The sequence below is a fragment of the Colossoma macropomum genome, unplaced genomic scaffold (genome assembly GCF_904425465.1).
Source record: "Colossoma macropomum unplaced genomic scaffold, Colossoma_macropomum, whole genome shotgun sequence".
NCBI classification, from domain to species: domain Eukaryota; kingdom Metazoa; phylum Chordata; class Actinopteri; order Characiformes; family Serrasalmidae; genus Colossoma; species Colossoma macropomum.
Window position 1 is genome coordinate 16541535 of NW_023494789.1, and position 207077 is coordinate 16748611.

Below are 207077 nucleotides of genomic sequence, written 5' to 3' on the forward strand. Positions count from 1 at the left end.
CGCTGCCCACAGGACGCTGTTGGCTGGATATTTTTGTATGGTGGACTATTCTCAGTCCAGCAGTGACACTGAGGTGTTTAAAAACTCCAGCAGCACTGCTGTATCTGATCCACTCGTACCAGCACAACACACACTGACACACCACCACCACATCAGTGTTACTGCAGTGCTGAGAATTATCCACCACCCAAATAGTACCTGCTCTGTGAGGGTCCATGGGGGTCCAGACCACTGAAGAACAGGGTAAAAGGGGGCTAACAAAGTATGCAGAGAAGCAGATGGACTACAGTCTGAACTACAAAGCGCACCTATATAGTAAGTGGAGCTGATAAAATGGACAATGAGCATAGAAACAAGGAGGTGGCCATAATGTTATGCCTGATTGGTGTATATATATATATATAGTATATGCTTAATATAATTGGCTGCAACTGTTTTCCCAAAGACTCCTTAAAAAAGGTGCCCAATACACAATACTCAGTACATTTCTCGGCAGTAATGTGGTAGCAAATTGTAAACCAACTATTTCAGATTTAGCCTGAATGACCAAATCTGTTTAGGATTTATTTTGTAATATTGTTTTTACATCCGGCTTCATCTTTGTGTCTTGGTTACATGGAATAATCTAAGAGCCCTGTAAACTGCTCTGGGACCCAAACAGAACAGGTCTGTGCTAGATAATCGCTTGCTACTGTAAATTCTATTCTGGCTGCATTAGTAGAGCCTGAGGAAAGCCTCCCCTTTTTTAGAACTTTGTACAATCTCAGGTGAGATTATCTAGATGACCTTATACTATTCTAGAAGAACTCCTAATTTAAGAGGACCGCATGCTGAATGCACTTATTTTTGAATGCAGTAGCTTTATTTATATGCATGAAATTGTCATGCCTCTTTTACTCTATTCTACCCTTCATTTCTATGACATATATATATATATATAATAATCATAACAGTTTTGCATTTCAAAACATACTGATCTTTGCATATGGCATTTATCCTAAACACAAACTATGTAATAGTAATCAGTTTTGCAATGCAATGAGTACTCTAGACAAAATATTCTTTATTCTATACTTATTCATACTAGTCTCACATAAGACCAAATTTACTGAAGCCTGTAGTGCACGCAAAGCTTACTTAGCTCAAGGAAACTGACTGTACGGACAGCGATCTGTCATGAATCAGTCCTTCACTAGTCCTTTACTAGTTTCATGATGCTGACACTACATCACAGGCTTCATTAAGTCTGGTGCAATATATTTAAACATAGCAAAATATATTAAAATATCCAGCAAACATATATGAAAGTGATCTTTTAAAATAAAAAAATGCAAAGTTTTGTGTGCTTGTCTCTTTTTAATTCATTCTTACCTTATGTTGTTCACACACACACACACACACATATATATATATATACACACACATACTGAATACTTGTGTTTTGTGACGAGACTCATTCTAGAAATTGTCATTGGTGGATAGGTAAATAGTGTCCATAAAAGGACAAACATGGTGAGCAACAATACTCTGTGGCATTTAAATGATGTTCAACTGGTATTGGGGGGCCCAAAGTGAGACAAGAAACCCCCCCACCACCACCATTACACTGCCACCACCAGCTTGAACTGTTGACACAAGACAGGTTGCGTCCATGGATTCTTGCTGTTTACACCAAATTCTGACCATACCATATGCATGTGGAAGCAGAAATTAAGATTAGGGACCCATTTTTCCAATTTTGAACTGTCTAGTTGGAGTAAGACTTAGCCCACTGTAGCCTTTAGATTCCTGTTCTTGGCTGACAGGAGTGAAACCCAGTGTGGTTTTCTGCTCTTGTAGCCCATCCACCTCAAGCTTTGATGTGCTGTGCATTTAGAGATGCACCATTCTGTAAAGAGAGGATGTTACTGTTAATGTGGTCTTCCTGTCTGCTCGAACAACTCTGTGCATTCACCACTGACCTCTCTCGCTAACAAGGTGTTTCCACCTACAGAATTGCTGCTTAGTGGATGTTTATTAATTTTTTAACTGTGAACTTTATAGACTGTTGTGTGTGAAAATCTCAGACCTGAAATACACAAACCAGCCCATCATGCCACACTCAAAGTCATAAAGATCATATTTTTGGCCCAATCTAATGTTTGATATACACATTAACTGAAGACTTTGACCTATGTCTACATGATTTTATGCACTGTGCTGCTGCCACATGATTTTAAAAAAAGTGATCTTAAAAAATGGCTGGTTACTGTATTTATCAGAAGCTTAATCACACACATCAAAACACAAGATTCCACAGTGGATTCCAAATACGGCATAAAAAGGTAATTTTAAAAATATGAACAAAATGACCAAAATAAATCAATCAACAATCATGTGGTTTATTGAATAATCCAAACATGAGTAATGAGTTCGATTGCAAAGATTGGTATTGTGAACGCACCCACATTTGCCCTTCATAAAGTTCTGTTGAAAGTCATATTTGGATAGGAAGATCCATTACAAAAGACCTTACACAAGTTGTGGAAATTTGTATAGTAACTATAGAGTTGGCACACTTCTTTTTGCAAAAAGAGGAAAAAAAAAAATAAATAAAAACTTGAACCACTTGACATTCAGTTCCATGAAAAAAAAAATGAAGAAACAGATGAACCACAAAAGATCAACTATACAATTCAAAACATCAACTGGCTAACTTCTGAACTTTAGTGCACAAGCTGATAATATCAAGGCATGTTTTAGAAGGAGGCGATCAGAGTGTCAGCCTACAGAGACCTCCTAAGAGAAAAGGGAAGACGGGAAGAGCGTAGAGACGTACAGCATGAGTATGCCTTGTTCTTTAGCTTTCCAGCTACCCTTTCAAATAAGAGTGAGAGAGAGAGAGAAAGTGAGAGGAGAGAAAGAGCAAGAGAGTGAGAGAGGCAAACTGCACTGTATCAAAAAAGGAACCTTTGCTTGTGTGCTGAGTTGTGTATTTTGGGCAAACGTCCCATAGATGAAGTATTTATGGCCAGTATAGTGGGTGATTTCCTTGGGTCAAGAGAGAAAGCAAATATGCATTCCTCATATGCATCTTACTTTATACTTTTGAGAGGAACAGAGGGGAAAAAGAAGAAAAAGAGTCAAAAATCATAAAGCTTGAGCACGATTTGGTATTACTGAGCACCATAGAGAGTACATTCAATGTGCATGGCACTGTAATATCTGAAAAAGACTGATATCTGAGTTTTATGTAAGACACTGCATATGATATTAGAAATTCGGATCACCTTGTCACTACATATTGCTTAGTTATTGGATACAAATAGTTTGTCACTATATTTGTTATAAGCGAGAATAAACTGAGATGAAAAAAAACCTTCAGCTTTGATGAATTAGACCTGTCCAGTCAGAGAAACTGGAAGAGGTCATGAGAGTAAAGCACTTTACTATTGCACAAAAAAAATTCATTGGTACATTTTCCCATCATATAACACTGACCTAGATGTCAACCTGCATGACTTATTGTATTCCCACTGTGCTGAAGTTTTCCAGGATATAAAATAAATCAGCTTGTATCGATCAAAACATCAAAAGATATGTAAGGATACTGTTCCAGTGCATTGGTTCATTCCTATAAAGAAACACATACTCCTTCTTCCTTCCGGCAAGTCAGTCTTCCTCTGATTTAGCCATTTGTGAGTAGTTGTGCATGACATTATGGTACCTTAATTCCACTTTGCCTGCTTTCCTTTCCTTGTGCAGTACACAGTAAGGTGTTCCAGTGCTCATCCAAAAAATGTAATTCAAAGTAACTGCATTCAGAGCAGTGCGCGGGGCTGGCAGTAGCGATACTTCCACATCCAGGCACACATGTATATTTTCCAAAATAAAGGAAAAAACAATACGAAGTATGTACCTCTCGAAAAATACTGGCACAGTAACTCAAGGCATTGAAAGAGAAAAGAAATCTTTGTGTATATATTAGGACATTAATCTGCATATTTCAAAATTGCACACATCCCTCTGTACCTCTAGTACAGAATATATGCCACTCTCAACAAAGCAACAACAAAGAAATAACCAATCACGCAAGCTGAACAAACACATTCATTCCCCCTTTCTGACCATGCCTGTAGTGTAGTGAGCTTTGAGCTGGTCTGGGTGGGGTGTGAGGGTTCCTCTCTACGTCTCTTCCGTGTGAATGGCTCTTGGGAGTCCAGCAGTGTCAGTGGTGTCCTCCTCCTCCTGTGTGCCCGGCAGGCTGTGCAGCTCTACGGTTAGGAAGGTGCAGGTCTAGCAGCTGGACAGGCGTCGGTAAAAGTAAATGTAGCCTAAGTCTTTTGGGGGCCTTTCTGACAAACATACTTTGTGATCATTGTAAATCACCCATCTAGGGAAGAAAAAAGATGGTTTTATTAATTACATACGCACACAATGTTCTTTATTTGGGTTCAAACTAAAATAGTTTTTCACCTGATTAAATGTGGTTAATTAGTTTTTGACTTAAGCTAAGAGGCTAATGTCGCTAACAAGGACCACAAGCAAATACCTCAACAGCCAGCATCATGTAAACTGCTTGCCTGAATCACTATGTACCTGCCTCAAAATGTGTAAGTAATCTCAAATAAACAGGCTTGATTACATGGTTTCTGACAATGTATGGCAGATCAGATATGTTTCTAGCCAAAATTAGAATTAACTTTTCAATGCTTTAAAAAGTTGATGTATCATATGGAAATGGAAATTGCAATATTTTATGAATGTCTTTATTAGAAAAATTGTTTATCAATACCTGAAATACTGTCAAAACGTACACTGGAAATGTTTTTAACTGGACTGATAAGATGTCCAAAACAGGCTACAGCTCAAACAGCTCTACACGACAGAGAAACGGCTCAGATGGAAAAAAAATACTTTAAAAAAATTAAATAAATAAAACATTTTTATCAATAAACCAAAACTTGTTTTTTTATAACCACTTTTTGTAGGAAACATCATCATGTGAAGCATTTTTTTGGCTAAAAATCAATTTGATGGAAGCAAGCGTTTTTTTAATGCCTTTTTATATCGCTTGTAAAGAAAGTTGATGAAAACATGGCTATTGTTATCTTGATATTATCTATACAAATGGACAAAAGTATTAAAAACAGTAGCAGCGATCCTAAAGCTTGAATTTAGTTTGTATTTTTGACCATTTTTACAGATAACAATTTGAGGTATGATGACCTTATCAAACATTTGAGGTACGATGAAAACTGTGTACATTAGATTTTTCTCTGAGCTTTTCCTTTAAAGCAAAGAAACTTACCTTCCTTCCTTTTTGATATGACATACATAATGACCAGACATTGTGGATGTTCCCATGTGACTTATGAAAGCAAAGAGTTCATATCCTGCAATTAAATACACAAAATTTAATTAATATCCAGTGCTGAATCATAAGCAAATAGAAGCACATGCAGACAGCAGCAGTAATGACTGCAGCAGTAATGACTCTGGTCAGCTAAGTGTTAGCAGGGTTCGAATTGTGGCAGAGATCTTAGGGGGGCATCCCCTGGTGGAGAGTCTAACTATGAGGTGAGGTCACTGAAGAATACTGTTTTTTACAAGATTTTGTGAGGTTTACCTCTATAGTTTTACTATCGCTGAGTATTACTAGCTAAGAGTCACAACATTTTTTTATTCAGTCTTTTTTATTTTATGACTAACTGGTTATCAGTGTAAACACACACATTCAAAGCTCTTAAGAAACTGACAAGAACACACCATCAAGTAGGTCTAACAGCCAGTTAACTAATTCATCATCATCATCATCATCATCATCATGTTTAACCGCTTAATCCAGCTAAGGTCGTGGTAGCAGTAGGGAAAGCAGAAAATCCCAGACAACCCTGTGTCCTGCAACTTCCTCCAGCTCATTCTGGAGGAACCCAAGCCGCTCCCAAGACAATATAATCCCTCAAGTAGGTCCTAGGATGACCCCAGGGTCTTGTCCCAGTAGGTCGTGCCTGGTAAACCCCGACTTGGAGGCGTCCACCACCTCAACTGGCATCTCTCAAGCAGTTAACTAATTAAAATATATTATTTAGGCGGTGAAATAATATTTAGTCGACAGGTTTGATTGGCCCTATAACAGGTAAAACTGAATTACACCACTGAGTGGAGCAAAATAGAGTTATGAATGCACGTTTCTGAGAAAAGCCTAACTTAATGTTGCTACTACTGTTGCCTAGCGATCTCACAAGCTAGATAGTCTGCTGGGGCTGTTCAGCACTTTAGTGAAAAATGGAACAGCTTTAAAAAATCAAGGTTGATAATAAATAAGAAATTTATGTTTGCATGTAATTAGAGGGTAAAGTGAAATAACACAGGACCCCACCAGGTTTTGTCTCTTATGTGGGTCCTTCAACTCGTTTGAGATTGAACGACCTGGGACTTCCCACCAGCCTTCCAATTTGAACCCTGTAAGTTGGTCTGTGTGTGTGTAATAGAAGAACCATCTAAAAACATTTGATCAGAGGGCACTTACGTCCAGGGCCATCTCGGACACGGGGACTTGACAGCTCCTGGTCCGGGGACAGAGTGGAGTCACTGTGTGCGTTGGCATTTGAGAAGCTGGTGTCGTTGGGCTCCGTATCAGCCATGTCTGACATGGCCTCACTCTCCTCCTCACTCTCTGGGTGGGTGAAGATCCAGTCCAGTGCCCGCTCCAAGTTATTATTCTGTTAAAATAACCAAACCAAGTCTCAAACTGAGCATTACTCATCAAAGATGCATCTAAACTATAACATCTAACCTCGCTGAGCTAATCAAGGACCTCTGAAGGCCGTAATTAGATGGATCATGTGAGGTCGATTAGGGTTGGATTTAAAATCTGCAGGAAGGTAGCCCTCCAGGAGCAGGATGACCACTGCTTTACTCAGTGTTCGTTCAATTCAATGTTACTCAAAATCATTTTATTAAAGCGAATTCGAATAGTTATGTCAAGTATGGTATTTTAGTACAGCACATCTTTTGTAGTGCTTCCTTTGACAACAAAATGACCAGGCAAAAACTCAAGCTCCTTTTGAACACGTCACAAGCATCAGTTCCTTTATTCAGCTGCCACAGTCACTGCATGGTCTTGTTAAAGCTCAGGCCTTAATCTGAAATAGGAGTATGATTCACAGCAGACACCAGCCCTGAAAGCAGAAGTGGTCTGACGCCCACTCATTTTTCTGTGCCAGTGTAGGCTGTGTATTATGAGCACTTCCTCTTGTTACTATGCTATTATTGGTCTGTGCGCGAGACCCTGCTGTTTCACACCTCCCCCTGTCTCTGACCCACAACAGCTCTGTATGTAAAACACCAGATAATCATTTAGTTGGAAGTGTAAAGACAAAAGAAGGATGTTTTTGCCTTGTCTTCTGAAGTGACAAGTCCAAAAAAAAGGTGCCACACAGACTTGCAAGACACTCTATAAATAAACTGACTACAGAAAGTGGGATGAAGTTCACTCCAAAATCCCAGAGTTCATCCTCTAAACAACGTCTGCTTGGTATACTGTTTGATTGCTGCTTTTCAGCAACATTAATTGATTAATTAATTAAAATTGCATTTTAACTAAATAAAAATTATATACTACTGTATGCACAAACTACATTATTGGCAATGAGTCATAAACACTGGTTTATTCCTTTAACATGATTATCACCATTCATGAAAGACCAATCAAAAAATGTATGCGAATGGAAAAATGATCATAAACACTTTTCCACTTAATACACTTACTCTGATACATGAGGTGATCAGCATGTTCAAACTTTAAGAAGATACACAACTGTTCACACACACACACACATTATCTAAGCCGTTTATCCTTCTGGGTCGCAGTGGGGGGTGGGTGCCTATCCCAGCTTCATTGGGTCACTGGGCTGTTTGGAATCAATGTTTTCAAAAATAGAAAAACAATCTGTTTTCAGACAAATGTATGAACTGATTTCAGAATGATAGTCCTGTGAAATTTCATAGCTTTTAAATAATTAACCCCTTAAAGGGACAGGACCCACTGGCAGGTCCAAAGTTTTATTACATACGTCTATAACCTACAAATAACTCATTTAACTAAATAACTCAGTTTGCATTGCAGCACATGTAGTTACTGAATAAGGGGTTAATAGGAAGCTCAGAAGCGGTAAAAAATTAAGATGTGTCCAGAATGATGAAGAAAGTTGTAGAAAATTCTAAAATGGGAATCATTTTTTGCTAACATCAAGAATTAAGTTACAATAAAATTAACATTCATGCCTCATTTGAAAAGCGGTGATCAAATCTTGAGGCAGACAATGTCTCAAGGAAAGACTATAAATGGATAATTATATTACAGAATACAGCATATAATAACTCAAAATCCTTGAATATTGAGTAAAACATCAAAAAATACCTTTGGTGTCTAGTTTAAAAGATTTCAATTTACATTGTATAGGGTATTATTGTGTTTCAAATAACATACATTATTAATCGAGTGATTCCAAACTTCTGAACTGTAGTGTACTTAGTTTGGTTCTAAGAAACTGGACACATGAACCACAAAATATCATTGTAAATATAATACGCAATACATCAACAGTACAAGAGCTTTAGCCAAGCAATTTAGCTCCAGGGAGCCTAATGGGGTCTCACATGCTTGTCCGTTGAGTATCTAGCCAAAGCATCGATGACATGTCTGAACTTGCTTTCAGTCAGTGTAATATGAGAATATGAGAGCCTAATTCAAATCTATTTAAAGAAACATTCTGGTAGCAGAATCAAAGCTAGGTTATGCATATGGGCAAATATATATGTTTATATCAAGAATACACTAAACAATTGACTTTAAACCTCAGCCACAATGCTTCATGTGCTAAACATTAATTGAATTATAATCTAAATTCTAATCTAATCATAATTCATAACAATTCCTCAGAAAATGTTTTTTTCAACCCTTGACTGGGACTGGTATGGCAAAAATGCAGCTATTTAATCTATTCTTCTATGATTTTTCAAAGCTGATGTCGCATTTAGTTTGATATGCAACAGATTTTAAAGAGTTAAAGAGCAAAAATCTATAGAATGTTTCAACAGATGTTAAGTAAAATAGGCTTAGACTTAAAATTGGCAAGCATAGGTGCAACATCTGTTGGCTTTATACATAAACCATAATGCATAATGCCAACAGATGTGTGTTGCCTGTCAACAAAAAAGTTTGGTAAACAGTAGGCAGGAGCAATGCTGGCTCTAGGCAGAGCACTCACTGTGGCTTTGAGGGCCTGGATGGTGTGGTGTCTGGGGAAGCCCATGGAGGTGAGGATGGCAATGCTCTCCTCAGGCGGCTGGTTGTCCAGAGGGCTGGCAGTGGGGAGGCTGGGACTGGGCAGGTCAGGCTCCATGTACGAAGGAATCGCGAGAGGCTCGGCAAAGTCTGCAGAGAATGCAAAGATTCTAAGCAAAGGCCATCTGTCAATATGTGCGGCTCGTCTGCATATTTACACCTGCATAGCAAACATATGCATAGAGTGGGCGGCTGCTGGGAAGCATGCACAGAATTTAACACAGTCTGGGGTCGACTGCTCGTTTTTTCTTTGTTTCTCATCTACAGGCAATATGGTTCGTGAGATTCATTCATGCATTTTCACAACAGGAACTACTTTGAATGGAGATGAGGACGTGTAGAGGAACATGGGCTTTCCAATAACTGAACAGGGGAAACTGTAATTAGGTTGTCACTCCTTTGTGTCTTCAAGGTATTCGCAATCAAGTGCAACAAAAATACACATTGCACATTTCAAGATAAGTCCTGGGAGGCCAGATCACTTCAGAGCTTAGGGTCCTATAAGGTCCTACATGAATGTACTAAGCGCCCCCTTAACTATGGTCAAATCAATGTAACACATGGCAGTGCCAACTTTACAAAACATCAGTTCCATAACTTTGGAGAGCAGCTTGTTGATAAAGCCATCCTCTCTCTCTCTCAATCTCTCTCTCTCTTTGTAGTCTATCCTAGCTGCTTTTAGCCACTCTACTATTCTTCAGCAAATGCTAAGTGTTTGGATGACTGGCCAAATCCCTACTTGTGCTGGCCACCACAGTTGACGTAGCTGTAACTTTACTATCAAAGCCCAATTTTTCACACAGATTCAAATCTGAGTTCTACCAGAAAATAAAAGTTTTATTTTAACAAACAATCCGCTGCTGTGGGGTTGTTTACACTGCTGTGGCTACACCATTTTCATTCACTGTGCCGTCTGAAATGCCCACTCAGTCTTTAGGATTTATTTTTTCAAATTTGACTTTGGTTAATGATCATGTAGTTGCAAATCTTTTGGATCACTGAGATCTGATTGAGCTGAAAGCTACTTCAACACTGTAATTTACCTGTTTCCTGATTTCAACATCAAGATCATCTAGCAAAGTAAAAAAAGCCAGACTATTATTTGTGTCACAAAATACTATACTAAGAAAACAAATGTATAGGAATATACTTCACACTTTAAGTCACATGTTATTGTTACTCTGACATAAGTAAATAATATGGCCTTAGAGATCTTAGAAGAATTCTGTTCTGAATTACATTTCGTTTACTGCCTACTAAACTAAATACAAATGTATTCTTAAATAGCATGCTAATATCAGTGTATCCAACAATCCAAGTAGCAGCTTCTTTTCAGTTCAAGTTCAAGAAGGTCTTAATGATTAATAATAATCAGATGAATGAGGCAAATTAATGCAGGAACAGTAAATGCTACAGCACTGTGGCTCTCTAGGAGTCTGACATCCCTGTAACCAGATCACACACAGAGAAGAGGTCTACAACCTGAGATAAAAACAGCACAGACTATATGAGTACGCTCATGTGACAGCAGCTGAGTGGTCCAGAGTTAAAAACATACTGAAACCCAGCCCTGACTGCCCGAAAGGTGTTTGAGCTCTAATGGGGTCGTGCCCTCCGGGGACTCAGCTTGTGTGTTTGTCTGGGCCGCTGCTGGCTCTCAGGTGGCTGCTTATCTGGGGCAGGAGAGCGAAGAGCGCAGGTGGACAGCGCCCAGCGCACAGGTGACACAGATGGGTGAGGACTGCACCACAAGAAGAGCTTTCTTTAACAAGGCTGGTGGTGATAAATAACACCGCCACTGCTTCTTCTAGGGTTGAACAAGGGACTTATATACAGTAGCACGCAGAAGTCAAAGACTGTCCTTTATTTATTTAATTTCCAGTCAAAACAGCCTTTAAATACAATTTTTAATTAGATATTTCTAAGAAGCTTAGATATAAGATAATCCACTTGCATAAGGAAAATAAGTGAAAAAACAGGAGATTCCAAAACCAGCTTTCATTTTAAAGCTTTCATGTTTTAAAAGAAAGGAGAAAAATCAAGCTTTACTCTTGATTCAGATCTGAAAATACCCACAGGTGTTTCCGAGAAGAATGGAAACGGAAATAAACACAATTTCTGGACATACTAAATACTCAAAACACTGAAACGTTTAATTGTTGAGGCTTCTGTGTAAATGTTTTCCACTATATTTACTGAAAAAAAACAACTCCATTTTGACTGAAGGGCGGTTTCTGAGTTTTGTATAGTACTGTATACTATCGAAGGAATATTCCAGGGTTTCTCAGCCTAGACTCTATTTGCCATGTAGATGTCGTGTACAGTTAACTAACATGGAAGATAATTTCAACATGCTTTCTTGTACTTAGAAAATGTATTGACTTAAAACACACTTATAATAGAAGCCACTGGGCAGTTGCTGAATTCTGTCCGTACACATTTGCGCAGAACGTGTATTTTTGTGGAGCACTTTTATGAATTCTAAAGTCATAGTCAAAAAGATCTTTACAAATTGAGCTGTAAATCTGTATAATTCTACTTTTCTGGTGGGAAGAGTTTGTGGTAATACTAGTGGTATGGCCAGAGTTTTCACAGGCTCTGCCTAATCATGCACAGATAACAGAAAACCTTAGAGGAAGCAAAACCAGGACTGTTTTTTTACTGTGTTGCTCCAGTATTTGAAAGTTGGATAAGACTTCATATAAACAGCTTCGGTAAAACAACTCTAATGTCCTGCAATGCTAGAGTCTAATGTTTGTTGTTTCAAATTTGCATTTTACATCCACATCAATGAGTTTTCAGCTCTTTTCTAAGTACAGGAAAACATACGGAAATCATTGCCAATGATAATTGACCATACAGAAGCCGGACAGAGGTTAGTACCAGTGTGAAGTACCAGTACCTTCTAATAGCAAAAGTTGCAACATAACATTATTTGCATATTTACCCATTTCAAATATAATGGTAAATCGTAATGGTAAATGGTAAAAAGTAACTGGCTATTTAGCAGAATGACACAGAAATGTGGTGTAGCTGAAGCAGCAGCATTCAAATGAATTTAAATAAATTCGCTGATTGCTGATTGCTTGTTCGGAGCAAAAATCAGCCTATTCCAATCTTGGTCATTTCTGATTATACACCCCTAATACAAAAGTATATCTCCTACGTAGACAAGCTTCAGCCATTTTGAAATTTAACATCCCAGAGGAAAGAAACATTCTAAATGAGATCTCTTCTTGATCTCAGGTACTTCTCCTAGACGTTGTTAAGTCCAGTTTGAAATCAGAGTGAGACTTAAGCCATTTTCTCCTGTTTCTGAAATTTGGGTCCTGAGAAATAAACCTCAGATTTTCTCACTTTGATTAAAATGTTGTCACACATGTGGCTTATCTCTTTAGTGTCTGACTCGTCTCAGTCCAGTCTCAGCTGAATAAGATTTCCATAAGAATAGTGTAAGATCTCATCGTCATCTGTCAGTGCAAAAGGGGAACTCATGTTTTTCACCAGAACGTCTTATAGTGAAACTCTGATGTTAATCTCCTCTTTTCTCCTATGGGGGCTTTAGGAGAAACAATTCAGAAATCAGTGGTCCTTCATTAATATAATATTGAGATCTGCTATATTTCTCTGAGACAATCTTAAGAAAGATTTTTTTTCCTCTGGGATATTAAATCATGTTTGCAGTTGAGCCTTACACTCAAAACATATACACAGGCACATTCAACACAATCACAATTAATATGTGGTCACCTAGAACATTGGTTAACAAATAAAGTAAAAATAAAGCCACTGAAGATTCACAGCCACTGGAATTTAAATGCTTCTGGAGCAGAATCTGTGCACTGTATCACACAAGCACAAAGGAGGGAGAGAGAAATCTGTCTATCTGTCCTTCTGTCAAACCTGCAGTTTTGGCAGCCTGGATAAATTAGAATGTATCTTGCAAAACCACAAGTTGATCAAGCTGTTTGTCGTGGAGAAAAATAGCCGACAGCTTTCCTGATTAATGACTCCAGAGCTTACATATACAGTGTACCCAAGCAATACCCTTATGAGGAGATGCTGATGTCGGACAGCACACTCGAGCCTTACCTGGCTCCTCCATGTGAGCGATGATCCAATTAAAGGCCATTTCAGCTCCCATGTTCCCAGTGTAGTACACTGCCTTCCGGCAGGCCTCCAGGGGAAAGCCCATCTCTGCCAGCTGCATCACGGAGGACTCGTCTATTTCTGGAGCTGAGGAACATGTCAAAGAAAGAATACTGTACAGTCTGCATGGTAAGTTCACATTAATAAAAGCAGCCATGCCTGTTCTCTCATTGGGCCTTGTTAAAAGAATGGTGAAGAAAAAACTGCCATGGGGATCTCATGCAGGATTGCTTACCCATGATGTGCATTTGCAACTGAAAACTAACAACATCCAAGTTTTTAAAAGGTACTGTCTCCTTTTGCCATGTGTCCCTAATTATTACAAAAGTTGTACAAAATATTGACACTTACATTCCAAAGAATTATTCATCGAGTTGTCTGGAAAAAACAGAGCGATACTTGCAATTAGCTCAACTTAAGAAATGCACAAATGAACAGATCATCGCTGTTGTAAGAAAAAAAACATTTTTAACTGTAAAGGCCATTAATGTAACAAGATATTACTGAAAGTAAACATTAAGAGTAGCTCGCAAATGGTGTGGAAAAAAATGAAAAAATGAGTGAGGGTTTTTTTTTTTTATATGACATCAATGACATAATCAGAAACACAGCCTTAAATAGTCTTTGTAGAATGAACCTGCTGCCACAACAGTATTCAAACAATATAAAGCACTTCAAAAGGGAATTCCAGCAATTTTACTACATTTCTGCATAATGAAATGGTCAAGATGTAAACAAAGCTACTCAGAGTGGTTTCTCTAGAATGTTTTATTCTAGAGAAACTTACCAAATTGAAATCGTTCACAGTGGTGGTGATAGGAACCAGAAGTCTGAAGCATTTAATGCCTCAAGAAGTCCCCTCACAGAAAGTTATTTCATGAAATAGCTATGAATATGCAGTGTGATGCCTGAGACATTATGTATGATTGTTTTGAGATAAACTTTGGCCTGAAACACATTTTATATGGCGAAGAGATACATATGAAGTGGTTCATGACAAAAAGTGTACAAAAAGAAAATGGACTTTTGGAATAATGCAATTTACAGTTATCAACATCACATATGAAAACTCGAAGACATGTAGGTTTAGTAATTGTTTTGGATAATAAATAAAATGGTTGTATTTGTCTTGTAGACATCTTGAGTTCTGGTTCCTATCACCACCATTGTAAAGATATCTGAGTTTGTAAGCTTTTCAATGCACCAATTCACATCAAACCTGTCTGAATGGCTTTGCTTACATCTTAATGATTTAGCAATGCAGAAACTTTAAATAATTGGTGGAGAATGGTACAAGATCACCTGCTCACAGATTCACTAAAGTACAATAAATCCATGAAAAATAGATGTAGCGTTACCTCTTGTGTCCTCGGGAATGACAATAGGTGGTGTAAGGTCAGGGAGCTCTTCTTCACCTGCCTGTAATCCTGTGGCCCGGAGCCGATTCAAGTCCAAAAAATCAGGCACATCTACAGAAACATCTGTGAGGACAACACAGCAGAACAGAGATTAAATAAAGTACTCTGTACAGAATGAAAATCCTAATCTTGTTTCAAATGACACAAACAACAAATACACTAAACCAAGTGAACCAACTAAAGCACAGAGCCACAGTGACCTCTGCAGGACAGAGGAGTAATGCCTTATGTTCAAGCATGAGTGAATATGCCCTGCAAACTGATCTTTTCATCATGTTGTATTGCTCAAGTGCCTTTGCAGCATGTGATGGGTCTGAATTGCACAAGAGAACGTGTGATGGACACATGCAGATGCCAACCATTATGCAATAGAAAGGCTGATCTGCTTTGTGAGGTGCTCAAGCAACGGGAGGCTCAGGGTGGCCACAAACGTGAGGGCGATTAAGTGAAACTAGTGGCTACCGACAAAAAAACACTGCTGCAGACTTAGACAACATCCTGCATACTCATGCAAGTGAACATTCACATTCATCGAAATGAGACAAATTTACATACCTAACTTTTTTGGAACCCAATCCACTCCAAATGTGAACTTTTTGAGCTGTACAACCATGTAGTCAGGGAAGGAACCAAAACGAGAAGTTCTAAAAAGAAATTGACAATAATTTATCATTTAATATTATTTCAATAAGGCTTTAAATTTGAAAAAAAAAACTTTATTTGAAGGCTAATAACATACGAACTTCATAACATATTCACTGAATAACACATCTAAAAGCTATACTTAGTATTTATGAACAGCTTAGGTCAGTATTTGCAAGATGACATAAGCTGTTTTATTAAGTAAATGACACTATACTCACACTGGGCAATGATATAGTGTTCTTAAGTAGGGCACAGCGTTATAAATTCCAATACAATTGAGAATGATGCTTCATAATAGTGTTACAAATGGAATAAATGTTTGTCACATTAATCTATGGGCCCTTGTGTCTATAAAATGTCTATGAGGTGTTTTACTTCATAAAACACCTCAAGTCATCTTGTGAATACTGACATAAGCTGTTCATGAATATTTAAGTGTTGCTCTTTTAATATATTATTCAATGCTCATGTACGTGCCATTAAGTCCCTGAGCAGGTAGCCTTCGAATAAAGTATTGCCACTTTCAACCTAAATTAATTATCAACCATTTCTGTGAAAGTGCACTGATGGTTATATTATCCAAACTCATTTGAATAATAAATGCGTGACTTCACATCACATAAATGTAAGCTGTTATTAATCTAATTAGCTTTTCAAAAGGAGTATTTTTTTTATTAAGGCTTGAAGATTCTGCAAACATGGTTTTTACTGATGGTCTAGCTTGGCAATGCTTTTCAACTGTTTGAAGCCATCAATGCTGAGTGGAAAAATACTCACTATTCTATCTGTATAAGGCGGCAAATGTACACAAAAAACTTCAACATTTAAAGAAATCAAATGGAAAAGCTATCCCATATTAAGTTACTTTATCTACCTGTTTAATGATTTGTTGTTAAGGCCATTTTGGGCCCATTTTTTTACCCAGGAGTGTATTCAATGCAAGGCAAATGAAAGCAGTGGTAATCTATTTCTTTTCATTCCTTAAAAGAGACTGTGTGCCTGAGCATTACTGTTTCATTAGCCCACTGTTCTCTGAGCTTTGTTTAGTTAGTGATCCAACTTGGTAGAGCCCATCCCAGGCTTTGGACCAGAACATTGCTTACTTCACTCCAGCTGACTTGGCCTGCAGTGCAGAGCTCCAGAAGTCTGGAACATTCTCAGGCTCTGTGAAGGCCTGTAGGCACGCAGTGAAGGGGACACGAGCTCTCACTGGCTCTGGAGGGGCCCGCATGTTCTCCTCAGCATCCTTCCGCTTAGCCTCATACGCTATCAGCTCTTCTGCAAAAAACAACAGAGCAGGGTGTGTAACAAACCAGTTTCATGTAACGCTCTGAATTCAACTCATGAAGGCCTCATCAATTAGCTGATCAGTTGCATTAGGTATGCTTAATGAGGCAGAATGCTGCACTCTGCAGGGCTGTGTCCCGCTAATACTGGAGTCTGCTGTAAGTTGTGTAAATATTTTATGACAAACGGACCAACATAAGAGCACCTTTGCAAATGTATTGTGGAATGCATTACCTCTGTTGATGGCAGCCTCCATGGGCACAGGAAGCTGCATAAGGTAGTCTACTCTTTGGGTGTAGCGCACCTTCTGTGTCTGACAGCACTGTACACGCTCTTCTACGATAAACCGGAACACATCGCTGGGGTTCTCTGATCCAGCACTATTCCTCTGCAAATGGAAAACATTACAGTAAAGACAAGCTCTAGTGTCACATCGAGGAATGACGATAACAATCACTTGACTCAACAACATGCTCATTAGTAAGCTGTGCAACAACACAGATACAGTCATCAGTTTCATCATTAAAATTTTGTTAGAAAATATCATGAGAATTTCAAATCAATAAACCTAGCATCGGGAATTGATCAACATCAAGTTCTACCCTAAACTATCCTAACTATCCTATCCTAAAATCCTTTTGTCCTAAAACACATTTCAATCCATTTACTGTAATCCATTCATGGTGGGGGTACACTAATAGGCAAAATAGTCCCCAAAAGAAAACTTCTTTTTTTAGATTTATGACTACTTTACCATCATCAACATTATATGGAAAAACTCAGACGACATGTGTAGGTTAACTTGTTGCCTAGTAAACAACAGGGCTACATTTGTGTTGTAGACAACGCGACACCTGGTTCCTATCACCCCTGAAAGTTTCTCTAAAATGAACCGTTTCACATCAAACCACTCTGACTGACTTCGTTTATATCTCAACCACTGAATTATGCAAAAATTTTGAAAAAATTGATGGCATTCCCATTTAAAACGTGGACACTTTCAGTATTTAAGGGGTTAAATCAAGAGACAAACATACTTTTTTCTGTCACAACCCTTCAACAAAGTCTTTAACAACTAAAGTGTAACATAAACAACGGCTTTGTACTTATGTTCAACATGATGTCTGTTCAAACCCAGGCCTCAATCTGGAAGCATAAAATTGTAGATCTTTATTTCAAAGTTCAGCGAGGCCATCTTGCAAGAAGCAGCAGCAGTCTCTCTATTCTGAGGCCTTACAGAAATACACCAGCTATATTTCTCCTCTAACAGCACTGAAATACCAGCGCTGGATGGCCAGATAGCAGGCAGAAGGGCAGTATAAGGGCCCCTCACTGTTCAGCACTCTACAAATAAACCAGGCCACAGTCCTAAGCACCAACATTCTCAGAAGACACAATTTTGTCTTGACCTTGTCAGGTTGACCATCTTAGGATTGTGTACGTTCTATGCACACTGCTAGCAGATGGCAATACAATTAAGCATACTATGTAGAAATCGTTACGTTTCGCTCACTGATAATCAAATAATATTCAATGTTTTATGCTGCAAAAAAGACTATGACAGTTATATTATTTGTTTTTATGGTCACTGAAAAGTTTTAGGGCAGCGGGTTCAATTCTGCACATAGGTCAAGCAGAAGAGGTAAATAGGAAGCATTATCTAGCCTGTGTAACTGATAGGGGGGTTCTAAATTTAACTCGGTTGAGAAAGTCACTTCAGAGCACAAGTGTGTGTCTGGCAGGGCTGGGAGCAGGAATGCTGCTGAGAAGTGTCTTCTGAAACAAGAGCCAAGCGTCAGAAAGAGCGCTCACAAACTTCAGACAAGCCCTGGAAACTACTACAGAGTTTCAGCCCACAGAAACCATGACAACAGAATTTAGCCATTTTTCATGATGAAGATTTCCAATTCATTACTAATGACCCCCTCCATCTGCCTGTTTGAACAAGCATCATAGCATTCCAGCCCTAAAACTGATGTCTTTTGTTACTTTTATTCACAGCAGTCTAGAAAAGTCTCTTAAAGTCTAGCAGATGGCAGTTTAAAAAGTCTTCAAATCAGTGGTGCTCAGCTACAATAGGAGTGATTATAAAAAGAAGAACAATGCCATACCTGTACCACATTGATAACATGCAGGAAGAATTCTTGGGCATCCTGTTGTCTGTTTGAGGAGAATTCTGGGTGGCCCTTGCTGACCAGAGCCTTGAACATCTTGGGAGAAATTCCTCTGTGCTGCTGCTACAGAGGAAACAGCATGTTAGCCATAACAGTAAAGGCTGTTTAGTTGGCTACAAATAGAGCTCTTTTAGTTCACCTTCTGCTTTTCATTTGAGACAAAGCCAGTGAAAGTAAAACCTGATCAAAGGATTAGTTCTCTCCACCATACAAGCACATAGCCACACAAAAACACCCAAAACATTACAGAATCAGAGTAAATGAAGCAATTTAATTATGGAATATAAAATCTATCATCGCTTTGTAATACAGTACTTAAGGACCCATATCATGTAAAACTGACTTTTGCTAGGTTTTTTTTTATTTGCATTCACACATAAACACATTAATTCCTCAGACCACATGGTCAGTATAACAGCCTGTGTTTTAGTTAATTGTTTTTATGATGTCACAAAAAAACAACATATACATCTACTGATTCAGCCTACAGCAGTTTAGCCCTGTCCATTCACTTTTGAGTGTTTTAGGCTGAACTGATTTTTTAATTAAGCACAATATAGGCCTGCCTATCAGAGCAAAGGTCGTTTACATACAGTCGTATGCGAAAGTTAGGAAGCCCCTGGTCAAATTACATTATGTTTTGTTGACTTTCTAAGTGAAAACAAGTTAATATATTCATTCAGAAAACACACGTCTGCACATTTTGCAGAATCACTGTTCATTACTGTTCATCTGCTGAATTTAACATATTGGAAAAAATAAAATTACAGCCCATTTTACATTTTATGTTTTATTTTTTCCAATACGTTAAACTCAAATCAATAAAAATATTTGCTGATGTATGCAGAAAAATTTCGTTTAAGTGTGTTCTCTATACAGGATGTATTAACTTACTTTCACCTAGAAAAATCAACATTGTAATTTGACCAGGGTGTTCAAACTTCTGCATACAACTGTAAATCAATCTTAGAGGCACAGTAACAAAACTAGTCTAATTTAAAGGAATGAGGAGGAATTGGAAAATGGAAAGTGTATGATATGGGCCCTTTAACATTAATGTTCGTACTATAACAGGGCAAACTATGCAAGAGAGAAATGTAGCACCAAGAAGCACTCAAGCAGACAATCAGATAATCCAAACGCTGCATTGATGAGTTTGATTTATTTGTGTAGCTTTGAAAACATTTTACAGTTTTAAAGGTTTTAAAGTTCTCTCTGGTTATGCTTATTCATTTGTAAACAGAGTTCCTCTTCTGATCATTCACATGACATCGGGGAGTGTTAGAATTTTAATATGACATGAGAGTGCATGCCTGCATGCTCTATGTTTCCACAGCATTTGAATTCACTATATTATAAGTACTATCACTGGGTTCAGTGAGCGTGTTGGGATGATTAGGAGGAACTCTACAGAATCAGATATTCAAATAATAAGCTCTGTAGTTCTCATCCTAATTTTCAAGCTCATTCTGTCTAAAGCCCCATGCTCAAGTCAAATGTCAAGCACCTTGTCAAATACCTTGTATTCTTCTTTCATCACCTGTTCAATGAGTTCTGATTTGATTGGAGGTTTGGAATACTGGCCTGAAAGAAGTCCATGACCCAGTTTCGCCCTGGTGGATACAGACACAAACAAAGCATCCAATACACCGTGTCAAATGTCTGCAGTGTACAGAAGAATAACAGTGAGGTCAGAACTGGTCCTGATGTGTCCTGATGTTTGATAGCAATAGTAATGAGTTAAAGAGTTGAAATAATGAAATTTTCCTTTTACCTTTTTCACAAGAGCTGGCGCGATAGTATTTTTTCTTTCCGATAATGATACTGAAACTTTGAGTATCGGTTGATACTGATCGGACATTTGTTCTTTAAAAATTGGTAAGCTTTAAAATGAGCTTTGGTTTACTGAAGCAGTTCATTTACAATGAGCATCTAAAAGTAGACTCAAACTAGGCTTAAATCATTCGAACAACCTTACTATCCCACAGGAAGAAATACAGGTTAGTTTTGCTATAAGATTGGATCAGATTTGTTATTTTTCCCTCCAATATTCAATCTAGCATTTTCTGCTGATATCAGACACATACCAATACCTGGTAACGGACTGGGCCATCTCTAACTTACACTATTAAAAGGTACACTATGTAAGATTTGGGGATTTGGAGACTTCTCTGTTGGAAATGAACTTCACACAACATGCGGTAGAACATTTTGTAACACCAGTTGTGCTTTGTTTCCCTTCCCCAAGCAGATAAACCTTGTGAGCACTTTGAAAAAGTATTCAAAGTGAACTCAAAACATTGTAAACAACATGTCCTCCGCGGATATCTCAGCAGACACTACAAACCTGATGTGGACATGCAGGTTTCTCCTCTACAACACTCTAAGGATTCAACCCTTTGTCTCTAAACAGACCACTCATATACTTGTTCAGTCTATTGTCATCTCAAGGCTTGACTACTGCAACTCGCGCCTGGGCGGTCTTCTATGTGGGCCAACAGGTCCTTACAACTGATCCAGAATGCAGCAGCACAGTTTGTCTTCAACCTTCCTAAGTTCACTGATGTCACTCCACCGCTGCATTCCCTTCACTGGCTTCCTGTAGCTGCCTGCATCAGATTTAAAACCCTGAGACTTGTCTACAAAGCCAAAAGTGGACCAGCCCCTCCCTACGTTATGGCAATGGTCAAAACTTGAGAACCTCAAGCCCTTCAAGCCTCAAGTACAGCTCAGCTTGACCTGCCATCCTTCAAGATGCATGGAAGACAAGCATCAAGACTCTTCTCTGTCCCTCGCTATCTAACACTGACTTAAGACCCATTTCTTTCGTGATGCGTTTAAATGATCACTTATCTAATCTATGATGCCTGTTTTTTGGTTTTGCTGATGATGATGGCATAGAAACTCATGCAGGGCATTCAAGCTGATATTTTCTTCAGGCTATTAATCAACAGATGACATGGTTATTTTTTGTGAAAACAGCTGTTTCACAACTTCACATTACTTACATCTGCGTACTGAAGTCTTGGGTGGGATCAAGCGGAGAGTAGTCAAATATTCTCTGTAGATTCCCGACATACCTAGAGATGAATAATAATAATTAAAAAACAATAATTGCTGTTAAAACATGGTTATTGTGGTCTACGTTACTACATCAAAAGCAAAAGCCAGATTTAAGTACAATAACAAAAGCAGAACATGACAAAGAATGGTAAAATAAGAAGCAGGAGCACTTACGCTCTCTGGAACTCTGGGATGCTGAAGAGAACTTGCATAGTGGTGCTGAGGTAGCAGCTGTTGCCCAGGTTTTTGATGCCTGTATAGCCTGAACCATAAACCGCCTTCAGCTTCAGGTTGGACTCCTGAATCACCTCCCACTCACTGGCTCGTGACTGCATATGGTTATCTGTGTGGTGGCCATTCTCTGTCTGCGGGAGAACGGCATGGACATTAAGTCAAGAACAGCAGTGTACATCCTACAGGAGCGGGTATTTGTCTTAATGAAGAGACACCACAATGCATCCATTTCTGAATGAACTACCAAAACGCACCCTTTGCATTTTCAGCATATCTATTCCAAAGTGTGTCAAGTGTTCTGATATGTGAGGGTCGAGTACTGCCTCTTCTTCATCAAAGGAATAAATGTCTGAAAAAGAGAAAGACAGAGAGAGCTTTAAGGTATAACAAATGTTTCTTGTGGCTCACTGAAACAAGCAGAACTTCTGGATTCTAAACTTTCAATTGATACCACATGTATGTTTATGAGCAGAAGAAGACAAATTTTATTATCATTGAAATGTGATGAAAAGTTATTGTCTGCACATGCTTTTGTGTTAAATTCTTAAAGGGCCCAGAGAATTAAAAAAACGAATTTCTCTTTTTTTTTAAAAAAAATGAGTTTAAAAAACATACCATTTACTACCTTGTCCATAAAGTCCATACCTGGAAACTAAGCTGCAAAAACTGCCTGAATTGTTTCTGTGATGTGATGAGAACCAACTAATTTAGATATCTCCACCTATTCAGCCTATAGCAGCTTAGCCCCACCCCTTCACACTAAAGTTCTAAGGAGTGTTTTAGCTCTGAGTGATTTCTGAATGAGCCAGAGTACAGGACAGCCAATCAGAGGAGAGCTCATATATCTAAAAGACACAGTAACAAAAACAGCCTGTTTAATTCTAGGAGAAAAAGAAAGGTTGGAAAATTGCTATGTAAAAATTAATTATGACCATTTTTGGAACATAAAACCACCAGTTTTATGTTACAAAATTTTGCAAATGTGGACCTCAAGGAAAAAAATAGAACCACAAAAAAAGGAAAAAAATGAGCCATTTAAACTATAGCTATATATTTTTTGCCTTTACTTGATGCTAAAACAAATGGAAAAAATGGGAAGTGCGGACAGAAATGGCAAGGAAGTCAAGACAGAACATAAAAGGAAAAATATTTCATTTTGCAAATCACTCTTTAATTAAATATATAATTCATTCAAAATAAAAAGCAATAATTCTTAATGTTAATGTTTTAATAAACAAGAATGCATGTTCTCAACAAACCAAATCCATTGTCCCTTAACGACTATGCAGGCACTTGCAATTTCAGTTTGAGTTGCGATTCCAAATCTTGTTTTTTTCAAGCATGCCTGCAATGTTTGGCCTGAAGCGCTAACCTGCTCCATCTGGGGTGATGGTGTCTAGTTTGACTGCCAGAGGGAATTTGGTTTCTCTGTAGTGCTCGAGGGCATGCCCGTTCCCTCCACTTCCATCAAAGAACCATTTCCCACAGAGGACAGAGCCATCCGTCAGGTTCAGCCACAGGTTCTCTCTCATTTCGCACTTGGCACACTTCCAGCCACTAGGAACACAAGGAAGACAATCAGAAGGGAGAGAAGAGAGGTTTCACATCTCAAGAAAAGATGAACTTTTCTCTGAAGAGAATGTAATTAGTTTTGGAGTTTTTATCTACTGACCATGCACAAATTCTAACATTTGGGCAAAACATATCCCAGACATGACGAACGACTTCATGAAATTGTCAGAAGTACCAGTTGAGGGATTTCCACAAACCCACTATACACTGAAATATCAACATCAGCATCATCAGCTAGCGTATCAGCTTAAAGGGGCTTTCTGAGCCACCCGACCACCATCAGCAGAGTGCCAGCAAGGAAATCAGATTCTGGACTGCCATGTGACTAACCTGGGGGGAATTCGAACCCCGTTCTCTTGTTGTCTGAGACTTCTGGCATGTTTGGACACTTGAAGCTCCTCTTCCCAAGAATCTGACTCTTGCTTTTTGTATGCAGATCCAGCATTTAGTACAGCATCACAAGCAATGGTCACCTAAATGGGGAAGATATGCACATATGCATATGACCAACATAAACCCGACAGCTTATAGCAGTTTACATGTTTGACTCTGTTATACAGACACAAAAAATTGGCATCTAAACAGCCTCAAAGCCATGCCTAAATCGTGAGCAGCCAAGTTAAACCAAACACTAGCTGTGCAGAACTACAGAATACTGTTTCAGACATTACGCACACCATGCTGTTAACAAAATAACATCCAATTTCATGCATATACCCAGCCCTGGACTGCCCTTACACCTGAGATTAACATGAAAACGGTATGTCCATACAGCATTCAGAGAGCAAGACATGCACAGTGCAACACACATACTGGACAGTCTGGAATGTGTTCAAATCTGACCGACTGGCTCTGGAGGTGGACAGGCTCACACTGCATTTGGACGTCAGTGTGGCGCAAACACAATCTGACCAGCCTCAGTGCGTTCAGTGAGAAATGCAATCAGTGCTTTTCTACAAATGATCACAACTCAGCGACTAGACGCATAATGCCTCCTTGGACGGCTAAGCAGGAGGACTTGTTTGCATAATGTGAGGAAACAGGAAGTGTAAATGAACTGTAATACCAAGCATAACTGCAAATGGTGGAACACTCTTGTTATCAGTAGAGTATATTTGCAAGTTCCCATTTTAATGTTTAATTTATTTTAAAACTATGTATCCCAGATGTTGCCATGCACCAGGGTTACTGAAGATGTCACTTCATTTCAAATTCTGTCCCTGTAATTCTAGCCATCTACTATTTATAAAGACACCCAACAACAACCACAGAAAAGGGTGAAGACAAAAAAGAAAATCACTTTATGGAATCGCGGCTAATGAAATATCATGACAATTTGTCATTCAGTCACACAGTAATGTGCAAAAGTCAGAGACAACCCTTCATTTATTTAATTTCCAGTCATGGCCACAAGGTACAAGTTGTTCATTTTTCAACATCAGGAAAAAAGTGGGAAAATTATTTTATATTTAACAGAAAATTACACGGAAGCCTCAACGATTAAATATAATATCAATGTTTTCAGGACTGAGCATGTCTACCTTTTGTTTTTTTTACAGCTTCTGGGTTGACCAGTCCATTGTTCTGAGAACACCAGCATTGTCTATTTCCGTTCCCTCAGTGACAGCTTCTTGACACCTACACATCTTTTCAGACTCATAGAGTTGAGTTGTCTTCTCACAGTGGAAAGATGGACAAAAGCGCTTGTGGATTTTTTCAGGTGGAGCTCTCAAACAGTTTTGGTGGCCAACGAGATATTGCATGGTTGTTAGGAGATCAGTCTTCTATATATAAAAACTCAGAGAAAGCTGCTTTATGAGAAACTTGGTTCTTTAGCTTCATATATTAAACCTGAAGTACAAAACCTGGGCTCTGTTTTATCCCACATGTAAACACAGTTACTAAAGTAGCTTTTTATCATTTGAGAAATATTGTTAAAGTTTGGCCTTTTCTATCTCAGAGCGAAACAGAGAAACTTGTTCATGAATTTGCTACAAGCAGAGTTGATTACTGTAATGCTCTTCTTACTGGACTTCCTAAGAAAACTATACATCCCTTACAACTCATACAAAATGCAGCAGCGCGAAAAACAAAAAGAGAGATCACATCACTCCCGTTTTAAAAGAACTGCACTGGCTGCCTATATTGTTCGGTATAGATTTTAAAGTTCAGCTACTAGTTTTAAGGCTCTAAATGACCTTAAAGCACCTGCTTACATCACAGAGTGTCTGTCTGTTTATGTTCCAGCAAGTGATCTTAGGTCCGCAGATAGTGGCCTTCTGCAGATACCTTCTGTTAAATACAAAAAACATGAAGAGGCCTCTTTCAGTTATTATGCTTCTAAACTGCGGAACTCAATTCCATCTTTTATTAGACAGACAAGCACAGTGCACACTTTTAAGAAGCATCTAAAAACGTATCTCTTTAACTTAGCATTTCACCTGTCTGCAAAGCACTTTGAGCTGCCACCGGCGTGAAAAGTGCTATATAAATGAAGATTATTATTATTATTATTATTATTATTAGTAGTAGTAGTAGTAGTAGTATTAGTATTATTATTATTATTATTATTATTATTATTATTATTATATCTTTTCAGCATTTTTAAATCCAGTTTTTTAAACGCCTGCTTTTTTTACCTTTTCCTTTGACTTTCCCCTTCCTTGTACAAGTGGATTATCTTATATCTAAAAAATGTATAACTGACTTTTGCACAGTACTGTACGTGTACTAGAAACCCCAAATGTTCCACTAAGCTTTTTAAGACATCATCAACGTGGAGTGAGAACTATGGGTATGCATGAGAGAGTAGCTAAGTACATGAGAAAGTAAAGTTCATACAATGACAGATAGACGGTGCACTGTGTACTGATACTGTAATGTGTTTTGATCCAAAGCTCTATAGTTTCTATACTTTAACTGGAGTGTAAAGACATTCTCAAGCAGCTATACAGCATTCATGAAATCCAGCAGTCATGATGACAATTCAGACAGACTGATTATCAAATATCTTGAAGGCATTTAAGTTCCCCACTGTTCCTATGGGCAGCAGACTCATGTAGAAGAAGCTGTATATGAGCTAATACAAAACAGGCAGTCAAGAATCATCTGAAAATGTCAGTAAGCATACTTGCACTAGAGAGCTTTGGGTTAAACAACATTACAGCATTGTTTTAAATCAGAACCAAGTCAGACCTTTGGCATGCAGTGCACACACACAGGGCATGCTCACACACTCTCACTGACCAGTGCAGGCAACTCCTCAATATTTGGTAAAGGAATCTCAAAGTGGTCTGGGAATATGACAAGCTTGGCTTCATCTTCATATTCATAATCATCCCCGTTAAAATCACGGTTAAGTTCTAAATCTTAAAAAAAGGAGATATAAGAGATAATCAGACAGATATATGACAGTGTCATTGCCTTTAAATCTTTACAGTGGACAAATCATATCCATAGTCTTGTACAGGAACAACAGAAGAAGGCAGAGCTCTATGAATATCAATATACTACAAACTACACTACTATACAGGCTTAGAGTGCTGAGCTCCACTTTAACACCAAGACAGATGTATTTGAAAATGCTCAGAATAAATCACAACTGCATGGTGCCAGATTTAGATCACAGTGAAAATTACAAACACTCACACAAGCATATTTTATGACTACAAGCTCAAAGAGATGTAGAGACATACTGTGGCAATCAAAACCCCTACTCATAGAATGCTTTCCCTTAGTTTCACTATGTTCCATATTTTACAAAAACAGTGAACAGTGATATGAAACTATGAAATAAAACACATGGAATTATGCATATCAAAGCTATCTTCTGTTTTAGATACTTTAAAGCACTTTGCACACTCTTGGCATTCTCTCAAGCAGCTTCATGAGGAGCCAGCTGGAATGCTTTTCCAACAGGACTGAAGGAGATGTGTAATTGTGTGAACATTTCATACTGAATGGACCAACAGAAGTGGTCCAAGATTATCTGGAATAAAATCCTGTTACATTAACTTACATTTAAAGTTAGGAATGTTTTTACTTTCTCCTGTGAAGTCATACTTCAAAAGTATTTAGAAGTTTTTTTTCTGCACCACAGTTGAAATGCAAACAAGCTGAGACCTTGTTGGCTGCTGGGCAGAAGGGGAATAAATAAAAAAACTGGGGATAAAAAATAGCAAAGTTCACTTCACACCAAGACACTCTTACGTTACGATTACATTATGATTAAAAATTAAATCCATGGGAGAAATTCATGTAAAAAGACTAGTAAGTAAAAAAGCTACCCACATGTAACAGCCATTGCCTTCATGAGGAAGCTCTTAATGATATACCTGGAATAGGTCACGTCCCCTTTACAATCAAACATTTAACTTTGGCAATAACTTCACTACTTAGGGCCAAACCCATTGCTCCCCTTGCCCCACCACCCTTTTGCAAGTTCATGCATAGGGATAGGGTGTCTCAATTTGTGACCGGTAGGGTGAAGTGTTAGGGCTACATGGCCCTCCAAACGGAGGTTTTTCAGAGGCACACTCCAAACAGAGTGTTATGAGTAAAAAAGGAAAATCCGGCAAGATGGCTGCACAAAGAAACCCACAAATGTATTTTCTCTGTTAAAAAATTACCATAACCATTGTGTTATCTTAGTTTAATGTTGTTTCAATGTATTATGGTCCTTTTCTTCATAACAAGCGTAAAAAATCACTAGTAGTATGCTGATGTCTCAGCAGCTAGCTAAATTTCCTGTTCCACCTTAAACGCCTGAGGTGCCAGAATGTAACTGCTGCAACATTTAAGATGGAACGGGAAAATTCGAATAAGCAGGTAGCAAATAGCTGATTTCAGGTTCATGTCACCAAAGAATTAAGGGTGGGTGGCGTCGTATCCCCCCCTCTTTGAACGCATATAATGTCCTAAATTTAACTAAAGCCCAGCAGTGAGGTTGCTGGACTTTACCGCTCCTCTACTATCGCTGCAGACTGGCAGGGTCGCCTACAGAGTGCAGCTAGTAGTCTGCTAATGAAGTAATGTTCTTTTTTATTTGAGGGTTGTCCCATTTCGTAGGGGAAGATTTCAGCCACTACTCCTTGTAACTCCAAGGAACAAGGTGACCCTTGAAAACAAGGGGTAGGGGTAAAAGTGGGCCTTAGATTTGCCTTAGAAACAATTTTAGTCACTTAACCAAAGTCTGGGTTATGAAATTTCAAATCAGATGGTGTCCACAAGTTTGACTGGTACTGTACACTTCGGAGGTACACACAGGCTGGTGAAATGAAGGATGAATTACTAAATTGGGAAATGGCTGAGTGAACTGGAGGAAAGTGCAGCTGGTTTCTTTTTAGCGGTTTCTTGTCCTATGACGTGTGAGCTTGGGCAGTCTGATTAGATCACTGCACTGGTATAGAGATGCGGTACCAACATAACATTCCCTGCAGTAATACGCAAAGGGCCACGTAAGGAGACATAATTGGTGGTGTACATGGTTTTCTGAGCCTGAATAAGGAGGTTTACACACAGTGACAGCTCACTGAATATATACTACCAGCCAAAAGTGTGAAAACAATGTTTTCAGTGACATAAAACTAATTAGGTTGTAGATAAACAGATTATTCTAATATGCTCTAATGAAACTGTACAACAATTAATAAATGTGTCCAGAATGATGACCAGAGCTACAGATCATTTTAAATTGACATCAAGAATGAAGTTATACTAAAAAGAATATCAAGAATACTTCAAATTACAACAGACATAATAACATTATTATTTCCAAAATACTGAAATATTAAGTAAAGCACTTACTTAAGCAAAACCTTTTGGTGTGTAGTTTACAATATTGTAATGTGCATTATATAAGTTATCTTTGTAAAATAACAGTATTATTAATACACTACACGCCTAAAAAAGGGGGCTCTTCAAGGATTCCTTAATAAAAGCTGGTCATATCCAGAACTGTGACAACTCAAAAAACCTTTTTAATACATAAAAGGTCTCTAGAATGGTTATACAGTTCTTCACTATGATGGAAAACCTGTTTTATGTGGTTCTTCAAAGAATCATTGAAAAAGACAGTTCTATATAACAACAAAAAGCATTCCATAATTGTTACAAGTCACGGAAACTTTATTTGGGACTACACAGAACCTTTTTTCCCCCCCAAGAAGGTACCATTCAAAAGATCTGGAATCACATCAGTCATTTTTGTTACTTTATTTACAGTAAAAACTTGTAGAAAGTAGTTTTAAGTATTATAAACTAGACACAAAAATCTATTTTTAGATATTTCAGTATTTCAAGTATTTTGGGAACAACTGGAAATTATAATAAACAATAATAAACAATATAATTTAGTTACACTACATTAGATGTCTGTCTGCCCTGAGACTTGACAGCCAGTTTTAAAGCACAAAGCATTCTGTACTGTAACTTTGTTATAAATTGATTCTCGATGTTATACGGCTTTTAAGTCATGTTAGAATCATCTACAGCTCTGTTCTTCATTCTGAACACATCTCACAATTTCTTTTTTATAGATTCCTACTTCATTTCCTACAAATTGTTTGAAACCTGTGAAGCTGTGCAGGGTGACCGTATTAGAATATTTGTTTACATTTATCTGCAACCAGATGGGTTTTATTTTATTGAAAACAGTGACTCCACACTTTTGAACACTGATTTCAATCGTAGCCGAACTTTTGAACTTTAGTGTGGGAGTGAAGGAAGAAGACCTAGACTGAGTGAGGAGGACATGTGTCAATCGTTTGAAGCTCCATTAGAGTGAATAAAACCCACCTGGCCCCACAGCCTACATCATCCCTCCAACGGCAGAAGTGTGTCAGCCATGAGAGTTGATAGGGCACAGCAGCTGATGGGGGAGCAGTGACAGGCCCGTCGGCCCACTGTAAACCAACCCTCCCCAGTAGCGGATTAGGCCAGAGCGAGCATGTGGCACTTTAGATTTAGAACGGTTACTAACTGCAGATAAAGATAAATGCACTAAATTTAGCCCCAACAGGGGAGGACTGAGGTTAATGATCATGAGGAAATGTCACTTATTTTAAAAAAAAATCTTTAGATCCATCCCTGTGAATTAGACTTTTTTCAGAGTGTATTTTTTTCCATTCTCTTCTTCTGTAGTCTTACCTAAAAACACTTTTCCATTCCGTCTTCTCGGGACAGCACCTCCAGCAGCACCTGTGGCTTTCTGTGGCAGACAACAACATTATTTTTGACACCAAACAGAAGACAGTTGTTTTTGTAGAGGCTTCCTGGGCACAGAAAATCTTAATAAACCAAAATGTTAGAGAATCCAGTAGCACTAATAGTTAAATAACACAGGATACAAAGCTGGCTGTGGGTAATAGCGGGCGATTAGTGTAAGGAAAGTTCGATCGAGGCTTTATTTGTGGGGACCATCATTAAATTTGCTGTGGTCAGGATCACTAAAAGACAGGAAAAATGTTGACACTCTCGTCAATTAAGTGACCTCATGAGAAAACAGCAGACTCAGGAGCTGCAGGAATGTAGCCAGCTGTTTCTGAACAGATACTGACATGGAAAAAGCACTGCTAAATGATGGCTACTGATGGCTGACATGGGGTCAAGCAGAATCACAGGAAGTGATTTCTACTGAAATGACAGCTCGACTTTTTCAGCATTTATTACAAGAATAACATTTAAGTTAACAGACTTTTATTTTGGATTTTTGATTGAAAAGTAAGAAGACTCTAATCGTTTTTAGTAGCAACATATTGTAATAGAAATTATATAATACAAATATACTCTTAATTATGACCATATATAATTATGACCATATATTATCCATTCAAATAGCACATCACTGTTGTCGGAAGAAAACCTAGTATCTTCAAAATGATAACTTTACAGGAGAAGGAAAAAAACCTACTTTACTTTAGATGTAAGTCAATGGAACCAGTTTACACACAATGTAAAGGGCAACAGGCATTTTCAAATTATGGCAAAAACTGAAAAACGACAAAAATGGAGATACAAGGTTTTCTTCCGACAACAGCGATATACAGACTGTTACACCAACATAAAATGCAATAAACAATAAAATATTTTAATATTAACAGATTTTCATTTTGAATATAGCTATTTTGTTACATTTTTACAAAATTACTGATTTCTGCTATTGATTACTAAATGTGTGGAGCACTCTATATGTTGCTTTATATACAGACAAGGCTGTTAAATTACATATGTTACAATCACTGATAAGATACTTTATTAGGAAATAGTAAGATATTAAGAATAACAGCAGTGGAAGTTTATTCAGTTACTTTTAATATTATTATTATTGCTGCTGACACACGCACACTCCGTACAAAAGCACAAAGCCACATGACCTTCTAACCTGACCAATATGTCAGCTGGCCAAAACTGATTATCTGTAGTTTTAAAAACAATGTCAATAATGTGTTGATAATTACCAACTTTTTTGTTGCAGCATCACTAGAATTAAAATCCGTAATCACTTAACAACAAGCTGAAACCTCAAATGGCTGTGCCACTGGCAAACCCAACAAGCATCATTGCACCAGCAATACAAACTGAACAGATGAATTTGAACAGAAAGAACCATCAGGTTAGAATAAGAGAAAAACATGTAGTGCTCAAAGCTAACCTTTAACATGAGAATGACGTTATAACAAACAAAAAACCTTTTTATGACGAGAACTAATGAGGTAATTAACAGAAACCAAACCTGTAAAGAATTATGAGTAGCTCCACCCCCTGTGTTACAATATTTATATTATTTAGACTGTTTATTTGGGGAACAGTGTGACAGCTCACACTGAATTCAGAACTCAGAATCATACCTGTCAGTAAAACACTCTTTAACTAAAAGTATTATATTGTAAATTTAAAATGCAAAATATAATTATAAAACTATATCTGCCAATATTGTCTGTTATTAGAACGTTTGGGCAATGAAATCAGTTTTCATACTGGTTGGGGCCTACTCTTAACCACACCACAATAACATAAAGACTTTATCTGAGCATGAATTAGACACCAGTATCTACATCTGAATTTGAAATATTCACTGACAAGCTACAAATGAATGATAATACAGCCATATGCAAAGTTTGAACACCTAAGGCAAATTAGTACAAATCCTTTACAGGGAACAAACTTAAATATATTATTTTGCTGCAAATTTTCAGTGCACAGTTTCTATTTATTTAGTGTTTAACATTTTCAAGATACAATAAAAAAATGCACCATTACTTTTGCACAGGCCACATTTTATGATTTATTTTTTCCCAAAATGTTAAATTCAGCAAATAAACACTAACTGGGCAGAACAGAGCTCTCTGTAGAGGATGTGTTAACTTTTTTTCTCTTAGAAAATCAACAAAACGTGATTTGATTAGGGATGCCCAAGCTTATGCATAGGACTTTATATGTGAGAGGCTCACCACTCTAACATCAAGTCCCTCAAGTACTAAGAAGCAATGTTTATGACCTAAAAACAACACACTATATTATATAACAACACAACACACTATGTTTTTTTCCAGTATTAAATATTAATTAATGTTGGTATGAGCAGTTTTGTTTACACTGCCATCAAACTTCCATATCACTATTAACGTCTCCTGTAAACATTTACAAATGTTTCTAGATTTTCCTCAACACTGGATGTTTCTATGTTAAGATTTTGTTTTATTTTTATCCAAGATCTTCCTAAAAATCTTCATGTAAAGATTTTGTTCAACATTTCAGTTGGTTAAATAAACAGTGGTGCTAGCAGCTGCATCAGCCAATCTTTTTCATGTTAAAGCACAAAAAGTTTCATTAGGTTTGCTAGATGTTTGATACTACATAGACTACTTATATAAATATAGCACTACGTAGATATTTGCTAACCTTCATATGTATGCACAATTTATAGATTTGCACTCTTCTGATTAATTTCACATATTACTTAGTCCAACTGAAGTATATATTGTGAGAAAAGGAATCTACTTAAATTCTTCAATTTAAACCGTCTAGTTCCTATTTTGTTTCTTTATTTTGGAGTTTAATTTTATTCTGATTCTTTAGGTTCAGCACATGAACTGCTTTATTGTTGTTTACATCTCTCACTTCTGAGGCTTAGTGTTCTATTTTAGACCAAAATGTCCCTATAAAAGAAAAGAGTAGCACCTAACCCACTTCAGTTCTGATGCTGATAGATGCTGAATATAGTTCCACTGCAGTTCTATAAGGAGTTCAGTTTGTTTGTTGTTCCTGTTTTATATCCACCCAACACTACTGATTTTAATTAGTACCAGCAATTGAAGAAAAAACTAAATTGTAAGTACAGTAAGAATGCCTACATAATATAGATTGAATTATTACTACTCAGGTAGTTTTGTCGGCCCAAGTTTTTGCCCCTTACCACTTTCAGTTAGACAAGAAAACAGTGGAAACAGGGAGGTCTGGTACTATTCCTAACCCATCTTCATCCTCTAATGTTTCTATTCATGTTTAGACGTTTAAAACATTTAAAATGCCTAAACTGATTAACTTCTGCACATACACAGGTGCAGCGTACCATGATTGAGTTTTGTTACCATGGCCTGAAAAGGTCAGCATATCAAGCTCCTCAAGAAACAGGCTATTAAAGAACTAAACCAAAGAGGAAAGCAAGACCAGCCATCTGCCTTACCTCCTTAACATGACGCTTTAGGTGCATGTACACGCTCTGTCCAGTCTTGCGGTAATGTCTCTCCACGTGTTCTCTTCCGAAGCCTAGGAATGTGTTCATACACACATACAGCCCACCTTCAGACTCCTAAAGGAGACAGAAATCACACAAAAACAATTACAAAATAATAGTAAAAACATATTGCCAGCATTACTGATAACTAAAGAGAGTCAAGAGATCATAAAACACAAACCAGACATGATATTTCAAAGCTTGGAGCCAACAGATCTGTCTATGACAGAATTAAGTTTGGAAATCAGAGAATCAACAGTCATTAAGAAATATCAAAAAGTTACATATCGTTGCTGTTACGAAAAAAATGACTCTCCATTTTTCTACATTATTTGAACACAGATGCTGTCCTTTATATTGTATGAGAATATGAAAAACAGACCAATAGAAAAGCTCCAAAATTACTTGTAATAAAATATTTGAACATTAACTTGCATTAAAAGTTAAGAATGTTTTTGTCTTCTCCTTTAAAGTTCTATTTACTATTCTGGAGATACATTTTGTTTGTTTGTTTTGCTTAGGTTTTTTTTTTTCTTTTTTCGGACAAGAACGATATATTGTGCCTTATTTTTTTTAATAGATATACCAGTTGCCGTTTTTATACCAGTAAGCTAGCTGGTTAGAATATTAAGAAAGTGGATGCACTGATAGATTTCTTGGACCAAACTGACAAAAAGTCTAATAGTCTGGTTAACCTAAAAGACTGGCTATACACTAAACACCATCAGTGGGTTGGCTGTAGTAGGGCCTAGGTTTAAGAGCAAAGAAGAAGGATATACAAATATTAGAGATTTTGAAATCAAAAAACTTTGTTCATTGCTGGTTGTTCTAAAACCTATCGGCATTAAGAAATGGGGAGACTTTTATTTTATACACATTCCTCTAGGCCTACACTAACCCTCAGAGACAAAGCTTGAGTGTAGCCTAGTTTTGCAAAACAAGACCCAAAACAGTATAGGGATTCCAGCTCCACACTCTCGGAAAAACCTCTCAATAGGCTTTGGTGACACACGAGCTTTAACAGCCAGGGGTAAAAATAGTCTGACATGAGCTCCAAACAGCTGAGTCACCTTTAAAACTGTTGTAGCTGAGAGACGGACATACAGCACTGAAGCAACACGTCCCCAAAAAGTTGGGACGAAGCTACAATCAATCTTCTGACTGAGCACTGACTGAGATATTTGGGTTCAGAGCATCTTTGTAGTTGACTGGCAGAAACTCTCAGACCTGGAATCCTTTATAATCAGGTCACAGGCTGTCTGACAGTCATATTAGCTGTTTAATCTTTTTTATTAGCTAGCTAAAGGTTTTGTGACAGAGCGCAGCATCCTTGCCAGCCTCCACTTTGACAAATGCTCTAATTGAGACTGTGAGTGAGCTATTTAGGACATAAATTATCTTTGGTTTGATGAGCTGTTGTGAGTAGAAACAGTGAGGCAGATTCCACCTCAAAGCGGACGGATTTCAGGGCTGGTTTTATTGGCTTGTCTGATTAACGGTCGCATCGCCTCCAAACAAAGGGGGCAAGCTTTCTAAGGTGTAAGCCCTCAGGTTTGCTGAGGTATTTCAGCACGCTGTGACACAGGCGGGTGAGAACGGTGGCCGCGGGATTCCCAAAATCTCACGATAATAGGCTGCGCAGCTTCTCACGTGTCAGGATGAGAAATGGAAAAATAACTGAACATGCATCCACGCAGTAGAACGAAACACATCGAAACACGTATATTACTCACTGGAGAATCGTAGGAAAAAGCACACTCGCTCTTGTAAACCCTGTCTCCAGATCTCGGCACCCTTATAGTTGGCATGTACGGGACCAGTAGCTCTCCCAAGTCTGTAGCCATCTTTGCATTCCTGCTGCTCCACAGTGTCACTGAGTGTCAGTGAGAAGGAGAGATGAGGGTGTTATTTTTAAATCACACAGAGGAGACATTCCCCCTCAGGATCAGGGGGATATGACGACGAAAACATTGGGGGGTGGGAGGGGGGAATGGTCTTTTTGAGAAAGGAGCCAATATTTGTATCAGGGTTTCCTCAAGCTCCGATTGGTGGAATCCTAAATTTATGTAAATACGTTTAGGGCGAACGCGCTTTTCTACTGGCCACTGTAACGACGGAGGGCTGTGCGTGAGCGAGCGTATTGGACAACATGCTAACGTACACTACATGGCCAAAAGTGTGTGGACACCTATACATCGCACCCACATGAGCTTGTTGGACATCTCACATGGAGTATCCACCCCTTTGCAGCTATAACAGCCTCCACTTTTCAGGGAAGGCTTTCTACAATATTTTACAGTGTGGGGGGGGGGTTTGTGCCCATTCAGTGAGAAGAGCATTTGTGAGGTCTGACACTGAGGTTGTACGAAAAAGCCTGGCTCACAATTCATTCCAAAGCTGTTCAGTGGGGTTGAGGTCCAGGCTCTGTGCAGAACACTTGAGTTCCTCCACAACTCATCAAACCATATCTTAATGGAACTCATTTTTGTGCACAGGGGCACCGACATGCTTGGAACAGGACAGAGCTTTCCCCAAACTGTTGCCACAAAGTTAGAAGCATATAATTGTCTAAAATTTTTTGTATGCTGTAGCACTAATGTTATGCTTCACTGGAACTAAGGGGCCTACCCTGCTAGAAAAACCAGCATAGGCCAGCATTGCTGGTCACCAGTTGTCTTGTGGATGCTGGTACGCTGGTCAGCAGCAATGGAAGCTGATAAGCTGATCACCACTAAACCCAGCATGCGTTGTGTTCTGACGCTGATATGCTGGTCGACCAGCATAGACCAGAAATGAAATCGTCAGGGTAGCGCAAACCCTGGTAAACAGCCCCAGACCATTATTTACTGTTGACACTATGCATTCTGATAGGTAGCGATCTCCTGACATCTGGCAAACCCAGACTGGTCCATCAGATTGGCAGATAGTGAAGTGTCATTCATCACTCCAGAGAACACGTTTCCACTACTCCAGAATCCAATGGTGGCATGCTTTACACCACTCCCCCCGACACCTGGCATTATGCATTTTGATCTTAGGCTTGTGTGCAGCTGCTCAGCCATGGAAACCCATTTCATTAAGCTCCAGACGCACAGTTCATGTGCTGATGTTTCTTCCAGAGTAACACTGTAATGAGTGATTCAACAGAGGATCTACTGCTTTGTGACTGTGCTGTTGTTGCTCCTAGCCATTTCCATTTAATAATAATAGCACCTACAGTTGACCATGGCAGATCTAGCAGGACAGAAATTTTACACACTGATTTGTGGCAAAGGTGGCATCCTATGATAGTGCCATGTTTAAAGTCATTGAGCTCTTCAGTACAACCCATTCTACTGCCAGTGATTGCATGGCTATGTGCTTAATTATACCCATATGTTAGCAACGAGTGTGGCTGAAACACCTGAAGTCAATAATTCGAAGGGGTGTCCACATACTTTTGACTATATAGGGTGTGTATGTATGTTTACATACTTACATAGGCATGATGATCAATCTTTAAATAAGGCATGTTAAAAATGTACATTTAAATACGCATGGATATCTGTCTATTTTATAGTAATGTATGTTATATGAAATAGGTGTAGTAGTCTCTATTTTATATATAAGATGCTCAATATGTTTAGATATGTACATGTTCATTGTTATCTAGCTTTTGTTTTTAAGATTACAGTATGATTTGTGAAAGCAATGGTACACTGTGTGTTGTGTTCATGTAATTCATATATTCATAATTAATTTTACACTGAATGGGTAGTGCGGATCTACTGTTATTCGTGAACATTTCTACTATCATTTGTAAACATGTTCAAATCGACTTTCTGTCCCGCACCATTTTCACCCTTTTTGTTATACTGAATGACATTGGAAATCTCTTTTTTCTCATCAAGTACAGGCAAAAAACATAATTAATATCCTCAGATCTACCAGTTTTAACTCAACAAGCTCAACAATTTAAGCGCAATTCCCTAAACAGTAAAAGCGTGTCTCATGACACTGTACCACCTGTGCAAAACAACCTAAAACACTCAACACATTAGCCACATTACAACACACGCTGTCAATCACTTCAGCACTGCCACCACAAATGGAGAGCCCTCTTAGATCATTGTGTAAACACTGGTTCAGTAAATGCTAAATGACTGCATCAGAACTAGATTAGCTACATAGTGTTGCTGACAGTAACAAAAGACTGATCCATACACAAAAATGTGAAGGAAAACATATTGTTTTTTTTACAGTATTCATAAATGACACAAGGACAAAATAAAACAAAGTCAGGCCAGTCATGGAACTATATGGATATAGAGACCTATGTCACTTTTTTGCTGTATTTTCCCATGCAGCGTGTACATTCCAATGCTAATTGTGCACACAACACCTAATATCTTGCTTTTTTACATGTCAAAGCCCCCTTTTCAATTTTCAGTCATGATAAACTTACACCAATAGGTTCGAATAAAGACATGTAATTGAGCTGGAGATCTTACAGTGTTGCTGAGAAGAGGGAGGGTGCATAGGGTGGTGGGAACTCGAATTGATGTTCGACATGCAGAGATACAGTAAAGTGTAGAACTGTGATGTCTGTTGTACAGAGCTCTGTATAATCAACATCACAGAAGGCTGGTTTAGCTGAGGCTGTACCCTTCAATGTGTCTCATACATGCTTGGACAGCTTGTCCTTTGGCACGGCCGGGTATTTACACCTTTTGTTCAAACCCACTGCTTGTTGTAAACAGTATTTTGCATGCAAGCATTTAAGTAATGATCAATTGTGTCAATGTGAGTGTGAAATGTTCACAGCCAATTAAAGAGATAACAGTTTATACCTGACATTTCATAGTCAAATAAGAATAAATGTGACAAGTGTGTTTAATATTGTGGAATGCTGCCACTGACTCACGCTGCCATGGGAGTACGGGAGGCATGGCCATGCAAAGCGGCCACACACGGAGGCTCTCAGGAGGTGTTAGCTTAATGAGATGTGTCTATGCAAAGTATGTGCTACTCTGTGCTGGGTTGTGGGGTAATTGGTGAGTCAAGCGTCTAACCCTGGTTGGTGCTAAATGGTAGTTCTCCCTTGCGGTCAGTTCAATAGACTTCCTGCATCTTCTTCGCTAGCATCACAATATTTAGCAAAATGTGCTTTAGCATGTGCGAACACAATGAGAAATGAAATAGTGTCCTGGGTAACTGCATTGATGTTATGGAGTTTTGAGGCACTATTTTGAAGAGCAACTAAGCGATTGAGAGAAATTGCAATATGTATTATTTAAAAAAATATACAGTGGCTATAAAAAGTAATCAACTTGGATTATTTCACATTTTGTCATGAAGCGGAACCATGCTAATTTCCATGAAGTAGTAGAATAATGAGAGAAGCTCAAATGGACACCAAACACATTCTCTTCAGGGAACGAACTTAAATACAGTATTTTTTCCTGCAAATTTTAGTGCACTATTTCCATTTATTTGCTTCAAACGTTACAGGAATTATAAAATATGGTATTACTTTTGCAAAGGCCACACTTTGTTTTTTTTCTCCCCCAATATTTTCAATTCAGCAAATAAACAACTAATAATAATTGTGCATTAAAATATGCAGTTCTCTGTCATTTTTACTTAGTAAATCAACAAATCATAATTTGAAAGGGCACCCAAAGTTTTGCATATGACTATGTTAACTACATACTATATATAGTTATACAGAAGAGAGCTGTTTAGAGGTAATTTAGGTGTGTCAAAACACTGTGAATACATGTGCATTTACCCAGTTTATCAATAACTCATTATAAGAAGCTGAAATGTGAGGTCCAAGGAGCCTCAATATAGTTGTACAGGCACTGTTTAAATCAAGGAATGTATATAGCTATATCTATGTTTTATCACAGAAAGCATTCGACCTGCATTACAGAAACACACATAGTATAGATGCACTTGCTGGCATATTGTGGTTTTAGACCTGTTAAATATTTGCATGGCCTAATAGTAACACTGTAACATACATAACTGATTGATTTCATTTCTTGCACTCTTACACAGAGGCAATAGTTCAATCAATTTCTCTCTCTAAAATTCTTCCCTTTCCACTAAGAATAAACACAAACACCAACTGTTGTAAAGCCAACTTTCCTTACTGTTTAACTGTGCAATAAAAGATTTGTGTGTGTTATGTAATTTTACTGCAACACTTTTTATGCTTGCAATCTGTAATGTGATTCCATTGTCTCCATTGCCATAATTCCAGGAATGATAAGTGCTGCCTGGGTGTTTTGATTGTCAAGCTATAAATCATTTGCTAGAGTCCAATACTGATACTCATGCTTTCCTGATTCTGCATTCAGATAATAATGAGTGAGACAGTTTCAATAAAACCACCAAGATTATAGTAGTATTACACTTTATTGCTGCCACTGGCAAAAAACACAAATATTTGCACAAATATCAATACGCATTATACATTGTATAATGATAATATTTTTTCACAGGTCCCAGGTGATAGGTACCAGCGTTAATCATCAGGTGTTGCCTTGTGACCCTGGTCGATCAGACTCTTGTCAAGCGTCTCAACATGGAACCAAGGCCCATCTCCTTTTTCTCTCATGTGTTTCCGGACCTCGAGTTGTTTTTGTCTATTAAAGGAATGATATATGAAATGTTAATGTTATTATTTGACATTAGCAGGCTTTAAGCACTCAGTCCTGCATCTGATAGACTAGAATTACAAAAACATTTTTATTTATTCATTTTCCTATATTTATAGTGCTGTTATAAAAAGTGACTTATGAGAACACAACACCAGCTGCCGTTCAAAATTATAACAATATATACCGACCAGCCACTTCTTCAAGTACACCTCCTTGTGTCTGCTGTCTATTTCATCAGCTCCACTTACCATATAGGAGCACTCTGTAATTCTACAGTTGCAGAATATAGACCATCTGTTTCTCTGCATACTTATTTAGCCCCCTTTCACCCCGTTCTTCAATGGTCTGAACCCCCACAGGACCACCTCAGAGCATGTATTATTTGGGTGGTGGATCATTGTCAGCTCTTCAGTGACACTGATGTGGTGGTGGTGTGTTAGTGTGTGTTGTGCTGGTCTGAGTGGATCAGATACAGCAGTGCTGCTGGAGTTTTTAAACACCTCAGTGGTACTGCAGGACTGAGAATTATCCACCAATCAAAAATACCTGGACAACAGTGTCCTGTGGGCAGTGTCCTGTGACCACTGATGAAGGACTAAAGGAATGCGTTTTAAAACACCAGCGGCACTGCTGTGTCTGATCCACTCATACCAGTGCAACACACACTAACACACCACCACGTCAATGTCACTGCACTGCTGAGAGTGTGAATCCATACCACACAAGAGAGAAATCTACTAATCAAAAGCACAAACTTAGAAGTCTTATCACACATTTATGTGTTCAAACTTTTACTGGCTGTCTTATAATGTCATACCATAATCATTGTGTCTTATCTGAAGCTCAGTAATCCTATTTCTAGTCGGGATGCTGTGAAAAACGTGAATAAAAACAATGCAGAATTGTGCGCAAATCATTTTAACACTATATTTAACTGAAAACAGTACCAAGGTAACATATCAAATGCTGAAACTGAGAATTTTTATTGTTTTTTGAAAAATATAAACCCATTTTGAATTTGATGCCAGCCATATATTTCAAAAAAGTTTGGACGAGGGCAACAAAAGACTAGTGAAAATAATAAAAAAAAAAAACAAACACCTGTTGGAACATCTCACAACTACTTAGGTTAACTGGCAACAGGTCAGTAACACGATTGGGTATAAAAAGAGCATCCCAGAGAGTCTTTCATAAGTAAAGATGGGGAGGGGTTCACCACTCTGTGAAAGACTACTCAGGCAAATAGTGCAACAATTCAAAAACAATGTTTCTCAACAGAAAAGAGCAAAGAACTTGGGAATTTCATAATTTACAGAACATAATATCGTTAAAAAATTTAGATAATCTCTGTTTGCAAGGACAAGGCCAAAAACCAATATTGGCTGGCTGTGATCTTCAGGCTCTCAGATGGCACTGCATTAAAAACAGACAATTCTGTAGTGGAAATAACAGCATGGGCTCTGGAACACTTCCAAAAACCACAGTGACTTTGTCACTGCATCCTCAAATTCTAGCTAAACCTCTAGCATGAAATGAAGTAACCACGTAAACAGGATACAGAAACAACGCCACCTTCTCTGGGCCTGAGTTCATTTAGGATGGACTGAGACAAAGCAGAAAAGTGTCCTGTGGTCTGACAAATCAAATTTTGAAATTCTTTTTGTAAATCACGGACGCCACATCCTCCAGGCTAAAGAGAAGAGGGACCATCCGACTTGTTATCAGTGCACAGTTAAAAAAATGCCTGTGCACTGGGGGGTGCAATAGTGCACAAGGCATGGGTGATTGGCTCATTTGTAAAGGCACCATTAATGCTGAATGCAATATTTAGGTTTTGGAGCAACATATGCTGCCATCCAGATGACTGTCTTTTTCAGGGACGTCAGCAAAACAATGCTAAACCACATCCTGCATGTATTACAACAGCATGGCTCCATAGTAAAAGAGTCTGGGTGCTAAACTGTCCTGTCTGCAGTCCAAACCTGTCATGCACTGAAAACATTTGGCACATTATGAAATGAGAGGAAAAAAAAAATCAACTGTTAAGCAGCTGAAATCCTCTATCAACCAAGAATGGGAAAACATTTCATTTTCAGAACTACAGCAGTTGGTCTCCTCAGTTCCCGAACGCTTCTGAAGTGTTTGAAAGAAGGGGTGATGCAACACAGTGATAAACATGCAGCTTTTCCAACTTTGTTGATACGTACTGCATGCATCAAATTCAAGAAGAGCATATATTTTTCAAAAAATAATTAAATTTTTCAGTTTCAACATTTGATGTTGTCCTTGTACTGTTTTCAATTCAGTAGTGTTTATACTATTTGCACATGATTCTGCATTTTGTTTTTATTTACATTTTGTATCCCAACTTTTGTAAATGAGGTTGTGTTTTATATATGATCTGAATATGATTACTACACAATGTCTTATGTTGACATAATATAATCAATCATTACAAGTCATAAAACACAAAGGTATGAGAAGACTTTTGAGATTGTTTTGTTTTTAACATTTTGCAAAGCTTCCCATGTTTTTTGGAAACAGGGTTGTATGCATTAACTTTCTAAGTGAGAATAAGTTAATACATCCTCTAGAGGAAACAAACTTAAATATGGCACTTCTCTGCAAATGTTTGTGCACTATTTCTATTTATCTATTTTTTTTTTATTTATTTATACATAAATTGTGCCATAACTTTTTCCACAGGGCATATTTTATGTTTCATTTCCCCCCCCCAGTTACTGTGCATTAGAATGTGCAGAAATGTGTTCTCTGTAGAAGATGTGTTCACTTATTTTCACTTAGAAAATCAACAGAATGTGTTGTCTGACCAGGTGCGTCCAAACTTTTAAATACGACTGTAGGTCAAACTTGACAACTTAGTATACTTATACAGTTTCAGGACAATTTTAGATTATTTCAACATATACTTTAAAGCCACTAGGTGGTGCACAATTCATAATCAACTTTATATGCAGCTTCCAGTACAAATAAAACTAAGACCAACTATTAATGGTAGCCTGGCCCAGACAATCATGACAGAGAAAAGCCCATTTTGCTATTATCATAAACATAACACAATTAGGTGTTCGGCCATGTGCACAAATATAAAATACTACAGGTAACCTCTGATCAGTAACAGCTTACCTCATTTGAGCCTTCTCGGCCTCAATTTGAATAAGGGCCATCATTTTCTCATAGTCCTTCACTGGGCTGTCATAGATGTTACGAGCAATCCATCTAGTAATGGGATGCTGGGATAAAATCAATTGAGATGTCCATAAACATAAAGCAAGTGCATTCAGTTATAATCCCTTTACCTTTAATGTCTAAACATTTGGACTTGACAAGGGAGACTCCTTTATTTTTTACTTTTAGAAGCAAATTGTGTATGTTTGGATTTTGTTCACCATCATATTATGATATACAATATTTAGAAAAGTTTACCTTGTAGTACTCCCAATATTCAGGCTCATAGCCCTCTGGGATTTCAGCCAACTCAGCCTCACCTAAAAGACCAAATATTTTGTTTAATTGACATATTATATAGTATATAACAGGGGTGGGAATCTCTAGGCACCTCACGATTCGATTCGATTACGATTTAGATTGACATTTGTGAATCAATTCAGAATGGTCCATGTCCGCATCGTGATGCATCCAAGAATCGATTTTTCCCGCACCCCTAGTATATAATTACATTGTCTTTAAATTATATACTTAAATGAAAAAAGCACTGAAAATGTAATGCCAAAACCTTCAAATGGCCAATACATTACTGTTTAATTTATGCAAAAGCTTTGACAAAAGATGTCTGTAAAATAAAGCATGTGTAATTGACAGTGTGTGGAAAATACCTACCAATGAAAACATTCACAAATGTCACAAATGCAGCAACAGGGATCCCAGTGAGCAGTATGTAATATTTCTGGTGTAGAAAGAAGAGAGATACAGAGAAACTGGGTAAACAAATGTTGCCCAGTATTTACATGCTCTTTTCTGGCATGAACTAAAATCTTCCAACAGGTCCAAAATGTAAAACGTTTGGATGACATCTAAAAAATTATTTCTTAGACGTACCAGCAAATGGAGAAACCTTCTGTCGTAGAAGTCAGTAGGCTTGATGATAAACATTTTCTTTCCATGGCTTCCATAGCGAACAGCAACTGCAAGAAGAGCATGTTCAGATAAAACACAAACTCCCCTGCTTTCTGCATAAATAACAGGTGAGAATAAGACACAACGATAGGTAAAGTGTGAAAAAATCTTAAAAATAAAAGCACAGGAATGAGGCACAAAACTATTAAAAGCCACTAATAAAAAGGGACCACAAGACTGAATTAGTGGTTGATAACATCTGTGGTTGATAAGGTCTGCATTTTGAACTACTGTTAAAATGAAAGAATGCAAAAGAAGGGAAGGTCAGACTCAGAAGTGAAGTTAGCTCAGATGCCCCAAAACATTTTGACTGAACAGCACGGAGTTTGCAGGGCTAGTGTGCTGAATCTGATAGGAACCTTATACTTAGCTAGCTAACTAAGAAGTTAGCGAACTATCTAAAGAATGTATTGTTATACATATGTTAATATGGAATTAACAAATTGTTAAAAAAATCAGCACTACAGAGCCCAACGGATACATAGATGTGCTCCTGTTTTGTTGGTAAGGTGAAAAGTGGACAGAAAAAAGTAAGGTCATACGTTAAGGTAGGTAAGCTAGGTAAGTCAGCATAGTGGCACCAAAACACTGACTGACCAATATTTGATTTGAAAGGCTAGTTAGTGTGTTGAGCTCAACATGTTGCCAACTGTATATGTTATTAAATAGCAGATAAGTAGTACAGTTATACGTCTTAGTTAATAAAATATTTTACCTGCACGAGCCATCAGGAAAGCTAAATTACTCGCTACAAGCCAAACAGTTATTACCTAGGTTAGCTAGTTAGCTAGCTTAGCACGAACATTGTAAGGACAAGGTCACTGCAAACAATAAGCCCTCTACAGTGAAAACATGAACACGTCTCAGGGAAAATATGTGCTTTTACCTTGATCCGAGCGCACTACTGCCCTGGAAAGGAGATGTGCAGCTTGGTTTGCCCGATTTAAGGGATTTAATCGGGCTGTGAAAGCAGCAGCCGCCCGCAAAGCGCTCATGGCCACCATGGCTGTTCGTGACGTGTTCGGCCAGAGCGGCGCTGATTGGCTCTGCGAGCGGAGCTCAAGACATCACGGATATTTATTATATTTAACAGAGTTTGACGTTTTATTTATTATAGCCAGCACGACTGGAAATACTACTGTTCATTACTGAATTGCCAACCAAGGATGACGGGGTTTGTAATCTGCAAACAACAAGGTACTGTGCATATTATAGCATATGTGTTGCCATGTTGCGCTGGAATCATCCCAGTGAGTAGTGAGCTGAATGTCAAGCTGATGCGTACAATATACAGTCATGTGCAAAAGTTTGAGATCTCTTGTTCAAATTACATGAATGTTGATTTTTTTTATTTATAAAAATAAGTCAACTCATCCCCTACAGGAAATATAAATATTATGTTTTTCTGCAAACCTTAATGTACAATTTCTATTTATTTGCTTAGTTTAACTTACTGGGGAAAAATAAAATATAAAATGTGCCACAACTTTTGAACAGGCCAGATTTTATGTTTAAAATCCTGAAAAAAATGACTCATATATTTTTGATTGTCACAATTCTAAATAATTTTGGAAAGATTTACCCAAATATTTTTCAGATTAATCTGGATACAGTGTAGATATAAAACCTAAAGATGTGATTATTTGTTTTAATTGTAGTGTCTCGTCTGTAAATTTTACTCAGAAACTGATTATCCTTCTTGAGAAAAATTACCACTAACACATGACAAAATATGATAAATGTAAGTCATACCTCAGGGTCTTCTATATAACAGCACTAAGAATTTACAGAATCTGTGAGAAGCTCTGGTTTTGTCTAGGATTGAAACCACTGGTACGGATTAGGCTTGAAATATTTGGCAACCCTGTTCAACGTTGACATTGCTCTTCAAGATGGCCGCGGCCACTGCATGCCGTCTTTCTGCAATTTGCAGACAATTTCAGCGCGTTATTAAAATATCTTCACCCGTAAACGCTCAGCGCTCCTCACAGGCCTTGGTCAGCTATCACTCCTGCCTACAGAGGTAATAATACCTGTAGTCACTTTACTGGTCTCTGAGAGTCAAGTACCGTGAGCGGGAATGGGCTGTTATCAGTGAACATAAAGACTGAGGAAAAAAAGGAAAAGTTTAGAAACATCAGCTGTTTTAGCTGAATAGAATGAATACGCGTAGTTATTAAACCTGTCTTCTCCACATTCACAGGCAAAATGACGATCTTTTTCGGTTCAGCCGTCCCTCACAGTATCGGCTTCTCCATACATCCTCCAGCAGACGGAGCCTTGAAGAGTTCTTTGACTTGCCTGAAAACTGGGGAGAAACGACAGTTAAATCAGGTAACTGTACATGTTGTAAATGTTTTGTTGATTGATTAGCACCAGAAAACATCTTGAGTAAAGAAGAATGTAAGAACGCCAGTGTAAACAAAAACTATACATAAGGTACATAATGATTCATGTGTCCTCTCTGGTGTAACTTTTTCGTACGTCCAGCATCCATCAACACAGGAACTTAAAAGGGGAACATCACTAATGTTCTGAATTTCTATATAACTCAATCGTTGAGATGTAAACAAAGTCTCAGGTATGAGGCAGCATATTTGTAGCCATTTCTGTGAGGTAGCTTTAAGAGGTATTAAACTTTTCAGACATCTGGTTCCTGTCACCACCACTGTGAAAGCGCTATTCCTTTCTTTTGTTGTTAAAAAAAAATCAAAAGTAAGAAACGTATGCAGCAGCAAAACAGCATAGATGCTGAAAAAACAGGACAGAATGAAATTAAAGCCAAAAATGAGTTGCAAACAAAGTGTGAAGAGCAAAAATGGACCTGAGGAAAAAGTAGATTTTATTCCTCGCATGCATACTTGAGTACAAGTGAGTTATCATTTCCTCAGAAATGTACAAATGAGTCAATTTGTTTGAAGTAGATGTAACTGAGTTATGTAAACTAGTCATTACCCACTTCTGAGTCTGAGATCAGTAAGCTTAAGATCTGAAAAGTTTGAAGTGAAAAACTAGACTCATGTTTTCGAGCTGAGATTCTGAGTTGCACCCGGTTTTCCCAGTCAGAGCTTGTCTTGAATGCATCGTAAGCTCCATGTAAAATATATAAGAGCTTAATGGCTTGAAGAACCAGAATCCTCAGTTGAATAGTTGGCTAACTCTGTGACTTTCACAGGTGCTCCATGGACTGCCAAACAGCTCAGGACAAAAAGTAATGAAGATTTGCACAAGCTATGGTAATGGCGTTTTATTGTTTAGTTTGCATATGATTTCTAATAATGTACTGTTGTCTAAATAGAATATTGGGTTCTGTACCACAGAAATTCTGCACCACAGAAGAATAAACCTTTATGCAGCCAACATCGACAAAAAGTGAATAACACATGATGTAAATAAACATCAGTTCCTAGTAGTCTGCAACCAAATTCTTTACAAAAAATACAAAACACAACTCCATTTTAACATCTTCCTGGGAGTTTATTCCAGAATGAGACTTGTTCATCTATATTGAGTCAAGGAAACATGATCCAAGTGTCGATTATGCCTTCATGCCATTGGCAGGCAGTCATTTCGCATGGAACAACACTTCTGATAGTTATTCATGGTGTTGAGAGACAATGTAATATTAGCCAGGCGTGGTGCAGTCACATTGACCCTAGGATCAGGGTTTGACACCTTTAGTTGATGAGCTTATTTTAGAATGATCTTGGCAGCAAGTAAAATGTGATATGTGTAATAATGGCATTTAACTTTTATTTCATGTTATTAAAGAGCCCATATCCTACAGTTTTCTAATATTTTATGTATTTATATATTTGAATTTTTTTCTATTCAACCCAATTATGTCTGTGGTTTCCAACCTCTCTTTATCCCTTAGAATTAAACAGTCTGTTTGTTATTGTGCCTTTAAGACTGATATATGTAAATGCACTCTGATTTTTGTGCATTGCTTTATCATGCTCAATTATATCGCTGCTGTTGGAACGAAACCTCATATCTGCGTTTTTGTCGTTTTTCAGTTTTTGCCATAATTTGAAAATGCCTGTTGCTCTTTATATTGTGTGTAAATTTCATGATGAATGGATGATTACTGGTTCCATTGACTTACATTAAAAGTGAAGTATGTTTTTTCCTTCTACTGTAAAGTTACCATTTTGGAGATACAAGATTTTGCTCTGACAGCAGCGATATGCATGCTTACATTTAATTGTTTGATAAGAGACCTGTCATTTCCACGAAGCTGTCTAGCACAGATGCATGTGTTGATAAAGATGCATGTGATGGAAAAAAAAACAAAACAAAACAGACAACCACAATTGCCCGATGTTACAGAGAACAACTCGTTGGGCTTTGTCTATAATGGATACACTCATTCTTAAGCTGTTTCTTTTTTCACTAGGTATGTTCTTCTAAAGGAAAAAAACATGTTGCTTACGATAGAACAAGAAGCTAAACGACAGCGTGTTCAGATGCCCAGTCCAGAACGCATCAAGAAGGTAAACATATGCTTTAAGACTCTGACAAGTTTCTTTCTATGCTGTTTAGAAGTTTCAAGTGTGCAGTTGCAGTCATATAGAACCTCTCAGTTTAATGATCCATGATGGCACAAAGGATTGCACGTTTCCATTGATTCACAGTGTAACTGACAGCATTATGTCAATAGGTTGAAAGATCTATGCGGAGGCTTGACACCATTGTTAAAGAGAGGGAAGATGCTCTCCGCTTACTACAGACGGGACAGGAGAAAGGGAGACCGGGAGAATGGAGGAAAAATGTTTTTGGCAAAACATTCTGGTAAGCAGAATTTTTATCCCAGGGAAAAACTGATCTGTCTCCTGATATATTAAAGATATAAATTCAAAACATAAGAGGACTGTGAGAGTTTAATGTGGCATTTTATACTGACAAAAAATTACTCTCTTTCAGGTACCGCTTTAGAGAACATCCTATTCCTTGGTACATGAACAGGAGATACAAGAGAAAACGTTTCTATACACCTCCATTTGTTGCCCCTTACACAAGGTAATTTGCGATTTTGATACCATTCTTTGACTTGAACTAAGGGCATATATATATATTTATATATATATATATATAAATAAAAAGACTTAAATACTTTACTGATAAAATGTCATGCTTGTTTGTTGTCTTAATTTCAGACTGAGTCTTGAGAAACACTTGCGGAGTAAAGTGCGGAGAGAAGCAAGGGAGAAAAGAAAGCAACAGAAGCTGGCGGAGGTGTTTCCCAAAAACACTGCCCAAGCATGAGGTGACCAAGACAAAAAGCCAGTGTCTTCTGCAGCACAGCTGACATCCTTATATATCTTAAACCATTTCTTCACATGTTGGGGCTCATCTTATAGTCATATAACTGCAAATGTAAAGTTAGGTGTGCAGTTCAGCCACGAAGATAAAGGTATAACTGTTCAGGTTGTATGTTTGTACTCCTATTATAAACTTAATGACTGCTAAAATTAAAACTTGAAGAGTCTGTGTTTTAGTATTGTACATGCACGTCACCCAATTTTGAAGTGGCTGAATGTTCATTTATTGTTGTAGTGACCCCTCAATAACCCCTCTTAGATTATGTTTGTCCAAGTATGAACAGGACAGGCACAAAGTTGTAACAAAAATCTTTATTTTCAAAACGGCCGATCAATAATTAAAAGAATAACAAAATTTGCCACAGAACTCTGTCATAATAGCATGTATTGCTTAAGTGTTTTCTGGAACTGACTTAGACTTGAAGGATCACAACTGCACATGTACCAAAAGATACAGCATTATTATCTAAATGGTTAGAAATATTCTGAGGTGCCAAATGTGACATGAAAATACTGAGAGTAGAAAAGTGTGACCGAGGCAATTATTACAGAGTTATAAAATAGGAAAAAAGTATAATAAAGCAGGATTAATTTTTGGAGAAGGAAAATCCAAGTGTCTTTTCAGTTCCTGAGTCCACTAAGAAGGCTTTTACTATCAGAGGTTTGTTTTTTTTTTTGTTGTTGTTTTTTCCTTTTCAAAAATGTTGAAAGGCAGTCAGCCACTTGAGTGGGGTGGTCAAGGGCACTTCCGATCAACACACTGTTTCCCACCTTCGTCATACTCCTGTTTTGAAATCCACATTTGTTGGAACGTCCCCTAAAGAAGGTACAAGAACATGTTGTAAAGTCACAAGCTGCTTGCAACTAATATATTTTAGCAATAAAATAACTGCAGGTCATAACACAGCGTTAAACACAATAATTAAGACAAAAATGTGTGGAGCAATACTTACCAGTGATGCCAGGATAGAACCTCCAATCCAGGCACTGAACCTCCGCTCTACAGTTGTGTTGCTGGCTATTAACTTCAGACGCATGCTCTGGAAAATATGAAGAATTTCATTTTGTTGGTGCTACATTCTTTAGGATAATATGTCTTTACCTGCACTCCACAATGGCAATACTGAAAACAGCTTGTAATGGAAGATCTGAAGGCTGAGATATTGCTGCTCCAGGGTGAAAGAGACAGCAGAACAACAAGTGATTGCAATCCCTACATAGTTAACACAGTGCAGATGTAAACAGTCATATGCAAAAGTTTGGGCACCCCATGTTAAATTACGTTTTGTTGATTTCCTAAGTGAAAAGAAGTTAACACATCCTCTACAGAGAACACACTTCTGCAAATTTAATGCACAATTACTGCTTATTTGCTGAATTTAACATATTAAAAAACAAAATAAAATGGGTCCTGAACAAAATGTTTTAGACTTTCTCAAACAAACTCAGTGAATCACGCCTCAGAGCTTGGCAAATTCCAGGAGAACGCTACCTGCCAGGTAATGTTAATACTACAGCATGTAAAGTCATTTTAGACAATATGTTTCCAACTTTGTGGCAACGGTTTGGGGAAGGCCCTTTACTTTTCCAGCATGACTGTGCCCTGTGACTTGTGACCTGCAAAGAGCCCTGACCTTAACCTCATTGAACACCTTTAGGATGAACTGGAACATTGTTTGCATGCCAGACTTCCCAGAAAAGTGGAGGCAGTTAGTGCCGAAAGGGGGTGTGGAGACTCCATATTTTTAAATTGAATGTGCAACAAGCTCATATAGGTGTGATGGTCAGGTATCCATATATTTTTGGCCATACAGAGTATTAAACTCAGGAGATAATTAGAAATTGTGCCCTAAAATATGCAGAGCAAAACTTTTTTGTTAGAAAATCAACAAAATGTTAAAAATCTGTACTCATGAATGGCAGCCATGCAACAATTCAATGCAACAGCACTAACCGGTGGAGTCTTCTGAGAGAGTTCTCTGTTTAATCTGTCTGTAAATCCTTGGATGAGTGTGTTTCCTCCGGTAACGATCACACTGCCATACAGACCCTGAAAGAACAGCAGAATCAGGGTCAATATCAGTGACTAATCTTACAGCTGTGAAACTTTTACCAAAGCAAAGCATTTGGTATTTTAGACTTTTACAACATGAAACATACAACATAAATGTGGTTTTAAGGCATTTGTGATCGTACAAGTTCAAAATATAAAACGAGCACTAACTGGTCGGATGTCGATGTCACACATGCCAACACTAGTAGTCACGACATGGCCGACTCCCAGCATGGTGTTTCCTGACAGGCCCTATGAAAAGAAGAGAGAATGTACCTTAAATTTATGGGGAAAAAACCTAAAATTATAGAAAGGCTTAATGAGCAGTACTTACCTTTGCATTTGAAGGGTCAAAAAGCCCCTCAGGAATCTTCAGTCTTTCAGCTCCAAAGTCACAGTTGAATCCATTGGGGAGCTCATAATGAACAGTGGGCATCTGAGCTGCTACTCTGTAATAGGGGTTTAAAAAAATCAAATCATTTGATAGATTTCTCTTCCTCTAGAACTCACATTTTCTTGTGTGCGGTCTCCTGAAAATGTGTATGTGTTATCTTGGTGTAAAGTTTGTGCATTTGTGCAGTCTGCTTGGGTAGACTGAGGAGAGAACACATACTGTTCATCATAAGGTGAGTCTGACACCTGCAAGACTGAGGCCTGGAAATCTTGAATAACAGTCTGCAGAAGAGAACATAATTGATTACGGTCATCAGAGTTTGAACTGCAGTTATAGTCATAAAGCAGAACAGCTATTATTATCACTTTGAGTGTTCTGGTAAACATGATTACAGTGCTTACATTACACATGTAGTTATGCCATGAGCGAGTAACTTGAGGTAGTTTCTCTTTTTTCTTCCAGCTGGCTGGGGCACCTTCACGTACTGAATCCTTAAATGATAAAAGACCAACATTAGCAGCTGCAACAGGTACAAAAGAACCATTTTGAATAACGAATAACAAAAAACATAATTAAACAACTCAGTTAAACTGACATATGGATGCAGTTCAGAGTTTGATGTGCCATTAAGTACACAAAAACAGTATCTTAAGATTGAGTAGGTTGAGCATAATAACCTATTTTTAGATGTGCATCAAGTAACGTGTTTCAATTAAAAACAGCTCATTTTAAAGCATAATAGTTTTTAAAGGAAAATCAGAAAACACTATCGGATTGGAAAAGAAAAAGTGGTTTCATGCTGTTTCTAGTTTGATCTGTCTCTGTCACAGCATAAAAAGACAAATGATCCACCTCTCCATGCAGATGCATGTGAATGGGTTCTACAACATGATTAGACAAGGTGGTAAAGCAAACAAAAATGGCCAAACCTCTATATCAACTCTCCACCACCACAATGTTAAATATATACTGACAAAATTGACTAGTTATAAACAGGCCTCACCTTTGATGCTATCATATATGGAGGAACGATTTCAACACTTAATTCCTGAAACAGCTCTCGACATTGCATACTCATGAAATCACCTGCAAGAGGGGACTTAACAATGCCTGTAAAAGCACAAAACATAAGCACTCAGTATCAGTACAACTAGCTGTTTTTCTCAAGTTCATTGATTAAAATAAATGGGATTATTTAGGTAACACCGCAACAACATTCGGAAACAGTGCATAACTGACAAGGACATTCCTAAAGATGAGAGTCAAAGTATTTAAACTGGACATTTAATTGTTGAAAGGTTCATCTTAAACTTAATCACTAAATCACATATAAAATATATTATGTAATATAAAAGGATAACAAAACAATTAAAATGAATGAAGTCAATCTAAAGAGCTGCAAAGCAATTTATCACATGAACAACATGCAAATTCTCCTTCAGTCCGATGGCCACAGTTGCCGAGCCCAACAAAACATTAAAAATAACTATTCTGTGGTTTAATTCTTGCTGTGTGTTTACTGGGAAAAAATGCCCTATGTTAAAGTTACTTCACAGTGAGCCTGATGACCATGAATGCCGTGTTATTCAGCAGAGAGTAACGTATTTATGAATAGACTATGTCAAATATTACGTCAGTTCGCCTTGACGGGACTGTGCGAGTGAGAGCATGCCAAAAAGTTTTAGTTGTGGGCAGGATTTTCTGCAGGAACAGTATGAAATCTTTCAGGATCGGGCCCGAAAAAACATGGTCCCGCGCAGACCTCTACATTGCAATAGCATCCATATTTTCATTTGGAATACTATTCAGGAAGCAGCAGAATAAGCGTCAGAGTAAACTGAATTTTTTTACATTTTTTGTAAACTGTAAATTTCGCAGAAGCAAGGGTTGACATTGCCTGGTGCCCTTGACCACATTATTTCACATTTGACCAATGAAAAGGCAGAGGCTGTGGCCTGATTGGCCACTTGCCTTAAATTTTTAACATTCTTTTTCCTTTTTAACAAAACTGTGTGATTGGATATGGAACTAATCAGACGAATCAGATTTTGTTGAAATTCCTCAACTGTAACCACCATGACAGCTAATGTGGTGATGTGGTGACCACTTCTTTTGCAAAGCATCACCTGACTGTTTTTTGATACTTGCTTGTCTATTTTAAGTCCAATAGGTATATTTCCAATGGGTTTTCTTATTCTAGCCCCAAATTCTTAATGGTGGCCTGAGTGGCCATTCCCCCTTTTTAACCCCAGCACAGAAGATTCAGTTACAGTTCAAACTGCTACCTTTATCAACCTTCCTATTTATTTGATTTTCTTTTTCATGCAAAATAATATTAAGGTTACATGGATTCTTAGAGTTTATTTACACCTTTCATTAACATGTATTTTGTGTCTAAATTGTATCTAAACTACCTAGACATCAAATCTGGATGAACCACATGCTATTTTCACGTTTCACTCAAATGCATTGAGATGAGATCAGATTTTAATTTTCTGCATAAAAAGCATGTCAACACATGCGTCGCTTCTGTTTTACTTTTGTCCCAATACAACATGAGTCGACAAGCTCAGCTTAGATGCTTTCATCTGCTGAGAGTGCAAGAAGGCTGTTGGGTTGGGAAGAACTTCACACTCCCGTATCTTCCATCTTTCATTTCATTTGCTAGTCAGCACTCAGCAGAAACATTTCCACTCACGTAGTTGTACACAGAGAACGCATTCTGTTCACATTTGTGTTAAATGTGGTCAAGATTAGTCTCTGACCTCCTCTGATTGTGGTTTGAGTGATGCGATTGTAATCTGCTCACAGTCTGTCCTGGGGTGATTGCTCCTGGCTTTTCATGCAGTCAAGTGAAATCCAAACATGATCCGACTACCGCAAACGTGCTGATGCAAGGTGTAAACAGGCCCTAAAGCTTCCAAGTCTTTCGCAAGAGACTCTCAATAAGTAAGCAAACATTTCCTTCAAGCTTAAAACCTCATATGAAAGACATAAAAATGACATTTACCTTGCTGCAGGACATAACCATCATGCACTGGTATGGCAGTCGTGTGTGTGGCACCACTATCTAACACTAAACCAGTGGATCGTCCGTTGGCAAATCTGGAATAATCGCAGTTAAGGGTGCTACTAAAACTCAGATTTGGTCATATAAACAATCATATCAGCTGCATAATGTACTGAAGCCTGAAGGACAAGATCTCCTCAAAAAAAAGTAAACAAACTGCTGTGGAAGGATACGCAGACAAGACAGCCGTTTTACACAAGAAGAAAGCAGGAATGTTATAATGCTCAAACATAAGCTCTGTCAGCTTCTCCCTCTTGGCCCGTGTGTTCCACTGTGAGAAAAACACCAAGACACAGCCAGTAAAAAAAGAGCATGTTGGCAAATGGCATGTGTACTTTACATTCCAATCAGCCAAAACATTAAAACTTCCTCCTTGTTTCTACGCTCATTGTCAACTTTATCTGCTCCACTTACTATATAGGTGCACTTTATAGTTATACAATTACAGACTGTAGTCCATCTGTTCCTCTGCATACATTGTTAGCCCCCTTTTACACTGTTCTACACTGGTCAGGACCCCCACAGAGCAGGTATTTCTTGGGTGGTGTATCATTCTCAGCATGTGGTGGTGGTGTGTTCATGTTGTGCGGGTACAAGTGAATCAGATACAGCAGTGCTGCTGGAGTTTTTAAACACTCCTACCTTGTTGGTCCACTTTGTAGCTGTAAAGTCAGAGACTGTAGCTCATCCAGTGCTACACAGTTTGTGTTAGTCATCCTCTCGTCCTTCATCAGTGTTCACAGGACGCTGCCCACAGAACACTATTTTTGGTTGGTGGACTATTCTCAGTCCAGCAGTGACACTGATCTGCTGTGTCTGATTTGCTCATACCAGTGCAACACACGCTAACACACCACCACCACCAGGTCAGTGTCACTAGTGCAGAGAATGATCCACCACCCAAATAATACCTGCTCTGTGGTGGTCCTGACCGTTGAAAAACAATGTTAAAGGGGGCTAAAAAACTATGCAGAGAAACAATTGGACAACAGTCTGTAACCATAGAACGACAAAGTGCACCTATGTTGTGAGTGAAGCTGATAAAATTGACAAAGAGTGTAGAAACAAGGTAGTTTTAACGTGACTGCTGATTGGTGTATGCTCACAGTGTGTCAACAAGGTGCAGAATATGTAGTTGGAAATGTGGCTTTGGGTGCAACATACCGAGGCTTCGGACATTAGCACAGGATGCAAGCTTGGCTCTGATTTGAAATGCATTTTGTAGGTGTGGTCCAAGATGGCTTGAAAGCTGTCCCAGTCCTCAACTGAGAGAAAGAGCGGGAGAGATTTAGTAAGGGGAAGGAAAAAAAATGAAATAAAACACACACTTGGAACTCAATGCTTAGTCAAGAGACGCTTTTGTGTAACAAACATTTCTACATTCCTACTAACTATACAATAATTTTCTACATTCTACCATTTTTTAAACTTAATATGATGTAAACTAAGACTTGAGTGATTTGATGTGAGTGTTGATACGCTCCATTCTAGAGAAACTTATCAAGTTGTTCACAGCATTGATGAAAAGACATCTGAAACATTTAGTCTCTACAAGCTACCTCACAGACAGCCACCACATGAAATGGTTACAAATATGTTGTCTACACTGCAAATATAGCCATTTTATAACCAGACATCAGGACCCCAGTTCCTATGACCACCACCACTGTAAGGAAAATCTGAAGTTTCTACACAACATAACATTTCCTCATGAAACCACTCTGAACGACGATTTACATTTAAACTGAGCTATTTAGAACTTTTGAAAAATCAGTGGAATTCACTATTAAAGAAAAATCTAGGTCTAAATCTAAAAATCCCACTTACTCATGCCATTTTTGAGAGGTGACATGACCTCCATGTTTTCCCGTGGCACCCTGAGCTGGTTGGTGTCAATGTAGTATGTTGTCCCACTTTGCTTGCCCTTTTCCCCATCAGTTTCCATTGGAGTAGTGCCATCTTCCCTGTCCAGTGTCACTCCGATCACAGTGGGGAAATCAGCCTGCAAATCAGAGCATTTTAAAAAAGCACAAAATATTATGTATTTGGTTCCTATCAGCAATGTCTCAGCTTTAAAGAATGAACTCTCGCTTACCTTGGGGCAATCTTCTCCAGCATAGCCGGCTCTCACAGAGTAGGAGCCAATATCAAACACAAGGGCTCCTACTTCATCTGTTAAAGGAAATGTAAAGAAAAAGACAGAACTCTTATAAATGCGGATCAATATGGACTACAAAATGTGATAACATAAAACAAGAATGTTGTATTTTGAATGGCATCTGGTTTGGTTCCTGTGTTGATCCAGAGGAAGAGAAACAGGACACAACCCGTGTACACAGCAACATGATAGCGATGAATCATTTAAATCCCTACATGAAATACCTAACAATAATTACGAGAAAAACAATAACATCATTCCAGCAGTCCTGAACCCTGAAAACACTTTCGTTAATGGAATATGTCCTAAAGGATTTAGCTAAACACCAGAAAATCCGGGGCGTAACGTTAAACATGTTAGAAAGCCAAGTTAGAAGGGAACCCGTTAGCTGTCAGTAATAGGAGCCGATACTCCGCACAGATAGAGAGTGATAACCGGCCAGTTTAACTATATCTGCATTAATAAGGTCTAATGCTGAGTAATAAACAATAATGTTGTTTGTTTCACTCCTCTGTCAGTTCATCTCCGCTAATGTTTAGCACGTTAGCCAAACGTGGCGCTCTCATTCATTCCAGACCGCCAAACCAACTCACCCCCTCCGTACACTCCGCCGCTCATTATCACCGCCGGCAGACGAGTTTATATTTACTAATAATAAGACGGTGAATTTTACAAAAACAGCACCGCTGCTAAAACACAGGCCGCGCTTTCTTATTTAACACAGAAAACTCATCACAACAAAGGAAACGAATCAGTCGTCTATCTCTGTGCTGAACAAAGTCAGCGGGCTAGAGCCGAAAACTCAACAGCACCCCCTCCCGCTCTGGAGACAGGGGCTTCTATCCTGCACCGGAGACCGCAATCAGACTGGAAATAGCATGGCAAGCACACTGTTAACAAAAGAAATGGGAGTATTAAGAATAATTAAACAGCGTAATGAAAACGAGACTCAGCTTTGATACATGTGGTGGTGCTCTATTTGCCACGCCGTACGTAAGCAGAGTCTCTCTCTCTCTCTCTCTCTCTCTCTCTCTCTCTCTCTCTCTCTCTCTCTCTCTCTCTCTCTCTCTCTCTCTCTCTCTCTCTCTCAACTCACATATACATACACAACCCCAAGGCAGTTCCTAGCCCCACCGTCTCTAATCAGAGTCCATAGCAAAATGAACCAAGCGCAATAATCGCTGGAGAACCTAAAACTAACATGTCAAAACTTTTCTTCAACATGCTACAAAATTGATTGTTGAAGCGTCTACTGTCTACTAGGTGACAAGTAAAAACTATATATTTTTGTTTTATTTCTTTTTTAAACATGTAAAGCAGGCCAGCGTATGTCTAAAGAGAACCTGAATCGGGACATAAAGTCCTCCATAAGTATGTTATTTGAGCAATAGAACATGAGAGTGAGTGTGTTATCGCGAAATAACGTCACAACATCATGTTTGCGATTACTCATGACCTCGAGTGTTCTATTGCTTTTATACAACGGTTAAATAAATAAAGTAAGAAATTAATAAATTGGGCCGTGAACATGGCATTTAATATGTTTTGATGTTGGCGATTCGTCAAATGATATTTCCTTAACGTGCAGCTTGTTGCTACGTCAGAGTAACGAGCTCCGCTCACTCGCTCACAGCCGGCAGTTCGTTCTCCAGCTCCACACAGACCGACTGACCGTTTCGGAATTTAGTGTAGTCTCATCTTCAGAGTCTGACCAAATCGGCTGTCGGTCAAATGTAATTTTAAAAGTGTCCATTTTCTGTTTGTGCACAAAGTAAGAAGTAAAAACATTCAAATGGTTTGAGCGTCTCCTACAGCTGTCAAAGTCATTGCTTAGCAACAGCGTCATATCAAATGTTGAAACTGAGAAATTTTATTGTTTTTTGATAAATATATGCCCATAATAAGTTCCACACATCCTCTACAGAAAACACACTTCTGTATATTTGAATGCACATTTTCTATTTTATGTTTATTATAAACTCAGCAAATAAATTTTGCAACAAAAAATGCATGTCTAAGTGTGTCCTTTGTGGAGGGTGGATTGACTTATATACACTTAGAAAGTCAACAAAACATGTATTTTGACAGAAGGTGTTCAAACTCTCTGAGGTCCACTCAGAAGGTCTTATTCAGAAATTTTCTTTTTTTTACCTAAATAATAATGTAACTATAAAAAGTTTAGTGTTTCATTTTAAACATTTCAACCATTGTGCAGAAGCTGTATTTCATATGAGAAAAAGAAATAAAGAAAAGACGCCAGAATCTTTGAATTATTTGTGTTCAGCATGAAGGAACCAGCTGGGATAGGCTCCAGCACCCCGAAGGATAAGCGGTTTAGATGATGTGTGTGTGTGTGTGTAGTTTAGGTTGCGTGTTCTTCAGTATTTATTCACAGGATTATTCTGCTAAGGACTCTTATTGTGGAGGGCAGGGGCTGGGTCCACCCGGGGGGGGATATGTATGTGCATGTGAGCAGAAAGAGCTGAAAAAGAGGAGAGACATGAGCTGAGTCAGAGAGCGAACTGCACAGCATAGCTGTGGCCAACAGCTGGAGAATAAAGCACCATTACATCATTTATACGACTGCAGTCATTGACCAATGTGCGATACTGTAACAACGAGCTTTACAGGCCAGTGCCTGGGCAACATGGACAACATTCAGGGCCATTTATGTATGGTGATGCTGTGTCTGATGTGTGAGCATGCTAGTATGATAAAATGTGTGTTGCATCTTTTATACTGTTTGTTTGATGTATATAAGTGTGTTATGTATTTACATCAATATAACAGTGTCATAGTTTGTTTAAACAAGGGTAAAAATGTGTCCTATCACACTTGTGTCAAGGCCTTTTGAATGAATGAAATGAAATGAAACGAACCTTTTAGCCAACTGTGTCTGAACACATCGGAATTAGACCACCGCATTTAACCCATCCATGCAGTGAAACACCACATACACACTAGTGAACACACACACACTAGGGGGCAGTGAGCACACTTGCCCGGAGCAGTAGGCAGCCCTATCCACGGCACCCAGGGAGCAGATGGGGGTTAGGTGCCTTGCTCAAGTGCACTTCAGTCACGTACTGTCAGCTGATGGGGATCAAACCAGCGACCATCCGGTCACAAGGCTGGTTCCCTGACCTCCAGCCCACGACTGCCCCCTTTTCTGGACATTGGTGAGCCATAAACTCTTCCTATTACAATGACAATATTTTGTATGCAAGAACGAAAATGAATAAACAGTTAATTCATTTGAAGAACAATAAAATCATACACACCGACCAGCCACCTCTATGTGTCTGTATGTTTCTTTGGATAATTTGTTAGACCTTATTTGATCCCTGTTCTTTAATGTTCAGGACCCCCACAGGACCACCACAAAGCAGGTATTATTTGGGTGATGGATCATTCTCAGCACTGCAGTGACACTGATGTGGTGGTGGTGTGTTAGTGTGTGTTGCACTGGTACAGTGGATCAGACACATCAGTGCTGCTGGAGTTTGTAAATTATTGAGTAAAATTATTAATATGACAGCAATTATTTTTATTCCAGGCTTTTGAATGTTAGTGTATGCATATCATATTACATATTTATAAATACATTTTAATGAATAAAATAAAATGTATTTTAAATGGCCTTCTTTATCATAAAGTAGTGGGTGCCTCTGGTGGCTCAGGGTCTCCGAACAATTGCTTATACTACCTAAATCAAGAAACAGCCCCAATTGTGGTGTTACATGAGATGTTAATTTAATTTTTATCATCTCAAATCAACAAAATTAGCCAAATGGATTTACGATCTGATGGACAGACATCTCTTTTTAGTGTTGAGCAGGTGGTTGTAATACTCTCATCATTTTTTGAAAGCTATTTCCCAACAAGTGGAAAGAAAAACTAGCTAAGTGCTATGTAATTGAGCTTGGTGTCTTTGCAGAACAGCTGAATATATCTTTATTATGCTCAGTCACATATAACATCACCAGAGCTTAAAGTAGCAGTGACTGGGGGAGTAATAACTCAGGCCATGTCATGTCCATCAATTTGGCAAACATAGAGTGAGGTCACTTAATAGTTATGATTAGCAGTTTAACTCTGGTCATTTATGTCATCTTATTGTAACTGCTATGACATCTCTTCTGAATAAAAATAATGCATGGCCACAGCTTAGAAATGTGTGGAAATGAGATCCAAAGGTGTGGCCACAACTTACTAACATGTGGAAATGAGATCCTAATGTGTGGCCACAACATAATAAGGTGTTGAACTTCTTGTATAATCCCTTCTTACTGAGGTAAATGTAGTTATGATCAGTTAATTTGGATAAATCCTACAGACTGGAGAGTCTTTTGCCCAAAAAGCTTCCTAGCATTCTTTGCGTTTTTTGGGGGGTTTTGTTAATTAATTAACTCATAATTTTCTTATTTATAAATATAATTCTCCTCATAAAGTGTTATTTTACTGTCACAAAATACTCTCACTTTAAATGTGAAGTTTGGATGAATTTTATGTGTTTTGTTATTCCCACCATGATGGTGTTTAGTGTTCAGGTTTATCATTTCACTCTGGAGCCACAGAGGATGACAGAATGGAATATATGTATTAAACCATTAGAGTTTTCAGCAATGGTTGATTCAAGTCCTATATAAGCCATTTATTCCTTATTGTACAAAACAGTTCATTTTATATAATGGAATTGTTACAGTTGATGCTAATACCTTATACAAGGAAGGGTATTAGTATTATTCAAGTTAATCTAACTAATTCAAGAGTAAATAACAGTTGAATTAGTAAAACACTGTCAGCTCTGTTGTAACCATTTAAAACCACTGGACTGTATGAGTTAACATTACTTACTGCAGAGGTGTGAATCACTGAAAATTACAAAGCCTGTTAAGTAACTTTAAAGTTATGAGTTAAGTAGCTTCAACCAATATATATATATATATATATATATATATATATATATATATATATATATATATATATATATATATTTTTTTTACTATAAAAGTAAAGTATGTTTTTTCCTCCTATAAAGTTACCATTTTGGAGATACGAGGTTTTGTTCCAACAACAGAGATACATATAGACATGTATATGTAAATATTAATATCATCATCATCACTTTCATCACTTTTTATTAATATGTATGTATATACATGTATGTATGTATGTGTATATATATATATTTATATATATGTGTGTGTGTGTATACTTAAAGTTCGATGTACCTCTATGACATTTTATTCAGGATGCTCAAGTTTAAGTTTCAGTATTTCGTATTTTTTAGTATTTAATATATGAAATTAAAATGTCACTTCATTGAAGTGAAGCACGTGTAAGAGCAGGGCAGAGATCACACCGATGTGTCGAGTCAGGGAACCGATACCATCCGCGTCCGCCGAGTGTCTCCCCTGAGTGCGTTTCTGCTGTTTTATATCAGCATGCAAACAGTCGCTTTAGTTTTTTTTGTCCGCGCACACACATACTGATAGAGAAACAGCAGCATGGCGAGCGAGGAGAGAGCACAGAGTTCCTCACATCCACCAAGAACAAAGTCAACATCGTGCATGGGGATCCTGCGGGTTTTATTTATTGCAATAATTCACGTGGCACAGGCGAACAAGCAAGGTAACTGTTTTACCGAACTATTACAGTGCGGGTGTTGTTGTGTGGCGAGGGCCTGTCGGGCTCGGTTTTTCCCCTAATGTTTGTTGGCTCTCTAGCTGGCTAACTGCTGCTCAAACTGCAGGCTAACGAGTTAGCATGACAGCAAAGCACTTTCAGTTAACCTGGTAATGCTACAGCCGGACGACAGCTAGCATGTTATGTTTTACCTTTAGACTGCAAAGTAGAGAGCAAATGATTGAAAAATGCCAAGTAACGAGTTATATACGCTCCATTGTATAAGGTAACAATGTCACTTTAGCTAAGTTAGATTTAAAATAGCTAAAGCTAACCAACAAGCAAGCAAACCTTGCCTGGAATAGCTTGATTAGCTAGCTGGTTATTTGTGTTTACTCTCCTAATTCAATTTAGCTATTTAGTGTTTATATCAAATTAAACTTCTAGAGGGACCCCCGTCCTGAGTGTGTTTTTTTCTCAAATGGAGCATAAAATCAAATATGCTGTTTTTGCCTCAAGGTACCGTTTGAAGCTGAAGTAGCTAGCTAGCTAACATTAGCCAAGGTCTAGGTCGAGAGCTTTTTGGCTATCAACGTTAGCCAGCGTTAAAGGCTCAGCAGCTACGTGAGAACCTAGAAGCGTGAGTTTGAATTAAAAACACTTCCTTATTCAAAACGTGTAATTTCACGTATTGGAGCGTTTTTCGTTGGAGTTGACAGGTCGTTAGTTTTCTGTCTCGACCCTGTTATCTCGGTAGGTTGCTTAGCTTAGCTTAGTTTAGCTAAGTAGCTGCCAGAGTTCAGGCCTGTGTTGTCAGCAGTGACATGTCAACCAACTTGGCAAAGGTAGGCGGAGGTCACTTGATAGTCATGATTAGAGGTTTAACTCTGTTCATTTGTGCTGCCTTGAGTCAAGTTAGACTTGTTATAGCTGTATAGAATCGGTCTGTTTAACTTGGCTCTTGGCTACACATTTTCTAAAAAAGTTTCGTGTATGAAAGTCCACAAAGACAACAGAATTGCTTTGTGAGTGGACCAACACTGCAAATAACATTACTGTTCAAGCAAAAATCTTATATGTACTTCTGTTTTGGGTAGGACGTAAGTTGGTCCTGAATAGTTGTGCTTTAACTTTGAATCTGTTGTGGGGCTTTATGTCACACATTGTGTATATGTATGTATGTATGTATATATATATATATATATATATATATATATATATATAAGCCTTATTCTCATGTCAGCCAAATGACATATTTTTGTCTTCATTGCTTGGAAGCTGTCAGTGTTACTCAAGTGAAATGTAATACAGTGGGTACTAGCCTACTTACCTGAACTCCGAAGGCTCGCAACTCTGCTACAATCTAAATATCAACTCACTTTGACAGGGCAGCTGTACCTTTGGTCTTTAGGTTGTTGCATGTGTTGGCAAAGAGTTGGATTAGGACCTCACTGATGTGTCAGGTTTAGATAGCTGGTGGAGGATTTTGTTTATATCTGTCTAGATTGTACACTGTAAATTCATAACTTTAAGAATTTAGGTTTTAGCTAAAGTTCCTGCTACAGAGAAATCTCTACAGGCCTTTGAAGGAGAATAGTGTTTGTCTGTGATAGTAGCTGTGAAGTTTCTGCTCAAGGTAGTGTAATGAGATGGCCTCAGCTTGCTGTTGTATATTGTGTTGCCTGGGATTAAAGTTGAAACATTTGGGGATGGGTCAGGGTAGGTAATTTAAAATCTGTAGTTTTGTTATGAAGCACATAACAGTACAGGCAGATTCAAAATTATGGAGTAGAGATTACAGGGATGTACCAACCATAAAGAAAGTCTGATTGGTTCAAACATTTATGCGAGCAGCTGCTTCTTTGGGCTACGGTTAGCCCAATTTCTGTGTGAACATGTATTTTTCTTTGTAAAGATACAAATCACTGGGATGATTGAGCTCTAGAAACTGTTCAACATGTATCCAGAACACAAATAAAGTTGAAGTAGTTACAGAGGAATGTCAGAGGAATATTTTCTGTTGGTGCTAAACAGCTGGTGAGATTGTAGTGCTGTCAGTAGTTGTTTTTGAACCCCATTTTTGAACTAGTGGTGGCAGAAACCAAATAAAGTTTCTATGTATAGTAGATCCACGTGTCTGCTGAACTTACGTTAAGTTGAATAGTGTTTTTTTTTCTAGTAAGGACGTGATCTTTGCCTAAAGCACACGCAGCATGTTACTCTGCTTTGTAATCCCCAGGATTACTCTGGGTCTTTGGCTAGGCCAGGTGTAGAGCAACTCAGATGTAGTATTAGAGCTATTGTGGATGCAAGTACTAACAGTGGTGGATTACATATCAAAACCGTAGTAGTAGGGCAGGAAAACTTTCTGAAATACTAGTGAGTGCTTTATGAATACTCATAAGGTGATATTACAGAACTGTAATAACAAAACATTATTCTCACCCCAGGAGATATAATATGAAGTAGGAGTGGGCAGTATGGTGATAACTGTTATTGTGACAATGCACTTTTTTGAGCATATTGCATAATTTTTATCAAAGTTTCATTACAAAAAAGCACAATTAGTCCTGATTGATTAGATTTAGTGCAGTATGTGAAATGTTAAATAAAATCATTGTAGTTTGTATCATTTTTTTTTAATTGTAGTCATCCTCATGCTTTTTTGTCTGTACCAGTATATTAAACCTTTAAGTATCATGGTAATATATTTTATTATGTTGCCCATCCCTACTATGAAGTTGGATTCATGGCTTATAAAGATAACTTGCAGTTATCTTTAGATCAGCTTGGACTAGTATGTGTGAGCATTTGCAATGTTTGTTATTGTGAAATTATAAGTGAAGTTGTCTGTGAAAATGATGTGTGTTTGTGAACACATGTTACCCCCATATATCACTGTGGAAGAAGATCCAAGTCACGTGCCTCGTTTTAGCAAATATACTATGGCTAGACTGTTGTCTTTAGAACTTGGTGGACCATGCTGAGAGCCCATAACATTGTTCTTGTTGTAGTTTGTGTGCAGTTGTGGCGGTCCTCACATTTTTTGTTTTGTCTTAGTGGGACATAAATGTTGGAGTGTCATTTGGATTGCTTAAGGATGTTAAAGTAGAAGGCTTAAACAAAGAATAGGCCTGTCAAAATGATTACATAATTGCCTGATAATAATTATTTGAGATAATCACGGTTATTTAATCTGACTACAATTATTTTCCACAGTAGTTAGATTTCACAGTGGTATTGTATTACAACAAGCACAATGTGTGTGAGATACATTTTCATTAGTTGACATGAGCACAATAAATGTAAATAAAGGATATCGCTTCTTCTTTTCTTTTTCTTTTTTCTGACTTACAGTTTTAACTTTTAACTGTGTGCTGTAACATGTTTAGGGGGATGTTTGCTAATTTGATAGCTAGTACAGCCAGTGCTAATGTTTGCATGTATGGTTGCTGAACAAATGTTTTTCACTCATATTTTCATGGTCTTAAGAGAAAAATGTAGTCTTTTGCAATTGTAGACACTCACGCACACCACAGTGCAGTGTAATGTCTCTTGTTAGCTGCAAAATAAAAAGTTAGCTAAGCAAGATAGCTAATAAACCAATTGAGCTCCTTTAGACCTGTACTTTGTTAGTTGCAAAAGAACAAACAAAACAGACATTAATTCAGATTATTTGTACAACAGTATATCGTTGCTGTGAATTTCATCATTGTGACGGGCCTAACAAAGGGCCTAACAAAGTCCTGGTCTCCACCTGTATTGTGCTAAACGTTTTTTTATATTTTTATATGCAAACTCTGCGGCACTAATGTCTCAGTATTGTGAGTCATGACAATATCATATAATTCAAAAAGACTGGGACTTATTTTCTGAAGTTCGAAAATGCCACGCATGCTTTTGGTGTAGGGGCGCACATCAGCGCATGTTCAGAGATGTAGGTCAGTTTGTTTACAGCAGTGTGCGTTCATATTTAGCGGAAAAAGAAGAGTTTCAGAGGAGGTGGAGGGGAGGAGTTAGTTAAAGCAAGTGCTTTGCTCCCACAGTATCACTTGTATGAGATTGTCAGAAATTCCAGGTTCAGAGTCGGAGTGGGCAATATGATATGTTATCGTTATCATGATAACTTGTATTGCAGTATGTTTTTCTAAGTATGTTGTGGGTATTTTCAGAACTTCCTGAACACTGTACAAATGCATAGATCACAAAACAGACAGATTTAGACCAATTACAGAGAGCCTGCAAACAACAGCAGCAAGTGTTTAGTAACAGTAGCTGATTCACTGTCAGACCATTAAGCTGTTATGTTACTTTTTGCATTTTATTCATTCCAGTTGTATCATTAACCTCAGTAAAATGAACTCTTGAGACACATTGTACATCATGAAAATGTCAAGTATTGCAATTTGCTTTTTTTTTTTTGCAGTATCGTCCACACTTGGTTCAGAGATTACTGTATTACTGTAGTGGACTAAATCCCACACCTCACACATTGTGTGTGTGAAGCTGACATATGCAAACCCACTGTAGCTCATGACTTCACCTGACAATTTTTTGACTACTTTTTTCTGTACAGGCCGTTTTCCTATTTGTTTAAACAAATAATTGTGGTGACACTGTATGTGCTCTCAGTTGCCCTGTGTTTGTCAGCTTGCTCTATATGTAGTCTGTCTAGCTTGTCTCTTCACTATTCAGGGACGAAGTGCAAATTCAGAATTTGATTCTCCTTAAAAATGGTAATTTTGTCTTTTAAAAATCTGGTGTTGTCAAGCTTCTATTGGGATGTGTACTTCATGAATCATGTTCATTATCATTGTTCCATTTGCCCAACAAGATCAGTGTAGGAATATAATTAATTAAGGCTTTATCTTGTAATAACTTCTAACCGTAAGATAATAAATGCATAAAGTATTGTATGATGTAGTGTGTATTGAGTTTGGGGCTGCACAATTGGTTTATCATTGGCACGATGAAAATGAATTGTCTGTACAGTGTGTTGTAATTTAAAGGCAAGTAACAGTTGCCATATAAGACAAAATATTTTCAGTATTTTTGACCCACAGCTTGTTGTAAATCGGGGCAAAATAGCTTAGCCCTGCATCCAAGCACGTAAATCTAAAACATTGAAATATAGTTTGTATCATGATAAATGTGTCTTCATCTTTACCTATTAGAGTTTGACTGACTTGACTTGACTTGACTTGACTTGACTTGATTTAAATCATTTGCTTTTCCTGTTTCATCGTTCAGTACTGTTGAAGCCCAAAGCTATAGACACATTTAATTAGTGGTTTAAGGAATATGCAGTCTAATATGAAAACCGGATGTATGGGGCTCCTGGTTGACATTTTGAGTGGTGGTGTCATGTCATGAGATTGAATGTGTTTTTTGCACCACTGCTTCTCTTTGACTTCCTGTTTGATCCTGTCAAGATATGTCTAGTCCCCTCTATGCTTAAGCTGCATTTTTGCCCATAGTTTTATCAGTAATCTTAGTTGTCAGACTTATTTATTTAATCATTGGTTGATTGATTGATTGATTGGATTGTTTGTATCCTCATTAGCTGTATGAAGCTAACAGCTACTCCCCCTGGGGTCCACATGAACATATAACAAGTACATAAAAATCATTACGGTCAATTACACATATATTATATGACCCTACCATATATTATATGACTTTACCAACTCCAAACCTGGGGACCCCCTACCTGAATAGTTTTACCTGAAACACCTGATCCAACTGATCAGCTAATTATCAAGCCCTTCATGAGCTGATCAAGTGTGTTGGAGCAGGGAATAGTTGAACTATGCTGGGCAGGAGGATATTTAGTTTTTTTTTAAGGTTTGATGAATTGAAACACAAAAGCAAAAAGGTAGCCATAATGACACATAAAAACACAGTGCAATGATTTTTATTCAGCATTGCACGAATTTATTCAGCTGAAATAAAATCCAATTAAATGAGCCTAATCATACTCTCTTTGTAATGAAACGTAGTTGGTCAGTGTTCTTCAAGTACTGGTAATGCACATGAAGAAAAGGATATTGTGACATAAAGTGGCACAAATTATCATCATAACAATCAGTGTTGTCATTGCACACCTCTACCCAAGACTGGAGTTGAGAAGCACTGCCCTCACTGATTTATCACATAGCAGGCATACCACTTTCATAAAATGGAATTCATGCAATAAAGGACAGGCCACTGTGTTTAGTTGTTTAGTACGGACGTTTTAAAATCTTTTTCTCAAGTGTAAGAATGAAAATATGACCTAGTCTACTCAAACCTTTTATAGTTCATACATAATATTTGATGTTTGCGAGGTAATGATGATTTTATGATTAGGCTACATTCGTTGTAAACATGTGGATGCTAGATATAGTTTAGCACTTTATGTTTTGTGTGGTATAATTTTGCATGATTCTGTAGTATTTACCAGTTCATTTTAAAGAACCTTTTGCAGTAAGCCCTGTGCTGTTTAAAACCTCAAAGCTGGTTCATTTTGTGTGCATTAGAAATTGATTTTAGGCGGCTTGAGAAACTGTGTTGAAGTGTTGCTGACTTAAGCGCTTTAGTGCAACTGAAACTTTGGTGGGGGATGGAGTGTGTGTGTGTGTGTGTGTGTGTGTGTGTGTGTGTGTGTGGCTCATGCAAAGCTTCTCTCTGGCATATAGATGTCAGATGAAGATTCCCAGCTCTGAATATTTATCCACTTCAGAAAAGGGCAAAAAGTCACAAACGAGGAGAGTTGTTGGTGTGTGATTCATTGGGCTTACTTAAACCTTTGTCTTTGTATAGCAGAGTGTGTAGTTGGGGATTAACCTCAGGACATATTAATATACAAGGTAATGATTTGATTAGGACTGTCATGATTTGAGTTGGCAATATGTATGATGATCGTAAGTTTCAAATGCTCTCTCTTGCATTAAGATGAAGTCTGATAGGCACACTCATTTATATGTTATATATTTTTGTTGCATAATGTTTTGCTTTTACTGTTTACTGTCTTCTTGGTCTCAGCCTCAGATGCTCAGCCCACAAAGGTACATGAATTAGTATGTGATATATATTGCATGTTAAGCTGACCACAGCTGTTGAGGTTTTGTCAGTTGCATTCAACGTGTGTACATGCGTCTGTGCATCTGTCTGGCGGGAAACATGTTTTTGATGTTGTGACCTAAGCTTTTGGGTGCAACTTAGTAGTAACTTAAAAGAGTTTGTGAAGTTTACGCCATCTTTAAAAGTTGTTGCATTTTCTCAGAGGCCTTTAGGAGCTAGTAAATTAGATATACGTGTGTATTTTGACACGTACCACTTTATTTCCTGTGGGCGAGTTGGTTGTAGCATTGTTTTAAAAATTGCCAACGGTTTGTGGCTGGTTAGTTTGCATGTCAGTCAAATGATCATTTTCTGTCGAATTAGACTGTTCTTGGTCACAGTAAGTGACAAAATGCACCAGGCTCTGATGATAGACAGAAGTCTGACTTATGAGACTACTTTCTGTTCTAACCTAAAGCAGATTGACTTGATATCAGGGGGGGTTTGCTGATGTGCAAAAATAGATGTAAACAAAGTTTATTTAAAGACTTAAAGAATGTTTATCATTCTAGAGAAGAAGTAGAAAAAGAATTAAAAAATTACAGCTAAGTAACATCATAAATGTGGATGTGTAGTGAAACGTTAGCAGCAGACTACATTGAGGCCAATTTTTATTATTGTAATGGAATGTCGTCTGTTGCCTGCTTACAATGAACACGATGCAAAGTTTTTCTTTGAAGATATTTTTTTGAACATTTAACTAAAAAGACATGGTAAATGCATCTTAGATGTTAATGAACAGTTAAGAGAGCTGAACTGGGCTAGACTTCATGACTAAATGGTGACCTCAAGGTAGTTTGTGCAGGGCTGCAGTTGTGACATGTTGGTCTCCTTTTAAAAAAAAAGAAAATCCTAATCATCTGATTCTTAGCATTCGTCACACTCAGCAGTCTTTTAAAGTGGAAAGTTACTGGGAAGTTACTGTTGCTTTGGCTGTATGCAGACAGCAGGCTGTAATCTCGAAATAATATTTGTTTTTCTTCTTGACTTTATCACATTGTTGTGATTACACAAGCTGCCGGCTGCTTCTTTGTGTAATACCCAAGTCATAATTGAAAAGATCTGGTCGGTGTGATTTTATTTGCTGTTTGAATATTAGTGAAAAGACTAGATACATATTGATGCATGAGCAAAAATGAGACTTGACGACTTGACTGCTTGCCTGCAGTGCTCTCAATGCTAGTCTACAGTACCTTGAAAAAGTGTTTGACCATCTAAGAAAAGCAAAGCTATTTCTGGCAGTAAATGTTCATTTCCCTGAAAAAACTGACAGTGTGTTGGCTTAACCATTTCTAAACCTGTCCTAAAGGAAGCCCTGTATTTGTACTTATGATCTGATAACTAGTAAATCTAGTCAAATGTCCTGCTGATGGAATTAATCAAATCTATGCACTGGCTGGAGTGCACCAAGAATGAACCAAACTTCTGTCTGTTTTCTTCTAAAACAGTATGATATTAATAACCTTTTTGAAAACTAAAAAGCTTTTATTTTGTGCTTTTATTCAATTATTGAATATTGTTTTACTGGCAAAAATACACTTACAAGAAATACACTACCTAGATAAATAAATCAATTTTCATGACTTGCCTCAAATATTTGCACAGTACTGTGTATGTACAAAGAAATGACATTTAACTGACAAAGGAACAACAAAGGATAGTGTTTATTAGGAAAATGAAAGAGACTGTTTCAACTTGATATGTCAAGAAATTGTTGAATGTTGATTAAATGATTCATAATCAAAATTAAGGATGATGGTGTAATTTTTTTTTTGCCTCCTCAGGCCTAATACTTCTGAGAACTTTTTATTTCAATGTGTGGACACACAAAGACTGTTGAGTTGTACAAGTGTAGAGCTTAGCATGACCTGTCTCTCCCACTATAAACTTCACTAGAGTTACACCACTCAGCTGTCTAATAATAGCGTTAGGAGTTCAGTGATATGGTGCTGAATTTGAAAACTGAGTAGCTTGGAGAGGCCTTGCTTTTGTTCAATTTCTAAATTTCTAAATGCACTGTAACTTTCATTAGAAAAATGAAAGTATACTGAGGCAGATAAAGCTGTCAAACTGATTGTGTGATTAGCTGGTTTATCAAACTAAAGAAACAAAAACTAACCTTTTACCTACTGACCAAAGGATTATTTTTCTGTGTCATTTCCATTTTCCTCTATATGTGGGCATTACGTGGAATTTATTTGGAAGGGCTAAAAAAAAAGCAAATTTGAATCAGTTGACTATTTTGTGGATGATCAAATACCAAGATAAATATGAGAAACCAGAGTCATTAACTAAAGGGGTTGTTTGAAATAGTAGTGAAGGTACTTGGTGCATTGTTATTTATTTATTTTTTTTTAATTTTTTTTTATAGACAATTATTAAACTTACGTATGTTACCTGCTTAGACTGTGTAAGATGACTGCAGACTTGGTCAGTGTGGCCTGATGTTATTGAGCTGATCATATTTAGAGTTTGGTGCTTTTTTATAAGTCTGTCTGTTATGTCTTATGTCTGTCTATTACCTGGCCAGTGAGATCAACAAGTCTCTTGTTCATTTAAAAGCTCAGTAAGCTTTCCCTTTTCCTTTTTTTTTTTTCCTAGTGAAATGGAAAGTGAATAATGATTTTAGTAGAGTTCTTTTAGACTAATCACAGTGAAAATCTTAAATTGTAACAATTATAGTGCACTAAAATTGAAACATTTTAGACTTTCCAGATGTTGAATATAATAATAGAGGTAAGCTCTACATACAGTATTTTTTTGTTTGTTTCTGTTTCTTCCCTTTCTTAACAGCAGTATGCTAATTACTTTTGCCTGGGTATAACTACATACACTGAACCTTTTTTTACAGCACATAGAAAGCCTAATGTGACTTCTCCTGCATCCTTTCATTACACTGAAAGCCTGTCAAACATATCATTGTAGTGCCATAAATGTACTGTGTACATTATCATGATAAATGATGTCACGATATGCATTTCTGAGCATATTGTGGATATCATCAGTACTTAAAAACATTGCACAAGTGAATGTTTCATTACAAAGAGAGCATAATTAGTCATGTTTTCATTGGACATTGTGTAATGATTTAGCTGTTAAGATTCATTGCATTCATTCACACTAACAGTTACTTAATCCTAAATAGGTTACTCTGTATCGGACTCCATATTGGCGAGTACTAAAAAATATGTACTTGTACTCGGACTGCAAAAATAGTATTGATGCAGGCCTAATGCCCACCCCTACTGTAGACTTTTATTCTATTGGCCTGCTTGACTGAGTTAAGCATATTGTCATAGGTGAATGTCAAATAAGTGCAAAAGGGATTCATACCAAACATGATGTGCAGTGCAGGCTGTAAACCAAAACTCAGATGTGAGTCTCTTTTGGTTGGAATTTTTAAAAAAATCATACCAAAGGCAACACCCTTGCTAAATCTGATCACTGACTCACTTTACCTCTCACTTCTGTTCATCGAGACAGAAAAATACTTCTTTTTGCATTTGCTTGTTCAGTGACTTCAGTGCTGCTGTAAAAAGTCATATTTGTTTTTAAAATTTGGAGCTGAGGTACGAATGTGCTTTAACTGGTTTGGACTTTATGATTACTACATCCGTTTTGACCTTTTTGTGCTGTGGTGGCCTCCTGTAGTGTTACTTGGGTCTGAGGACCATTTTTAGTATCTCCAGGAAGTCTGCTAAAACCATATCTGTCCAAACAAAGCACTCTGTCACTATGTAATTACACTGTTCTGTACAGGTCAGATATCTCAAATGATGATGCATTGAGGTACACTCCGGCTGTAAAGGATGCCGAGATGGCTGTAATGACCCCCTCTTTCTTCAGGCCTTTGTGTTGTGTGATGAGTAATGGTGTCTGAATTTGATGCTCTCCCAGAGTGCCACTTAACACTCTTATCAGTCTGTATGGCATTGTATTCTGATACCCAAACCTCATGGGAATATGTTCTTTGTCTGTCTACAGCTTTCATCCAGTCAAACAAAATCTTGGAGGTACTACATTTTGGGGATGGAGGTCTCTTGCAGGTAAGCCTTGGGTAGACACATTTTCACATTTGAAGTTCACAGGTGAAAGTCTCCAGGATGTTGCTCGAACAAAAGAAAAATTCAATTTTAACGATCTATGAATGAGCAAAGTTTGCTAATGTTGCATTTTTTTGCATACCAATTTCATTTGTCCTCTTCAAAGGAATGGTTTGGCAAAAAATCAGCTGTAAACCATTTCCGACTTAGGTGTAGATCAGTCATGAGGTTTTCTTCTTTAGATTAGCACTTGAGCTACAAGACTAATGTTGCTAACAACGATACACGTCAGTATTCACCCAGATAGGAATGCAATTTTTTTTTTGACCGTTAACCGACCTTTATTAGTCTGTGATTAATCATTGACTGACAAACACACTTTATTGAATACATAACCACAGCATAATGTAAAAAATATCACAGTAATGTAATGTTGTCTGCTTGCTTATGTTTACCACACATTATTAGCCCAAGGTAACGAACATATAGGACTTGACCGGGGATAGCTTGAAGTTCATCATTTAAACAGCAGTCCACATAAAACTGATAGCTTGCAGCTTACAAACTTTTTTTTTTTTACTACAGAGTCCAACCATTCGTTAACAAACACATTTGTTTGTATATAACTGTGAAAACTGATCAAAAATGAGCAAAATTTCTCTGTGCACTACAGTGCTGCGATAATCTGCTTTAGGCAACCAGTGTTGTGCCTAATTCTGACTCCTCTGCTGAATCTGACTCCCTGTCGCATGTGCACACGTCACAGGGACATAGGGACACTATATTACATTAGAGGTTTATTGTTTTTTTTTATACACATTTATCTTCAGTTAGAACATTGAAGATTAACAGTACATAAAATAAACAGTAAACAACAGAGGTCACAAGCATAGTCGGTGGCATCCATATTCCTGCATGTGTACACACAAATGGGAGTTGGAATTTAGCACAAGAAGGAAAAAAAAAATGGGCGGCTATTGGCTTTTTTGTAGTGTTTTGTAGTATTATTGTTATTACCAAACATCTTGGCTGATCGACTACATCTGGGGGGAAAAGTGGGAAAATTGTGTAAATTGTTGGGTTTTTTTCCAAACTATTCCTTTGATCTGTGCGTAAATAGGAGGAGCAAGAAAGATTTTTCTGTGCTACTGTTTTTCCAGTCAAAATCCCAAGAGCTATAGTTGAACAAGTATTCAAGCAATATATAGTCAAGTGTTGACAGACCGTTCCAAAACTCCAAGGGACTTTTCTGTTTATCTAGTGGCATGGCTTATGCGTATTGGTGAGGAGTGCTGAGCTCAATTGGCAAGCATCATTTGTTGACCCATCATGTGCATAATTTTTTTTTATTCTTCTCTCTCTCTCTCTCTCTCTCTCTCTCTCTCTCTCTCTCTCTCTCTCTCTCTCTCTCATTGTCATTGTCTCAAAGCTACATGCTCTACTTAAAAGTAGACCCTGATGGCTGCTTAAAGGAGCTTTTTTGGTAATGAGTGTGAAGAGCTTTCTTTCTAAAGGTTCTATACCAACTGAATTGTTTTTTTTTGTTGTTTTTTTTTATTTGGCCCCTTCTTCTAGAAGCGTATGCCCAAGCCCAAACCATTAAATGTCCAATTTGTCTCACTTCCACGTGTTTCTCTTTACAGGCAGAGTCTGACATTGACCTTAGCTCATATCATCAAAAAAGGTAAGAACTATTTTTTTTTCTTTTTTTTTTTCTTCTCTATTATCTGCATTCAGTTCAGCACATGGCTCACATTAGGTTGGCCATGCATTCATTGGGTTTTTAACAAAGCAGATGAGCTCAATATTCATACCAAACAAAAAGAAGCCATGTCTCAGTGAAACAGTAACATAGTAGTAAAACTGTAATAGTAAAACTTTATGCTCATTTATGAATCATAGGTTTCATTAACTCACAGTCCATGGTTTACTTTCTCATTTTGAATCATCACTACCTGATCATTTAAGTTACTTATTAATAGGCTTGTCATTCAGTTACCAAAAAGAATAAGTAAGGTCATTTTTCCTTTTTAGGATTGATTTAAAACTATCGTGTGTGTATATTCATAAGCATTTATTTGTTAAAAAAAATATTAGAACAAATACAAATAAATAAATAAATTGTCATGTGATCTCTGTTTGTGTGTAATTACTTAGCATAATTAATTTTAAACTTTTTTTTTCGAGAAAACTATTTGCAGTTTTATTTTCTATACCTGATTTGGCTAACCAGTTCTTGGTTTATATTAAATCAGTTGTGCTGCTGATGAAAAAGTGCTGGAGTGCACTGAGAAATTAGAACCAAACTTGTGTTCTTCTGTGTTCTTCTAACCAAGATGAAAAAAGCAAATGAAAAAATCGCAACTTTTAATGTATTTGTGTTTAGTTGTATTTATTCTAATGTTTACTGCTGAGATAAATAGTTTTTCTTCGTTGTTTTTGCACAGTATTCCTTTTGAGATGTAAGAATGCAGCAGAGCAGTGTGTTATCTCTTTGGAGGGAGCTGCCTTTTATGTAATTATTTCATGCTTGCTTTGGATTCCTCAATCCGGTAGAACAACTCCAGCATACTAGGCAACCGGTTCACTCGCTTAACCAATCAAAAGTGTCCAGCTCAGGGCATTGGCGGCCAGCTCTGATTGGTTAGGCTTGTATTCCTTGGTTTGTCATCTTTGCTGTTGGTTGAGATGAACACACCCTTAGGGAGGCCAACCTCAAGTAACATAATGCTCATGTTGTATTCATAGAGGTAAAATGAGGAATACCTCTAGCACCAAGACATTGTGTCGTATCCACGCTAAACCTGCGTTAATAAAGTGGTCTGTTTGATAATATGCAAAATCTGAAATATGTTACATGTTTATTCTACCAACATAACTTATCACACTCACAAAGACTTTTCTTTATAAGATTTTAAGATGTCACACTGTTTGTAATAGTTGCATGTACACTATCAGAGAACTATATTTTCTGAACTTTTAGCGTACTTGCTGAACTTTGTCTTCTGATAATAGAACTTTTATCGCAGGCAGTAATCCCTGTGTCTTTGTACCCTAGTGCCATGCACACGTGCACAATGACAGGTGCTTAGAGCTGCTTTTAAAAGGTTGCTTTCATTTTTAGCTCTTTTCCTCTTGCTGTGGTTTAGCAGTCACCTCACCAGCCAGGCTAACTCGTCCTCTATGCACACTGTATCTCTCTAATCGTGGATATCTACAAACGCAGTCAAAAACACCACATCTTCCCGTTCACCCTCTTTTAGTCTGTCAGTGGAAATGTGTAGAAAAAAGTATTTACCCTTCATATTCAAGGAAGAGATTTTCATTTGAGTTCTGCAAAAATAAATCACTATGGTTACGTTGACCACTTGCCTCTAAGTACCACCTTTTCCTCAAATTATTTTTGAATCAAAGAGAAAAATCCCCACCCACTGCAAGTTTTCATGCTTATTCGAAAAAAGATTTGTTCTCATGAAAACTCTTTCAGGGAGAAGGTAACACTATTAGAGCAACACTGTCACATAAATTAAATAAGAAGGTTATTAATTGTAGATTAAATGGCCAAAAAAAAAAGTGTATAGTTAAGATGGTGCTTTTTTCTTTGTAGGAACTTTAAGTAGTTAAACACAGAACAAAACAGTTAGGTGTGAACCTGCAACATAATGGTTCATAACCCAGCTCTCTGTGGCTCTGCTCAAATACACAGTGGTAAACTTATCCTCAAAGGACCTGTGGTAAGCTAAAGAGTTGAGGGCTGCACTGTCTTAGCCAAAATGTTTGGGCTGATAGTTTCACTCATTGAGAAATACCGAAAGCCAGAGAGACTGTGCCTTTAGCCAAGTTGGAGGACTTTGCCAGACTGGCAAATTACTAATGCATAACTTTGATTGCTCTGTTGTTGGTTTTGCATTGCCTGTATAGTTGAAATGCTTGCATTATTATATAAACGTCTCCACACAGCCTCTTGCTTAATAGACTCTAGGTCTCCTCTACCTTAGAACCTGTTGTACCCATGTAGCATTAACATGTATTTCCTGTCTGGATTGTATCTAGATATACTTTGGTCTGATGCCATTTACACCTTTCACTAAAATGCATCCCCAGTTTAACCAGATAAGATCAGATTTTACTTTTTCCGTGTAAAAAGCGAATCAACATGCGTGTCATCTCTCTTTTACTTTTAAGTCACAATATGATTCTCCTAATTTGACTGGGACATTTTCATCAGCCCAGAATGGAAGAAGGTCTTTCTGGATTTCTTGATAATTCCAGCCTCACGTGTCCTCCATCTTTCGTTTTTATTGGCCTCTTCTGCTAGTTAGCACTAAGCAGATGCACTTCCACTCAAATAGTTGTACACAGATATTGAAAAAATCATTGTTTTGAATTTGGTCAAGATCTGTTTCTCACCACCTATGAATGAGGTTCATGTGATCACATTGTCATTTGATCCCAATGTGTTTTGGTGGTATTTACGCTTGGCTTTTCATGTGGTCATCTAAAATCCCAAAAATTCTTGAGTTTTATATCTTCACCTGTATTTATTTTTAAAGAATATTTCACATTTTTATAATGGTTATGTGGTCTTGTGAACCACATACACAGGCTCTTTTTCATAGTGTGGCTTGAAGGCCTTTATATATATATATATATATATATATATATATATATATATATATATATATTGATCTCTGTGCTGATCGTACCTCATTCAAAAAGCATTCTGAGCTGATACTCTCTTCAAAACTTCGCTGTGAACGGGAGGAGCTGAACTACTATAGTCTGAATAGGTGGAGAAGTGTAAATGTGTTGATTATGGTGACATTTGCTGCATACGTGTACAGACTGTGCTGACTTTATAAACTAAAACAATGTTTAAAAAAAAAGTTCAGAAAGTGAGGAAAAGTTTGTTTTCTGTCATATAGGGACTTTAAATGTCATTCAGTTCCCCAGTTACTTCAGATTTTGTTTCCTAATCCTTTAGATTTGTATGGTTGAAAATTCAACTATATTGGTCAGACTTCAAGAGCCCAGCTCAGGTGGCTCTGTATTGTACATGAGACAGGTCTGTACCTCTGTTTCCTGCAACACTACTTTGATGTCCATGACTCCTGCATTGGGCCTTCTAGCCAGGGGTTCCTTTGATGTGGAATTTTCCCAATTGGCAAAAGTTGAAAAAAATTGTGGAAAATGGTATACTGTTCATGTTCAGGCTTTAAAACAGATGTGGCAGAGTATGCATTTTTAACCTCTACAGTTCTTACCGGTTTATGATTAATGTCTAAATTGTTGTTGCTGCAATAATCAAATGCAGTGTGTTTAGAAACTGAAATAATGACTGACACTCTTGATTACATTTGCAGTCGAGTAGCTATCAGTGTACAGATTTTGATGATTAATCAATAATGGTAGTTTTAAACAAAGGCAATGAACATGGGCTTAGCTGAACAATAGAAGCCATGCATAGACTTTCAAAGATTCCAGAATAATTTACTGAAAAGAGATAATCCAGGAAGCCTATAAAATTAAAAAAAATAACTCTTGGTGGAAGAAAAGTGTATATGTTCACTTTTTCACATTGTGAGACCAGTAGGAGAGTTTCAGATATGCATTATTATTAAGATTGACAACTAATCCTTGTTGTTTAATTGAGAAGGTTAATTAATAATTTGTAGTCAATGAAATGAGTGAGGAATTAAGTAATGTAATATAGTCATATAGTGGCTGTAACACTGAATAGTAGGGAATGAAACCTCAATGATTGTTTTATGTACTAACTCTAGACTCTAAATGTCTTTATAATCCGGTGTGAAGATGGATGTTTATGAAACAGTATGTTGTAGCTCATGGTAGCATACATGCACTTGGGTGTGGTGAGACGATTCTCTGAGTAAATCCTCTTTTGCTTGGCTCTGTTTGCCTGTGTTGCCGGTAAACATAATCTGATCGTGTAGGGAACGGCTGGTGTGGTGTGAGTGTTTCATGCTGTCAGACGAGTTTGGTGGGTTTAAGTTGTTGTTTTCCACCTGATGCTTCTGATGGAGAGACATCTTCGTCAGAGCTATGTGTACGAACAGTACTGTGCAAAAGGCAGCCAAAAAAACCCTTATCTTAGCAGCAAGTATGTTTGCCTTAAAAAAAAAAAAGCACAACAGAAGAAATACAATTAAAGTAAAACTGTAAAAAGTAAATAGAAAAAAAATATTGGTCAGTTCAACTGACAAAAAATATTTTTGTGATAATGTGCAGTTTTGTTTATTCAGTTTAGTTTATTAAACTAAAGTAAGTACTTATTATGAAACAATTCAAAGCAAATATATTTAGTTTAGATGAACAAAAGCAATATTTTACATCAATTCAAACCTCAGACACTTCAAATATAATCCTACCCTGGAGGCCTGTCACAATTGTTGCATAATCACCTGACTGCAATTATTTGAGATAATCGCTATTATTTAGTCTGACCACAGTTATTTTCTACAATTTATTAGATTTCACAGTCGTAACAAGTCCAAAGTGCTTTTTCATGTGTTTCAAGTGTTTTTCGGTTATATTTCACAGAATTAAGAGAAGCATGTAAGCTTTGGTTGACTTTGTGTAACACTAGAAACTTGCTCTGGACACTACATTGTAAAATCTCTAGTTAGTTGCTCAGGAAAGAGTTGGCTAAGCAAGACTAGCTAATAAGCCAGTTTAGCTTTTTAACAGTTAATTGTCTGCTAAAATTTCACGATTGTGACAGGCCTACTGCCCTCTTCCACTTTTTACAGTGTATGTTTGTTAGAAGGATACAGTTAGATAAATGCAAGTTTGGTGCCTCACTTGTCTGTATTCTCCAGCCATTGCATAAATGTGTTAAATTCCATTAGCAGCACATCTGATTTAATTTAATAAAGGATTGATAAGTAAAACTTTGCTGTAAACCCTGATGAATTTAGTTTACTCAAAGCCTGTTTACAAGACAGAGTGTAAATAATTATCATTTAAACCTTTGTGTTGGGATAACTTGAGTTTTTAGTTTGAAGTACTACATACATCGTCAAATTTGATTGTTTATAGCACTATATAAACTTTCACTTAAGTTTTATTTGTTTCATTAATTTTCATACTAATTCATTTTACATTATGACAAAGTGACTCTGCTTGTGTACACAAGATCAGAGGGGAAAATTTATCTTGCACTGAGAGTTTTCAGTTATACTAGCTTACTTATGCCAACATGTAAAAAGCCTGATGAGTTGGCACTAACTCATAGGTTGTTTCGTTACAACCATACAAACTGCTACTGAATAGAGACGCACAAAAGTATCATTGCCAGAATAACTAAAACATGTTAGGTGGTTCCAAACCTTTATGTTTATTAGCTGTTCCTTCTGAAGGGAGAGCTAATAAACAGAAATCAGTAAAACCACTAAGAACTCTATGGGGTGGGGATTCCCCAACTCTTTCACTTTTTTTCTTGTTTAAATTGTTGTTCTCACAGAAATAAGAATTTTAATTTAATCTAATGCTGTGTTTTTTATACAATAAATGCAAATAAATGCTTTGTAGGTAATTTTACAGCTCACTTTATAATATAAGCCTAAGACTTTTGCACAATACTGTATGTGTTTGTGTGTTAGAGGTCAGATATTTTTAACTCTTAATAGTCTATATCTGATGGTATGTGTTTGAGGAGAGCTCCTTGCATGCTTTGTGTTTATGATTGTGAACAAAATGCTTTAGGACAAAGGCATTAGTGGCATTACAGATATGAACAAACATGTATTGAATTTCATGACAAGTGCATGATTTTACAGCTGAAAAGAGCTCTGCAAAGATGCTCAGTGCCGACTTTTTCCATTTATATGAAAAATGCTAAAATAAATAACAACAAATACAATACATGGTTTATTGGCATAGGTGTGAATGTATTCTATGAATTACATGATGTAACTCAGGTCAGGTTTCAAGTTAAAAAGTGTGAGTTTTTGCTGTCTAAATTTGGGGAGAAATTTGGGGAGAAATTTGATCTGTTTGATTCTTTGATGTTTTTCCCTTCTGTAGTGCATCCTCACAGAGGGGGAATAGCAGACCTATACGCTTTGAGCCACCAATGCTGGACTTCCATGAACAGTAAGCAACATGCTCTTAGCGTTACTTACTCCCTATTTACCCCTGTGTTCTCCATGTCACTTGCCGAATGTCACATAAACTTCTGCCTCATTTTTCTGCGAGCGTCTTAGAGCAAAGCCATTTGTCAAGTTCTGCCAAAAGCCACTTCCTCATTTCTAACATGGCTTTTTCCATTCAACAGCTGAGGAATGTTTCGGTGGTGGTTAGTCTTTCTAATTCCTTGTTGTCATTCCATTAACTGACAAATGATTCCATGCTGAACATGAGTCTTTTAAGCTACTGATTCAGACCGTCAAACATTTTATGATGCTCTGTGTAGACGATAATTTGCAGTTGTTTGTCTATTTTCAAAGAGAAAGAAAAAAACTGGAAAAAGAAGAAAACATGCTGAAAGTTTGAAACTCTTGTTTGGTCCAAGTTCAGTCTGGCAATATAGTGTATATTTATGAATAGTAAATGTTTATAAATATGGGTGTTACCAGTGAGAAAGTTGGTAAATCATCTAATTAACATGGGCCCTACGTCGTTTTTCTTTTCTTTTTTCTGTTCTCATATCAGTGTGCTATAGGCAAATAATTAATAATATTGCAACATCAGTGCCAAAGTTCAGTGCATCAGTGCACCATTTATAGTTAATAATTATTTGTGCAGCACGTGATAAAAATATTGTTAACATAACTGCTCTGTATTTTTTCTGCAATTTGTTGATTGCCAGTAGATCCAGCTAAAAGATGCCAGTGAGAAATGTAAAACTTGCGAGATTTTAGTTGTTTTTGTACCAGTTTGGTTTAGACATATATAGTTGTATGCAAAAGTTTAAACACTTCTGGTAAACATGAAATTTTGGTAAACATGACGTTTTATTGATTTTCTGTGTGAAAGTAAGTTAAAACATCCTCTACGTATGAAATTTTGCACTTTGGCACAGGCCACAATTTGTTTAATATTTTTTTCCAATATGCTAAATCTCTCAATAAAGTCTTGCTTAAATTACCCAGACCCACCAAAAGTCTCAGGCTGTAATCTACCACTGATAGCATGTGCTGCCCAATATTGTCGATGGTGCTCTACTTTCATACTTTAGACTTTCTCTTTTTTGCTTTTGAGCTTATTCTTCTTATTTCTTTGGTGTTGCTCTTTCATTTTATTTCTAAAGCACAAGGGCCCAGAGTTTTCCCGTGGCACTGCTTTAGATACTGTGGTTCAGGCTAATAATAGACAGTTTATGGATGACCCCCTTTCAGACAAGTGTTGAATAATTGTATTTGGTTGTAGATTATATGATTTTAGCTTTATCCTTTATTTATTTCATAAATAAAACCCTTTATCAGTTGTTTGTATGTCTTTCTTCATGTAGGTAGTTATAAGGAAAACAAAAAAGCCTTGTCTGCATTATCAGTGACTAATTTGAACATATCCTGTCGCTTGGATAAATACAATTTGTTGTTTTTGTTTTTTTCCCCTCCAGGCCAGTTGGAATGCCAAAAATGGAAAAAGTTTACTTACACAATCCAAGTTCAGAAGAAATTAGTTTAATATCAATATCAGCAACAACAGCGCATTTTCATGCATCCTTTTTTCAGAGTAGGGTAAGTATATTCTCAGTGCTTTATGACCCTCTTAAAGTGCTAACAGTGTAGGCCACTGAATAGGAGAAGTTGTAAGACATGTGTTTTTGAAGTGTTAGGACAGATGGGTCAATGTTAACTTCCTGTTAAGGGCTTAAAAAAAAGAACAGAAGAAATTCTCTGCTTCCTCTTTGTTCTCTCCAACAATAACTTTGTCTGTCTGGGGGGAAAATATCATGTCTTGTGGTGATAATAGTGGATCACAGCGATGCTGAGATTTCACTCCTGAATCTTTATTTTTTAAGTTTGATATTTGAATAGTGCTGTTTCGGCAGATATTTACTTAGACATGTGCGGTTTAACCAGAGGGCAGTGAACTCATTAAAGCTGAAGGGTCTAATTTAAGTGTTATGTGTGACTGTGTGTGTAGAGTCTGGAGTGCGTGAGCACACACAGCAATAAATTAAACACATACCACCTGTTTCTGACACCTACATAAATTAAAGCTTCATGCTGACCTTCTCAGCCTCTTGTAGCTTACGTTTTACAGGGCCAGGGGTGAACCATGAACTCACCATGAACTCAGTCCAGTTCAGAAAGATTGAACAGAATCAACCAAAAAATGATGCCTTGCTTGGTTGTACCTCCTGTGACATTGTTACATGATAAGGATAAAAACTGAATTTATAATACATCTTGTAGGGGGGTAACAATACAGAGATAAGGAGTGGCAAAAATGTGCCATTTGGTAATAAATGTGTTTCAATTTTCAGTTCATTAAACTATTTTGCATTATAAAAGTACAATATTGAGACAAAACCTGTGCTTTATGGTGTCCCGATCTTATGCTCTATCCACAAGATAATGTGTTAGCCTCAGATTAACAGACTAGCCACAAGGTAACATGCTAACATGCAAGGTAACATGTCATGATGCAATACAAAATATGTTGTGTTGTTATATGCTTACTAAAATGGTAATTGCTTTTATAAAACGGTGGCCAAATAAAGTATGATACAAATACAGTTTTTCAGAAAATTGTTCGTTATTAATAATAATTGACATAATTATTCCGCAAATAAATGTAGTTGAGTGGCAACAAAACACTTTTGGAGCGGCACTGAAACAACTACATGCTTGACGACATGAATGTAATTCTTTTTTATCTCCCAGATGTATGTTCATATTTTCTGCTAAAGTGACTCAAAGTTTTAAGAAAAAAAAGTTTTACATTTATGTTTGTCTTATTCTGTGAGTTTATTGGCCGGTTGCAAACCAGAAATCTGATTACTGCTTGACTCACATCGACCTGGAATTTTCCCATTTTTTACCCAAGTGCATGTAAACACATTGAATGGATTTCCAAAAAGATCAGATTTTCTGCAGTAATTGGATTAAGTGCATGTAAGCGCACTGCTTGTAAGCAATTACCTTTCATTTGAGAGAGTCAGCTTTTATTTAATTTGCGTCTGAAATTGATATCAAAGTCTCGATTTATGTGAATTGTAACCGCTATGAGAGGTAAAGCACCTTCTACAAACAAGAAAGTGGCGGTCATCGGCGTCCGTCATGGTGCACTGTGAACCATTATAGAGCCAGTAGAACATAAATGATGGGCAGACTTTTTAGAATGGCCTCTGGTTCAAAATATTTGTTGGGTCTCAAAAGGAGATGTCTTCCAAATACACGCTGACTTTTTGACCTTTATATGGTAAGCAATACGTTTATTCAAAATCAGAATATCTAGAAACCTGTACAGTGTTTGGGCATGACTTGTGTTGCGTAGTTATTGTACTTAGTGAAAGAATTTTGCTGCACTTACGCCTGTGTTTTTGTCTCACAGTACACAAGTATCCACCCACATTTCATGTTAGAATCACAGTTTTCTCCAGCCAGACCCCACTACAAGGGTTTGGTTTCTGAACTTCCCACCTTCTACAAGTTTTGTGTTTAAAAGTGCACATGGCTTAAAGTTCTTCGGCACTGTGCCGGGATTTTGGTGCGAAGCCAGGCCATTTGAGTTTTAAAAATAGATAATTATAAAACAAATAGTTCTGGTCCTAAAATCTGTTCGTCTGAGCCGCATTTGAAGCCATTGTAAAATACTCAATATACGCACATCTATGGGTTTACAACCTTACAACAACTGCATTTTTTATTACTGCGCCATGTAATGAAAAATCCTTGTGCTGTTAATAGAATCTTTGAATAATCTTTGACTCTAATGCTGATTGCATTAACCACCGAGTGTACTGATGAAGTAAGAACCCGTTTTTGTTTGAACTGAAGGACTGACAAGTTGTTTTGCTTAACTACAGTTTGGCTGGTCAGCTAGCTAACAGGCTAAAACCTAGCAAACATGCTAAACAACTCCATTAACATTACAGGCTTGAATTAAAGTACTTACAATATGATTCACTGTAAAACAACAATATAAAGACTAAAGAATGTCAGTTGAATTGCTTACATGCTTCAAATGTCCGTGTTTGTCAGATCTGCCTTAAGTATCAGACCCAGGCTAAATCTCAAACGGCTCTGTCTTCCCTATATAGTGTGCCATGGAAGTTTTGAAATTCAGCCAGAAAGTCGACTTTTTGTCGAGTATGAATGTGGCTGAATCCCAAATGGTTATTTGTTGGCTATGTTATACATTGTTTGGGCGCAGGTCCAGTACTTAAATTACCACATAGTGCACTATGTAGGGCGAAGGGAGCCACATGCAGCCCCAGTTTGGGGTAAAAGGGTGTTATCTTGGTGCTAAATAAGACTTGAGGTGGTAATTTGGTGACCAAAAAGTACTTATAAAGTGAAGGTTTTTGCATTAAACAGTGCTATGTTATATGTTCATTAATATACGCAAAAAGTTTATAAGTTCATGAAATAACAGCAATATACATTAATGGGCGACCAGATGTTCCTCTACTCTGCTTCACGTCCTTCCTAAGAATCCCCTTCCCTGTGATACAATCTTAGTAACACATGGATTCTCGTGGTTTATTGCTTTATCTTGTCTATGAAAAATGTTTTTGCATACTTTTTACCTGTCACATAGAAAGAATATGGCTATATGTGTATGTATACAATCATAAAGAGCCTTGGCATTAATAAAGTAGACCTACTTTATTAATAAAAACCCATGTTTACACTGTGGCTCAGTCAAGTGTCAACTCCATAATGCATGTTACCTTGCATGTTACTTTGAAAAAGCACTGCAGTTAACAGGATGTTTGTTTTTTTTTTCATATCATCATTGCAATCTTTTTGACTAATTTGGCATTCGTTTGACAACAGTATGCAGCAAACTGCATACTGTTAAGAGACCACAGGAGGAACGACCAATGATGAGTTTGGATATTGGAAATTTTTATGTAGTAACAATGAAGTAGTAACAATGTATGTGCAGATGATGCCTCCATGATCAATTTCTGATTCAAAAGGAAGTGACACTTATAGTAACATCCATTTTTTTTTAGACTGTATGAACACCTGTGATTGTGTTGTCAAGTCAAATGTGTTCCTAAAAGAGGAAGTCATGAGTTATATTATATTCTGTATTACAAATGCACATCACGTACCAGACATTTATTGATTAGAAATATACATTGTATCGTTCTGTACAACCCTCTTAAATGATTATATTTCATGTAGTTTAGGAAATAATTAAGCACTCATTTAAGAAATATTTAAGAAAAAAATCACTAATAATTCAAGAAACAATAATTTACTCTAAATTCAACAAATAACACATAATAAGAAATAATTAAGTCTCATTTCTAGTTTAAATCCCTAGTGCAGACCCTCCCTGCTCTTTAATATTGCACTTTACCTCAAACTTGAGAGCTGAGAGGAGGTGCATGCTCCTCGAAAGTGTATATTAGCTCATGGCTAGCTTGTTGTTGTTGTTGTTGTTGTTGTTGTATATTGTACTTTTATAGCATGGAATACTTTATAATCTGAAAATGAAAATGTTAACATATTAACCTATGGCAGATTTTAAGACCCCCCCGGTTTTTTTTTCTTGTATCAGGAAATCTAACCTAACCATATTTCCAAGGTTGTTGTTAGCCAGCTCAAAATAGCTCTCACACAAGTACTTGTGATGCATTTCATGCCTCCAGAATGTCGCCAGAAGTTTTGTTTTAATGGTTCTTTTTGATATACAGGTCTTTTGTGGTGTGAGTATTGTGGTAAAACAAGGTCTAAAGCTGCTGCTCCCAAATAACTAGTTCAGTTTAGTCTTCAAACAGAAAGATCAAGTGGCATTTGTTTTTAAATTTACTAATTTAGATATACTACAGTATGACTGACTGTCTTGCTTGCTTTTGTTTTCCAGATAATTCCACCAGGAGGGAACACCTCATTTGATGTAGTGTTTCTTGCTCGAGTAGTAGGAAATGTAGAAAATACGTTATTTATTAACACATCTCATCATGGAGTGTTCACATACCAGGTACGTTAAGCACAGAATGCATGTTGTGAACTGGAAGGATAAATAAAATAAAGATTTTTTTCGCCGACGAGACTCTGCATTGTGTTGTTTAATATAGGTGTTTGGTGTGGGCATCCCTAACCCTTACAGACTCAGGCCCTTTGTAGGGGCCAGAGTACCCGTAAATAGCAGCTTCTCTCCACTCATAAACATCTTCAACCCACACAGTGAACCACTCCAGGTAATCCCTGCCTTACTTCTTCTATGACAGAGTGTGCTGTCTATTGGATGTCTAAAGTTGAATATACAGTGGGGTCCAAAAGTGTGAGACAACTAGTGAAAATGCTTCTTCTCTAATTTGTTGCAAAAAATTTCAGAATTTCTTGCTATTTGGAATTTCCTTCTTTTGCTTTAAAAGGCCGGTATCATGTTAATCATGTTCCTTTTAAAGTAAACTAGTCTGATATAGCATATAAATATTGCTCAAGTTTCAAAACATACCATTTACTCCCTAGTCCATGCAGTCCAAATATAGAAAATGAGCAGCAACAGTCTGTTTTGAATTCATTGTTTCTGTGAAGTCACAAAAAACATCACCTATTTAGTCTGAAGCAGTTTAGCTCTGTCCACTGAAATTATAAGGAGTGTTTCAGCTTGGACTGCTTTTTAAATGAACCACAATATAGGGCAGCCAATCAGAAAAAAAGGTTTTTACATATATTAGTCTTAAAAGCACAGCAACAAAAACAGTCTGTTTAATGCTAAGGATTAAAGAGGGGTTGGACAATGGTCATGTAGAGGTAAGTTTTGTTTATTTCCAGGTTTCAAACAAAACTGGCTTCAGACTTCAAAACTCCAGTGTACATGAATGCTGCTGAACAGGTTGACAGGTGACTGCTTTCTCTTCCAGGTTGTGGAGATGTACTCAAGTGGGGGTGATCTGCATCTAGAGCTGCCTACTGGCCAACAAGGTGGCACCAAAAAGTTATGGGTGAGCATGAAGTTAAATAACTGTTGTGAACTTTTGGTGTGCATTTAGCTCAGAGTACATAGAAATTTGTTTTATTTATGCAGGAGATTGCCCCGTTTGAGACAAAGGGTGTGATGAGGGCCAGCTTCTCTTCGCGGGATGCTGACAACCACACAGCTTTTATCAGGATCAAAACCAATGCATCCAATGAGGATGAGTTTATCATCCTCCCTGTGGAAGTGGAGGTCACCACAGGTCAGGATGAATTCCCATAATCATTGTGTCACAGTCAAAACAGTTAGCCTGAGATTTTTGGCCCTAATTTAAATCTCTTGCTAACTACATTTTAATTTCTTTCCCCAGCACCTGGTATATACTCTTCAACAGAGATGTTGGACTTTGGTACGCTTCGATCACAAGGTAATGATTTTATCCTGTCCTTTCTTTTAAAAAATCAGATCAGATTTTTAAAATCTTTTATTTGCAACATACAACGTGTACATGATGTTTTTCTTGGTGTGAGTGTTGACGTTACATTTACTTACTTATGAATACTTTTTCAGATCGACCAAAACAGTTGAATTTGCATCTTCTAAATTCTGGAGCAAAAGATGTGTCAATCATGGTAGGTCCCCTAGGTTTCTCCTAGAAAAGTGGTTGTATTATCATCTACTTTATGGTCATCTACTATACATCTACTCTCTAGTTTTAAAACATTGACAAAGCCTTAACTTAATTACAGTTCTATGAAGAAGTTTGGGCGCCCCTGGTCAAATGACATGTTTTGTTGGTTTTCTAAGTGAAAATAAATTAACACATCCTCTACAGACAGCACGCTGCTGCACATGTTAATGCACAATTACTGTTTAGTAACATACTGGAGGGAAAACCCCACAAAATGTGGCCTTTGAAAAAGTAATGGCACTTTTATATTTCATGTTTTATCTTTTTCCAATATGTTAAACTCAGACACTGCACACAAAAAATTGCAGAAAATTTATTTTTTACTTTTGTTCTCACTTGATTTTCACTTAGATATGTAATTTGACCTGGGAATCTTCAATCTTTTGCATATGACTGTGCCTAAAAACATAATACAGGTGATGTTTACAAAATCTTAACAATATATATGATTGGCTTGTTAATAATTATTTTTATATTTTAGTCATTATATGCCGTGATGGCAGTTTGCATCACCAGCTGTGCACTCTTATTTTATATATATTTTATATGTATTTTATTTTGGCGTTACAGTTTACACTGTAAATAAATGGATAAAGTTTTATACATGGAGATATCATTTTTGGGTGTGCGTGCTTCTCTGTAATTGCAGAAACCAGTAACACAGATGTAATATCTTTATGAGCAGGCAACAAAGATGTGGTTCTGCTTTCACTGGATTAGTCTATAGGCTACCGATGTTTGCTTTAATTTGCAACAGGTAGAGGAGCAAATTTTTATGAGCTATTGCTGGTGTAGTTCTATTGCCTGACTCCTGATATTCTACCTCACTGTCTCTATTCGGTCTCTTTGTCACGATTTTATATCTTTTTCATCACTTTTGAAAATAAAAGGAACTGATTTTTGGCCACTGCCAGTGAATGCATACTCTTAGCTTGGATAGTTTTCTAATGCAGTTTTACTGTTTGTTGTAGACTAACCAGTGTTTCCATTTCACAGAGCGTTCGTCCAACACCATCAAACGAAGCCATCACAGTCGAGTTCAAGCAGATCACACTAAAAGCAGGAGAGAGTCGATATACCAAAGTTGCAAGTATTAATTTTGATGGTAAGAATGTATTTTATATTATTCTTAAAAAAAAATTACATTTTATTTCTTGAAACATTTGCTGCAAGTCATATAGTAGTATTATATGTTTACACTGAGATAGTTACGTTGGCTTTATTCAACACTAACAAACATAAAGCACCAAAAATGTTTGTTAAAACTTGATAAAACATTATGCCAATGAATGTTATCTGTAAGAACCTAAAATATGAGAAGGTTTGAAGGCCACAGCAGTTTATGAACAGGAGAGATTTTTTTATTATAAGCAGTGGAAGGGGAGGGTACACTGGTTACTTCTTGTTAAAACCACTTGACCATCAGTCATCCAATGGGTGACTCACAAGTGCTTAACATTGTGTGGCTTACTGCTTTACAACAGCATTTCAAAGAAGAATCACTTTTTTTTTTTGTTATTTCTGAGATTTTTATTTTACAATTTTATTTACAGAGAGAAGCTGTGCCACTTTTTTGTAATACATCAGTCTAGAAATAAAGTGTCTGTCTGTCGTCTCATGTTTTATGTGAATTAATTTTTTGTATCTTTTATTTAAATCTTGTCATTTCAGCTTCAAAAGCAAGAAGACCAGACCAGTTTTCTGGTAAAATAACAGTAAAGGCGAAAGAGAAAAGCTACTCAAAACTTGAAATCCCTTACCAAGCTGAAGTTTTAGAAGGGTCAGATATAACACCTGTGTTTTTATCTTCATTATTCCAAATACTGTCTTTATTCTTGTATTATATTGGAAATATAAGACTTATTTTCTTTATTTCTCTTAGGTATCTGGGCTTTGACCACACAGCCACCCTGTTCCACATCAGAGATAGCCCTGTAGATCCAGTGGATAGGCCCATCTACCTCACCAACACCTTTAACTTCGCCATACGCATCCACAACGTGTCCCTTCCTGAGGATGCGAAGACTATGTTCAATGTGAGTCAGTCTGCGTATTTCCATAATACAGCATGTTGAGCTTCAGAGGAGCTCATAAAATAATAAAGCAGGGGAGTATGGCTGCTTTATTCCATTCAGCTAGAATAATGCTCATTTTATTTATAAGCTGGTATGATGGCAACCTGCTTAGTTTGTGTGTTTATTTATATGCTCAAGCGTTTGGTAACATTTTGGTAGTGTTACTTAATTTTAGCACTAACAGAACAATGTTCAAACATTTTTTTAAATAAAATAAAATAAAGATGATTAAGGTATAGGCTCAATCGAAGCAAAACAATTTTAGTCCAAGTCAGTTAAATGTGTTTTGAAAGCTGACTTTGAAACCAAACATTGGATGATGAGTTTTACTGGGCTGCCATGAGGAGAGGTTAGAAATGGTTGAACAAACACATTCACATACAATAAATAACGACTTATTGTATTACTGTTATTTGTGTTTATCATTATATTTGTTTTCTGAGCAAATAAATACTTACTGCACAGATAAATTGCTTTTCATTTAATTTTCTCAGGTGTCTAAAACTTTCACCTGGTCTATATATGTAACTGCCGAGCCAGGGAAGTTTTTAAAAATTGGCTAATAAATAAGTAATGTACTTTAGTTTTTGAGAATTAGCAACTCCAATGTGGTGTGGTGTTTCTGCTTCCTTAAGACCATGACAAATGTGATTAATGCCATGTCAATGGCTACTCCAAAATACTCAAGTAATCTTCATTAGGTTGTTTTGGCAAGCTTGAGCACTTTGCGCTGCTGCCAAAAAATAAGTATTTTGTTTTGCTTGTTTGAGCACTAACGTTTTCATTTTGGTTTCCATTTCCTGTGTGGTTTAGGTGCATAATTTTAGCGCGCCAGTCCTCATCCCTCCCCACGAGTCGCGCTACATGTTCTCACTTCTCTTCCGGCCTGTGCGTCCATCCATTCACATCGACAGCAACATCCTCCTCATCACCAATGCATCAAAGTTCCACCTGCCTGTCAGGGCGTATACTGGCTTCCTGGAGGTAAATTAGCAGAGCCTGCTAACATGCTTTAGGATAACTGAAATGTTTACAAAGTAATTTCTTGAATGGTTGGGACTTTTTTGTAACATAGTAATAAAGTAATTACAAAAGTATTATTACAGGAGAAGGGTTACTCTTGAAATTGGATTATTTTTTACTGACAATTTATATAGCTGTACTGTGCAGATTTCTTGCTTGCCTTTATTAGCAAGTACATCATTGCATTGAAGAGTTCTTATTTGCAGCTTATACTAGTCCTGTTTAAAATGTCTTCCAAACTAAAAGAACCAATTTGTATAAACAAAAAAAACAGGTTTCCTCACAAATGTAACATTTTTAAGAGTATAAAGATTAATTCTGATATTTTATGGTGTGTATACCCTCTTTGTTTGGTAATTTCATGGAATCTTCTTTGTAATGTGTTCTCAACAGCCTGTAGTCCTTCCACCTAGTCCTACAGAGCACATCTTGGATTATGGAGTCCTTAGTGCTACAGACACCAGCAGTTTGGTGTTTGTGGTCGTCAACAGCAACCCCATAGAGGTAAGGGTCAGGTAACTGCATAGGTGACTGGGTTTGGGTTACAAGGTAGTCGTTTTCATTGAAGAAAGTATGAAAATGTGCCCCATTCATGACCACCTGAGATACTGACTGTATTAATACAGAGCATTTAAACATCTTAAACCCCCATAATGGTTGTAATAATAACAATAATAATAAGATTTGTTTGTATAGCACACTTCATGCATACAATGCAACTCAACGTGGGTTAAAAGACAAAAGAGGGAAATTAAAAATGATATAACAATAAAATGATATATGCAGCAATAAGATTTTTACGTTGTGACAAATTTGAATGGACTTTAACAATTTTCAAAATAGGAATATAGTGAAATAGTTTGTTGTAGAATGAAGTTGAAATTGTGGTAAACTGTTTTTTGTAGTGCCTTTTTTGTGGTTTTGCCTGTAGTGCTTTTTTGTGGTTCTGTCTAAGGCTTTAGATAGACTGGTGTAACCGTGCATCGTTGCTGATTAATGTGACTCATTCTTTCTTTGCAGCTGGAAATAAAGTCATGGCTGGTGACTGGAGACAGTCTGTCGATGGAGCTACTGAACACAGAGAAAGGGAACAGGAGTGTAGCACTGGGTAGAATCAGAGAGCTCCAGAACACTTCAGCAGTCCATTACAAAACTGTAAGGCTATATTTAAAACATAATAATATGTTGAGGTCTAGGCTATAGGGAGGTCAGTCCATTGATGTCAAAACACCAGCGGCTTCTTTGTTTAAATTTTTTCTTTGTCACTAACAATTGTGTGACAGACGCACATCCATTCAGACTGATTGTGTTGAGTCCTCTCACAGTTGAAAGATAGATGGAAACACCTGTAAATTTTTATTATCCCTCAGAGATAAAAGCTTAGTACTGTTTATTTATTTATGGGCAGTCTTGCATGATTAAGGTTGTTCTGTGTTTCTTTGTACTTAAATAACGTTTACAACTCCAGTTTAGGAATTTTTTCCCGATTACCTTTCTTAAAATGTCCCCTTTGTCGCGCAAGTGAATTATCTTGTGTGATCTCCAGAAAAAAAAAATGTACTTACAGGTTGTTTTGACTAGAAATTAAATAAATGAAAGTTAGAATTTAACAAAGTACTGTGTGCATACACGCACACACACATCTTTTCTACATTCATTTCCAAAATATCCTCTGTGTCTAATAATCCAGCAGAGATCTTGTGACTACTGTAGAGAAAAACATAAATGCAGTTAGAAAATTGCCTTCAAGGTTTTAATTGGGAGCATGCTGTACTACACATAGGTTTATTCTTGGGTGAAGAATGAGATTCTAACCTGTTTTATTTGATCATGCAATTCATATTTGAGACATAGTCCATGTTTGCTCTTGGGACCATTCTAGCATGGTTGACTGAATATGAATTACGTAATCTCAATTTAGCTGTGTCAGGGTTTTGCATGCTTTACCAACCTAATGTTCAGCTCTTGAATGGACAAGGCTGAATGTTTATATACTGACGTGTTGTGTTTGCACTTTTTATGCTTGGGGATATAATCAGTCAGCTGACATGAAAGAAATGAATATAATGATCTGCATATCCTGCACCATGATTTTCATATATTAAAAACAAAAGGACCAATGTTTTCTGTGCAGTTGTACTTCATCATGCATTTCAGTTTATGTAGTAAAAGCATATGGAAACCAGAACTTTGTGATTTGTAAAGGTGTTAATGTTTGTGCCTATTTCTCCTTACAGGTCATTTTAGCCTCTGGCTATTATGCAGCATTTAAAGTCACTCTGGTGGCTAAAGCACTGGAGGGGGTGTATGATGGAGCTGTACATATTACCACAGATTATGAGGTATGTGATCCTTCTATACTCTCATAGTGGATGTGTCTCATAACACTGGCATGACCATACTTGCCCAGGTGTGTTGTTTACAGTTTAGTCCTGTTCTCCTTCCTCTTACAGATATTGACTATTCCAGTAAAGGCCCTCATAGCTGTGGGAACATTAAGCTCTTCACCCAAACACATTATTATGCCCCCTTCCTTTCCGGTAAGTTCTTTGCTGCAAGAAGTGTCTTTTTACAGTGGAAACGTCTTTATAGTTACAGTGATCCATATTGTTGTCTGTGAGGATCTAAGTCAACACATGGCTGGTGATTCTGGATGAATTCAACACACTTGTGGTAGATTCACTGCCAAAACTACTAATTTGTTCATTTATTTCTTTGTTTTTGTTTGATTGTTCACATTATCTTTTTAATGTGACGTACATCTGACAACAATATGAACAAATCAAGCTCCTGTACTGACTCAAATGCACAAAAGAACACCAGGCAGGCTCCTTCATCAAACACAGCTGTCCTCCAACATTCCCTAAGATTAAAAGTCTCCTTTCACGTCACATTAACATTAGCTGTACGAAGTTTACAGAAAAGAGAAAAAATTGTGAATTTCTATGCTTATTTTAATAGTGGAAGCTAATGAAACTGAGAAAGGAGAAAGCTTGTTTTCTTTCATATTTCTGCTGTGAAAATAATTGCTGTTAAAGGGGTGCAAACTCAGAGTCAAAATGGTAGTGTGTGTATGTGTATATGTATATATATATATATATATATATATATATATATATATATATATATATATATATATATATATATATATACAGGATAAAGAAACCTGATCTGTAAGAGGCTCCTTTTTTGTTTCTCTCTTTTTTACCAAAATATCCTGTGATTTTGAATAGTTTGATTTCTCTTGTTAGAAAAGTGCCTTTCTCAGTGATGTTGGCGTTAGATATCTGTTCCTGCGCAGCATGAAATTATGAATAGGATAGTTGATGTAAAAGTCGTGTGAATTCTGATCTGACTGTTCAGGCAGAGGTCACATTGCCATGTATCAAATACGTATCAGATTTCACTACATATGAAAGTGGCCGAAATCGGAACTGAAAACATCGGATTGAATCTATTTTTTATTGTTCATTTTGTCACACAAAAAAATTAATGTCTTGCATATGAAGAAAAAGGCCACTTTCGCCTGCAGTATGAACAGAGCCAAAAGTGACCGTGCAATACATCACAGCCTTATTAGTCTACCCTCCAAAGATGCTGTCCTCTCTTAACCATCCCAGGTGAATGTGACAGCATGAATAGAAAATGTTTTGAAATGTTAAAGTTTCTTTTTCTGCTACTTTTTGTAGACAACACACCAGAAGAATATAATTCTTACTATTTTTTTCATGATTATTCAAAAGCTAAATAGTTAGTAGATGCTTGACTATAGACAACAAAGGCATTGAAAAAGACCCAAGTATCAAACTTTGGCTGAAGACATTTCCGCACAAATCCTGACTGACACAGTTAGCTCCCTTTAGTTACCACTCCCTGTCTCCTCTGCAGCACACTTACTCAATTTGTTTTTGCGTACTTGCCTTTACAGTCAAGAAACAGTCCATTAGCAGTTGCCAAACATTTCCTGTGTCCCCATCCCAATCCCCTCCAGACTATATTGTACATTGTGTGTGTGTGTGTGTTTGACGTATTTATCTCCAGGGAAAAGTGGTTCACCAGGGCCTCAGCATCCAAAGTTCATTCTCGCAGAAGGTCAGGCTTCAGCAGATCCTTTCTCTTACTGAGGATGTGCGGTTTTACTACAAACGACTTCGTAGTAACAAAGTGGAGCTGGAGCCCAGACGCAAATCCAAGGTACCTGTGCTTTATAGACCTTTGAAGTTGTGTTGTCATTCTGTAGTTCATGTCCTGTCTATATTAGGGACTCTAAGCTCTACTCTGAGGGATCTTAGCAGATAATAAGGGAAAACAAAAATGTTTACAAAGCCAGTACGTTATGCATGTACGTACAGTGGAATGTGAGCAACCACTACATGCCACATGCATGCTAGAAGCAAGCTAACACTCTTGTCCATTGAAATAATGTTGCATGAAAGTCCACTATTAAACACTTATTATAACTTTTATTTTTGTTGAAGTGAAAATCCGTACACAACCTCTACAGAGAGCACACTTCTGCATATTTTATATCACTGTAGTTATTTATTTGTTGAAATTATATTGGAAATGAAATTAAAAAATAAAGTGTGCCTGTACACAAGTTATGGGTGTTTCAACTTTTGTTTTTTTTCCCCAATATGTTAAACTTAGCAAATAAATAGAAATTGTGCCATATATAAGTTTTCTTTCTTATTTCCTGTCCGCCAGGGGCGGTACTTACTAAGTATGTATACGTCCGAGAGGATGTATACCAAATGAGTCACCCTGTGCCCCCTGCACGTGATGTCGCTGAGGCTATATCATCCTGTGACTCGCCGCAAGCTTCCTTTTCCCTTCTCACCATCGACCTACTATGCAGTCGGGTGACACCATTCATAGTGTCAGTGATTCGTAACTCTTTTTGTCCTCTTCGGACAGTTGTCTTCCACTCCTCATTTGACCACACCAAGCATCTCTGTGTAGGCTGTGTAAGCTCTTCCCTCACCTCAGTCAGTTGGCTATCTGGCTTGGGGTCATGGCAGACTGGCGGCGAATTTGGCTCATGGCTGCCACCAAGTATGGCTGGAGCAGTCTACACTTACAGATGCGTGTAGGGCGATGATTCCTTCTCTGCCCTTAGTTCTGGGCCATGTCTTTGGCCTAGTGGTTAGGGAAGCTCTTGAATGCCACTCTTCCTTCTCCAAGTTATCTAGGTTGAAGACCCTTTGTTGTTCCCGAAGAAAGACGTATTTGGCCAATTCTGGATTTCTGACAGTTGAAGTAGCCTCTGAGGATTTTTGCTCTTTTGCATTCTTCACATTGGTGCTGTTCTTCAGTGTTTGCAGATGGAGAGTGGATTACTTTGGTGGACTTACAAGTCCCATAGTGCAAAGCACAGGTGTTTTCTCCGGTTTGTGTTCCAGGGCAAAGAGTTCAGTTCAAATTTATGCCCTTCAGACAGTTGTTAGTTTTTGAGGCGTTTTTGAAGTGCATACTGGCCTCCCTGACACCCCTCATGGAGCAAAGGCTAAAAATCTTTCCTTATTAGACATTTGGCTGGTGTGTGTGCCCCTCTCAAACATTCTCAGAAGCTGTAGGAAGATGCTCAATCACTGGGCCTATCTGTGAACTGGGAAAAGAACAAACCGTCTCAGTCACTGACAACGCAGTTTATTGGCATGATGCCAAACTCTCAAACGATAGTGGCCCCGCTGCTGATCGACCGAGTCCAGGTGATTCTGCTACTCATTGGCTGCCTGAGGCTGGGAGCAAGAACATGGTACTTAACACTGCGGTGGCTTTAAGGATTCCTCATGGCTGCAGTGCAGGTCATTGCTTCTAGATGTGGCTGATTTCTCACCAGCTGGACTCTCTGTGCCACAGGCATGTCTTAATTTGTATTCCTGTCTCTCATTCTAGCGCTCCTAAACAGAGTTCAGAGAGAAGAACGTTGGGTTGTCTTGGTAGTGCCATGGTGGCTGAAACTAATTCTGTCATGGGGCACAGGTATGGTATCCACAACTGTTTGGAGTTTCACCAGCTGTGGCTATGGCCCTAAGGCCTGATCTGTCATCGTGCTCTCCTGGAGTCAAAACTACAATTCTGAATGCTAGAGCTCCTTCAACCCATACTGTATACAAGGGCAAGTGGCAGGTGTTCATGGGCTGGTGCTCAAAGAACCAGTGCTATGTCTCTGCTATGGCAAAGGTGTGGAATACAGACCAGCTGTTTATATGCTTTTTGGAATCTAAATACGGCTCTCCACTCTCAAAGCACCATCTTTCGCGTTGGCTGGTGGAGGTGATTGAGCTGGCCTGCACAGCTGCCAACCATCCATTATCTGCGCATTCTACTGGCCACTCAATCAGGAAAGTCTTTGTTTTAGGCCTCCTTCACAGGAGTTCCATTCATTGACACTGTTGTACAGCAGCCACATGATCTACGGCGTACACGTTTCCTCCATTCTATAATGACGACGTTGCTGCGTCATCATATCTGACGCAGGCTGTCCTGTCCCATAACACGGGCTGTGTCTGATACACTCGTTGTGACTGCATGGGCACAGATCCTTCACTCAGGAAGTACTACTCCTGGCGATCAGGATCTATGCAACATAACACTAGTTAAGAATGTAACTGTGGTTATGGGAGTAGTTGATGACTGCCGGTGTTCCTGGTCACTCAGAGAAAGCAAGAAGATCTAGGTACCTAAAGTCATGGGATGATATAGCCTCTGTGACATCACTAGCATTATTCTCTGTGGAAGATATGCTAACTCATTTTCACTTAGAATGTCAAAACGTGTATGACTTTAACAAGTTTTGTATTTTGGTTCATTAATGACCTTATCAAGGGATCCAGTAACAAAAATGAAAAATGTATGAACAGCAAAACATGTTGGCTTTGGAGCATTTTTTTTATCACGTTATAAGAGAGCTTTTTTGTTTGTTTGTTTGCTTGGTTTTTTTTTTTTTGGTTTTTTTTTTTAACACCATTCCTTTTCTTCTTCATAGAGAAATTACAGCTTAGACCCAGAGTTACACAGGCATGAGCCTGACTACAAAATGAACCATGACTTCAGTAGTCTGTTCCACATTGTTCAGGCCACAGCAATTCAAGCATCTGCAGTGTAGAATCTGCCTTAATTTAACTTTTTTTTAAATATATATTTCTCTCTCTTCTTTTACAGATAGCAAATATTTATTTTGATGCAAGTTTACAGTGTGGCGATCACTGTTATGTGGGATTACCATTTGTGCTGAAATGTAAGTTCTCTTATTTGCCGCCTTCAGTTTATTTTGGTTCTGTTTGTGTTTTATGGGTGTTTTTTTGTTAAATGTGTAAAATACTTGTTAATTGTTTTATTGTGTTTGCAGCTGAATCAAGATCCCATAGTCTGGCCATGCAAGAGGACATTTGGGATGCTGATGTAGATTTGCACCAGAGGTTGTTGAAAAGATGGAGAGAACTGAAGGAACAGTCAGGGCTTGAGTGAGTTCTGCCTTGAAGGCTTACTGTGTTTACAACATCACATGTTCCAAATCATATTTCAGTGTCTACTACAAGGGCATATTTGTAGGAACTTGAACAATTGCTGTGTTTTTTGTGTAGGATTGAAGCATTCTTTGAAGTAAACACAGATCTTCAGAAAAATGTGCAGGCAAAAATCTCAGCACAGCTTACATGGCCCTCACTAGTAAATTCCTCACAGCAAGTTCTGTTCCCCCTCACCAACACCAACAGCTCTTCGGTGAGTACTTTTTACACTCATTTGCAAGTTTGTGTTTTCTTTTTGTGTTTTTTCAAACCTGAACATTGTGCTTGATGAATGGGAATCTGAGTGAGCACATAATTTCCATATTTATTTCATTTTTTTGTTGTAGTCGAGGAGAGTTCAACACCTAGCCCAGATGTGAAAAATGAATTGCCACCTTTTGCAGCAAAATGCAGTTAAACAGAGTTATTGAAGAGTAATTTTGGCCCTTCTCCATGCTATGTTGAAGCCCATGAGCTGCTTTGCTTCTGGTTCCACCACAGCATCTTCATGAGGTCGAAGAGACATCCTAAATCTCATTTTTAACTTCCTTCTTTACACATCATTCTCATACAGAATTTCTTCTGTGTTTGGATAATCGTCTCAATTCATAACACAACTGTGCTTCTGTTCTTAAATTGATAGTCTTTAATTGTCCAGGAAACTTCTTGTGAATATGTCCTTTAAATGAATGCAAATTATGCAGTTCATAATGCAGAGAAGTATCCCAAAACTATTTCTAATACTTACATGTGACCACTGCTACGGTCTTCCGCCTGTTAAGTGCAGTCTGGTTTTCACCATACATGATGGGAACAGTGCTGTCCAGAAAATTCATTTTTGAATCATCTTATAAATCAAGATGCAAGAAATAATCCTATTACTCCAACCACAGGTTGTTTTTGTAGTTCGCTAGTTATAGTACTGGGGGAAAAAGTTCTACAAAAACTGCATTTATTTGGCTTATTATGAGATAAAGGCAATGAAAAGTTTCCTCTAGACAGTGCACTACAGCATGGTATGGTTACTAATCTGAATTCAGAATTAACTAATGAGTACCGGTGTTCATTTCCCATTGTATAACAGTACCTATGAAAGTAACTGGAGGTTGTGTGGTGATGACGTGATTTCCTATACAATGGTAAAGTTAACAATAAACGCAAACAGTTGCAACAACAAAGTGGCTTCAAATTCTGATTTACCTTTTACTCCACATTTTATGTGTAGAGTCACAGCCAGCGATTCTAGCTGGCTAGTGTTGCTAGCAGTGGTGGTCATCTGACATGGATGATGACACATGATGCTTTTCTGATGACTACATTTGACCAATCAAAGGTCTGCATCATTTATATGTATTAGTTTGGTATGCATCTTACCCTGGCAAGAATCTAACTCAGGAACCAAAATTCACTTACCAATGGGAATGTCGATAAAATGTATGATCACGGATTTGTAACCATATGGTGCCTTACCACACTGTCTCACGACGTAGAGTATTATACCACTTGTGTTAAGTAGACGTCACAGGAGCAGTAGAAACAGTAGTTGTTACTGTTGTTACAGTTTTTTTATACCATCATTTGTTTGAGTTTACAAGTGGGGGCAATTGTATTTTCATATAAAACAAAAAAAACAGTAACTTTTTTCTGTAACTCACAGAAAATCCAGATGTGCAAAAATCCATTAAACTAAACACTGACTGTGAATTTCTGTGTTAAACCATATTACTACATTGTGAGAGCATGGTACACTTTAGGGCTACAAACAGAGCTGGTACATATGTTGAACACACTTTTGGACACAAAGTTTTGCCTTATGTGACCATATCTTTCCCTACATCCCCTCACCACTTTTCTCAACTCTGTTAGGAGGAGGAGGTTGTTCTGGAGAACCCGTCTGATGTACCAGTCTATGTGCAGGTTCTCCCAGTGGCCCTCTACCCAAACCCTTCAGTGTTCACCGGAATACTAGAAGACAGGTAATGCACCAAGTCACACTTGTGCTACTTGTAACAAAACAGGAAGCCTGTCTTTTATTTATGTTTTGGCCTAGTGCAAAGCTTGCAGATTCTTAGGAACTACTTAGGAAGTGCTTAGGAAGTACTTGTACCCTGGAAAGAGGCTGTGTTTGTTAGTGTAGGCCTGATTTGATAAGAGTCTAATTTAAAATAAAAATAGCAAATACAAAAGAAAAACTTTTAGCTTACTCTGCATTAATAAACAAAGCATAAAGAGGGAGACAACAGAGACTGTCTTAGTTTAAAAAATTAAGATCTAGGTATCTAGGAAGATCTAGTATAATGATTACAATACACTAATAACATTATTTATGTTGTACTTTCTTTAGTGAAAAAAAGTAGGTACCGAAGAAAAAACTTTCTGCTCCCTCTTGTAAATTGCTAACAGTTGCTGCTATCTGGTTTGTAAAATTTCAGACAAAGAACATTCTGTGTGTGTGGTTGTATGTTGTTACGACATTGAAATTGATATAAATATCATTGTATCTTTGCTGATCTTGCTGGGTGATCCAGAACAGTGGAGAGCTTTGTGTAGCAGAAAAACATGTGCATAATTTTCCTTTTATTCAGCCTTAGATGTATTAAATTGCTATGAAATCTTGTCCTTTAAGTCGTAGTACAGTATTGCTTATTTGCTTTTTTTGCATTTTGAAAGGTTCTCTTTCAGCCAGATCTGTGTTTTAAAGGGAGCATTAAGCTTTGTTCAACTGCACTGTTTGCCTGAACCTTCACAGATTCCCAAGAGGAAAGTTATCCATCATTGATACGAATACACTGGAATTTGAGGTCCAAAGAAATCAAGTGAGTATTATAGGTCTTACTGTGGCTCAGAATTGGCCATTTGCAAAATTCTAAGGAAGTCACACCTCCCTTAGTTATTGTTGCTTCATCAGTCCAACTTTCAGTTTAGGCCAGCTGGTAGCATCTGTAAAACTTGTGTTAACAGACTAAAAGGAGTACAAAGGAAGCACACAGATGAGGGCATTTAAAACAATTTCTATTCAAGAAGATGAACTAATTTTAAAGCTAACACAGTGTGTTAGATCCTCAGGAAATCTCATTGTTTTTTACACAGGCTCTTTCCGCAGACATTAAATAAACAACACAAAGACTGACATATATAAGTGTATTAATGTTTATCTGTACACACACTATTTTAATCACAAACATAAGTGCTGTACAGTCCTGTTTAATATGACTGATTTATTAAGCTAACGTCAGCAGCTAAGAAAAGCAAACTAGTTAGCTAACTGATATTAAGGTATTTATGTACCGTTATTTATTGTTCGACACCTTATTAAGGATTTTAGCAATTAGAGTGACCCAGATAAAGTTTACCTCCCTCCAGATGATCAGCGTAGCGTATGGCAAGCGTTATTCATTCCTTAGGAACACCTTTCCACCATTTCTTACTCTAATAATTCGGACTAATTTAATTCCTCTGTCGCTCTTACTGAAGATTTGCTTTGAGGGGTTTTGTCAGAGCTTTTCCTTCATTTGGTGGTGGAGTTAGCATTTAGAGACGACTCATTGGGAAATGTGGGCGTCATAATTTTGCAAACAGTCAGTTGATGATTTATCGTACAGCTTAGAAAGCTTTGATCATAACTTTGTTTATCATTTAGTTTAGCTTTGTGAAGTTATTTTGCAATACAGTGCATGTCTCTGCTTATTTCTTTCCATGATTGCACTATGCAGAGAATTTGATTTTTATAATTAAATTACTAAGATTGTTGGGGTTCTTTGCATATAATAATTATATTTTGTTTGTGTGTGTTTTGTGTGTCAGTCCTCAGTAACGAGTTCCACAGGATTTGTCGAAGGGTCAACACGGCCTTTTATCTTTAATGTGCTGCTCATGCCCGGTGAAGCAAAGTCCCTCAGTGTGAAGTTCACTCCCATCAGCAATCATAGTGTGTCCTCCCTGCTGGTAGTCAGGTGAGCTCTTACAGCACACTCTGTATATACACAAAGCCCCACCCATGGCCATATACTAAAACACTTTGAAGCTCTAGGGCCAGAGGGCTATGTTGGGTGTGTCTTTATTGATCTTCATTCCACTTCCAAAAGAAATGAATTGGAGTTAGTCAATGTCTGAAATGTAAAACTGAATCAATGATATGTACAAAATAAATATATCTGACTTCAGTTACTTATGTTTTAGCTAAACATTGGCTGTGTGTTTGTTTTTATTTGGGCAAAGAAGTAGTTCAGCTTTTCATAGGTGTTTTTTTTTTTACCAGTGGTGTCTTTAGCCTGTGTAGTAAATTTGTAACAGTGAGCACTTGAATGATGTCAGTTTATGCATTAACTTGGAAAAACTTTTAAAGATTTTGCATTGATATATTTTGACCGTATCTTTTGACATTTGTAAAGGAATAACCTGACTGTGGTGGACCTGATCATGGTGCATGGTCAGGGTACAAGAGAGAGTCTGAAGCTTGCTGGGAAGGCCCCAGGACCAGGCAGCTCCCTGAGATTTAAGATGACTGAGGCACTCCTCAAAGACTGTTCAGAAAGTGAGTGTAATCTAGTATCAGTTGATTCCTTTTAAGAGTTCAGAAGGAATTGCATAAGAAAACCATTTTAGGGCATTCTCAAGTCCTTTATTCTGTTGGCTTAATAATAACTATGTTCCTTTCTCAAGAAATCTTACTTTGAAGTTAACAACAGTGATTATGTAAGACATGGCAGCATTACCTCATTGTTAGTTTTTGAGTATGTGTGGCAGGATTTTTTAAATTCCATGTGAGTTTTTTGTGTATCTATACTTTCCTTATGTTTTCCTTGTTGTTGCAGTTTGATTTGTCATTTTTGTAATTTATACGCTGCAAAACCTCACAAAAATTCCTCACATTAAGTGTATCAATTTACTTTTTCTGCTTTATTGTGAGAGCCAGAAAACTGCCTGGAAGTTGAAACAAAGTGGTAGGCCCCATGCTAGAAATGCCAGAATAATTTGAATTGTGAATAAATAAATATTCACATTTTTAAGATTGTTATAGACTAGCTTTAATCAAACTCTGGACTTGCATTCCTTACTCCTCTAACATAAATAACTGAGCTATTTTGCGTTGTTTTCCATGTCATTACTGACTAGTAATGCCTAGAATATAAAAAAGAGTTTAGGGAGTTAACTGGTTATCAGTAAATATCAGGAGAACATTAACAGTGGCATTTCATGTTTTTAAATGAATTATAAACATGTTATTGTAATTTGTTTGTTTTTAAAGACAAACCCAAGGAACCAAATTTCACTCTGCGAAGGACATTCAGACTGGAGAATACAGGGCTTCTCCCCATTCACATCCGATCCATGGAAATCAGTGGCACCCCCTGCCAGGGCTATGGATTCAAAGTTCTCAACTGTCAAGAATTTGCACTCAAACCAAACACTTCGAGAGACCTCGTCATACTGTGAGTTTCCCCCAGTATTTGCTTTGACTTTATAAACTTGTAGCAATTTAGAATTTCACATAGTATATCATTGATGCTTAGGCTAATTATGTAAGTGCCAGATTCTTCTTTATGGTTCATGACATACCAAAATAGTGTAGTAATAACTTTAGCTCGCAGAGAAATAAGCATCAATTAGGGTGCATTTAAAAGAGAAGTGCTTAGTGCAAGCATTAGTAGGCTGAGGATTTGCTTGAAATGCACAAGCGTCTTCTGAGAAGACGCTGGCAAAAACTAGGTCAGTGTCCAACCTCAAGCTGGAGGGTAAACATCACCTGTCAAGCTCCAGTGTCTGAAGGTGCTATTAATAAATGTGAATCCCGCACATGCGGAGTGTTTCCTCGACGGGGACATGAATTGCCTCACTGTTGTGCCGCCCCCACCCACACACACACATTTCTTTTGGCAGGGTCATTGACTCAGCACTGTATGAATTTCAAGTATTAGAGAGTGCTTAAAATCACCTAGACCCTGCTTAGTTTAATAGGAAAATGAACTGTGAACAAATATTGTACAGTAAATTTAATGCTGTGAATGATTTTAATATACTGCCATACTGACCTGTTCACCTGATTTCTTTGAATTATTTTTTTTTTTGCTCTCGTTTGTTAATTTATTTTCTTTTCTGCCTATTGTGTAGTCTCATAGAGATTACAAATATCAGTATATGGTTGATTTTTTTAAGATATTCACCTAATTTCTTTGAATTTATTTATTTAGTGTGCAGCCTGATATCGATCATAGATTTCTCTGTTTTCTCTGTTTGGTGCAGGTTTACACCAGATTTCACGTCATCACGAGTCATCCGGGAGCTGAAGTTTGTGTCGGCAGGCGGCTCAGAGTTCGCGTTCGTGTTGAACGCTTCGTTGCCCTATCACGTGCTGGCAGCGTGTGCGGAGACCATCCCCCCACCCAACTGGGAGCTGGAGCTCTACATTATTGTCTCCCTCTTTATGAGGTGAGTATTGGTGCTGGGTCAAATTACGTTCTGCATGACACACAATAGAGCACTTTGCTTTTTTCTTGTTGTTCTTGATTAGTGCAGGTTGTGGTAGCGGGACTGTATACTGTTGGTATTTTTATTTTCAAACGTTTCATTAATTTGATAATTTGATAAGCCAGTTATTGGTATTAGGGAGGCATGATGACATTGGAATCGTATCGATATCAGCAGACATCGGTATTTATTATATTTGATGACATAAAATATTTGATGACTTCTTGTATTCTAGAACGGCAGAATCTTTAGGTGTTGCTGGGAGTTTTCATTTTACTGCATTTGTAACTCTATACAAACAAATGTTATATTTTTCTATAATGATAATCCAGGTAGGTATAATACCATTGAAGACACTTTGATATCGTTACTGTCTCAAAAAACCTTAAATATTGGTACAACCCTAATCAGTAGATTCAGTTTCTGCAATTTGTTTACATAAGCTATGTTGTAATTGTTCTAAACTGTTCTTAAGGCGCTCTCCTCCATTTAAAAATAGGGCTAGGTTACTTTCTATTAATGTTTAAAGGTTACGTCAGGTGTGTCAGTTTACAAAGGGAATTTAAAAAGCAGCTCATATTGTATTTCTTAAGGCTGTTGCCAAACATGACACAAATAGGCAATACGGAAATGCAAAACATTCCACTATGCACATCAGGAACATTTTTTTAATTTATTTATTTATTATCACAACAACCAACAAGCTGGCAAAAATGTCTTCAAGTGACAAAAACATCTTTTGCTTTTTCACAAAACAGGAAAACGATGACATTGGGTGGCTAATTTCTATTTTGGAAAAGTGAAAGAAATACAGAGTCTCTCACCACCTCATTCTGTAGCTGGAACTTAGAGAGCTTTCACATTAAGCTCCGATGTCTTTACTCTGTGCCCCATTTGAGCTGCTTTTGGAGATGCTAACACCATGTGTTTGGAAGCAGAGGACAAACAAATACTTGTGACGTTTGTCAAAAAAGTTCACACCCCTGCTCCGTCAGCTTGGTTGTCCCCATGCCAGCGACAAAGACAACAGTGATTGGTCATTGAGTTCATGTTGCTGGTGAAAGTTTGCCAGTATTGAACAAGGGACGAATAAAATAATGTTTCGTGTTCACTATTCAAGAAATTGTGTTTGGTGTGCCAGATGTCATCAGGTATACACGTGTTGAATTAATTTACCTGATTAAATTGCTCAAATAAAGCATGTCCAGTGTGTAACTATTGCTCTTTAAGACTACAGCTCAAAGGCCAATACTTATGCACAACTTGCACTTAAAAACCTGTACGCTAGGTTGGCAAACAGAGGGTTGAATTTGGCTCCTTTATGCTGTTTACGGAGAAGCTGAATATACTAATGATGGTATGGTAGGTGCTAAATCTTCTTGTATTTCTTCAGTTCTATGTTTCTCCTGGTTATCGCCACTGCCTATCTGGAGGCCCAGGGAATATGGGAGCCTTTCAAAAAACGCCTATCTGTGGAATCCAACTCTCCCATGGAGACCGGAAAACCATTTGATCTCAGGGAAATTGTTAGAATTCAAAGTGATGCAAAGTAAGTTTTCCATGTTTCCATGCTGTTTTGTTGCATGTCCTCTGCAGTACTCATGATCGCAATTTGACTGTTTGTAATCTTTACGCAGCTTGAACGATTTTGCTGACTCGCACCAGAACTTGACTAGAGGAATGTATGGGTCAGGTAGTGGTGGACGAGCTGGTGGGCGGCAGGGTGGCCCCCACTCCAACTCCAATGGCAGCACCATTTTAGGGGACTGCAAGTCCAGAACTGGCTCAGGCCGCTCAGCATCTATGCAAGCTTCCTCCCCTTCTTCCTCTCAGCTCATAAAAGACAGTGGCCCAGGACTCCCTCAGTTAACCCACCGTAAGGCAAAGAGCTCAAAGCAGCAGCAGCAGCAGACCTCCAGCCCTATGGAAGAGCTCCAAAACCTAGGCACAGCCACCCTGTCCCAGCCTCACAGAGGCCACAGCACGGAGGATCAGGACTACAGCAGACTTCTCATAGCCATGGACAAAGACTTAGATCGGCCTGAGTCTCCTGCCATCAATTTGTTCACAGAACAGAACATACAGCAGCCTTCACAAAACAAGGGTAATATACCTTGGGGAGCTGACATCTCTTGATATGGTCAACGTAGACTTCATAGTTGTGATTTTCCAAAGCTTTGAATTTAATAGCTTGCTTAATTTGAGGTAATGGTCAAGAGAAAAAAACTTGGTTGTAACAGAATTTCTGTTAATATCTAGTAGTGCTGGAATCAAAAGGGAAACTGAAGACTAAATCAAAGGCTCAGAAGAAGAAAGAGGAGAAAGAGAGGAAAGCAAAGGGAAAGACTCAAGGAGAAGAGTTGAAAGAGGCACTTGCAGACAATGACGACAGCTCCTCCACTACCACTGAGACCTCAAACCCAGATACAGAGACTAATCTTAAAGAGGTAACAAACCAAACTGTCAGTTGCATTTACAATGCACAGAAAATGAGTGGTCCAACATATAGACAAGGTCATCTACAAGTGCAAGCATAACATTTTGTCAACATTCATTGTATCTCCTAATGAGTGGTTTTGTATTACATAGGAACCAGTGAAGAAGAAGGTCCGAACAGTCATGATGGATAAAGAAAGAGAGGAAGTCCCTCCCTCCCCTACTAAACCCAAAAACAAGAAACAATCAACCACAAAGAAAGAGAATCAAGTGGAGAAGTCCAGGTTTGGAAGCCATTTCTAATGATTTTGAAGCAAAACAGAACGTTAGCTTGTGCCTTCACAAATTTCAGTTGTACTTACATGTGTGCTTTTAATTTAACTACAGCAGTATTTCTAGCAAATGAAATTCTCAGTAGCTGATATCTTGAATTCTGTTTACCTCTTTTTATTTTTGTGAGTGCTGGCCATGATGGACTCATGATGGAACCAATACTTGCTCTAGGCATCTGCCTCAGTAAATCAATAGATGCCAATGTCTTGTGGTTGACAGTGCATTTCTTTGTGTTTGTTGTAGTTCTCTGGAACTCCCCTATGTCACCCCATTGGAAAACAAGCAGCGCAAGACATTCCCTAAAAATGTCATCAGTACAGGAACCTCCAACATGCCGAAACCACGACCTCCACAGAAACAGAGAGGTAAGTGTAAAGTCAGGGTGTTTTCCACTTGTTTGCTCTTGAAGCTCTGTGGTTATAACTGTAAATGCACTTTCCAGTGCCTGGTGGGAAGCTGGAGGATGGGCGTCCGTCTCCATTGGCAAAGTTCCTTAACAACGGCTTCATGCAGGAGTTCAGCAGTGGTTCAGAGGGGGAGAAAGAGTCCCCCCCACCAGAATGGGATGTTCCACTCAAAGTTAGCAGCCGTAAGTCCATTCGTTGAATCTTCTGCCTCAAACAGATATTAACAGACTCTTGCTTTTCAATGTCTATATTGTATATGATTGTATCTTGTCTGATGTCACAGTATATTTATTTCTTCTCTCCTGTTAGAAGCAGACAGTCTTCAACAGATTTCCTTGCAGACTATGAATGCAGACCCCTTCCTGAAGAGACCTATCTCAGCTATCTCCAGAACTTGCTCCCCTCCCCCTACCTCACCCACCCTGATGCCTCGTGTAAGCTACAGCAGTGTGCTTAACACCAGCAGGTAACACACACAAACATGCACACTGATTCTGAAGCATTCTGACTCCCTTAAGGAGCTTGAAAGTATTTCACATTTTAAAGAATTGTGAAAGGCTGTTGATCATCATAATCCTCCTTTTATAGTGAGGTGAACTCAAAGAAGGCTCCAGGGAACAAACTAACCAAGTCCACATCTCTCCCTGGCAAGAATGGAAATCCCACTTTTGCAGCTGTGGCTGCTGGCTATGACAAAAGCCCTGGTACGTTACTGAAGAGAAATATAATACTGAAACCTTTGTTGTTGTGCTCAAAGCAGGCTTTCTGATTGTGTGCTTGTGTGCATTCTCAGGTGGCAGTGGCTCAGGTAAAACAGATGGTCTTGGGAAGGTGGCCCTACCTCACATGACATCAGTGGAGAGTGACAGCTCTGATAGGCAAGTTAACCATTGTAATGTAATCTGATTTCAGACACATTAAATCTACTTAAATGTAACATTCAAATATGTGAATGTAAAACAAAGTATTCTCATTAGTAGTTCTGGATTATGGAGTCCTGTTGAAAGCATCAGCAGCCCTGGCTTCAGTTCCCTCAACTCTTTCTCTGCGTTTGGACCCAACAACCCACTCAACTTGTCTGGAGGTATGTGCAAAAAACAATCCAACAGAATAATTACAACTGGGTATCACAATAAAAAAATACCTTCACCACAGTAGTAGTAATATTTTGAGTAATTTTGCTTGTGCTTATTTTGTGTAGTGTTCAGTGGCATGGCTGCTGTGCCCAAGAGTTTAGAGCCTCAATCGAGCTGGCCTGAATACCCCTCTATGTCCTCCTCCATCTGGGACTCTGAACGATCAAGCCCTTGGCCTACCAGCACTGGCTCCCCTACCACTCCAACAGCTGTAAGACCCATTAAATCACCACACTAACAGTGACTACTTTTTTTAGTGTTGGATATTATGAGGCAAACTTTTGATTCGGGATCAGATTGGCATTTTAAAGTTGTAAGATTTATTCACCCAGTTTTTAATGGATCAGTATTTGACAGGCTGGCTTAATATGGCCGGCACAATACATGATGTGATGAACATGTCAGATATTGTGATGGAGATATGAGATGGGAAAGTTTCATTGTGTGTCTGATAGAATTTTAAAAGTGCAGGCCCTGAAAATAGATAATCTATTGTCTGTAATAAAATTAAACCATTTCCATCTGTTTAAAGGTTATTTGAAGGGCCCATATCCTGAAAAACCAACCTTTCCTTTTTTAAATCTAAATGTTTAATGTAATATGTAATATGGAACATTATTCAAACATACTGTTCACTCATCAGTGTGTGTGTATATGTATATATATATATATATATATATAATATATATATATATATATATATATATATATATATACACACACACTGATGAGTGAACAGTATGTTTGAATAATGTTCCATGTTACATTAAACATTTTATATATATATATATATATATATATATATATATATATATATATATATATATATATATAAACTAAGCTGCAAAACCAGCCTATTATGAATTCATTGCGTTTGTAATGTCACAAAAACCACTGTGCTATTTAGCAATATTTTGCACGTTCACATTGGTCAAAGAAACTGTGACAAACCAGTTAACATAATCAATGTAATAGACATGATCGGAATACTTTATTGATGGATATGGTTAGACTGTTAATGAATAAAGCAGCCATTGAAATTACTTCAGGTTGAGAAGATAAAGTTGGATATGATCAAAAACCAGGCTATTATTACCCATTTATCACAAAATATAAATTTATAATTGAACACACAGCCTATTTAGGTGCAGTTTCAATGGCAAATGTACAGCACATGCTTGCATAAGGGGAGAAATCACCTCACCTCAAGCCCACTGCTGTCCTGCGGCTGGTCTGAATAGGGTAATATTGATAAATATAAGAACCGACTGGAAGGTCACCAAAGAGTTGTTGAAGCAATTCTTTAGCCTTTTGCAGTGTTTATATTGTGGAGGTTTGTGTCGCAGTGATAGGCATGACACATTGCTTAGCACTTGTCCTTGAGACAGCATTTTATATCTAGATCCTGTATTAATAGTACATTTACCTAAGTTTTACAGGGCAGTATGATTTAGGCTTTTTTTCTTATCTCTAGTCCATTCTGGGGAAGTCTCGCAACCCTTGGTCCCCAAGCCTGCCCTTCAGCAGCTCTATCTGGTCTACGGGTGCTGACTCCACTCTGCACTCCTCCACCCTCACTGACCTGGTCAGCCACACAGCGCCGCCCACTCCAGCCCCAACTGACATAGGCCGCTCCTACTACCCGTGGAGCATGTGGCCTCCCCCACCGAGCCGCTGGAACTCAGAGCCCTGGCCCAACAACCCTGATGGCAACAATGGTAACTAAAGGAGACACACTGTCCCAAAAAATGGCCCGCTATAGCAACAAAACAACAAGAAATGCCATGATTTCTGTTCTTAGGATATGTTTCTTTTCTTCATTAAAGAGTTCTAGAAACACTGATATAATTTTATACATAAAATCCTTTGGAGAAATTGTCAGGTTAAATTGATTAAATTGTGAACTGGATTGTCCAGGTTTTCATTTAGTCCCGCTCCAAATTCAGGTTTCCACTAACAAAATTATTTTATTTTTTGAGGGGTGTGACGCATAAGCCTTATTTGAAGTAATTTTAACTGCAAAAACTCAATCATTAAAAGAATTAGGACACTGGCCTATTGGAATGATATTGCCCTTGTAGGGGTGTGTTTTTTTGTTTTCTTTTTATTGTTTTAAGAGTTCCCCCTTTTGCGTAATACTGCGTTTTTGTTTTTTTTTGTTTTTTTTTTGTTTTTTTTTTTATTTTGGAACTAAAGTATATGACCCAGTATTACTGTATGGTGAAAAGTGCAGTATTACCCAACTGTAAGTGAAGCACTTTGTGTTAAATCCCACTCTTAAAGAGAAATAGGCCCTGGTTTAAGAGTTGCATTCATTTTATAACCTGTTTGGCCAAACTTGCTGATTTCTGGGAACTCTGGGTACGATCATAGAAGATTCAGCAAGATGGTAATTATTGTGTTATCAGGACCACAAAAGTCTTTGCCCGCTGTTTTATGGTCAATGCCAAATCATAAGAGCATTCAGGATTTGAGGTTTAACTTATTTTTTTATTGGATTCTGATTAAAGGAAAAAGAAATATTATTTGCTAAAATTGGATTTTAATTTAAGGTCTAAGGGAGTTCAAAGTACTTGAAGTTTTGGAGTTTGTTCTGTACATCGTTCATTTGTCACCTTGAGTGAGACATCAGTCACATTGGTTAAAATAAACATATCAGGCTGCAATAACTACTGGATTCTGTTTTTATTTGTTCTCACAAAATCTGTTACTGTTGTGAAAGGTACCTGTAGCGTAATCAATTTAAAATGCCCTCATTCATAATCCCGAGTTTCGGTGAGACAATGCAGAAGTCAGCGATGACCCTTCATTTGTTTAACTTCCATTCGAAACAGCCATTAAGTACGAGTTGTTCATTTTTCAAGAGATATTTCTAAGGAGATTAGATATATATAAAGATAATCCACTTGCATGGAAAGTCAAATGAAAATAAGGGAGGAGGGACAGAATTATTAAGATTGGGACTCCTCACAATCATGTGAGACCCGGTAGATCACCAAAACAGTCACCTTCAGATAAATCTTTGAGATAAATAAGAGAAAATCAAGCTCCACTCTTGTTTGAGATTTGAAAACAATAAGTGTTTGACCATCCTTTGACTGTTAAAAGACAACACTATGAGTCTGAAAGGATGTGTAGCTATAAAGAATCTGTTACTGAGAAAAGGAAAAAAAACAAAAAAGAAGGAAATTTGCAGATCTGAGAACAATAGACTGTCCACCCCAGAGTCCAAACCCCAACATCAAAAGCTGTTCCTGAGAAAGAGGAATAGACAAAAAAAGAAGAAAATGAACTTTCAAATCAAATGTTCGAATGTTCTTAGAACAGTGGACTGACCACAGATCTCAACATCACTGAATGTGTTTGGGATTACTTGAATTGTAAGAAGCAGAAAATGCAACCAACTTCTAATACTGAACTTTGGAGGTGTGGAAAAAATATCCCTGCAGATTTTTTTGAAAAACTCAATAGCAAATCTTAAAATACATACTGGAAGCTGTAATAAAGGCAAAGGGTGGACACACTAAATACTGAAAAAAATGATATGTTTAGTTGTTGAAGTTTTAGTGTAATTCTCTCAAATAAATGTTACTCTTTTTGTGACACTGAAGAACTTGATTTTAACTGGAAAATTTAAAAAAAAAATGAATCGTGATCTCTGACTTTGCACAGTACTGTACATCAACAAGTTCATGTTACATGTGCAATCAACTAAATAATAGTTTTGTGTTTTTAAACTAATTAGTGCAGTCTTGGCATGTGATATTAATAATAATACTGTATTATACACATTTTAAGCTAAGTGATTCATGAAGTATTAACTGAAGTATAAGCTCATTTCTGTGGGCATCATATTGATATCGCTTTACTAAAAGCAAACTTATCAAGTAAACATCATGATCCATCAGATTGCAATTTCTGCCATATCATCATGTTTCAATCCAAGAAAGTACTGTTGAGTTTTGACACATGTTTGGCATTTAATCCTGAATAAAGGCCAGCACACATCACCTGATACAGTCTAAGGTCAGAATGATCTTTTACTGGCTTTGAAATGCAGAGTTCCAGAAATTAGTTCACAAGCCAAAATCTGATAAGGAAACTGATGTAATGACGTCAGTCTTGTACACATCTTGACCATTTGGGTGAAGAGAACAAATACTTTATTGTAGGATATTTAAAAGTGACAGCATGAAAGCAGAGTCCAAAGGATTGTCCTGGTGCTGAAGCATGGCTTTTCCAGCCTATGCTTATCATAGTAGAAGTGTTTTGGCATTTTATAATATGTGTTGTCATAGTGCATGATGCCTCAAAAATGTCATTGTTATGTTTAAGTTGAGGTCAAAAGAGGCTTGTCTAATGTGAGATATTTTTTAAATGCATCATTACAGACAAATAAGTGGATGAAAGTGGATTCATGTGAGTGGGCAGGTAGGCCACTGTCAGCATGTGAAGACATTTGAGGTAAATATGTAATGCTAACTTTTGGTAACAAAGATGATATCATTTAGTAGATCCCTGAATGTGTAGTAGTGTTGGAATGTAAAGAGGCTAACCAAAGGACCTTTTAAAGACCTTTGAAGACCACACCTGCCACAGACCCACTTAAATCCTGCAGTAACTCCTCATGGTAGCTGTAAAGAAGCCATGAGCATCGAGCTAAACTTGCTGAGATCACAGCTCTTCATCACAGACACACGGTGGCTCTTGTTCAGCTTGTTGCTGGGGTCCAGTGCCATGAACCCTCGGCACAGTTCTCCTTGGAGCTCCACACGAACGGCATACTCTGTCCTCTCTGTCACCACGGTACTGTCCACACATGCTGCCACAGCATATGCGTCATAGGGTACAAAGCCCGGCCCAAAAAATGCATCTTTCATCCCAATCCCAGGCTCCCTGGAGAAGGCCCAGCATTTAGAGGTGATCGCTTTCATAAACCGAGCAGCTGCGGTGTCCTGGTTGACCAACTTGTCAAAAAATTCCTAATGAAACAAAGTAAGTAAAGACATTCACATTTAATTGACAAACTCAAGTAGTATGTTTAGTACTGTGCAAAAGTCAGAGACCATCCTTTATTTCATTTGCAGTCAAAACAGCCAATATGCAAAAGTTATTCATTTTTCAGTGTCAGGGGGGACAGGCAGAAACCATATTTGATAGGAAATTAAACGGTACCATACCAGTATTTAAGTATTTTGGGTATCCACCCTTTCCATTATTACAGCTTCCATTCTTTTCAGGAGACTTTCATTTTTTAAAGGTGCAGTGTGTAAGATTTAGGGGGATTTATCAGCAAAAATGGAATATGTTGTACAAAAACATATTTCCATTAGTGTATCATACTTAATATTTAGCACAAGAAAAAACAAGGGAGGATGAATTCTCATTCTTAAAGAAGCAAAAACATGAATATGCAAAACGGAATTGGGACAGGTGATGGCAGAAAACCTGATGGCCACCGTAGGTTCTGCTACACACTTGGTGAGGGAGGGGTATTCAGTTGGTTGCAATCTGCAGCCTCACTGCTACATGCCACTAAATCTTGCACACTGCACCTTTTAAGGACATCTGCATGGATATTTTTCTACATCTCCATAGTTCAGTCTTAGAAGTTGGTTTCATTTTCTGTCTTTCACAATCCAAACACATTCCCAAAGACATTCATTGATGTTGAGATCTGTGGTCAGTCCATTGTTCTAAGAATATCAGCAGTGTCTTTAATTTCAAAATTAATTTTCTTCTTTTTTTTTTTTGTCTTATTATGTTTTTTTCAGTAATGGCTTCTTGACAGCTACACATCCTTTCAGGCTTATCGAAATGAATTGTCTCCTCACAGAGGAAGGATTGGTGGAAAAATCTGTTTTTTTTTTTTCAGATATTAAGCAAGAATGGAGCTTGATTTTCTCTCAAAGATGAAAAATCTAAGTACTGTTTATCTGATGGCGACAGTTCTGGTGGTCTGCCAGGTCCTGCATGCTTGTTAGTCCCAATTACTCTGTATCTTTTAAGAATTTTTTTTTTGTACTACAGTTTGTTCACTCTGTTTCCTTTGACTTTCACCTTCTTTATTCAAATGGATCCTATCTAGTTTCCTCAGAAATATATCTCTTGAAAAATGAATAACGTGCTTAATGGTTTTTTGGACTAGGAATCAAATGAATGGTGGTCTCCTGATTTAACACAGCACTGTATAACTTCTAATAACTTTCTTCCCCTATGCAACATTTTAAAAACCTGACTTTTGAAGCAGCTAAAGCAATTAAACCATTATAAAAGAGGGCAGTGTAGGGCACCTCATTAGTACTCAACTCACAGCAAGCAATTCAAACAAGGATATTGGTCCAGCTATGTGGTTTTTACCCAAGAGAGCTTGTTTCTACAGGTGAACTCCCAGGTTGCTACGTGTGTGGGGCACAGGTATTCCTCCAAGACTATGTAAGCAGACTCGGGATCCATGATGAAATTAAACTCTGCACATGGCGTCACATTTCCCTTGCCTGCAAAGGCAAACACTGGTTAAGCGGAAACCTGCTAATTAAAGCAGCTTTAAGGCTGTAATTTTCCTACCTTCCATATTGCCACCCATGATGTGCAAGTCCTTAAGCTTCTTAGGGATGCTGGGATCCAGCCTAACAGCCAGAGCTAAATTAGTGAGCGGACCCAGAGCCACAAGGGAGACCTTTTTCATGAATAGAGGCAATACATTGTGTCAAACACAAGAGGGCAGAAAAGTGTTGATACAAGCCAAGATGGAAACAAAAAGACAAAAAGAGAAAATTCACTGATAATGCAGGTTATCAGTCACACTGAATAACCAGTTTTCCTTACCTGCCCTTGGTGTTCATTCACCAGTCGGATTAGAGCATTAACTGCATGCTCTTTCTGTGTTTGCTTTTTCCAAACATCTGAGTCTCTGTCCTCCAGCACATCTCCCAACCCATCAGTCCCAAAATGATCTTTAAATGGTTTCAGAGCTCCAACCAAAGGGCCAGCAGACCCTCTGAAGACCGGAATCTAAAGAGATGTATGAACCCCCCCAAACTTACATTAATGACCACCCAGGAGACTAGAAATTAATTTCAGTTTCTGTGTGCATTATGCAATCTAACAGTCATCTATCATTTAGCTTATACCCTCACCACCCACTTCATTAGAAAAACCTCTACACATTGGCCACTTTATGAGCTTCACCTGCTTTATAAGTTCAGCATATAGGTGTATTATTGAAGAGTTTCATTCCAAAATGTTGAAATGATGATATATGATGATGATGATGATGATGTATAATGTAAAAAACACATTTTTATTTCTCTACTGAAGGTGGTAATATTCATAATATAGCATTGATATTATATGTGTAATGCCCACTCCCAACAATGTATATCATGGAGAAAAAATCTTGAAAGTGGTCTATAATGCGTTTTGTAACAAAATCTTTCAATTACAGACTGTAATCTTATCTGTTGCTGCACAGTTTGCCAACCACCCTTTACTGCTCATTTATCACTGGTCAGTTTCTGAACACATGACCTTGGTTGACCAGATATTATTTGTAAAGCTAGGCCTATCCCATTTATTACATAATCACCTGATCAAATTACAGTGGCGCAAAAAAGTATTTAGTCAGCCACTGATTGTGCAAGTTCTCCTACTTAGAAAGATGAGAGAGGTCTGTAATTTTCATCATAGGTACACTTCAACTATGAGAGACAAAATGAGAAAAAAAATCCAGGAAATCACTTTGTAGGATTTTTAAAGAATTTATTTGTAAATTATGGTGGAAAATAAGTATTTGGTCAATGACAAAAGTTCAACTCAATACTTTGTAACATAACCTTTGTTGGCAATGACAGAGGTCAAACGTTTCCTGTAAGTCTTCACCAGGTTTGCACACACTGTAGCTGGTATTTTGGCCCATTCCTCCATGCAGATCTCCTCTAGAGCAGTGATGTTTCCACCCCCATGCTTCACAGTAGGTATGGTGTTCTTAGGATGCAACTCAGCATTCTTCTTCCTCCAAACACGACGAGTTGAGTTTTTACCAAAAAGTTCTATTTTGGTTTCATCTGACCACATGATATTCTCCCAATCCTCTTCTGGATCATCCATATGCTCTCTGGCAAACTTCAGACGGGCCTGGACATGTACTGGCTTAAGCAGGGGGACACGCCTGGCACTGCAGGATTTGAGTCCCTCTCGGCGTAGTGTGTTACTGATGGTAGCCTTTGTTACTTTGGTCCCAGCTCTCTGCAGGTCATTCATCAGGTCCCTCAGTGTAGTTCTGGGATTTTTGCTCACCATTCTCATGATCATTTTGACCCCACGGGATGAGATCTTGCGAGGGGCCCCAGATCGAGGGAGATTATCAATGGTCTTGTATGTCTTCCATTTTCTTACAATTGCTCCCACAGTTGATTTATTCACACCAACCTGCTTGCCTATTGTAGATTCACTCTTCCCAGCCTGGTGCAGGTCTACAATTTTCTTCCTGGTGTCCTTCGACAGCTCTTTGGTCTTGGCCATGGTTGGGTTTGGAGTCTGACTGTTTGAGGCTGTGGACAGGTGTCTTTTATACAGATAACGAGGTCAAACAGGTGCCATTAATACAGGTAATGAATGGAGGACAGAAGAGCTTCTTAAAGAAGTTGTTACAGGTCTGTGAGAGCCAGAAATCTTACTTGTTTGTGGGTGACCAAATACTTATTTTCCACCATAATTTACAAATAAATTCTTTAAAAATCCTACAAAGTGATTTCCTGGATTTTTTTTCTCATTTTGTCTCTCATAGTTGAAGTGTACCTATGATGAAAATTACAGACCTCTCTCATCTTTCTAAGTAGGAGAACTTGCACAATCAGTGGCTGACTAAATATTTTTTTGCCCCACTGTATTTGAGCTGATTTCAGTTATTTTCCACATTCGCAGACTTTCACATTCATTGCATAGATTTTTTAAAATTTTCTACATAATTTAGTTGTTGAGATGTGAACAAAGTCATTCACACTTGATTGGTTTGATGTGAAATGCCCTGTTCTTGAGAAACTTCAGTTAGATTTTCTTTACAGTGGTTGTGATAGGAACCAAGGGCTGTGATGTCTACAGCACAAGCCATTCTATTTCAAACCCAAATGACGTACATAGAGTTTTTATATGTACTGTTGATAATGGAAAAAAAAATCTAAAAATAAGTTTTATTTGCATTTTTCTATTGACACACATTATGGGTCTGAGGGAAAAAAAGAAATTCTGACTTTGTGCTATAACACATTTAGGGTTAGCAGTGATGAGTAAAGTTTGTTTATTTGAGCCAATTAAATTATTGATCGGAATTATTTATATGGCAATTAACTGTCAGCTAAAATTTCATGATTGTGACAGGCCTTGGCAGACTGCGGCCAGCACGGCACTATCACTGACAGTAGTGTCATGATATAGTGTGTGGTGATGGTATGAGTGTATCAGAGTGGTGTTGCTGGGGACACTTCAGTGCTAGGATGAGAGTGGTCCACCTTTCAAAAATACATCCAGCCACAGGTGGCTCTGTGTTCAGAAACTGACCACTGGTGAAAGACTAGAGAAGAACAGTGCATGGACTACAGTCTCTAACTATACCCCAGCAAGGTGGAGCTACAAGGAACTGGTTTCTGATAAAGTGGCCAGTGAGTGTTTATTCTTGTTACATCCATCCTCTGGATAAAAATGCTTAACCTCTTAAAGTGCAGATTATAATTCAGTCATTTATCATAAGGTTTATTATTCAGTAATTGCTATCAATTACCCAGAAATTACTATGAAACTACAATGCAATGTATGTATTTATTAGAGTGAGGACGTCTGGACCTGCTGACAGGTCCTTAGCATTTACATTCTTAACAGTTTATTAATTTACCTCGGTAAATTCAAAATTTCACAAATATGTTTACGGACGTCTGTAATTATTACTAGGTTTGTGTAGTTTTACCCACCTGAGTCCGCTGACAGACTGACAGAACATGTAGCACGTTTTGACAGACGTTATCAACATCTGTGTTCCCAAAGCAGCAGGTGATGCCCAGGATCCTCACATTGGGTGCAGCCAGAGCCAGCATTATAGCCTGGGCATCATCAATGCCACAGTCAGTGTCTATGATCATCAACTTCTGAGTCATTCTGGTTGCCTGGAAACCACATCATTTGTTTATGTACTGATGACCTTCAACAACAATCAAACTCTTATCTGTGGTCTAGCAAAGTTGTAAAGCAAGTTCTCTCCAATGCCCCTGACATTCACAAACATATTGGCAAAATTTCCCATGCTATGTGAAGCGACCTTGGGTTTGTGAAAGGCGCTATATAAATGTAACTTATTATTATTATTATTATTATTATTATTATTTCACTTTAGGGCTAGACACAGTGTTCTTCATTTGACCTGCAGTGGCAAATGTCAGTCACTCATTTATAACCATCATTACTCTGTTAACTTGTTTTCTCCACATGTCCCTCCATGGTCTTGGAGTGAGCTTATGATTTAAAACAACATTTCGCAATCAGATTGCTTGTACATGAGCTAGCTGTGCCTATTTGATTTGTGATGCTTTGTGAAGTAGTGCTGCAGGGCAGCTATGGTGCTTTTTAAAGTACAGTCTGGGCTTTTAAAATAACCATGTGATGTAGAGGAAAGAACAGGCCACGCATCAAAATCACAGCCATGCAAGAACCAACAGCACAGTGGCCACTCCCGAATGAAAAATGTCTTCCTAAAATTAATTTCTCAAGAGAAATACAGCAGATCTCTATACTGTATTCATGAAGAGTCTCTGATTTCTGAGTCATATCTTCTAAATCCTCCTTAGGAGAAAATAAGAGCTTTATGTAAGCATTTCATTGTAAGATGTTCTGGAGACAGATTAGAGAAAAATAAGTTCTCCTTCTGCACTGATAGACTCCATCCAGACTTACTCCATAAGTCACTTGATGTAAACAAAATAATTTAGAGTAGATTGATGGGAAATGCTTAGCTCTACATTCTTAAAAAATGGTTCTTTAAGGGTTCTTTAGTAAAGGGAATGGTTCTATTTAGAACCATGAGTTCTAGATAGAACCATTTCATGCTTAAATGGTTCTTTGCATGGTGAAATGGTTCTTCAGATTGGCAGATAATGTGTTTTGTATGGTTCTAGTTAGCTCCTTTTTGAAAATGGTTCTACATAGCACCAAAAAGTGTTCTGCTATTGTGACAATGTCAAGCTTTTAACTAGAGAACACTTTTTGGTGCTACATAGAACCATTTTCAAAAAGGTACTATATAGAACCATATACAACACAACACACATACATACAACATTTAACCCATGATTCTACATAGAACCATTCCTTTTACTAAAGAACCCTTGAAGAACCATCTTTTTAAGATTGTAGACAAACCTACCAAATCAGAATTGTTCACAGTGGTGGTGATAGGAATCAGATGTCTGAAGAGCTATGTCTAAGTGCCTCTAAAAGCTACAGCTCAAATTTTTACATGAAATTATTATGAATATGCTGCCTGAAGCCCAAGACATTGTTCTATGACAGTTTTGAGGTAAACCTTTGGGCCACAATGTACTTTTTAAAATCCATTAATGATGGAGATGGTGGCCACTGGTTCCTGTCACCTCCACTATAAAGAAATCTGAATCAGTAAGTTTCTCTGCAATTAATCATTTCACATCAAACCACTCTGAATAGACAATCTCAGTCATAGAATAATGGAAGCATTTGCATAATTTGGTTGATTTCCCCTTTAGGGTTAGGTTTACTCACCATGTTTTTTCAGCTGTCGAAAACTTGTGATGAAAATGAGAAAATTCATCTTCTTAAGGGTTTTTTTCACTCTCAAAGAGATTTTATGCAGCTTACTTATAGTAAGTGAAAACTTAAAGCCCAACATGTAGATCTGAGCTGAGAAAAGTATAAGTACAGAACAGTCTGTAATGTCTTATGGGGGCACTCCAGGGGCTTGTGTTAATGCCCACACCGCAGGGCTGTATGTAAACTTAACAAACAGGTAGCACCGAAAATTGCAAGTGTTGTAGTACAATAGAAATACTGTGGAGAAATATCTGTAATAATATTCTAAAAAGTATTCATACTAATAAGTGGAACAACTTGTCTTTTTAACTGTGGAGAAAAAAGCAGAAGCAGCATGTAAAAGGTTTAGATTAGTCTACTACAGTGTTGGCTGTAAAGGATGAGTATGATTCACTCCACACGACAATGGAGAGCACACAGATCGTTTTCTCCTCAACAATCCAACTTTCCCCGCAAGGGGACAGTAATAGCAAAGTAGCTTTTGCGTGCATCTTTGAGAGAGAAACCCACACCAGCAGGAGCTCACAAACAAATGTATGGTTGCAACTTTTTGGCATTTTGTTCTTGGTGAGAACCTATTGTTTACAAACATTTAAATTTGTCAGGTACTACCACAAACACGACCACTTAGCCTGCTTCGCAGTTCACGAGACAAATTTTGCGGAGATGGCTTGTGCAGTTGGGGAATGTTGTTTAATATTGCACGCACACCAAGTAGGGGCAATAGTTCACACACTGCATAACAGACTACAAGTTACACAAACAGTTTCATAAACACAGGCGCACACCACACAGGTTTCATTTGCAAGAGCGTGCAATCTTGTATCTGCGCTTGACTATTTCTCATAGTTTGCTGTCGCTCTGTAAAGCCCTGCCACACTGACCAAAGCAGAGAACAAAGCAGAAAGGAGAATTACCACTCTGTAATGTCTTCCTGGTTTGTAAGGTGCAAGAGGGCGCTCCCGAGTGAGTCCAAAATGAATGGGTTAAAATGGAGCATTTGAGCAAAATCATAGTTTATAATTGCTCAAACATTTTTAATGTAAAAGAATACAATCATTTCCAGAACACAGAATAGCATATAACATTTTAACACTGCTGTTATATTTTTAAACTCGAGTTATGTAAGTTTAAAATGGCGCCTCATATACGTTCATGACGTCAGTGAGCGCGAACAGCCAATGAGCTACTCTGCTCGCCAACTAATCAGCACTCAGTAGCAGTAAAGCTAGCGTCCTGCTGTCCAAAACCTATATAGGTAACATATAGATGTTTCTTTGCTTTTTTAGTGAAATACACCCTTCTACTTTCTAAAACTAAAGGAAAGTTATGAGCAAGTAATTAGAAACTATTTTAACGTTTTGTTTTTAGCCGTTAAGCTCCATTTACTCCTATTCATTGAGCAGTCGCGAGCGAGCGCCCTCTGTTGTTTCGCTGTCATGTTTTTGATATAATGGAGGAAATAGGAACTGGCCGGGCTCATAAACCGGCTCTGACCAAAGTACGCTTTTGTCAGACAAAGGAAACAGTTGTAAAGTTTTATCACATAAACAGGTAAAACTGTCGTTTTATGTTGTATTTTAAACGGCACACAGTAAAAAGAACGGCTCTAATGCCTTCAGTAGTGTTTCAGTACTGCACCTGGTCTTCTGCTGACAGCAGTTTGCAGCAGGACCATCATGAATCAGCCACGAATCTCACTAAAAACAGACGCTCAGTGTTTTTATTAAATTAGGCAGAACAGAATTTATACATCAAGAACTTGTTTTTAGCGCGTTAATGAGGACACTGACACTACTCTGCTAATCCAGCAGTGAAACAGGACGGCGTGCTGCTACAAATACACACACACGTATATCTACGGTTAGATCACCCGGTTAGCAGGTTAGCGCCTCTGCTACTCGACCCGGCTAACTTCCACTCACTTTGGCGGACGAAACCAGCAACTGTGGGTTAACGTGGGTTACCGTGTACCGCAGATCTGCGCAGAACCGCCCGTTTTCAGGTTACTACTTTCTGGGAGCTTCCCGTCTACGGTACGCAGTCTGTTTCATTCAGAGGTGATCGTGCCTGTATAGTGTCCTGTTCCCTATTCCCTGCTCCCTGCGCCCTCCACACTAAACACTCACAGTGACTGTAGGTTTAACCGACCTATTTGTCACTTCACTTTTCTGTATGATCACGTAACACTGACCAGTGTAAACCTACCAGTGCTCCAGTACAGTTAAACCACTGCTCTTTGACACCACTCTCTCCCTTCACACAGATGATGGATTCTGGCCTTCAGTTAATAATTAGTCATGTAAACAGGTTGGCCAGTTGTCTCATAAAATGTGAAGATTATACAGGAGACATTGATAGGAGACCTCCCTGATCGTGGTAAGTTTCAGCTACATATACATCTCCTCTACAAAGAAAGGCGTCTACTTTAGGGTGATTTTTTCACTTTCTTAGCCTGCTTTTGGTTTAGATCAGGGGTCTCCAATCTTATCTGCAGAGGGCTGGTGTGGCTGCAAGTTTTCATTCCAGCAAAGCAGGATCACACCTGCTTAACTGATTAAACAACTAGAATCAAGCGTGCTCCTGCCTGATTAGGATGAAAACCTGCGACTACACAGGACTAGTTTAGATAAACAGCATGTTCTAAATGAACTGTTTCTATGTTTACATATATTCACTTATTCAGTCTTCAGCAGTTTAGCTCCATCCATTCATGATGAATTCGTAGTAATATTTCAGCCTGGACTGGGGTGTCCAATCAAAACAGAGGTCTGGAAAATGACTGTGCAAAATTAATTACAATTTTTTTTGTACATAAAGCCACAAAAAGTGGGCCTCAGAGAAAAAAACTAAAATAAATGTAGGATGTGGCCCCTTTAATTGTATTCTGGGAACAAAACATCTGCCCAGGTGTGCACTGTTACACATAGAAAGATACTGCTTCCCAAATATATGATTCAAATTCTTTCATACTGCCATACCAGTATTTGGAGACATGTTAGCAAAGGTGGAGTATAATTCTATGAATTAACTTAAACTCAGCCTAAATTAACGGGGAATTTCTGTATTATTAAATAATTGAGATGTAACTAAATTCATTCACATTTCTTTACAGTGTTGGTGATGGGAACCAAGGGTTCTGATTTCTACAACGCAAATAGATTTTATTTTCTCCTCAAAACATTCAGTGAAAATATGCATGTCTTCTGAGATTTTTCATGTAATGTTGTTTATGGTAAAACAGTGGTGAATCTGAAAAAAAAAGCACCCTGCCTCTCTGCCATAAACATATTTTAAAAACTAACTAACTAAAATATTTGAAAAATCTGTGGAATTCAAAATTAAACTTATAACTTCATCACATGATGTATTTTAACCCATTTATACCTAAAGACTGTGTGTATGTTTGAAGTTAAGCGTGAAATAAAAGGAGAATTTAAGGGAAACTCTCAGTTGTTCTAATACAGATTGGCTTCTCATTGAAATGAATTGAATTCTTTTAGACAGCACATAATCTGTGTGTGTGTGTGTGTGTGTGTGTGTGTGTGTGTGTGTGTGTGTGTGTGTGTAAGGTGATTATTAAAATGATGAGAGTGATTTGTTGAGATTTTGGTGGCCGATTTTATTGCTTCTTGAGAAATGATCAAATTGAGACCCAGAGTGAGTGTTCTCCTTTTCAGTGCGCTGTGTGGGCTGATTGCTGGATTACAGTCGCTGCACAAATTCTGCGTAACTCGAGCGCACCAGCGGCGCTCAAGTCTCACCTCGGCTGCGCTTCTCTGGTAAAAAAAATAAAAGCTGTGGGGTGGAGCGGCTCATACTCATCCTACACAGCCAGCTCTGGAGATTAATGTCAGACAGGTCTAACTGAATTCTCCCTCTATATTAGTATGGTAGGTTATGGCTTATAAAATGATTTGTTAGAGCTGTTAGTCGGACGCTGAGTTTTTCGCTGTGGATTCGGACCCCCCCTCTGATTTTCGCCTTGGTATAAACCGCTGAAGCCCCTTAACAGAAATAGCGAACGGATTGTGAAGTGACGGATGTTTTTATTCCTTTATCCATGTATCTGCCTTATCTTCACGAAATCGCCTGTCTTGAGGTACGTTTCCGCATCCTGACTGCGTTTGTGCTGTTTGTCATTAAACGCAAAAAATCTGTTGTGTTTTAACACCTTTCCGAGCCGCGGCAGGTCGCCACCTCCTCCGAGGGCGGATTATTATTGTTAGTAACGCTGTCTGCATTGTAGCCGCCTAGAACTGCTAACAGCCTCTTAGTCTCACACAGAGACACTTTTTAAAGTCTGATTTTCTGAACTGTCATTTTAAATAATCGAAAACGCCGCCGGTGATGAGATTTGACCTGAATAATGCCTGTACTGCTGCTGCTGTAGCAAAATGTCCAGAGTGGGTGTGAATCTGTAGTCATATTTGTGAAACGTATAATCCTTATTTCTGTTTAGCCCAGCCTGGAGCCTTGCCGTCTATAACAGGCTTTAAACTTAACACACCCAGCATAGAGCACTGACTGCTTTGTACATGGTCAGTGGAGGCTTGTGGCCCTGGCCACCATTGCACAAAGTCTATTAACATTTACCCTCGTATGGGATCACATTATGAAGAACCGATGTATGCTCCCAGCTGTCCATGAGCTGAAGAAAAGTCTTTCTTTTCTCCCACTGTGCACGACTTTTCCCAGTACACAGTACAGAACAGACACCTACACACTTAAATAAGATGGTTTTTCAAGGGTTCGTTAATATGGGCTGCAGTTCTGTTTAGAACCATTTCATGCTGAAGTGATTATTCAGATTGATGGAGAAGGTGTTTTCAAAAAAAGATTCTGTATAGAACCATATTAAAGAGTTCTATACAGCACCCAAGGGTTCTTCTATTATTACATTGTCAAACTTGTAACCCTTTTTGGTGCTATATAATAATCTTTTCAAAACGATTCTCTATAGAACCATATATAACATATTTCCTATCAGTCTTAAAGACCTATTTAAGCATGAAATTGTTCCATTTTACTTTATTACTCTCAGAAATAAAGGTATGGAACTGTCACTGGGGTGGTACCTCTCGTCACTGGGGTGGTACCCTCAAGGGTACATCTCAGTACCTTTAGTCAGGGAACATAACTGTACCATAATCCACTGAAATGACATTTTCTAAGTTGTGTCCACAGTTGACTCCACACACCCCGTCTCGTCTCCAGGCTTTTTATTTTATTGTTCTCTTTTAAAACATTAGGTCACGAAAAGGTACAAATACATACTTTTCACTTGTGAAAACTTATTGAAGGTACACAATTGGACCTTAAAACCACTGTTGTAGCTTTCAGTTACATTATCATTGTACCTTGCTGAAGGAAAAATGTACCTACACAGTACCATTATTTCTAACAGTGTAAAGAACCCTTGACGAACCAGCTTTCGTTAAGTGTGTAGCTGTTGAGGAGCCTCTGTTTTTGCATAGTTCAGTGTTTCCCAGCTCCAGTTCTGTGGGCCACCTGAACTGCAGAGTTTTGTGTTTTCCTGCTTTAATACATCTGATTCAGCTCTGGAAGGAACTCGATCATCACCTAATGATGTAACTCGGGTGCAAGGAAACCTGAAACTGTGCAGGGCAGCTGAAGGTGGGAAACACCAGCATAACAGCTATCGCTCCATTCACTTTGTTGTTTGTGTGAGAATGGTGGCAGGCTTCGCATTGCTTGCATGTTGTTCACAGTGAAAGGTTACAGTTGTGTTGGACAGTTGTTCTTGCATTCAGTAGATGTTGGCCATAATTTTTACTCGTGAGAGTTGTGTACCATGAGAGATAAACACATATAGTGAAAATTTACCTGCTAACAGAAGATCAGGGGAGCTCAGTTCAGGTCATGCAGGGCCAGAGTTTAGGACAGTTTGGATTTCCCTGTTCAAACACTGATTCAGCTCATCAGTTCAAGTTTAGTAGAGCAGGAGAATCACCCGACTGAGTCAGGCCTCCCGGACTGGAGTTTTGCTTCGCTGGTGTTGATGCTCCTCAGTGTGAGGGCAAGTTCATTACTTTGGCCACATTAAATGGTAACAAACAACAAAATGGAGAGTTCAGATTTTTTAAAATGCTGTATTCTAATTTTTTCCATATGTAAAACCAGCGCCTGATTTTACTGGACATTTCTTACTGTACATGGGGACACTGAGTCAAAAATTTAGTGTTGAACTTTTAAAGATGGTTTAACAGTTGTTTGTTTCAGAAGAGGGATCATTTAGTCAGACATTTCGTTGGAGTGTACAAATGTAGTATGTGATTTCAGCTGCATCAATTTTGTAATCTTAGAATTGATTATAAGATATTTTAATCATATTTAATAAAATATACACTTATTTTTTGGCCAAAGTACTACTCTCTGGATATCTTCAAAAGTTAAAATCCCTAAAAAGCTTCATGTATTGTTTTTATTCTCTGTATTCCACTATCATAGTAATAGTTTGCTTAGATTTCAATATTTCAAAACAGTATTTGATGACGTATTTACTGTTTTCTGGAAGAGCAGAATGTTATAGGGACACTGGATTACTGCGTTTGTAATCCTACAGTACAAATAAATGTACTCTTTATATTGCATTGTCTGGGCAAATATGTACACGAAATATACTGGATATTGGCATTGGCCCACAGTTCCCATATCATGTATCCATGTTAAGAATTGAAGAACTGTATTATAAAAATGAAATCGAATCTAGGTGTAATGTGAGCTTTTATGATGTGTTGAATAGATTCCTAAAGAATAGTAATTTAAGTAGATTGTAGATTAGGTGAAAGCTTCCCAAGTTCAATTGTAAATAATTAAAATGAAACTACATGCAGTAATACTGATACTATGTGGAATGTACGCATTTCCAAAATAACAAATAAATTGTAGTTTAGAGTTTTGCGCTCTAGTCAGACTCATTTTTGTGTCCACCTTTTCTAATACAGGACCAAGCCATCACAGCACAGCAATACCATCCGGACTGTAACCTGCAATAGGTAATTCTCTTGTCACTCAAGTGTTCAATGCCTAACACTGCAGAAAGTGAAGGCGGTAACGTATCTGGTGCTAGTGATCCGCCGGCCCCAGCACGGGCCCCGGCCAGAGAGGATGAGCGCAGCTTCCTGAACCCATTCACCCGCGACTCGCTGCGAGTCAGGCGGGCCTCCAGCGCTGAGCTGCAGCTTCCATGGACCTGCCCGGTCACCCACTCCCGGGAGAAATTCTACACAGTCTGCTCAGACTACGCACTACTCAACCAGGCCCGTCCTATCATCACACCCAGAGATGCTCCTCAGACCAGCTCCGATAGCGGGGCATCACTGACTCAGTCTAACACTACCAGTGTCTCGCAGTGTCTGGCTGGAGAAACCAATACACCTTTAGCTGAGGACTGTGACATGGAAGAGGTGTTGACCAGCAACTCCAAGCCTGTGTTAGCCTGGGAGATCGACACCACTGATTTTGATGCAGTCTTAACCCGGAAAACCAGGACCAGTAAGTTCCTTCACATGTAATTTCTTTTAAACAATACTTCAGCTTAAAAAATAAAGTCTATAAAAATGGAAAAAGTTACAGACTTTAGACTGCTACTACTAGTTTTAGCTATACAATGTATGTTTGTCCATTTTTATAGACAGCAGTATTTTATATGGTGTCGCAAACCACATAAGCAAGTCCATTTGAGATTAAAGCCTAGTTCTACATTTTTCCTGTATTTCATTTTTTTTCCTGAGGTCCACTTTTGACATTTGGTGTGGTTTTGGCCAAAAACAGTTGTAATTGATATTTTATATGACTATTTCCAACAACCTCTCTCAGCTCTTAAAATTTAACAGGCTGTTTTTGTTGCTGTGCGATTTATGTAATGACCTCCATCTTAAAACACTCTTTATTGGTATAACTTCAATTGTAGTGGGTGAGGTAAAATTGTACTAGGCTGAAAATATGTATTTAAATGCACTGTTTTTTGTGACATCACGAAAACAATAAATCAACAGGCTTTTTGTACCTCAATTTCCATTTGGAACAATTTGTTTAAGTACTCACACCTTAGATATTTAAAGGATTATGTTATGATCTATTTAAACCCAAGGCATTAATTGGCATAGTAATAAGCTAAAAACAATACATGGCCAAAAGTATATGGACACACATATATGACCATCACACCTACATGAGCTTGTTGGACATTTGATTCCAAAACCGTGGGCATTTAATATGGAGTTGCCTCCTCTTTGCAGCTATAACATTCTCACTCTTCTAGGAAGGCTTTCCATAAGATTTTGGAGAGTGTCTACTGGAATATGTGCACATTAAGTCAAAAGAGTATTTGTGAGGTCAGGAACTGATGTTCAGTAAGAAGACCTGGCTCACAACTGATGCACCAATTCATCCCAAAGGTGTTCTGTAGGTTTGTGGTCAAAGCTCTGTGGAGGCCACTGGAGTTTCTCTTCACCAAATTCGTCAAACTATGTCTTTATGACTCTCGCTTTGTGCTCAGGTGCACAGTCATGCTAGAACAGGAAAAGGCCTTCCTCAAACTGTTGCCACAAAATAGGAAGCATATAGTTGTCAAAAATGTCTTTGTATGTTGTAGCATTAACATTACCCTCACCCTAGAACTAAGGGCCAAGCCCTAAACCCTCAAAAACTGTCCCAGACCATTATCCCTCCTCCACCAGACTTTACTTATGCATTACGTGTTACGGTAGGTTGTGTTCTCCTGGCATCCACCAAACCTGTTCATCAGACTGCCAGTTAGTGATTCATGATCCATCACTCCAGAGAACATGTTTCCACTGCTCCGGAGTCCAGTGGCAGTGTGCTTTACATCGCTCCCCCTGACGCCTGGCATTGCGCATAGTGACCTTAAGCTTGTGTGCAGATGCTCAGCAATGGAAACACGTGTCATGAAGCTCTTGACAGTTCTCTTGCTGATGTGGCTTCCAGAGGCAGTTTAGAGCTCTGTAGTAACTAATGCACTAGAGAGTAGGCATTTTCTACATGCTATGCAATTCAGTACTTGACAGCCCTGCACTGTGAGTTTGTGTGGTCTACTGCTTTGTGAGCTGTTGTTGCTCCTAGTGCTCCCATTTCACATGAATAGCACCTACTATTGACCGGGACAGATCTAACAGGGCAGGAATTTCATGAACTGACTTGTGGAGAAGGTGGCATCCTATGACAGTGCCACATTTAAAGTCACTGATCTCTTCGGTATGACCCATTCTACTACGGTCTATGAAGATTGCCTGGCTATGTGCTTGATTTTGTACACGTGTTAGAAGTAGGTGTGGCTGAAACATCTGAACACAGTAATTACTGTCCACACACTTTTACCCATATAGTGCATGTACAAAATCATAATTTATAAGGTACTTTCTATTGGGAGGTGGCTTTCCCGAACTCTTAAATTTTAAAAATAATACTTACATTTTGTTTTTTCAATCCTGTTTTTTTATTTCATTAAAGTAAAGTTGAAAGATTTAAATTCATCATTAGTATAATTTTTAAATGAAAAAACTCAAAAAATGCTGTCCTTCATTTTCATGTCACTACCGAAATGCAAAGAATTTTAATCTGTAGGTAGAGTCTTATTTTAGCAACACCCCTACCTTTTAGAGCAGCAAGTGAGACTGCATCCCCGTCCCTCATGGCCACATGGTGAGCATTTTGATCACATTGTTTTAAGTAAAATTGTTTTAAAGAGTCCCATAATCTGAAAATCAATATGTATCCTTAATAATTGTTACTACTGAAACACATATTTTCTGCAGTTAAGTAAACTTTTTTGTGTTTTAATGAAAAGTATTATGATTCAAAACTGTGTGTGCTAGTCATGTACTGGCTAGAATTTTTGAGTTATGCTCAAAATTAGTTAACATGGTTACTACTGAAACATTGGGTAAAGTTTCAGAGGAATTATTTTTGTAAAGGTAGTAACAAAATGCAACCAATGCAATGATTTATTCTAATAAAATAAAGATAGGTCCAAGACAGTTAAAAGTCTAAAATGAGTTTTCAACTTAAAGCCAATTCAGTATAAGAATCCATATATGAACTGGAGAGTGAGTGATGTGTTAAAACGTTAAACAATGTTTAGATATTACATCAAAAACCTTTATTAAAAAGTGAGGAAATTTGGTTTTCCACAATATGGGCACTTTAACAGCTCAATGTGGTCTGAAGCAAGCTCAATGCTAATTGGTGTACTTAAGCTTCCATTGCTTGTCCATAAGCATCCATTACTACTACATTAGCCTTGTCGCTCCAGTACAAAACTAAAGAGTTGAATTTCAGACAACAAATATGTCTTGGGTGAGGGGAAAGCCAAACTATTTTAGCCAAACTATTTCATTATTGAAAAGGTTGGAGTGCTGGCTTAGGTATAAAATATGGAGTGCCGGCATGGGTGGATATAACAGTGCACGTTGTTTTCAGCATGAAACTGCAAGCTTACTGCAAAATATGGAAAATAAATAGTCATACTGGCCATCTGGTACCGTTTGCTTATGTAATCTTATGCCATTGTCCAGTGACAACCACTGGGTCATCTTTCTGCATCCCACAGATGTACAATAGAGGCACTATTAAATCGAAGACATGCTTGTAATCACACTGTTTCTTTCGAAAACTATCATTTAAAATAATGTATTTGAATAGTTTTTGTTTTTTTGCCAGATTGCTTTCTGCAGCCCCAAAGAAAAAGAGTCCACAAATAGAGCATCTGCCATCCCAGATTCACAGTGTGATTGAAAGAAAACAAGTATTAGCAAGACCTAAAGCCTTTATCTCAGTTCTTCTTAGACTGTCCTCCCCTCAGAGAAGGGTGACAAGCAGCAGTCTTTGATTTTATTGTCCTGATCTCATACTGAATATTTTAGGTTGTGGTAGCTATTTTTAATGCCCTTAAAGGGACACCCCAGCCTAAAAATTAAAATGTAACCATTGCTGCATCCTTTGTAAACATGCTAACTCGCATCGCATCGAGCGAGATTTATGGTTTAAAGACTAGGAAAACCTCCTTCTGATGATGTGTCTAGAAGATATGTGGATGACTTTTGGAAAAACTGCTAGAAAGCCTGATATCTTATTGCAGCCACATAACTCTAGTAACAGTCTTCAAATCATCATTCAAATCCAGAACGGTTTTCTCATAGAACAGAAATGACTAATCTGATGAGGAGAACAACAAACTAAAAGCTGAGTTTAGAAAGGCAGCAGGCTGTCTAAATAATTAACCTCAGTTTCGCTACTTTTCTCTGGCTGAAAGGGCAAAAAAAAATTTGACAGGTGTAAGAAGTAAACTAATGCAAAATGATTTATGAAGGAAATGTTTTATTTCTTAGCCTGTAGCTCAGTGGCTAGTAGTCATGATTGGCTGACACCACAGGGATTCCGAATGGTTGTATGACCTATTTAAAGCCACTTACTTGAACACATCAACCTAAACGTGAACAATTTTCAAACAAACCATTCTGAACCCAGTCCATTTCATTCATAAATCATTTTCTTAGGGTTTTGTTTCATAACTGAAATAGAAAGAGTAATTCTAAGAAGATTCAGGCAAAACATTCAGTGCAGCCTTTACTGACTAGCCTGATAGTCTAATACCTGACCACACCTCCCATCATAGTTTTTTCAGATGGACATATTTCATTGGGTCCTAATTTAGTCAAGTATAATATAAATGATATAATCTTCAGAATCTTTTATTTTATGGTGAAAGGCAAACTGTCCTGAAACTCATTTTAGTAACACTGTACTTGAACCCTGCTACATAACATTGACATAACCATGCCATAAACATGTGGAAGATGTCATACGTGATTTTGTTCAATAATTATGACGGTGTCATGTTACCTTTACCGGTAATTGTTATGATAGATGCCATAATGTTTGATGCACAGGAAAAATGATCATGTGACATAAGCTGTCACAGCATCAAACTTTGACATAAGTCATGACAAGTAATGGAAATGTGACACTGTTATATCACTGAACTGAATCTGTCATGACAGCGAATGAAAAATTCCATGGAATAAGGATTGTATAAAACCAAGACATTAGTATGAACCCATACAGTGTAGATCATTATGTTGTAATTCTTTCTAGTGCTGAAAGTTCTACTTGTTTTCCAGGTAATCTGAAGAAATTTGCTCCAAAGAAAATGAAATCATCTGACCGCTCGAGCAGAAACCTGCTGGACCTTCCACCACAAGCTTCTCTGGAAGAGATCAAGCAGAGGAAAGTCCTGGACCTGCGCCGATGGTACCAGTGTAGCTCTTGCCCTAATGCTCAGTTTGGGAACATAGTAACAGGACAGTCAGTCATTCTTTTTTTTTTTGCTGTTCTTTTTACATTTTTAGGTACTGCATCAGTCGCCCTCAGTATAAAACTTCATGTGGAATTTCCTCTCTTGTCTCTTGCTGGAACTTCCTGTACAGCACTTTAGGAGCTGGGAGGTATGTAACCTGCTGTTCTTTAACTTCAGAACTTTTGCTCAGTTCAACTAAGGAGACTGAACGTAAATCTCAGTGCAGTTTGTAAGTAATTGTGAAGAGATGAGTGTGTTGTTTGAGCTCTGTACGTCAGTATATTTGATGTGAAACCAGGACTATTTAAGAACTTTATTATGGGCTTCTATTTCTGGTAACCACTCGTGATTGTACAACTTAACATTGTATATTTAATTGTAAATATGTATCTAATAGATGCACATCCTTTGCAATCTACGACTTCCTAAAGTTTCTCCTTGTTTCAGGGGCTTTTTGCCCTCAGTTTACCTTGGTAAACGGGTAAAATCCAACATGTCCTTTTAATCGACTTTCTGCACAAATTACAAGTGGTAAAATGAGAATGCATAAAAAATATAATTTTGCTGTTCAGCAGCTTGTTTACACCAAACTGACTTTTAAAAAAATGCATTATGTAATTACCTCACTTCCTGGAAAAACTGTTGTCGCATATGTTTTGATTTTTCAAAAAAAAAGTTACGTTTCACATATTTCCATCTGTAAACTCCTGTATGTTGCGACTTTGGCGTCCCTGATTTTCTCCATAACCTGCTGTTAAGGATTTAATGTTTATTTCATTTTTTCATGTTTTCTTCTTCTTTTTTTACGGGACATCACGTTTTTCTGCCATATAAAGCTATTTGAGCACCTATTTAAAAAGGATGTAGCCTTTTCTCTCTCTGTAATAGCTGAAAAGTGGCATCATTCCATTAAAAACACAGGTTTCGATAAACAATTTTTCCACTAAAGTTAAACAGGAAAAAAGTTTTGTAGACATTCATAGAATATAACTGAAAATACTACAGACTATTTAGATTTCCATAGCCCTTTTAAAGCATAAAATCCTGGATAGTGTTCCTGGTCTGTTCAACAGCTTCTCCTTAACCTAAGTAACAAAAGTAATTTAAAGTAATAAAGTATTTTATTATCATGCACTACTGTGGTCTTCCATGGTCTACCAGGTTATTTGCTATTGCTAAGCTCTCCAGGACATCCCAGCTTTGACTCATGTATTCTTGCATTACGATTTCTTTTGTCCTTGTGTTGAGAAAAACAGTGACAAATCCAGACACAAATGTCACATCTAGAGACAATTGTGCACCTTCTGTTATCCCTTTTGTGCATGAACTAATGATATAGTGCTAGACATCTCACCAAGCAACAATAGACAGTTTTTTATTTATTTCCCTATTAAATGAGGGTCTCTTAGTAGGAACAGCTGTGATTCCTATATAGTTCACACAAGAAGTAAATGCCCTCAATTAAAGATATTTTGCAATGTGCTGGAATACAGGGGCAAAAAATTCTCACTGTCCAATTACTTCTGGGCTGCACTGTATCTGTGGTGTGTGGAATGATTCAGTGAATTAGTTATTTCAGGAAACTAGCCTCAGGTAAGCAGACAAAGGATATTTTTCATTTTTGTTGATTTATAGTTAGTACTTAGAAACAAATGTCACTTTCTCACAGTTCTTGTTCTTTTTATAGCCATACCGAGTATGTTCCTTTGATCTCCGAGAGCTGTCAGACGCCTGCTTCAGAAACAATAAATAGTAACTCTTTATTTATTTTTTTTTTTGTCAGCCTTCCACCCATTTCCCAAGAGGAGGCCCTGCATATTCTCGGTTTCCAGCCTCCATTTGAAGACATCAAGTTTGGACCCTTTACCGGCAATGCCACTTTGATGCGGTATGATTTGTTCTGCTTGCTCTTGGCAACTATAAGAAATCTGAAGCAGCTGAAGTCTTTTCACCAACTCTATTTTTGTTTTGGTGCAGATGGTTCAGACAGATCAATGATCACTTTCGTGTTCGAGGATGCTCGTATATTTTATACAAACCCCATGGGAAGCACAAAACAGCAGGAGAGACAGGTGAGTTAAATATTACTTAGCACAATCACATATTAGAAAATCAGTGACCAATATAAAGAACAAGCTTCAATATAAAGTTCAAGCTTCAAACCTATGGTCAAAAAGTATCTCTCCACTGAGCTGTGAATATCACCCTGGATGTTCTGGCTAGGCAGCGGTGTTGTGACAACTGTGGTTGTATGGAGCTTGTGTGTGTGTTTTTTGTTCCGCATGTCATGATTAGCATCACCAGCACCTCAAAACTATGGTGTATTCTTTTAAGATCCTTTTGTACATGAACAGAGATCACAGTCACAGTTTCATGCTGTGTAATCTTCTCAGCTAATCTGCTGACAAAGTACTGTTGACAGAGCAGCATCACTTAGCAACCAGAAAAATTACAAAAGCATACTCTGGGATCCTGTTCAATGTAGGGTCTGTATTCATTTGTTACCGGGTACTTTTTAAATTTTAATGGCAAGTTGGCCTATTACTGTGGCACATTTCATGGGGAAAATGCCTTGATTTTCCAAAGCACGTTGCACACCATATTATAATGCTCTGTTTGTTGTTCTTGCGTTTGTGTAGCCGAGGGAGCTTTGCTGAAGTTGACCCAGGGACTGAGGGATGAGTCTATGGCCTACATTTACCATTGTCAGAACCATTACTTCTGCCCTGTGGGCTTTGAGGCAACACCATTAAAAGCAGGCAAAGCTTACAGGTACAGCATAGAAGCAGTTACTTTCAACCCTTCCTTAGTTATTCAGCGTTGCAGGTTGGGTTTCTCTGAGCTAAGAAAGAGTTTGGTAAAATATTTTTTCTTATGAATTCTTCTATGACAACAGTGAAACTGTACAATTCATTAAATGATCAACTACAATGAAAATAATAATTATATACTACTTTCCACAGGGGACCACTTCCTTTGAATGAAATGGAGCACTGGATTCTTATCGGGGAACCGAGCAGAAAACACCCTGCCATCCACTGTAAAAAGTAAATTTACTGTTTTATATCCACCATTTCTAATGATTAATAGTATGAAGCAAAGGCTTTTCAGGAAATCTGAATAGTAGGTATGGGCAGATAATCAGGAAAATTTTGATACTTGTTGGCATTTGACTTTGTTTTCTGCCTCAGTAAACTTTGCCTTTGACATTTGCCCAATCTAAATATCTGGACTCTGGACCTGTGTCTCACAGACTCCCTTCGTTCTTTAATGTTCACCAAAGTCCACAACGACATTGTCACATCTGCAAAGCTGCATGGTTGCAAGTGTATTTAAAAACATGCTAATGAAAAGAAACCCTTTACCCATGGTTGATATTGACACCAAAATCTGCATTTACATTGGAAACATAGGAAAATATTCTTTGTTTGTTTGTTTTATATTTTTATGTATTATTTTTTAGAATTCTTCTTGTTTTGTCATCACATGCATTTCGCTATGAATTTTGGGTAACTCTGCAAGCAAAGCCTACAAACGTCTGCATTATCCGTCTTCCGGCCTAGATGAATGGCAGAATTAGACGGCCCTATGAACTTTCTCTGTAATGTGGTCTGCATGTCTGAAAGTCCAGCGAAGAAATGAGATTTAGATTGGGCAGGAGGTAATGTCCCTCAGAGCTTGTTACAGTGCATCCATTTTGCTTAGGTGGGCAGATATTGTGACAGACTTGAACACACAGAATCCAGAATACTTGGACATTCGTCATACAGAAAGAGGCATTCAGATTCGGAAAACCAAGAAGGTTAGTGACGTACGAATTCGACCCCAGATATTTCATGTTCAAAAAGACAAAGACTTTTTCAAAAACACTTTCTTAACAGTCTTTGACTCAGCTTAGTTGCTCATTTTGTTTTCCTTTCAGGTGGGAGGCAACCTGCACTGTCTCATGGCTTTCCAAAGGGTGAACTGGCAGAAGCTAGGACCCTGGGCGCTGAACCTGGAAAACCTGAGGCATGACGTCCACCAACAGGGGGCAGAGCAGAGGAGCCAGGCTTCAACAGGGGAGGGCTTGGAGGACAGGATGTCCAAACACTTGGGGCGCCTGGGTCGTTCCCACAGCACAGGAAACCAGAAGTCCGAGCAGGCCTGGAAACGTCTCTCCAACACTGCAGAGAACAGGCACAGAGCCTCTCCTGACAGTGACCTGGAAGAGGATGTTACTGACTGAAAATCAAGTGGCCGGTCCACCTCCTGGACATCCACTTGCGTGTTTAAGCCGCTCAAGGTTAAGTTAGTTTGGGACTGGGGAAAAAGATTGAAGTCCAAGAAATGGCCAAGCCCCATAAAATCAATGCATAGGCCTCTTCAGAAATCAGAATGGTAAAAATGGGTAGAGCAAGAAAATTGTGCAATTATCTACAAACCAAAATGTGAGGCGAGTATTTTTGTTTGTGTGCAGCATTTCACTCATTAATGTCTTTCTAATCATGTGCTTCATTGGACATTGGTGTTCATAAATATCTGGAGCACAAAATAGATAAATTTAACATTTGAGTAATTTAACATTAAGTGCATAGACTTCCAATCAATGCACAGAACATATTCATTGTGCATAAACATGAACAGTACAAGTCAGGCAGTAGAATGATACAAACAGAAATTGTTTGATCATCCTGAAAGAACTGGTGAAGAGAAAGCGTTTTCATTTTAGGTAGCTGAGACAGATTGGGTTAACTGTGAAATCAAATAGAGAAGACTTGATCTTATTGTATAAGTTTTTTGTGAAAAGATATAAAGCATGGTGGCTTTCATGTTATGTGCACTGTGATGTCCATTCTTAATTTACCACAGCAACATCTGAAGTATGTGTTATGACAAGTGTGCAGTCATCTACAATCCCATATACATGTGAAATCAGTATGAGCCGGAAGTAGTTGGTAAGTTTTCTTTATAAATAAATATTTATACGACTTCTTGTATATCAGTTGTGAGCTTTGTTCCACAATCAGTGTGATAACCTATGTGATAATCTCAATCTAAACTTGGAGTTTCTGTCTAAATTAATCGACTTCTCAACTCCATAATGTCCGCAGGACCAATACGGCAGCAGCCTCCTGTTGAGAGAGTAAAAAGCAGTGTTTGACTCAACTGTTGCAGAAAGGATGATGAGTCAGGATAATGGTCCCCCTATAATTTAATGACTAAAAATAATTTTTGACTCACCGATCCATAAAGCCCCTTGTTCTTTCCACTCAACGCTTAGCTCTGTAAATGGCACCCTTTTTTCTGTTTTCCATCTGTGAATCCATATTTGAAATATATACAAATTAGTGTAGTCTTCAAATACCTCAGCTGTGAGTCAGGGGTCTCAAACTCAAATTTCCCTGGGGGGCCACTAGCCAGGTGGTCTTCTCCAAGGGGAGCTGAAAAAAAGTGCCCCACCACTACAAATTATTATTATTATTATTATTATTATTAGTAGTAGTAGTAGTAGTAGTAGTAGTAGTAGGTTATTAATATTAGTGTTCAATACAATAAACTTAACATTTAACAATACAATTATATGGGACTCCTACTATGATGACATTGGTGTTCCTGCTGAACTGGAATGAAAATATTGCGAGTTGGCATAGCGGATAATTCCATTCACTTCTTAATTCTGACATGCTGTAAGTACCACTGCGTCATAAATGAATCTGCAAAGGCAGATTTATCTAATAATTAGTCTAAATTAGAATAATAGCTAAGTTAGTAATACCTAATCACAACCCAGCCTGCTCAGTGAGCAGTGTTCATGCTGTGTCTGGTTTTCGTTTTAATGGTTCCTCTTACACTAGTCCATTCTAGTTTTGCTTTCAACGGATGGGTAAGTAGTATCATCAGCAGACAGGTAAGTGCCTTTAATGATATAGACAATGTCCCCTTAATTGTTACCATTCCCCTCTGTTTCTGCTGTCTTAACACTACAGATTCTGCTAGTGGTGTAAGAAGTTTGATTTGCTCCAAAAATGTCATTAGTCATCAAACCCCATGTAATTAAAAAAAAAATCAAAGAAAAACGTGCACGGTCAAAACCACAATAATTTAATTTGCGTAGACCTTAAAAAGACCAGCCCCCCCCAAACACAATGTAACAAGCAGAAAATTAAACCTTGCTCTACTCAATGTAAGGTCACTAAATAACAAAACCCTGCTGATTTGAGATCTTATTAAAGAGCATAAGCTAGATTTTATGTTCGTCAGAAACATGGCTTAGTGATAATGGCACAGCAACTCTACTTGAAGCTGCTCCTGAAAACTACAGATTTATGCATACAGTAAGACAGGGCAGACGAGGAGGAGGAGTGGCCTGCATTTATAATAGTGACTTTAACTGCAAAAGTACTACTATTGGTCAATTCATGTCTTTTGAGTATGTTGCAATCAAGCTTTTTAATGATACACCTGTGTTAAGAATTTTAATATACAGACCTCCAAAGCAAAATAGTACATTTTTGTCAGAAATGGCGGAATTATTATCAGTTGCGTCCACAAACTACGATAAGATTCTTCTCTCTGGGGACTTTAACTTACATATCGATAGTCCTTCAGATAGTAATGCATTAGAATTCATTAGACTTCTAGAGACATTTCATTTGAAGCAGCATGTGGGCAGCTCTACCTACAAGCAAGGTCACATCCTGGATCTGGTCATCACTAAAGGTTTAAACACAAATGTGCCTCAAATCTCTGATGTTTTCATATCAGATCATTTCTGTATTTTCTTTCAAATCAATTTAGAAGTAAAGAAGAAAGTACCTGAAAGTTACTTTAAAAAAAATGTTACATTGACTCAGAAACAGTTGAGAAGTTTAGAACCGTTTACAATATTTCAGCGAATACAGATCTGACCTCCATCCTGTAACGATCCAGTCTCCGATCTAAGTGCTAGATTACGAGAAACCCTTGACCTTCTCGCTCCAGTAAAAAGGAAGAAAAGCTTGCGCACTCTTAAAAATCCATGGATGAATGCGGAAATGTGCCAGCTTAAGAGAAATTGTCGTAAGTGGGAGCGCTTATGGAGGAAAACTGCAGGTACATTATGATATTCTCAAAGATCAGATCTCAGTCTATAATAATGCTATGAAAATATCCAGACAGTCATATCTCTCCAGTGTGATTAACAGACACAAAGATAATACCAAAATCCTTTTTTCCACCATAGACCGACTAATTAACCCTAACTTGTCTGCTAGTGCGTCTCATGATGATTTATCTTCTAAAGTCTGTGAAGAGTTTGCAATTAATTTTCAAAATAAAATACACCTGATACGAGAGGGTGTAGCTCAGCTGACTGAAACAAGCTCCTATAATGTTCCTGATAAGTCACCTAGATCAGTGATGACATCTCTCTCTGTTATCAACTATCAGGAGCTCACAACTATTTTAAACAAACTAAGTTCATCCACATGTGATCTTGACCCTGTTCCTACTTCATTCCTAAAGATGGTTTTTGATTGTGTTCACAATGATGTTTTAACTATTGTAAATTGTTCTGTCAACAGGTGTTTTTCCAGATGCTTTTAAAACTGCTTTGGTGAACCCTTAAACCCTAAAAAAAGAGTAGCATGGATCCTTCTATATTAAATAACTTTAGACCAATTTCAAACCTACCTTTTCTAAGTAAAGTCTTAGAAAAAGTTGTTTTCAAACAACTAAATGGTATCTAATATCAAACAATTTATATGAGAAGTTTCAGTCAGGTTTTCGTTCCAACCATAGTACAGAGACAGCATTGATTCGCGTTATGAATGACCTCAGGCCCAGCGCTGATGCACAAAATTCTTCTGTTTTGGTTTTATTAGATCTTAATGCGGCCTTTGATACCGTTGACCACAAGATTTTACTCCAGCGTCTTGAATGCTGGGTTGGCCTCTCGGGCACAGTTTTACAATGGTTTAAATCATATTTAAGTAATAGGGAGTTTATGGTTTCACTTGAAAATCATTCATGAAAAAGAGTTGCCATTTCTTGTGGAGTCCCTCAAGGTTCAGTCTTAGGGCCTTTGCTTTTCTCTCTGTACATGCTACCTCTAGGTGATGTCATTAGGAAGCATAGTATAAATTTTCATAGCTATGCTGACGACACCCAGCTATACATTTCTATTCCTTCTGAAGATCAAGACTCTGTAGACAGACTAACCCGCTGTGTGTCATATTTCTCAGTGGATGTTGATGTTAATTTTCTACAATTAAATCATGAAAAAACTTAAATAAATATTGATCGTTGGTACAGAAACCCAGAGAAAAATGATTTGAGAAACTTGGTTCTTTAGCTTCATATCAAACCTGAAGTACGAAACCTGGGTGTGATGTTAGACTATCGCTAAAGTTCGGCCTTTTCTATCTCAGAGCGATGCAGAGAAACTTGTTCATGCATTTGTTATAAGCAGACTTGATTACTGTAATGCTCTTCTTTCTTCCTAAGAAAACTATACATCCCTTACAACTCATACAAAATGCAGCAGCCACACCCTAACAAAAACAAAACAGAGAGATCACATCACTCCCGTTTTGAGAGAACTGCACTGGCTGCCTGTATCATTCAGGATAGATTTTCAAGGTCTGCTACTAGTCTTTAAAGCTCAAAATAACCTAGCACCTGCTTACATCACAGAGTGTCTGTCTGTTTATGTTCCAACACATAATCTAAGATCTGCAGATAGTGGCCTTCTACAGATACCCTCTGTAAAATACAGAAAACATGGACAGGCCTCTTTCAGTCATTATGCTTCTAAACTATGGAACTCAATTCCACCTTTTATTAGACAGTCAAGCTCAGTGCTCACTTTTAAGAAGCATCTAAAAACGTATCATAATTTAATTAAAACTCTACGTCTCGTGGTATTTATCTTTTAATTTGATCTTTCATTTTCTTCTGATTCTAAATAAATACTAATGATTTCTTGTGTAATGTTTTATCACCTATCTGTAAAGCACTTTGCGCTGCCACCAGCATGAAAAGTGCTATATAAATAAATATTATTGTCATTGTTATTACTATTATTATTATTATTAAAATTGTAAATATCAGCCTAAACCCATTTTATATAGCTGATGTTAGGCAGCCAGCCACAGTGTCTGGTTGGTGAAGCAGATCTACCTGTTACATGTAAAAATTTAGCTGCAAACATGGAAAAAAAATATTTGTATGCCAGATTTAAAGATAAATTGTAAATGTGTGATAAGAAGTTCATAAGAAGCTGTAATTTGAGACCTCTGCTGTAAAGTGTGTTGTTACCTACAGAATACAATGTCTGAATTAGAAATCAAAGTCTAGACACTGATGCCTTTTAACTCACCCTGTACTGGGATCCCAGCCCTCGCCACTGTTCGGATAGACCACCCAGCTCATGCTGGCTGCCTTCTGTGACTTCGCTGATTCTAGAAGAGGTTTCACCAGAGCAGGGGGAGAGCAGTTCACCCCAACAGCAACCAGCTGTGTAGATTTACTAGCCACTTCAACAGCCTTGGAGAACTTATTCCCATCTGAAATACTCTGAGAGTCCTAAAAAGAATTGTCAATGTCTTATACAGTGATGGACAACTTTGATGCCTGGGCCCAGAACATTTAGACATGTTTCAGAAAATGTACAGCTTCTACGAAAAAGTATTTGGCTCTTTCTGATTTTGTCTATTTTCTCTATGTGTTCAAGAGTGGCTAGAACCTAATCATCCAGGAGGTCACCGAAGATTCCATGAAAACATTTAAGGAACTGTGGGTCTCTGGTGTTAGCTAAAGTCAGTGTTTGTGACTACATGGTAAGAAAGGGACTGGACAAAAAGGGGAGTTCATGGAAGAGCTGCAAGGCAGAAAACACTGCTAAGCAAAAATAATATCAAGGCTCAGATTACATTTGCCCCATTTTATCACCTAGAATTAAACAGGCTGTTTTTGTTACTGTGCTTTTAAGACTGATGAATTTAAATTTCCTTTGTTCTGGATGGCTGCCCTGTATTGTGCCTCATCCAAAAAGCAGTTTGGGCTGAAATACTCCTTATAACTTCAGTGTGAATGGGCAGGGCTGTAGCATGCAAGCTGAATAGGCAAATATATGTGAATGCATTGGTTTTCATGACATCACAAAAACACTATATTCAAAATGGGCTGTTTTTGCATCTTAGTTTCCACATAGTGATTATATAGATAGGGGAGTGAATGATAAGTTTTGTTTAGAATCTATAATAATCTATAATAGGATTATTATTATGTTTTATGTATTATTATGTAGTAATAGAGAAAATCAGAAAGGGAACAAATACATTTTTATAGCACTGTAGATAGGATTTTTTTCCCTAAAACCCTTAAATAAATCAATCTAATCTAGCTAAATTATTATCTCTAATATATGTTTATAAACATATATTAAACATATATACATTGGACAGCGACGATATATACACCATGATATTACAGATTTACAAAAAATGAACCACGGAAAATAATCTGGCTCAGTTGTAGATACCTTGCAGGAGAAGGAAAGCCAGGCTTTAGTATCAGGAAACTCCCTCAGTAGCTCCACCAAGGCCTCTGCCTCTTTTAGACTTGGTATGGTCTCCATGGCGATGAGATCAGCTCCTGCAGCCACTAAGCAACGAACCTGTGGCCGATGCCAGTCTTTCAGCTCCTGCATTAAAGGGAAGAAGCGACTTTAGTCATAGTTTGGTAGCTGCTGTAGCGTGTTGTATAGAGTGTTTGCCTCTGGTTTACCTCCACACTCATCCAGCTCTCATAGGCTCCTGTGTACTCGGAGCCATCATGCAGAAATGCTCCATAAGGACCCACAGAGCCTGCTACCAAAGGCACCTTTCTATCTGTTAAATTTTTATAAGATGAAAAATTATCAGTGAATATCATTTCCACAGTTAATGATCTCTGCCATTATTAGTACAGCATGTCTTAACTGCTTCTGTAATATTTTTATTGAGTACAATGGCCTTTTATGTCCATCATTCTGACACATACCTGCTGTTATACAGCTAGACATGAAGTCTGTTGCTGTCTCTTTAGCTATTTGCACCCCCCACATCAGCAACTGCTCAGCCTCCTCAGGTTTGAGACCCAGGTGCTTGGTGAATCCTTCAATACTAGCCTGGTATGTGGCCGTTGTAATGACATCAGATCCACACTGAAGATATCTGCAATTTCACAATTAGATAAGTTCACAGAAGCAAAAAAATATATAGGATTATAGACAGATAGAGAGAGGAGAGGGAGAGTTTGGCATTACCTGTAATGTACATCCTTAATGGCTTTTGGGTCTGTGTACAAGATTTTAGCACTCCATAAAGGGTCTCCCTGCAAAACCATGCAGATGCGTTGAAACACGACCACTTGCACGGCTGAAGCCCACTGTTTCTCAACCCTGGTACTGGAGGCCCACTGCCCTGCTCTTTTTAGTGTCTTCACTGCTCCCAACACACCTGATCCAACTAATCAGCTCATTAACAGGCTATTGCTAAGCCGAAGTGGATGTGTCAAGGCAGGGAAAGCCCTAAAATGTGCAGGAAAGTGGGCCTCCAGAACCAGTATGAAAAACAGTGCTGTAGCTTATAGGCTATGGCTTAAATACCTGCAGTTGAAATCCTCTTTCCTCCAGTTCTGTAGCTAAACCACCATCCAAAATTAACGGCTTAGATGTCATGCTGGCCGTTGCAGGGTCCATCTTTGCATTCGCAGCATTCATTTAAACGATTTTCACTTCCCTATTGCAACACATTCAACCTGTGAAGTGTAGCCTAGAGTACTGATGCAATCAGCACACACTACTGTTCAAATGATACTAGCAAACGCTGGCAAAAACCGCTGTCTCAAACACGTAATTTACCAAAGACAGTTTATTTGTCAGTTAGACTCTTCATGTCTGTGGTTAAATCTATGGTTAAAACTTTAGAAAAAAATTAATCCTTCCAGCACAAGTACAATAACAAAGTCCACGTGTCGACTCGGGTCAAAGTATTATTTCCGGGCGGGTGTCACAATTTAAAAGTTGAGCGTTCGCGGTTATTTCATTTTATTCTCGTCTAGGAGCCGTTTAGGAGTGAAGTGTTTTGCCCTGCTGGCTGAAATAAAACTATATATGGTCCGTTTTTATTAACAGGTGTTATGTGGCTTTGTTTTTGTTGCTATGGAGACGCGAGAACTCGCAGGTACGCTAGCAAGCAAGCCAAGCAGCTAAGCTACAAAGCAGCCAACGGCAATAACAAAGCGTAAAAACGGTCGTTTCAGGATTCTGGACCTGGAAAATGGTAATGTTATCTTACTGAGTCGAGATGGTGAGAGTGCTGCTAGTTAGCTGTTCGTTGTTTTCTCTTATTATTTTTAATCATCTAGGCTAAAGCTTGCTAGCTAGCCAATTCTCATTACGTTATAAACGCGCGTTTAGCTAGCTAGCTAGCTAACCTGCTAGCTCGCAAACTGTCATAGCGTTAAAAAATATGTCATATGTTTATTGTGTTTTTTTTTTTACAAACATATGGGTGCTAAAACAGTAGCTAGCTTGTATAAAGCTAGCTACACTAGCACATTAAAGACCAGCTTGGTACTAAAGTTCAGAAACCAGCTCCACACAACATATCTACTAGCTAATGTTAACGCTAACCTAGCTTAACTTAGTTATCCTGCAGGCTGACAACTACAGAACGGAAAAGCACTTTTTAAAGTCCGTTCACTTATTGTTTGCCATTTTCTTACGTTTTAAATCAATGAATGTAGCTAATGTTGCAAGGATGAAGTAGAATGTTCGTGGAAGTGACGGATACAATGACACAACTGAGTTAACTAGCCAGCTACGTTAAGCAACGTTATTAGTTAGATAGTTAGTAGGAGAGACATTATGGACAGAATTTATTTTATCTAAACAGACTGTGCTTCTGCATGACGACATAATTTGCATTGAAACCGCATGGCAAAGCCCAGCAATTCTTCATCCACAGTGAGAATATGAGACTCTGTTAGTGGTTTGCCACTAGATGTCAGACGTGCCCTTTATACGAATACTAATACTAGTTTCATCAATTTGCGATTTAACATTAACAACGAGAAGAAAACCTTACAGTATAGGACTCTCTTAAGTTTGACACATGTCCATTAGGTACGGTGATCGTTTTCTCACTCATTTGAGCGACGCCTGACTGGTTGACTAGTTTTTACACTTTTATGAATATTATCTCCTGTCCCAAATACCCATATGATTGCGAAAATCACAACCAAACAAATTGCATGGTTGTGGGGGATTTTTAAAAATGTATCCCACAAAATCACCAGGTAAAACAGTTGTACATGATTTATTAAGTCTGTGGCTGTCACTGATAATCAGGCTTTTTATTGCTGTTTAGTGGCACAAACTATCTTGTAGTCCTGTTCTTTATTTTGATATTTTCCACTTTTCACATTGTGCCTCTTAAATGAGTGTACATTGATCTGTACGCAGGCTTCATTCAAACAGCATGAAATGTTTGCTGTAATAGCACAGGACAACAGTAGGTGTCTGAGAAAGTGTTGGTTTCCAAGAACGGCTTTGAAAGGAAAGCCCACTTTGGCTCGAGAGTCGACTGAGTGTGAAAGGTAGCAGATTAGCCTAGCCATTTCCAGTTTGCTCTGGCTAGACTCAGACAAGTAGGTTAGCCAAGACTCAGTGATTTCAGTAAAATGTGTGAGAAAGAAATGTTTCATGAATGACTGTTAGTGTAGCCTTGTTGATAAAAGAAGGCAGGCAGTTACTGGTCAGTCATAGTAGATTTTAGTCAGGAAGTCCTGTTTCATCTCCTTACGTCCTCAGAGACACAGCTGTCCTTGGGTAAACCTGAACAAGGCAGGGAGTGAGGAAATGTGATCTGTCTCATGTGTGCCGTCCATCACCTCTGCCATGAGAGGAATGAGAGTCCAGAGCATCCCACTGACAGATAGGCCAAGTGCCACAGTGTGGTTCACACCAAGTTCTCAACAGCTTTGCTCATGAAAAAGAAATACATCACATTTTCAGCAAGCAGCATGGTTATGTAAACAGTAGTTCAGGGGAGTTCTTGCTAATTTATTTAATGGTAGGGTTGATGAAATGCAAGCTGAGCAGGACCTACATTTCATTGGTTTGCACAGTATGACCTAAAGTGCTTAAGTGTGTTGAGGCTCTTGCGTCACATTGGCCGTCGATGCTGCGTCTTTCTTGCGTGTTTTAGAGTCTTATTTGAAGAAAAAAAAAATCAAACTCAGGTTTTATCCATTCAGTACATGACACAAGTGGCATGGGTGTAGTTTCATAAGTTTGGAGTTTGTAATTTATTGCTTAAAAATTCTTTGAGCCACTGAGAATGTTGACTGAAATCTGTTCACTCTCTGTGTTCACTGAGCTATTCAGTGACTTCTAAAAATGCCTACTGTTCATCCAAATGTTGAATGGAGCGAGTCAATGGCATGTGTGGATACTAGCTTCTCATTAATTTTGTTTGTCCAGAATGTCTACCCTGTCTTGGAGTCAGTCCTTTGTGATAACATCTGTTAGTTAGTGGGGCTTATTTTTGGAAACATGACTGGGTATTTTGAACCCTGAGGTATAATTTTAGTGCCACCAGTCACCTATTTTTGTTTGGTCATAACCAGGCGGTTGTACACTGCTCTATTCTTCACTGGAGTTGCGATGTAATTAGACATTTCAGGATGACTGGAACCAAGACTACCTATTGGGCATATGCTTGCCTGCACTCATTTGTTCTGAGGAGGCAATTCATGCCAATACTATCTCTACCACAGCTGAGTGAGGGGTAAAAATAGCTCTCCCTGGGGGATGGGCCCCTCATACTAGATATAAACTGCTCATTTGTGTGAAAGGCTTTCTTTAGGTCAGACACAAAAAAAAGAACAGAAGAGTGCAACAGTTAATTTCATGGAGCTTTGATATAACCCATAGCGTTTTTTTCTTTTTTTTTGAATTTTCCATGAACATTGTTAGTTAACATAGTGTAGTGAATTAGGCTATTTAGTTTTATATAATTGGTAATGAGCTAGGCTAGTTAGAATACGTGGAGCCCAGCAAAGAGAGAATCTGTTTCCATACCACTAGGAACTATGAGATCTAATTGAAAGAATACATTTTTTTTTATCAAAGAGAATACCCACAATATGAAATTTAGTTGATAAAAGTGATTGAGGATATGTTCGTGTGGTATGTTAACTGATCAAGGACGGGCAGATTGCCTCATATGTTTAATTGGACTAATTATTATTTACTGAACTTAATTGCTGTTCTTCTTATTTAAAGTGTTTCACACTTGGGAGGAGTGCTCCAGCAGGAGTTACTGAAGCAAAGCACTCTCATTTGTGTGCTTTACAGCTATGATTGCATAATTATGTCAAATATTACACACCCTTTCAGTTATTAACATGGATATTGAAAGTTATTAGTTAATAAGTCATCTTGCAACAAAAATGGGAATTTCATAACTCTGTGAAGTGACCCTTGATATCCCCTGGTTAACAGTGCTCACTAAGAAGAGTTTCTCATCAGTATTCTGCTCCAGCTCTGTCTGGATCACATGCTCCTGGATATCCCACTCTCATCTTCAGTATGTGGGGCTTCTATCCAGCAGGGGGCAGACAGTGAGGTAAAGATGGCACACGCCCTCTCCTCCATGTTTCCGAGGGCACCCTCTCTGCCTGTTGTGAAGGTGAAAAAGGTCAAAGCAGGTGAAATCAAAAAGGTTATAGCAGTGCTGTTAAAGTAAGAGGTAAATTTAAACACAGAAAACTCCCAACAGCCATTTATTTTATATCAAAACCATCTTGTTGTTTCTTTTGTAATAACCATTATTTTGACCTTTTGGATTGTTCCACGTTTAGTGACCATATTGCAGCTCCTGGGGGCTGAGTGTTTGTGTGAAAGTAGCAGCAGCAGCTGTGTAACTGCTCCCTGGCTGGAGTGAGACACCCCCAGGGGAACAGAGGCTTGCACTTAGAGCAAGAAGTGGTGGGCTCCATATGTGACACAACCCAGCTGCCTGCTCGTGCTGGGGGTCAGGCCCCGAGAGCTCTGGCTGCCTGTCCCGGCTCAGGGGTCGCCATACTGACATCCCCCTGCTGGGCCCGACCAGATCAGAGAGTTCACAGTGTGTTTCTGTTGTGCTGTTCACAGGAGGAGCGCTTTGCCTTCCTGGCTGAGTGGTACGACCCCAGCGCCGCTCTCCTCCGGCGTTATCAGCTGCTATTCTACCCTAAAGATGGCTCAGTGGAAATGGTAAGCAATTAGGCTTTGTTTAGACAGACAGTCTTATCAACTTTTTTTCCCGCTCACACATGCAGTATGCGTTCAGTTTAAATATTATTATTTTTGGCACGACTTGATCAAAGCATTATCTCATCCACATTCCAGAATCTGTAATATCTGATACATGCTTGTTTTCAAAGTCTGTAACAAATAACAGCACCTTCTTGATTGTGATTTAGTTTGATGTGAAGAATCAGCGTACCTTTTTGAGGAGGACCAAATATGACGATCTCCATCCAGAGGATCTGTTTGTGGGGAATCGTGTCAACGTCTTCTCTAGACAACTCAACCTCATTGACTATGGAGACCAATATACAGCCAACAAACTTGGCAGCAAGAAAGAGAGGTAGTGACCCCAGCAAACCATAATTTGGTCAAATTATATATAAAAGCTTACGAACTTAAGTATGAAAAGTATAAAGTAAAAATTGGTACCACTTTACTGTAGGGCAGTGTTTACATGAGACCTACTTAAACAAAATAAACAAACCCAATAAATACTATGAAAAATGGCTTATTCCAGTACACATTGTCTGTCATAAAGGCTCCTTTTGTCAACTTTGGTATTTGTTTGTGATTTCAAAGTTAACAGGTCAGATTATTATTTTTTTTCTGAGATTGGTTTATGTCATGACACTGTTTTCTGGGGTGAAATGATATAACACAATTTACAACTGACTTTGTAGTTTAGTGGCATAGAGTGGCATAATGCTGATAAATAGTAAAGCTCCCTTCACTTTTGCCAGTCAGGCCGGTTGGACAAAATATCATATCAGCGTTATGTCACTGTCTCATACCCTGAGCAAAGTCCATGTAATTTCACCCCAGAAAGTGTCATGACAACCTAATGATAGAAAAAAATGACAGATTTTGTCAACTTGACATGGGAGTTGCAAATGCAACCCATATGACCAGTGCCAGCTACTGGAGTGTTTACAGATGTTTACGTAGGTCGATGTCAGTTGTCAAGAAGGGTTTATGTATGCTGCATGAAGCATTATAAATACTACTAGAGATGGGCACATCACATTTCATCATTATCATGATAAATTTAGTTATCGTGATGCACAAAATGCTTTTTGTCTGTACTTAAAGAACACTGACCAGCTGCATGTTTCATTAAGTAGAAAGCCACAATAGTCCTGTTACATTGTGTTTAGGGCAGTTTTGATGGTAGAATGTAGTCCTTTGTATCTGTTTCAAAATATTCTGTTACTTATCGTGTATTGTAAAGTTTTTAAGTATTGTATGGTGTTATTTTTGCCAGATTGCCCAATCCTAAAAGCTACCCTACAGTAAAAAGTTACTGATAAATCAACATTTAATTCCACGATCAAGCTATATTTCTTTGCCTAAAGCTGTGTTGGTGTATTATTACTGTGAACACCTTTTGTCACAGATTGAAAGGTAACACACCATCCTGTATTCTCTGGCTGTGTTATAACTCAGCTAAAAATACTTTCCAAACACCTTAAAGCTTTGTGATGTTCTTCTGTTCTCCTGAAAAGTTCTTTTGGAAATGCAGCAGATGATATCTTTACATGCAGTCAAATAAGCAGTATTTCCATGCCATACAAGATAACGACCAGATGAAGACCAAGCCCAAGCTTCTTTATCTGACTTTGAAATCAGGCTGTGGAGACTAAGTGCTCTTCCCAATCAAACCCAAATTGCATATCTCTGATTACCACACTAATGAATCAGCCTGTCAACCTTTTAAATCGTCACTGCTTTCAGACAGTAATTTCAATTAGTGGTAATCTGGTGACTCAAATGTGGAACGAAAACAAAAACCAGCTTTCTTCACAGTTGCTGCATCTCTTCTGCGCCAGCCTGTGTGCTGGGAATGTAAATCGGAGAGCAAGAGATGAGTGATCAAGAATGGATTGTTTGGTTACACTCACTTGGCTCAAGCTAGGGACAAGGAAAAGAATATATCTTGCTGTAGGGTGTCTATATGCTTCAGTCTATAACAATTCTTTGAGGGGGAAAAAAGTAAAAGTTATTGTAATTTTAAATCTGATTACACTGGCTCATGCAGCTTGTTTCCTAGAACATTTTGGGCATTTTTTGTGGGCACAGACTAAGCACATCTGAGTTAAACTGCAGTGCCAGTTTTGTATTGCCATTAAATATTCATTTTTTCTTGGCTTAGGTGTAATCTGGGTCTGAGAAACTGCTCAATAGTTCTCACTCTTTTCTCTTCCTAGCGCATGAGCAGTATTCATCAACAGATTATGATCCTATGTGTTCATTAAAGTAGAGATAGGACATTATTGGGGACCTTTCAACTACTTAGTTTGTGTCAGGTCAGCTTTTCAAAATTTTAGGCTTGTTCTGCGTTAAGTTTCACAGATTGACATCAATAATGAGTTATGAATTCAGAATGCTTATGCACACGTTTCTGCAATTTTAAATGAAACTAGACATCCCCTTTATTGCCTTTATTTGTTGCTTTCTTAATGAAAAGCTCTTTAGATGAATTAGCTGGCTGTTTTTTAACCAGACTTGCACTGCGAAATATGATGCTTTTTGCTCTGACTAACTGGCATTCTTACTCAGTTTTTTCTTTCTTTTGGCCAAGAAATATAGTAAATGAAAGTTTTTCCAGGGACAAAATAAGGGTGAAAGCACCCCCCCCCCAGTGGACTCAGTCAGAATGTTTGTAAACATAAAGGATGGCTATGCTTACGGATGGATAACTCGCATCTAGTCAGCGAGGAAACAGCTCATTTTAAGTAACAATAAAAAAAGAAATGGACTGAACCAAAACATTGGCAATAATGGTAGAATACTGTTGTGTTTGTGCAATGTCAAATGGACCCAATGATATGATGGATTTGGTCTGTTTTTTTCACATTTTCCAGGTTTCAAATGCAGGTATAGGTGTTATAAGTATTTTAATCCCAGTGAGGCTTTGATAACACTTGCAGCTGAAGCCAATGACCATTTACTGAATTCTTTACTCTTTCAGTTGAAGATAAAGTCACCAAGCACTATTACATGACCCATAATTGTCCGATAATGTGAGAATGTAAACTAGGATGGTATGTTGGTGTGCTCACCTCATATCCCACATTTGATTCTGATCAGGTACTTCATGAGCGCCATGAACGCTTAATAATTTGAACCTCAGCTGAGAACCTTATATGGGTTTGCTTGCCTCATCCTTTCTCACTCCCACAGTCCACATTTTTTTTGTTTGTCTTCCTCAGGACTCTGGCTATGGTTAAGCCAGATGCTGTGACGAAAGTGGGTGACATTATTCAGATGATTTATGATGCCGGCCTTATTGTCACCAAAGCCAAAATGACCAAGTTAACCTGGTAAGCTAAGAATCGGTGTTAAGCCTCCCAACACATTATTTGTCTTACAGCACTTTCTTATTAGCTCAACATGTTTGAGATAGCAGTGCCCACATTAACAGCAGTCATCCCCAGAGTGTGCTTGTGTTTGCCATAGGTGTGTTTGAGATTCTGCCCAATTACAAATGAGCTCATTTAATGTCTTGCAACACATTTTGGTGTCAGTCAGGAAAGCTGTGGAATCAAAGGGAGACTTTTACTAGAAGCAGTTTTAAACTAACATTAAAGGTTGCAGATGTTGCTTGCAGGCCTGCTGTGAATTGTCAGGTGACATAGAGCCTTGGCAGTGGAGAGCAGTCTGTTTAATTACACATGCCAGGAACATATGGCACTGACAAGAGATCTGGGGATTCTTAGTTTAGTTTAGTTAGCTTAGTTTCTAACCTTAATCTAGCATATCTGATCCAACTAATCAGTCACTTTGAAGAAGCCGATTAACTGATTTGATACTGAACTTTGCATAAAGGTAGTTCTCAGGAAAAAAGGCTGGTGGCTAGCTGCAGGGATGTATGCAGACAGTTGAGTCTCTCTTGTTGTTTTGGTGTGCTCATGCTCTGAGCCATTGTATTACTGTTGCAGAAATTGCTCAGTAAACATTGTCCCATTATCCGTCAATTAGCTAGCTACAGATTACATTTGTCCCAACCACAGTATTTACTTGACTGCTTAGGATGTCTAAAAATAAGCATCACCGTCACAGATTGTGGTTCCACTTTGTCGCTCCTAGCTATGAGATTCTTAAGGAAGAATTGCAGTTGCAGATGTAAACTGTTTCACACTAAGTTTGATATTTGGCACAAGATTTAATATGAATGTCAATGTATGTGAATTGTTTTAGTTAACTAAAATCTGTCCACATGAACTGTGAACACATCACATCTTACTTTTAGGTACATTCCAAGATGTTCCAGAAATCAGAGCCATAAGTGACCCAAACCCAACCAAAAATAAATGCTTTAAAGGAGAATTTCATCAAATTTTTCCAAAGGTCTGCTTACTTCAGTTATTGAGATGAAACAACCATTCAGAATGGCCTGGTTCATTGTAGAAAACCTTACCAACTTGCATAGTAGTAGGAACTAGAAGTCATGATGTACACAACACAAGTATAGTCACTTTATTTACTATCCAAAACGACCACCGAACCTACACACGACTTCTGTGTTTTTATAAAATGGTAAAACAATGATAAATCTTAAAAAAAAGTTTCTTTGTATGCTGTTTTTTAGAGATAGCGCAATGCTATTGTTTCTTTTCTGATAGCAATATTGAAACCTTGAATATCAGATACTGATCTGATATTTTTTCTTTTCAAAACTGCTTGGTTTTAAAATTAGCTAATTTTAATTGAAGCACTTCACTTAAGATTAGACTAACTTAGAGCATCTAAAACAGGGGTCCAGGTTGTTGCCCTATTTAAACACACTCACTAAACCTGGCAAATATTGGAGGAGTTGGATCAGGTATGTAAGACCTGTGAGATCACAGGACCCCTGATCTAAAAGTAGACTATCATGCTCAAGCTACTTTACTACCCTACTTGAAGAAATTACACAGCTAACATCAGCACATTACACAGTGTGAGTGTGTTCTGTTTCAGGCTAGATTTCTTACTGGATTGGATCTGATTATTTCTTTTTTCCCCTCTGTATGTGACACAGTGTTCTCTACTGATACCAGCCCGATACTTATATCGGGTTTTGGATCGGTGCCATCTGTGTTATTTTTTGCCTTACAATGTCCTGCTTGTACCTTTCTGCCATGAATTGGTTTAAAAAATGTTTTAGGCCAAAACCTTGTCTCAGAACTGTCAGAAAACAATATCTTAGGCTTTAGGTAGCGTATTCATAACAATGTTATGTCAAAGCTTTCAGCAATGTATCTTTTTTAGAGACATTAAACGCTTCGGATGTCTGGTTCCTATAACCACCATTATGAACAATTCTGAAGTTTCCGTATCAAACCACTCTGAGGGACTTTATTTGCATCTTAATGACTGAATGATTTAAAACTGTAGAAACAGTAGTGGAATTAATTCCTCCACTATTAGTCTAGTTTATTTCCTTGTGTTCTCTATAGGGTTAATTTATTTATTTTTTGTTCATTTTCTCTCTCTGTCTCTCTCACATCATGCGCTCTCTCTCTCTCTCTCTCTCTCTCTCTCTCTCTCTCACTCTCTCTCTCTCTCTCTCTCTCTCTCTCTCACTCACTCCCTGGTGCTCTTTCTGTCTCTCTCTCTCTCTGTCTCTCTCTCTGTTTCTCTCTTTCTCTGTTTCTCTCTCTCTCTCTCTCTCTCTCTCTCTCTCTCTCTCTCTCTGTGTCAGAGCAGCTGGTGGCAGCATTACTCCTGCCTGTGTGGTGTAAACACACACCCAGTCAGACACTGAGACTTCCGCTCAGCTCTGATCTGAAGTGTTAATGAGTGTTGAATAAGTGAAAAAGTATTTCTGCTGATTCATTAGTCATTATCTAATCAAAATTCTACATGTGCAGTTTCTTTGTACTGAAATTTTTTTTGAAAGTCATATTTGCATTTGGTTCTCTGTTGCCTGGCTGCTTTTGCATTACTAGTGATCAGTCTAATTCAAAGTATAACTGTGGGTATCAGCCATATCTGTCTACAGTCTTAACTTTAGGTATAATTGTTTCTTCCTCTTGGAAGACGAGAAGGTGATGTTACAGGGTCAGTCTTTTATGTTACTTGTATTATGGTGGGCAGTGGAGAGAATATCTGTTGACCATTATGCGCTAATGTGTAGGTACGTAGACTAGCGTTGCATATGCTGCAACACTGCTGTCATGTGTAACAAACAGTAATATACTGCAAAGTATATTACTGTTTGTTACAATGTGCTGACTGTCCATTCACTGTGTATTTTAAGACTAGCTATGTCAGTAGTGAAATGTGACCATTTTTCTGTTGGAAAATGCTGAGTGTTAATCTTTTCTTTCCTCCAGGAAGGCTGACTGTGAGGAGGGATTGTGTTGTTTTATGCTGATCAGGACTGTTAATCTTCCATCTGTGTCTTAGTTTGCACTTTACTGAGAAAAAATGTTTGTAAACGCTTAATATAATATTTACACTATGTAGCTCTAAACTGTCATATCTATTTAAACTGCGGTGAGGGAAAACATGTTGCAGGGTCATTCAGTGAATGATAGAAAAATAAATGAGATTATTTGAGACTTCTGGACCGACTGAATGGGAACAAATTGTTCTTGCTTTGAGCCTCTGTCTTATAGAAGTGAGCTAGGCTCATTGGATCACTTATTAACTGTGTGTACTTTTATGGCTTTCTTACAGGAAGCAGGCAGCAGACTTTTACATGGAACATCAGTCAAAGTCTTTTTTCAAGTAAGTCTTTCCTGGGTGAATGATTCACTCATGTGCCGAGGTTGCAGGTGAGCTTTTCAAAGAAATTTTAAAGGCCAAACCGCTTGCATAAGCATTCTTGTGACGTTGCACTGATTCTGAGACGATGTATCTGTAACCTTCTGATGTCTTTGAATGACATTGCTGTGTTTTTACAACAAGGCAGTGACGTAGCAGAGCTCTTGCACTCACCTTTGAACTGAAACTTTTAGAATCTTTGGAATCATTGGAGGATGTTGCAAGGACATACTGGTGCCATTGTATGTGGTCTTGTCCTTCAGACTTCTCCGGTGTCACAAAGATTTTAAATGTACTGCTCAGGAATGTTTCCTTACTATGATCTTTTAAGTTGATAATGTTGTCAGCTAAGATTATTTTCACCACATACACACTTATGCTTTTTTTTTTTTTCTCCTCTCCTTTTGGCTAAACAGTAACCTGATGCAGTTCGTCACCTCTGGGCCAGTGATTGTCATGGAGCTAATGGGAGATGAGGCGGTGTCAGTCTGGAGGAAAGTTCTGGGTCCCACTGACTCCAGCTTGGCACGCAAAGATGCTCCGAACAGCCTCCGTGCTCAGTTTGGCACAGATGGCACGAAAAATGCAGGGCATGGGTCAGACTCCTTGGCATCTGCAGCAAGGGTATTTAAAACACCACACTCCATCCAGTTCTGAAAATGCCAGTCACACTGGCCAAATATTCTGCAGGAAAGACCAACATTCTCCTGTTTGCAATCATCTTTAGAATTCTCAGAAAAAGAAGCGACAGGCCTATCATTCAATCTGATTCATTTATTTTTTCACAGTCATGAATTTTTGCTGATGGTTTATTGCCATTGACAGTGTAGTTCATTATAGGGGTGGACAATATGACAAAAATATTATATCATGATGCTTCAAGATATTTTCATCATATGATATGCATCACAATATTATTTTATTCTGAGATTTAATAAGGTAGAACTTGTGCCGAATATAAAAACATTGTAATGACAGAACTGAAGACTGCTTTTTATTCAGTGTGTTCATACACTTCACTAAATCCAATTAACCTACCAAATTATGCTCACTTTGTACTGAAATATGTAGTTAGTCAGTGTTCAAGTACTCTTTAAGTACCTCTAACTCATTGCATGCAACTAATGAGGTTAAAAGGTAAAGTGGCCCTCTAAAGGAGGTCAGAAGTTCGAATTTTTGTTGTTTTCGTAAGACCTGTCTTATGAAATGTTTTTTTTTGCCTCAGCCTAAGTGATGAAAACACACCCAATACCAAATTGACATTCTGTTTGTTGTTACATAAACATATAAAGCTGTGAAAGCTAGTAGCTGTAAAAAAAATGGAGCTCAAATAATGTTCGATCAGGTGATGATGTAATAATTGTAACAGGCCTAGTGAATCCAAATGATCAAACACTGACAGAATCAATTTTTTTTTCTTGGTCAGTGTGCACTGGCCTTTAGATAAAATGTTTAAGATTAAATACACTGTGTAATATTAATCTAAACTTTTGCTTTTTGAATGAACAACATTTCAGCTACTCATTAAAGATTAAATATGACTTGATTAAATAAGATGTTTAATTCTTGCACTTGGCACAGCCTGAAATTTACTGCTTTTCTAGTACTTAGTTTTTTCTCTTTCTCTCTAGGAGCTGGAGTTTTTCTTTCCTTCCACTGCAGGGCATGGCCCCTCCAACACAGCCAAATACTCAGACTGCACCTGTTGTATCATCAAACCTCATGCTATCTCAGAGGGTAAGACTCCAAATACACAAATAACATACATACATATTGGCCTCTGGTTTGATGGAGAGAAGGCCAATTGTATGGTTTCATATAGAAACATAAATGTGGAACATTAATGGCTAAAGCTGGTTGCACATGGTTTGCATGGGCTTGAAAAAATGTTAAATGTCCTTGAGATTTCTTAAAATTTTGCTTGAGGTGTTCAAAGTATTTGAATAGCTTACTTACATACTGTGAGTAGGCGTTTGTGGTGTGTACAGGATTAAAGTGAAACAAGAGCATGTGCAGGGAGAGGGGCGCATTACAGCTTCACATACATTCTGTATGTCGGAAATAATATTGGAACATTTAACAGGAGAACAAAAGCATTAACTTTGCATGCAGGTTGATGTAACAAGATTTTATTAATGTCAGACCATGTCTATGAGTTCATTCATCATTAAATTTTTGGTCCAGCAGTGATGAGAAATCTTCTACCCACTTTATGTATGTGTGTATGTATGTCTATGCATCCATACTCATGATCTGTGTATTTGCAATTGGTGGTTTGTAAAAATCTTATAAAGACATGCTGGAGGCATTAAAGGCCAAGCAAGTCTGCCTGTTTTGTCATCGTTTGGGCTATTTTAAGTGACTAGTGATGAGCCTGTGTTTTATTTGTCCTGCTTATTACTTACTTATTGTATTGTCTTTTGGATAGGCATGGCTTTGTTTTAATAGGTCCCTAAAACTGAGTGGAGTGACCCTTGAAAGACTTTTGGAGAATTGTTTGGAGAATGTATAGCGAGTGTGTCCCTGCAGTTGTACCTTTTAAGGTCCACTGCAATTCTTCTATGTGTTTCATACTGTTTAAAATTCTTTGCTTGGATAACTCTGTCCTTCCACTCATGCTGTACCGTCGTTGTACTTGTTATACATTGATGAGTGTGTCACCCCTAAAGCTAGCGCATACTCTTAACCAACCTTTTCTCCGGATTTTTCCAAATCCCTCTCCTGATCCCTGTTCATGGAGCATGCCGCCAGGGCACTGACCTGTGAAATCTCAAATCCTCTGAATGGAGCTGAGGTAGATATTTCACATAGCCACCATGGGTTGAACAGGCCTGTAGTTGATCTTTCACATTGCTGTGGGCAGATAGGCCTGGAGGGAATATTCCGCTAAGGCAGAAACTCACCAAACCACAATGATAGTTTATGAAATCAGCTGTGAACTCAGGAAAATGGGAACATGATATAAGAAGAACTTTTTTCACTTATTCTCACAAATATCTGTGTGTTGCATTTGACAGGTAATTTGGTCATATTCAAATTATTAGATGGCTGTGTTTTGAAATTCTGTCTGGCTTTGCTAGTGTGAGTTTTAAAGGGTCCAAACACTTGCTGAAGCTTCTACAGCAGCATAGACATGAAACTTAATAGACTTGAATGACACTGACCACAATTCAGGGAAGTAAAAAGTATCCATTGTGCTATTTAGGGGGCCATATGGAGCAAATGGTAACTTCTAAGCTGAAAAACATTGACTCTTAGATCTTAGAACTTTTCTTGCATAAAGTAAACAACATTTTGTTAGCTTTGATTCATTTCAGTCATGCATTTAGATTTTGATTTTAGCAGGCTGGTCACCTCTAGCCATACAGTGCCACTCTGCGGCCCACACTAACTAAACCCTCACCTCAACACAAAATAATACAATAAACACATAAACACACCTTGCCTAACTAATGAACAACAAACAACATAAACAACATTTAACGTCCCTTTGGCGTGAGAGGGGCAGGGCATGTGGGGCAGCTCTGCGTAGCACCACGCGCCTAGAGCCCCTTCTACTAACTGGAGTAAGCGGAAGCTGCTTCAGTATGAATTTTGGCAGCTTTCTTCTAAAGGGGTGCATCATAATCTACATTTAACTTTTTCAAAATAGCTTAAACTCGTGAACTCAAGCTGCATCTTCACCAAAACTGGCGTGCATGCCTTACGCAGCCAGATGTACACACTGCAAAGTGTTTTACTCTCCGTCATAGCTACAAGGCCCTATTTACACTGCCTTCCAAAGTTTGGAATTACTTGTAATATTAATCATTGTAATTCAACAATTACTTAGATTGTAGAATGAAATGTTATAAACTAAACCAAAACCTAAATTAGTGATTTACTCACAATTTAAAGTATTTTGTGAACAACATGTTATGACATATTAAAAAACAGAAAATGTTATTAAATAATAAACATCTATTTGTTGTTATTTCTTGCACCAAAAGTACTATAAATATTTGATTAGAGAGACTTAGTCACTGTTTTTCATGTATGATGCATTCTCAATGTTCATATTATTAGAAGTTCATTTCATGCATGACATACAGCTTTCTCAATTATTATGGCATCATCTACAACTATATCATTGAAAATGTCTAAGCTTTTACATGTTCCTTTTACAGAAACATTTTTGAAACCTGTATATTATTGGCAACATATTACAATGATGTTATACATGTATCTGTAGCAAAATGGGTTTTTATAATATTAAAAACAATACAAGACAAGAGCTACAAATGCTGATGCAGTAATCCAATAGCCAATACAGGTAAACCTACTAGTGGATTTTGGTGGACCCCTAGCCCATCTTCCCCAAAATATGGCACACATGTTCCCTATTTGTCCAAAAAATTCCTTGCTTGGAACCTTTCCAAATATACTTTACTATACAATTTTAAAGATATATAAATATACATAAATTCTTATGTGTTATTGCTGTTATGTATTACCTTGTCTATGCTTATTTTAAGACTCTTAAAATAAGAAGCAAGATCAATAACTCCTTACAACATAGCCAACTTGTGGCCCCTGAGTATCTCATCTAGTTTATGTGCAGATCTGAGCTCTGCCACTTGGAACCAAATTCAAGTGCTCAAAGGCTTAGGCATAGTTGCGTAGTTGTATTGAGCCGTTTAAGAATGTTGCCCTCATGGCCAGTAGTCCAAAAAGGAGATGTTTTTGACCTTTTGCCCTGCTGTTTTGATGGTTCTGCCACGCAATAGGATCGACACAGAAAACACTTTAGTATCAGTGACACCTGACAAAAATGAAAGAAAAAAAATGTTAAAATGTTTTAGATTTCACACAGTTGAATCTCAATTACATGTTGGAACAGTTTTTTTCCCCCTCTGGTCATGCTTTAAGGTCTCCTGTCCTGTGAAGTGATGAGAGCCCCGTTATGCTCGAGCTCTTAGTCAAGGACTTTTCACCTGCTCGCAATGTGCTGCTCTTCTCTGAGTCACCAGGTTGGCAGATACCTCCAGAGACCCACTGTGAGCGTATGCACACAGCACACACTCCCACACACACAGTAACATTTCAGACCTCCGGTGGGAGTGTGTCCTGCCTGCAGGCCTCCAGCTTGGATGCTGACGGGTGGTGATTCAGCGAGGATTGTAGCCTGTATTATTTATTTATTTATTTATTTATTTATTTTTTGATTGAGAGGTCTGGAGCCCAGCAAGTTTGTGACCACTGAGACGAATAATAGCCAGTATCAAAAGTCTCTGTCAAGCGAGCTGGTATGATGGAAGTAATTTGAGAGATTAGGCCATAGTCCCCCTAGTAATTCTGCTGGCTGGTCATGTGTGGCAGGTTCCCTTGTGTTGTTGCTTTGCTTTTTGTTATGTGATCCTCAACAGAGTGCTGTTCATATGTATAATACAATCCCTCAACTGTTGTTAGTTAGCCTCACTTATTTAGTCAGCCCACTAATCTCGCCCTGTGAAAAGTCACCATCTCATCATATTGTGTAACAAGCTATTAGATTAGAGCAACATGTAAATTTTTTTTCTTTTTTGTCTCCGCACGAGCTCTTATGGATGTTCATGAATCAAGTTAATTCAGCCTGCCGAAGAGAAAACATTGCTGTAGAGAAATGTAGTTATTCAAAAATGTTAGCTGCAATGCAGACACCGCGAATATGACCTCTTGATCTGCATGCTGCTGGTAAGGGAGAGGCATGATGATGATAAATGGCTAATCATTTACTCGTCCTTATTGTTCATAGGTCTCATCCTGAGACATATATTACACTTTCACCAGGACAAACCCTAATGATGTTTTAACAGAAAACCATTGGAGCCTGGTGAAATTTTAAAACCGTTTGTGTGAAGCCTGTGTATCCATTTTTTAGTGCAGTCATCAAGATCATGTTACTTAGGAGCTTGCCCACAATATAACTTAAACTTTGGGCATTGTTCATTAATCTTGCTTGTGAGCCACCCCATATGGATCAAAGTCTAGCTTGGTAGAAACAGCCAATAGAAATACAACCTCAACAGTAGCTTCAACCAGTAGAACTAAACTATCCATGGGGCTCAACTAATTGTAAAGTGTGTTTGAATTCAGTGCTGTGCAGAAGACTCAACCAGTAAAAGGTCTGACGTAAATCCGTCAAGATATGTTATCAGTAGAAATTGGCTATGTTAAGGCTTTCATAAATTAATGTACCTTCATTACATTAGATCATGTAGATCTTACCCATGACCAACCATGCTTGGCTTAACTGAAGAAAAACCTCTCAGCCAATGAAAGAGCAGACTCGTGACTAGAATAGAGAAATGTGTTGCTAGGCAGCCACAACACCATTGCCTAGCAACAGGCCTGGTTGCGTCTGGAAGCTCCTGATGTGACTGGGACCTCAGCCTCAGTGTTAATGCTAAGGGAGAACATGGAGGATGTGTGAAGGTGCCATTCACATGGCCTTAGAAGCTCCATGGATGGTACTGTAGCTCTAGTGAATAAGGGAAAAAGTCTGTAAGGAATGTCAGAAACGTGACATTATTTTTGTATTTTGGTCAGTTTGTTTTCCTGCTCTATTTGTGGTGTCGGGTTGGCCTCTCTGTTGTTAGTTTGCCCAGACTCTATTTAACCGCCCTGTTTACTGTCATTTGAACCGTCATCCTCCATCAGCACTGTCCCCGCTGTTCTCAAGTATACACTAATATGCTGTTGATGAATACATGCTATTATACCAGCTTGCTTGTGTTTGGAGATGGAACACAGAGCAGCTCAATGCTAGGAACCACTTGTACCCTGAATGTAAACCTTATGTGGCAAAGACTTTAATGACTTTGTTTACTTTCTGGATATGAATGAGTCTATTTTAGGACTACTCTCTTAATGTTTGTGCTTAGTTAAAAATCTTTCTTAGTTCTGAATTAGGTTTAGTCAATGTCTCAAAAACGTACATTTTGTGTTTTTCTTGGAGCAGTTTTGATTTCAGATGGAAAATACAAGAAACAGTAGAAACCTTTTGGCTAAAATGGTACATTTTGGTCTTACTAGACTCCTTGCCTGCTTGAGAGTTTTAGTATAATTGCGGTGTGCTCATTCCAGAGGAGGCTATGTGGAGGCAAAGCTACAACTACTGCCTTTGTGACATTTCATATTGAACCGTAAAGGGGAATACCACCGATTTTTCAAAATTTGTTGGAGCACATAGTTAGAAACTAGACCTTTTTTGTAAGTCCCATGATGCAAATGCAGTCTCAGTGAATGCATTTACTGCTTTCTTTTATTTACATTTTTGACTCAAGCCAATGCACACAATTCACATTTTGTTTGTTGCAGCATAATATGAGTGTGTAACAACTGTGGAAAGTCAATTAGGATTGTGTTATATAATAATTGTAACGGACATAGTTTATTACCTGAAATGGTTATGAATATGTTTCCCTATTCCTGGTGTGTTGTTTTATAATGATGTGACAAAGTTTGAGTCTAAAATTGATGTGTTTACAATTCATGGCAGACAGGTACATGGAGGGCATTGTAAGGAGAAATGGTACCCAAAGGAACCCAAATTTTTCAGCATTGAGTTTACGACTGGCTTTGGATAGTAAATAAAAAGGCTACGTTTGTGTTGTAGATATTATGACCCCTGATTCCTATCACCACTTCTATAAAAAAAAGTCTTCCTTTTCTCTACATTTACACCAATCCACTCTGCATGACTTTTACATCTCTAAGACTGAATTATACAAACATTTTTTAAAAATCACTGGACTACCCCTTCAACTATCATGGCTGACCCTGAAAGCTAAACAGGTATTCTAAAGTCCCCTCCAAGAATTACAGCTTGTTTGTCAGTCATGACATCAAGAGATCTTTTTGACATCCTTTATTATTAGCAGAGTGGCATTATAAGTATAAGGGTCTATCTGTCAACACAACTCTGTTGTGGTCAGTTGCAATAAAATACAGGCTGATCTCAGTATGGTGTATGAGTTTTTTCCATTTGCTGTTCATCATTCCCTGTTGAGCTGGCTCTTACCTCATACCACCTTCTTTTTCGGAACACCAAACGCAGGCACCTCACTGTCTGACATGCTCACCCTGCGTATGACGTCAAGTCACAATGCTTAAGCTCAGAAAGGAGAAGACTGTCAGTGTGGTTGAATACATATCAGTTTTAGTTAGCTGTTATTAAAGTGCGCAAAAAATATTGCCTGGACTAGAGGCTGAGTCTTTGTCACGTCTGAGGGGAATCCTGCTGATGGTGACAGGTCTAACACGATGCATGAGGCTTAGCGTGATTACAACCAGAGTCTTGGGGCTTTTTTCCCAGCATTGCTCCTGATGACTCATATCTTCCTCACAGGTCCCACAGCAGCCAAACGGGTGTACATGTAACAGAATGGCTCAGAATAGCATTAAGCACTGTGATGCATAGTGCATTACACAGTCAGGAGAAGATAAAGAGCATTGTTGTCTTGACTGGAGCATCAGTAGTTCTGGAGACAAAAAGATGAAGACCATCATATTATATCTGTAACATCTACTTTTGTCAGTGTGGATTACTATATTTTCATTTGCATTAATTTGTATTTTTTATATGTAAGCATGTATAACTCTTGACTACTTTTTTAGTTTTAAAATGAACTTTAGCATGTATTTTATTATTATTTATTTATATATATATTTTTTTGCGTTTACAGCTCTGACAGGAAAGATCTTGAACTCCATTGCCGAAGCTGGATTTGAGATTTCTGCCTTGCAGATGGTAAGTGCACTGCCAGTTCTAATCGAACCACCATTTAGACACAGCTTTCCCTTTGATAAATCGTGCATGTTTCTTTGGATAAGTTTTGAATGAGTAAAGGGTTTGTTCTTGTGAATCAAACATAAACTGTGTATGGAGCTTGATCAGAATTATAGTGGTAGAATTTTTTTTTAAATGTTACAAAGTGTCACAAGAATATTGACGCAGTGGCCCTTTTCAGAGAAGCTGAAATCACGTGACTGAAAGGTACACTTGATTGCTAATGGTCTAACGTGACCTTGCTGTCAACCAGGCAATCAGTGACCAAGTCAGTGACTTATTACAATTTTCTGTGGAGATTCTCCCTGGCCAATTATATAGCTACAAAGCTGTCACATGGTTTTTGCTGAATATAGTGTACAGTGGCTGTCCTCAGCTAGAACCAGTCAATGGCGTGTTGCTACTACAATAATCTTTAAGTCATGCAGTAGGTGCATGGTTGAACATGTGAATGTGTTGTGGTAAAAACACTGAGATTATATTTGGCAGTGTTAGCGCTAGGCCGTTGCCTTGGCATAAATTTCTGTTCTTAAGCAATTGGGCTAACTTTACAGGAAGGCTTCTGATTTTCACTAATACTGAGCTTATTGCCAAGGTCTAGCCTTTGATATTAACCTAGAGTTTGATAGATGACCTTCTCTTTTGCCTATTTCCCATAGAAAGTAATAAACACTCTGATGTTTACCTGTTTTTGTAAAAAGGGGCATTTTGTTACTATAATAGTTTGATAGATGACCTTCTCTTTTGCCTATTTCCCATAGAAAGCAATAAACACTCTGTGTATTTACCTGTTTTTGTAAAAAGGGGCAATTTGTTACTATAATATTTTACACCTCTTAAGAGTAAGGAGCTCTATTTTAAATCCTCAGTTTACTGGGCCAGCTTCCCAGATATTTAGTGTAATTTAACTACTGCATATGTCCATTTATGCTTGTGTATATAAAGCAGAATTATTTACTATAATCATTTTGATTCTCTTTACAGTTTAACCTGGATCGAGCAAATGCAGAGGAGTTTTTAGAAGTTTATAAAGGGGTGGTCACAGAGTATACGGTAAGTAGAGAGGTAGCTTTGCTTCACACTTTCAGCAAAGTAGTGCTTTGTAGCAGCACGCTTGGAAAATGCAGGGTTTAACAGACAGCTTTTCAGTTTTTTTGTGCAGTGCTTTTTAGCAGAACTTTCAGAAAATCTAGTGCTCAAGTGTTATTGTGTACAACCTGACTTTTATATTTGTTAGTAAGCTTTAATAAATGTTTTTGCTCTCAAGTTAATTAATTTCAGCCAAGCTAGAGGCGATTCATATTCACACTCCTCTTGCTCTACAAATAAGACATATTCAGCCCTGGGAAATTGAGGCCTAGGGTTATCGTGCTGTGTACAGAACCTTGTCCGTTGCCATGAAAACTCTCTCATCACCATACTGATTGCCTCGCTGCTTACTTGCACACTGGGGTGGCAGGCCTGCTACTTCAGTCAAGTACCTTGGCTTTGTGGTCAGTATTTTATTTCCGAGTTATGTCAGGAGTACAGACACCTTGTTGAATCCTTCAAGACTGCACATTTATTTGATTTAAAAAATTTGCATTAATAGCTGTGCAGATGGTCTGTGCTGTATGCCTCTATTAGTTGTTGTTTTTTTTAACTCCCATGGGTGTCATTCCCTATCCATGCACTACACATGCATTCCCTGCCATAACACACCTAACGCATCTTTGCTGGTGGGAGCCATTGTTTGTATAATAGTGCATATGAATCTGTTTGCCAGAATTTAGGACAGCAAACACCAGCGAATTGAACAACTTTAAAATAGTTAATCTACTCTGTTCGCACCTAATTCCTGTAACGTTGACAAAATTCCGAAGGATATCTCGGCTCTGAGAGAGTTTCAGCTTTTTGTGAAGGAGACGGCATATCTTGCAGATCTCTGCTTGCTTTGTCTCTATAATGAGTACATGCAGATATATCTATGCTATAGTAATATGTCCAAATGAGACTGATCCCATTATATCATTTGTATATTGAGAAAGAGTTGAGACAGCTAATTCCACACATAATTAGACCTTCACTACACTTCCTTTACTTCTTTTGAAATTACCATTATTTGTCAGTTGGTTTTTGACCACTTGTGGAAAAGTTGTCTAATTTATACACTTTTAATGATTTTATGACTTTAGAACTAAAAAGTAAACACTTAAATTTAGGCCAAATACTGTAAGATTGCATAGTTTGAAGGGCCCAAATTATGGAAAACCAAATTTTCTTTCCTTTTTTGAAATAAATTTGATGCAGCATAAAAACATTGTTCAATTATTGTCCTATTATCTATTTATTTAGCCAACAGCTGTTTATTTCCGCCCATTCTCAGTGAAGTCGTGAGAAGTGTTTCAGCCCAGACTGCTTTTTGAATAAGGCACAATGCAGCGCAGCTAATTAGAACAGTGCTCATTTATATATGTCAGTCTTAAGGGCACAAGGACAACAAAACAGTCTACTTTTAAGGGATAGAGAGGTTGGAAATGGTCACATAAACATTTAATTAGGACTGTTTTGGTATATAAACCTACTTCTTTTTTTGTATAAGTGGACTTGAAAAAAGTAGAATGCAAGATAGATATAGAATATTAGCCCACATATTGTTCTCCTAAAAAGTCACTGTTTGGGTAAAGGAAATGCTCTTGTAACAGCAGTACAACTTCAGCAGTTCAGCCAAAGCCTCTGCTCTACTATCACTTTAACTTCTTTCTGTTGGGACATACTGAGGGTGATGGTAGAGCAGAGGCTTTGGCTAAACCGCTGAAGTCTTTTGATCAACTTCTTTATTTCTCTTGATAACACTTACACAAGGCCATAGGAGCGATGGTGGTCTAATTATAGTTTAGAAGGGAAAATTTTAGTCAGTACAGTATGCTGGAGGTTATCATTATTCTTCTCTTTTGTATACTTGTAATTCAGTAATGAAAGGTGGTTGTGGATATTTACTGTCTGAAGGCTGTCATTGTCGTTGTTGTTGTTGTCGTTGTTGTTGATGTCGATAAATTAAACCAGAAAAAGAAGATAGAGTTTGCTTAACACAAACATTTTAAGTAATTATATCAAGTTTGTTATTTGTGGTGGGCAATTACGCATTTTTGAAAACAGTCATGCTCTTATAAGAGCATTAATTAGCGCATGCATTCTTTAGTGCATTGAGGTCTGTGCTATGAGTCGTGTTTATGCAGTTGTGTTACCTCATGTCTTTTTGTTTGGGTCATTGTTTTTTCCAAACACTACTCATACTACCACCCGGCCGTAATAAAGCCTGTTTTCAGCAATTTACAACACCTAAGGCAAAGTGCAAGAGTGCAACAGCACCCAAAACATTCAGTCAGGTTTTTTTTTTCGCTACTACTTTGATGAGCCTGTCCTAGTCTAATCATATGGCTATATTTTATTCTTAATTATGTAACCAGTAAGTTTATATATTTGGTTTTATGTATTTGTTTTGTAACCATTGGCTAAAATGGCTGTTGACAAACAGTATTAAAACAGTATTTAAAAAATCTGAATTTATAGTTTTTACTTTACATTTTAAGAAACAAATCATCTATGTATTCATAATGCTTTGGCATCCTGTCCACATGTAGCCACAGAACATGGTTTAGGTTGGCAGAAAAGGCAATTGTTTTGTAGTAGGGACATTGACATGATGTGCGTTTTTTGTGTCTGTTATTTTCCCATAAAAATAATTTAATAAATACTCAACTTTATATCAAATTATTCAACAATATCTCTGTTCTCTGAACCAATTATGAGTGCATCCGTATAAAATTCATGTAGTGCCCCCAAAATCTAAAAATGTCAGGTCGTGCAACTGCCAATCATGTATGTTAATTAAGTACACAATCAAAAAAGGTAATTTAGTTATATAAAATTCTAAATGAAATATTTAGGTTTAAAAACGTTAAAATAAAAGCCATGTTGCAAAATAATACAACTTTAAAAGTACTCAACTCACTGAAAGTTCTTACTTCAGTCTGCAAGTTCTTACTTCATCCAATGTCAGATGGCACAACCAAAAACAAACGACTTTTATTTTGGCATGCTTTTATGAAAGAGAGGCCAGGGAATTGTATCATAAAGAAGACCCCAAGCAACCTTCAAGATGCAATGGCAGGGTCAGTAGCCCTTTCACAGATTTTGGGGAAAAAAAAATTTAATCATGGTTAGAATGGTTCATTTTACCATATACCCTTACCTGACAACACATGAAAATGTGTAATTACTTTAATAATGTTAATTTATCTGAAAAATAAGTATAAACTCAAGTTTAAGGACAAAGGTGTCTCTACGGGTGTCTAAGTAGATGCCTGTTTAATGTGAATTTGGTGTGAAAGGTCAGGTGGCACAACTAGTAAGTTAAATGGTGCAGTCATTGAAATAAGCAATTAAAAGCTTTGATAACACTAATATTTATTATTTAATGTATAAAATGCACATAGATATGAATGCAAATATATGTTCAGATATAAAAATGCACATCATGTCCTTTTTTTGAAAACCTTTTGTCATTGACCCAGTAGCTGATGGAATATGCTGTGTAGAATGTAGGACTGGCCTGAATAATTTGAATACTGAAGTACTTATTCATGTTGGCATTTGTTTCCTTATTTAGTATTTGGAAGCAGGCCCATCATAATCATGAAATTTAGCTGACGATTAATTGCTTTAGAAATAATATTGAACAATGAATGAATAATGATTTATTTTTTTCATTGTGTGCAACTATTAAAGTTTTAAAAGTATTAAAATTGCCCAAATGGCTGATTAGCTATCTTGCTTCCCTGTCTCTAGACATTTAGCTGCTCCCAACTAAGGACAGATACAGCTCGAGCTCAAATAAACAAACATTACTCACCACTTTGGTTGTTTTTATAATACCTATGATGTGCTTGTTTGATTTACATGCATTTGCTCCAGCACAACTGTTGATAAAAGCCACCCAATTCACAGTCTGTGTTGCAAAGTGAGCATATGATTAACAGTCCTGTTCTTATCAACCTCATGATAATGTAATAACAAATCTTGGTAGACATCAGCTCATCCTATTTCTGGTGACCAGGAGGGTAAAAACTTCAAAACAGGACTGTATTCTAAAGCATTTTTGGTGATGTGCTAGTTAGAATGAAATGAAATATGTAAAAGTACCTCTCACAAGGCAGAGTGATTTCTGTCTTCTGTAGGGCAGCATTTGTTAGGTTGAATGAGTGCATTTCACTAGCCTAATACCTTTGTATCTGGTATTAACTGGAAGTTCTTGTTTGTTTGTTTGGGTCCATTTAATTGTAATCATAGCGCTGACATGAACATCCAGGCTATGACATTCCAGTCTGGGCTGTCTGAAGCAGTTTGAGGAATTACAGAAATACTTTATCCCATACAAATCAGCCAGTAAAATCCCTTAGAAATTACATCACCAATACCTCTGGTAAAATGAATCCAGTTTAAATAGGGCTTTAGAGAGTTCTTTATAGCTGCTTTAGACAAAAGTTTATCATAAAATCAGAAAAAATGGCAATTATTTAACAATGGACCTGATATTAGGCTATAAAAATCATGTCAAACCCAATTAGTTTGGCTCTAGTTTTGTGTAACCTTTTGCTATGAAACAAAAACTGATTTTGTTTTTTGATTAAAAACCAAATGAACATACTTAACTATGAAATGTAAATATCATTTTAAGGGTAGTATAGAGAAGGAATGTTGGAGTACTTGTTGTGAAACACCAACAAGTATTTAAAGCATATAAAATGCTAAGCTGGGGGGGTGACCATTACAATGTGCAGTTTAATGCTGTTGTGCTACACTTGTTATATTGGACACAGGTTCTATAATGGGACCATTTATGTTGTTTTGGTTGGGGGGGGGTACTGAGGAGTAAATTTGTAGCGTCACTATTAGAAGCTGTTTCCAAATGTGTTTTAAGGCAGTTCAGTGGTCTGTTCTCATGAGGCACCTAGTAATGATTGTGCTTATGCTCTACCGCATTTCAAATGTCCCCCACCTTTCTCCACAGAGTTGCACAGACCGTCTCATCAGACTAGATTAAGATCAAATGAAAACCAACTCCATTGTGAACAGCTGCCACTCTGAACAATAGCAGCGATTGTTGGCTCTTATTTACTTTAATTTATATATTTATTTAGAGGTAGAGTAGAAACCTGAGCCATACTAAAGTTTTCCAGGGGCTCCAGTGTCTTTCCAAGGTCTGTTCACATAATAGGCTCTTTCACTCGCACATGCTTAGTGGTGGGTACAGCAAATGGGATCGGTTAACTCTTGACTGCTTGTTCTACAGAGTATGGTGGCAGAACTATGTTCTGGTCCCTGCATGGCCCTGGAGATCCATGGCACTGATGCACCCAGAGAGTTCCGAGCCTTCTGTGGGCCAGCCGACCCGGTGAGTGAGGATGTAATGCTTCAGTTACGCAATGCAATGAAATTATATGTTGTATTAAACCTGTTTTAAAATTTCAGATGAAAATGATCTCTCAAACCAAAGATCATAGATATAAATTTATCTTCCTTTTCAAAAGGCTTACCTATTACCACGTGTCCCATAACGCAGTGTTTAACATTGTTGTAAGACTGCTGCCATTTGGCATGTTTCTGCTAATGCATCTACTGTAAATTTGGTCAGAATAGCTGTTTTGTCCAGTCGATTGAAGTGTCACACCAGTTTAATTAAATATAGGTCATTTTGTGGTGGGGATAGTTTGAACTCATTTACCTTCTTTACCTTTTTTCATCTCTTCTCAAGCACTTTAAATAGTATCGCCTGCAGCTGTATTTTGCTCCTTGCATTTCAAAGATAGTCTTCCTAAATAAAAGCCTGCTTTGTTTTACCTAGCTGAAACATACACTGTCGGGTGGTTTCATGTTCTCTGTAAGATTATGCACCTTCCGTCAGTCAGCCAGCTCACTCATGTTGAAAAAGAGTCAACAACAGACAGGCTCTTATTGGCCTTCGTTCTGCCAGTGTTGTACATGTTGGCAAAAATCTCCAGAGTGCAGGTGCTGTACAGCTGTAATGTCACCAGAACAGTTGGATGACAATGAGTGCAAGTTGTTGGGCCAGAGTTCGTCTGCCTCCCATGTGCTACTAAAGATGTCTGATAATTCAGTGGACTTTGTCATGATTACTGATATGGTTCACAATTTTTTATGGTTCACTTTCTGTGAATGTTTATAAAGTAGTTTATAAAGTGTATCTTGTGTAGATTACCAGACATACTGTAGTGCTTTTGGACTACAGCTCTTTGCTTCACAAGTGTTTCTTCTTGCAGGATTGTGAGAGACCGTTTGTTTATGGTAGCCTTTTGCTTACATGGCGCACCTAGCACGTTTTGTATGAAGTGACCCCATTTTAGTGCACAGAAATGTTTAGTTGTAAGGTTGTCCTATTAAACACTTCATTGCACATGCTTGGCATGTGATGGTGTCCTGAAGTATATGACAAATAAGCATCAGCATTTGCCTGATGATTGTCTGTTAGGCTTAGGAATGTGCAGACTTTTCGACTACCTGCTTCATTCTTGGCATTTTAGCCTTCTGTCCAATCACAAATCCAAATTCAATCCGCATTCAAAATTCATGCTCTAGTGAATTTAGATTAGCTATTTTTCGCTTTCTTACAGACTCCTTGGTTCTGCTGGCATTGTGTTTGAGACAGTCATTCTGCTGCGCTATAATGCTCCATCCAGTGAATTTCAAGTCATTTTTGTGTCTAAAAAGGCAACAGTTCATCTTGCTGCAACCAGCAGCATACACATCATCAGGAGTGTCTGAGTTGATTCTAAAGACAGGGGAAATGGTATGTTTTAGGTCATGAGCAGTTCCTTTGTTCACACCTGCCATTGATAAAACAACACACATGCTCAAAAAATGTTTTGACATATTTCAAAATCTATGATGTTACCTTTAAATTGTTAACCTGGTGATAGAGATAAAATCTTGATACGACTAACCAGTGGGGAACTCAGAGAGTAATATTTTTTTACAGTATAACAAATAACACACACACACACTCACAAAACCCCATTTCTAAAAAAGTTGGGATGCTGTGCAAAATGTAAATAAAGACAGATTGCAATAATGCAAATTATTTTGTACCCAATTTTTAATTAAAGATAGTACAAAGACAACATATGCATTGTCGAAGCTGAGACAGTTTTTTGCAAAATATATGCCCATTTTGAATTTAATGCCAGAAACACATTTCAAAAAAAGTTGGGACAGTAGCATGTTCACCACTGTTTTGCATCACTTCTTTTTTATTTATTTATTTTTTTAACAACACTCTTTGAGAACTGAGGAGACCCATTGTTGTAGTTTTGAAAGTGAAATGTTTTCTCATTCTTGCTTGATATAGGATTTCAGCTGCTCAACTCTTTGGGGTCTCCTGTTTTCAATAGGTGACAGGTCTGGCCTGCAGACAGGCCACTTTAGCACCCAGAGTCTTATCGCAGATCCAGTGCTGTTGTAATATGTGCAGAATGTGATTTGCCAGAAACAGGCAAGGCCTTCCCTAAAAAAGACGTTGTCTGGATGCAGCATATGTTGCTCCAAAATCTGGATATATTGTTCAGCATGAATGGTACCTTCACAGATGTACACTAATGCACCCCACACCATCACGGATGCAGGCTTTTGAACTGCGCTGATAACCAGCCAGATGGTCCCTCTCCTCTTTAGTGTGGTGCCCATGATTTACAAAAAAAAAAAATTCAAATTTTGATTCGTTGGACAACAGAAGACGTTTCCACTTCACCTCAGTCCATCTTGACCTCGAGCCCAGAGGAGGACATGCAGCGATTTCCACTACAAAATTCTGTCTGTTTTTATTGCAGTTCCACCTAAGAGCCCAAAGATCACGGCCAGCCAATGTTGGTTTTCAGCCTTGTCTCTTGCATACAGAGATTATAGCACTATTTGCCTACACAGTCTTTTACAGAGTGGTGAACCCTCCCCATCTTTACTTCGCAAAGGCTCAGCCTCTCTGGGATGCTCTTTTTATACCCAGTCAAATTATTGACCTGTTGCCAATTAACCTAATTAGTTGTGAGATGTTCCACCAGGTGTTTTGTTTTTTAGCATAACACAACTTTACCAGGCTTTTGTTACCCCATCCTAACTTTTGGAAACATGTTGCTCACATCAAATTCAAAAAGGGCATATATTTTTCAAAAAACAGTAAAGTTTCAGCATTTTATATGTTGTCTTCTTTTTGCTATTTAAATTAAATATAGAGTTTAAATGATTTACACATCACTGTTTCTATTTATGTTTTGCATAGCATCCAAACTTTTTTGGAAACAGGGTTGTGTATATGTGTGTATAAATTCTTGAAATGCTTAATTTCTCTGTGGTCTCTGGGTAGATAACAGCCAAGTGAGCTCTTTCATTGGGCCTTCAGAAGCTGGATGTAAGATGAAACGTGTCTGATTTACCACTGACGGTGGAATTGAACCAATCACATTTAGATTTGCAATGAGCAAGGCCAGTTTTGTGAGCCTTCTGGAAGTTTTAAATATGTCAGTGAGTGCAAGTGGTAGCCTGACTAATGCATTTTAGTTGTTAGAAATGGAAAACAGTGGCGACAGCTCTAGGCCAGGGCTCTATACTGAAGCAGTCACTGTAAAACTGCTACAAGATAACCTATGTTGATCTTTGTATTAAGCTTCAAATAAAACAAGCAATGTCTTTTACAAGCTTCAAACTCCCCTCATCATTTTAACGTCTGTGGTCTAAACCGAAGTCACTGCAGCTAACAGCTTTCATTATAATCACAACAAGACCATTTTAAATCCAGAAAATTAGACTATACCCTGTATCAAAGCATCAAGTGTTGAGTAAAGAAATTCTTCAATATATATTTTATTTTTCAAATTCAGTATATAGTGACAGGAAATGTCTTTTGGATAGACAGAGCTTATGGACAGAAGCAAACTGATTTCACAGGTATAACAGCCACCCCCAGAACAGTGTACTTATGGAATCCTTTGGGATATCAGGGAGTCTCCCATTTCACTGTCTTCCTAGTCACCAAGCTCAAAATGAAAGCTGAGCTAACAAGAATGAACCCTGAATAAGAATGAAGGTGAAAGGACTGGCAGTGTAGTCAGCCAAACTAGTTCAAGTTTTATTTGAATAACACATTATTCTAATGTGTTTATGTAGTTGTAGACGTACATCATCATGGCTACACATTGCATTAACTTTGGCTATATATAGAATTTTTTTTATTAAATACTTTAAATTACTTTAAGGCCCAGATAACAGCAACAACGCTTACAACTAGCTTAAAAGCTGTACAAGAGATTACTCCTGCTACTTTGACTGAAGTGTTGTAGTTGTTAGATGAGCTTTTGTGTTTTGCACAGTAAGCGTCCTCTAAGCCATTTCTTTCCTCCTGAGCACAGCGCCTTGCTGGGATCATTCGGTTTCCAAGGATACAGACACAGAAGTTCTCCCTTTTAGAATAAAGGTTCTTAGGAAATGAGTCATTGAATATTCCTTTTTTAAGAGGAAACCGATCACTGTGTATTATTTAATTTCTTATCTGCTTTTACTTTTTATATGCTGAGTGAAGATGGCTTCCATGTTGTGCCCTCTACAAAGTCAAACACAATTGCTTAAGCATGACCCCCAGAAGGAGCTCTGCACTTCTAAATTCACTGCCCCCCCCCCTCATCCCACCACCATGTAAACAGCAGCAAGAGATAGAGAACAGTCTGTCACAGCCTAGAGATCAGTATGGCTAATGTAATGTAATCAGTAATGGCTCTCCGTTTCTCGCCGCTCTGAAATACTTCCCGCCCTCCCACCCAGTCTCTCTTCCTCAACTCTGTCTCTGTCTAGCTTACTGTCTCTATGGTTTGTTTACAGCGACAGTGCATTAATGGCATGTTTGACTGGTTGTTATGGAATAAACACTACGAAACTGTCACTCTTCATGATATGATGCTTTCACCCACCTACTCTATTATTCAGTACTTAGGTAAGTACTTTGTTGGGTGTGGTCATTGGCTGCCTGTTTATTTTTAAAGTCAAATTTGTTTGTTTCAAGTTTGTTCAGTGAGAACCACTTATAAACTCACAGAAAAAGCAGTACTTATGAAAAGTTTCCGCAATTTAACTGTGCCTCCAGTTTACCACATATATTTAAAGAGACCCGTGCATGCATGTGGAGTCCTCATCTGTTAAGGCTACTCGCATTCACATGAAGCTGCAATTTGCATAAATTTGCTTTTTCTAGGTAGCCATGGAAATCGACAAAGTCACAATTTACGTAGTGTCGCAATAACACAAAACCAGAAGTAAGAACAAATATTTGGACATAAGCTGTACTATTAAAAGCATCTCACAAAGAGAAATCCATTTGGTGGATAATTCTAAGCCAGCTCTTGCTGCTCTCACACTGTTCTATGAGTTGTAAAGATGTTCTGATCAGAAGATAAAAGGAGGCATTTTCAAAGCTGCACAGCCTCAGGTCACTGGTCCATGAAAGTTGTCTGCATCAGATAAGTATATTGATCACAGGTCCATTAAACTTTGCTTCTTCTAGCCTGCATAATGTCCAGTCTAACAAATTGTATTTGCACAGATTCGTTTGCAAAGATCAATAAACAAAGCCTTCATTAGTTTATTGTCTAATTTACACAGAGCTACATTCTTCATTCTCATGTTGTTTCTAAATACTCTCTTAATGTGCATCATTATATCTATTTACTGATATAAAACAGATAGCATTCATATTTTTAAGAAAAAAAATGCTATCATGTTCACATATATGGCTCATTTGCCCACAGTTGCACTTGCAATGTGGCTCTGAAGTAAATTTAAGATTTTTTTTTTAATCAGTAGCATTTTTTTAATCTTAGTTAAAAATTAAAAAAAAAAAAAAAACTTAAATTTGTTGGCCTTCAGAGTATGTGTTAACTTATTTTCAGTTAAAAAATAAACAAAACAAGCCTGTTTTGAATTCATTGTTTTGTGATGTCACAAAAACCATCATGTGTCCACATAAAAGAGGTTGGAAAATAGTCAAGTAAAAAGCTTAAAATGAATTAATTGTTTTTGGTACATAAAACCACACAAAGGTTATAAATGCAAATAGATTATGAGAAAAATGTAGGACATGGGCCCTTAAAATTGACTGTTTTTATAGAAAATATTATTTCAAAGCAGATAGCCAATTTGAGTGGCTGATTCAGTCTATTTTATTCACTGTATTTTACTGTTATGCTTTAGGCAGTGTGTAATAGCCAGTTTCTCAGAGTCTAGCCAAAATCAGAGACAGACTGTTGGAGACACTGATCCACTAAATCAAGAACGGATGAAGGCAGCGGCTTAAATGGGCTATATTGTGGGACGAGGCGATATGATTTCTGGGAGATATTCTCTTCACTGTGTGAGTAAGATTAGGAGTAGTTAATAAAAAAAAGAATAAAGCCGTGTCACGGTATATCTGAGTGTGAAGGCAAATGTGTTTTTCTTTCATTTCAGCAGCAAGCTTCCAAATCTGGTATAGCCTTTTCACACACACATCATAATTGCCACTTTATTGTGAGCAGCTTTTTCGGCATTAGGCTATGCCTGAACCTAAGTTTTTAATATTTGTGCAACTAATACAGTCAGGGGTCAGTTACCTTTAGGTTTAAAAATGAAACGTTATCATCTGCCTTTACTGCTCTACAATATAAACTAAATTTGGCAATAATGTTTAAAGCACCTAACCATGCAGGTGACATGAAGTTCTCTCCAATAACATAGCACTACGGCTCACCCACTTTAATGCTTTAACCAATATAAATTTCAAGTTAGATATTGCTGGTATTCGTCCCAAGTGATAAAGAGGTCCCTTGATTTGACACTCAGGTTATGAGTTTCATGACCTACAGCAGATTCAGCATGGCTCACTAACCACTCCTTAACAGAGTGTCCTCATGCAAACCTACACTGTTCCTGCTTCTCTGTGCTTTGTGCCCTTTGTCCCAGGGGTTACTGGAGACAGTCAGGCGCCACGTGATGATCATAACACTTCATTAACCTGTGAGATTTGTATAGGGAGTCGTTGTGTGTTAAGTTTAACTCTTTCTTAGAACAATAGAAAGCCTTAAGGACATTGTGTGTTCCTTTGTTATAAACAAGAACAATTTGGATAAACCTTGGAAATGTATGCTTTTCAGTAGTCCACTGATGTGCAGATGGTAGGAAGAGGGGTTCAAGTCCCACAGGAAGAGAGGCTGTTGTTATTGTTGAATTGAAAAGTCCTCTCATGCTGTAACAAGAGATATTCACAACAAATTACTGCTCAAATGGACAAAGTGAATGCTTTTTTGCATGTCATTTTAATTTTTGTCCACTGCAAAAACATTTCTCCGTGGAAAAACATCTTGACCTACTAAACTTCTTTGCAGACCGACACCATTAAGTGCCCAGTTTATGCACTAAATCTAAGGGAAAAGTTTCTCGTTATGTAGACTAATGTGGGTAATAAGAACCATCTTTTTATCTTTTTTTATCATGTTGATGTGGAGGCATCACTCTTGCCAAATAACTTGATCCAATTACTTGAGAACAAAGCCTTAAGTTTATTTGAATGTGGTCCATTTTTAGGTTGAACAGGGAACTTTGACATATTCCTGGCAATAACAATGCCCTCTTGGCAAAACTTTGCTGCATCTATGTTATGGTGGTTAAATATAACTGTGCACCACAATAGTGCACTGAAAGAAAGAACTGTGTCAGGACCAACTTGCAGTTCCAAGTTTAGATTTTCCACAAAATTTTTTTTTAAATGGTTGTGCCAAGGAAAAATCTGTATTTCAGTTTAGTTGCTGTTAGTTTTTAAAGCTGTACATCTTTAGTTAATGTGAATTTGATATGTGCGTGATCATTAGTGATACATACAGCAAATACATGTAACTTGTAGAGGTGGGCAATATGGCAACAATGTAATATCACAATACTTTAAGATGTTTTCACTATACATGATATGTCACAAAATGCATTTTCTGACATCTGATAAATTGTAAAAGACAAAGCAGTCCCATGTTTCAAAAATAAGATCAAAAACTATGACTGTGATGATTTATATTGTTCACACAACATTTCACACACTGTGCCGCACTAATCCAGGACTAATTATGCTCTTTTTGTTATCAAACATGCAGTTGAGCAGTGTTTTTAAACACTGACAATATCCACAAAAGCATGTTGTGACATAGCATGACAAAATTGATCACAATAATGATAAATATTGTCATATTGCCCAGCCCTAAGAACTCAGTCTCAAAGTTTAGCAAGAAGCAAAAGGTACGTTACGTTGACAGTTTGTCTCTGAGGCTCTACTTTTGAATATAAAAAAAATTAAAGATTTGTTTACTTTGTGACTAATTGAGTAATTTTAAGAGATAAATGCTAGTATATTAAATATATCATCAACTTTACCAAAGCAGTCTTTACTTTTAATGCAAGTTAACGTAAAGAGACTTTATTCTAACTAGTTTTGGAGCCTTTCTCTTGTCCATTCATTCTGAAATTTTCACACAATGTAAAGGACAGCTGCAGTGCTCAAATGGAATAAAAAAAAATCTGAAAATGGAGATTTTTTTTTATGTTTATTTTCTGAGAGAGAAAATAGGCATTAACCCTAAAAAGTAGTGATGGCAAACTACTGCTTTGTATTTGTTTAAGAAATTAGATCCCTGTCTTGAGCATTATTCAATGTGATATATATTACTACATTGCCAGAAAAAGGGGGAAAGGGAGGATTTTAATATTTTACAAATTATAAATAAAAAGCCTGAAGTCGAGACACGGTATATAGAGTCAGTGCAACTTCAGTAATTGTAACTGAAATGGAAATTATGTTCCCTAATGAATTTTTTTTTCCTGACAGTGTATTACAAACCTCTATTCTTGCCTCGAGAGAACACCTAGATTATCAGTGGTTGCCCAACTTTAACATAACTGCTTATTAAACCTATTACTCATTTTACACCTGTCTCTTTAGGCACTGTACAGTAAGGGTGTGATGATTCATAAAATTTGGTTCGATACATATAGTGGTGTCACAGTTTAGTACATTTTTCAATATGGAAACAGCACGGAGTATCTGCTGTATGTTAATATGTCAATGTTTCTAGTTTCAGTTTGTGGTTTTACCATTATAAGTGCATAGTTCTTTAGCCACAAATTATGTGTGCTTTTCCTTCCTGCCCTCAATTTTGAGGTAAAGAGGAGGCAATATTTTCAGAGAAGGGTGGGTTTGCCCTCATTGTGGGCTTGTTTTCTTTAAATTTTATGGGACTTCTTACAATGTAATTGGTATTAAACTTAGTACCTTATTTGCTTCAGTCTGATGAATGTGTTTAATACCTGTGTGTATTGATTTGAGAGAATTGTATTGAACAGTACAGTTTGAGATGTTGTGTTGTTACATTCCTAATGCCATGCTGTTGCTATGCTAATTCTGCATACCTGAGAATATATTTTGGTATGAGAATCAGCTAAATGCCTTACTATCAACAAATCATTATGCAAATGATGTATCCAAATTCTATTTACGTTTAATTATATGTTTTTAAGCTATTATTTGATTTATTATTTATTTTTTATGAATTCATAATTTTTATCCAATAAACAATCTTCTGTTTTATTTTCTTGTCCAGTGATCCAGTGAAATCAGTTGTTGAAAGAATGTTGTTTGATGTGATTACGTGATGCGTTAGCTGCATTTGGATTATCTGTTTCATTAAACTTGTTTCACAAAACTGAGTTTGTAGTTGTTGCACCTGAGTTTCAAATGAGTTGGAGGATGCTTTACATTATGCAACTCAAATGCAATTTAGTTTAGGAAAGATTTTAGGAAAGGTGCAAAAGTCAGTATTAAAGTGTTCAGTGTAACTTTAATCTCTTTCCGAATCTCACATGACAGGGTGTGTCCAAGGATACACTTTCCTGTGATTTGTGCCTGTTGGATTAGAACTGTTTTACAAACGTGTAAGACTGCCTGCTGTTTTATTAGAAATAATCTACCTCAGTGACCTTTTAAACACAAAAGTGTGAGTTCTCTTGTTGCCATGAACATGCTTGTCTCTGCAGACCGACACACCATACCTGCTGTGACATTATCTGCTTCACTGAATTCAAATACTTGAGCAAATGTGGCTTGTAAGAATTGTGACACATTCTAAACATTCTGACACCTGTACAGGACTGAGCAAAGAAAAGGGACATGTTTGTGAAAGAACTGCTGTAGGTCTAGCTCTCTCAGCTGTAGTTAAAGTGTTGTGTTGCTGGAGATCATGAATAATGCACTATACTGACAGATTGTATCAGATGACAAAGTTCAACTGGCCACTTCTCAGTTAACAGACTGGATTGCAGCTGCAGGTGTGAAAACACAGTAACAAAAAGCTATGCTGTATATCGTACCTGTAGCCCTTAACCTGTGGGATTTTACGGCAGTGGGGAGCCCTCAGGGTCTTTTAGACCTTCAGAAAAGATTTCTATGAAATAAAAATGTACCGTCTGTAATTTGTTGTTCATTTTTAGTGTAATCATCAAGCTTGTGTTTCAACTCTGCAAGTATGGTAGTAATACACATATTTGTTTTATTTATTTATTGTGTATATAGGTAGATACAGCCAGACAAGCTCTCCCATTGGTTAGGATTTTAGCTGAAGTTGAGGCCTAATGTGTCAGATCAACCACTAACATATTTAGGAAGTGATGAAATCAACCAATCACGTTTTATTTACAGTGGGTGGGACCAGTTTGCTGGGGTCACTGGGAAGTCCTAGATACATCAGTGACTGATAGTATAAGTAGTAGACTGACAAGTACATTTTAGCAATAGCTTAGTGCTAACATAAAACTACAATCCCCTAGGAATGCTAGCAGAAATTAGCATTGTCATAGTTCTTATTATATGTTTTTGACCATGTTTACAGTTGAAGTCATAGGTTTACATACACCTTAGCCACATTCATTTAAACTCAGTTTTTTATTACAGTTCCTGACTTTTAATCCTAGTACATATTCCCTCTCTTAGGTCAGTTAGGATCACAACTTTATTTTGAGAATGTGAAACGTCAGAATAATAGTAGGGACAATTATGATTTATTTCCATTTTTTTTAAAAAATATATTATTTTTTTTTATTATTTTTATCACGTTTAAATACACATGGTTACTATTTGGTAATATTGCCTTTAAATTGTTTAACTTGGGCCAAATGTTTTGGGCAGCCTTCAACAAGCTTCTCACAATAAGTCGATGGAATTCTGGCCCGTTCCTCCTGACAGAACTGATATAACTGACTCAGGTTTGTTTCTACAGGATTCCTCCTATTTCCTCCTATTTCCTCCATACATAACAGTGGTCATTATGGCCAAACGGTTCCATTTTTGTTTCATCAGACCAGAGGACATTTCCCCAAAAAGTAAGATCTTTGTCCCCATGTGCAGTTGCAAACCGTAACCTGGCTTGTAACCTGTTCTTGGATTGATTTATGTTTTTGCACCAAAGTACATTCATCTCAAGGAGACAGAGCACGTCTCCTTCTTAAACGGTATCATGGTTACATGGTCCCAGTGTTTAAATTGCGTATTATTATTAAACTTGCATTGTTTGAACAGATGAACGTGGTACCTTCAGCTACCTATCTAATGCTAGTAGAGGCAGTTTGCTTCTGCTTTACAGTATGATAGAGAAGTAGTAGTGTAATGTTAGTCACCAGTGCTTAATTATTAAAGAGCTTTAGTTATGCTTTGCAGTCATGAAATTGCTGGCAGTTTGTTTTGTCTGAACAACCACATCTATCTGTTACAACAGTTGCACATTTAGACAGTAAAAACCTGTAATATTTCATCAATAAAGTAATTTCTTTAATACCATCTGAGTATAATATTAACAGTTTTGATACTTAGATTGGCACAATGGACAGAAGCCTTTTAAAACATTTTTTGCTGCTCTTAAAGTCTTTACACCTTGTAATAGCCCCTAGGCAGTGGTTACCAGCCCTGATCCCAGAGATCTTCCTGCCTGTGGAGTCTAGTTCCAACCACAGTCTGCCACATTTGCTCCAGCTTCTTCAGAAGACCTTTCAGTGGCTGTATCAGATGCATTAGAGTTAGGTAAGTGGGAGGGGGGCAGCATAGTAGATTATGGTTGGAAATAAATTTGACAGGAAAGTGTATCTCCAGGAGTGACCACTGCCCAAAGACATAATGCTTTGTAGTGCTACTGTGAGCTACAAAACATCCTGCTGTCCAAACCTGTTTATGCTGTTCCTCTCAAACCAGATGTGAAGTGATGGTGATTATTTACTACATAAATTGTGGTAATGCACAGTACTCCACAAGTAAATAATTTATTTCTTTATGGCACAACATAGTGATAAGTCCTGTATCCTGTGCTTACAGTTTAAGCTTGATGTCAGTGGCCCATCAAGCAGCATCTCTTGATGGCTCCTGTGTGGCTCTGTCTCAGTCATGAGACTAGGCCTATGTCTCGTGATTTGTCATAATGCCTGTAGAGGAACAAAGAACTACTGTCGTGTCGTAGCTTAGGTTCAGTCTCTTCCACTGCTCTGTTAACCCTCACTGATGTGCATGGACGGCCATCAGGGTTACATCTTGTCAGAACAGAAGACAATAAGAGTAGTCAGAATTGGCTATGCTCTCTGCTCTAGGATCTTTCAGAAGGTCCTGGTTGTTGAGCAACTAACTGGTTGATTTTTAGCAACTGACCTTTCCTTTAATTCAACTTCAAGTAACTTTCAAGAGCAGTTTGCAACCTTTGTACGATACTACATATATAGCCACTCGGGCGGAGTGTCATTCAGTACCTAGTCCATCTTGTCAGCATCAGTTAGACATGCTTGTTCCAAAATCCAGACTCGTGATTGGCTGGTTACGCATTAATGCAATTACGCACCAGCAACTCATTCTCTTTTCTTATTTAAGCCACGCCCACTTTCGATTTGTAATTTTAAAGAAGGCATACCAAAACAAGCTATACTTTTCTAGAAAAATCTCTTTTTGTTGAGATGGCAGACTTTTTGTTGTTGCTTACACAACCAATTATGTACATTCTTCCCAAGTAGAAATATGCATTGGCTGAAAAAAGTTTAATTCTGAGTGCCGCTTTGAGTAATGTTTGTTTGTTTGAGTTTGAGCTGCGACCGTCACTTGGGAGCCACTAAATATTGACAGGAAGTATGATTTTAGGAAGTATGATCTTAAGTAATCAGATTCGTCTGGATTATAAATGACACATGCTCAAATTTGTTCTAGCCAGTATTTTTAATGTAAAACAATATGCTCTTAAGTTAAATTTTAGTCACAATTCGTTATTTGTCAGCAGGTCTTTTAGAAAAAATACACCTCTTTAGAATAGCACTTGGTAGAACCACCTTTGCTGCAGTAACAGCTTTAAGTCTGGTGGGATGCATTTCCACTAGTTTTGCGCACTGTTTGGGAGCGATTTTCATCTGTTCTTCCTTACAGATTTGCTTCAGGTTGTTCAGGTTGGTTGGATGACGCTTGTGGACTGCAACTTTTTAGAAGTGCCACAGATTCTGAATTGGATTTGGATCTAGACTTTGCCTTGGCCGTTGTAGAACATTCATCTTTCTGTTGTTCAACCACTCCTGTGTCACTTTGGCCTTGTGCTCAAATTGAAGCTTTTCCAAGATGTAGTTTTTTAGCGCACTGAAGCAGGTTGTTCTTTAGTGTCTCACTGTATTTTGCACCATCCATCCATCCTTCAGTTTTAACAAGGTGTCCAGTCTCCGCAGAGGAAATACACCCCTGCAATATGATGTTGCCACCCCCATATACTGTTGTGATGGTGTTTGTTGAGGAAAGACCAAGTGTTAGGTTTGCACCTTAGTGTTTTCAATTTTAGCCTAAAAGCTCAATTTTTGTTTCATCTGACCACAAAACTTTATCCCACATTTCAGCTGCATCACTCCAATGCTTTCTGGCAAACTCTACATGTGCTTTGATGTGTTTTTATTATTTTTTTTTTTCAGTAATGGCTTCTTTCTAGCCATCCTCCCTAGGCCAGTTGTTTGCAGAGCTCTCTATATCATAACTGGTGCACCTTCACTCCAGTGTCAACCACTGACCAATGTACCTCCTTCAAAGTGATTGTTAGCCTCTCTGTGGCTTCCCTCACAAGACTGCTTCTTGCTTGTTTTGAGGGATGGCCTTCTCTAGGCAGTGCCTGTTTGGTATGATACAGTATTTGTTTAATCACAATTTATCCAACAGTCTGGCCAGTGGTACTTAAATTAATGGGGTCTTTAGTCCAGAAAAGGCTTTTTTATTAACGATTCACTGGTAGAAGCCAATTGTAATCCAGTTGTGTCCTCGTTAGGTAGATAAAAAGATACTCATTAAGTATCTTTCATCTTTGTAAACTTTAAGCTTCCACTGTGGAGACATTGAATACTTAGGCAAACAGTATTTTTCAGTTTGTAATTTTTGTTACAGAATAGTTTCTTCCATAAAACATGAAGAGCACTTCAAATTTTAAATAAATTTTGAGGGTCAGTCTTTTTGATAGAACATACAGTATACAGTACCAAATACACAGTACCAAATATCAGTGTCATTTGTGACCCAGATGAATTTGATGACTTTTAAGGCGGTTGTATACTTTTGCAAGGTACTGTAGACCTGATATCCATATCCAGTTTATAATGTCCTTATCTGAATCTGTATTACAGCAGAAACTTGAGCAGAACACATTGCTTCCTAACAGCATTCACCCATGTAAGCCAAATAGCTCATCAACAAAGTAGGTTAATCAAATCAATCAGGGCTGAATTGTAATCTCAGATAGTATTGAGTGCTCTGCTGTTGCGTTTTGTATGGCTTTGGCCACTGAGGTCAAGCTGAGGACCTGTGGTTGCCATAGCAGTGTTCTCTGAGGAAACCCATCCTTGGCTTAATTAAGGCCTTGTTAAATGACAGCGCTGGGAGCACAGATTGAGCCACGTGACAGTTGAACTGAACCGGATGTCCTCTCATGCGACTAGCCTGTCTGAAGTTTAGTTTATTTCGTACTACAGGCTCGTGCTATGTGCTGAACCTCTGAATTGACAGCAGCCTGCCTTTCTGTGGTTTTATATGTCCTAACACTGATGTTTTCTGTGCACTTATTTGTCTGAACATAATGCACATCCAGTACAGTGATTACATTTTTTCTTTTCACCAGACACAAAATTACAACCAAATCTAATATTGTAAAATTGTATATGACTAAATATTACTATGGGGGGGGTGAGTGGAGCAGGCCAGTGGGCATTAAAGGTCCAAATGTACCATTGCCACACATAAAGATCGGTCCTTAACAAAAGCAAAACTTTTTAATGCTGTCATCATATGAGAAACTACAATAGCCTGTAACCAATTATATTTGAGCCCAGTGCTTGTTAATTAAGACTCCTCCAGGGTAGACTTGCATATCTGTTAATAGCCATGAAGTGAGAGACTCTGAACTTGGAGCTAGTGTGAAGCCAGACACTGATGTCAGCATGTTATGAAGTAATGCAGCGTCACCTAAGCAGCTATTTTTACAGAAGAGGCACACACACAGCTTTGTCTGTCAAAGAGAGCAGGCTATAATGTTCTTTTCACCACTCCAAACTCCAGAGTGCCCATAGACTCATAAGGTCATTGCTTAAACTGTTTTTGAAGACAGAAGTACCACCATGCCCTGATCGACTTTGCTTACAGCTTTTTGGCTAATAAACAGCTGCTGTACTTCTCCTCTTGTAACATGTCACTCAGTGTCCTCAGGCATACAGAACACTACTGCAGCACAAATGGAAACTTTCAGCAGACTCAGAAGAACTGATAGTACAACATAACACTTTCACAGTCTTTCTGTCTGTCTTTTATTCCATCTTTTCTTTCTGTCTAACTTTGTTTCCCTTTTTGTTAGAGCAACATCGAGAAGACAGTAACATTGTGTCAGCAAAAGGGAACGCTTGGTGAAGTTGCGGCTTATTTGTCCCTCACCCGTGTAGCCATGTGACGTCATATGTCCTCTGTTATTGACGTTCTCTCTGTTTGGACTGTAATGGGCACCAAAGGGGGGGAAGCGGCATGTAAGTGCTTTGCGCATGTCTGTCTGTCTCTGCCAGTGAACACACAGGCTGAAACATGGATTTAATCTACCAACAGCAGAGCTCAGTTAGCCTTCAGTGCAGCCTTTGACCTTCCCCATGTTTTGACTTCATGCTTTAGTGTATTCCATTTTCATATGGCGTATGTTGGGCAAAAGAAGTGTTCTTAAAATACTTAGTACTTACTAGTACAGGACATTGGAGTTACTCAGCAGTGCCTGTCTGGCCTGATTTTATTCTCCACAAAAGCCTGTAGTCTGCATGTGAACATTGTTGGTAGCACTCAGCGGGGCTCATTAGAATGAAATTAAGCTCACTGGCTGTAGGTCACTTGTGGGTAACTAATGCAATTACAGAGAGCCGACTCTGGCTGGGAATTTTTTTTCATCCGTCCGCAAATCTCTCCCAATTTCCGTCTCCCTGTGAGCAGCTCTGGCGACTGTGTGTGCATACATTTGTGATTGTGTGGCATTCTCCCACACATTTAAGCTTTTGAAAGCTTAAATTCTGTGCAAAAGTCAGAAACCACCCTTCATTTATTTATTTTCTTGTGAAAATGGTCATTGACCATGTTTTTTATTTTTCAGGAGATATTTCTGATGAGATTAAAAAGTGCAGTTTCATTAGGAAGAAAAAAGCCAAAGGAAAATAAGTTGGGGGGACATCAAAACTTTTACCATCAGATAAACAGTACAGCTTTCATCTTTGAGAGAGAGGAAAAAATCAAGTTCCACTCTTGCTTCACATCTGAAATAATCCACAGGTGTTTCTGTCCATCCTTGCACTGTAAGAAGACAACTGAACACTGAGTCTGAAAGGATGTGTAGCTGGAAGAAGCTGTTACTGAGAAAAGGAAACAGACAAAAGGGAATAAAATTTGCACTACATTACCGAAACTGGTCATTTGAGATGTGGAGTAAGGGTTTGTGGACTGAAGAGTCTAAATTTGTTATTGGGATTACTTGCAGAAAGTGCAACAAACTTCTAAGACTGAACTTTAGAGGTGTTTACAAGAAGCATTGAAAAATTAAAATATTTAGTAGAGGCTTCCATGTAGTTTTCTGTTAAATGTTTTTGCTGAAAAATAGATAACTTGTACTTAATGGCTGTTGGTCTCTGACTTTTTCACAGTTGCTATATGTGTATATATGTGCTATACCTGTATATAAAGTAAATGTAAAGGTAGCACTTACAACATACATTTAGGTTTTCTGCTGGATTCACAGACCCTGTATTCATTTCCATTCATATGCATAGGATCCAAACAATTATAAAGGGTGTGTGTTTACAATGTAAAATATTAATTTGCATAAAACCATGCCTGTGACATTTTGTGCAAGAATGCTGCAGTGGTGGGTGCTATTGCAGGATGAAATTGTTAGATTTAAAAAAAAAAAGTGGTATAATTGATTTAATTCGACTCTATTTGCATTTAAAAGGATAAAACTTGAACAAATTCCCCAGATAGGAACATTTCACTCTTTTTCCCTCTAAAAAAAAGAAAAACGACATGGCTGTCATCATGTCTTGTCCTGGACTGGTAAACTTGACATTATCAATGATGCATACAGAGCCTACAAAAACAAAGCTCATTTTTTGATTAAACGAAATGAAGTGGAAGGATACTATTACAGTGGTGTGGCCTTGAGATGTTTGCCTGTTTTCCTGGTCTGGTGAAGAGAGGAATGTAATGACTGGCTAGTAGGATTCACTCTATAACAGCAGATTACTGCACAGACTCAGATGGTTTACCATGTGTTTTAATGGGGCTTATTTTCACTTAAACAGTAATTCACAATAATAATTTTCCTTCCGCATATGTGTGGTCGTTCTCAACCGTTAAACTCTTTTAACCTTATAATAATGTGTTGTCGTTGTGTGTGGTCTCAAGAGACCTACATGCTCTTGAAACGATGAGAATTTTTGAGATCATGCCAAAATGAAGACTGAAAGATAGAGGTGATTTGGGAAAGCTTGTTGTTCTTAATTTTCTTTGAAGCTTATTTACATTCGGATGACCCCTCCCCCAAGAGTAGCAGCAAGAGGGGGGAGCGGATCACGTTTCCTCATGGTGGAGATTAGTGGAGGACAGTAGAGCCGATGGCCTGTGTCCTTGGGAACGTTTCATTTCATCATGTTCCATTTTAGCCTCAGCTAGTTAGCCAGCTGAGCTTTGAATGAAAAACACATGTGAGCAAGAATTAAAGTCGAGACCTGGTATTAGTCTAGCATTTTACAGAAAGGGCATCGAAATGGCAACTTTGTGTTCAGCAGCAGTAAGAAAAGCCTGACTATATTGACTGCTTCCTTCCTCTGAGGGCCTTGGTAGTGCTGAGTGATATATCGGTATATCAGTTTTGGTGTCATACAACAATATTGATTTTTTTTTTGTATTGATGGATATCAAAAACCCAAGTCTATGTCATTTGCTGGTTGTTTCAGGATGTTTTAAAAGAACAGTTCAAAATGCATAAACATTAAATTAATAGTACGTTTTCTTTCTGAAAATCTAGTTTCTGTCTAGTTAAAGAGTAATCTGCATATTTCCGTCATTAAGAGGTCCTTGAAAGTGGTTTGATATGACATGGTGTATTGTAGAGAAACTGACTCAGATTTCTTTACAATAGTGTTAATAGGAATCAGGTATTGCAATGTCTACAACACAAATGTAGCCATTTTATTTACTAAATGACCAGTGAGTCAACATGTGTCTTCTGAGTTTTTTTATTTGTGATGTTGTTAATGGTAAAAATTGATGACTGTGAAAAAGTATGCTTTTTGGGGACTGGAGGAGGGATTACTGTTTTCCCTGATAGCACCTTTTTTATGATGTGTCTCAAAACCATCATACAACAATGTCTTAGACATCAGGCATTCTCTATCATCACTTTGAACAATTCTGACTGTTGCAAGTTTCTTTCAAACGGAGAATTTCACATCAAAACTGAATGACTTCACATCTTTAATGCTTATTGATTAATATTGTCCTAATCAAAGTCTCCCCTTGATATAAATTTAATAGAAGCACCACAAAATAAAGCAAATGTCAGGTTCGTGAGACGTGAGACATTCTTTTAGCATAGAGTAGCGGCACTCAGGAAGCGAGCGTTCATTAACTTCATTATTGAAACTGATACCATCATACTGTAATATATTCTGCAAATATTATGATAATAAATCAAATCATTGCCGCCCAATACTAGACCAGGGCGAATATCCTCATAATAAATGCTGCTGGTCAGTTTAATAGTGATTTTTTTTTCCCTGCATATTCTCTATATAGATGTGTGACATATGAGAGATGTGATATCAGTCTTTTTTGCTGTAGGCTAGTACTGCAGTTTGAAACAATTATTAAATGTTAACACTGTGAGGACTCTCTTCCTCTGTTTTGCTGCATTACAACATGCTCAGAATGTTGAGTATTCTGCTCTATGCCAGCCTGTTGCTTCTTAGAGATACAGGGAGTTTGGTGACCCAATGGTTTTCACAGAGGCAGGGTTGGTCAAACCACTGCCCATCCCAGTCAGTTTCATTGGATTTTGTCTCTTCATGTCACTCATTTCCATATCAGATACTTAGGGGATTTTTTTTGCTTATTAAGCAACCTGAATGAAGTTATTTTATCATTGTGCCTGCCTCAGATTCAGCAAAGAGGACTGTAGGTGTAGATGAGGTAGCATTAACTTCTTATTTCTATGAACAGGTATATTCTGTAATTTGATACTTTACAGTGAATGAGAAGTAATCTGATTCTTCAGCCTTTATGCACATGAGCAGTCATCACAAGTGCATCATTGTCTAGACTTTATTGTGGTGTACAGGAAACACTGCAGGTCTGGCAATGTCTTTCCACTATGTTCTTGGTTTATCCCATTGTTTTCTCAGCAGAATGTTAGTAAGCTGTCATCATGCCTTTATACTATTGTCCTGTGTGCTCTTTTACAGGAAATTGCGCGGCATCTACGGCCCACAACGTTACGAGCGCTCTATGGCAAAAACAAAGTGCAAAACGCTGTCCATTGCACCGACCTTCCAGAAGACGGTTTACTGGAGGTGAGCTGTTTCACATCTTATTTAGTCTTTCTTTTGTTTCAGTAACTGCAGCACTGTAGGCTGAACTTGCTTTGATAACGCTGAACGTTTGTTTGCCTTCATGAATAATTCTGCATCTCATGTGAGGCCAAAGCAGCAAGTCTCATGACTGTCCACTGTAGGCCGAATCAAACCCACCACATAATCTCTCCTGGAAAGGGAAAGCAGGAGAACAGGGCTAGATTGAGTCGGTGGGAGGGGGGCAAAGGCATTGTTTTGTCAAGGAGTGGGTTTGGCCCATTCTACGTCATTGTTTCACGCAAGCTCCTGATCTGTCCAGCCCCTCTTAACAAACGAGTCCTTGTTAATCATTTGCCTGCTGACCGGCTCAGCTACCACATTCCAAGAGCCTCAGAGAGGCCATGCACACACATCTACACTGAGACCACTCTCTCAAACACACACACAAGCACTCTAGTCCTTTACAGATGTGTGTTCAGGGAAAGTCAATTGTTCAGAAATAAACCATGCTGCCTGCCTGATGAATTGCTTTGATAAAGTTAAAATGAAGTGCTAAATGTGTGGTTCCACAAATATGAATTTAACCTAACAAATACTTCGACTGTTTTTTAAGGACCGTGCACCTGATGTGACTACATTTTGCTGTTCTTATATATGATGTGGTACTTTCTGTTTTGCAGGTCCAATATTTCTTCAAGATATTAGATGGATGAAGCATTTATACAAATTATTTTTTGATTAATATTTAATAAACAAACAAACAAAAAACAATTTGACAACAGCCTGGTTGTACATTTATTTGTTTAGGTCTTACCCGGATTAAATAAAACAACAAGAGCAGATGTAACTCCTGACAGGTGTTCTGGTGTTCAGCATTGACTTTAACATGCACTTTAACATCAACAAAACATCCTATTACACGGGGGTACTGCATTGTATCTGATAAGTTTCTAACCTTTGACCAGTGACTTTGGTATCTGGATTCATACAATACACTTTTTTCCTGCAGAAAAAAATTGTACAACTGCATAAATATAAAATTCTTCCACCATGTAAATGGCTAAAACATTCATTAGAAAGTTACACCACGTCATGTGATGTCTCCAGCAAAAAACAAAAACAAAAAAAAATTAAATTAAAGCACTGAGTTGCCACGGTGACCGCAGGGAGGAACAGTCCTCCATTCTAGCATAGAGTTATCCTCCAGACTAGATACACACAGTTCTACACTTAAAAGGAAAAAAGTAAGTAAAAGCCTAATACAGAAATGACAATAACCCCAAACTCCCACACTGCAAGATGATCAAATAAAAAGAGAAAAGGTGATGCAAAAACATATTTTCCCCAAAATCAACAAAAAAAGTAAAGAGAAGGAAAAAGGATTCCACGGAGTGCAGTCATTTACTCACATACGGACCTGGGGATATCAGCGCGTACCATGCCAGTATTTTTTTTCTTTTATTTATTTTTTAAGTGTACGAATAGAAACACACACCCACAGCCACACACAAACTTCCTCACTCTCTTCCTCACACACAGAGACACCCACACACCTTGGACCACTAAGCTTACTCACATAAGACGACAGAAATTATAACATGGCTTGGAAAGGACCATTGTATGCGACTACTATGCACTGCACACTCCAAAAATATATAGAGAGACCACGCTAGGCAGAAATACTCAGGGACAGAAACACTGCTCGCTACATCAGTAGTGGAATTATAATTTACAGTAATGAATGAACATGTCCCATGGCTCAAGGAATATTCTCATTTACAGTAGAATAAATACTTTGCTATTGCTACTCTCTTGTCATTTACATTCTAACCCTAGACATATGCAGAGAAAGCTAGTGTAAAGCATACAGATTAAGTGTAGGTCCCGTATGTTATGAAAGTTTGTTCAAGACTAGTCGTGTTTTTGTTTTTTTTTTTTGTTTTTTTTATCGAACTCTTATTTTTCTTTTTTATTTCTCTAAATTATTACGTTTTGAAATGGGCAGAGTAAAAGCTATTTTCATAGCTAAGGTCATGACTTGATCAAGAGTTTGAGGTCAAAGCGTCCCTGATAACGGTCCTTCTCGCTGTAATCAATGTTCTCTCCGTATACTTTGCACTCAATACGCAGCTCCTCATTAAGGGTAACGTTGATGAACTGGACGCCCACCAGAGGCTGGAGGTACTGAGGGTGTAGCAGCTTGCCATAGTAAGGATAGTACTGTAGTGGGAAACCAGTGCCCGCACCATAGTACTTGATTTCTCCGATTTTCCCAGCATCTTCTTCTTTCTGCACAGGGGAGAAAAATGGTATTAGTGCCAGAATACAGATTTACATTATTGGTTAATCTCAACATTCAAACATTAACATAAATGTAAAAATCACAGACTGAGAATTAAATGGCTGGTTGACTAGGAAAATGTCTGTTGTATACCAGAATGCAGGGTTTGTACCTTGTTGGTGCAGTAGATAGGAATCAGATTGGGATGTAAAGATCCTTGGGCAGCCGTAGGGAGAGATGCATTGGATGTTGGAGGCTGAGGAAGAAAGAAGATAAAGTGAGCTCAGTGAGACCAAATACCTCACCTAAATCCATTAGACAGGGATGTACATGCATACATGTATGCAAATTATCTTCACAACAGATAATATTCAAATCATGTCACTGACTCAAGTGGAAACATTTCTTGTCTAATTTGTCAGAATTTGATAAATAATTTTAACTTTCTGTACGGTACATGCTTGGTAATGGGTAAAACAACTTGGTTAACATAGTTGTGTCATCTTGCATCATGTTAAATATCACATGGATTTTAATGAAAATTGTATTATGCTGTGGTCCGACTACCACATGTGCTACCACCACTGTGCTGTTCCATGTGTTAATCGTGAAGTTGCTCAATATTGGTATGAGTTAAAATGACATCCTCTAGGTAAAAACGACCTCTAACTGTAAAACTCACCCTCGGCCTGAAGTTGACAATTCTGTTGAGCTTTACGATAAGACAAGGTTTGCCGTCCTTAAAGCCAAACGTGCTGTCTTCCGTGCCTGAACAGGCACCCAGCCAGGATCTCTTGAAACGGCAGGCCTTCCTAACACCCATGTCACTCTCCAGATCTCCACGGTTCTTGTATCCATCAGGAGTTTCTAAATGCAGAACAAAACAAAGCAGGTCAGTTCAAATATTCAAGTCCCTAACACAGCAGTGAGCATCAGCAAGCTATGTGGAAATACAAGTGAAGATGACGGCATGGGAAAAATTCATTGGTCACATTTCAACTTCCTTCCTATGAACATGTTAGAATAAACCAGAGATGCATTATATCCATGGGATATACAGTCATGGTGTCATCCCACTGGTGCAATTTAATATATTCTATGAAGACTGTTTACACATAAGAAACATTTTGCTTTAAGGGTTAACTGTGATGTCACTTATTTTTAGCTATGCTCTTTTCAGAGCTCTTTAGCGAACTCCAACTGTACATCATCACTGTCCAAAGAAAAACAAGTATCATGATAACTGGTAATAAATAGTCATTTTTCAGAAGGGCAACATTGTTCTTTATTTTTAATGTAAGATAATGTAAAGGGTTTTTATTCCAGTTTATTCCAATTCTGTAGTATTGCTATAAAAAAAGTTGTTTTTGTACTGTATTGGTACAGCAACAATATGCAACATTTTGTTACAACTAGCACATCTAGTACTTTAGTTAGCCTTCAGTAGAATTATATTGTGGAAATTCTGCATACCAAGACAGTCTTCATATTTCGTAATATCAGTCTGCTTTTCTTCGTTGTATGGCTCCAGCAGTTCCTTTATGGTTTTTACATAGGCTCTGTAAGAGTCCTCATCCGACAGGCTGAAAGAGATCTCTGCCTTGTCTGAGCGTGGTGTGTGTGATAGGCCTGAGGAGAGAGAAGTAAAGATGAGCTGTAGTTCTTTAGAACCCAGAATGGACATTATGATCTGACAGACCAGCTTTCATAAAAAAATATATAAATAAAAATTTGTACTGAACTAAGACAATGTTGGTTCAAAAGAAAGAACGTGGCAAAGGTTGAACCACTGAATAATTTCTGCATTTCTACATATTTCTTTTCGCCATTTACGTTCATAGACATGGGGACAATAGTAATATTGATTTTATATATATCTATATATATACATACATACCATACATACATACATGCATACACACACACACTTTGTTTTTACTATTTTGGTATATTAGTGTAGAGATCTCTCCTCTCCATTAGTCAGCAGACAATGGAATACTGCATGGTAACCAAGGCACAGGCAACAAATCCATTCATTGTCATGGAAGTTAGCTATTCAGATGAACCTCATGTTCTCAGCCTGGCAGTAATTTTCCACCCAGCTCAAGCACAAGGCCAAACTGGGGCGTGGCATGAGCAGAGCCTGTAAGGGAGAATGAGTGGGAGGAACCGTTGTATCGTTTCTAAGGTCATGATTCTTCTTAACGGTCTTAGCATGGATGTGCACTTCCCTGCCACTCTGACACACAACTTAAAACATTTGAAAGAAAAAAAAAAGCTTTTTTGGCAAGTATTTTTTTTTACTGCTTGTTAACTTACACAGACTTAGCCACACACTCTCTCAGCCATACCGCCCCCACCCCCACCACCACCCTCACGTGCTTCTCTCACACAATGGAAACTTTTAGGCCCCGAGAGGAGGGTGGGACTTGAGAGCAGTGAGTGTGTCTACCACCTCCTTCCTTTATCATGGCTTCCAATCACAGCGCGCTCTGCTGGGCTCCACTCTGCACCTACTCATGTTCCTTCTTTCACTAAATCTATCTGCACAAGGGTTTCTGCTCTTCAAGAGGGAAACAGCACTGGCAACTGGCTAATGTTCTGAGCCTAAGCCAGCCCTTTATGAATGCTGCTAAATATATGCCAAGGCAGCAGTGTGCACTGTGCAAACATTAATTGGCACAAGACAGTTGAAGCTGGCTGGGCTTATACCTGCCAATAGAGCAATGAGAAACCAAGCAGTGTCTGAACCTCCCCAGAGATTAGGGGAGCAACAGCTTCAAACACAATGCACTGTACTTTTTCTGCTTTCCCTTGGTTTCAAGGTTATTTCATTCTTTTTTATTTTTAATTTAGTTCGTAAAATGGATGTTAAGAAGCTTGATATACCCTGGGCCTGTGTTGTTCCAGTGACCACCTAACAAGCACACAAACACAGTTTAAAGTGAAGTACCATCCCCCCAGCTATAAGAAAAGGCAGCTCTGAGACATCTGATGGCAGTCATCAAGCTGTGAAGAACAGCATTCCCCTCAGAGCTGACAGAGAAAGCCCCACCAATCTGACAGAAGAGTAAAATGACAAAATGGCTGAAAATATCTTTGTCTTTCTCCCACCATTCATAACAGGAAAGCCATGACACGAATATTTAGAGAAAGACTGCAAGGTTTTGTTGCAAATTATGAAACTTTCACAGTAAAAACAAGATGATTCTTTCCTCACTACTACAGCTATGACTAATATACTCTGTCCCATTGATGCTGCTCTTGTCGTTTGTTACAACCACATTACATGCCTGTTTACCAGGGTCGGTAATGCGGTACGTTTTATAACTGTAAATTCACTAGGTAAATAACACATTGATTAAAAGTTAGTAAAAACAGACACTTAGCAAAGCATCCTGTAATATTTAAATTAGTGATACCAATAACAGAGACATATAGTGACAGATCTAACAGATACTAGTTAAAAATACCAACAGTGTGGTAACACTTAATACTTAAATGTGGTATTTTGCATTTTGGTCCCAATAACAAATAGAGAACTCTGAATACTGACATTTGTTGTTAGTTTTTACAGTTTAAAAACTCTGATTAATTACCTGGGGGTGCAACTCTGTCCTGGTACGTGGGCTTGTAGTTGCTAAGGGTCAGCAGCATAGCCTGGATAGTGCCGATGAAAATTCCAGCCAAGCAGCCATAGAAGATAACGTAGAAGATGAAGATTTTAACTGCAGAGAAAGAAGCAGAGTATTAATAATGAGGGAATAAAAACCATATTGAACATTGACAGTCGTATGAGAAACTGTGCAGAGTGGCTACATTTAGCATATTTAACCATTCAAAATGAATTATTTGGCATATCTGTGTGCCCATTACGTAAGTTGTGGACTGGATATTTCATGAAAAAAACATTATGGATTTGTCTTCTTCAGTCATCAAAGCTTAATGATGACAATGAACCTATGAAAAAATCACCAGAACAGTCAACATTCTCCTACTTATTGTATTAAATTAAGTGTACAGTATATAAAAACAAACATTTAAACAATAAGTACTTTAAACCAGAACGTTTTACTCTAGTAGTGTGTGCAGTTAAATACAGTGAAAACATAGTTAAAGCAAGAGGAAAATAAACTCTCAAATCAATGTTAAATGGTGTTTTATTATGTGTCTCATTTTCCCACTCCTATAACAATTAGACAGAAATGAATTTCCAAATGCACAGCTAAGCAAAATCTGCTATGACATGCAACTCTCGTGACCAGAGACTTCCTGGTTTTTCCACATGGAGGAAGTTTGCTTTCCCACAGGGGTTGGGGGGGTAATGTGAAGTTAGCAAGTACAGCAACACAAGTCCAAATTTTTCAGAAATCTCTCACTCTACTGTGATTGTCGGTGACAGAGAGAAGCTCAGTACAGAAACACACCACTAGCTTTCAGAACTCACAGATCACAGCTGAAGTCTCCCTTAATTCCTGTCAGTTACAGGCCTAGACACAGTGTTAAAATGCCACAGTTCCCACCCCAGTGATAACAGAGACAGGTTTAGCTGGTCCCAAAAAAACTGGTGGGTTCATTTTTGGACCTAGCAAAAACAGGTTACAAATCTTCAGGAAACACATTTACAAACATTGTTTGAATACAATAGCTTGCAATGACAATAACTTGAGTAAGGTAATAAGTCAGTTCCCAGGAATGGGCCTATTGTCTAACTGGAAAGGGTGTATAAAGCTCATCTTTCACTCTAGGTAATGAAGATAACATGTATGCAGACTTCTCCAGATAACCTTAAATATGCGTAATATGGCAACAGATAACCAAGATCATACACACATTTAACTGAACCCAAAAACTCATAGCAAAAACTGCAGCAAAACTTTTGCTGCCCCTGGCTAGTAGGAGGTGATAGTTAGGTGTATGCTCAGCCTTTCTCACTTCCCTTCGATTTCAGCCAAAGGCCCTCCCCCGTTACATAATGCGAGAGTGAACAGAGTTGCAAAGCTCTGGCGCATTCTCTTCTCCATAATGTCACAGAAAACACACTTTTCGTCAGTGGCTTCTGAGCAGCAGAAGGAAGATTCCTCCAGATATTACAAACCTGTCAAACATTTAAAGGAAATAGCCTGCACCAGAGTAAAGACAGAACTTTCAAAATGTGTTCAACCAATCCACAAAGCCCCCTGAGTTTAAAATGAGGCTAATAGTCAAATTTCAATCAAATGTTTTCAAGGCTCTGCAACTGTGTTCTAGGACTATTACATTAGACCTATAGCACAAGATGAGTACCTGATGTTGCCTCAGTACAATTATCTCGATTTGTTTTCTCCCAACCCCTAGTTTATTAAATATAGTCACCATATAACAATGCCGATTACATCACTGTTTGACTAGCGGAGCTGCGTGAGGGCTACAAGCGATCGGTATCGACCCATGACTTCCCACATGTGTCACAGCATGACAATAGCCACCATTTTATAGACAACTACGAACTGGGGGAAAAGAACAGCATGTACATTTCTGTCTACTCCACTTGTTGAATGTAGGCTACAGTCTGAAAAGCAATGTAAGAGGTTACAAAGTAGGTTAAGGTGCATCCAAAGCCTTTTCATCCCAGTTTAGTCATGAGTAGCCACTGTCAGACTAGGTTATGTATAACCTCAGACCTTGAACAGAGCGTGTGTGCCCCTACACAGAGTACAGATAGATGTATGTTCAGAAGTGATAAACTATCAGCTGTGGATGGTCTCCCGCCCAAAACAAAGTGCTAAAAGGCAGCACTGTTGGAACTGGAAGCAGGAAGACGAAATGACTGTGTTAAGCCGATAGTTTTGTGTTGTCTGTAAACCCCTGCTGGACGGAAAGCAGTGAGGTACCGATGTGAACCCCAGCAGGCCCGTTCACCTTGACTCACCTTGGGGGGGGTAGTGTATGAATCAAAAGGTTATGGGCTATTGGCCCGTCTGGCTCTTACTACGTAGCAACTGCGCTGTAATTACACACCCGTAATGGTAGCTTAGCCTACGAGGAAACAACAAAGGGAATAATCCAAGAAGTAATACTGTTAATTTTTAGTACCGTAGATTATAGGGTTAATCTGCCTCAACACCATCGCACGGAAATTCAGCTAACGTTACTCTGAAAGCCCACCCTCTGGCACCGAAAGCCTCTGACACAGCCTCTTTTCGACACGATCAAAAATGCCTATTATGTCCTTCACAGCGACCTTTTTTCTTCCTCAACGGACACAAACTCAAACCTCCAGTCTACTTTTACAGGTCTTCGAACAAGGCAGGTGTGTTTGAGAAAGAAAAAGCCGCTTTTTGAACAGCTTTCCATGACCGTAGTTTCACTACGTGCTCGGTTTGTTCAATAACTGACCATTTCACCGGTTTGTTACAGCTCTGTTACACAAAAGAGTCATTAGTTACTTCATATGTTACGATGTAATGCTAAAGTTAGTCAGGAAAAGCCTGCGCTCGGTTTCTCTGGCTCATGTAGGCTAGTTATGGCCACGCTAAAGGAACGACAGGCAGCATGAGGGCAGCGGGTTTTTTCCTCTCTGAAAATGAAAGTCACGAAGCAGCGTGTTGTGAAGTCAGATCAAACAGGTGCTGAGCGTTTCTCTCGTCTGCCAGATAAATCGAGCCGCGCTGTTCTACCCGTCACCACAGACATTTCACACAGCTTTATAGTCCCACAGAATACTCGATGGAGGAGGAAGAAAATGTCGAGCACTTACGCCAACTGCCGCCAGTCCGTCCTAAAAATTCCTTCTTTTCTGAATTCCAGAGAAAGCTCTTCCATCCGCCGTCGCCATCCTTGTTTGTGGGCATTTTCAGTCGTTTAAGTTCCCTTTGAGTTACTTTTGTTTTTTTGGTTTTTTTTTCAGTTTTGGTGAGGTGGTGCCCAGGTACTCACAGCGCCGAGGCTGCTGTCCTCTTTCTTACTTTGTCTGAAAGGACAGTCGTACCCGGCTCGTGAGGCTTGGACCCGCCCGATATATCCTTTCTACGCCACCTGACTCCGCCTCCTTCTCTCCGTCGCGCTCTCTCTCTTTTTTTTAAGTTACCTACGAGAAGAGGAGGGCCGAGTCTGGCCAATCAGAGACGCGCTCACCATCTGCGTAACGAAGTTCGTACAAGGGTTCGAGCCCGGGCGCGCGCGTGGAGCCAGTGCAGGCCGCGCGCCTTTAACGGGCCCTGCAAATAAGAGAGGTGTATTTTTGTAATGGCTGTATGATTCGAACCCTACCATTTGCAACCGTCGCGTTCTGTGTGAAGTTCCTTTAAACGTCACGTTCTGTGTTCAGTGTGACATTAATGTCATGTTTTAAAAGCTCTTAGAGCTCTTTTCATTTTAAGTTCTGGTTTCCTTTAACCGTCACTGCAAGAGTTTTTGTTTTGCCAAAGGAAATAAGTTTGAACGGTGGTTACTATCTGATGAAACTTTATTAACTAAAACGTTATAAAATGTATAGAAACTGAGAGTGAATACTGTGGGTATACAGGCTGTAGTATTCATTCAACCCGTTATTACATTTTTATTGCATACAAACACAAAACAAAAACAAAAATTAAAGGCTAATGTTCATAATGTGTTTTCATATCTGTATCTCCCAGGATTGTATCCAGTAACCAGGACTAAATGTGAAGGATGTTAGAACACAGTGAACACGTTTTCTGTGGTTCCATTCCACCGTTCCATTTTTAGAACGTCTAAGCTATTCGCCAAAAGGAGATGAATGCGGCACAGTGGCAAAAGAACCGTTGCTTTAGTTACTTCAAAATTCGATAGTAGATTAGTTTTCCTAGACTGTCTTTCATTCGCCCAGATGGCGCTGTTGCGCAAAAGGACTTTTTTTAAGCCATTGGAACATCTGGATTCCAGCGGTGTTACAGATATTTCACCACCCCTCTTTCTTTTAAAAATCTTGGTACTTTATGTGCTTGTCTGAGCTTTGCGCAGAACATGCTGCTGCAATGTTCTTGGCATGCTGTTCCCACAGTGATCTCCGCTGCACTCAAGGTCAGTAGTGGGAGGGATGAGGCACCTGTAGTGAGTGGAACTACCCACTTTACGTCTGCATAGATAATCTGCACCTTCATTAGAATAAAGGTCATACAGGTCACTGCGATTAGGAGGCTTTTCACATTAAAGAAAAGAAATCGTATTGAAAAAGTGCATATGTAATGACCAAAGTAACTGGTAAACAATGCAAAATGACCAATTTAATATATTTTATGATTTTGTTTAGCTCTCTATATTCAGTGTACATGTGATTTAGATAATTTAATATTTTTTTAAGCTGAGAGTTTAAGAGTTTTGACCTATAATATAAACCTACTGTCATTTTATGGCCCTTATAAACAAGGCTCACCTAGAGAAGTCCACTTCATTTGCAGAGCTCGTATAGATAAAAGCACTACTCGTTCTTCTTTAGAAAGGTCTGCTCCTCTGCTCTGGCTTGGACAGCCCATAAATCATCAACATGGCAGAAAGTGGGTGCGATTTGATGTGGCTGATTCACGCTACACAGTATGTTATCTTTCCAAGATGCCCCAAAACATCACCTCATATCAGTGCCTTATTACCATTTTTATTTTACTATAAAAGAGGGCAAAAAAAGCCAAAAATTAAAATAAAAAAATGACTGAAAGGGCACTGATTAAAGTGGAATAGGATACTCTGGGATGCTACTAAACAGCTACTCTAGAACTGACATCACTTTTTTCTGTATTTTTCTTTCCAGAAGGAAAACTATTTATTTCAAATAAGTATTAACGGAAACGTGCAGAACTAAATCAAAATATATTCACTCTGGGCCTCCATAGGACCTTTTAGGACACATGTCATTTTGCCCTTACCCGTACACTATAACCTGTACACAAATAACCTCTGCTGCCAGTACAAGAACAGATACACCTTGAAATATGCTGATGATACCGGGATTTTGACTCATGTCAATGACTCCAACTGTTGTCAGTCTACGGTGTGGAAAAGTCTTTCTCCTACTGATGTCCAAGAGCCAAGGATGCGGCTGCTGGCTTCAGGTGAAATTCACAACACTTGCCAGCCATTATTAAAGGTCAGCTGATAGAGATGGTAGGAAGCTGGATCTGTCTTTGACAAGCAGCTGTGTTTACGTCTAAACACTGAGGTGTGGAAAAAGGTCAGCAAGAGTGTTTGTTTTGCCAAAGGAAATTCACAAGTTTTAATGTTGATTACACCCTGATGATGCTTCCAAATATTTAAATATCTGGGAAACAAATATATATATATATGTATACATACATATATATATATATATATATATATATATATATATATATACATACATATATATATATACTTATATATACATGTTTTGATTCAAAGACTTATGTCTGTATGCTTGAAATTTATATATGTATATATATATATATATATATATATATATAGAGAGAGAGAGAGAGAGAGATAGATAGATAGATAGATAGATAGATAGATAGATAGATAGAATGTTTGTATTGCCTATTTTAAGGAATTATTTTTCATTACATTATACTGCATGCTAGCTCAAAATGAAAACAGCCAGTTTTTATAATAATTATTTAGAAATGAGTTACAGCAAGAAATGACTAATATCTTTATATCGTCACAAGAACTGCACTGTATATAGGCACACATTCCATTTTTTAGCTGTGCCTACAGGGTCTAAGAAGGTATTCTTCAAATGCCTTTTCCAGTTGATGCACATATACCATTTGAATACCCCTTAAACTGAAGACTTTAGTTACTATGATAATTTATTCAGTAACTACTATGAAACCAATCAATGAGTTATGTAGTTTTGAGAATGAGGAATTGTGGTGCCCTATATGGGCCTTCATGATGGACTAGTTTAGCAGATACAAAGTTAACCAGTTAGCAAAACAAATTCTAGCACATGTCAAAGGCCTGACAGACTGCTCACGTTGACTGGTCAAAGATAAGAAGCCAGAGCCTCTGTGTTTACACAGATCAGGGGCCTGGCATCTCTGTGTCGAGGTGCCGCATACCATTATAGGTTGTGGATTGAATCCGGCATGTAGTCGGATTGCCGGAGTCCAGTTCATCAACAATGCCATACCTGTGCAATGGGGTGGAAAGATGACATCTTCCTGGGCAGAGAACTCTGGACAAGTCTGTGGTTCCCACCCC

General features: G+C 38.0%; 10 protein-coding genes across 26 annotated transcripts; 4 read left to right on the forward strand and 6 right to left on the reverse strand.

The window, feature by feature from the left end:
• Positions 1-2360: 2360 nt before the first annotated feature.
• usp13 (ubiquitin specific peptidase 13) lies at positions 2361-36589 on the reverse strand. Of its 7 annotated transcripts, none has more exons than XM_036570297.1 (21): positions 36342-36589; positions 34558-34683; positions 31020-31080; positions 27120-27241; positions 24204-24346; positions 23674-23858; positions 22556-22650; positions 22242-22432; positions 22013-22084; positions 20512-20617; positions 18942-19067; positions 17065-17218; positions 16647-16821; positions 15454-15542; positions 14839-14961; positions 13832-13858; positions 13424-13567; positions 9255-9421; positions 6512-6704; positions 5291-5375; positions 2361-4372 (listed from the first exon to the last, which is right to left on the reverse strand). In XM_036570297.1, the coding sequence occupies exons 1-21, from the start codon at positions 36450-36452 to the stop codon at positions 4276-4278; spliced, it is 2592 nt and encodes an 863-aa protein (XP_036426190.1). In that variant the 5' UTR covers positions 36453-36589; the 3' UTR covers positions 2361-4275. The 7 variants fall into 7 exon arrangements, with proteins under 7 accessions (XP_036426190.1, XP_036426196.1, XP_036426193.1 ...); XM_036570303.1 differs by having other exon boundaries at positions 4144-4372; positions 20545-20617; XM_036570300.1 differs by having other exon boundaries at positions 4144-4372; positions 18942-19064; positions 20524-20617.
• Positions 36590-40991: 4402 nt separating this feature from the next.
• Positions 40992-46456, reverse strand: ndufb5 (NADH:ubiquinone oxidoreductase subunit B5). The gene is made up of 6 exons (XM_036570305.1): positions 46300-46456; positions 45336-45421; positions 45117-45183; positions 44703-44764; positions 44403-44509; positions 40992-41240 (listed from the first exon to the last, which is right to left on the reverse strand). The coding sequence occupies exons 1-6, from the start codon at positions 46415-46417 to the stop codon at positions 41120-41122; spliced, it is 561 nt and encodes a 186-aa protein (XP_036426198.1). The 5' UTR covers positions 46418-46456; the 3' UTR covers positions 40992-41119.
• Positions 46457-47276: 820 nt separating this feature from the next.
• Positions 47277-51104, forward strand: mrpl47 (mitochondrial ribosomal protein L47). Its single transcript, XM_036570307.1, has 7 exons — positions 47277-47436; positions 47617-47747; positions 48589-48649; positions 49813-49909; positions 50077-50207; positions 50340-50435; positions 50573-51104. The coding sequence occupies exons 1-7, from the start codon at positions 47306-47308 to the stop codon at positions 50679-50681; spliced, it is 756 nt and encodes a 251-aa protein (XP_036426200.1). The 5' UTR covers positions 47277-47305; the 3' UTR covers positions 50682-51104.
• Positions 51105-51399: 295 nt separating this feature from the next.
• actl6a (actin-like 6A) lies at positions 51400-59207 on the reverse strand. The gene is made up of 14 exons (XM_036570306.1): positions 59006-59207; positions 58350-58426; positions 58082-58256; positions 57419-57519; positions 56428-56525; positions 56195-56289; positions 54188-54294; positions 53586-53675; positions 53404-53465; positions 53125-53239; positions 52962-53042; positions 52692-52787; positions 51691-51777; positions 51400-51554 (listed from the first exon to the last, which is right to left on the reverse strand). The coding sequence occupies exons 1-14, from the start codon at positions 59028-59030 to the stop codon at positions 51474-51476; spliced, it is 1290 nt and encodes a 429-aa protein (XP_036426199.1). The 5' UTR covers positions 59031-59207; the 3' UTR covers positions 51400-51473.
• A 4642-nt stretch (positions 59208-63849) lies between these two features.
• Positions 63850-115011, forward strand: tmem131 (transmembrane protein 131). 4 transcript variants are annotated; one of them, XM_036570308.1, is made up of 41 exons: positions 63850-64046; positions 75126-75187; positions 76828-76868; positions 83231-83299; positions 84768-84888; positions 89201-89317; positions 89415-89537; positions 90207-90287; positions 90371-90521; positions 90630-90686; positions 90830-90891; positions 91947-92055; positions 92622-92730; positions 92833-92986; positions 93839-94009; positions 94442-94552; positions 95069-95203; positions 96286-96390; positions 96502-96588; positions 98090-98242; positions 101216-101291; positions 101403-101517; positions 101638-101776; positions 103429-103538; positions 104312-104378; positions 105367-105515; positions 105954-106096; positions 106811-106994; positions 107806-107991; positions 109424-109579; positions 109668-110134; positions 110290-110477; positions 110620-110750; positions 111043-111164; positions 111242-111388; positions 111516-111672; positions 111795-111910; positions 112000-112084; positions 112184-112290; positions 112408-112553; positions 113817-115011. In XM_036570308.1, the coding sequence occupies exons 1-41, from the start codon at positions 63923-63925 to the stop codon at positions 114066-114068; spliced, it is 5385 nt and encodes a 1794-aa protein (XP_036426201.1). In that variant the 5' UTR covers positions 63850-63922; the 3' UTR covers positions 114069-115011. The 4 variants fall into 4 exon arrangements, with proteins under 4 accessions (XP_036426201.1, XP_036426202.1, XP_036426203.1 ...); XM_036570309.1 differs by having other exon boundaries at positions 112187-112290; XM_036570310.1 differs by having other exon boundaries at positions 110293-110477.
• Positions 115012-116482: 1471 nt separating this feature from the next.
• Positions 116483-126471, reverse strand: si:ch211-201h21.5 (uncharacterized protein LOC555526 homolog). 5 transcript variants are annotated; one of them, XM_036570317.1, is made up of 6 exons: positions 126383-126471; positions 122308-122499; positions 119171-119356; positions 118910-119021; positions 118703-118839; positions 116483-117324 (listed from the first exon to the last, which is right to left on the reverse strand). In XM_036570317.1, exons 2-6 carry the CDS (start codon positions 122488-122490, stop codon positions 116968-116970), a joined length of 975 nt encoding a protein of 324 aa, XP_036426210.1. In that variant the 5' UTR covers positions 122491-122499; positions 126383-126471; the 3' UTR covers positions 116483-116967. The 5 variants fall into 5 exon arrangements, with proteins under 5 accessions (XP_036426210.1, XP_036426213.1, XP_036426209.1 ...); XM_036570320.1 differs by having other exon boundaries at positions 126369-126454; XM_036570316.1 differs by lacking the exon at positions 126383-126471 and adding an exon at positions 126142-126362.
• Positions 126438-141486, forward strand: LOC118808008 (basic immunoglobulin-like variable motif-containing protein). Of its 2 annotated transcripts, none has more exons than XM_036570313.1 (10): positions 126438-126553; positions 131143-131692; positions 136339-136468; positions 136567-136662; positions 138298-138402; positions 138492-138586; positions 139154-139286; positions 139478-139561; positions 140220-140316; positions 140437-141486. In XM_036570313.1, exons 2-10 carry the CDS (start codon positions 131221-131223, stop codon positions 140740-140742), a joined length of 1518 nt encoding a protein of 505 aa, XP_036426206.1. In that variant the 5' UTR covers positions 126438-126553; positions 131143-131220; the 3' UTR covers positions 140743-141486. The 2 variants fall into 2 exon arrangements, with proteins under 2 accessions (XP_036426206.1, XP_036426205.1); XM_036570312.1 differs by lacking the exon at positions 126438-126553 and adding an exon at positions 127965-128276.
• On the reverse strand, positions 141053-148492 carry zgc:172121 (uncharacterized protein LOC337599 homolog). 3 transcript variants are annotated; one of them, XM_036570321.1, is made up of 8 exons: positions 148126-148492; positions 147784-147851; positions 147519-147691; positions 147264-147367; positions 147019-147180; positions 145855-146060; positions 141738-141811; positions 141053-141628 (listed from the first exon to the last, which is right to left on the reverse strand). In XM_036570321.1, the coding sequence occupies exons 1-8, from the start codon at positions 148237-148239 to the stop codon at positions 141570-141572; spliced, it is 960 nt and encodes a 319-aa protein (XP_036426214.1). In that variant the 5' UTR covers positions 148240-148492; the 3' UTR covers positions 141053-141569. The 3 variants fall into 3 exon arrangements, 2 of the variants coding, with proteins under 2 accessions (XP_036426214.1, XP_036426215.1); XR_005007251.1 differs by having other exon boundaries at positions 141580-141628; positions 141738-141937; XM_036570322.1 differs by lacking the exon at positions 141053-141628 and having other exon boundaries at positions 141698-141937.
• A 7-nt stretch (positions 148493-148499) lies between these two features.
• On the forward strand, positions 148500-195891 carry nme7 (NME/NM23 family member 7). Its single transcript, XM_036570314.1, has 12 exons — positions 148500-148801; positions 152680-152781; positions 152991-153157; positions 156027-156137; positions 159481-159531; positions 159984-160191; positions 161199-161304; positions 168273-168337; positions 169361-169429; positions 174711-174812; positions 194510-194617; positions 195298-195891. Exons 1-12 carry the CDS (start codon positions 148799-148801, stop codon positions 195328-195330), a joined length of 1125 nt encoding a protein of 374 aa, XP_036426207.1. The 5' UTR covers positions 148500-148798; the 3' UTR covers positions 195331-195891.
• A 589-nt stretch (positions 195892-196480) lies between these two features.
• On the reverse strand, positions 196481-203914 carry atp1b1a (ATPase Na+/K+ transporting subunit beta 1a). Its single transcript, XM_036570323.1, has 6 exons — positions 203638-203914; positions 200498-200626; positions 198372-198527; positions 197581-197765; positions 197071-197154; positions 196481-196906 (listed from the first exon to the last, which is right to left on the reverse strand). Exons 1-6 carry the CDS (start codon positions 203729-203731, stop codon positions 196649-196651), a joined length of 906 nt encoding a protein of 301 aa, XP_036426216.1. The 5' UTR covers positions 203732-203914; the 3' UTR covers positions 196481-196648.
• Positions 203915-207077: the final 3163 nt, after the last annotated feature.

Coding starts and splice junctions, on each gene's coding strand:
- usp13 (XM_036570297.1), bottom strand. CDS start 36,452: ATGGCTACAGACTTGGGAGAGCTACTGGTCCCGTACATGCCAACTATA. Junction 24,347..27,119: donor TTGAGGAGTTGCCTGCACTG/GTCAGTGAGAGT, acceptor TTCCCCATTTAG/GTGACCATTGCTTGTGATGC. Junction 6,705..9,254: donor TCCAGGCCCTCAAAGCCACA/GTGAGTGCTCTG, acceptor TTATTTTAACAG/AATAATAACTTGGAGCGGGC.
- ndufb5 (XM_036570305.1), bottom strand. CDS start 46,417: ATGGTGGCCATGAGCGCTTTGCGGGCGGCTGCTGCTTTCACAGCCCGA. Junction 45,184..45,335: donor GAAGGTTTCTCCATTTGCTG/GTACGTCTAAGA, acceptor TTTCTACACCAG/AAATATTACATACTGCTCAC. Junction 41,241..44,402: donor GCCGAGAAGGCTCAAATGAG/GTAAGCTGTTAC, acceptor TTCCTTTAATAG/ACAAAAACAACTCGAGGTCC.
- mrpl47 (XM_036570307.1), top strand. CDS start 47,306: ATGGCCGCGGCCACTGCATGCCGTCTTTCTGCAATTTGCAGACAATTT. Junction 48,650..49,812: donor GAAGATTTGCACAAGCTATG/GTAATGGCGTTT, acceptor TTTTTTCACTAG/GTATGTTCTTCTAAAGGAAA. Junction 49,910..50,076: donor GTCCAGAACGCATCAAGAAG/GTAAACATATGC, acceptor TTATGTCAATAG/GTTGAAAGATCTATGCGGAG.
- actl6a (XM_036570306.1), bottom strand. CDS start 59,030: ATGAGCGGCGGAGTGTACGGAGGGG. Junction 57,520..58,081: donor ACCTCTCAAAAATGGCATGA/GTAAGTGGGATT, acceptor TCTTTCTCTCAG/TTGAGGACTGGGACAGCTTT. Junction 56,290..56,427: donor AAAACGGCTGTCTTGTCTGC/GTATCCTTCCAC, acceptor CGATTATTCCAG/ATTTGCCAACGGACGATCCA.
- tmem131 (XM_036570308.1), top strand. CDS start 63,923: ATGGCGAGCGAGGAGAGAGCACAGAGTTCCTCACATCCACCAAGAACA. Junction 90,892..91,946: donor CAAAAGATGTGTCAATCATG/GTAGGTCCCCTA, acceptor TCCATTTCACAG/AGCGTTCGTCCAACACCATC. Junction 111,673..111,794: donor AGTGTGCTTAACACCAGCAG/GTAACACACACA, acceptor CTCCTTTTATAG/TGAGGTGAACTCAAAGAAGG.
- si:ch211-201h21.5 (XM_036570317.1), bottom strand. CDS start 122,490: ATGACTCAGAAGTTGATGATCATAGACACTGACTGTGGCATTGATGAT. Junction 119,022..119,170: donor TGAATGAACACCAAGGGCAG/GTAAGGAAAACT, acceptor TTCATGAAAAAG/GTCTCCCTTGTGGCTCTGGG. Junction 117,325..118,702: donor GTAGAAACAAGCTCTCTTGG/GTAAAAACCACA, acceptor TTGTTTCATTAG/GAATTTTTTGACAAGTTGGT.
- LOC118808008 (XM_036570313.1), top strand. CDS start 131,221: ATGCCTAACACTGCAGAAAGTGAAGGCGGTAACGTATCTGGTGCTAGT. Junction 136,469..136,566: donor GTCCTGGACCTGCGCCGATG/GTACCAGTGTAG, acceptor TTACATTTTTAG/GTACTGCATCAGTCGCCCTC. Junction 139,562..140,219: donor CCTGCCATCCACTGTAAAAA/GTAAATTTACTG, acceptor CATTTTGCTTAG/GTGGGCAGATATTGTGACAG.
- zgc:172121 (XM_036570321.1), bottom strand. CDS start 148,239: ATGAATGCTGCGAATGCAAAGATGGACCCTGCAACGGCCAGCATGACA. Junction 147,692..147,783: donor ATTAAGGATGTACATTACAG/GTAATGCCAAAC, acceptor GTGAAATTGCAG/ATATCTTCAGTGTGGATCTG. Junction 141,812..145,854: donor GGCTGGGATCCCAGTACAGG/GTGAGTTAAAAG, acceptor ATGGATTCACAG/ATGGAAAACAGAAAAAAGGG.
- nme7 (XM_036570314.1), top strand. Junction 161,305..168,272: donor ACCTCATGCTATCTCAGAGG/GTAAGACTCCAA, acceptor TTGCGTTTACAG/CTCTGACAGGAAAGATCTTG. Junction 168,338..169,360: donor AGATTTCTGCCTTGCAGATG/GTAAGTGCACTG, acceptor TTCTCTTTACAG/TTTAACCTGGATCGAGCAAA.
- atp1b1a (XM_036570323.1), bottom strand. CDS start 203,731: ATGCCCACAAACAAGGATGGCGACGGCGGATGGAAGAGCTTTCTCTGG. Junction 198,528..200,497: donor GGACAGAGTTGCACCCCCAG/GTAATTAATCAG, acceptor CTCTCTCCTCAG/GCCTATCACACACACCACGC. Junction 197,155..197,580: donor TTGTCAACTTCAGGCCGAGG/GTGAGTTTTACA, acceptor TTTCTTCCTCAG/CCTCCAACATCCAATGCATC.